The sequence below is a fragment of the Anabas testudineus genome, chromosome 8, assembly GCF_900324465.2.
Source record: "Anabas testudineus chromosome 8, fAnaTes1.2, whole genome shotgun sequence".
In the NCBI taxonomy this organism is placed as follows: domain Eukaryota; kingdom Metazoa; phylum Chordata; class Actinopteri; order Anabantiformes; family Anabantidae; genus Anabas; species Anabas testudineus.
In genome coordinates this window covers 1425168-1693359 of record NC_046617.1, presented here as the reverse complement: position 1 = coordinate 1693359, position 268192 = coordinate 1425168, and the positions used below count along the sequence as shown (strand labels likewise).

The following is a 268192-nucleotide window of genomic DNA, read 5'->3' as shown; positions in this document are numbered from 1 at the left end:
GCTCGTGTTTACTCGTGCCGGTGATTAACTTGTGAATGTCAGCACAGCTGCTGTGTTCGCTGTCGCTGGTTGACGTGAATACCGACGTGAGCTGTGCAAATGTCCCCATTCATCCCATGTAAACAGAGCAAGGGAGATTCCCCTTTCTCTGGACACATTTATTGGTGACCTTTCACCAAAAAAAACGAGTTTCTTCTAAAGCAACTAGAAACTGCAGGTTTCTTCTGTTAAAGTGGTTTGAAAAAAACTGAACTCTAGGAAACAAGTGTCATCACACAGAGGGTAGCAAAGTTTAAAGTGGGACTGTTTCACCATCTACACCCATGAAAAACAAAATACAATTCCTATTTCCTAACATTACTATCCCGTCATCATTGTCTTGCATCCACATTGTCAGCATTTGTACATAACATAGTCTGAAATGAAATCTGTCATCAGGCCTTCCGTATTGCGTACGCTGCAGGAAAAAGTGAAGTCCAAACCCCCTTATTAGCCACATGGTCTGAGCCATGTGACTGGCTGTGTTTGTGGACACAGCGCTACAGGAGAGCAGGGAGCACAGTCAGGGTAACTCAAACAGCAGAGTGATGTGCAGCAGCCATCTTGTTTCTCCTTCTCATTTGCTCCTGTTTGTACATCATCGACAGCAATGAAAGAGGGCAGACAAACTAATTTTCGGACACGTTTGTGAGCAGAGCCAACCATCATCATGCAACATGATTCAAATGTAAGGGCTAGAGTCAGAGCAGCAGACGTGTAACATGATACTGCAGGCACAAAGAGACCAACAGGCAGGAGGTGGAGGTCAGTGCAGTGTTAGTGATCAGCAAAGCTGTGTCTTCCACGTGGAGCATGAGAGGTGGAGACATCTCTGCAAAACTAATCAGGTCTGCCAATCAGGATCAGTTGTTGCTTGGTAGTAGGTTCTGGCATATATAGATTATAACAGCTTTAAAAAGACCCTGAGATAAAGAGATCTGTGCTGCAGACAAACCATTTTCAGCAAAGAAACAACATGGGTAGAGCGAGTGAAGCTGCTTTTAAGGGCAACTTCACCCATTTTCTTTTAATGGTCCTAGTTTGGCGAGTGCATGTTTGTGACGTGTATTAAACTGACTAACCACGTCCACATGACATCATCTGGAGTAACGTCTTAGCTCAGGTGATGTCATGTCAGCAGGAGATCTGAGGAACAGGTGAAGCAGGACTGTAGCATCCACAGCGTGAGCAGCCACGTGAATTAATCTGAAGTAGCTGCAAGCAGAGGATGTTTTAATGTATGAATTGAGAGAGACGTTCAATACCTTTATTACAGAACCACAGAAGGCAAGCTGAGAAATGAGCAAATATTTTACAAGAAACACATTTCTCAGCTTCGACATTTGATATGTTGACTCTATATTGTTCACAGTCAAATGCAGATTTTAGATCTAATAACATCCCATTGCATCATTGGAACTGAAGGATATGTGGAGCCTAACACAGAGAAGGCAGCCTATTGCACGTTCTGTCTGTTCCATGTTATTTCTCTCTCCTCTTTCCAATCACCTCAACCAGTCGAGGCAGATGTCCGCACACCCTGAGCCTGGTTCTGCTGGAGTTGTCTGCAGTTAAAGGGGGTTTTTTCGTGTTTGCTGTTGCTCGGTGCTTCTCAAGTGGGATTGTTGGTACTATAAAACTGTTAGTTATCTGGAAGTTGAGTCATGGCAACGGGACTTTTCTTGTCAGAGTGAAATGTTCCACTGATAATCCAAGTATTAAGTATGACTATGATAAGTCATGACATCACAGCCTCTGCTTTTGATTTGTTTTTGTGCAAATGCCCAATCATTATATGTAGACTAAATACTAAATATAAGACTAAACTGGGCAGTATGCCTTTAAGAGAAAATCAATTCCTCAGCGTTTTAAAGTTCTGTTCTCATGTGACGGTGCATTATAAAGTAAAGGGCCAAACCTTACGCACTACTTTCATTGAGCGTGCTGCTGTTATTTCTGTAGAAGCACTTCATAGGAGGAATGGAAATCGTGGCGTGTTCTCCTATAAGCTGCTATTAAACAAAAGGAAAAAACTAATCCCCCATTAGTCACTGTCGGCTGAGGACGGTGAACCCGGGGCACTAGGACCCAGCGTCAGCAGCCATGCCCCCCTCTCTGATGGTCTGCAGGCAGACGTGCGGGGAGGAACGGGCTCCGGTGCTGAGGCAGGAGGCAGGAGGAGAAGACACGGCTCTCACAGCATCACCCGGTAAGAATCAACAGTTTGTGGCGGGTTTTTTTGTGGGGCGGGGGGGTTCACACCTCTCCTCTTATATACACATGCGGATCGACGGCGCGGGACTGAGGTGAGTAAAAAAAGAAAGGACACCTGTCACACTCAAAGTGACACGAGATCATTAATGCCTGTTCACATCGCGGGACTTGTGATGTGGGATTGGGATATGTTGTCGTCGTCCATGTCGTGACAGAGCTGTGACGTGCTGCAGCGGCATCCGCACAGCTCTGCGTGATGTAAACAGCGAGCAGGGATGGGACGCCCCTGACCTTAGTCCACCCACAACTAGTAGAGCTGTGTGTCCGATCATCGAAAATCTCTCTTTAATAAACCAGGCCGACCTAAACACAGCCCATCATTATTCTAGTAATTTCATTTAATTGAAGAAAAATACAAGTTAAAGCTAAATCTTAGACTTTACCAGTCACAGTGAGGAAACCATACTACTCAAATGACTTTGAAATTTTATATTTTATTATGTATATATTTCTTTGTTTCTAGTTTAAAGGTCACGATGCTTTAAACATGATTAGTGCAGCTTTAAAGATGTGACTTAAGTAATCTGATTACAGCCTGAAACTCGCCTCAACAGATGCTTGTGTTTGTCTCATTAACGACTAACAGGTCAGACAGAACATACTGTTGATGTGTTCACCTTCGTCTGTGAACGTTCACATTGGCCATTTGTCTTTAGATGCTGTTAAAGAATAGATTACAGACCAGACCATGTTTAGAAAAGTGAACTATTTTCAGAGCTGCTTATAAATGCAGCATATTGCCCCAGAGGGCTGACTCACACACACTCACACACACTCAGGCTCAGGCTCAGGTGGCCCATCGTTTATTATTTATTTCTTTCTTTTTTGACTGGTCACGTCAGGCGTGTGTCACTGCGAGGCCCACAGTTACCCAGAGACACTGGACTGTTTTTATCTGCGTTTCTGCCGCTCAACTTGCTCCTTTGTCTCCTTCAGGAGACGGCAAATTGGCAGATGGAGCCACTTCTGCACTGTCCACGTAGCAGCTGATTTGATTTGTGGACATAGAGAGAACGGCAGACAAAAATGTAGCAAAGAAAAACCACCATGGTCACCACCACACTCACTTACAGCTCGTACAGTGGTCGTAAAAGCCATGTGTGGCTCCAGAGACCCAGTGGGCCTATAAATCAATGGAGCCAGCAACAGTGTCAGGTCATTAGAAAGCATAGATTGGATTGGATGGAGAGTATCAGTAAATCAGACTTGTTGTTCTCATTACTGTTGGACTGACTGGAGGTGATGAAAGAAATAAATCAGCATACATGTTCATCTGCTACTGAGCAGGTGTTGTAAATCCTAAATTTGTTTTTAAAATCTCAATGTGTGATGATAATTTACAGAACAGTCATAACCCTAGTCTAACCCTAACCTCTGTCTGTCTGAATTTGTCAAGGTCCCTGACTCAGTCCTGTTTATGTTGGCCTCTCTGTCCCCTGTCACTCTCCATCAGACTTCCCTCCCCGTCTCAGTCACCTGACCTACCTGCTGTCTCTCATCATCCAATCCTGTAAAACAGTAAATAAAGTGTAGGAGGCATGGCTAACAGCATCAGAGGTCAGCTGCACCCTGTTTCACCAGTCAGAGATCAAACACATTAGATTCTGGAGCAAAGCAACAGAATCACACATGTCAGCAAATGTGTTTCATCTCATTTCACATAGACTTCAATGGAAAGCACTCTCACCCTCATCTCATCTACCATATTTCACATTCCCTATCAAAATCAGTGTCTATCAAGACTGTATACCACCCGTTTCCACCAGTCCTTTACCAGATCTTCATATTCCAGTGTGTGCGTAGACTTGCTTCAATGCAGCATCAGATGCATCAACCGTTTCCTGTTGGGTCTGTGGTTTCCTGCACATGACAGCTCTGCTTAAAGGTCTTGATATATATTTTTTACTAACACAAAGACAACAGCTGCATCAGCAGCATCACTGTTCACACGCTTGCTTGAATATTTTCTGTGTATCCGGGGAATTTAAAAATATATCCAGTATTGACGCGTTCAGGGTCTAATCATCCCTGGCCAATAGGGAATCTCTGATGGGAGGCCTGGGTCTAGTGGAGTGGATTGATTTAGACTCTCATGCTTCCACTAGCTTGATTCCCAAAGGGTGTATATCGTAGCTTTTAATGCTGCACATATCCACTTTCGGTGAATATGTTTAATCTGGGATCAGTTTTATTCTAGTATTACTGTTGCAGAAGTAAAAAGTTGAATAATGGATAAAGTGAAAACTCTATCGAACAACTTATTGTCGTTTTCTGTCTGTTTTTTCTAGCTCCTCTGTCTGCCTCCATTAGGACACAGCAATAAACATCATGGGAGGTGTGGTGCTGGATGTGGATACAGGGGGAGTGAAGGCTCCAGATGGAGGGTGGGGCTGGGCGGTGCTGGCTGGCTGTTTTGTCATCACGGGCTTCTCTTACGCTTTCCCAAAAGCAGTCAGTGTCTTCTTCAAAGAGCTGATCAGGGAGTTTGGGGTGGGATACAGCGACACTGCCTGGATCTCCTCCATATTGCTGGCCATGCTCTATGGCACAGGTAGGCTGCTGCTTGTACAATACAGTATACATAGAAATAAGGTTGAGTTAACTCACCCTTGTCAATCTTACTTTTTGTTGAGTTCGTACCCCAGTATCCACCAATACACACACACACCTTAGTAACCTACTAAGTTCATTTAACTTTGTCCAGGTCCACTGTGCAGTGTGCTGGTGAACCGCTTTGGCTGTCGTCCAGTGATGATGGTGGGTGGCCTCTTCGCATCTCTGGGAATGATCCTGGCTTCTTTCTCCACCGGCATCATCCACATCTACCTCTCCACTGGGGTCATTACAGGTCGGCTGAAAGCTTCCCACCTTAACACTAAAGTGACTTTTGATAATTTGCCCGACTCGTCGCGGATGCAGCTTTGTTCTGATGTGACCTGTAGCTTATGTCAGCTAATATGAGCTAAACACAGTTGTACAAAATAAAAAGTAATGTATTCATTTAAGCATGACTCCAAATCAAATCAAATCAAATCAAACTTTCCAACAATCTCAGAAAGCATGGAGCAGTGTAAGATTTTACATTTAATCCATAATCTTGTAAATATTTATCTGACATTGGACATTCTGGTAAAAAGTTTGTGTTGCCTAACAATAACACTGTACATATTTATACATTTTAGGTATATCTTATATGTTATATATTAACTTTATACAGACTACTACTACTACTAATAATAATCATAATATGAATAACACCTACACATTATTTCCTGTACTCTGTGGATGGATGGTTCTCTCTCAAAACCATACAACAAAAGATCATCTTCAAACTGTTTTTATACAGTTTTTTTTTATGTTCTCTGCCAGTGGTGCAGTAGGAAGTGCAAACAGAACGGAAAAGACGGACTTCCCCTATCCCCTGTGAACCTATAGATAGCAACATACTGTATGCTCATCCCATTAGTTTACCTATTTACAATGCAGTGCGAATCGTGCAAACCATTTATATTCAATGCTTGAAACTGACTTACATGTTTATCTAACTTCTCAAACTGATCAAACTTACTTAGCTGATATTAAGGTTTAAATGTAATTAAAGGAATTTCAGTTAAAGAATATAAAACTTGCTGTCCTTTCTGCAGGTCTGGGGTTAGCCCTGAACTTTCAACCATCTTTGATTATGCTTAACCGCTACTTCAGTGAGAAGCGTCCATTGGCCAACGGGCTGGCAGCTGCAGGAAGCCCTGTGGCACTGTGCTGCCTTTCACCACTCGGCCAGGTCCTCCAGTACCAGTACGGATGGAGGGGGGGCTTCCTCATCTTGGGTGGCATTCTGCTTAACTGCTGTGTGTGTGCATCCCTAATGAAACCTCTAGTTGCCCCCACAACTGTCAAGGCCAAAGACCAGGAACAGGACAAGGAAGAGAGAACAGAGGGAGCAGAAAAGAAGAAGCCTAAAGCCAAACTGCTGGACTTCTCTGTCTTCAAAGACGCTGGCTTTGTCATCTATACTGTGGCAGCGTCCATCATGGTGCTGGGGCTGTTTGTGCCTCCAGTCTTTGTTGTGAGCTATGCTAAGGAGCTGGGCAATGAGGATACCAAATCAGCTTTGCTGCTCACTATCCTGGGATTCATTGACATTTTTGCAAGGCCCACGTGCGGCGTGATTGCAGGACTGAAATGGGTGCGGCCTCGTTGTGTCTACCTCTTTAGTTTTGCTATGATCTTTAACGGAGTCACAGACCTGATTGGGTCACAGGTAAGTGAGTTCTTGCTCAGTAGGAACTGCAAAGTAAATGTTTAGCCCTCTCATAGAACTCCATCTTTTCTTATATTCATTTAATTTCATACTTGCTCGCAGGCCAAGGACTATGCATCTCTCGTGGTTTTCTGCATCTTCTTTGGCATCTCCTATGGCATGGTGGGAGCGCTGCAGTTTGAGGTTCTCATGACAATAGTTGGAACTCAGAAGTTCTCCAGTGCCATTGGCCTGGTCCTGCTCATGGAGGCTATTGCTGTGTTGGTGGGACCACCTGGTGCAGGTCAGTAGGACCCAAAACTGCAACTGACATGATGGAGTTGGGAACTTAGGTGCTCACCATGTACTGTACCTGCTAGTTTATGTTGCATGGTTTACCTGATTAAATGTATGACATTGAAAAGACATCATGTACCTCTCTGTATGGTTCTTTCACCTTGGTTCCTTGTGTTTCTTTTCTGTGACTCAGGTCGGCTTCTTGATATCACCAAGAACTACATGTATGTCTTCCTGCTGGCAGGAAGCGAGGTGGTCCTCTCAGCTGTGGTCCTGGCTACTTGTAACTTCTTGTTTATCAGAAAAAAGTCTTCAGCCGTAGAGGACAAGCTTGAGAACATCACTGTGACTGACGACTCCAAAATGGAAATGTGCAGCAAATTCACAGAGAATAATGACGAAGAGGAGAAAGGAGAAAGAGAGGAGCAAGAGAAGGAGACGAAGAGAGAGATGTTAAAGGAGGAGGAGCAGAAAGACAAAGATAAAGTAGAGGAGGTCAGGCCAGGGAGTGTGACAGAGGAATCACAAGAAGCAGAAAAGTTGTTAAAACAGCCACAACCAAATGGTGACATAGCCATCAACCCTGAAACATGCCTGTGAGCAGGAACCGATCATATTGGACCAGAGGTACTGTTAAAATGTTCTTCACTGCCATAGGAAATAGCAAGAATTATTATATGTTGGCAATTTATATGTCTGTACTATATGTCAGCAATATATTTTATCATTTTTGTAAGTGTCTAGAAAATCAAGCAGCTCTGCCTTGTGTAGACAGTGGATCACATTTTGATGTAGCCACCTGCAAACACAGGTTGGACATATCCTATATTCTCAGTGTCAACAAATCCTAAGAAAAGACAGAACTACTGATGTAATGAATGTACTGTCCGTTGTTCATGTTAAATTAAAAAACAGAATAAACCAACAAACAATGTATCTTACTGGTCACATCAGAAAAGGCACAGTTATCATCCTTCTTAAAATGCAGGTTAAAGCCTTGGTTATACACAGTAAGACTCACTAAACACACTTCTACCCTCTGCTCCTGTGTCACAGCCGTCCACCAACCATACCTCTGTTGCAGGATCTCTCTCCAGCTAACTCAACTTTCAAATGCTAGTTCTAGTCTGGTGTTGGTAGTTGGTTCAGAGCTGGTTCAACTTGCAAATACTCCTGAGAACTGGTTATGTTTTAGGGGCTAGAGAGCCACAACAGAGCCACGTCTCCACTCTGAGGCCACATTTCTGTGTGCTGCTTGTGGTGATTGCTATGAATGTTGATTTTTTTCGATCAGATGTTTGATTATATAAAAAGTTTCAATTTCTTCGATGCTGAATATGTGATGTTTGTTAGCCGTAGTTAGCCTCTGCTCTTATCTATCACATTGAGGTTCAACACATGTAATAAATGCTACATTTTAATTGGTCTTGTTGGTCCAGAGTCCCAGATGTACTGTATGTGGTTCTTGGTTCTAGACCGGTAGAAATTTGCGACCATTATTAGTTCTTTGTTTCATTTCCAATTAAGTTACCTGGTTTTCCTGCACAACAGAAAAAGTAATTATTTCGTCCATTTAAACAATAATTTAAAGTACTGAATAAGTGCTTTATTGTGACCTTACACACATCCTTAAGTTACATTAAAATCCTTGAGATGTAGAGATGTTTTGGCCTTTTCTGTAGGATTTGTTGACAATAATAAAAACATAGAATCATGTCCGACTTATCCTTTAGGAAGAAATGAATGTTTCAGTACAATCGCTTATGAGGAGTAAGAACAGCTTTGTTATGTATGTAGGAACACATGCTTAAAAATGTTTTGTGTTTGCCGTGAAAAGCTTGAAAGACGTGTAATCCCTTCACTACCTCGTGTAATCAAAGAAAAATGATCCCATACGGTCTGTGTTTCCACAGTTGAGGCAGATTAAATGTTTTAACGACAGGTGGGTTCTGTCAAGTCAGTATTAAAAAACTGATGTTATCACCCCCTTTTGGCTCCTTTCTGTGAGTGTATTTTAAACATACTGTATCTGTGACATTGTGTTCACCAGATGTTGTTCAGATTACTCCCAGCACACCCCAGCAGCTGTTCTAGAGCTCATAGGTAAAATTTACGTTATTCAAGGTGGTAGAATAACCCAACCAATTCCTCATCTGGAGGAAGCTGGAGCTAACTTAAAAGTATTCGCTTTTATCTGACACCAGGTTTATGCAAAGTGTTGTAAGTTAATATTTGAAGTTGGTCTATACTTATTGAAGTCAGGGTTTACAAGTGTACAATAGTATCTTGTCAGCTAACAGCAGTAGGCCTACAATTATAATGCAATACAATATCAGAATTTCAAGAAGTGTGTAAAAATTTATGCAACTCTGTGTTTTCCCAGTTGAGTCAGTATGAGTAGAACATTTGGGGTCAGTAACAGCGTGTGTAGGAGTGTGAACAAGCTTCCCTGTGTGTGCAGTTGAATCCAGTGTGGCAATGTCATAATACAACATTAAAAATTATTACAAAGGAAAATGATTTGCTTATGTAAATGTATAAAATGGCTATTATTGCCTTTAATGCTATTAAAAATGGGATTTAATTTCATAATGTTGTAAACATAATACAAATCAAAGGCTGGACATGCTTCTCATGTGCTTCAGCTTTTGCTAATTCTTTCTTCCAGTGTCCTGTATTGATAATCACAGCATTTGAAGTAAAAGTAAAAATAATACAAACATACATTTTTTTTCTAAATTCAGGACACGTATACATTGCACATCTGTAACATACTGTAGATGTGTAATTTATGTTTTAATATTTAATACCCACAGTTATTGCTTTCCCATTTGCAGAGAGATGACAAATAATGTAACACAACAGCTGGTTGAATGATGATGCATCCATCTGTATCCATGGTGACCAATGTCTTCTACAGTGAAGAATGGCGCCCTATGTCTGACAGACAAAAGGAAAAACCTTGTATCTGAACTTAATATACCTGAAACCATCTATCTACTTTAACATTTAGTATCTGTAGTATTAATCATATGACCTCCTTTATTATCAATTATTGTTTACCCTTAATCGAGCAGGGAACCATATGTAGTAACTTCTTCATGAGATGTGTCACCTAATGTGGTTGACAGTGTGTCTCACTGTTTGAATAGTAAGGCTGTACTATGATGTCTGAAGCAGATAACTGTTAAAGCTATTAATACATTATTCCAAGTAACCAAGTGGTTCAGGGTTGCCTAAGTGACTCATTAGAATTAGACTGAACCAGACTTTGATATGTGTGTCATTTGTTACCAGCAGCAGTGTCAGTACCTCAAGAAAAACACAACGCATTTGTAGAAAAGAAAATTTTTATTAAGTAAGTCTTGTAATGTCCTCCTATAATAGTCTAGGGTTTTAAATGTCAAAAAAAAAAAAAGTATTTCACCAAGTGTCCTACAAAGGGTTAAAAAATTTTATCAGCACTGTTGAGTCACATTAAACAAAACACAATGGAATCCATCCAGTGAACTGGCAAAAAGATAATTTAAATAACATGAGTGTTTTTATTTGAAGCAAAAGAAGAACACACCATGGTGGACAAAGGAAGGTAAGAATGCAATCAAATCCCAAAATAAAGCCTTTAAAGTTTTAAAAATGATCTCATAATCTTTAGACTTTGTTGACTATAAAAGGTCAAAAGATAAATGAATTAAAAAATGCAGGAAAAGATTATTGAAGGACATTTTGTATGTGGGAGAGAGACAGATAGTTCAGAGGTCAGAAAATATACAGTGAGGGAAAAAATTATTTGAACCCCAGCTGATTTTGTAAGTTTGCCCACTAACAAAGAAATGATCAGTCTATAATTTCAATGGTAGGTGTATTTGAACAGTGAGACACAACAATGACAAAAAAAATCCAGAAAAATGCGTTTCAAAAAGAGTTATAAATTAATTTGCATTTCCACGAAGGAAAGAAGTATTTGATCCCTTCGAAAAACGTGCTTTAGTACTTGGTGGCAAAACCTGTGTTGGCAATCACAGAGGTCAGCCGTTTCTTGTAGTTGGCCACAAGGTTTGCACACATCTCAGGGGGGATTTTGGCCCACTCCTCTTTGCAGATCCTCTCCAATGTTTGGCAACTCGAACCTTCAGCTCCCTCCACAGATTTTCTATGGGATTAAGGTCTGGAGACTGACTAAGCCACTCCATGACCTTAATATGCTTCTTCTTGAGCCAGTGATTTGTTGCCTAAGCCGTGTGTTTTGGATCATTGTCATGCTGGAGTACCCAACCACGACCCTTTTCAATGCCCTGACTGAGGGAAGGAGGTTCTCACCCAACATTTGACGGTACATGGCCCCACCCATCCTCCCTTTGATGCGGTGCAATTGTCCTGTCCCCTTGGCAGAAAAACACCCCCAAAGCATAATGTTTCCACCTCCATATTTGACAGTGGGGATGGTGTTTTTGGAGTCATAGGCAGCCTTCCTCCTCCTCCAAACACAGCGAGTTGAGTTGATGCCAAAGAGCTCGATTTTGGTCTTATCTGACCACAACACTTTCACCCAGTCTTCCTCTGAATCAGTCAGATGTTCAGTGGCAAACTTCAAACGGGCCTGTAGATGGGCTTTCTTGAGCAGGGGGACCTTGCGGGCACAGCAGGATTTCAGTCCTTCACGGCGTAGTGTGTTACCAACTGTTTTTTTGGTGACTATGGTCCCAGCTGCCTTGAGATCATTGACAAGTTCCTCCCGAGTGGTTCTTGGCTGATTCCTCACCGTTCTCATTATCATTGAAACTCCACGAGGTGAGATCTTGCATGGAGCTCCAGACCGAGGGAGATTGGCAGTTAATTTATGTTTCTTCCATTTGCGAATAATTGCACCAACTGTTGTCACCTTCTCACCCAGCTGCTTGGCGATGGTCTTGTAGCCCATTCCAGCCTTGTGTAGGTCCACAATCTTGTCCCTGACATCCTTGGAAAGCTCTTTGGTCTTGGCCATGGTGAAGAGTTTGGAATCTGGATTGATTGATTGCTTCTGTGGACAGGTCTCTTTTATACAGGTAACGAGCTGAGAGGGCTGCCAATGTCAGCTCGTTACCTGTATAAGATCCACCTGGGAGCTAGAGATCTTGCTGACGGATAGGGGATCAAATACTTATTTCCTTCATGGAAATGCAAATTAATTTATAACTCTTTTTGAAACGCATTTTTCTGGATTTTTTTTGTCATTGTTGTGTCTCACTGTTCAAATAAACCTACCATTGAAATTATAGCCTGATCATTTCTTTGTTAGTGGGCAAACTTACAAAATCAGCTGGGGTTCAAATAATTTTTTCCCTCACTGTAAGTGAGGAAGAGTAAAAGCAGAAGAAATTACAATAAATGCAGAAAATGAAGCAGTACTACTGCAAAATAAAGAAGCTGCTGATTTATTAAATATTTCATTTTCAAAAGGTTATTTCATTTATATAAGACTAGAAATCAGAAAAAGTACAGTCAGATTCTCATCCACACTCACTTCCAGTAGGTGGCAGAAAAGCATCAGTTCCTTGTTCACCAACTGAGGAAGGCCAAGCTGTTAGAGTTCAAACTTCAGCTTTATCAGTAAAATCTAAAGAGGGTGAAGAACTTTAAATTTCTAGGGCAATGGCTAGAGGAAAGCCAGAGGTGTCTGGTTGGAAAAGAATGGGGTGCCCAGAGGTTGGCATCAAAAACTATATCTGTAGGGATGATTAGACCAGTTTTGGACTATGGATGTGTGGTGTTTCAATCAGCTGCCAGTACAAATTTAAGCAAGTTAGAAAATATTCAGTACCATGGATTTCTGCACAGAGGGCAGCAGAGTTAGGGATTATTCAGTATAATGTAAACCCGTCTGGACTTATCATCTGTAGGTCCTTGGATTCAGCCAGACCCAACAGTTGATTTCACATTAAAAGACAAGAAGAATAATGACTATACAGAGACTTCATAAACAGTAAGGGACTATCTTAACAGACAGTACTAAAGCTATCTTCAGATTTATACTAATGTATCTGTCTATACAGGAGAGATGCTGGCAATGATGTTGGCGGAGCAGTGGGTTAAAGATGTGACACCTTTGAGTAACATGTTCAGATTCCATTTCGTCATTAGTTGTAGATACAATCATTCTGATAGTCGACAAGATATACTGATAGAAATTCACTAGGACATTAACTCAAAACCGTCATAAAAGGAAAATTGACATTTGAGCTAGATGATTGTAGCGGAGGAGCTCGGGAGATCATTGTATTCATATTCATATATATTCTGATATTTGAAGAGAACAAATCTGTTTGATAGAATTTAGCTTTTTCTTTTTTTTAGTATGAGTTTATCATGACCCACACTCCTTTCCAGGTGGTGGCGGTAATGCTCCGATCATTTGTTTGCCAAAAAAAAAAAAAACCCCTAAAGAAGAAGAAGAAGACCAAGTTGTTGTTTCCCACCGGTGCTATTTCGCCGTAACACCGGGGTGGAAAGTGCAGCGCCAGGATTACTCTTCAGATCTCACACTTTTACAGGTGAAACACAGATTATGAAGACATATATTCTTGGGTGCTGTTGGTACACGAGTAGAGCAGTGTAAGATGCCGCTAGAGAAACATAAATGTGATACATTTTCGTCCAAACTCAGTGGAGTTGTAGGCAAGACATGTGCTAGCTACATGTCCTATCTAGCTAGCCGACTGTAGGGTACAGCACAGTCACAGCCAACTACTTACATGTATCAGTAGCAACTACTTAAATCCAAATCTGAGTTGTTGCTCACGTTCTTTCCATTTGAATGACTGCAGCATAGACTTGTTTGTCTAATAAGTATTTGACGACGCTGACGTTAGCTTTAGTTTCGGCTCTTAACGTTGGAAGAGAAGAGAAGAGAAGAGAAGTCAGCTTCTCCGCTCTTGTGCAGTCTCAGATATTCTAGTTAAAGCCTCGACGTTGTTTAAAACATGCCTTCGCATTTGTTGAATGTTTATTCTATGTGGGAATAGACGAAAAAGCGATTTCACTGCTTTCCTCTCAGTCAGAAGACATCATACAGCTGAGGAGTGTGGGACAGACCTCCTCTCTTGCGCTTGTATTTGTTTCTGATATGTGTCTTTGTTTATTTATGTGTTTGGAAAATTGCTTATCTCCGAGACTCAAGTGCAATTTAACACACTTGCTGATGCACTAAGTGTGTTTTTTACTGCTGTGTTCACACCGAGACCGTATCACATTTCCATTTAGTCATTTGGCAGATGCTTTTATCCAAAGAGACTTACAGGGTTCAAGACAAAGGCAGTGTAAGTATAAGGAGGTCTTTCCAAAGGACAGCAATGTTACAACTACATTATTAAGCCACCAAGTTAGGTTATATATATATAAAAAAGACTATTATCAGACTTTTCTCAGACAAAAAAAAAATTTATGAAGAAAATACTATTATTACACTTTTATTTCTACCTATTACAGTTTTTTTCACATATTGCTAAATGATGTGTAAAATAATACTGTAACGTAGCAGAAGCAAAACTACAACAACAAAGAAATCCCATTCTGAAAACATAATTTCACTGCAGCACCGGATCTTCCCCAAATAGAAAACATCCTCATATTGAGCTCACTGATATGTCACCTTAATGATACCTGTGTTGATTAAGGAGAAAAAAGTAAGTAAAGGTGTCACATATAACAAATATATAACAAAGTAATTCTCTGACAAAATACCAAATATCAACAACCCCAGTGTTCTTTAACTTGTTGTGTATAGTGTAGCAAACAAAGAAAGTAGATGTGGAAAAATAAAAGTAGATGTGGAAAAATAGCAAAGACATACAGCTATTAAACTAGACCATCTGCCTTTCTCAAAGAAGGCATGTGGGAAAGATTTCAAGCTTGTATTGGACTTTGGGCGAAGTCTATAACTCCTTTTACACTCTCCATTCAAGGTGGCATTATTGCACCAATTTTACACCGCTCTGTCCTGTATAAAAGCTATGATATGTGCAGGAGTTAATGCTTATAGTCTGATTTGGGTCAGTCTGAGTGTAAGGTCTATGCATTAAGACATTTGTTGGAAGAAGAAAGTAGGAGATGTGCAAATAACCTACAACACTACAAGGAGGTCAATTACTGTGTGATAGCTTCATCAGTCATGTGTTATGATACATACCCAAATCCAAACCACTTATTTCTGACTTCTTCCCAGCTGCAGGGGTCAACACAAGGTTGTCGCAGGGGTATTTCGAGAGCCTCTCAGTTTTTCCTTAATGTCTTATCAAATAAGAAAATAGCTTTTATTTATAATTTGACAGTAGATATGAAGACAGGAAACCAGTTGTGTTGCAGGGTCTGTGCTGAATTCTTGTGGTGTTGTAGTCAACAGTGATGACCAAACTCCAGGGCTTTGAGTTCTGGAGGAAGACCCTGAAGGAGGCACGCTTTGTGGTGGCCCCCATGGTGGACCAGAGTGAGCTGGCCTGGCGCCTGCTGAGCCGTCGACATGGCGCTCAGCTCTGCTACACCCCCATGTTGCATGCTCAGGTGTTTGTCCGAGATGCCAACTACCGGAAAGAAAACCTCTACAACGAGGTCTGTGAGGAGGACAGGCCTCTCATTACACAGGTCAGGGTCCACACACACAAGATTTTCAGTTTTTGACAACATTCATGTTTGTGTAAAGATACAAACACTTATATTAATATTATTCATCATGTGATAACAGATGTAAATAACAGTGCTCCATTCCTTGTGTGTCAGTTTTGTGCCAATGATCCAGAGGTGTTTCTTCAAGCAGCTCTGCTGGCCCAGGACTACTGTGACGCCATTGACCTTAACTTGGGCTGTCCTCAGATGATAGCGAAAAGAGGTCTGCACAGCTACTCCAGAGATGAATCTTCTCTAGTTGTTGTATCAAAAATGACACCTTCACAGATGGAAGAAAAACTAACCTGCTGTGATCCTTGTTTTTTAAGGGCACTATGGAGTTTTCCTGCAAGATGAATGGGAACTGTTAGGCAAAATGGGTAAAGTCTTGTTACTGACAGTAGCTTCCCTAAACATATAAGCTCAATGATTTCAGAATTATTATGTAAAAGCTCATGTGTATATATATATATATACACATACACACATACATATATATATATACTTTTTTGAAACTGAGGAAAATGTATCCTTACCTTTTTACTGTCTCTTATCTTACAGTCAGGTTAGCCAATGAAAAGCTCTCAGTGCCCATCACGTGTAAGATCCGTGTGTTCAAGGAGATTGAAAAGACAGTCCGCTATGCCCAAATGCTGGAGAAAGCTGGATGTCAGGTATGATCACTGTGACAGTTTTAATATGAATCTAGGGTAAGACTGGACCATGCTTCCTTTGAATGGGGTCCACATTAGCTCCTCTGCAGGGGTGGAGGCTGTCTGCAACAATAAAGTGTTCTTACTGATCACAGAGATGATTGAGAGTGATGTGGCTTACCTGTGTCAGGCTTCACTGCCCTTCATATGACAAAATCTGTCTCACAGTTTGAAAACTGAAACAGGTTTCCCTTGCTCTAACCATTTCCTCAGACAGGCTATTAACAAAGATGCTTCTGTTTTAAATGATGGTGATAAAATCCACACTGCTGCACCTTAAGTGAATTACTCATATTAGTAGTAGTAGTATAGTTATTTTCTGACTTTCCTCTATTGCAGCTTATCAGAGACGGAGGGAATTTCACACTAAAATAAACATTGGAAGATTTAATAAACTCAGGCTGCTTTAGGCCCATATTAGCTTTAGATGCACATGTGAGTAGTATATATTTGCATAGAATTAGGACTGTGAACAAGTATTTTGCTTCATGGCCAGTATTAACAGCAGGATTGATCAAACCAGATAAAACCTGACCTGACTTGTGAACTTTTACTATCTGTAAGTGAAGTTTCTGGAAGAATTAGAAACATAGTTCCTTTCTGTCTTTTCCTAGCTGCTAACTGTACATGGCAGAACCAAAGACCAGAAAGGAGCCGTGACAGGTATTGCTAGTTGGGAACACATCAAAGCAGTACGGTGAGCTGCCACCTTTTTGTTTCCATTGTTCAGTATTTAGATTCAACATTTATCCATTCATTTCAGAGGAACCCAGTCTAAAAATTGAATGTGTCATTATGTAAAATATGTGATATTAAACCAAATGACAATTTAGAACATTTCCCTCATCACTGAATACTAAATATTTTCATTTAATGTCTGATGCCCCTTTGCTACAGGAAGGCAGTTCATATTCCAGTGTTTGCTAATGGCAACATTCAACATCTCAGTGATGTGGAGCGCTGCATTCAGGAGACAGGAGTGCAGGGAGTGATGAGCGCAGGTTAGGAATACATGTCTGGTATTGTAATCACACGTTTGTCCTATGTGACTGCTGTTAATAGATGATATAGAGTACAAAGTACATTACTGCATGGTTTTAAAATTAATTAGTGTTCTTCTTGTACCATTTTTAGAAGGGAATCTCCATAACCCAGCTGTGTTTGAGGGCCGGAGCCCCCCAGTGTGGGAAATGGCAGAGGAGTATCTAGAGCTGGTGAAGCAGTATCCTCCCTGCAGTCTGTCCTATGTACGAGCTCACCTCTTCAAGCTTTGGCACCACACGTATGTCTGCCTGTGTACTTACACATACACAGTACCTTACTGACATCAATGGGAACCTAGAGTGACTTTCTGGTGCCCTGTCATCATCTATGACAATGAATCGAGTAGCAGTATGTCAAGTGATTAGATCAGATCAGAAATATTATATAAGTTGAATCTAGTTAACATTTTGAGTATGTAAAACGATAGGTCACAGCTTGAATTTAAGTTAGTGGATATTTACTTTGCCCACATTGTGGTAGCATGTAGTTTAGTTTGACTGTTCTGAGCTACTGTGGAGACATATTAGGTCCTGCTCCCTGTGTGGGTATAAAAGGCTCATTCTAAGCTCACTGTGACTGCTCCATAAACAGAACATAACAGGAAAAATCCCATAAGGCAACACAACAACATCTGGTTTAAAATACTGAATATTTTATTATCTTGGGCCCAAAAATAATAATTTATACCAGTCAACACACCATCCATGGTTAAACTGTAGAAAGCAGCAATTGCTGCTTGGACAAGTGTTGAGTATTTCAATAAGAGAATGCCCATGTACATGTTTATATAGACAGCTGAAGCATTTGATGCTGTCTGCGTTGTATATATTCAACTGCAGTTGTGTGTGTGTGTGTGTGTGTCTTTGTGTGTGTATAGGCTACAGATCCACCAAGACCTGAGAGAGGAGTTGGCCAAGGTGAAGAACCTTGAAGCTTTAGCCAATGTTAGCAAACAGCTGAGGCTGCGCTGCCAGGTATATTTCAGGCTATTGTGTGTGTGTGTGTGTGTGTGTGTGTGTGTGTGTGTGTGTGTGTGTGTGTGTGTGTGTGTGTGTGTGTGTGTGTGTGTGTGTGTGTGTGTGTGTGTGTACACAGGATAATGCGTCTGCTTGGTACTTCTTTTACTTGCTAACTTAGCTTTTATGTACAGGAGGAGACAGCCAAAGGGAAGGATGTGGAAGAGAAACATGGTAGCCTGCCCTTCCCTCACTGGATCTGCCAGCCATATGTCAGACCACTGTGAGTGATCACCTCTGGTTTTTATTATTCTCTATATGATCTGTTCATTAAGTCATCACACAACCAAAAACCTCCCTTCATAGAGCGTTCTGTACTGACAGACTATGAAAGTAATTCAGAACACACATTACAGGCCAAAGGAGCCAGTTGCCAATGGTACCTGCCAGGGTTCAGAGGTGAAGAAGACAATGTGTCAAAAGAGACCGTTAGAAGACTCTGACAGCTCTGCTTACACACTCTCCAAAAACAAGCTGAAGAAGAGGTCCCGCAATCCCAACAAGAACTTCTGTCCCCAGCAGAAACGTGAGTCTAACCCCCGAACGCTTCCTGCTCAAACAGCTGGGTGTCAAAATCTGACAGTGTCCTTTTGTTCTTCTCACAGCCAAGTACATCAAATGTGACCAGTGTGGGAACCCAAAGGTAGGCAGTCACTTAAGAATTAGTTATTTATTTTTAGTACTTAATTAGTTATTAATTATATTAGCTTCTTGGGCAGTTGTTTCATCCCCAGCTTTTTGCTCTGCAGGGAAATAAATGTGTCTTCAACTTGTGTCGGGGCTGCTGTAAGAAGAAGGCGTTCAAGGAGGTGGCAGACTGTCCAAGTCAGTACACACACGCACACACACGCACACAAGCACATATAGAGAACCATGTCAGCAGGTTGTGCTGTTAATGATTACATTCTAATGAACTGATCACTAATGAAAGATTTTATGTTGGTTAGAAATTATAGGAGTATTTTCTTTTGGCAGGAGTGTAACAATTCTCCTAATCTAGTGTTCAGGTTGTACCTTAGGTTTGTATGTTTTGTTTTTTGGGCTTGGGGGCCTTTCGAAACACAAATGACCAACCGTCTGTACTGTCTGTAGTGTGGATATGTATGTTGCTGTTCTGGTCTTCAAAACTGTTACACATCTATTTTTAAAGAATGCATTTTCGCCTTCTTTTGTGTGATTGAATCTGTATCTTGTGCCTTAAAGTGTCTATGAGTAGACAAGTCTTTGGCTCAGCTGCCTGGAAGAAACAGAGAATGTGCTCTCCCAGAATGTGTCTGGTTATGGAGCTCAGACTGATGTTATTGACTTAATTATGACAGACAGCTAATTTATTTTAGTTTGGTTTGTTCGGGGCTGGGGAGGGGTGAAGATATTTGGGTGCTCAAGCCCCTGTGGAGCAAAAGCTTGTGCCTGTGTCTCCTTCAGTGTCATTAGAACATCTGTTGTGAGTGTAGTAGCTGTTTCTGGAATATTTGGGAAATGGGAAGCATTAATTGTTTGAAATAAGTTCTGAAAACTGAATTTACTTTGAAATTGTTTATTGGTGGTGCATACTGTGAACCGTTATTAAATTGGAGGGCATCACATGTAATTCTACTTTTTGTTATTTACTTACAGGATAAGGTCACACCTTTTCTGTTTTTTTTTTTTTTTCTTTTAGCATTTTCAAGAATTCCCATGCAGATTAAACAAGCACGGAACTGAATTACCAAGATGTCCAAATTGGTTTAGCTTATTGATCTGTGCCACAGATGCGACACTCAATGTAGTTTCTTCATTTCTTTTGGCGTATTTGCCTTGATTAACAGTAAGGAGAAATATGGGATGTAAGGGAGAGAGGGTATGGCATGCTGGAGCTAAGTCGAACATGCTGTGGTTACGTGCCATGCATGATAGCCGTTCTGCTATCAGCCATTTTTTGGCTCCTTTTTTTTGCCTCACAGCCCTTTAGGTAGAATCTTCTATTATCATGAAAGCACACATTTTCAGTGCAACATTCCTAGCATTAAATAAACAAAGAGGAGGTCACGTTTACATACAGTCAGCTCTTGCTCAGTTGAGAAGCTACTTGTTTTTTTTTTTTTTAACAAATACTTGGGTCACATTTTTAATAATGAAGAAACATGTAGCCCAGTGCAGTTTCTACTGCATTTTAGACTTTATTTGATAGGCTTGTGTTATATTTGACTATTTAATCTGTTATAAAACTTCTATAGTTCTATAATTCTGTTGTATTTGCAATTGTTTCCTTTCCACTTCCCTTCACCAGTCATACAGTACCTTCCATAACCATCCTAAGTTAACAACAGACAATAATCTGTTACCTGTTGACAGGTCATGGGCTGAGGTTCAAAACCAAGGCAGAGAAACGGAAATCTGAGGAGGATGAGAGGAACGACGGCTCAGGGACAGAGAAAAGCAGCAGCTCCCCTTGCTGATCCCAGATCTAAGCACAGAGCTGCAGGAGCAGTCAAAGGCACAGCTGGAGCTATGAGCATGACTGACTTTACATGCACAAACCATACTGCTGTTACAGTACAGTTCTGAGCTGTCACACGTAAAAGTCGCACTAAGCCATGTTCATTTGGACAATAGATCTTAAGATTTCAGGTAAGCAGGTTCAAATGTGTATGTAGTCAGCCAGTGATTAGTCATGCCAGTCATGCAGGACAGAGTACATGCTGCTAAGTAAACTGACAAGCAATCGCTAAAACTCCAGGACTTCTGCACTGGACTGAGGGGAAAATACAAAATGTCATCATCAGACCTAACCCATAAACTAACAAATATTTTTTTAATGAAATGCAGATATCTATGACAACAGCTTGCGATTTTTGTCTGCAAGAGTGTTGGGATATATCCTCAACAAAATGAATTGTATTTTAATTGTGTCTCTCTTTCTCTGGCTCTCTTTTTTCAAAGATAAAAGGTTTTATGACAGTGACTTTCAGACATTATTTTCAAGTTTCTTTTTCTTTTATTCAAGGTCACACAGGTGTGTGTGTGTAAGCGTTGCACTGACTTATGTATGTGCCTTCTGAGGAAAGGAGATCGAAGTGGTGCTCCATGTGCTGTGTTTAAGACATGCTCAGTGACGAGTAAGCAATGGACACCAATCAGCCACAGCACGAACTCCACCTGGTGGTTTTTATTAAGGTGTTGTTAATGTTATGTCTGATCACTGTATGGAAACATTTTATATTTTAAAAGTTTGGACACACCTTCTCATTCAAAGAGGTTTCTTTATTTTCATGACTGAAAATTGTAGATTCACACTGAAGGCATCAAAACTATGAATTAACACATGTGGAATTGTATACATAACAAAAAAATGTGAAACAACTGAAAATATGTCATATTCTAGGTTCTTCAAAGTAGCCACCTTTTGCTTTGATTACTGCTTTGCACACTCTTGGCATTCTCTCGATGAGCTTCAAGAGGTAGTCACCTGAAATGGTTTTCCCTTCACAGGTGTGCCCTGTCAGGTTTAATAAGTGGCATTTCTTGCCTTATAAATGGGGTTGGGACCATCAGTTGTGTTGTGCAGAAGTCAGGTGGATACACAGCTGATAGTCCTACTGAATAGACTGTTAGAATTTGTACTATGGCAAGAAAAAAGCAGCTAAGTCAAGAAAAACGAGTGGCCATCATTCAAGAAATGAAGGTCAGTCAGTCCGAAAAACTGGGAAAAGTTTGAAAGTGTCCCCAAGTGCAGTCACAAAAACCATCAAGCGCTACAAAGAAACTGGCTCACATGCAGACCGCCCCAGGAAAGGAAGACCAAGAGTCACCTCTGCTGCGGAGGATAAGTTCATCCGAGTCACCAGCCTCAGAAATCGCAGGTTAACAGCAGCTCAGATTAGAGACCAGGTCAATGCCACACAGAGTTCTAGCAGCAGACACATCTCTAGAACAACTGTTAAGAGGAGACTGTGTGACTCAGGCCTTCGTGGTAGAATATCTGCTAGGAAACCACTGCAACAAGCAGAAGAGACTTGTTTGGGCTAAAGAACACAAGGAATGGACATTAGACCAGTGGAAATCTGTGCTTTGGTCTGATGAGTCCAAATTTGAGATCTTTGGTTCCAACCACCGTGTCTTTGTGCGAAGGAGAAAAGGTGAACGGATGGACTCTACATGCCTGGTTCCCACCTTGAAGCATGGAGGAGGAGGTGTGATGGTGTGGGGGTGCTTTGCTGGTGACACTGTTGGGGATTTATTCAAAATTGAAGGCATACTGAACCAGCATGGCTACCACAGCATCTTGCAGCGGCATGCTATTCCATCCGGTTTGCGTTTAGTTGGACCATCATTTAATTTTCAACAGGACAATGACCCCAAACACACCTCCAGGCTGTGTAAGGGCTGACTGACCAAGAAGGAGAGTGATGGGGTGCTGCGCCAGATGACCTGGCCTCCACAGTCACCGGACCTGGCGGCTGGTTAGTGTAGTGGTAACATCACCGCCTCCCATGTGGGAGACTGGGGTTCAAATCCCAGCTATGGCTACCTCCAGTAGGGGTCCTTAGGCAAGACCTCCTCACGCTGCCCTGCCTACCCTTGTAACTTGTAATGATTTTGGATAAAAGCGTCTGCTAAATGACTGTAATGGACCTGAACCCAATCGAGCGTCTGGTAAATGACTGTAATGGACCTGAACCCAATCGAGATGGTTTGGGGTGAGCTGGACCGCAGAGTGAAGGCAAAAGGGCCAACAAGTGCTAAGCATCTCTGGGAACTCCTTCAAGAATGTTGGAAGACCATTTCAGGTGACTACCTCTTGAAGCTCATCAAGAGAATGCCAAGAGTGTGCAAAGCAGTAATCAGAGCAGAAGGTGGCTACTTTGAAGAACCTAGAATAGGACATATTTTCAGTTGTTTCACACTTTTTTGTTATGTATACAATTCCACATGTGTTAATTCATAGTTTTGATGCCTTCAGTGTGAATCTACAATTTTCATAGTCATGAAAATAAAGGAAACTCTTTGAATGAGAAGGTGTGTCCAAACTTTTGGTCTGTACTGTATATACACATACACTCCCCTCCAAAAGAATTGGAAAAGGGATCATGAGCAGATCCTTTCTTTCTCCAGACTTCAGCCTTTTTTTTGGTAAAGGTTCATCTTTGTCTCATCAGTCTACAACTTTGTCCCAGAATCTATGAGACTCATATCTGTACGTTTTGGCAGATTCCAGCTTGGCCTTCCTATTCTTCTGGCTAATGAGTGGTTTGGTCTGAACAGGCAAAACCTAAATTTTGAAACTGAGTGTAGACATTCAGTGCTATTAATTGTTGTATAAATTATATATTGAATAATCAGTATAATGGGACACAGCTGGGCCCCAAAATGCAGTTACTGCGAGTCACATTTTTCAATACAATACTGCTTATATGAAAAATAGGTGGATTCAAACATCTTCTAAGTTGTGTTTCAGATCCAGGCGTAAACTGGAATCTGGAAACCTGGAAATAAAAGCTGAAATGTTGATCTTTTGTCTCATATTCATATTTTGATGTTAAACCTAAAGGTTTTTAGTCTACAGCAAAAATAAATACATGTATGTGTATAGATACATATATACACACACTGGAGATTAACTTATGAACACTAGATTTGTTTCATAAATAGATTAATAATAATAAATAATAAATTAAAGGAATTTTTGTTGTGGCTATACCACACTACTAGAACAGTGTTTTACAAAATAACCAAAGCCAAAAAAAAAAAAACAATTTGTTTTTGCATAAATACAATTATTAAAATTGGAGAACAGCGATTAATGGCTGTAACATGGAGAAAAGCTTTCTGTCAGTAGAGAATGCACATGCCCTTTGCACATCTGCGGCCACAGGACACAGGGGGCAGTGTCCTCCATGAAAACTGTTGACTGGTTAACAAATGCAGGTAAGGTTCTGCTAAACACTTGCTTTCCATCTGCCATGTAGCTGTATAAGAGGAAAACATTCCCCGAACCACCACACGTCCTCCTCTAACTTTCACTGACTTCTTTACACACGTTGGGTTCAGTATTTCCCCAGTATTTGACGACGAGCATGTTTCCCATCAGACCCCCACAAATTGAACTTGTTTTCATTACTAAAGTGAACTATGAACCTATTCTCCTCTGTCCAATTCCAACTGTAGTGTTGAACTGATTGCCTGTTGACATTCTCCGCATCATCACTTGTCTTTTATGGACAACCAACCACAGGGGCAGTTGTCTGCCAATCATAGGAGTGGTGGGATCAGTGGTTCGATTCCCAGCTGCCATCTCACATGCCAAAGTGTCCCCGGGCAAGATACTGAACCCCAATTGTGTGTGAATGAGATGCATTGTAAAGCCCTTTGAGTACCAGTTAGGTAGATAAGTGCAGAACATTTACCATTCTTGGGGGGCTTGTATAAGTTTGTGATGTAAAGGTGCAATATTCAGCTTCTCTTGCTACGGCCTTCATCTGGACAACATGCTTCCAGGGGGTTTCACTCACTCTAGAACTGCTCACCATCTTTCAAAGTTGGTGAAAAACTGGAAAGGTTGACTACCAGTTAAATTCAAACTCGTGTGTGTATATATATATATGTATATATATCTTCTTCTTCTTCTTCTTCTTCTTTCGGCTTTTCCCATCAGGGGTCGCCACAGTGAATCATCCTTCTCCACCTAACTCTATCATGGGCATCTTCTACCCTAACACTAGCCAACCTCATGTCCTCTGTTAAGACATCCATATATCTCCTCTTTGGTCGTCCTCTTGCCCTCCTGCCTGGCAGCTCCATCTCCAACATCCTTCTACCAATATACTCACTATCCTTCCTCTGAACATGTCCAAACCACCTCAGTCTTGCCTCTCTGACTTTGTCACTAACACAGGCAACGTGAGCCGTCCCTCTGATGTACTTGTTCCTTATCCTGTCTAACCTGGTCACTCCTAAGGAGAACCTCAACATCTTCATCTCTGCTACCTCCATCTCAGCCTCTTGTCTCTTTCTCACTGCTACCGTCTCTAACCCATAGAGCAGAGCTGGTCTCACCACTGTCTTGTAGACCTTTCCTTTGAGTCTTGCTGACACTCTTCTGTCACACAACACTCCTGACACTTTCCTCCACCCGCTCCAACCTGCCTGCACTCTCCTCTTCACCTCTTTTCCACACTCTCAATTACACTGAACTGTTGACCCCAAGTACTTAAACTCCTGTACCTTCTTCACCTCAGCCCCCTGTAACCTAACGCTTCTACCTGGATCCCTCTCGTTCAGACACATGTATTCTGTCTTACTACGACTGACCTTCATGCCTCTTCTTTCCAGAGCAAACCTCCACCTTTCCAGCTGTTCCTCCACCTGCTCTCTACTCTCACTGCAAATCACAATGTCATCCGCAAACATCATTGTCCAGGGAGATTCCTGCCTGACCTCATCTGTCAGCCTGTCCATCAACATAGCAAACAAGAAGGGACTCAAAGCTGATCCTTGGTGTAGTCCCACCTCCACCTTGAACTCCTCTGTCTGACCTACAGCACATCTCACCACCGTCATACTTCTCTCATACATGTCCTGAACTAGTCTGACGTACTTCTCTGCCACTCCCGACGACCTCATACAGTACCACAGCTCCTCCCTCGGCACCCTGTCATACGCCTTCTCTAAATCTTCAAAGACACAATGCAGCTCCTTCTGACCATCTCTGTACTTTTCCATCAACATTCTCAAAGCAAAAATGGCATCAGTGGTGCTCTTACGGGGCATGAAACCATACTGCTGCTCACAAATCTCCACCTTCTTCCTAAGTCTGGCTTCCACTACTCTTTCCCACAGCTTCATTGTGTGGCTCATCAACTTTATTCCTCTGTAGTTGCTGCAGTTCTGCGTGTCACCCTTGTTCTTAAAGATCGGAACCAGAACACTTCTCCTCCATTCCTCAGGCATCTTCTCACTTTCTAGAATCCTATTGAACAAACTGGTTAGAAACTCCACTGCTGTCTCTCCTAAGCACATCCACACCTCCACAGGTACGTCATCAGGACCAACAGCCTTTCCACTCTTCATCCTTTTCAGAGCCTTCCTAACCTCATCCTTTCCAATCTCTGCTATTTCCTGCTCCACAACATCCATATCTTCTTCCCTTCTTTCCCTGTCATTTTCCTCGTTCATCAGCTCCTCAAAATATTCCTTCCATCTTTTCTGCACACTCTCCTGGGTTGTTAGCACCTTTCCATCTCTGTCCTTAATCACCCTTACCTGTTTCACATCCTTCCCATCTCTATCTCTCTGTCTGGCTAGCCTGTACAAGTCCTTCTCTCCTTCCTTTGTGTCTAACCTGTCATACAGCTCATCGTAAGCTTTCTGTTTGGCCTTTGCCACCTCCCTCTTCACTCTACGCTGTGCTTCCTTGTACTCCTGTCTACTTTCCTCAGTCCTTTCTACATCTCACTTCCTTCTAGCTAACCTCTTCCTCTGGATGCATTCCTGTACTTCCTCATTCCACCACCAAGTGTCTTTACCTTCTTTCCTCTTTCCAGATGACACACCTAGCACCTTCCTACCTGTTTCCTTGATAATCTCTGCTGTAGTTTCCCAGTCATCTGGAAGCTCATCCTGACCACCCAGAACCTGTCTCAACTTCTGTCTGAATTCCTCACAAGTTTCTTCATTCTTTAACTTCCACCACTTGGTCTTCTTTTCTGTCTTCCCTCTTTTCTTCTTCCTGACCTCCAGAGTCATCTTACACACCACCATGCGGTGCTGTCTGGCTACAGTCTCTCCTACCACCACTTTGCAGTCACTAACCTCTCTCAAATGACCTCGTCTACATAGGATGTAGTCCACCTGCGTACTCCTACCTCCACTTCTGTATGTCACTCTGTGTTCCTCTCTCTTCTGGAAGTAAGTGTTGACTACAGCCATTTCCATCCTCTTAGCAAAGTCCACCACCATCTGTCCTTCCAGATTCCTTTCCTTCGCTCCAAACCTGCCCATCACCTCCTCATCACCTCTGTTGCCCTCAGCAACATGCCTGTTGAAGTCTGCGCCAACAACAACTCTCCCTCCTCTGGGGATACTCTCTATGACCTCATCAAATTCACTCCAGAATCTCTCCTTCTCTTCTAACTCACAGTCAACCTGTGGAGCATACCCACTGACTACATTCACCATCACCCCTTCAATTTCTAGCTTTAGGCTCATCACCCTGTCTGAGACTCTTTTCACCTCTAGAACACTGTTTACAAACTCCCTCTTCAGGATCACTCCTACCCCGTTTCTCTTCCTATCCACACCATGGTAGAACAGTTTGTATCCTCCTCCGATACTACGTACCTTGCTGCCCTTCCACTTTGTCTCTTGCACACACAGAACATCTACCTTCCTTCTCTCCATCATGTCTGCCAGCTCTCTGCCTTTCCCTGTCATCGTACCAACGTTAAGAGTCCCTATTCTCAAACCTATGCTCCTGCCTTTTCCCTTCTCTCTCTGACCACGAACCCTTCTGCCTCCCCTCTTTCTTCGACCAACAGTAGTCAAATTTCCACTGACACCCTGTAGGTTAACAGCATCGGTTATTTTGGCAATTTTTACGCCGGATGCCCTTCCTGATGCAGCCCTCTCTATTTATCCGGGCTTGGGACCGGCACAGAAATCACTGGTTTGCAACCCCTGTGGCTAGATTATATATGTGTATATATATATATATATATATATATATATATATATATATATATATATATATATATATATATCTGTACTAAGTAAAGACTTTGAGAAATATAAAATGTTTTTGGTTCCATTCCCTCAAAATCCTGTAATGCTTTTTACTAAGGATTGCTCTGCTCTGAGTTACTGCTGTGGCAGCAATATAATAATGCTATAATAATGATAATAATAGTTTTTAATTGAAGTTTTTTTTTATTGATATAAATAGATAAATTAGAGATAAAATGCTCGGCATCAACACAAGGGATGGAGGGCACCTGCTCAAGTGGTTGCATAAACAAACACAAAGGTGTTGGAGGAGTTTGGAGAGGCCCTCAAGTGAAGGAGATGAGCTAAAAGGCAAATTTACTGACCCAGAGCACACTGGACAGATTACATATCTCATCTGTGCTGGGAATGGTGCACAGATGAAACAGATGACGTGATCAATGTGAGTCAGCTGAGGGAGAACACAGATGAAGCTGATCAGGGTGATTAGTGCAGAGGAGAGTGGAGAGACTGAGTAGGTAGGAACAGGACAATGAACCACGAGGGGCCAGGCCAGGCGGGGATCGTGACACAGCTGGACATTTTGGGAAATACACTCAGTCAGTGGCTCAACTTGTTGTTCTGTATCAAGGTGGTTTTCGGCAAGGCACGGTCATCTATTGTCTGACAGCTGTCAAAAAAAAAAATTCCCCATGAACCATTCGAAGAGTTTAACTAATCTCAGAGGGAGGAAGCTTTCCGACGTCAGTGCTGCTGTCTGACAAGTTAAATATAAGTAGTTTCAGCCTTAGTTCCATGTCCTGTAGCCATGTCTGACTGGTTCTCATCATGTTCTGCTTCCTCTTTGTTTATCTTATTGACTGTTATCTTTTTATTTTTTATAAATTAGACAAATAAGCACCTGTAACATTTTATCAGCATAAAGTGTAGATTCTGAAGGAAGTCAAGTGCTCCTAGCAATCAGCTTGAACATCAGCAGCATATCGGGCGTCTTATATTACACGTACCAGCGTTAGTGGTGCTGGGTATTCTGATACTAATCCAGCCAAAGGTGGACTGTGTGCAGTTAGTTGTCAGTAAAGAATAAAAGAAGTAAAGATTTTTATAGATGCTGTTCCTTTAAATTCTGGGTTACAAATAAATCCTACATATGTCACATTTTCTACAATATGTTACTTGTTTCATCATACATTTCATTGGTTAGAAATATTAATTAATAATAATAATAATTAATACCTTTAACATTTTACGCACATTTAACAACATTTAGTTATAATTTATTTGACAGTGGCTTCGTATGAATTCAAACGTATATTCCACTAATTCCATACAGACTCCATTTGGCCTTTCCAACATGATGCTTGTTCCATGTAGCAGCAAGCTCGGCAAAAACCTTCAACTTTATTTAGAGATATTTCAAACAAAAGACAACATAGAGACAAAATAAGAGAGACAGAACATTGTGGCCGTGTCTAACAAAGCACATTAACAGGATTTCACAAAACATTATTGTAGGTTTGCCCTGCTTCTCCTGTTAATCAAAGTTGTCAGTCATACAGTCCCATATTTGTTTTTATATTGTCACATTACTTATTTTAAAAGACACTTCTCCATATATCAGCATTAAAAGATTTATAAAAAAAGGATCATTGCTAATTTGGCTTCATAATAACAATATGCAGATGTTATCTTTTTTGGTTCAAGGCAATATGAGAGGGTGAATTCCAATAAAGCAAACTCCCCAGTAAATAGCTTGAGGTTTACAGCTAATGACAGACTAATATATAGATATAAAAAGAAAAATTATAGAGCTGTGAATAAATTAGCAACACATAACTTAACCATCAACCTATGATATTAAGTCAGAAACCACAAATTACAATGGGTGATGAGTTCCTAAAGCTTTGTGTTGTATGATAATTAATAAAAAATGCATTATTAAATAATTAATTATTTATTAATCTTAACATAAGCATTTACTAATACATTGTGCTATATTAAAAATTACAGTCTACCTACTTAGACGAGACCAGCCTACCCCAGACGTTCCGTTTCTAAAGCACAATATTGCAACGTATCACTCCGTGAGCTGGTCGAGCCACTGAAGAAAAAAAAAGAGAAAGTCATTAGTTAGAAATAACTTCTTAGACCTCCAAAACTTTAAAATGTTTTGCTTAATTAAAACCTTTGGCTGTTGCCATCATGGATATAGTCGTTGATGAAATGCAGATACGTGGACACCCGGGTGTAGACATCAGGCTGGCATTTCAAACAGCCATCAGCGCTCCCATAACTAATGATGCCAGCTTGTACGAAGCCCTTGGCTGTAGGACACACCAGGGGGCCGCCATAATCCCCCTATGGAGCACAACAAGCACATTCACACACAGTCAGTGTGTTTGTCTGGACACTTTTCAGTCTTTCTTGCATATTTGACTTGTTGACTTTACACATGGGAAGCATAAGTCAATTTTAAAGATATTACAACTACGTCTCAGTCAATCACAACAGGGGGAGAAAAACCCCAAAACGGTACCACACAATGGTCCGTCCATGTTACATTTTACACCCAGCATCCAGTCGCCACTGTATTCTGAAATAATTCAAGTCACAGTTCCACTGACTTAAATAGTCCAACTCACTTCGCCTGCACCCCTTCCATAACCTCCTGCACACAGCATGTCAGAGGTCAGACCGGGATAATACCTTTGACACTCTGCCTGAGAGACAATGTTGATCTTGAGCTCCTGAAGGGTTTCTGGAGCTCGCAGTGGTACTGCATGGACACACAAATACATAAGTGATATTGTATATAGCAATATTGGATATATGGCAGGACACCACAAAGGAAGTATTCCATTCAATTGTATTTGTATAGTGTCAAATCACAACAGAAGTAATCTTAATGCACGTTACAGTGTAAGGTTTAAGACCTTACACAGTATAATTGTATACAGAATTATATAGAAAAGCCAACAATCCAATTTGAGCAAACGCCAGGTGACAGCATAGAGTAAAAACTCCCTTTAGAGGAAGAAACCTCCAGCAAAACCAGGCTCAGAGTGGGCGGTCAACTGCCTCGACCGGTTGGGGTGAGTGGAAAGAGAAGAGAGAAAAGAACAGCAGGCATCAAAAAAACGACGACAGTTTTTGTACAGTACAGGAACAACCCTCAAGTACAAGATCAATTCTACATACAGACCAATAAACCTGTATAGCTAACCAACTGGACATGGTAATTTGTAGAGAAATACAGGAAGAATATTTTATGTGGCAATCCCAAGCAATGACAACACCAAGAATAAGGAACATGAGCTTGAGAAATACCAAGGGCTGAGAAAAGAGCTAGAAAGGACGTGGAAGGTGAAGCCAAGAGTCACACTAACAGATCGAAGCAGTTTGCTGCAGGTAGCACCCATTCACTGTTGAGGATGATGCCCCCACAGCGCACTCTTGACACCATCAGAGGTGATGTTGAAAACAAGTGAAGTGTAAGACGTGATATTTCTATCTATAATGTAATGAGCTGAGTTGATGAACCAACTCAGAGCTGGATTTATGACTAATTCACTGTACGAAAAAAAATAAAACCCTTCAGTGCACTCCTGTCTAGAAAGTTTATAGCAGAATTCACAAACATATACATGTATACACATATACATGTTTATGCTAAATAACAAACTACTATCAACTCCAAACATATATAAACAGCTCTTTATAATGGTAAAGATTTGTCTCTGCTTCACATATGGTCCATTCAAACCCATTTAATAACAATGTCACACAGATTTGCAGAGCCCCGTGATATAAAACTCACCATCGTTGTCAGTGTTCCCCCAGCCAATGATCCAGCACTCAGACGAAGGGCTGAAGTTGTCGCTGTTGCTGGGCAGTGTCACTGCCTTAACGTCATCTGAGAGTTTCAGAGGTGTCTTCAGCTTGACCAGGGCGACGTCATTGATATACCTGTTGCCCAGGTTTCGATACTCACTGTGCTTCAAGACAGCATATATACCCTTAAATTGGGGAAATCCCGTTTGCAGCTCACGTGTGCCGGCCCAAACCATTGATCGACGCAAGTTAGGGTTAAGAGTGCTGGCAACAAACACACACACACACACACACACACACACACACACACACACACACACACACACACACACACACACACACACACACACACACACACACACACACATGTGGGACATGTTATAGTCTTGTTTTACAGTTTGACTGAATACATTCTGTGCATGACACAGATAAAACACTGTGTGCTCTATGCTGGGCAGCAGAATATTGTGTAATGTGCCGAGATCTCTCAGTTCTCAGTTTAGCTGGTTAATAACACCAATCAGCAAACAAAGTCCTCTGGTGAACATGGTGGAGTGTATAACCACTAAAGAGCCAGACATTTTCCTCAGATTCAACGTTATTGTATGTTCATTTTAAGCATCCAACCATATTTGTTTAAGATATTAATTACACAGAGTTATTGCTTTATCTAAGCATGTTGAAACAGCATTACAGCAACACTCACTCCGTGTTGTAAAGTGTGATAGATTAGCATGAAACTTAATTAATAGGAATTCTGAAAACTGTCACACTTACTCGTCAAAGCAGTGTGCTGCAGTTAGCACCCATTGTTTGTTGAGGATGGTGCCCCCACAGCGCCACCTGTTGACTCCATCAGAGGTGATGTTGAGGTGGACCATCCATGGCCACCGGCCCTTTGGAGCATCAAGACAAAGCAAATCTAAAAGGACAATAATAAAAGTTAATCCAGGTTATTAAAAATAAAAACATCAAAACCGTTACATTCTGCAGTGGTATCAGTCTTCTTATCACTGATCCAGCAAATAAATGTATTAGAAATAATAAAAATAATAGATAAAAGTTCACCTTAGTGATGCGTTTGTTTAAGACAAAGTATAAATATAAACCTAAACGTCAAGCAACTACCACCATCATAAATATGATTTAGTATCGCAAACACAATGGTGAGTGTCTCTCTTACCTCCAGTGTTGTGGATCAGAACAAGCACAGAGAAGAGTTTGCAGAAAGCCATGGCTCTGACAGGGGGTAGCAGTTGATCTGCAGGGTGCAAGGAGGCAGCTACAGCTTTATATACACATCTGAGGAGATGAAATTATCTGATTGTTCCTCTTATCAGGCTTCCTTTTCCCTTCAAAACTCTCTGATGTAAAATGTAAGATATTTTTACTTTGCACGAGTTTTACTACTTGATAATACGTGTCGTCCTATTTTTGCTGCACAACCTTAGAGGAAACTTACATTTATCACAAGGTTTTCGTACTTGAATGAAAAAAAGGCCACACATTTATTAATGTAAAGTTACTGGTATGAATTTTAAGAACATAACAAAGGGTTAAACCTTTCTCACCTGTTATGACCTATAATAGAACAAGAACAATATTATTATTGTTTATTTAATTTATGGTAATCTGCATCTCATAAAGTTTCTTAATTACTGTATGGCTGATATAAGACCTGCAATTCAGTTCAATTCAATTCAATTCAATTCAATTCAATTCAATTCAATTCAATTCAATTCAATTCAATTCAATTCAATTCAATTCAATTCAGTTTTATTTTTATAGCGCCAATTCACAACAGAAGTTATCTCAAGGCACTTTACAGTGCAAGGTTTAAGATTATAATTATACAATAAAATGAAATAGAAAACCCAACAATCCCATTTGAGAAAGCTTTAGGCAACAGTGGAGAGGAAAAACTCCCTTTAGAAGAAGAAACCTCCAGCAGAACCAGGCTCATAGTGGACGGCCATCTCCCTCGACCGGTTGGGGTGAATGGAAAGAGAAGAGAGAAAAGAACAGCAGGCAATAAAGACAACAACAACAAGCAGCAAGAACATTGGGCAGGTGAACTGGATTCTGGAGATGTACAGCTCCAGGCCGAGGATACCTGCAGAAAAGTAAAGAGAGAGGGAGACAGAGAGGAGGAAACACAACTAAAAGAGAGAGAAGACACAAAGTTAATGACATGAAATGGTGGCATTTAGATTAATATAGGAGAAAGGAGAGAGGAGAGGAGCTCAGTTTATCAATAGAGTTCCCACAGCAGACTAAGCTATATCAGCAGAACTAAGAGATAGTTCAGAGTCACCTGATCCATCTCTAACTATAAGCTTTATAAGAAATTAAATTTACCAAATTAAAAACTCAGGTTATTTTGTTAGATTATTTGTTACATTCAGTAGTTTAATGGTGTATTTGCTGTTAAGTAGTGCATTCGTACACAGTTATAATGTCATGGAGGAACTGGAAGTCAACCTCAACCTCAGCTCAACCAACTGGTCCACAGCCACCTACATGTGAAGAGTTTTTCACTCTGTAAAGTCGAATTTCTTGTAACCTGATAAATCCTAATTAAACTATATAAAAATCAAAGATAATATACAGTTTATGTTTTAATGATACCGGGTCTGTACCTCTCTCTATAAGAACAGCCCCTGATGAACCCAGTCGACCTGTTTTGGAACTGAGATCTCTGGTGCCTGCCTCTGGTCCTCCTGTGTTTCTATTCTCTGACCTCTGCTTCTCTCTTGATTTGGTTCTCTGTTTTGTGAATGATTGAATTAATAACTATCTGCCCTGAGGCTGCCTACCAATATCTCCTCAAAACCTCATTGCAGGAAACAATTGTCCCTCTGTAACTTGGAAACTTATACTCTTTAAGAACACCATTTTTGGCCCCAACATTCAAACCAAATCATTCTGTTCCTAAATCTGTAATTGGAATATTGTTTTATTCATTTATATCATAATAACAATATTGCTGAATTTAAAAAAGGTACGAGAGCTTCAGGTAAATTTCACGTGTATACAAACAGAGTAATAAATATATTTAATTGGGGAAAACGTGATTTGGGACTGGAGTGTGTTCTGTGTGTAGTTTGCCAACATTAATTATTCAACAAAACAAAGACACTCAAATGAATGCTTTAAAGCTTTAATGCAAAGGGTTTAGTTCATCAAGCCAGAGTAGATGTGAACCAGCGTAAAGAACTGCATGGAGTACAATAGAGTACAATACAGGAAAGAAGTTATAACAGTGTGTTATCAGGTGAGCAGATGGGGAAGTTTCTTGTCTTAGTTTAGACGTCATCTGAGGCTTCACTGCCATGATGGATGTAGTCGTCGATGAAACGCTTATACTTGGACACCTGGGTGTAGACTCCCAATCGGCCTGGCGCACCACAGTCTTCAGGGCTCCCATAACTCATAATGCCAACTTGCATGAAGGCACCAGCTTTAAGACACACCAGCGGGCCGCCATAATCCCCCTGTGGAGCACGACAAACACACACATACAGTGGCAAGAAAATGTACACGAACCTTTGGTAATTTTGTGGTTTTCTGCATTAATTTGCCATTAAACGTTATCTGGTATTCATTTAAGTGAAGAGTATTAACAAATATGATGAGCCTAAAATTATAACACAAATAAATGTATTGAGAACAACCATAAAAACCTCAAAGTAATGATGGAATAACATCATTTGTCTTGCAAATAGTTATGGTGGCTCTGGCAGCATAGGTCAGTTGTTAGGATGTTACCAGACATTTAGGTTATGTTCAATGGTGGGGGAGCGTTGTTAAATAAAATTACCAATACAACAAGTACTTCATTAGAAGTAAAATGATTTATAACAAAAGAAGAAGTAAAAAAACTAAAACTGTCACCACACATTGCTGTGTTACACATCCAGAATGAAAGAATTTACAATTTGCATTTCAACTGCCTTATTAATAAAACTTACTTCACAGGCATCCCCCTTGTTGCCCCCTGCACACAGCAAGTCAGAAGACAGACCAGGATTACAATCAACAATGTTGATCTTCCTCTCCTGAAGGGTTTCTGGAGCTTTAAGTGGAACTGCATAGACACACAGACACAAGAGAAGTGTAGGAGGTGATATCTCTATCTATAATGTGATGTGGTTCAGCAACTCAGCTGAGACTTGTATTCCTGGCTACAGTCCTGGAAGGAGGTCTGCTTGGTCCAGTGGAGTTTTTAGATTATTTTATTATTATTTACAGCTCTTTTTAATGGTAATGATGTATCTCTGCTTCACATATGGTCCATTCAGTCCCATTTTATAACAATGTCACACAGATTTGCAGAGCCTCGTGTACATATAGATATAAAACTCACCATCATTGTCAGTGTTCCCCCAGCCAATGATCCAGCACTCAGACAAAGGGCTGAAGGTGTCGCTGTTGCTGGGCAGTTTCACTACCTTAACGTCATCTGAGAGTTTCAGAGGTTGTCATGATCCTACAGGGCTTCCTGTCCTGCTTTTAGTTTTGTGGCTGACTTCCTGTTTTTCTTTCCTGTTGCTGGCAGCTTGATTCTAATTATCCAATCACTTTCAGCTGTGTTCATTGTTTTCACCTGGTGCCAGCTCCCTTTATATTCTGACTCTTCCCCTGAGAGAGCTGCCAGATTGTCCTGACCCTGTGTTTGACTTTCCAGCGTTTCTAGTGATGTTGTTTGCATATGTGTTACAGACCGGACTGTATTTTCAACCCTGAGTTTTGCCTGCTCCTTTGAAAGACCGTGAATTGATTCTCTTTGCCTTTTCTGGTTTTGGACCCCTGCTCTCGTTTGGACCTGCTGTCCAGCTCTTGCCCCTGTCTAAAGTACTGTCTGAGGACGACTATTGTGAGTACCGGATCTCCCTCTTTTGTATATGGATTGTGGATGACTGTCGTGACTACTGGACGTGTACCTTGTATATCTGTGGGATCTCTCTCTGGCCTTCTCTTGGATTGTCTGTATGTTGTGTGCACACGAAGAGGAGGACCTAATCCAACCAGCTACACCACACTAACGTCTTCACTGACCCTGGGCCTCTACAGGCTACTCACCATTGCTCCCTACCCCTGCCTCATCATCAGCTCTCCTCTCTTTATCCATAGATCCACGCACTCTGGCTACCCGGTTCCTGCAATCAGACTCCAACCCATACATTCATAATCTATAATAAAGAGCTTGTTCAACCACGAATTCTGGTACTGGCATTTTAATTGGGTTCAACATCCCTCGCAGCGGGTGGTTTCACTTGCCGCTGACAGAACAATCTGGCCAAAATTAACCCAGCCAGTTCAATTTCTGTGTCTTGGCAGAAACGCATAGAACAAGCTCTGGTCTCCCATGAATTCAGTGTCGGCTCACTGTACACTTGTCTTTCGTCTGTTTAAACAGGTAGCCAACATGTCTAACTCCCCAGAGCAAAGTCCCTCCACCTCTGCATCTACCGGGCCCACTTACCGACCTGACTGGGAGCCGAAGATACCGCCACCTGAACGTTATGGAGGACAGATAGGAGAATGTCGGCCCTTCTTGACGCAGTGTGAGCTGGTCTTTGAATTGCAACCTTCTGCCTTCCCTACTGAACGTGCCAAAGTAGCATATGTTTTGTCTCTTCTCACCGGGCGGGCTCGACGGTGGGGAACCGCCGAGTGGGCTCGCCGAGCTGACTGTTGTGGTTCTTTTCGGGAGTTTGGGCTGGAGTTGACCAGAATTTTTGATCCTGCTAATCCTGCTGTTGAGGCCTCTCATTCTCTGCTCTCATTAACCCAAGGATCTAGATCTGCCATTGATTACATTATAGACTTTCAGACCGCGGCTGCTGACAGTGGTTGGAATGAGGCAGCCCTAATGGACGCTTTCTACTGTCTGTCGGATCGCATTAAAGATGCCTTGACCACCCACGACCCATCCACAGATCTCCAGAGTCTCATGGACCTCGTCACCCGTCTGGACGGGCGGTTCCGGGAACGCCAACTCGAGCGGAACCGTTCCTCTTGTCCCTCCCGACCTACCATCACGTCATCTCATCCCTCGTCATGGCGGACACCTGAGCCTAAGCTGTCTCCTAGCCCTTCAAGGGAGGAACCGGAACCCATGCAGCTGGGTCGATCTCGCTTGACTCCTGAGGAAAGAGAGAGACGCTTCAGAGGTAACCTTTGCCTCTACTGCAGAGCTTCTGGTCACAAGGCACTTTCCTGTCCATTAAAAGGTCGGGCTCAGCACGATTCGGGAGGTCGTTGCTGAGCCGCTCCATGGCTTCTCCCTCATCTTCTCGCTCCTTGGTTCAAGCCTCACTGTCTTATAAGCTCACCTCACTTCAGGTCCCAGTGTTCATAGATTCTGGTTCAGATGCTAACTTCCTCGACTGGAAGTTAATTCAAGACCATAATATACCTACTGCCACATTACCTCAGCCTCTTCAGGTTCAGTCCCTTAATGACAGGCTATTACATCATGTCACTTTGCAAACTGCACCCCTTACTCTCACAATAGACAACCATGTGGAGTCTCCCCATCACCCTGTTGTTCTTGGTATCCCTTGGCTCACTACACATAACCCCCAGGTAGATTGGTCCTCGGGTCAGATTGTGGGTTGGTCCTCCCGGTGCTCTTCCGAGTGTCTCAGGTCGGCGGTTCCAGAGCTACACTTACCTTGCCAACCGCCTGAGTCATTTCCTGATCTGTCCAGGGTCCCAGTTGAGTATTTGGACCTTAAAGCAGTCTTTAGTAAGTCTAGGGCCACCTCTTTACCTCCTCATCGGCCATACGACTGCACCATAGACTTACTCCCTGGTACCACTCCTCCTAGGGGCAGGCTGTACCCACTCTCGCCTCCGGAACAGAAAGCCATGGCCTCCTACATATCTGAATCTCTTGCAGCCGGCCTGATTCGTCCTTCTTCCTCTCCAGCCGGAGCAGTGGTCTCAATGAGATAACTGTTAAGAACCATTATCCTCTCCCTCTCTTGTCCTCTGCCTTTGAACCCTTACAGGATGCCAAGATCTTTACCAAACTGGATCTGCGCAACGCCTAACATTTGGTGCGAATCCGAGAGGGGGATGAATGGAAGGCAGCCTTCAACACACCGTCTGGCCACTATGAATACCTGGTGATGCCGTTTGGGCTTTTCAATGCTCCTGCTGTGTTTCAGAACTTGCTCAATGATGTGCTGGGAGATATGCTGAGTAAATTTGTCTTTGTTTATCTTGACGACATTCTGATTTTCTCCCCTTCTGAGACCGAGCATTCGTCCCATGTCAGGGCAGTTCTCCTTCGCCTCTTGCAGAACAACCTTTTTGTCAAGGCAGAGAAATGCCTATTTCATGTCCCTACGGTATCCTTCCTCGGGTTCATCATCTCAGCGGGCCAGGTCCAGATGGATCCCACTAAGGTCCAAGCAGTAGCCTCGTGGCCTACCCCTGAGAACCGTAAACGGGTCCAACGGTTCCTTGGATTCGCAAACTTCTATAGAAAGTTCATTCGCAACTTCAGTACCATAGCAGCACCTCTCCACCGCATCACCTCCGCCAAAGTTCGCTTCACTTGGAGTCCAGAAGCCCAGCAAGCATTTCAGTCGCTCAAGGATAGCTTCTGTTCCGCTCCCATCCTCACTCTCCCTGATCCCAAGCTCCAGTTTATTCTGGAGGTAGATGCCTCTGACACTAGGGCAGGAGCGGTCCTCTCACAACGTTCTGTCTCAGACCAGAGGTTACACCCCTGCGCCTTTTTCTCCAGACGGTTAACACCAGCAGAACGTAATTACAGCATTGGAGATCGAGAGCTTCTCGCAGTGAAACTTGCTTTGGAGGAATGGAGACATTGGCTAGAGGGGGCCAGTCAGCCTTTCCAGGTTCTGACTGATCACAAGAACTTGGAATACATTCGAACTGCTAAGAGGCTTAATCCCAGACAAACTAGATGGGCTCTCTTCTTTGACCGTTTTCAGTTCTCCTTGTCCTATCTTCCAGGTACCAAAAACGGCAAGGCTGATGCGCTTTCCAGGCTGCACAATCCCAGCACCGTGACAGAAGAACCTGCCTTTGTCCTCCCTCATTCAGCTCGTCTCGGGGCAGCCAGGCTGGACATCGAACAAGAGGTATTGGATGTTCTGAGGTCTGCACCAGGTCCCTCATCCTGTCCTGAGGGGAGGCTGTTCGTCCCTGAAGCCCTCAGGGCTAAGATCTTGCAGTGGGGTCATGCTTCTCGCCTCTTTTGTCACCCAGGGGCTGCTAGGACCTGCTTTGTCTTGCAACGTAGGTTTTGGTGGCCTACCCTGCGGGCAGATGTCAGAGAGTACGTCGCGGCCTGTCCTGACTGTGCCCAGAATAAACCCTCCAACAGACGTCCTGCTGGTTTGCTTCGCCCCCTTCCTGTTCCACTCCGCCCATGGACACACATCTCTGTGGACTTTGTTACTGGCCTGCCACCCTCCAAGGGCATGACGACCATTCTCACTATCGTGGACCGTTTCTCCAAGATGGTTCACTTCGTCCCACTTCCCAAGCTCCCCTCTGCCAAGGAAACAGCTCAAGCACTCCTCCAACACGTGTTCCGCCTACACGGCCTCCCCCGCGATGTGGTCTCGGACCGTGGTCCTCAGTTTGTGGCGCGATTCTGGACAGAGTTTTGTCGCCTCCTGGGCATCTCTGTAAGCCTCTCCTCTGGCTTCCATCCTCAGACGAACGGCCAGACAGAGGTTGAACCAACAGCTGGAGACGGCACTGAGACTGCTCTGTGGTCGGGATCCTTCCCTGTGGGCTGAGAATCTGGTCTAGGCGGAATACGCCCACAATTCCCTTCCCTCCTCTGCTACCGGACGGCCTCCATTCGAAGTCGTCTATGGGTATCAACCCCCCGTGTTCCCGAGCCTGGACCCTGAGACCCTGGTACCTTCAGCTTCTGCTCTAGTCAGGAGATGTCACCGAGCCTGGCAGCGTGCCCGATTTGTCCTCCTTCGCTCTGTCCGTAGTTACGAGAAGTAGGCTAATAAAGGCCGTGCTGCTGCCCTCCTGTATCAACCTGGTCAGAAGGTTTGGCTCTCCGCCAAGGACCTACCCCTCCGGACTGAGTGTCGCAAATTGGCGCCTCGCTTCGTTGGCCCCTTCCCTGTCTCCAAGGTGGTGAATCCAGTGGCGGTCCGCCTGCAACTCCCTCGGGCTCTGCGTGTTCACCCGACCTTCCATGTCTCCCGTCTGAAGCCAGCACTCTCCACTCCTCACCTCAGCTCCAAGCAAATCTAAAAGGACAATAATGAAAGTTAATCCAGGTTATTAAAAATAAAAACATCAAGACCGTTACAGTCTGCAGTGGTATAAATCTTCTTTTAACTGATCCAGCAAATAAGTGTATTAGAAATAATAAAAATAATAGATAAAAGTTCACCTTAGTGATGCGTTTGTTTAAGACAAAGTATAAATATAAACCTAAACGTCAAGCAACTAACACCATCATAAATATGATTTAGTATCGCAAACACAATGGTGTGTGTGTCTCTCTCACCTCCAGTGTTGTGGATCAGAACCGGCACAGAGAAGAGTTTGCAGAAAGCCATGGCTCTGACAGGTGGTAGCAGTGGATCTGCAGGGTGCAAGAAGACAGCTACAGCTTTATATACACATCTGAGGAGATGAAATTATCTGATTGTTCCTCTAATCAGGCTTCCTTTTCCCTTCAAAACTCTCTGATGTAAAATGTAAGATATTTTTACTTTGCACAAGTTTTACTACTTGATAATACGTGTCCTATTTTTGCTGCACAACCTTAGAGGAAACTTACATTTATCACAAAGTTTTCGTACTTGAATGAAGGAAAGACCACACATTTATTATTGTAAAGTTACTGGTATGAATTTTAAGAACATAACAAAGTGTTAAACCTTTCTCACCTGTTATGACCTATAATAGAACAAGAACAATATTATTATTGTTTATTTAATTTATGGTAATCTGCATCTCATAAAGTTTCTTAATTACTGTATAGCAGATATAAGACCTGCAATTCAATTCAATTCAATTCAATTCAATTCAATTCAGTTTTATTTGTATAGCGCCAATTCACAACTGAAGTTACCTCAAGGCACTTTACAGTGGAAGGTTTAAGACCTTACAGGGAATAAATTATACAAAAAATGAAATAGAAAACCCAACCAAACCCATTTGAGAAAGCTTTAGGCAACAGTGGAGAGGAAAAACTCCCTTTAGAGGAAGAAACCTCTAGCAGAACCATACTCAGAGTGGGCGGTCAACTGCCTCGACCGATTGGGGTGAGTGGAAAGAGAAAAGAGAAAAGAACAGCAGGCACAACAACAACAACAAGCAGCAAGAACATTGGGCAGGTCAACTACTGTACTGCTACAGACCGAGGATACCTGCAGAAAAGTACAGAGAGAGAAGGAGACAGAGAGGAGGAAACACAACTACAGGAGAGAGAAGACACAAAGTTAATGACATGCAATGGTGGCATTTGAATGGATAGAGGAGAAAGGAGAGAGGAGAGGAGCTCAGTTTATCAATAGAGTTCCCCAGCAGACTAAGCTATATCAGCATAACTAAGAGATGGTTCAGAGTCACCTGATCCATCTCTAACTATAAGCTTTATAAAAACTCTACCAAATTAAAAACTCAGGTTATTTTGTTAGATTATTAGTTACATTCGGTAGTTTAATGTTGTATTTGCTGTTAAGTAGTGCATTCGTACACAGTTATAATGTCAAGGAGGAACTGGAAGTCAACATCAACCTCAGCTCAACCAACTGGTCCACAGCCACCTACATGTGAAGAGTTTTTCACTATGTAAAGTCAAATTTCTTGTAACCTGATAAATCCTAATTAAACTATATAAAAATCAAAGATAATATACAGTTTATGTTTTAATGATACCGGGTCTGTACCTCTCCCTATTAAAACAGCCCCTGCCTGAACCCAGTCGACCTGTTTTGGAACTGAGATCTCTCGTGCCGGCCTCTGGTCCTCCTCTCTGACTGTGTTTCTATTCTCTGACCTCTGCTTCTCTCTTGATTTGGTTCTCTGTTTTGTGAATAATTGAATTAATATCTATCTGCCCTGAGGCTGCCTACCAATATCTCCTCAAAACCTCATTGCAGGAAAAAATTGCCACAACAACGCGAGGAATGATGGGGTTGGCCCCACCATTCCCACCCAATCATTCTGTTCCTAAATCTGTAATTGGAATATTGTTTTATTCATTTATATCATAATAACAATATTGCTGCATTTAAAAAAGGTACGAGAGCTTCAGGTAAATTTCAAGTGTATACAAACTGAGTAATAAATATTTGGGACTGGAGTGTGTTCTGTGTGTAGTTTGCCAACATTAATTATTCAACAAAACAAAGACACTCAAATGAATGCTTTAAAGCTTTAATGCAAAGGGTTTAGTTCATCAAGCCAGAGTAGATGTGAACCAGCGTTAAGAACTGCATGGAGTACAATAGAGTACAATACAGGAAAGAAGTTATAACAGTGTGTTATCAGGTGAGCAGATGGGGAAGTTTCTTGTCTTAGTTTAGACGTCATCTGAGGCTTCACTGCCATGATGGATGTAGCCATTGATGAAGTGCTCATACTTGGACACCTGGGTGTAGACTCCCAATCGGCCTGGCCCACCACAGTCTTCAGGGCTCCCGTAACTCATAATGCCAACTTGCATGTAGGCACCAGCTTTAAGACACACCAGCGGGCCGCCATAATCCCCCTGTGGAGCACGACAAACACACACATACAGTGGCAAGAAAATGTACACAAACCTTTGGTAATTTTGTGGTTTTCTGCATTAATTTGCCATTAAACGTTATCTGGTATTCATTTAAGTGAAGAGTATTAACAAATATGATGAGCCTAAAATAATAACACAAATAAATGTATTGAGAACAACCATAAAAACCTCAAAGTAATGATGGAATAACATCATTTGTCTTGCAAATAGTTATGGTGGCTCTGGGAGCATAGGTCAGTTGTTAGGATGTTACCAGACATTTAGGTTATGTTCAATGGTGGGGGAGCGTTGTTAAATAAAATTACCAATACAACAAGTACTTCATTGGAAGTAAAATGATTTATAACAGAACAAGAAGTAAACAAACTAAAACTGTCACCACACATTGCTGTGTTACACATCCAGAATGAAAGAATTTACAATTTGCATTTCAACTGCCTTATTAATAAAACTTACTTCACAGGCGTCCCCCTTGTTGCCCCCTGCACACAGCAAGTCAGAAGACAGACCAGGATTACAATCAACAATGTTGATCTTCCTCTCCTGAAGGGTTTCTGGAGGTTTAAGTGGAACTGCATGGACACACAGACACAAGACAAGTGTAGGAGGTGATATCTCTATCTATAATGTGATGTGGTTCAGCAACTCAGCTCAGACTTGTATTCCTGGCTACAGTCCTGGAAGGAGGTCTGCTTGGTCCAGTGGAGTTTTTAGATTATTATTATTATTATTTACAGCACTTTAAATTGGTAAAGATTTATCTCTGCTTCATATATGGTCCATTCAATCCCATTTAATAACAATATTACACAGATTTGCAGAGCCTCGTGTGCATATAGATATAAAACTCACCATCATTGTCAGTGTTCCCCCAGCCTATGATCCAGCACTCAGACAAAGGGCTGAAGATGTCGCTGTTGCTGGGCAGTTTCACTGCCTTAACGTCATCTGAGAGTTTCAGAGGTTTCGTCAGCTGGACCAGGGCGATGTCATTGACATACCTGTTGCCCTGTTTTCCATACTGACTGTGCATCACGACAGTATATATACCCTTAAATTGGTGAAATCCCTTTTGCAGCTCATGTGAGCCGGCCCAAACCATTGATCGACGGTAGTCAGGCTTACGGTTCCTGGAAACAAACCCACACACACACATTAGTTTTTTGTGCATTATGACTGAATTAATATTCTAAGTCACAACAGTTGGGGTGGGACATGTTATAGTCTTGTTTTACAGTTTGACTGAATACATTCTGTGCATGACACAGATAAAACACTGTGTGCTCTATGCTGGGCAGCAGAATATGGTGTAATGTGCCGAGATCTCTCAGTTCTCAGTTTAGCTGGTTAATAACACCAATCAGCAAACAAAGTCCGCTGGTGAACATGGTGGAGTGTATAACCACTAAAGAGCCAGACATTTTCCTCAGATTCAACGTTATTGTATGTTGTATGTAAATCCATCATTTTCTGTTTTATGCTGGGGGTGACTGTGGTTCAGTTGATAGTACATTTGTTTACAAACTCCAGGGTTGGTGGTGGCGATTCCTGGCACATGTCAAAGTGTACCAGGACAAGACTCTGAACCCTGATGTTTGATTTATTATTATCAATATTGTGTAGAGTACTGAGTAGAGATCAGTTTTCTCTTTAACATGAGAGTTTTTTCTGTTGTGTCAAAATGGACCATGGATGCTGTAAAACGTAAAAAACGAAAACTTCGAAGGGAAGTAAAGATTTTTATGGACGCTGTTCCTTTAAATTCTGGGTTACAAATAAATCCTACATATGTCACTTCTTCTACAATATGTTACTTGTTTCATCACTTAAACATGCTACCTACAGTATTACATTTCATTGGTTAGATATATTAATTAATAATAACAATAATTAATACCTTTAACATTTTACGCACATTCAACAACATTAAGTTATAATTTATTTGACAGTGGCTTTGTATGAATTCAAACGTACATTCCACTAATTCCATACAGACTCCATTTGGCCTTTCCAACATGATGCTTGTTCCATGTAACAGCAAGCTCTGCAAAAACCTTCAACTTTATTTAGAGATATTTCAAATAAAAGGCAACATAGAGACACAGAAGATAAGAGAGACAGAACATTGTGGCCGTGTCTAACAAAGCACATTAACAGGATTTCACAAAACATTATTGTAGGTTTGCTCTGCTTCTCCTGTTAATCAAAGTTGTCAGTCATACAGTCCCATATTTGTTTTTATATTGTCACATTACTTATTTTAAAAGACACTTCTCCATATATCAGCATTAAAAGATTTATAAAAAAAGGATCATTGCTAATTTGGCTTCATAATAACAATATGCAGATGTTATCTTTTTTGGTTCTAAGCAATATGAGAGGGTGAATTCCAATAAAGCAAACTCCCCAGTAAATAGCTTGAGGTTTACAGCTAATGACAGACTAATATATAGATATAAAAAGAAAAATTATAGAGCTGTGAATAAATTAGCAACACATAACTTAACCATCAACCTATGATATTAAGTCAGAAACCACAAATTACAATGGGTGATGAGTTCCTAAAGCTTTGTGTTGTATGATAATTAATAAAAAATGCATTATTAAATAATTAATTATTTATTAATCTTAACATAAGCATTTACTAATACATTGTGCTATATTAAAAATTACAGTCTACCTACTTAGACGAGACCAGCCTACCCCAGACGTTCCGTTTCTAAAGCACAATATTGCAACGTATCACTCCGTGAGCTGGTCGAGCCACTGAAGAAAAAAAAGAGAAAGTCAGTAGTTAGAAATAACTTCTTAGACCTCCAAAACTTTAAAAGGTTTTGCTTAATTAAAACCTTTGGCTGTTGCCATCATGGATATAGTCATAGATGAAATGCAGATATGTGGACACCCGGGTGTAGACATCAGGCTGGCATTGCAAACCGCAGTCATCAGCGCTCCCATAACTAATGATGCCAACTTGTACGAAGTCCTTGTCTGTACGACACACCAGGGGGCCGCCATAATCCCCCTATGGAGCCGTCAAGCACATTCACACACAGTCAGTGTGTTCAACTGGACACTTTGCAGTCTTTCTTGCATATTTGACTTGTTGACTTTACACATGGGAAGCATAAGTCAATTTTAAAGATATTACAACTACGTCTCATTCAATCACAACAGGGGGAGAAAAACCCAAAAACTGTACCACACAATGGTCCGTCCATGTTACATTTTACACCCAGCATCCAGTCGCCATCGTATTCTGAAATAATTCAAGTCACAGTTCCACTGACTTAAATAGTCCAACTCACTTTGCCTGCACCCCTTCCATAACCTCCTGCACACAGATTGTCAGAGGTCAGACCGGGATAATGCCTCTGACACTCTGCCTGAGAGACAATGTTGATCTGGAGCTCCTGAAGGGGTTCTGGATCTCGCAGTGGTACTGCATGGACACACAAATACACAAGTGTTATTGTATATAGCAATATTGGATATATGGCAGGACACCACAAAGGAAGTATTCCATTCAATTTTATTTGTATAGTGTCAAATCACAACAGAAGTAATCTCAATGCACGTTAAAGTGCAAGGTTTAAGACCTTACACAGTATAATTGTATACAGAATTATATAGAAAAGCCAACAATCCAATTTGAGCAAACGCCAGGTGACAGCAGAGAGTAAAAACTCCCTTTAGAGGAAGAAACCTCCAGCAAAACCAGGCTCAGAGTGGGCGGTCAACTGCCTCGACCGGTTGGGGTGAGTGGAAAGAGAAGAGAGAAAAGAACAGCAGGTACAAAAAAACGACGACAGTTTTTGTACAGTACAGGAACAACCCTCAAGTACAAGATCAATTCTACATACAGATGAACCAACTCAGCTCAGAGCTGGACTTATGGCTAATTCACTGTATGAAAAAAGAAAACCCTTCAGTGCCCTCCTGTGTCTAGAAAGTTTATAGCAGAATTCACAAACATATACATGTAGACCAATATACATGTTTATGCTAAATAACAAACTACTATTAACTCCAAACATATATAAACAGCTCTTTATAATGGTAAAGATTTGTCTCTGCTTCACATATGGTCCATTCAATCCCATTTAATAACAATGTCACACAGATTTGCAGAGCCCTGTGATATAAAACTCACCATCATTGTCAGTGTTCCCCCAGCCAGTGATCCAGCACTCAGACGAAGGGCTGAAGTTGTCGCTGTTGCTGGGCAGTTTCACTGCCTTAACGTTATTTGAGAGTTTCAGAGGTTTCATCAGTCTGACCAGGGCGATGTCATTGATATACCTGTTGCCCAGGTTTCGATACTCACTGTGCTTCAAGACAGCATATATACCCATATATCGGGCAGCTCCTCTTTGCAGCTCATGTGAGCCGGCCCAAACTATTGATCGACGCAAGTTAGGGTTAAGGTTGCTGGCAACAAACACACACACACATACACACATTAGTTTTTGTGCATTTGACTGAATTAATATTCTAAGTCACAACAGTTGGGGTGGGACATGTTATAGTCTTGTTTTACAGTTTGATTGAATACATTCTGTGCATGACACAGATAAAACACTGTGTGCTCTATGCTGGGCAGCAAAATATGGTGTAATGTGCAGAGATCTCTCAGTTCTCAGTTTAGCTGGTTAATAACACCAATCAGCAAACAAAGTCCGCTGGTGAACATGGTGGAGTGTATAACCACTAAAGAGCCAGACATTTTCCCCAGATTCAACGTTATTGTATGTTCATTTTAAGCATCCAACCATATTGGTTTAAGATATTAATAACACAGAGTCACTGCTTTATCTAAGCATGTTGAAACAGCATTACAGCAACACTCACTCCGTGTTGTAAAGTGTGATAGATTAGCATGAAAATAGGAATTCGGAAAACTGTCACACTTACTTATCAAAGCAGTGTGCTGCAGTTAGCACCCACTGATTGTCAAGGATGGTGCCCCCACAGCGCCACCTGTTGACTCCATCAGAGGTGATGTTGAGGTGGATCATCCATGGCCACCGGCCCTTTGGAGCATCCTGCCCTCCAAAGATGCCACTCCTCACCTCAGCTCCAAGCAAATCTAAAAGGACAATAATGAAAGTTAATCCAGGTTATTAAAAATAAAAACATCAAAACCGTTACAGTCTGCAGTGGTATCAGTCTTCTTTTAACTGATCCAGCAAATAAGTGTATTAGAAATAATAAAAATAATAGATAAAAGTTCACCTTAGTGATGCGTTTGTTTAAGACAAAGTATAAGTATAGACCTAAACGTCAAGCAACTACCACCATCATAAATATGATTTAGTTTCACAAACACAATGGTGTGTGTCTCTCTCACCTCCAGTGTTGTGGATCAGAACCAGCACAGAGAAGAGTTTGCAGAAAGCCATGGCTCTGACAGGTGGTAGCAGTGGATCTGCAGGGTGAAAGGAAGCAGCTACAGCTTTAAATACACATCTGAGGAGATGAAATTATCTGATTGTTCCTCTTATCAGGCTTCCTTTTGTTTTCAAAACGCTCTGATATAAAATTTAAGATATTTTTACTTTGCACGAGTTTTACTACTTGATAATGCGCGTCCTATTTTTGCTATATATTATTATGCAATATTATTATTGTATTTAATTTATGGTCACCTGCAGTTCATAAAGTTTCTTAATTTCGGTATGACAGATATAACACCTGCAATAAAACTTACCAAATCAACAACTGCTGTCTGGCAAGTTAAATATAAATAGTTTCAGCCTTAGTTCCATGTCCTGTAGAAATGTCTGACTGGTTCTCATCATGTTCTGCTTCCTCTTTGTTTATCTTATTGACTGTTATCTTTTTATTTTTTATAAATTAGACAAATAAGCACCAGTAACACATTTTATCAGCATGAAGTGTAGATTCTGAAGGAAGTCAAGTGCTCCTAGCAATCAGCTTGAACATCAGCAGCATATCGGGCGTCTTATATTACACGTAGCAGTCTGTTCAAAAAACAGCCATCAGTATTTGCTGTCTCTAAATAACCACAGCAGGTTGGCTGGGAACTAAAAACTCTTTTTACTTCTTTGCAGTTGTCGTGATCTCCTGCTGCACTGTTCTGTCAGAGTCGAGGGTTGTTACTGGTTTACTTGTTTAAAATCTTGTTTGCTTTATGTCAAGTCAGCCCAAAAACGAATCTATTTCTGACAGGCACACAATATCAAACATTTAGTGATCACATCAGCATTAGTAATACTAACCAATACAAAGGCCTCTGGATCAAAATTTGATGTGACTGCCCTCCGACCTCTATTGTTGTACTCTCTGTGCACCTGTATCCACTAATGGCTCCAGCTACTAGAAAACCTGCCACCTTAGTGGCCAAAGGTGAATAGCTGTTGTCCCTCACGCTGGCTGTGTGGCCTCTTTGTTGAGGCCCCTGTAATTAATCAGCGTTAGTGGTGCTGGGTATTCTGATACTAATCCAGCCAAAGGTGGACTGTGTGCAGTTAGTTGTCATTTTATTAAAAAGTGATTCTGAAAGAGATAGTATGTTAATGCAAACTCAAACACAAAATCCCTGTTACAGAGTCTGTTAAGTCACCCCCTGTAATGTTTTCATCTTTTAATTTTCAATTAGGTCGATTCAGTTTGACTTTTATTGTAATAAAAAATCTATACAAAGTAAAATGCATTTATAAAAAATAGCTAACGCATTAGTGTTGAAGTATTTACCACCTTTAAAATAACGAACCTAAAATGGTGCAGCTAATTTAATAATCATTTGTATCAATAATTAAGTTAAGTGTTTCAGCAGTTATAGTATAAATACAGCAACACAAGTCTCAGCTGGAGTGTGTCAGACGACATGTAGGAGAGTCTGAAGTTATCATGCTGTGGGGATGCTTCTCTAAAGCAGGACCTGTCTTGTGAAAGTAGTGGGTGAAATGATTGCTGCAAACTACATGATAATGAAATCCTGGAGGAAAATGTGACACAGTCTGCGACAGATCTAACTAGATTGAGAACACAGGCTCACAGGCGCAGCACAGGAACTGTGCTTCCATACTGAATTAAAGGAGGTGAATACTTATAAAATCCATCATTTTCTGTTTTATGCTGGGGGTGACTGTGGTTCAGTCAATAGTACATTTGTTTACAAACTCCAGGGTTGGTGGTGGCGATTCAATTCAATTTTATTTGTATAGCGCCACATGTCAAAGTGTACCTGGACAAGACTCTGAACCCTGATGTTTGATTTATTATTATCAATATTGTGTAGAGTACTGAGTAGAGATCAGTTTTCTCTTTAACATGAGAGTTTTTTCTGTTGTGTCAAAATGGACCATGCAATGCTGTAAAACATAAAAAACGAAAACTTCGAAGGGAAGTAAAGATTTTTATGGACGCTGTTCCTTTAAATTCTGGGTTACAAATAAATCCTACATATGTCACATCTTCTACAATATGTTACTTGTTTCATCACTTAAACATGCTACCTACAGTATTACATTTCATTGGTTAGATATATTAATTCATAATAACAATAATTAATACCTTTAACATTTTATGCACATTCAACGACATTTAGTTATAATTTATTTGACAGTGGCTTTGTATGAATTCAAACGTACATTCCACTAATTCCATACAGACTCCATTTGGCCTTTCCAACATGATGCTTGTTCCATGTAGCAGCAAGCTCGGCAAAACCTTCAACTCTATTTAGAGATATTTCAAACAAAAGACAACATAGATCCAAGATAAGAGAGACAGAACATTGTGGCCGTGTCTAACAAAGCACATTAACAGGATTTCACAAAACATTATTGTAGGTTTGCTCTGCTTCTCCTGTTAATCAAAGTTGTCAGTCATACAGTCCCATATTTGTTTTTATATTGTCACATTACTTATTTTAAAAGACACTTTTCCATATATCAGCATTAAAAGATTTATAAAAAAAGGATCATTGCTAATTTGGCTTCATAATAACAATATGCAGATGTTATCTTTTTTGGTTCTAAGCAATATGAGAGGGTGAATTCCAATAAAGCAAACTCCCCAGTAAATAGCTTGAGGTTTACAGCTAATGACAGACTAATATATAGATATAAAAAGAAAAATTATAGAGCTGTGAATAAATTAGCAACACATAACTTAACCATCAACCTATGATATTAAGTCAGAAACCACAAATTACAATGGGTGATGAGTTCCTAAAGCTTTGTGTTGTATGATAATTAATAAAAAATTCATTATTAAATAATTAATTAATTATTAATCTTAACATAAGCATTTACTAATACATTGTGCTATATTAAAAATTACAGTCTACCTACTTAGACGAGACCAGCCTACCCCAGACGTTCCGTTTCTAAAGCACAATATTGCAACGTATCACTCCGTGAGCTGGTCGAGCCACTGAAGAAAAACAAAGAGAAAGTCAGTAGTTAGAAATAACTTCTTAGACCTCCAAAACTTTAAAAGGTTTTGCTTGATTAAAACCTTTGGCTGTTGCCATCATGGATATAGTCATAGATGAAATGCAGATATGTGGACACCCGGGTGTAGACATCAGGCTGGCATTGCAAACCGCAGTCATCAGCGCTCCCATAACTAATGATGCCAACTTGTACGAAGTCCTTGTCTGTACGACACACCAGGGGGCCGCCATAATCCCCCTATGGAGCACAACAAGCACATTCACACACAGTCAGTGTGTTCAACTGGACACTTTGCAGTCTTTCTTGCATATTTGACTTGTTGACTTTACACATGGGAAGCATAAGTCAATTTTAAAGATATTACAACTACGTCTCATTCAATCACAACAGGGGGAGAAAAACCCAAAAACTGTACCACACAATGGTCCGTCCATGTTACATTTTACACCCAGCATCCAGTCGCCATCGTATTCTGAAATAATTCAAGTCACAGTTCCACTGACTTAAATAGTCCAACTCACTTTGCCTGCACCCCTTCCATAACCTCCTGCACACAGCATGTCAGAGGTCAGACCGGGATAATGCCTCTGACACTCTGCCTGAGAGACAATGTTGATCTTGAGCTCCTGAAGGGGTTCTGGAGCTCGCAGTGGTACTGCATGGACACACAAATACATAAGTGTTATTGTATATAGCAATATTGGATATATGGCAGGACACCACAAAGGAAGTATTCCATTCAAGTTTATTTCTATAGTGTCAAATCACAACATAAGTAATCTTAATGCACGTCAAAGTGCAAGGTTTAAGACCTTACACAGTATAATTGTATACAGAATTATATAGAAAAGCCAACAATCCAATTTGAGCAAATGCCAGGTGACAGCAGAGAGTAAAAACTCCCTTTAGAAGAAGAAACCTCCAGCAAAACCAGGCTCAGAGTGGGCGGTCAACTGCCTCGACCGGTTGGGGTGAGTGGAAAGAGAATTGTGTTGATGAACCAACTCAGCTCAGAGCTGGACTTATGGCTAATTCACTGTATGAAAAAATAAAACCCTTCAGTGCCCTCCTGTGTCTAGAAAGTTTATAGCAGAATTCACAAACATATACATGTATACACATATACATGTTTATGCTAAATAACAAACTACTATTAACTCCAAACATATATAAACAGCTCTTTATAATGGTAAAGATTTGTCTCTGCTTCACATATGGTCCATTCAATCCCATTTAATAACAATGTCACACAGATTTGCAGAGCCTCGTGATATAAAACTCACCATCATTGTCAGTGTTCCCCCAGCCAGTGATCCAGCACTCAGACGAAGGGCTGAAGTTGTCGCTGTTGCTGGGCAGTTTCAGTGCCTTAATGTTATCTGAGAGTTTCAGAGGTTTCGTCAGCTTGACCAGGGCGATGTCATTGATATACCTGTTGCCCTGTTTTCCATACTGACTGTGCATCACGACAGTACGTATACCCATATATTGGTGAAATCCCTTTTGCAGCTCATGTGAGCCGGCCCAAACCATTGATCGACGCAAGTTAGGCTTAAGGTTGCTGGCAACAAACACAGAAACACACACACATTAGTTTTTGTGCATTTATGACTGAATTAATATTCTAAGTCTATGCTGGGCAGCAGAATATGGTGTAATGTGCAGAGATCTCTCAGTTCTCAGTTTAGCTGGTTAATAACACCAATCAGCAAACAAAGTCCTCTGGTGAACATGGTGGAGTGTATAACCACTAAAGAGCCAGACATTTTCCCCAGATTCAACGTTATTGTATGTTCATTTTAAGCATCCAACCATATTGGTTTAAGATATTAATAACACAGAGTCACTGCTTTATCTAAGTGTGTTGAAACAGCATTACAGCAACACTCACTACGTGTTGTAAAGTGTGATAGATTAGCATGAAAATAGGAATTCTGAAAACTGTCACACTTACTCGTCAAAGCAGTGTGCTGCAGTTAGCACCCACTGATTGTCAAGGATGGTGCCCCCACAGCGCCACCTGTTGACTCCATCAGAGGTGATGTTGAGGTGGATCATCCATGGCCACCGGCCCTTTGGAGCATCCTGCCCTCCAAGCAAACCTAAAATGACAATAATGAAAGTTAATCCAGGTTATTAAAAATAAAAACATCAAAACCGTTACATTCTGCAGTGGTATCAGTCTTCTTATCACTGATCCAGCAAATAAGTGTATTAGAAATAATAAAAATAATAGATAAAAGTTCACCTTAGTGATGCGTTTGTTTAAGACAAAGTATAAATATAAACCTAAACGTCAAGCAACTACCACCATCATAAATATGATTTAGTATCGCAAACACAATGGTGTGTGTCTCTCTTACCTCCAGTGTTGTGGATCAGAACCAGCACAGAGAAGAGTTTGCAGAAAGCCATGGCTCTGACAGGGGGTAGCAGTGGATCTGCAGGGTGCAAGGAGGCAGCTACAGCTTTATATACACATCTGAGGAGATGAAATTATCTGATTGTTCCTCTTATCAGGCTTCCTTTTCCCTTCAAAACGAGTTTTACTACTTGATAATACGTGTCCTATTTTTGCTGCACAACCTTAGAGGAAACTCACATTTATCACAAAGTTTTCGTACTTGAATGAAGAAAAGACCACACATTTATTAATGTAAAGTTATTGGTATGAATTTTAAGAACATAACAAAGTGTTAAACCTTTCTCACTTGTTATGACCTATAATAGAACAAGAACAATATTATTATTGTAATTAATTCATGGCATATTTGGGCCATCTGACGCTTAAAAAGTTTCTTGATTTCTGTTTAACAGATAAAACAACTGCAATTAAATTTACCAAATTAAAAACTCAGGTTATTTTGTTAGATTATTTGTTACATTCGGTAGTTTAATGGTGTATTTGCTGTTAAGTAGTGCATTCGTACACAGTTATAATGTCATGGAGGAACTGGAAGTCAACCTCAACCTCAGCTCAACCAACTGGTCCACAGCCACCTACATGTGAAGAGTTTTTCACTATGTAAAGTCGAATTTCTTGTAACCTGATAAATCCTAATTAAACTATATAAAAATCAAAGATAATATACAGTTTATGTTTTAATGATACCGGGTCTGTACCTCTCTCTATAAGAACAGCCCCTGATGAACCCAGTCGACCTGTTTTGGAACTGAGATCTCTGGTGCCGGCCTCTGGTCCTCCTGTGTTTCTATTCTCTGACATCTGCTTCTCTCTTGATTTGGTTCTCTGTTTTGTGAATGATTGAATTAATAACTATCTGCCCTGAGGCTGCCTACCAATATCTCCTCAAAACCTCATTGCAGGAAACAATTGTCCCTCTGTAACTTGGAAACTTATACTCTTTAAGAACACCATTTTTGGCCCCAACATTCAAACCAAATCATTCTGTTCCTAAATCTGTAATTGGAATATTGTTTTATTCATTTATATCATAATAACAATATTGCTGCATTTAAAAAAGGTACAAGAGCTTCAGGTAAATTTCACATGTGTAAACAAACTGAGTAATAAATATATTTAATTGGGGAAAACGTGATTTTGGGACCGGAGTGTGTTCTGTGTGTAGTTTGCCAACATTAATTATTCAAAAAACAAAGACACTCAAATGAATGCTTTAAAGCTTTAATGCAAAGGGTTTAGTTCATCAAGCCAGAGTAGATGTGAACCAGCGTAAAGAACTGCATGGAGTACAATAGAGTACAATACAGGAAAGAAGTTATAACAGTGTGTTATCAGGTGAGCAGATGGGGAAGTTTCTTGTCTTAGTTTAGACGTCATCTGAGGCTTCACTGCCATGACGGATGTAGCCGTTGATGAAGTGCTCATACTTGGACACCTGGGTGTAGACTCCCAATCGGCCTGGCGCACCACAGTCTTCAGGGCTCCCGTAACTCATAATGCCAACTTGCATGTAGGCACCAGCTTTAAGACACACCAGCGGGCCGCCATAATCCCCCTGTGGAGCACGACAAACACACACATACAGTGGCAAGAAAATGTACACAAACCTTTGGTAATTTTGTGGTTTTCTGCATTAATTTGCCATAAAACGTTATCTGGTATTCATTTAAGTGAAGAGTATTAACAAATATGATGAGCCTAAAATAATAACACAAATAAATGTATTGAGAACAACCATAAAAACCTCAAAGTAATGATGGAATAACATCATTTGTCTTGCAAATAGTTATGGTGGCTCTGGGAGCATAGGTCAGTTGTTAGGATGTTACCAGATATTTAGGTTATGTTCAATGGTGGGGGAGCGTTGTTAAATAAAATTATCAATACAACAAGTACTTCATTGGAAGTAAAATGATTTATAACAGAACAAGAAGTAAACAAACTAAAACCTTCACCACACATTGCTGTGTTACACATCCAGCCTGTACTTCAATGCCTGCTGCTAATTTACTGCACAATGAAAGAATTTACAATTCGCATTTCAACTGCCTTATTAATAAAACTTACTTCACAGGCGTCCCCCTTGTTGCCCCCTGCACACAGCAAGTCAGAAGACAGACCAGGATTACAATCAACAATGTTGATCTTCCTCTCCTGAAGGGTTTCTGGAGCTTTAAGTGGAACTGCATAGACACACAGACACAAGAGAATTGTAGGAGGTGATATCTCTATCTATAATGTGATGTGGTTCAGCAACTCAGCTCAGACTTGTATTCCTGGCTACAGTCCTGGAAGGAGGTCTGCTTGGTCCAGTGGAGATTTTAGATTATTATTATTATTATTTACAGCTCTTTAAATTGGTAAAGATTTATCTCGGCTTCACATATTGTCCATTCAAACCCATGTAATGACAATGTAACACAGATTTGCAGAGCCTCGTGATATAAAACTCACCATCATTGTCAGTGTTCCCCCAGCCAATGATCCAGCACTCAGACGAAGGGCTGAAGATGTCACTGTTGCTGGGCAGTTTCACTACCTTAACGTCATCTGAGAGTTTCAGAGATTTTGTCAGCTGGACCAGGGCGATGTCATTGACATAGCTGTTGCCCTGTTTTCCATACTGACTGTGCATCACGACAGTACGTATACCCATATATTGGTGAAATCCCTTTTGCAGCACATTTGAGCCGGCCCAAACCATTGATCGACGGTAGTTAGGGTTAAGGTTCCTGGCAACAATCACACACACACACACATACACACATTAGTTTTTGTGCATTTATGACTGGATAAATATTCTAAGTCACAACAGTTGGGGTGGGACATGTTATAGTCTTGTTTTACAGTTTGACTGAATACATTCTGTGCATGACACAGATAAAACACTGTGTGCTCTATGTTGGGCAGCAGAATATTGCGTAATGTGCCGAGATCTCTCAGTTCTCAGTTTAGCTGGTTAATAACACCAATCAGCAAACAAAGTCCTCTGGTGAACATGGTGGAGTGTATAACCACTAAAGAGCCAGACATTTTCCCCAGATTCAACGTTATTGTATGTTCATTTTAAGCATCCAACCATATTTGTTTAAGATATTAATAACACAGAGTCACTGCTTTATCTAAGTGTGTTGAAACAGCATTACAGCAACAATATAACAAACTGAAATGATGATGTGTATTTAAAAGCTGTAATTTAGAGGTTGTTTTTTTCGACTACTATTTTTACATTAGCCTATTTATGTATCTATTTTTTTATCTACATATTAATTACAACATATTATAAGATGTTTCTGAATCCTTAGCAAGCTATTTCATAGTCATAACTTGTCATTACATGTTGGAGTAATAATAGTATTGGTAACTAAATATTTGGAGAAGAGAAGTCAAATTTCTGAGATAAATAAGATGAGTAAAAATTTTGTATTACCATGTACCCCCTACCATTAATCATAAAAATGGCCATCCCATCCAGAATTTACTGCTTTCCTGTCTACAAATATGAATGATGACTTAATAAAAGATAGTCCAGTGGTCTTACTACTCTCAGATACATTATCAGTGTTGTAAAGTGTGGTAGATTAGCATGAAAATTAACAGTAGGAATTCTGAAAACTGTCACACTTACTTGTCAAAGCAGTGTGCTGCAGTTAGCACCCACTGATCGTTGAGGATGGTGCCCCCACAGCGCCACCTGTTGACTCCATCAGAGGTGATGTTGAGGTGGACCATCCATGGCCACCGGCCCTTTGGAGCATCCTGCCCTCCAATGATGCCACTCCTCACCTCAGCTCCAAGCAAATCTAAAAGGACAATAATGAAAGTTAATCCAGGTTATTAAAAATAAAAACATCAAAACCGTTACAGTCTGCAGTGGTATCAGTCTTCTTATCACTGATCCAGCAAATAAGTGTATTAGAAATAATAAAAATAATAGATAAAAGTTCACTTTAGTGATGCGTTTGTTTAAGACAAAGTATAAATATAAACCTAAACGTCAAGCAACTACCACCATCATAAATATGATTTAGTTTCACAAACACAATGGTGTGTGTCTCTCTTACCTCCAGTGTTGTGGATCAGAACCAGCACAGAGAAGAGTTTGCAGAAAGCCATGGCTCTGACAGGGGGTAGCAGTGGATCTGTAGGGTGAAAGGAGGCAGCTACAGCTTTATATACACATCTGAGGAGATGAAATTATCTGATTGTTCCTCTTATCAGGCTTCCTTTTCCCTTCAAAACTCTCTGATGTAAAATGTAAGATATTTTTACTTTGCACGAGTTTTACTACTTGATAATACGTGTCGTCCTATTTTTGCTGCACAACCTTAGAGGAAACTTACATTTATCACAAGGTTTTCGTACTTGAATGAAAAAAAGGCCACACATTTATTAATGTAAAGTTACTGGTATGAATTTTAAGAACATAACAAAGTGTTAAACCTTTCTCACCTGTTATGACCTATAATAGAACAAGAACAATATTATTATTGTTTATTTAATTTATGGTAATCTGCATCTCATAAAGTTTCTTAATTACTGTATAGCAGATATAAGACCTGCAATTCAATTCAATTCAATTCAATTCAATTCAATTCAATTCAATTCAATTCAATTCAATTCAATTCAATTCAATTCAGTTTTTATTTTTATAGCGCCAATTCACAACAGAAGTTATCTCAAGGCACTTTACAGTGCAAGGTTTAAGATTATAATTATACAATAAAATGAAATAGAAAACCCAACAATCCCATCTGAGCAAGCTTTAGGCAACAGTGGAGAGGAAAAACTCCCTTTAGAAGAAGAAACCTCCAGCAGAACCAGGCTCATAGTGGACGGCCATCTGCCTCGACCATCTGGGGTGAATGGAAAGAGAAGAGAGAAAAGAACAGCAGATAATAAGACAACAACAAGCAGCAAGAACATTGGGCAGGTGAACTGGATTCTGGAGATGTACAGCTCCAGGCCGAGGATACCTGCAGAAAAGTACAGAGAGAGGGAGACAGAGAGGAGGAAACACAACTACAGGAGAGAGAAGACACAAAGTTAATGACATGCAATGGTGGCATTTGAATGGATAGAGGAGAAAGGAGAGAGGAGAGGAGCTCAGTTTATCAATAGAGTTCCCCAGCAGACTAAGCTATATCAGCAGAACTAAGAGATAGTTCAGAGTCACCTGATCCATCTCTAACTATAAGCTTTATAAGAAATTAAATTTACCAAATTAAAAACTCAGGTTATTTTGTTAGATTATTAGTTACATTCGGTAGTTTAATGGTGTATTTGCTGTTAAGTAGTGCATTCGTACACAGTTATAATGTCATGGAGGAACTGGAAGTCAACCTCAACCTCAGCTCAACCAACTGGTCCACAGCCACCTACATGTGAAGAGTTTTTCACTACGTAAAGTCGAATTTCTTGTAACCTGATAAATCCTAATTAAACTATATAAAAATCAAAGATAATATACAGTTTATGTTTTAATGATACCGGGTCTGTACCTCTCTCTATAAGAACAGCCCCTGATGAACCCAGTCGACCTGTTTTGGAACTGAGATCTCTGGTGCCTGCCTTTGGTCCTCCTCTCTGACTGTGTTTCTATTCTCTGACCTCTGCTTCTCTCTTGATTTGGTTCTCTGTTTTGTGAATGATTGAATTAATAACTATCTGCCCTGAGGCTGCCTACCAATATCTCCTCAAAACCTCATTGCAGGAAACAATTGTCCCTCTGTAACTTGGAAACTTATACTCTTTAAGAACACCATTTTTGGCCCCAACATTCAAACCAAATCATTCTGTTCCTAAATCTATAATTGGAATATTGTTTTATTCATTTATATCATAATAACAATATTGCTGCATTTAAAAAAGGTACAAGAGCTTCAGGTAAATTTCACATTTGTATACAAACTGAGTAATAAATATATTTAATTGGGGAAAACGTGATTTGGGACTGGAGTGTGTTCTGTGTGTAGTTTGCCAACATTAATTATTCAAAAAACAAAGACACTCAAATGAATGCTTTAAAGCTTTAATGCAAAGGGTTTAGTTCATCAAGCCAGAGTAGATGTGAACCAGCGTAAAGAACTGCATGGAGTACAATAGAGTACAATACAGGAAAGAAGTTATAACAGTGTGTTATCAGGTGAGCAGATGGGGAAGTTTCTTGTCTTAGTTTAGACGTCATCTGAGGCTTCACTGCCATGATGGATGTAGTCGTCGATGAAACGCTTATACTTGGACACCTGGCTGTAGACTCCCAATCGGCCTGGCGCACCACAGTCTTCAGGGCTCCCGTAACTCATAATGCCAACTTGTATGTAGGCACCAGCTTTAAAACACACTAGCGGGCCGCCATAATCCCCCTGTGGAGCACGACAAACACACACATACAGTGGCAAGAAAATGTACACAAACCTTTGGTAATTTTGTGGTTTTCTGCATTAATTTGCCATAAAACGTTATCTGGTATTCATTTAAGTGAAGAGTATTAACAAATATGATGAGCCTAAAATAATAACACAAATAAATGTATTGAGAACAACCATAAAAACCTCAAAGTAACTGCACAATGAAAGAATTTACAATTCGCATTTCAACTGCCTTATTAATAAAACTTACTTCACAGGCGTCCCCCTTGTTGCCCCCTGCACACAGCACATCAGAAGGCAGACCAGGATTACAATCAACAATGTTGATCTTCCTCTGCTGAAGGGTTTCTGGAGCTTTAAGTGGAACTGCATGGACACACAGACACAATACAAGTGTAGGAGGTGATATCTCTATCTATCTGCTTGGTCCAGTGCAGTTTTTAGATGTTTATTTTTTTTTTTACAGCTCTTTTTAATGGTAATGAATTCTCTGCTTCACATATGGTCCATTCAGTCCCATTTTATAACAATGTCACACAGATTTGCATGTCGTGTGCATATAGATATAAAACTCACCATCATTGTCAGTGTTCCCCCAGCCAGTGATCCAGCACTCAGACGAAGGGCTGAAGTTGTCGCTGTTGCTGGGCAGTTTCACTGCCTTAACGTCATCCGAGAGTTTCAGAGGTGTCTTCAGCTTGACCAGGGCCACATCATTGATATACCTGTTGCCCAGGTTTCGATACTCACTATGCTTCAAGACAGCATATATACCCTTAAATTGGGGAAATCCCGTTTGCAGCTCACGTGTGCCGGCCCAAACCATTGATCGACGCAAGTTAGGGTTAAGAGTGCTGGCAACAAACACACACACACATACACACATTAGTTTTTGTGCATTTATGACTGGAAAAATATTCTAAGTCACAACAGTTGGGGTGGGACATGTTATAGTCTTGTTTTACAGTTTGATTGAATACATTCTGTGCATGACACAGATAAAACACTGTGTGCTCTATGCTGGGCAGCAAAATATGGTGTAATGTGCAGAGATCTCTCAGTTCTCAGTTTAGCTGGTTAATAACACCAATCAGCAAACAAAGTCCGCTGGTGAACATGGTGGAGTGTATAACCACTAAAGAGCCAGACATTTTCCCCAGATTCAACGTTATTGTATGTTCATTTTTAAAGCATCCAACCATATTGGTTTAAGATATTAATAACACAGAGTCACTGCTTTATCTAAGCATGTTGAAACAGCATTTCAGCAACACTCACTCCGTGTTGTAAAGTGTGATAGATTAGCATGAAAATTAATTAATAGGAATTCTGAAAACTGTCACACTTACTCGTCAAAGCAGTGTGCTGCAGTTAGCACCCATTGTTTGTTGAGGATGGTGCCCCCACAGCGCCACCTGTTGACTCCATCAGAGGTGACGTTGATGTGGACCATCCATGGCCACCGGCCCTTTGGAGCATCCTGCCCTCCAATGATACCACTCCTCACCTCAGCTCCAAACAAATCTAAAAGGACAATAATGAAAGTTAATCCAGGTTATTAAAAATAAAAACATCAAGACCGTTACATTCTGCAGTGGTATCAGTCTTCTTATCACTCATCCTGACAAGAAAGCAAGTAAATGTATCAATAAAAAAATACTAGAAATAGTAATGAGAATGCGGCACTTGGTGAAGCACTTTTAAATCAAGATCAAATCTGATTGACCAATCATCACCATTAGTCAAACATCTAACAATATCATAAATACGATTTATTATAATGAAGCATTTTTTTCATGAAATTGTTCTGATTCTGGTACCACATGTTAAGCAGAAGATTCACCTCCATAAACAAACTACATAGAAATCAACACAGGACAATGTTTTCATGATGGTGTGTGTCTCTCTCACCTCCAGTGTTGTGGATCAGAACCAGCACAGAGAAGAGTTTGCAGAAAGCCATGGCTCTGACAGGTGGTAGCAGTGGATCTGCAGGGTGAAAGGAAGCAGCTACAGCTTTATATACACATCTGAGGAGATGAAATTCTCAGAAATCAGGTTTCCCTTTCCTCTCAATCACATGTACAATCATGTGCAAAAGTCAGTAACTCTCCTTTAATTACAGACCTATGTTTTTTAAAATAATAAGAAAACCATCTGCTTGTAGTTAGTATTAATCAAATGCAACACAGATGAACAACAACAACTAACTTTTTATAATGTGCCAATTTTTATTGAACAGAAATGTAGCCAAAAATGAAAAAATCTAAGCTAAGTACGTACATTTTGCTTCCATAGGACTTTATGGAGTAAGTTTCAGCCAGGTGCTGCTAACTATAAGTCCTCAATAAACTGATTATCAGCAAATGTTCAGACATCTATATAGTAAAACTGTCTGGCGAAAACCAAATGCAGTATTTCAGCAGAAACAGCTTTTAGCCACAATCAAGAACAGTAGTAGAGGGGACAATCATTTTGGCACCTTGCAGCCATTGAGTTGACCGTGAACATATCTCTAGTAGTCTTGAGGCAAATGTGAAGCCATCTGTATTACAGCTAAAGCTAGGTCAAAACTGGGTCATGCAAGATTATATTGATTTAAAGCACAACAAATATTTAAGGCACTATTCCAAAACCTCAATGAACTGAAGCAATGTTGTGAAGAAGAATGGACCAAAAATACTCTGCACAATGTCAGAGACGTATAAAGTCACACATGGAACAATTAATTCAGGTTCTGCTGGACGTGTATGCACAAGCTACTGAATTAAGGGGGACCTGCTAATGCCCACATGCTCTTTTTTCCTTTTTGGCTTAACTTTGTTAAATAAATAATGGCAATAATGAAACATAGATAGACACGTATATCTAGAGATGAAGCAGTCTAGATATACAAAGGTCATTGTGCAGAAATGTGGAGGAAATGACACAGTGAAGTGTAGCAGCTGTGGAGCAGATTGTACAATACAGTAGAGACACTTTGCAGGGCTGGAAAGAGGGACAAGAATATAAGATTAAAAACCAGGTTTTGTATGCTGAACTATTAAAGAATGTCAATGAGGATGGAACAAACAAACAAAAAACACCAACACAAATGCAAACGAAAACAAAATTAAAGACAGGCACCTTTGGAGATGTGTGTGAAAGATGTGTGAAATGTTAAATACACCACACGGTGATGATTTAATTTCAGTTAGTGATCTAGAGTTAGGTCTAAAAGTATTTGGACAATGACAGACTTTATAATTTTGCCTTTTTACACCACCGTAATGGATTTGAACAAAAATGAAGATGTGATTGAAGTGTAGACTTTCAACTTTATTTTAAGATGTTTCACTAAAATAAGGCATCTACCCTACCCATTATTTTAATGCCAAGTATCTGGACAATTCATACATATATATATATATATATATATATATATATATATATATATTGTCAACTCATTTGACATATATACTGTAAACTAAAAAGTACAACTTAATTAATAACTACAACTTAATTAATAAAAAATAAATAGACTTGGAGTGGAACAAAAGCAGCTGCTGGTAAAGGAAGTTTTTTTTAAGAATATGCAAATCAACCTAAGCTGTCAAAAGAATGTAGTGTCCACCTTGAAAACCCTTTCAATTCAGTTCAATTCAATTCTATTTTATTTGTATAGCGCCAATTCACAACTGAAGTTATCTCAAGGCACTTTACAGTGTTTAAGGTTTAAGACCTTACAGAAAATATTTAAAAAAAAAATTATAGAGAAAACCCAACAATCCCATTTGAGCAAGCTTTAGGCAACAGTGGAGAGGAAAAACTCCCTTTAGAGGAAGAAACCTCCAGCAGAACCAGGCTCATAGTGGGCGGCCATCTGCCTCGACCGGTTGGGGTGAGTGGAAAAAGAGAAGAGAGAATAGAACAGTAAATGATGTAATTCCTTGACGCTACGCACTCCGATACAGCAGGTGTCGCGATTTTACTGTCCTCTAGTAAACGAAAGGACGAAGAAGACACAGGAGCAGTAGCAGAAAGAGAAGAAGAAGAAGAAGTCGTCAAAGTTGACCATATTTAAACATGTTACAGTTGTTAATATTTAATTTGCGGCATGTATTTGTTTAGGTTTAATGAGCGTTTTTAGCATGTACGGTAGAGTATTTTAGTAGTTTAAAGTCGTTGTAACTGGAAGCAACGTTAGTCTGTGCTCGTTTGTAAACATGGAGGGAACGGCCAGCAGCGTCAACGCAGAGCCTGGTCAGCGCTCGCACCTTAACGGTGGGTCTGACACCTGTCAGTTTGTCTCCCTGAACTAATAATAATAATTATAAGAAAGTCGAATTTTACTAGTATGTCGCTAAATGTTTATTATTTATAGGTGGTTTCACACAATGGCGCAGCTGGAGTGGATTTTGGTGAGTGACCACTGCTCACTGACTTTTCTTTCTTGCAGCTAACCAGCGGACAGTGACTGTCTGTCAGTCAGTCAGTCAGTCTGTCTGTCTGTCTGTCTGTCTGTCTGCCAGTCTGTCAGTCAGTCAGTCTGTCTGTCTGTCTGTCAGTCTGTCTGTCTGTCAGTCAGTCTGTCTGTCTGTCTGTCTGTCTGTGGAGGCTGAAACGAAAATTCAAAACAGTGAAGCCCACAACTTCCTCATAGTGGTTCCTGACTGTTAGCACTTAAGTATGTCCACACAGTCACATGTTCTCTGTATGTAGGAAATGAGAAATGAACAACCCTCCTGACAGCTCTATTTATAAAGACTTAGATGTACATTTAGTCCTTTATCAGATTCCTTTATCCAAAGCAGCAAAAAGCTGTCAGACAGACAGACAGACAGACAGAAAGTCAGACATATCATAATGATAGTAAGGAAATAGTGATCAATGTGAAGAGTACACAATGAATTGTTTCTAGTGCTAACTGGTGGTCAGAAAAATACGTTTGAAATGACAGAAATGAGCTTTTTATGTATGTTATTAGCTCATGGGTCAAGCTCCAATACCTTTTGAGTACCAACTGTCAGATCAGTTGAAAATAGTGCAACAAACTGTCATGTGTTGAAAGTTAGCATTAAATACGTACCTGCAGTTAGGTACAGTTAGGTATTTGAACAGTGACAGTTTTCATCAATGTTGGTCTATATACCACCGCAACAGATTTGACATGAAACAAGTTAGAAATTATAGCCATTTTTGTACAGACTGCTAATTTTGGTGGCTCCAAAATATTTAACCAAATGAATCTCATACTTTATTAAATTGTCATTTGAAATTCTTGGTTGTAGCTCCTTTGAAATCAGTGACTGCCTGAAGTCTGGAACCCATGGATTTCTCATGTTGCTGGGTTCTTCTCTGGTGAGGCTTTGCCAGGCCGGTACTGCAGCTGTCTTCACTTGCTGCTTGTTTTCAGTGGGTTTTACATTTGAGAAGTGGATTCAAGTCAAATTAATTCAGCAATTGCAGAATATTACTGCAAACTACTGTTTGCCTTAAAAAGGTCACAATATGCTTCAAGCCATTGTCCATGTGCGCTATAAGGCATTGTCAACTTGGTTATGATCCTGTCTCATCTGTCCATAGGAGGTTGTTCTCTAAATAGATTCAAGGAGAGAGCCACATTTGTTCATTTTTGAGGTTTGCCAGTGGTTTAGATGTTGTGATAAAGCATCTGTGTTTACTCTGGTGAAATCTATTTACCTGCCTTGAAGTCTCGTTGATGTTGGCACAGTTAACTCTAACTCCTGGAAGGCAATCTGGACAACTGTTGTTTTTCTTCACCAGGCCTCTTGATGTTCCTGGGCTCCCTCCTTTTAAGATTTGCCCACCCCATGTTTTGTTTGGTCTTGAAGTTTGGACTTCTTATTGACAGAGAGCAACACTAGATTCCAAAATTAAATGCAACACTAGCTAAACTGCAACTCTGGACTTTAGATCTCCTTACTTGTACTTGAATGTAAGATGGAACAACACACACCTGGCGATAAAACAGCTGATCAGCCCACAACATTTTAGGTCTAGGAACAAAATGGCTGTAGGTCCTGTGTGGTTCATTAAATATGTTTGACCAGTTAAATTAGAGCTGACAGTCATGTTCATCATGCAATATACAGCTAAAAAACTATGTTTTTCATTTAAAATACAACATTAAGGACTGATTTTAAAGAAGTTTGATATCCAAATTAAAATAATATTTATACTGGTTAAATGTAGGTAACGGTAAAACTTTTAAAAACACAGAGATAGATGAAAGTAATCTTTTCTGAAATGTACAGTTTAGATCAACAGATATTTTGTTGTCTGATTAAAAAGGGTCTGTGGTGAGGTTGTCAGTAATTGATGCATCTGAAACTGCTTACTCTGTGTTATCTATCTCCTCTTCTCATTATCGCTTCAGGCTCCTGGGATTGTGCAACAACTTTGCCTATGTGGTAATGCTGAGTGCTGCTCATGACATCCTCAAGAAACAACAGTCAGAAAACTCTACATCTGTAAGAAGAGAAATTTGTATTAAAATATTTAGTATTAGCAAAATACTGCTAGAGCTTTAAAATCTGTTTGGATATAAAGTAGTAACACAAATAATTTACTTTTCACTTATGTGTTTTTAATTCTAGACGCTAGCCACGTTGACTGTGGATTTCCAAGGTGGCAACAGTAGCAACAGTAGCCGCTATGACTGCAATCCTGTCTCTACTGCGGTAAATGAAGATTCATATCAGGATACTGAATAACCTTAGTGTGTATGTCGACAAAGAAATGACTAGTTAGTGAGGTTTTAAAGTTGAAAAGCTTAAAAAAATAAAATGAGTAAAAAGATACTGAAGTTAATATGGTATAAAATTATTCTGGTATATATTAAAATTGATGCTAGCATCCCTGTAGTAAATACGTGATATATGATGTGATGTTGACCTAATGAAAACATCACTGCCAAAGGGTCTCCAACCTATGGACCCAAGGCAATTTGTTCCTCTGCACATTAAAGCCTTTATGCCCAGTCTCCAGTGGGTGGGTTGAGGCATAACAATCTCCACCAGAACGATTGGTCCTTAGATCCACAGGTCAATAGACTGACTCAAGCACACATGTAAGGCTACATGAACCCACCAGCTTGCTAACAGAGTAAGTCTGGAACATTGACTCAATGCTGGCTCAAAAATGGCCTCGCCCTGGGTATGACATGGTGGCACAATGTTACCATTATCATGCAAGATTTACTGTATGTTAGGAGGAACATTGTGCATTATGGGAAATATGCTAATTTGATTTCTTTATAAAAAAATAAAAATACCGTCTCCACTCTCATGTCAGTGTAGTAAATATTAAGCTGCAGGCTCAACAGGGAAACAGCTACTGAACATATTTAACATTATATATATTGTTTCCTTAATCTTTAGAAAAAACTCAAATCAAAGTTCAATTCAGTTCACACACTAAATTCAGTTAGTTTTTTTTTCCATCTCAGTTCTTCATCTCAGACTGTCTTCAGGGTTAAGATTTATCAGAATTTCTTTAGGAATAAATGAGAGTTCTGATGCTTTTCTTCTCAGGCTGTGCTATTAGCTGACATTCTCCCAACGCTCGTCATCAAGTTGTGTGCTCCCTTTGTGATACACAAAATGCCTTATGGGTAAGGATTTTAATACTACTTGTAACCATGCAAATTCCAACTCTGTATGAAAATCCTTGGTTTGGTCACCGATGTATTGGACATGCATACCATTATTTTTACCCCAGCTGTGTAACTCCAGCTGTGGGTGGCAAAAAGACCAAACATTCATATGTCATTCACCAAATATTCCCAATTTTTTTATTACCGTTAATTTAACTTGCCTTCAGTAAATTTCATCCATGGTACAAGATGTTTGCATCTACTAATGCCTCAGTGGCGTTGACACATTGTCAATAATGTCAGTGTATGCAGCCTGCATATTTTGTAGTTGTATGTAGTAGTTGGAAAGTGACTTGTAATGCAGGATCCATGCCCTATTTTCATTTTCTTTTTTCTTTTTAGTATCCGAGTGTTGTTCTGCGTCATCATGGCAGCAACAAGTTTCCTTCTTGTGTCCTTCTCATCAGCTGTGTGGATGAGTATTCTAGGTAAAGCCTCTATTTGTTACTGAGCTGAGTTACTGAAATGTGATAAGTTTAGTTTAGTTCACTTATAGTACATTCAGTTCTACATACACAGTTTTCATCATGTACACAACCACAATGGATTTACATTATAAAAATGGAGATGTCCCTTAAGTGTAGACTGTCATCTTTAATTTATGGGTTGTGTCAGCAGTTACAACCATTTTTATACACAGAGCGACAGTTTCAGAGGCTCACAAGAATTTGGACATACAAACATACTGCTAAATAAAAATTTCAGTTTTATTATTTGGTTAGATACTGAATGTCACACCTGGTGACTTTGTGTAAGGCCTATACTGCAGCTTCAGCAGACGTCAGTACCTCCTTGTTTTGGAGTTGTTTTGCCTTCAGGAAGTGAAAGTAATGCTCACTTGGATTCAGGTCAGGTGCCTCATTTGCCGATTACTTAACATTCCACTTATTTGTCTTTAAAAACTCTTGGTTTGATTTCCAAATGCTTTTCAATACATTTTGACATTTTTGTATATATATATATATATATATATATATATATATATATATATATATATATATATATATATATATATGAAAGATAAATTTTCATGCAAATCACAAGCAATTTTATACATTTCACAAACAATTTAAATAATTCAAGCCTCTATGCAAAAATGTAGATCAATCTTTTTTAAAATGATCTATTATTAGCAATTGTCAGTCCTCTGCATCAATTTCCTGGTATGACTGCAAATTCTAGTTAATCATTTTTTAAGGCTAGTTTCTTATTCGTATCTTGACCCATCAGTCCTAAGGCTAATCAGTGCTAAAATTGCGAAGAATCTTAATATTTCCTATCATGCTGTTAACTACTCCCTTCAGAGAGCAGCACAAACTGGCTCTAACAAGGACAGAAAAGGGAGTGGGAGGCAGCGATGCACAACTGTGCAAGAAGACAAATACCTGAGAGTGTGTAGTTTAAGATAAAGACACCTCACAAGTCCTTAACTGGCAGCTGGACTAAATAGTTCATGTCAAACACTAGTGTCGGCATCAACATTGATGAGGATGCTAGACTTCATTGCAGAATTGCCAAGAAAAAGCCAAATCTGAGATGGGCAAATAAACACAGACATTGGACACTGGAAGACTGGAAGAAGGTGTTGCAGACAGATGAGTCCGGGTTTGACGTCTTCAAACAGAAGAACATTTGTGAAATGCATAACATATGAAAAGATACTAGAACAGTGCTTAATACCTTCAGTCAAACATGTTGGAGGCAGTGTGATGGTTTGGGTGTTTTTTAAGAAGAAGACTTGGATAGAGTGGAAGAGACTTTGAGGAAGGAAAACTATCAAAATTGGCAGCCAGAATGCCTAAGGTCTGCTTGGCTGTAATTGCTGCAAAAGCCGTTTTTCTTATTTAGACTAATTTAATGTGTGTTTCAGTGGAAAACAATAAAATATCTAAGTGATCCCAAACTTTTGAGCAGTAGTGTATGTTATGTGTGAGCAGATAATATAAGGTATAAATGCTTTAGAATTTATTGACATTGTCATTGTCAATAAATATGAAGGGATGTTACTTTGGCAGTCATACATGAAGTGGTATAGTTCAGATTAGGAGCAGTTTCCTCAGTTTTACTCTGGTAAAATGTCTTGGTAGTTGGTTTTGTTACAGATACACCTACTGCAACAGGTGCTCTTCATTAGGGAAATAATTTATCTGTCATCTAGCACAGTTGCTTTAAAGCAGCTGGGGTGCTACTGAGTAAACAATTGGGTTCTTTTTAAATAAATGGTTGATTAGGCCTTGCCTAATGGTTTTGCTCTCTCCCTCATAGATTTATTTTGATGATTGACTCTAATAATGGTTTGGCTCTTTAGACTTTACATTGACATATAGCAACAATAAAAAAACAACAAAATCCAAATGCAAATGTCACAATTCAAATTCAGTGTAGACCATTTATCTCCTCACTTGTAAATTGACAAACAAGATCATGGAACTGCTGAGCAGCCAGTTAAGTTTAAGCCTTAAAACTGTGAGTTGTATAAAAATTCCCACACAGTTCATATAGTATTTTAGACAAAATCCTTAAAGCTCATGTTACTTTAAATTCATTGTGGCTGTGTGCAGAGCTAACATTATTAAAATGGTTATACCGTGCTGTCGGTTTTATTATTCTTGATAGTGGAACTGTTGCTTCTTTAGTATTTAGAGAGATAAACATTCAAATCCTTCGTCACTGTGTCATTTCCTGTCACCATATCTCAGTGTTCGCTGCTGCAGTTTCACAGAAATGTTGCTGCTATATATATATTTATCAGAGTTTTAAGATTGTAAGATATTTTCGAATGTCCAAACACTGAATGTGTCATTTGTCCACGTATGGTGTCCTCAAAATCCCATCAATGCAATGAAACGTCTGCTGCAATGCTCTGTACATTTGCATTTCATTGATGCAAAACTTGCAGCTACATAGCTCACATTATACCCGAGTCGATCATTTGTAGTAAGTAGTTTGAGTGAAGTGATTCTCTGGACAATGATCACACACATGCAATGGAACTGACTGCTAGTAAAACATTAATAATGGTTGTCTCCCATATGGTGTTATGTTATGTTCAGTGGTCAAGGTCTTAAGGCCTAGATCACCAGGATGCCCCTGTGATATTCAGTAGGTAGAGCAAAACTACTGAATCAGAAATGTAGCAAATAAGGATTCAAATAGAACTCATCAGGGGAGCATGTAATGATCATTTTGATTTTCTGTAAATAAAATAGCAAAAAACTAAATTGGGAAAACGGAATAAAATGTATTTCAAGATTTTACGTTAGTTTATTGTTTAATTAAGATTTTTTCAGTTTTTTATCTACGGAATGTTTGATATTAAAAGAAATTAGAGAATTAATACTTTTGTTTTTATACCAGTCTTGGGTCTAGGCGGAAAATAATGACAGAAACACTTAGCTTTACTTTACTTTTAAACTTTTACTTTAAGAACAATTCTTTATTTTTCATTTTGTAAACAGAAAATAAAAAGTGGTGATGATTCAGGTCAAAGAGGATGATGCTCTGTGTATTTGAAATCACCAATAGATAAATAAAATAATAAAAACAAGGCCAGGTTGTCTTATGCTGATTTGTCTTCTCAAGAATATGTATAAAAGAATACCAATATCCTTTTTTTCTCTTCTATTAAGCAGGACCAACCACAAGTCAAAAACAAATAAACCAGTTAAATTTGGGTTTTATAAATACAAGTCATATCCCATTTTTCAGTTAAACCATATTTCTCCTTCTGGAGTTCTAGCAGTGAAATCAAATAAACATACATGGACTAGAAATATAAAATTCTAAATATGAATCATGCACTGCTGCTCACACTAACTGCTCAGTGTTTCTCCACTTTACTCTTTGTTTGTAGGAGTGATCTTTGCCAGTATTAGCTCTGGACTGGGTGAACTGTCCTTCCTGGCGCTCACTGTCTTTTTCAGCAGGTAAACACTTTCTCTTTCATGTTTAAGCTAATGATAAAATGTTGGACTGGAAAAGGCAGCATTTAGCTTAAGTTCTATATTGTAGCTTTAGTTTAAACTAACAACTGAACTCAAAGTGATTTTAACTTACTTTAACTATTAACTTTAACTAACTCTTGCAATTATGAGTTCTCATTGTGACTTACTGTGAAGGTTTGTCATTTTTATTGTCCATGTATTTCTTTACCTGAAATGAGCTTTAATACATGTCTGCCTCAGGGATGTACTGGGTGGCTGGGGCTCTGGTACCGGTGGTGCTGGTGTTGCTGGAGCTTTCCTCTATTCAGGCCTCACCCAAGTTGGCCTGTCACCTCAGGTCACGCTTCTCATCATGCTGGTGGTCCCGTTTGTGATGTTGATCAGGTAAGAATGAAAACACAAAAAAGAAAAATGTTTAGTTTACAGAGATAGATAATCTTGACCTTTCCTACCCAAAGAGTGATGGGAAGTAGGATCAAATTTATTTTGACTCAAAAGGTCAACCTTGTCCCTGTGTATCTAAAATGTACTGTAACAGAGTTACTATGATTCACCTATCACTTGACATAAGTTTTCTCATAATTCCCAAAGGTGATGCTCTAAACTGTCAGTGTTTTTATGTACAACTGTGTCATGAGGACAATGAAACATTGGTTGATGTTTGAACCTGTTCAGCACTTTGCCAGTTTGTTTTGACTAGATGTGAAAGTAAGCCATGTGTTTAATTCACTCGATGAGACTGTGTACATACTGTATGTGTGCTTGCATATTAGGACCCATTGTGGCCCTAATATGGATGAGGCCAAACGTGGGTTTTATGTGGTTGTTGGTGTCCCGAGAGTTATAGGAGCAATTTTTCCATAAAGCGTTTCTTCCTGTTATACTGAGATCTCATTGCTGTCGTTCATCAAAGTAAATAGCCCTTTTCAATACTGATTGATTGGCCAGATGTGTTTTAAAAGCAATTGTTCCTTTGTAAACAATTAAACTATAAAATCTTTTGATTGTAGTCATTTCCACCTGCAAAGGTAAAGGTTTTGTTTGATTTTATAAAGGGGGCTAATTGTGTTTCTGGGTTTCCTTTTACATTTAGTAAATCCTTTACTAAACTTATACTAACATGTTGCAAAACACCTCTGCTTCATCTTACCAACCACCACCAGTTATTTCTTTTGGCTGAATCACCCACCATCATTACCCCAGTGGAAAAGCAGGGAGACAGAATATGCAGCTGGGGGCTCAGAGGAGAGACGACAGCTAATGGAAGGATCAGAAGAAGAAGATGAGCAGGAGAGATTAACCCCAGGTACATGTTAATCATGTAAATTACACAATTAAAATATTTTGATTGGATTTATTGGTTGCTGAGTGGAATCATCTAACAGGAAAGTTTTCTATTAGCTGCACTTGTGCAGGGCATTTATTTGGAAAGCTTAAACTAATCAGTTAGTGTGATTAAATCTCCAGAACAAGCTGACATTAGTCATTTCGCTAATCACCAGAACTTGAAATCTATTTATATAACTTTTATTTTAATCATTTGAGAAAACATACTGAGATTTAAGGTTAGATAACATCAGTGGCCTCAACTATTTTATCTTGGTTTGGTTGGAGGCTGTTGTGTGACATGCAGAGATTTGTATCAGCAATACAAGAGATAAACATTGCATTAGTTCAAATATGAAATTTACTCTTGGAGTTCAAATGCAAGTATTTTTTTCGATTTATGATAGCCATTTTCCTGCCCCCGTTCCTCTTTAGCTTGACTATTATCAACATTTAGTCTATATGGTGAATTTATTAGAAAGTTATTATGTATTTATAACATTTATTATGTTTTTTTACATTCTGCAGAATCAGACCGTTGTTTGAATCCTCCAAATGAATGTAAGTCAAATACTTAGACACATTATTGCTCTGTTCTAATATTACTAAGACACTTTAGTCGCTAAAGGCTCAACTGTGTTCACCAGCTTGTTGCCATTCTAACTTCCTGTTCATACAGATTTTTCACTGAAAACCACTCTCTCCTGTGACCAAATGTGTAAATCAGACAATAAGGTTATGGACCAGACAGCAAAACAATAATATCAAAGGACATGAAATGTTCTATGTTCCCCTGATTTGAGGGGAGCTAAAGAATAAGTCTCTTTAGGTTTATACAAATAGGCCTATTAAACATTCAAGGAACCATTTATTACTGAGAATATAAATATAAATGAACCATGAGTCATGTCACAACAGTGTCAATTGTTAATTCAGAAAACACAATCATTTCATACAATCATCTCATTGTCCACATCTTTTTCACCATCCCAACCCTGCTGATAATGTTCTTCCTCACCACTCTGACTGCAGTCAGTAGCCTAGCTTAGTGACAAGAGTGGAAATGAATAGCCTGACTGTGACAGACTGTAGTTTTGGGGGAGTTGTGAGCTGTAATGGTTTCTCAGCAGAAGTGTGTGGACTGTGTTTACTATAGTCTTTGGTGGTACCACAATACTCATACGTTTTTGGGTAAAAATAGTTGGTGTGTTGTAGATGTTTGTCAAGACATATTCTACTACAGTTTGTTACTGAATAACTGCACGGGCCATGTTGTCTTCCCCCTCATTGTAACAGTGGACAGGAGTACTGGATGTCTCACCTTCACAGAAAAACTGTGTATTATTAAAGTAAGTGTGCTCTTCACTATTCTACACACTTAAATATTTATGTAATTGTGGGATTAATCCTCTTGATTCCTGTGAGCAGGGCTTGTTGAAGTTTGTGTTTCCTCTGGGACTGGTCTACTTTGCTGAGTACTTCATCAACCAAGGTTTGGTGAGTTCTCTTGTGCCATCAGGCATGGTCCGTGTACATTTTAACCGTTTGATTTGACCACTAGATTAAAAGTCGGGGAAACAAAAAAACTGTTAGATTTCTGGTTTTTCGTTTTACTAACAAAACAAATAAACAGGAAAACTGCTTAAAATCAAAATTTTAAAAGAACCAATATATAAGTGGAATATTTGTTTTTTACATGTGGAACCCTTCTAAATTCTAACCCTGTCAGCAACAGACATGGCAAAAAAAATATAAATAATCAGAGCCAAAGGAATTTCCAGCCAAACGAACTGCAAGCCAAAGAAGTCTTCAACTAAAACTACACATTGTCACCCACTCAGCAGGCACAGCTGAGATTGGTAGGAAGGTAGTAGTTTAGGAGGTAGCTGAGCAAATTATATGAACTTAAATAGTGGACTTGCACAACTCCCTTACACAAACTGAGTGAACAGAAACAACGAACCTCCCTATACACGGGGTGACCCACTCTGCATTTCAGTTACCTATCACCCTGAGTACAAGCCAAGTCTCATACTATATTGGTTCTTTCAAAACCAGCCAGAAAATTCGATTTTAACTGTTTTCCTATTTATTTGTTTTGTTAGTAAAACAAAAAAACGTTTTTCATTTCCCCGACGTTCAATCTAGTGTTGAAACGGTTAAAACGTACATGTACCAGACTTCACATTCATCTTTATTATACATTAGGAACGATTGGTTTAGGCTGACTGGTGGAATGAGATGTATTCTTTGTGAAGCCCTTTTAAATGCAGATATTGCAGGTGATAATACTGAGCCTTGAGTAATGCAGGTGTTTCCTTTTCCAGATGGAACTTCTGTATTTCCCGAACTTTTTCCTGTCCCATGCTGAGCAGTATCGCTGGTCAGTTTATCTTACTTGTTTTCTGAAGGAATTGCTTTATTTGAATTGTCTGAGGACTTGGTTGATATTTGTGTGTGTACTCAGGTACCAGACGCTGTACCAGATTGGTGTGTTGGTGTCTCGATCCTCTCTATGCTGCGTGAAGATCAGGAAACTGTGGGTTCTGTCTTTGCTACAGGTGGGGAAGAATATGTCAGGGCTGTGATACTCAGGACTGGCCTTGAGAAAAGATACTGATGGATGATGATGAAAAAAAATGGAAACAGTGCATTCCTGAGGCACAGTGATAAGGGACAGAGAGCAAAACTGATTTGCTTGATGTACCCATATCTTCATTATAGAGATTAGCTGCACAGCCTGGTAATTTCTTATTGTTTGCCATTTGATGTCATATTCTTGTTTAGTTCAACTTTTGACCATTGACCTGTCTTTTTAGTGAAGTTAGTTTGTATCATGTATCAAAGTGCTGATTGCCAGACTCTCCGTTCAACCACCTATCCCTCTCTCACCCCCACAGGTGTTAAATGCAGTGCTGCTTCTGTTTGCAGTGCGTTACCAGTTTCTGCCCAGTGCCTGGTTGGTGTTTGTTATCATCCTCTATGAGGGTCTGCTTGGTGGAGCTGCATATGTTAACACCTTCTACTTCATCAGCATGGAGGTCAGATCAACTTTCTGTTAACGTTTTTGTTATTTGAGGTATTCATGTGTCATTAAAAGCTATGTCAAGTGCAGTCAGGTGTTCCCAAACCTGGAGTCCAATCAATGAAACAAGACAGCATGTGTGGTTCAGAGCTATTTTAAATAATACTCACGCACTCTATTAGACACTCCGGTAAAAGTTTCACTTTTACGAGGTAAAATGTTGGTTTGAAACCATTAGAAAAGTGATAATTATACTATATGCTTATTGTTGAGATTGTAGTGGAATGCCTTATATTCAGAGTTGTTTCTAATGTTTTGCTCCACTAAAATGCAAGATAAACCTCTCAATATCTTAATTTAATTCCTTTTCAGTGATTACAAAAAATAGCACTTGCATGAATGCAGTTTGCAGTAAAAACCTTTATTGTTACAATTTCAAACTGATTTTGAAACAATCTCAGAATTTATTGGTCTTCTGTTTTATATAGCATTTAATTCTGTTAACACTTTTTCAGTCCACAATAATTGTCTAGTATTTCATCCTGATTTCTCTGTTTTCCCCCACAGATGGAGGACAGACACAGGGAGTTTGCCATGGCTGCTGCCAGTGTAGGAGACAGTCTGGGAATAGCTCTGGCTGGACTCATTGCCTTCCCTGTCCACAAGTACTTTTGTAACCTGTGACCTAGCCCACACATCAACCATCAGGATGAATAACTGAGAAATGGGTGTGTTCCTTTTGAGGAGTTTTCATCTGAAATGAAGTTCCACATAAAAAAACTGAGTGTGTTCACAGCAGATTTCTGATCACTGTGAATAAGCCAAACAGAAACACGGACTAGCTTATTTTTCTTGTTCTTTCTTATCACAAACCTCTAGGCATCAACTAATGGCACTGTTTGAAACACAGGTGAGCATCTGAGATCAGAGCCCATGATAGAAGTGTTTTTTCATAAAACAGGAAGACAATGTAAAAGTAATAATAATAATCTTTTTTTATAACATGTACATTTTTTTAACAAAGTTTGTCTGAATGACAGTAATAGAGGGTCTGGTTTTCCTAATTACACATACTGTATCTTGGTGTTGTTATAGACTCACTAGCCACTTTATTAAGTACACCTCTCCAATCTAATACAATCCAGTCCAGCAGCTTGACCATAAAATCTACTTTTACAAGGATATAATTTCTTAGTATTTGTTGAAACTGTCAGAAAAGTGATTATTCTATTGTGTGTTAATTATTGAGTTGATAGTGGGTGGTGGTATTTATATAAACAAGGGGACCAATACATTAGAAACACCTCAATATAATGCACAGGGAGTGTATAGCTTGAAGAGGCTACTGCTAGCTGACATTAAATGATAACTGACCATGCACCAGAATACAAAACAGGAGGGGAAAAAACTGTTATTCTCTTGACTTCATTCATTATTATTAGAACAGCTCAGATTTGCCTGCTAGTATTAAAAAAATACCAGAGTGCAGGGGCAGTTCTAGACCCTCTTTAGGGGGGCTTAAACCTCCCTGCCTGCAATTTCAACCCCCTAAAATGATCAATTTTCAAACTATTAAAATGTATTGAAAGTATCATTTTTACTTTTTAAAATAAAAAATAACTTAGTAGCCCTTTTGTTATTTTTTTCCCTTCTCTTTGCTATTCTGCATATTCTGCCCTCCCTAAATGGGGGTGTCCAGTTTGGCAGATTGGTAAACTGTATGCCAAATGAAAGCAAAGAGTTGCTAGCTCAGGCTGTTTATTTGCTTTCCAAATGAAAACATACTAAAACGGAAACATACAAAAGAAAAGATATATAAATTAACCATATCAAAACTGACAACAAATATAAATATCTACAACAGTATGACACATTTCTCATCCTAATCAGATGACAATATAAGAGTGCCATGATGTGCTAAAAACTAGCATATTAACTCAATGCTAATACATAATGGAGTTCCCCATTAACACGCCAACGGAGATTAACATTAGTAGTGATGTTAAACAGTAGTGAGGTCTAAGCTCCCCTAAGGATGAAATCCTAGAACCGCCCCTGCCAGAGAGAACAATGTGTTTTGTTATGACTTAACATTTTATATTTTATACTGCCACAGTCAAGAAAACAGGACAGGGCTTTAATATGTCAGTTCTTCAAATCTTCTTTTTTGCACAAAGGACTTTTTCTATAATAATGAAGGTATATTTGTTGTCCTAATATATTGTGACCAGTACACACCCTGTTTTCTCCTAAACACACCAATGTGCACATTCCTACTGACATTTGACTGTATGCTGCTACAGTGTGGTATTATTGTTAAGCATGTTAAATGTCTGAATTGTTTTTTACCCAACTGGAATATGTTTCCCGGATAACTGTTGTTTTAACTAAAGTTCTAATTCCATGATTCATTCTTCATGGTGTAAAAACCTGGCCAGAGGACAGAATGAGCAATTGTCATGGAAAGTAAAACCTGTAACTAGATTTTTGTACCTTTTGCAATGAGGTATTTACTATAAAAAATATCTATTACTTTGATTGTACTGCAGTTATTTGTGGTCATTTGAAATTACATGGCATGTAGAGTATGTGTTTGTCCATGAGACACTTAATGTTAGTGTTAGTGAGTCACTCATTCCAAAACACAATATTTGTGTGCCACCTAAATATAATATTGGTCTAAAATAAAACAAAGGATTGCTGTTTTCCTGCAGGCTTGACTACCAGTAATAGTTATTTCCATTGACAGCCAAGCTGCTAATTATTTTTTCAGTCAGGTCCATCAAACAGGAAATATGGCCATTACAGCTTGCTAATGTTCAAGGTGACCTATTCACATAGTTTAACCAACAGCTGAAAACGCAACCATGTTCAGTGCAATATCATATAAAACATTAAGATTAAAATACTTTAAATAGATATTTAAAAAGGTAGATGTTGTACATGTAAAGATAAATATTATATAGATATATATTTTTTTATACTACTACTACTTAAACATAAAAAACTTTCTGTTTCTGTTTTGAATAATAATTTGCCTAAATATCTTTATATTTAATTTTTCCATGTAAACAGTAAAGGTTCAGTGAAATATTTACTAGAACTAACAGCTTGTTTAAGAGCAGGTCACTCTTTGTGAACTTCAAGACAATGCAACCTTGCGAAAACTAAAATGTAAAAAGTAAATAGAATTTTAAATTTAATAAATTGGTGTACATGCTTTAGTTATCTTAATGAATTCAATTTTCTGAACTAAATTCATTCATGTTTAGGAAATTAGACTGAGCCCTGCGCGCTCCCCACACCGGAAGTTACTGTCGAGTCGCTACGTTACTGTTCATGAGCACGGCTGGAGCGAACCGGCAAACGCTACACTGGGGGAAGAAGAGGGGCCGGTGGACGGCGAAAGAACAGAAAAACCACGGAATTAAACATATTGACGTCTGTTTCTTGAAGTCATACCGTCACTCGCTTAACGGTAATAACTCGCACTTTTGTTTCGTTGATTTTACGGCGGCATTTAAATCGATCTTGTTAGCCTAGCTGGCTTGTTAGCTAGCCTGCTCATGAAATTATCGGAGAAGCGCTAACCAGTGTTGATGCCGTCTCTCCGAGTTAGCCAGTCGGTTAGCCAGCAAACGCCACATTTCGTCAAATAACCCACATACATTTCTTCATTTAAATAGCAAACTAAGAATATATACTTGTTCGGCATGAGGTGGTAAATATTACTGCTAACCTTCAGGACTAGCTTAATTCTCAAACAAAATGGTTGGCCAAGTTAACTTATCAAAGAATCAGTTGTTCGCTGACGTCGTTAGCAGATGAAAGCTAAAGTGCTAATGGTTAGCTTGCTGTTCAGCTACGCCCATAGGCCTCACATTCCTTGACGAATATTGTGGGGTACTCTTCATTTTTATTCTTTGAAACTATACCAGTGAGTTTTAATTGTCCCCAATAAATAATGCGATCAGCTGGAATGTGGTCTTAGGTAACTAAAATCCACGTTTTAAAACGACAGACAATAACTAAACATGTTTCTCAGGATACGTCAATGTTGTTACGTTGTTTTGACTTTTCAAGTTCTTCGATGCATATCTTGACTGTGTTTTTTTTTTCTTTACAGTTCCTCATACACAGCATCCTCATACCAAGAGCCTAACGTACAAGAGTTAAAAACTCTGTATTTTTTGTTGTGACTGACTGCTTCAGTGCCCTGAGGAGAAAGAGCCTGTTATTTTAGTGACCTCAGTGTGTGAGAAGAGGAGCGTGTGACCATAGTGTGTGTAAACAGCTCTCCCTATGTGTGTGACAATGGGGGACATCAGTGACCTGGACAGACAGATAGAGCAGCTCAGACGCTGTGAGCTCATTAAGGAAAATGAAGTCAAAGCACTATGTGCCAAGGCCAGGTAATGGATCAAATTGGTCTATAATACAGAAATGGAAAATCTTGATGTTTGTGATGTCCCCTCTTTTATGTAAATAGGGTGGAACAAAGCAGTAGAAACACCTCTTAATATAAACCACTCCAGTATGACCTCAGTAATAAATGAGTAGTGTGATTATCACCTATTTGAAAGCTTGAACAAAAACGCATGAAATTAGTTATTTACAATTTTGTGAAAGTAGAATTCATGGTAGAGCTGCTGTAATGAATTGTATTACACTGTACAGGTGAGTGTATATACAAGAGAGTTTTATCAAAACTTGTACTAGTAGAACTTTACTAGAATTTTACATTCAGCAAATCCTTACTTATGGGTAGTAAAAGAAATGCATGCATACACATCACACAAATTATTTATGGCATCTATGAATTAGTGAAATAAATGGTGTATTGACATTTGGGGTAGGTTTTACCTTCATAGCCACCTGACAGACAAGAGATGACAGGAAATGAGGGGAAGATGTTGTTCACATTGACATTAGCCCGTGGCTTTCAAGTGTCATTGCTGAGTTTCACAAAGGGAATTCAAAATGTTTTTCCAAACATGTCATACCTGTAATTACATTACAGTGTGTTTAGTTTTAGTTACTATATATATACTATATTAACTATAATAACTATTTCCTAATATGTAATACTATAACCTTTTTGTTTTTAACCACAAACAGGAAACTGGAAGTTGCCAAAAGCTAAACACCAACTATTATTAATTAATTTAGCAGTTTTACTGTTTATCTGTTGTTTTCAGACAAATAATAAAATGGTGAGGAAAAGGTTTCTAGTTTAAAAATACAGAGGCATTTGACTTAAATTGTACTTACATTTTGTATATTAATGCTTTAAAATATTAGATCAGAGTTGTTAGCCAGTAAGTATTATTGGACGATGATATTGTTTACTGTTGTAATCAACTGTACATCCTTTATGTACAGCTCTCTTGAATAGCTCAATAGAAACATTTAATAGGCTTTAGGAGAACATAAAGTCTTATTTCTCTCTCTTTCTCTGTGTGTGTGTTTTCAGAGAGATTCTGGTTGAAGAAAGCAATGTCCAGAGAGTAGACTCCCCTGTCACAGTAAGTTACATTGTCTTAGAATATTGTTTAATATAGTTCAATTAATGTTGTAATAATGCTTCTCTTTTTTTTCTCTTAGGTATGTGGTGATATACATGGTCAGTTCTATGACTTGAAAGAGCTGTTTAGAGTAAGTTTTATATTTGTTGTTACACATTGCTCGGTACGCACCTAGTATTGTATTTTATTGTGATGTAGGCTGGACACATTCTTGTGTGTGTAGTTTAAATTTCCTTGGATTTTCGTTTATTGTAATAATATTTTCCCACAGTACTAAAATGCATACATGTTAGTGCAGCTACACTAACTGCAGTTCAACTATTGATACGCAGGCAGATGAAGCCTTGTGAAGCTTTGGGGCTTTTTTCAGTTTGTGCTGTAAAAAAAAGCTTTGCAAATTTAAGATGTCACACAGAGCAAATACAATGACATCTGGTGGTTTGCAGGCTAATTACAGTCTTTTACATGTGGACCTGTAGTGTAATGTTATATTTTGTAAGGTCTCAGTTATATTTTATAAGGTTTTAAACATTACAATGTAAAGTGCCTTGAGATGACGTCTGTTGTGATTTGGTGCTATACAAATAAAATTATATAAAATGTAATTGTATGAAGTACAGATTGGGAGGCATCATTTGTGGAGGCCGAACCTAACAAGTATATTGTATTTTGTGCTTGACTCTGACGAAGACCTATGGTTCCAAATATTGCTTTCCCAAAACTGACCTGAATAATATTCAGATAAGGTATTAACAGGTTAACAGGTGCTGACAGGTTGTATCTGGTGTAGCTTGGTTAACCCCCTTTTATACTAAACCACTGCAACACCTTGACCAGGTTTATCTTACTGTTAAATGTAATTGTTTTTGTTCACCTTCAGTAATGCTAATAAAATATGATAATAATTTTGTTGACAATAATGTTGTCTAAAAAGCTTACATATAAAATATGCTTGGTGATTTGGGGAAAATATAGCTGTTTAGATCATTTAATTCCAACAAATTGTAAACTAAAGAGTTGGTATCGTCCAGCCATCCTCCTACCACTAAACCCCACATAACTTCTATAGATGCAGTTCATTATAATAGCTCTTAGATACTTGGTTAGTTGGCTGCTGGATTTCTGCTGAATCCAATTCATGTTGCTCCAACTTAACTATTTGAGGTGTAGATGTTGTAGCTCTTGGTGCGCTAGGGAGCTTCTAGGGCATGCTGTAGCTTTAGATGAGAGGGAGGACTCCTGGTAAAATATAGCTTGATCAAGTTAATGCAGACATAAGGCTTTTTTTTTCCTATTTTGATGTTTATATAAAATCTATAATAACTGACACACAAATTATTGTCTATCTTCCAATCTTGTAGGTTGGTGGAGATGTGCCAGAGACAAACTATCTCTTCATGGGGGACTTTGTTGACAGAGGCTTCTACAGTGTTGAGACTTTCCTTCTTTTGCTAGCTCTTAAGGTAAAGATGATTTTTATTGTCTGTCCCCCACTGAACTGCAACAATCTGTGTGTTGGGAAATATGCAGGATACACTTGTTACCTTTAAATGCTATATTCTAATATAATTTTTCATGTTTGTCATGACAATTATCTACATACACTCTTAGGAACTACACAATGTTAACATCCTCCATCATTTTTCTGTTGCTGTGTTCCTAAGGTGCGTTACCCAGACAGGATAACCTTGATCAGAGGAAACCACGAGTCCCGACAAATTACCCAGGTGTATGGCTTTTATGATGAGTGCCTCCGCAAGTATGGCTCAGTGACTGTCTGGAGATACTGCACTGAGATCTTCGACTACCTGTCCCTTTCTGCAATTATTGATGGAAAGGTGAAATGCATTGTCCAGGATTCAGTTTAATTTTGCTATTTGTGAGAATATTTGAGAAAACTTTCCAACATTCAAATCTGTTTGAGTAACTTCTTGATGTCTGTTGTACTGTCATACAGGTGACCATTTGATTTGATACAATACCCTTTCTGTCCTTTAGATCTTCTGTGTGCACGGTGGCTTGTCTCCCTCAATTCAGACACTGGACCAAATCCGAACCATTGACAGAAAACAAGAAGTTCCCCATGATGGGCCCATGTGTGACCTCCTGTGGTCAGACCCTGAAGGTATAGACAAATCTTTCAACCTATTTAAACACTGCTATGTTAAGCCACATCTTCTGAATGTTTAAAGAAACTGTATTTGACATAAAGAGCCAGCTGCAGTGTGTTTGTATGGTTAGGGTTAGATAAGAGGATAAGATAACATGTAACGCATATCAGTGATTATAAATTATAAATAAGATTCACAGTAACAGACCAAATGAACAAAGCTATGTTGTTTTGTTGACACGTCTATCCTACACAGTGGACAATAAATGAATAATATACTGTACAGAAAGACGACATGTGCCATATCACTAATGGTCTGATGTCAATTGAAAGTAATTTCAACTCCCTGTGATTTCTCTCTGTACTCTCAGACACCACAGGGTGGGGGGTAAGTCCTAGAGGTGCTGGATACTTGTTTGGAAGCGATGTGGTGGCCCAGTTCAACGCTGCGAATGACATCCACATGATCTGTCGAGCACACCAGCTGGTCATGGAGGGCTACAAGTGGCACTTTAATGAGACAGTGCTCACTGTGTGGTCAGCACCTAACTACTGCTACAGGTAGGTAGTGCAGTGAAGATCATAGTCCCTGTCTGAATTCAGGAACTATTTGTAATGTGATGTTTGTTACGCTCTGAAGAAGAGTTCAAATACATATGTGGGGGTCCAACACTAGTCAGTGACATCTGTGTACAACAGCCAACAGCTGGGATCACTTCCTGACTCGTAGTGTGAATTATAATAACAAATGCTGCGTCTACACTGTTGCCACTTTGCAGTGCTCTTGTTGCTATAAAAATGTGAATGCCCTAACCAGTTTTTTGTTTCTCTGAATAACCAGGTGTGGCAATGTGGCAGCCATCTTGGAGCTGGACGAGCATCTACAACGGGAGTTCATCATATTCGAGGCAGCACCACAAGAGACCAGAGGCATCCCTTCCAAGAAGCCAGTAGCTGACTATTTTCTGTGAAGTCTTCAAAGCAGACAGCCATGATGTGTTGAAATCACGGGTACCATTTAACACCAGCTGCCCTCCATCCTGCTGCTGGACCGTTCTGTCAGTGTGAACTCGCAGCAGTTAGACAGAAAACTTGCTGAACCCTGTGGAGCTCCACACAGCTTCACCTCAAAGAGCTGGATTTTTGCCATACTGCCCAAACCTGACAGAGCAGTCACTGTGATAGGTGTGGGGTGAGGTGGGAACTGGGCCCTTGACTGTTGTCCTCCTCTCTCACGTTCTGTAGATATGACACTCTCCCTCCTTGTCCTAACCTCCACCACCCTTGTAGTAATTTTTCATGACGAACATTTATCATTTAGTTTTAGTATTTGGGAGGTGTTAGATTTTATTCCAAAAATATGCAGATGTTGGAAGTCAAACAAATTTATGATTTAATGGATTCCTACAATGCATACATTTTTTTGTTTTGTTTTTTTTTTTTTTTTTTTTCTTTTTTGTTTTGTTGTATAATTGTTGCTGCCAGGATTAAATGAAAAATGACCTCCACCCCCTTTTTGCTCTTATGTTTCTGTTTAACTGTCATTTGTCCTGTGCATTACTATTTAACATACCTAGTGCTGCTGATCAACACCATCACAGGTCCAGTCAGCGGGTGTGTTATTAGTTACACCCAGCTAAAACTAACCCAACTGTCCTGCTGTGAATCCTCCTCCATAAAGGGGACAACGTTCACTTTCAGGGAAGTGTTGATTCAACAAAGAGCCCAAAGAAGAGGGTTTGTTGCAGGATTGTTGTATAATAAATGAGATTTTGCTAGGCTAGGTGTACCTCATAAACTGTCGGCTGAGTGTGAATACCAGAAATTAAGTGACCTCCAAAAAGTTGCTTCATAGACCATTGTTTCCACTTGCCATTCCTTTTAATCTACAAATCTCTGTAGGTCTTTTGATATTGTGAGAATAAAGTTTTGTATCAATGCTGATTTATTTCCTAGTGTGATTTAATAATGCATACTAGAAACCACAGTTAAGAAGTTGTCTGGCATCACTGGTTAAAACTGCCCGCGTTTGACTTTGTATCTTGTGCAACACAACACATCACAAGACAAACTGATTCTGTACCGTCAGTAGAATTTGCATTGTCTTCACTTCTAATGCTGATGTCAGTTATTTAACAACTGTGTTGTGTCCTGTTTCTGTAAACCATGAAAACTCTGGCCAAGACTGAATTTGACTTATGGTTGCTGTGAAAGACTTTAAGTGATATTCCTTTAAACTTTGGGAGTGTCGACACAGAGGTCCTTGAAGAGAAGTGAGCAGATGGTTACAACCCATTTGATCCGTACACCAGCAGGAAAAATGCAGCTGGGGACAGTGAAAGCAGTGCTAGTCTGTCCCTCATGACTGCTGACTGAGCAAGGCGTGTAATCCCAGTTTTTCCAGTGGAGCTGCTGTCATTGGTCAACAGATGACACTAATTCTGTTCAGTACAATCGCCTCTGAAAGTATTCGGGCCTGTTTTGCCCATGTTGTTACAGAATTTTTTGAAAGTGATGAAATGCCTTTTTGTTAATCAATAGCCCATAATGAAACAGCATGTCAATCATCATTTTTTAATTATTTTAAAAGAGCAGGTTCCAAAACATTATTCATAACATCAATACATGTTACTTTGACTTGAGGCTTTTTAATAAGGTTCTAAATTCATTAATAAAAGCAGATATTAGGGAACATACAGCCTTCCACTCACAACAACGATTATTCTGTTTACCCAACTCAAACTAAATGTGTCCTCTTTGCAATACTTGTGTGTAATAGTGGGGTTGTTGGGTTTTCTATGTCATTCTGTATACAGTTATATTTTGTAAGGTCTTAAACCTTAAACACTGTAAAGTGCCTTGAGATGAATTCTGTTGTGATTTGGCGCTATATAGATAACACAGGAATATATATATCACTATATAGATAACACAGGAATATATATATCACTATATAGATAACACAGGAATCTATATATCACTATATAGATAACACAGGAATATATATATCACTATATAGATAACACAGGAATATATATATCACTATATAGATAACACAGGAATATATATATCACTATATAGATAACACAGGAATCTATATATCACTATATAGATAACACAGGAATCTATATATCACTATATAGATAACACAGGAATCTATATATCACTATATAGATAACACAGGAATATATATATCACTATATAGATAACACAGGAATATATATATCACTATATAGATAACACAGGAATCTATATATCACTATATAGATAACACAGGAATCTATATATCACTATATAGATAACACAGGAATATATATATCACTATATAGATAACACAGGAATATATATATCACTATATAGATAACACAGGAATATATATATCACTATATAGATAACACAGGAATATATATATCACTATATAGATAACACAGGAATATATATATATCACTATATAGATAACACAGGTATCTATATATCAGTATATAGATAACACAAGAATATATATATCACTATATAGATAACACAGGAATATATATATATCACTATATAGATAACATAGGAATATATATATATCACTATATAGATAACACAGGTATCTATATATCAGTATATAGATAACACAGGTATCTATATATCACTATATAGATAACACAGGTATCTATATCTATATCTATATCTATATCTATCTATCTATATATATCTATCTATATATCTATATATATATATATATATATATCTATATATCTATCTATCTATCTATCTATCTATCTATCTATCTATCTATATATATATATATATATATATATATATATATATGTATATATATATATGTATATATATACCTGTTATCATATGTATTTATGTTCCTTTTTGTTTGATCCTTTCTGTCCATGCCACATATTGTTAGGTAAAGTAGCTGTTGGCTTTTGATGGTGAGGAAACATGTAAGTTACACATAAGGGAATCTAAAGCAACAGGGATGGAATGGCACTGTAAATCTGCAAATCCTCCTTTTGTGTCATTTCAATCTGAATTAAGTAGGTCACAGACAAGCTGGGTAGTTTTTATTAACGGCCGGTTCTACGTACCGTCAGTATACTCACTAACATTGATGCTCTGTGTCTGTGGCACTGCTCGGATAATGACGTGCAGGCTGCAGCGTGGTGTGCACAGGTGAGTCCAGTCAACTCGATTTGTCACAGGTGGATCCAGCCAGGTTATAAACTCAGCATCCAGGGATCGGAGCCCACAGGGGGAATCTGTGATCTATACTCAGTCAGGGCTCTGAATTGTTTTACATTGACTTTTAACTGCTAAAAACCCCAGACTACAAATCAGATCCCGTGTGGACCGCGGAGCAGCAGATAGAGACGGAACGAGCAGGATCACTGCGCTCTCGCCCGACAGGTTTGACTGCTAGTTTTTCAAGATCGACCATAACATCTCCTCCCTCCTGTTTCCACCGGGAAGCGGGAGTTAGAAAAGGAAGCACCCGGAAACAGAAGCCGCAGTCTCCAGCGGTCAGAGCGGACTGGAGCCGCTGCAGCTCGACCCTCCACCCTCCAGCCTCCACCCTCCAGCACACACGGCAGGTAGCGACATGACACCACGTCTGCTTCATTTAGGGAACTTATCTGTCTGTCTGCTCTGTCGAGTACAATGAAACGTTTTTTTTTTTTTTTTTTTTTTTTAAGCTATGTTGTAACTTGAGGAGATAAATGACAACCTGCGTTAGATGAACGTTGTCACACACACACACACACACACACACACACACTCGTATATCAGTTGTAGTAGTGGTACTCTCTGTTTTCAGAGGTGTAGCATTAACATCAGTTGACGTAGGTCCGAACAGTTTCGTGTAATAAATATAATAAAACCTCTAAAGTCTCTGAGACGGTTCACTTTCTGCCCACTGTGTGGACGCGGACTGTTTCTGTGCTGTTAGGAAGTTCTTTTCTGCCTCTGCCATGTTTTCTTCGGGCTGAGTCATGTGAACTGATCAGTCTGGTCTCATTTCAGGTTGTGACGAGCAGTGGAGCTCATTAGCTCATTAGCTAATGAGCTAATTAGCATGTCCAGCTTGTGAATGTGATCGATGACTGTCAAGAATCAATACAGGGCGAGCTTTTGAAGTCCGGACCGTCGTTTGACAGACTCATAAAAGTACTTCCTACATCTCCACGGACTTCTCCACCTGTCAGGGTGGATGATAGAAGTGTGTTATTATTTTAATCAGTTTCTCAGCCAACTTCTGAAGTCGTCTGGCTGGTGTTGAGGGAACAGCGCCGCCAGTGGTCGTTACTTTTGTTTACGTTTTGGAGGTGGAGGAGAGTCATGAGTGGAACGATGTTGTCTTTCATTACATTTATTACGAAAGAATCAAATCCCACAGTAATGATGCATAATTATGCGAACAACCTAAACAAGTTGATCTGTGGGGAGGAAGTTATTCTGCTGGTGAAGTGTCTCTAATTCTCAGATCCACTGAGAGCTCCTTAAAGATGCTCACTGCAGATGATCTGTTCAATCATGGGTTTCCACTCTCTCCTTCCAGACTTGGATGCTTGTGATGCACGCACTGATCGATATCATAATAGATTTCACGTTCAATGCAATGTTAAAACCCACACTGCTCAGTATGTCTCTCACCTGTTTAGAGCAGTTAGTCCAGCAGCAGGTGCTGCAGTCTCTCACAAACATTGTTTCTTTGTGCAAGATCATTTGAACAAGACCGTCTGTTCTTAGTCCAGGGTGTTGAATCCAGTGTGAGACAAGGGTTACACACTTTACTGGCACAGTCAACTGCTGTCACTTCCTGAAGTTCAGCTCAGTTCCACAAGTCTACGGGGACGTGTCGAACAAGAAACAAACGAGCATTTGATATATACACCTAAATTGTGAAGTGATACAGACTACAGTATTCAGCTAATGTTGGAACACTAAAAAGTGAAGGAATGAATTGCTAAAAATCACAGCAAAACAAAATCAAATGCTGTTTATCAGGGAAAAACTGAGAAGTTATGTCTTCATTTCAAGTTTATAAGCTGAGATTTATTTATTTTTTTGCTTTTCAGGCAAAAAGATGGAAACCCAGAGCCAGGTCGTGGACAGGTTGAGGTCAGCATTTCGTTCAGGCGTCACAATGCCAGAGCAGTTTCGACGTACACAGCTGACCAACCTCATGTCCATGATCAAGGACAATGAGGAGCAGATTTTAAATGCACTGTACAAAGACCTTGCAAAGGTAATGCCCTCGTGCATTTACTCAATACAATTACTCAGCTAGAACTAGGCTTAGCCAGTTCTGTCTGCCTCCAGATGTCCTGATTTTGCAGTTAAGCATTTATTTATTTTTTTATTGTAACAAAACTACCTGATGGTAAAATGTACTAAACATGTTTCTGGAAAACTAAAGTTCTGATAAATTGCTTTAATTATATAAGACAAGCACAGTTTTGTGAAACTTGGCACATCGTTTGTCTTACAACAATAATTAAACACCCATTTGCCTTTTCTTATTGCCGTTTCATCAGCCAAAATTTGAAGCAATCCTATCTGAGGTTGATATGGTGATAAATGAGCTGCACTACGCCATGTCTAACTTCAAAAGCTGGATGCAGCCAGAATATGTCAGCAAGAACCTGGTAAGTTCAACAGTGATTTCTGGAACTGTTGGGTACATTTTCTATACAACGCCCTTCATAATATCTACACACCACACTTACATAATCAATATAGAATTTAAAAGTTTGGAGGTTAAATGGTTCTACTGTGCTGTCTGTATAATTTTCAGGCCACAAAGGTGGATGACTGTTTTGTTCAGAGGGAACCTCTAGGAGTCGTGTTGATCATTGGAGCCTGGAACTACCCTCTGCAACTTGTTCTCTTACCCATGATTGGAGCCATTGCTGCTGGTATCACTCAAATCAATATCATTAATATTTAATATTGTTTATCAGACCTGTGAATAAGAGCAATCTGGTTTAAAAAACAAACAAACAAAAAAAACACATTGCTAAGTTTTAACGGTCTGATCGTTACTGCATGTTTTTAGGGATGTTGGGATTTAGCAGTTTCTACATTTGATCTTAAAATATAGATAAATAATTCTTAAAATATGTTAATGTAACTGGTTTAATTGCTCTCGATGTGTCCACTAGGAAACTGTGTGGTCCTCAAGCCTTCAGAGGTCAGTGCTGCCACAGACAATGTGGTAGCAGAACTCGTCCCCAAGTATCTGTCTCAGGTAAAGTGAATTTTGTTCCTTTTAGTTAAATTCAGTGTTTATGGCCCGTTACAGTCTTAAAGAGGTCATCATGCATAATTTGAAATTTTGAGGACCTTTTGATGATGATTAGTGATTTTTACCATTTAATGAGAAACTCATTCAACAGCTAGAAAACAGTCAGTAGTTCTGGTGGATCAGCTGTTCATATAACCTTAGTGTCTACCAACCGACCAATCAGGTCAGCTGCATAGCAGCTCTGCCATCGGTGTGTGAATGTGTGCGTGCTTGTGTGTGTGAATGGGTGAATGAGAAGCAGTGTAAAGCGCTTTGAGTACCAGCTAGGTAGAAAAGTGCTATATAAGTGCAGACCATTTACCATTTTACCAACTAAAATCAGTTGTCTATATTGCTGCTGTACAGTCAAGCTATTGACTCCAACACACTAAAGCTGGGACTCTTAATTTGATAGGACTGCTATGCAGTTGTTCGTGGTGGAGCAGAGGAGACCAAGGCACTTCTGAAGAATCGCTTTGACCACATCTTTTACACAGGTACATGCCTCAAGATGGATTATACTGCTTTATGTTGCAGTATTTTAAATGTTGACATGTCTGTCACTATTTACACTGGTCCCAAGACCAAAATAAAATGACAAAATTTGTCCTGGACTACAACCCAAAAAATATTTAAGAACTAAATGGAACTAACCTGGCCTTATGATTCACTCACTTCACAGTAATGACTAATGTAAGGACTAATTTTAAACCAAAACTTGACATTGGTTGGTGTCCATCTGACATTTTGGTTTACAGTAGAGTTGGGGACCAGCAGAGGAGTGTGTTCATGCTGTGCAGCAGAAAGCTGCTGTCCCCTCTGGGTTCTGACTTTGTAATTCTTTCAGGTTCTCAGACTGTGGCCCGCAGCATCCTGCAGGCTGCTTCCATTAACTTGACCCCTGTGACATTGGAGCTGGGTGGGAAGTGTCCTTGCTTCATTTACGGTCAGGTAAACATCACGGCCGCTGCTCGCCGCTTGGCATGGGCAAAGTTTTTCAATGCCGGCCAGAGCTGTGTGGCTCCAGACTACGTGCTGTGCCTGCCGGACACACGGGATGCTCTGCTGCCTGCACTGCGCAAGGCCCTAGAGGATTTCTATACCACAGAGCCTCAAACCTGTCCGGACCTGTCCCGTATTGTGTCAGTCCGACACTGGACGCGTCTGTTGGAACTGCTTGGGAAGACCAAAGGGAAGGTTGTTGTAGGTGGTGAGAGCAACCAGGAGGACAAGTACATAGGTTGGTGTTTTTTGAAGAGAAGCTACCCTCAGAAAAAACCTTTAGTAGTTTATATTTGACAACAGCTACACCACCAGCACAGCTATCCACCTCAGTTTTGTGACCAAGACTACACCAACAGCTTCACTGACACTGTAACACGGATAATTCGGGGTATTCATTCAGCAGCAGCTAAATTAACCATTTGGGGTGGTTAGGGTTATACGCACACTACATTCTGACTTGTCCCCACTCACTCCTCAGCTCCCACAGTGGTGGTGGATGTACCTGAAGACGACGCCCTGATGGAGGAGGAGATTTTCGGCCCCATCCTGCCCATCCTCACTGTGGACTCTGTGGAGCAAGGAATCGATTTCATCAACCGCAAAGAGAAGCCACTGGCTCTCTACGTCTTCTCTGACGAATCCTCTGTAAGAACAGCTCTTCATACCTCACAGCTGTGGATAACATCATGTGTTAAACCAGAATGTTTTCCTTTTTAAAGGTGGTCAGCACAGTGCTGGAAAAGACGAGCAGCGGAGGATTCTGCTCAAATGATGGGATTGTCTACATGACCCTGCCAGGCCTGCCCTTTGGAGGAGTAGGTAGGTCCCCTCAGCCCACTGTGACTCTATAGAAAAGTAAAGTGGATTTTATTAAGCTATTCGGAGCTCTAAAAAAACCTTTAGCTGCAGTTTAATCTCTAAGCTTTGGACAAGTGGATTTGGGTATATGGAATGTGCTTCAGGAAAAGTAACAGTCTAACTGCTGAGAACATGGTCAACAATACAGTTTGTGGGAAGATAGGACCTAGGAACAGTCAGTAAGATCAAGTCTGAGGAACAAAGGGAGCTCTTTGATTAATGGGAAATTACCTTCTACATGTGTGGTCAAATTAGGAGGGCTGAATATAATGACTTCTGATTTGACATTCTTGAGTCGAAGGGAATGTTGAGACATCAGCATTAGTGAGCTGCTTGTGGGAATGCACAGCTTAGCACAACGTCTGGACCTGATCCTCCAGACATAGTCAGGAGTGCGTATGTGAAAATGGCTTATAGCTGAGTGCTTTCAATGTGGCACTAAATCAGGTAAATTCAGAACAGGCTCCAGTCTTCTCCTCGTGGATGTTTTCATGTTCATGTCGGAGGAAAAAAAACTGACATGAACATGATTTGGGTGGATGACATGGTTGTCAAATGTTTTCTTAGTCACTCGTAGCTTGATTCCAGTCTATATTCTAAAGATGCAGCATAACATTTTTACTCTGTCCCCCTCTATTCAGGGGCCAGTGGTTGGGGCAGTTACCATGGCCGCTGGGGCTTTGAGACATTCAGCCACCGGCGGGCCTGCATGCTGCGTGGCTGGGCTCTGGAGAGACTCAACGGCCTGCGTTACCCACCTTACACTGAGAACAAACTGAGCTGGCTGCGCTGGACCGCCTCGCCTAAGCCCTCCTGCTCAATATTGTGATGACAGGCAGGAGGTGTTTGTTCATTTGTGTAGGTTTTTATATCGTAACCATGACGATGAATGTGGAAACTGGTCTGATTATTTTCTTAACCTGTTTGGATGCTTGTGTAGGTCACATACATGCTAGTCCTGTCAAAGTCTCAACCTCTAGAAGACTTGGTAAGGCTGCTGTGGGCTCATCATTTTGTATCTGTATTTTAGATCGATTCTACCCTGGATCTCCAAACTGGGTTCTTACTTTCTGAGCTCGTGTTCTGATTGTCACAGATTAGGTACCTCCTTTTTAAATGGAAAAGACCTTTTACACTTAGATCTTAAATGCTGTGGATATGTGCTTGTTTAGTTTTATTCTCTTGCTTTCAAATCTTTATACAATGAAAAATCTGTTTTTTATAAAAAAAAACAAAGTGAATATTGTTTAGTTTTGGTTCTGTTTTCTGGTCTTTTAAAAAAACAAATTGTGAAATACTAAATAAACTAGAAATATTAATTCTCTCATTTAGTTTAAGTCGTGTTCTTATTCATGTGAGTCTCCAGAGGTTCCTGCTCTGATTCAGTCACTCTTCAGATTAACACTGTTCATGCTGAGAAAGGTGAACCTGACACTCTACTGAAACCTATTTAAAACTGATGAGGTGTTTGGGCACCGCACTAAGACACTTTGTGTTGGTTTTTCCTGTAATTGGGGTATTTGAATAATAAAGGTTTAAAGTTAACTGTTCTACTTCTAACATCATTCTAGGACTTGGTCAAACAATATCAGGGTGCTACTGTCAATGTGACAACTAGTGATTAATGCATTTTGTTTATTAAAACTGCTGTTACTAAATCACAAATTCAAACCTTGCACCTTCGCACTCCCTATGGTAGCCTAACACCTGGACACCAGGGGGATTGTAACATTTGCTTCCATCTGAATTGGATAATGTTCAGATAAACCAGTGCAGATTTTTTTTTTCCTTCAAAATTACTTTTTCTACAAATATTGATTTACACATACAGGTTGTACAAGATCATCTCTGCTCTCCAGTGTCCATTTCTTCAGCAATGAGGTATAGATCTGTTCCATAGTCCTAAAAGGCTTCACTAATGCTGATGACAGTAAGTGGGATAAAATATGCACTGAACAGCCACCTGGTGGTTGTCATGTTGTGGCTGATGGGTGTCCTCTCCTTCAGCATTGAGTAACAACCAACTTGAGTGTGGAGTCAAAATAAAACCACTAACTGCTTGAACTTTATTTCATAGAGTGATGTTCTCAGGATCTCACAAATACTAAAAATTGTATTAAAAAAAAAAAAAACTGGATCCAACATTGATGTCTGGAATTCCTTTGAAGCCTGTAAATGTGTAGGCAACAACAGACACACCACACACTCCTCAGGACCTGTAAGATGACCCATCTTGAACAAATGCTTGCAGAGCTCAGACAGTTCCTTTGTGTGGGTTCATGGCTCAGGTTTGTATGAGGAGGGGGGATTTGTCCCTGGGGAGGTTTGATTAGGGGCTGGAGACTCTGGCGATGGAGAGGTGCCAGCTGGTGTTGCTGCTGCTCCTGTTGCTGGCTCTTTCTGCACCAGCTCAGGCTCATCCTGGCCTGCCTGGGGCGGGTGGACCAGGACTTTGTCTATGAGACCAAAGTCCTGCGCCTCCATGGGGCTCATGTAGCGGTCTCGTTCCATCACACTCTCTACAAAGACAGGGAAAAAGGAAGAGGGGTGAGAGGAACAAGCTGATTAGCTCCCCCTACTGACAAATTGTATGACAAACCTCCTTCCACTGAACCCATGCACCTTCCTGGTATCATCATAGCACAGACCATCTAAACATGATCATTTTTATTATAATTATAGGCTAAATGATGCAACACTGACAACGAATTTCAGTCTCCACCAGCTCCTAAGATGAACACCTGGGGTATTCACAAAGCTTCCTAAGCATAAAAGTTGCTCCTAGTGGTGAAATTCTACAAATTTCTTAGAAATTCTTAGAGTTGTGACATTTTCTAAGAAGTTTCCCTTAAAGTTAAGACTAAATCCTAATAAACATAAAGAAGATTTGAATAAATTATTCAAAAAGCATCTTAGCCCCTAAAAGCGCTCCTAAGGTGAAAAACTGTTAAGAGTAGGGAGGACAACTTTTAAGAGGCTACAGAATCTCATAAGCAGACAACAAAAAGGTGGAAGGACAGAGAAATATATAAACACTTAATGCCAGTGGGAACACGCTGTTCATGTAGATCATGTAGGGTGATGTTTGTGGTCGATCTCAAAGATGTGCTCACATCAGCCAACACAGTAACAGTGTAGTGCTGACTTGTAACTGTCACAACTTTCTGATCAGCAGAGTGAGAAGACAAACTACTGCAGCACTTCCATCGCTTTATATTGTGATTTATATGGATCTAATTTATTTTCACTGGACGTTCAGACCATACAGGGCAGACTTCCCCAACGGTCTTGATATAATTGGTGCGACACAAACTACATCACACCATCAGAAAATGAAGCTATTTTGTATTTTGGTCGAACATAACATCCTTCATTTTAAGAGAATGATGATGACTGTTTTTTTTTTTTTTTTGGGGGGGGGGGGGGGTCCAATCCTGCTACTATAATAGACTGGCCAGTAATCAGTATCAGCTAATAATATTTTGTAGAAGAGAATTCTTTAGATGCATTAACATTTAAACCATTACAACATGATCACTGTCATTTTTATCTTTTTCCTTTATTCTATGTGAACAAGGAAAAGTCAGGAAACAAAGATCTCAGTTTAATGGCTCCAATGTTTAACATGTATACTGACTGGGGCTCAGAGTTGCTGTGGTTTATTAAGTTTATTGAATCACTCTTAGGCTAGGACCTTTTAGGCTAACTTTGGAGCTCTCTGAAAATGTTCTAAGAAAGTTTGTAAAAAAAGCTTCATCTTATCATGTACAGTGGACAAAGAGTGAAGAAAACCTACCGATGGTTTCGAGCGGCTGGCCTGTGTGTTTGGCGTAGATGTTGTTGATCTGTCTCTTCAGCTTCAGGATCTCTTCAGCCTGGATGGCGATGTCTGTGGCCTGACCCTGGAGACACAGCTCTACGTCATCACTGAATCATGTTTGATTAAAGCTCATGATTACCAGGTCTGGGGAGAGCACCTACCCTTGCACCTCCTGAAGGCTGGTGGACCATAATACGGGCGTTGGGCAGTGAATGCCTCATTCCCGTTGTTCCTGCTGCCAAAAGCAAGCTGCCCATGCTGGCTGCCTGGCCAACGCACCAGGTGGAGATGGGATTAAGAATGTACTGCATGGTGTCGTAAATGGCCAGGCCTGCTGTCACCACACCGCCTGAACAGGGAGAAACTGCACTGAATTATGTTTTTAAGGGTCATACTTACATTATTTGAAACTAAAGTGCAAAAAAATAATTAATTAATACAAATTATTATATTCATATTAATATAAAAAATGCAATTTCTCTCCATAATCAAGCCAGAATGAAATGCTGAAAAAGATATAATGAAAGGAAGGAAACAGGATACTCAAATGGCAACTAGGAAAACAAAGAGAAAATGTTCTCTTTTCAATTTTCTTATGCAGTCAGAAGTAAAAGTAATGGTACCGTTTGCAACTTCCTGGTTTTCTGCATAAGTTGGTCATGAAATGTCATCTAATCTTTACACACGTCACAAATATCAAAAAACACATTTCTGATTTCACTAGACGCCAATTGAAGTCAGGTTTTCAATCAATTACACAAGAGTAGAGGTGTTGTTTACTGCTACAGTATGTGTTTTGTGTAACAGAAAGATAAACCCTACACTGTCAAGTGCTTTGAGATGACTTTTATTGTAATTTGACGCTATATAAATCAACTGAATTGAATTATTCTGTTTACTAATAGAGCAGATATCATTAGAGAAGCAGGACACATAGATGTGTTCAGTGTGTTTATCTATAAGGTTCACAATACCATAGTTCAACTTTAAAACCCTCGTTGATGCCCCTTACCAGGACTGTTGATGTACATGTGGATGGGTTTGTTGTTGCTTTCTGACTGTAGGAATAGTAGCTGGGCAATAACCAGACTGGCCACAGAGTCGTCAATCTGAACAAGTGAGAAAACATGTTTAAAAACAAAACAACAAAGGTTTACTCTTACTCAACATTCAGACACTTACAGGACCCATTACACAAATGATTCTCTCTCTCAGGAGGCGCGAATAAATGTCGTAGGCTCGTTCTCCTCTCCCCTGAAAAACAATAAAAATTGTAAGTATTAAATAATGCCAAAACACTTTTACATCAGATCTCAATGGGGAAAGAATCATGCTGGATATCTGTACTGATAGAGACTGGGAATCAAAGACACTCTGAAAATCAAAGTGATAAAAGGATGTGATGTTAGTCCATTTTCCTGAAATTTCACATAATTGACCATTATTGACCCACAACCAAACCAGTTATGCCGAATGATGGCAGCATAACATCCTCCACAGCTTCTCCAGACTCTTTCACATCTGTCACATGTGTTCAGGGTGAACCTGCTCTCATCTCTGATAAGCACAGGGATGCCAGTTATGGACCTGCCAATTCTGGTGTTCTATGGCAAAATGCCAATCGAGAACCACAGTGCTGGGCAGGGAACACAGAGCCCACTAGAGGATGTCAGACCCTCAGGCCACCTTCATGAAGTTTGTTTCTGATTCTTTAGTCAGAGGTACTCACAGCAGTGGACTGGTCATTTTGTAGGGCTCTAGCAGTGTTTATCATGTTCCTCCTTGAACAAAGGAGCAGATACCAGTCCTGTTTATGGGTTAAAGACCTTCTACAGCCCTGTCCAGCTCTCCTAGAGTAACTGCCTGTCTCCTGGAATGTCCTCCCATTACCCTCTTGAGACTGTGCTGGGAAATGTATCAAACCTTCTGTCAATGACACATATTGATATGCCATCCTGGAGAAGTTGGACTGCTTGTGCAACCTCTGTAAGATCCATGTATCACCTCATGCTACCAGTAGTGACACTGATCCTAGCGAAATTCAAAACTAGAGAAAAACTGAAAAGATGAGGAGGGAGAAATGTCTCCACCTGTAAAACCATTCTTCTGCTTTAGGTGGTCATCTCATTGTTGCCTCTCTAGTGCACCTGCTGTTAATTTTATTGTCATTAACACATTCATTAATACATTAAACTTCCCTCTGCTTTCCCCATGTTACCATATAATCTGGCTCCTCCTAATGATGACACATGGAGTGGATGGATGGAGTAGTTTTTCAGTTAAGATTATGTCATTTGCTTGTTCATACTACTGTGCCTGTAGTCTTGGTCCACCTGCTCCTCCAGAACACTTCCCAACTTTTACAAACTTGTCATTAAAGACGGAGTCAGACCACATCCAATTCCTTGCTTCTCCTGTGCAAACTTGGCCAATAAAGCTGATTCTGATTCTGATTCTGATGTTAAAATCTCTCCAGCTAGAAGCATACAGATATCTAAATATAGCGAAGGCAGAGGAAGTTCCAGTCATTTCACTCACCGTCTGCTCCACAACTATAGGGATCAGAGGACTCCTCCACACAGGACTGTGGTGAATGGACCGGCTGTGTTTCAGTGTCAGCCCTCCAATGTGCAACACTCTCTGAAAGACACAATCACAAATGCTGTTTGTTTTTCTTCTCTCTTTTTCAACTTTATTCAACTCATTACAGTTTATTTCCATGTAAGACAAAGGAATAAGTGTTACTGTAACAACTTTAGACAAAACGAAATGTTTTGTTTAACATCAGGTTACACACAGACAATGAATAAAAAAAGACACCACTCATTTCATATTGCACTTGTGTAGCATGGTGTGTTTTGGATAAAGCTCTACACGTGTCCGTAGCAAAAAAACAAATGAGTAACGTTACTTTATGCGTTTACATTTGCATTTAGGGATTTGGCAGACGCTTTTATCCAAAGCGACTTACAAGTACAAGGTACAAGACAGAGGCAGGGTATGCGTAAGGAGTTCTTGTGTAAGGACGCTACTAGAGGTAGGACACAGATAGGATGCATCTGACAGGTTCACAGGTGACGTCTTGAGGTAACGTCACGAAAGCTACTAGCTAGCACGCTCAACACGACAAGCAGCAGTAACAAGAGTACAAACAGACTTAATATTACACTACTTTGACAGTTCGAGCCACGCTCACAGGAAGGTTCGCTGAAGCTGCTAGTTGTACTCACTCGTAACAGCATTTTGAGGTTTTTAGGGGCTTCAGTCCTCTTCTGTCTGACCCCTGCTTCAATGCAATTTCAGTTTGACCTATGAACCCGCGTCTTCTTCGGACAGCAAATCCACAGAAGTATGGCGCTGGTATGTCGTTAGCGCCATCTAGCAGACGGTCGAGGTTCCTTTTAAATGTGTGGTCACACGGTCAAACTTTCATCAGCAGCTCTTTAATTATTCAAAATGGCAATATAAATATATGTTTAACTTTATTTCAGCAATGCATCGAGTCTGTAATAATAAACAATATGTGTTGTAACTACATTTATGCCTTTGATAGTGATGAATAGAACTGGGTCCTCTCAACAATATCACATTGGAACATTTTTGAGAAAAAACAAACAAACAAGACATTTAATACATGACATGTTCTTACCAATACAATTAGTTAATTATAGGCAAAGATTATCCAAACAAGTTAAAGGATATAATATCAGACCTCACCATTTCCATCTTGGGTAAAAAACGCCCATATGAGATTACTTAATTCTTTTATATTTATATTAAGTCATTTGATGCTTTTATCCAAAGCAACTTACTAGCGAGGTACAAGGAAATTGAATGCATGCATTTAGATTTGGAATTAGGTTAGCGTGGGTATCAGAACAGGCTTCTAACTCACCTCTTGTAAAATATTACAATGTAAAAAAAATAGAGAGAGAAGAAAGTGGAAATGCTGTTTAATTTTTGTTTAAAATAACTAAAATGGTCTGGGCCAAACAATAAATCTAGTTGACCTATGAACATAAGACCACTTTTTGTTGTTTTTGAAAATGCCATTTTATTTTTAGAAAGTTGTTAAGCATGCAACAAAAAGAGCACTGTGCATATAAAAAAAAACAATTTGGATGCAGGTTAAAGGCATACCTCAATAGCCTAGAACATTTGTCTTCATATGACACTGAAGTTTGCATTTCATTTTATCTTTAGTTTGACCTGTTTTGGGATTTGCTGACACACGACTTTACTCACAGGGCCCAATAAAAACAAAAAAGGGCTTTTTATTTTGAAGGTTTTAACCGGAAGAGGGGTTTTATTAGAGTGTAGCAGTGAACTATTAGTGACTAGTTGCTCACTTTCACTGTAGTTTGGACTCAGTCATGTCAAACAAGAGCGCCACCAGCAGCAGCCTGGCCATCGCCCAGAAGGCCGTGAAGCAGCTTCGTCTCGAAGCCAGCGTCCGTCGGATAAAGGTGAGTCCTCGCATCCGAGCTCCTCCATCACTCTTCACGTCAGATATTCACGACAACAGTCAGTGTGCCGGTGAACATGCACTCTTTAAGAGTCATTCTATTTATCATCGCTTCTTTTCTGTTACAATTAAAACATACAGTACATAAATAACCACCACATTGTTTTTCACAGTAGCTTTTATTACCACAAACTATTTTAACGGTTTCCCATTTGAAATCCCACCCACTGGTCACGGAACCTCATTCTTTGTGTTTTCACACTGAAGTTCAAGTTTAAAGCAGTGGAGCCAGGAGCCACAGTGTCACTTCCTGGTGTGCACTGAAATAGCAGCAGACCTTTCTCTGCAGCACAGTCAGAGCTTTGTTGATCGTGCCTTCGGTGGGCAAGTCCTTTAGAACAGCTGTAAGTGTGTGCAAGTGTGTGTGTGAGTGTGTGTGTGTGTGTGTGTGTGTGTGTGTGTGTGTGTGTGTGTGTGTGTGGTGCTGGAGCCGGAGCCAATCCCAGCAGTTAGCCCAGTAATACCTGCTGATGGAAGTAAATAAATCACTGAACAATTTAACAGGTTCTTGCAATGATTTGGGTAATTAGCTGTTATTATTTACTAATACTAACTAATGACTTGTCAGGGTAACTAGTCAACAACCAGCCACAGTTTCAGATGATGTCTGTGCCAATTACTGTTTTTTGCTGACTGCCCTCATAACACAGACACAGACACAGCAAACACGGTAACTTTTGATTCTCTTACAAATGGAGAGTTACGTGAACTCATCCTTGACCCAGCTTTAGTTGGTCTAGTTTGACAAGCAGCTAATCGTGACTTATCTACCTTTACATTTCAGAGGCTGGGATTACTTTCCTACAATTCCCAGAATTCAACTCAGTAGCCTCTTTTCGTTAGACTCTTCCTGCCTGCCTTCCTACCTCTAATGTGAAACAGAATTTGATCCTTCTATTATAATTTGTACACCTCCCAAAGGTGACCCAGTTAAATTTTGATTTTGACTTATTTTGGTGGAATATACAAAACCTATCTTCTCAAGCTGCTCATTACCTTTTTTCATGTCTGATTGTTTTTTGTTTTTTTGTCCTCGGGCTACCTTGGAAATGTTTCTGGTCTGCTGTCACAAATGATGTCTCTGTTCCGCTTTGTCTGTTTAAAGAAGCAAAGAGGCCACAGGAAACAACTTTCAACGTTCAACAGAACGGTTGTTTTTCCATTTTAAGCTGCATAATTAGCCAGAGATTGGAATAGTGTGTTGAATTAAAAAAAAAATTAAATGCCTGTTTCTCTCAGGTTAAAAGCTGCTATGTCAGATATAAAACACATTTTTATGTCAGATATTTACATAATTAATGCTTTGCTAAAGAATATATTAAGCTAAATCGTGTCTAACAATAAAAGGACAGTCGCCTCTCACCTGGGTAAGTACTACATGGTTGAGTTAAAAACAATTAATAAAGCCTTGTTAGCTTATGTGCGTTCAGTGTTTTAGAAGTCTCAAACTGTTTATAAAATTAACAGAAAATCTGGGTCTATGTGCAGATACTCGTTAGCTGTAGTAGCAATTGTGTACCTTCCTATTATTTGGTGACAGTGACATTATCTGGGCAGATATGAAGTATTAGGCACGTCAAAGCCCTTAACACCTTCAGACTGACAGCTGTGATCCAGCTGTGCTGTTGTCATCAAAAAACATCCTTCAATATGGGGTTCAGTGCCCAAGGACACTTTGACATGTCGACAAGAGGAGTCGGGAATCAACTGATGACTGATCTACAGCCACTCAGCAATATCCCTGATTTTGATTCTGAATACATATGGATGACAATGAGAGCATTTTTTCAAAATGAAAAATGTGTGTCTGTAGATGTGCCTAATGAACCCAGAAAAACTGTCCAAATCACAAAGGTGGATAAATACAGAACCAAGTTTGGTGAAGAAACCACTAATACCTAGTATGTCACATTATTTTGTCCAGACAGCCATTTAGAGACTCTGATACGCTCATTTCTAAACATTATAACTGTTTAGAACAATAAAATACCATATATTTCATACTATTCAACAAAACTAAATAAATTACTTGTATAACAACATTTATTAAATGAAATACCACTTTTCTGTGTTCTAAACAACTATTCTAACTTGGGAAATAAAAAAAACAATAAAAACCAGCCTTAACCAAATCATGTATTATATTAAATATCATTCAGGTTTCTCAGGCTGCTGCAGAACTGAAGACCTTCTGTTTGCAGAATGCCCACAAAGACCCTCTCCTTACTGGGGTGCCCTCAAGTGATAATCCTTTCAGGCCTCCCAAGTCATGCGTCCTCCTCTGACTTGTGAGTTTTTATCTCTACTCTTTGCCTGAATTGACCAGCTATTTATTTTTGTTCCTCTACTTTGTCTTGTGTACCTCTTGCAACAAAGAAGCTGCTGTCCTTTCGAGGCACTATTTTATTTTATTAATTTTTTTCTCTTCAAGGGGCAATGAAGAAGTGCAAAAGACTTGAACTGATGCCTGATCATTCCGATGTGGATTTGTGTCACATGCCCTGCTTCCTCTGACAATAAAGAAGTCAAAACCGCGCACACAAATACACACAACTGTCTTTTTATACTTGTGAGGACACTAGTTGACATAATGTATGCCTTTTAGCATCTTCACAACTACCCAGCCCCCAACTATTTTTATCCCCATGAAGTTGTGAAGGCCAAACAAAGTGTCCTCACAATGATGGTAGTGAATGAAATGCCCATATAATGACATACTGTAAACACACACACACAAACACACACACATTTTCACTGAAGATGCTGCCAAATTCATCTGAAAATGTAGGAGTGTATTGTATTTACTTTGGTAGAGTGTGTCTCTGTGCATTAATAATGCAGGTCACTAGTTTAATGTTTTGCTTTTGACAGGATTCACATATATCCATTCTTTCAAATGCCAAGTTAAGAACTCTCTGGTAGGGAAAAGAGAAGGTATTGAAACCTGATACACTTTTGTAAGTTGATGGACAATAGCTGATCACAGTGTGAACACGTTTCTCAAATGTCTCACTGTTAATATTCATTCTTGATCCTGATTATTTATTTTTCTGTGTATCTCTAACTAAACTATTTCATACTCTAATTTATAACAAGTAGGAAAAGTACTCATATTAAGTTATTGTTGTAATTCGCCACTCGGTAGCCAGCTCAGGTCAGCTCTCACACTCCAAAACTTTCATTGTATTCCTTCTGAGCCATTGAGGGGTCTTCTAATGTTTGGGATCATTGTCTTGCTTTAACTTTGCTTTAACTCACATACTGATGACCTGACATTCTCCTTCAGCTTTAGAGCAGGAGCAAGGCTCCTTGCTAAGTTATGGCAAGCCTGGCCCTAAAGCAGCAAAACATCACCACATTACACTGACACCTCCATGCTAGACATAGGTTTGATGTTTTTTTTTTGTGGAATTATATGTTTGGTTTACACCAGATGTAAGAAGCCACATGTCTTCCAAACAGTTCTTGACTCATCAGCTTATAGAATATCCCTATGGGTTTGAGGGTGATCTTGGTGTGTTGTGGCAGAATTTAGTTGAGCCTAAATGCTCTTCTGGGTTAAAAGTGGTTTTCACCTCGCCACTTTCCCATAGATGCCATTTCTACCCAGTGTCTATCAGATGGTGGAGTCATGATACCTGACCTTACATGAAGTGAGAGAAGCCTGCAGGTCCTTGCATTTTTTATTGGATCTTTGTGACTTCCTTTCTTTGTGAGAAGGTTCATTTTACTCCAAATCTTCTCTGTTTGTAGAGAGTTTCTGCCACTGTGGATCAGTGGAGTTCAAGAAACATACACATAGCTTTTTAACCCTTCCCAGACTGATCCGTCAAGTTTTTTTTTAATGTACAGTAGTAGTTAAGGGAGTGAATACTTTTTCTCACAGCCCTACTTTAAACTTGTTTACTCAGGTTACTTGTTTACTCTGAACAGTTTGATATGAGACACACAAAGAAAATAAATAAGGTGAGGGTTTTTTTACAGCACTTATAGCATTTTACTAGATGACTAGATCACTTTGACGACCTGCAATGTAACACACATTAGATACAGAAAATGAACACTTTACACTATCTTGCAACAAAACCTGCCAATTGTATATGGAATGTCATGATAAATAAAGTGCTATCTTATCTTATCTCTTATATGATCACATGCTTGCATCTGTAGCACATTAATATTAAATATGCTACTGTATGTATTCATCAATATTATCACAGATTAAATAATTACCACAATGATTTTATTGTACGTTGGTCATTTGCAGTTCACATATAGCTAATAGATGTGAATGTGATGTGGTGCTAAGATAAGATATAAGATAAACAGGAATGAATAACTATGTTTTCAAAATACACGTCACGTTTATAAAACGAGCTCCTGTGCAGCCGGTGTTTACACATTACGAACTTTATCCTGCTGGGTGGCGCTGTTGGAGCAGCTTAACACGTTGGTGCCCAGTCTGCCTCCAGCAGAGAGAAGTGCGTGGTTGGATGTGAGCGCCACCGACCTGACTCTACTTCCAGATCGAAGATGGCGGTCTCGGTGTTCAGCGGCGTGCGGCTCCTCTCTATCGGGGACGCCAATGGAGACATCCAGCGGCACTCGGAGCAGCAGCCCCTGCGGTTAGAAGTCAAAATCACACAGGATGCTGCCCTCATCAATCTCTCCAATGGTAAGTTGACCTTTTTATGCAGCTGCTCCTCGGATGGTCGGCCTGGCTTGACTACCAGTGCTAATGCTATGCAGTGCTAACGCTTATACAGCTAATGTGGCCATACGCAGGGCTAGCTACCGAGAAGCTAACACATCTTGAGAAACTACGTCGCCTCCCCCTGTTTGTCACGAGGGAGCCCTTAAAACTCCTTTTTACCGTCCGGTGGACTCTTGAGGCTTGTTAACTTCACGCCCTCGGCTCCTACACGCGTTGACGGCTTCGTGGACCTCGACAAAAACACACCGTATACCGTAGCTTAGTTAGACCCAGCAGTCAGCGGGACAGCGAAGTATGAGGTTAGGTAGTTTAACGCTAGTCAAACAATGCCACTAGCCTACCTTCATCAATGATGCGCCAGCGTTAACGTGCTTCAGACTCACTCGCAGCTAACGTGTCTTTTCTTCAACGTCTAAAACATCTAAAACATTCCCATACTCCGAGTGGTCTTGAATGTGAACTTATTGTGTTTGGGACCCCTAGAGACTCCGGTGATATTACGTTGCTGTTTAGCTTGTGAATTAGCTTCTCTGAATTGTTGTGGAGCCCCGAGCAGAGGGCATCGCTCTTGACCCGCCGCTCTGCGCTGCGGTCCATGCGGACACCGCCGCTGGCTGTACCCCTAAATTTAGCCACCATCCCGGTCCGCTATAGAGCCGTAAACATAAACCTTCAAAGCGTTTGAATTTTGGGGGGAATCATTGTGTGTTATTAGGTGGCTTAGCGTGGCGAGACCGGGCCATCATTATGTATGCATTCATCTTTGTTCTCATTGGAACAATAGCCCGGGTCCCCGCCGCTTTCTTCCCCACTGTGGGGACGCAGCTTCAGAGCAGCTCCGCTCTCCGCAGCTTTTCTTCTGCGGGGCGTCCCGCTAAAAAGAGCCCGCCGCGCTGCTGCCTTCTGCTGGGCTGCTCCACTCCAAGGAAAGCACAAGGAATTCATTGTGGACCAGAGAGCGACTCTTCATCAAGTCTTAGTGTGTTACGCTGAGTGAATCGCCCCCCCCACTCCTTCCAGCAAAAGACAGTTTAATTTCTCCCGGTGGGAATTTAGTCCCACGAAAAATAACCGAATAAAGTAACGGAAAGGGATTGTAGAATATGAGGATGTAGATGCAGTGGAAAGTAGCCACCAGGTCTGCACATGTCGTTTCCCAATAGGAAATGAATGAGAATCGTGTTTTAAATCAAAGAGTCTATTTCTCTGCTACCAAAATATGGTCTTGATATGATAATGAAATGTATTTTTGTACTGATTGTTAAATATGTATAAATGAAAAGAATTCAATGTCATTGCTATATCAAAGTCTCACATGTGTCAAATGTGAGTGTGTAAAGTTATTGTCCGGAAAGCTTATTAATGTTAATCTTATAATTTAACTTGATGAGGGGTCATCATTTCTGGTGAATGTGATGTTGGTGCATCAGCAGTGAGGGTCTTCACCACAGGTGTGCAAACGCTTTTCGAATGATTATCAAAAGCTTGCTGTGAAAAGCAGCTTTTACTGCATTAGCAGTTTTAAAAAAAGTAAATTCAGTTTAAATCTTGTATAATTTGTGGTGTTTAAAGGACAAATATGATTGAGTTTGGAAATAAAATGATGTCACATTGTTTTAAGTCCACTTTAAATCACATCAGCAGTTAAATTTGTCTGTTATGGAGAAAGTAGTTAATAAATTGCTAACAGATTATTGCTTGCTGTTGAGGCTTTAGAGGCTGATGGTTGCAGTGGCTGTTAACGCAGTAAACAGGACAATCCCAAGATTAAACTAATTGGTCTGGCATGGAGGTGAATGCCTTAAATGCGTTGCCGCACACCACCCGAGTATAGACCAGTCACTGCAAGCACAGACACAGTAGGTCTTTAAACTCCACAATGCAGCCTTTCTCATGATCAAAGGTGGTGATGAATGCTGGTAGTGTAGAAGTGATGGACACAAAATGCCTAAAGTGCCTAAAATGAAATTAATCATGAAATTCACATCATGTGTCTTGGTTTTGAAACTGAGATTAAAACAGCGACGAACTTCCACAATTTTTTGTTGCAGTTCTAGAAGAAGTAACTGTGACATTATTATCTCAGAGCCACAGATACATACATACATACATATAACACATTTATCACATTGTGGACATACTGTTGGACTGTTCATGAAGTGAAATTAAACATGTAAAAAGGATCATTATAAAATCTGGCTTCAGTTCACTACCTAACCACCTGTATCTTTTAAAATTTTAAACTCAAAAGGGTTTCTCTCTCTCTCACTCTCATACTAATCTGCTGCTGTAAATTATGATATTGTCCTGTCACTTTTGGCTGGCTGATATTGGTTCATGCTTTTGATTTGTTTTCAGACTTTTTAGTTTGGTCCAAATCATAATACCAGCTGTAAAATGCGTCTTGGACCATAGTGTGGACCAGATAACCAAAATTTGGTCTGATAATCGTCAAGCGACTTAAACAAGAGAGGAAAAGGAATTACAAATGATCCCTGGTAGCACCCACAAAGAGAAGGAGATGAGATGTGTAATTTTAGTTTTGTCCTGGCACCAAGTAAAGGCTCAACATGGAAATATGCGTAAGAATGCTGAAATATAAATGTTTTTTATGACAGAGAGATAGATGTTAGAAGAGAAGACAGAAGAACAGTGCCACCTAAAAGTCAAGAAAGTATTGCAGAAGTACATCAAAGTGTGGGAATATAGGGAGATGCATCCCATGTAGGCAATGACCACAGGACTTTAGTATGTTGGGCAGAGTTCTCTAGTGCGCTTCTATAAGTGCGACATAAAATGAAAATGGACCGGATCAAATGTATACAAACAAAACAACGCCCTATGCCCTTTGACAAATATTAAATTGTTTTAGTAATAGTTTATTTATTGATTTTTTTTTTTTTTTTGTTCTAAACAGTTGTGGCCATTTTTGTTGTGTGGTAACTAGCGGGGTAGTGGAAGGTGTTTGAACTGGAGCTACAATGAGTGTAAAATAAACCAAACCCTCAGCAATATCAGCTTGTCTGCTAAAATGGTCGCCAGCTTGGGAAACAGATTCTTCGCTGTCTTCTGTGAACACACCACCACCACCACCACCAGTGGAAAAAGTACTCATAAAAGTTTCCTGTGGGTGGCCCCTGAGCAGTCCTGCAGGCACTACACAAAATGAATTCTGGTTGTTGCTGGTGTTTCTGTGGCAATAAGGCCTCAAATTAGAAAAGGAATTAAAAAAGGAAAAGTAATTCAGTGGTGAACTTTCCCCTTAACTCCTGCCACTAAGTTGCCCTGAATCAACTGTTCATACTGAAATGTGGTCTCACCCCGTTAACTCATGTCTTGCCACTTTCTAAACAGTATAAATGGTTAAGAAGAGAGTTGAGGTGCGTGGCTGACTTCTTTGCAGCACTACTCTTTATCTTTAAGTAGGCAAGCTGCAAGACCAGGATGTTTTTCCAGCTTGGAGATGTGTATGCATTGGGGCTCCTTTAATACACTTATTGCAGTTGTACAATGGAGTTACAGAGGGACATGTCTTCTCTTACAGGTTCTGCTGGAGGTATCTTCTGTTTCCTCACTGTCGCCTAATGCTTTCTCATGTGGGGTTGTTGGGTTTTTCAGTATAATTCTGTATACAGTTATGTTTTGTAAGGCTTTAAACCCTGAACAGTGCCTTGAGCTGACATCTGTTGTGATTTGGCGCTACACAAATAACATTTTATTGAATCTTTAGCAGAACACAGACACAAGCTCCACAGAGTTTCACTTACCGTTATACAGAATCAATGTTCATTAGAGGTGCCAGCCATTCTTGTCATTTTGACCAATAAATGTGGTGCTGGTGTGTGCTACAATAAGAAGATACCTCATATTGTAATCATTTTTGTGAACAAACTGCACTTTGACACCTGAAGAAAGTGGAATAACAAGAGGGTGGTTGCAGCTGGTTCTATGCTGAAGTATTTTAACCCAGTGTTCCTGCTGGACTATGTAGACATGGAAATCCATGCAAATGTATATGTAAATCCTGAGACAGGGCAAACACCTACTGTTTTTGTCACCAATATGCATTAAATAATCCCATCTAAATATATACAGGATACTTTAAAAAGAAAAATGTGTGATGGTTGAATACTGATTTCTGATAGTTCCACCAGAAAAGCACCAGGGCCAGATAGGAGAATCTGTGGATACTTCTCTACTCTGTGTGTAAGCAGTGCAGGGAAATAAAGAGGCTTAGGCTGCATTGTACTAAGTCACACACACTCACACGGGCGGCCAGGGTTGTTTTAAATCTGAAATCTTAAATGTTAGGGTAAATGTGTGAGTAACTGCGACAACACATTGTCCTTGGATTTTATTCAAAAAAAGCTCAGATATCTGCAGTGTTTTTTTTTTTTTTAAACTCCATCATTTGGTAATAATTTTGAATAATTCACAAAACCAACAAAGTCGACTGTTGGTGTTAAGTGTCATCTCCAGGAAACCCTAATTCAATTTAGCCATTAATAAAAAAACAAAAACAAAAGTGACATAGGGCACACAGTTATTTGGAAATTTGCACTGGCAGCATCAAGTATATCTCAAGTTGTCCTAACACTTTCCATTCCCTCACTTTCTTTCTAGGAGAGGAGGCGAGTATGTTCAAGTGTTCCGTTACCAGGGAGACGGAGTGCAGCCGTGTGGGGAAGCAGTCGTTCATCATCACACTGGGTTGCAACAGCGTCCTGCTACAGTTTTCCTCCCCTGCAGGTACACAGAAACCGCCCCAAAACAATTAGACCACAAGACAAACCACACAATGTATGAGTTGGACAACTCTGTCTCCTCAAATATCTTTATTTTTAAGTGAAAAGTGCAGCTGAATATGCCTCTACAAGTTTGGAAGTAACTTCCTATGTAACCAAATATATAATAGAAAAGCTGAAAAATAACGTGATTTTTGAAATATGATATGAGTACACTAAACGTGTGTTCTTTGCTAGTGCTCACTTTTTAACACACCACTCCAGGACCAAATTGACTTTGCTTTCTGTCTCTTTATAAGCTGTGAGTCAGTGTGCCAGAGCTTGTTATGTAAGCAGTGAGCATGTGTTTCCCACACACTACAGCTTCATGGAGTGTAGAGCAGGTTTAATGTGTCTTCCCTCACCCTCAGATACAGATACCTTTTTAGCTCCCAGTCAATGAATGGACGAGTTTCCAATTGTCCAGTCACAGCTTATTAACTGTAACTAGCCACGTCTGCCAAGCTAGTTTTCCACATGTTGGTGTACAGGAGCCTAGTGTATAGCTGGTGTTAGGTAGTGCACAGAGTGTAAGAATGCTTAGTCTCCTTACAGCTAGGGTGTAAGTTGTCACCACCCCACAAGCTTAGCTGGCATAGCTGCCTGAAAATGCATCACTGAAGGTAAAAATGGAAGAACCAACGGCTCTAGGATACAAAATAAGTCTGCTACGTTGTTGTATTTAATTGCTAGATGTGGATCATCCTCAGCACAAAAACTCATTCAACAAACTGTAAGGAAAACAAAGACTATCAGTTATTACATTGCAAAAAGAGGTGGTGACAATTAAAGAGGTTTAGAGAGATGATTTTGAATGACTTGAATACTTCAGACAGAGTCACTGAAGAGTCCTGTGTTTAAAATGAGTCCCCTGAATAAGTCTGCAAAAGAAGGCAATTCTGCACAAAGGTAACATTAACTTAATCAGTTACTTGGTGGTGATGAGTGAAACATAGACAAATGACAAAGAATTTGTTGTGATAAATGTGCCACTGTTGTCAGTTGAAATTGCCTGGGTGAGAAAAGACAGCTCGACAGACAAGACGTCATAAACTAAGCGAGGCCAGCCTCATCAAATGGTGTAGATTCCATCTTGTTGTTTATAATTACATTTGAATTGCATTGTCAATTAGCAATTATTCATTTAAAAAAAAAACACTATGCAAAAGTAACTTAACGTTGTGAGTGGCATTCTGAATAAATTTGGGAGGAAATAAAATAACTATTCTGACTCCCCAGTACTGATAGACTTATTCAATTCAATTCAATTCAATTTTATTTGTATAGCGCCAATTTACAACAGAAGTTATCTCAAGGCACTTTACAGTGTAAGGTTTAAGACCTTACAGAAAATATTTATACAAAAAATTATAGAGAAAACCAAACAGTCCCATTTGAGCAAGCTTATTCTAGTTTACATTATTATGACTTGTAAATGTTTCTGTTTGCATGTCTGTGTTCTGTTTCAGATTTTCAGTCCTTTTATAATCTCCTGAAGAACTGCCGTGGGCATGGTGGTGAGCACTCAGTCTTCAGTGACAGAACAGAGGAGTCCTCTGCTGTACAGTACTTCCAGGTGAGAGGAAGACAATATATGATGTTGAAATGATGACAAATAACTCATAGGAGTCCTGTCTGCTTTTGTTCATTTTTGAAAAAGTGCGACTTACTTTCGTAATTAAATGGCATAAAGATGTGCTCTGTAAATTACGTGTCCTGTGTTATCTTTTGTGGAAATAAGTAGTAGCCTAGAAGAAGTAGTTTAGATTTTGGTCTCAGAAGATATCGCCGGCTTGTACAAACTGGCATGTGGTGTTTCTGTGCCTGAATAGGCAGAGAACTCATTTGCATATAGCATAACAATCAAGGTCATTTCCAACTGTATTTACATAGAGCAGGAACGTTATTATTGTGTCGTTGGCTGTCTGTAATCCAGCTAATGTGTCCTGTTTTTTTTTTTTTTTACTAATGTAGAGTTTTCTTCTTTTTATTGATAACAATTATTAAGAGCAAATTAGTAAATCACTTATTTCTTTGCATCTGTTCTTGCTGATTAACTTGTACAAAATTTAACACAAATGAACAAATTACCTAAGTTTGTATTCATATTTGTTGTTGTCTCTGCAGTTTTATGGCTACCTCTCCCAGCAACAGAACATGATGCAGGATTATGTTCGGACAGGGACTTACCAGCGAGCTATTCTCCAAAACCACACTGACTTCAAGGACAAGGTACCTGTATATTATGTGGATGTCTCATTTAGTGAAGGCTATTGCAGTGGTATTCTTAAATTAACTATGAGAGAAGTGTTAAAAGCGTAAAGCTGTGGTTGCTGAATGGTTAGTTTTCTAATGTATGATTATTGTGTAATGCATCATGCTGAATCTGAGCACACATCTGTGACTTGGTCAGTCAAGTCAACGGTTTTAGTGGACTCCAATCATAATACCTAGCTACAGTATCTGAAGTATTTACTAGTTTGCAGAAATAACAATCAATTTTGTTTTGACCAAACCTCTGACTTTTTCTACATGGTGCTGCATTATTTTAATCCGGTTAAATTAAAAAAAATTTTGTATAGCACCAAATTACAATAGAAGTAATCTAAACACAAAATACCCATATCCAGAACTTTAAGATAAGATAGAGATTGACCATTAAGTGCTTTATACACTGCCCATCCAAAAAAAGGTTACCACCTTGATTTAACTAAGCAATTAGGTAAAAGCCTCCCACTGGATAATTAGTGCATGAATAATTGTAATTTCCCATCAAGCCTGCAATATAGACACCTTTACAGTTTTTCCGTTTTTACTAGTTTAGCTGGAGGCAAAATAATCTCCTGAACACATTGGCTAGCACTAACTAGGTTTTGTTAGCTTTTATCTTAATAATAGCTAAATAGAATGAATTTATCTGATTATGTAAGGTTACTGCCTGAAAGTTATCAGTAGCTAGGATCAGATTTGCCAACCCAGTAGGTGGGGAGGACTTCCAGAGTTACCACAGAAATTTCCAGCTTATCACATTTAACTACAGTGGTCTTGAATCCTTTGATCCGGCAACCAGCAACACAACCAGACAACATTTTTAAAATGAGTGGGAAGTGATGTAGAGTGATGTGCCTTAAGTCTGCTTCCCGCTGACACCATGATTGTAATCACAAATAAAAGGGTCTCTAACCAGTGACTTTCCCATTACTGATTAGTGACAAACAACACCCCTTGTCTTACTGAATTTGATTATATCAATGGTGATATAATATCTGTCAGTCATGCCTTCGAACATTATGAAAGCTTTGCTCAGTGTTTGTTTGGAAATGCATGCTTAGTAGTTGTGGTGATGTCACTTTTTTTTTTTTGTTACCTTTTTTCCAGGTGGTACTGGATGTCGGTTGTGGCTCGGGTATCCTCTCTTTCTTTGCAGCTCAAGCTGGAGCCAGGAAGGTCTACGCTGTAGAGGCCAGCACCATGGCACAGCATGCTGAGGTCCACACACACTTACATTAATGATAAGATCCGTGACCTGACACTGATTTGTTTTGAAGCTCTTGATTTTTACCAATAAAAGGCAGGATTTCCAGCCCTAGTAGCACTATACTCTTCCCCACAGGTACTGGTAAACAGTAACCGTTTAGCAGAGCGTGTGGTTGTCATTCCGGGGAAGGTGGAGGAGGTGACGCTGCCAGAGCAGGTTGACATCATCATCTCAGAGCCAATGGGCTACATGTTGTTCAACGAGCGCATGCTGGAGAGCTACCTGCATGCCAAGAAGTTTCTCAAACCCAATGGTGAGGAAGTTCAAGGCATTTCCAAGGCTAAAAAATCGGAAATGTCAAATATTAAAATGAGTGGTAGGCAGCTGAAGGCCATGGGGACAGTAGCAGAGAAAATAACCACTGTGCTCCATACAACTGTCTACAGTTGATTTTAGATATGTCCTTAAATAAAGAAAAAAAAAAATGTGTATGTATAGTGGTGTTTGAACGTTTGTGAACCTTTTAGAATTTTCTCTCTGTCTACATAAATATGACCTATAACATGATCTGATTTCCCAAACTAGCAAAAGAAAATGCTATTAAATCCTACCAAACATTATACTTATTCCTTTCTCTATTGTGGGGAATTATCAGTTTTCAATATTTGTATATGGCAGCAATATGTGAAGTTGCAGCAAGAACTTGAATGGAATATTTCCGATGACAGTAATAAACTTATTTATACAAAGAGAAAATTTAAAAGCAATCACAAACTTTTAAGCACCATTGTATACACAAACATACAAATAAATCTGTGGTCCTTGTTGTTTCAGACATCTATGCAACATTAGAACATCTAGATCTTATTCTGTGCTGACACTGTATAAGTATTATTGACTAATCTCGGTCTTGTCTGTTTGTTTCAGGTAAAATGTTTCCCACCATTGGTGATGTCCATCTGGCCCCTTTCACAGATGAGCAACTCTACATGGAACAGTTCACCAAAGCCAATTTCTGGTGAGAAGAGAAACTTTTTATCAACTTTGTAAAATGTTGGTTGGTTCTTCATTGGTTTTCCACTGCATTTTACAACCTGAAACATTTAGTGTATACATTATGAAAAGAACAACAGAGAGGGACCAACTTTAACTAAAATGGAGGCAGTATATAGAAACACTGAAGAATGTATTTTGCAGCAGTGACTAATATGAACAGATTAGTTCTTAAGTGTCAATAACAAGTTTTGAAAGAGAAAACGTCACATTATTTTTTCCTTAGAATAAGAAGTACAAGTGAAGGTGCTCTAAACTAGTCATATGAGTTGTGAACTTATGATTAATCAAGCTGATTCTACACATGGGCCGATGTCTGCAGTCATGCTGGCCAATTATGTTATGTTATGTCAAGATATTCAAGATTCAAAAAGCTTTATTTATCCCAGAGGGAAATTATTTTGCCTTGTTACAGTTGTTCTCAACACAGAAAGAAAGGGAACCACAACCAGAAAATATCCACACCAACATTAATACAGAATAACATCAATACAGAAAACTAAAAAAAAGAAAAGAAAAAATGTGTGCAGAGTGGAATGACAGATATAAAAGAAGAAATTTTCAGTTCCCCCTTGTAATCTTGTAAAGATATACTGTGGGCAGTTAGTTGAGTAGTCCATGATCCACGAAATTACCTGCATGTTTTTTAATTTCTCTCCCAGCAGTGCAGGCCGGATGGTGTAGAATGCACTGGAGAAATCAAAAAACATGATCCTCACCAGGCCCCCAGGCTTGTCCAAGTGGGTGTAGGTGTGATTGAGCCAGATGTATGATGGCATCAACTACTCAAAGATGGGGTTGATGGGCAAACTGGAGGGGGTCAAGTGAGGGTTTTACCAAAGGTCGGAGGGACTGCAGGCTCAGCCTCTCAAAAGCCTTCATAATATGTGAGGTCAGAGGCACTGGTCTATAGCCATTGGGAACTCTGGGACATGGCGTCTTATTCACAGGAGCTAGGCACAAATTTTTCCACCCAAGAGGAACTCTCTCCAGATGCAGGCTAACATTGAAGATATGTTGGAGAACACCATATAGCTGGGGAGCACGGACTTTCAGGACCCTTGGGCTGACTCCATCTTGCCCTGCATCCTTTGAGGGGTGAAACCTGTTCTGCTCTCTCCTCATCTGATATGCTGAGATTATTTGGGTGGTGGCTGAGTTGTGTGGGGCAGGGACTAAAGAGCATGTAGTGAACTGCAGGGGGTTCTGAGGCTCAGCTTAGAATCTATTTAAAAATATTTTTAAATTTGTTGACCCGGTTCACATTCCCCTCAGTCGCCTGCCTGCTGGACTTGTAGCCAGTGATGGGCCTTATGCCCCTCCACACCTCCCTGGTGTTGTTATGCTGAAGGCCGTGTTCCAGTTTCCTCCTGTGAGACTCCCTGATCCTGACAGACAGCAGTCTCTGGACCCTGCTTGTTGCTTTCCTGTCCTCAGACCTGAATGCCTTCTTTTTGTCATTCGGGATGGTTTTAATGTCTTGAGTGATCCAGGGCTTGTTTTTGGGAAAGCAGCAAATGGATTTAGTAGGGTACGTGGGTGTCTACACAGAAATTAATCAGTGATGCAGTATGTCAGTCCATCAACGTCCTCACCATGAGACTCACAGAGAGTCTTCCAATCTGTATCTTCAAAGCAATCAACAAAGCAACTCTCCATCAGATCAGAGTCCATCAGCCAGCAGTTCAGTGTCAGGGCTACAGACATGCTCTTTCACAGTTTCATGACCAGGATAACACCAGCTGTTGTTAATGAGAACAAAAAGGCCCCCTCCTCTCCTCTTACGGCTCCTGTCCCAGCGCACGGTGCTAAAACCGTCTATTTTAACGCTGGAGTCTGGAGTACAGTCATGCAACCATGTCTCTGAAACATATCAGACTGCACACACCTTCCTCACCAGAGCTGTCAGTTTGTCTGTCTCCTGTCTTTATTTTCTCCTCAATGTTTTCTGCCTTCCTTGTTGTCCTCCGTCTGATCTCCTCTGGGATGTTTAAAGGCACAGACATACTTGGATTTTTTTTACGTCAACCGTCCTTAGTAAGATCAGCTGGTCCAGGGTACAAACAAAGGAGCTGGCTCCATGGTGATGGAGCTGCGGCTGCGCTCTTTCGGAAGAGTGAAAGTAGGAATCCAAAGGTAAAAACGGAGATAAAAACTCTCTTAAACAACATGATTTAAGAGGGTATAACCTCTAGTTACCTAACTACACAAAAATAATATAAATAAGAAAATAAAATACAGAAAAGACGTCACAAGGAAGAAAACAACTGTAACTGGCAGTAGCACGGCTGGTGCCTACATGGCAACACACATCCTTCAACATTCAGAAGTTGTTGTTTGGGGGGAAAAAACAAACATCAGTAGGGGCTTCTGTGTAGAGATTTGCCTTCAGCATGTGAAGGGTGTAGAGGGAAGTCGAGAATCCATTCGTAGGTGTCAGTATCAGTGTTTTGCATCCTCAGCTCCTTGTTGTTGTCTGATATGTTGAAGCTGAAGAGAATCCTGAAATACATTAGTATTTTGTGTAGATTATGTTGTAGAATTTTGATCTCCTTTTAAAAATCTTTTGCAAATGTATTAAAAATCATAAACTGAAATATCTTATTCACAAAATTATCGGCAAAATCTGAATTTTGCTTGAGCCTCAAGTACAGTTGCAAAGTAATAGAACTTATGGAAAAAGCCACTTGATGTTGACAAAGCAAATATAAAGTGAAGGCAGAAGTTTTCCTTCTTTATACTTGTCTTTACATGTATGCTTGTCTTTGGTTGACTGACTGGTTTTGTAACATAACAGGCAGTTAGAGGTGTGTTGATGTGTACCGGTTTTACTGCGAACCATGGTCAAATGTTCTGAGTCGAACCCTAGAGAGTTATTGCTTTTATTACTATCACTGCTGTTTTCATATAGTACATTATACACAGCATGGTGTTCCTACCTTTAACAGTTTGAAGTGCAAGTTATATGAGCACTGCTCTTAAGTTCTCCCTTTTTCCCCCTCACATCAAGTTACATCCCAACAGCCACCTCTGTCACAGTGCACTGGGCACTAATAGATGGTTATAAGTCTGAGTGGTTTAAATTCAGTGATTGGTCTTTTTTTTGCTAGTTTTCCTTCTTGTTTCACCTTTTGTTATCTTTGTGAGTTGTCATTGTGTACATATTGCACTTCATCCATAATTTAAACTTCTGTAAGTTCTAACACAGTTATACACATAATTAGCTACACACTGATTCCTGTATGAGTTTTTGAACACGTGAAGAGAAATAACGAAAATCACGCTTGTGTGTGGTGCCCATTTTAGACAAGAGACCATCTCCTCTACATTGGAGAAACCAAGCAGCCTCCATAAAGGAGAAATGACCAGAAGGACCATCATGTACACATTCTGGACAGAAACCATAGATGGTTTGAGAGAGGCCTAGGTCTCAGACACAGCACGTCTCCAATTCATCATACTGCACTTGCACCCATTCCCAGAAAGGCCAGGACCACGTTACACGTCCAGCAGGGAGGCAAAAATTATTGACTAGTCTCACATTTTCTGTGGCCCTTACATCCTAACAACTGGAGGATACATTTGTCGAATTTCACCAGTTTTCAGCAGACTGAAGACGCTCCTTGGTTGAGTAATGAAACATTTCAATCCAACTAGAATAAATTCCAGTTGCCATGACCTAACTTCATGATAACCTCGTGGATGACTGAGAATCTACACAAAACTTTTTCATCTATGATTCGTGCTGCTCCTTCACATCTGTACTGCCTTCCACTTTGTATAGCTAGGCTAGGTGTACCTTTATAAATGTGAAAGGTCCCAATTCTTCCTGTCAATGCCAATAGCTGTCTATAGTCACAAGGTGGCAGTGTTCCCTCAGTACTTTACAAGGAAAGAAATATTTGATTTAAATGGATCCACAGGCTTTTCTTGACAGCCTTGTATAATGCCCAGTCGTAATGACAGTAGTGATCCTGTGATGGTGAAATATTATTTTTTAGACAATGTGATCTAAACATTTTCTTTCCTCTGAAGGTGAACTGCTCCGAACAAAATACTCAAGATATTAGTGTAAAACCAGCACAGATGTTATGGTTCCCAGTTCTATAACTGGAAAAATAAGTTCTACCTATAAAGCCTATCATATGTGTTTGAATATAAATTCCGTGTCAAAGCATTGTAGTCGTGTGTAGTTTTTGAAAAATAAGTAAGTGGAAATGTAACATTTATGTATTAATCACTCTTTGTTGTAATTCTTTACATCAAACATTTAGTCAAAATGAGGCTGGTTTGTTTGTGATTGTGTCAGTAACATAGAAATGTTGTTTCTCGTGTGCAGTCCTCACATCTCTTCTCCGTTTGGCGTTTTTTTTTTTTTTTTTAAGTATGAATTTTTTTTTGTTGCACAGGTACCAGCCCTCCTTCCACGGTGTAGATCTCTCTGCTTTGCGAGGGGCAGCAGTGGATGAATATTTCCGGCAGCCAATTGTGGTATGTTATCTATCTCACACACACACACACAGAGGTTTTCACTTGTTAATGAAATGTCTGTACACAACAGATGTTCAAGAAACTCTGAACTTGGTATTGTTTTCTCCATAATTGACATGATGTCATTTTTAGACTCTCTGTAGGTGACAAATGCAGTTTTATCATAGTGCGAGGTTATTGTTGTCAGTCTAATATTCATTACAGTTGCCATGCACGTGTGATAATCAGTGCTCCTCTGGTTGGGGGACAGTGTTCGTTTTGAGAAACTGGATCTGCTGTGATGATGTAGCCTTGTATGATAAGTTCAGATTTCCCTCTACAGGACACTTTTGATATCCGTATCCTGATGGCCAAATCAGTCAAACACACAGTCAACTTCCTGGAGGCCAAAGAAGATGATCTTTACAGGTGTGTGGGTGTGGGTGAGAAGTTTATAAACTAAATGCGTTACACTCAGTGTAAGTGTAACACATTTTCCTGTACCTTTTACAGAATAGAGATTCCCTTCAAGTTCCACATGATGCATTCAGGTCTTGTACACGGCCTGGCTTTCTGGTTTGACGTGGCATTTATGGGATCAGTGTAAGTCAGCCATGTGCATACAGTGCCTCCATTTGAAGTGTTGAATGATTAGAAATATCTTTAATTAGTCCCACACATTTGTCTTGTCCTCACAACACCCCTTCTTTGTGTCCTCTCTGCAGAATGACCGTATGGCTGTCCACAGCACCCACAGAGCCTCTCACTCACTGGTACCAGGTGCGCTGCCTGTTGCAGTCTCCCCTCTTCACCAAGGCAGGGGATACACTGTCTGGCACTGCAATGCTGGTGGCCAACAGGAGGTATGAGGCCGTTTCTGCTGAACATAATGTAAACTAATTGCTTTCTTTAAGTCAGAGACAGTATCTGTTTCAGAGATGAAACTTAGTAAAGTTACTTCAAGAAAACTAAAACAAAATAGAACATGTTGACTAGGTAAGTAATCAAAGTAACAGAGATGGTTAAAAAATAATGGGCACAAAGGAAGCAAACTGAATTTATGCAGAAAGACAAAGAGAAAGCTAAATAAAGCATTTATGCAAAGCTGTAGTTTAAAAATGAATTTGCTACAGGCAGCAGTTGCAGCTGTGGTACTGATACATAGTGACTTTACCTCCACAGACTTTGAAATCAGTCAAATCTACGTAAACTTTAAGGTAAAAGTACATTTTAAAAAGTCATTAATAGATATAATATATTATAGAGTCACTTTGTTCTCTTGGTTTCATTCCACCAGAGCAGCTTGATGTCTAATTAAATGCTTGTGAGACACAAAACCTACCAGCATTCTATTTATGGAGCTCAGAGTCCAAAATGATTGTAATAATTCCCAACATCTTATTTAACTTCATAAGTGGCGGAGGGGGTCACAGGCAGCAGACTAGACCACACCAGAGAGGTCTGTGTAAATTAAACTATGTGGCAATCTTTTGAGATTATAGAACTATTATAAGTTAGTAAAGACATAGCATGATAAAAAGAAGTAGATCTTTAATCTGACTTATTATTGTTTAACCTACAATGTCAATGAAGATTACAATAATATTCAATGAATGGTACATAACACAGGCAGTGCTTTTTCACAGGGGGAACCAGATAGTAATAATTGTCAAAAGCACAATTGTCAAAACATCTACAAACTACATCAGTCTTAAGAAGTAGTTATAATACCAATTTCCTCAGAGATCATCAAAAATTGGCAATAAGCCAAATCAAGAGGAAAAATAAAAAATATAAAATAGGGTATTATTATACAAAACAATCTAGCATAAGCACCAGAATGTTGCAAAACTAGATGCAGTGTTTATAGTCGTTGAGGCTGCTTAATTTGTGCTCCATCGCCTTAAGTAAGCAAAATGGTACTGGGCAAGGGATGACTTAACTGCTCCACATAACTCATGATGATTGTAAATTTGAAGTGAATACCACTGGCAGGAAAACACTATTTAGGAAGTGGAATTACAATAGATGTTTTTCCAAAGCTTTGGTACTGTCTGTATCAAAGAGCTGAAAAAGGTGTTGACAGGCATGTGTGTATAAGTTCCTCAGCAAACATTCTCAAGATGAAGGACGACATCACATCTGTTCCTGTTGTTCTATTAATATGCATAGATCTAAACGTTAGTAAAACACCGCCTAGAGGTGTTCATTTCAAACCACAGATAAAAATCATTCAGTTCATTTCCTTGTGCAATCTCATTTTGCACAGACGTGGGCGTTGGCTAGGAATTTAAATGAGTAATTTCTCTAGTTGCGTCCTACATTTTCTTTGTATTACATGTTCATAGATTTGAGTGGCTGGTCCAAATCTCCCTAGTAACTCTTTGGGTATATCACTCAACAAGTTTAGGTGATGGTAATACACCATAAATAATATCAGCCATAAAAAAGTATTAGATCCAGTCTTCTCTACACATACAGTATATGTACAGCCTACAATCCAAACTTCTGTGTAGTGGCAGGTGTATCAAACTATGACAATGACACACAATGACAGTGCAGCAAAAACTCTCTCCCTCCTACCAATATCTGTTTCTCACTTTTCTGCTGTATGTGCTCTCTTGAGGCATTTTAGTGGTCACTCTCTTGTAATGTGCTTCTAATGTTTTTTTTTTTTTTTTGAGAGAGAGAGAGAGAGAGATGATGTGCTAATTACTGTACTGAAGAGGTGCTACTAGATGGATTTAGTAACTATTAGAAACTGCAGACTTGCAGTTTTCCTCTGTTTGGAGTCATTTCTGACTAGCAGTAATTCTGAAAATTATATTTTATCATATCATCTAACTTTGACCTAGAAAGCAAATAAACATATTTCCCAAAACATCTCACTACTTGAAGTCCTTGAGGCACCCCACTGTATCAGTGAGTCAGCCTTTTGCTGATGACGCTACAGACTCTCATAACTAAATAATCAATAAATATTTAGTCAATATTGTCAACAAATATTAGTTACACTATACAATAGTGGATCAATATAGTGTTACAATATAATAACATGCAAATTTTATTTGATTTGTATTGTAATTAAAATCTGGTCTCACTCTCACTAGACAAAGCTACGACATCAGTATTGTTGCCCAAGTGGACCAGACCGGATCAAAGTCCAGCAACCTCCTGGACTTGAAGAACCCATTTTTCAGGTGAGTTTGTCTCTTGTCCTCACTAAACCCACACGTATATGGATGTTACTTTATTAAGGCTTGAGATGGGGAATCACTGACTGCCTCTCTAACGTCAAACACATGCTTATGTATTTGTAGGTACACAGGCACCACCCCCAACCCCCCTCCTGGCTCACACTACACTTCCCCATCTGAGAATATGTGGAACACAGGGGCGGCCTACAGCATGAGTCAGGGGATGGCCGTATCAGGTGAAGACACACATGAACACTGGTAGATGAAAAATGTCCTCCATGAGTTTACCCAAGTGGTACTCCGCCTTATGTTGTCCATCAGTTTCCTGAATGTTATGGACATTTAAGAGACCCGAAATAGGACAAAATCTGCCTGTGAAGTAATAGTAAGAACTGATCTTCCTCAAGTTCTTACTTGTAAGAAGGGATTCCCATACACTAGTCTAGCCTAGAAAGGCTTGTATACAGGTCCTAACATTTCAAAGCTTTTACTTTGGTAGGACTACTTGTGAATAATTGTTAAACATTTTGCCATCCTTGATCTGCTGGCACTTTAGAATGTTTTATTACAATTATAACACGTTTTTTAACAAATGTATTGTTTATTTACTTTATTTAGCTGAACTCATTCATGCTGTCTGTTAACTGGAAGCAGCATAAAGCTTTGAATGTAGACATGAACAAAATGCTAAACACACAGTGGCTCTGTCAGTGTGTTCACCTGCTAAATATTACTGAAACAGATGCAAAACAAACTGCTTGCTCCTACTATTTGAAGCTGTGGTTCTAAAACTGAAACTACACTAACTGCTGTTTATCTTGTTGCTCAATGGGTTATTTATAGGTATATATGGGTAATTTGCTCGAAGCTGTGCCCTTAGTGGTTAATGGAGCACATTGGAGTGCACATGTGGCATTCCAGGAGCATACCTTAAAACATCTAGCATTATAATTTATCCTGCTGTGGCTCATATTATAATGTTTACATAAACTTCTGTAGCTAACCCAATTACATTAGTGATTCTTATGTATATGAGTAATGAATTGCAGATTCAGAAACTGGAAAAATGGTGTCCCTCTGAAGTTCTGAGTCAAAATCTGAGTTGGATTGACACCATCGAGCACATTAGTAGACCAAGTCACATGAATAGAATTGACACATTATGTATACACCTTAGGAAATAAGCAAAATCCAACAACACCAAGTCTGGTAAATCGGAAAGTGAATGCCAACTCGTGTGCTGTGAATACTCGGAACTGTTACCTGTAGTCACACTTGGGCTCACATTACAGAGACTTTGTACTATGGGGCTCCCAGGATAAAGTCTGGGTAATCTCTGAGATGAATAACTCAGACGTTTGCATTCTCACATGCACCTCACTCAGGTAAAGTCTGGAGAATTTCAGGGTTCCAGTGCATGTTTGAAAGCACCTTTCTAAATACGGGACAATGTGTTTACTCGCATCGCAATAGAACTTACTGATAATGAAGTTGTTGTTTTTTTTTTTTTTTTTTGGTTTACAATGAAGGCCAACCTTTTTCTTTTTAAGGGCTTTCTGGATTCTGGATTTCTTCTTCCAGCTCTAGTTTACAAATCTCTGCCTCTGACTAGTGGGCTTGGGCTTTATCCTGAGCCTCCTTTGGCTTGTTCTTTCACCCATGAGAAAGTAAGATGCTAAGAAGGGCAGTTGAAGCTATTTCCAATATTGTGTGGTGTTCCAACTGTGGGCCGTTCCCCCATCGTAAGCAGTGCAGGCTTCAGCTAATCATCTGCAGGTCTATCAGAAAATGAAGAGCTTGCAGAGCCAGGCGAAGTAAGCTGTTAGAAGCAATTCAATTCAGTTTTATTTGTATAGTGCCAAATCACAACAGAAGTCATCTCGGGGCACTTTACAGTGTAAGGTTTTCTCTAAATGCAGACTTATTATTTCCCTCCCTCTTATCTGAAATGCTACTGTTGACCTGGAGATGGCTGTGGTGTCAGCAGACATCAAGCTTAGAGCAACAATATATAATGACAAAATTAATGACGACATTCTGCATCTTTGTCTTTGTAGCTAATGTTGACTACCACGTTTCCTGTCCTGTTTCCCTACCTCCAGGGATGCCCTCAGCTTATGACCTCAGCACAGTCATTGGCAGTGGCCCGGCAGTTTCTCACAACAACCTCATCCCCCTGGGTATGAATCACACTCCCTCCGACTTCATTACATGTCACACATCATAAAGTACCATACATAAATAAAAACAACCCAAAAATGCTCTTGTTTTAGTCTCCAGTGAGCTCTGTGGTACTGTATGACAAATCACAAGACTGAAACAACTTGCTTTGTGTAACTAAGTATAAGTGTTTATAATAACACACAAAGTATTTTAGTCTTGTCGCCTGCTTCTCGCAACTGACATGCTCAGTTCAATGCCCTGACCCAAAATGCAGATGACTACACTTTGTACTGTACCTAAATGCCTTATGTGTAGTCACAAGCAGAGCTTGCACTGCTGCCTTTGCTGTGCTACTGTGCTGTTATTATGCTATCTGTGTAGACACGGCTTGTTTTTTTGTTTTTTTTACAGTTTTTGTTTTTTGTTTGGAAAAGCAGAGCACTGAGTAGTTTAAAAAACAATAAACATGTATTATTGACATATAACTGACATTTTCACATTCCCTTTATTATGTCCTAACACTTTTACACACAAAAACAAAAATAGATGGTGGTTGTGTTGAATGTCATTAACTCATTCCTTTCTCATTGTTCACAGTGAACACAGGAATTGTAAACCACACCCACTCCAGGATGGGCTCCATCATGAGCACAGGAATCGTCCAGGGTATGTCCACCTGTACAGACAGGAACAATGAGCAGCTTTAAATATACTTGTACGTCTTACACAGATTTACTTACATTTTCACCATGTAAACATCTTCACCAGTGAATGTAACTGTTTGTCCTTCCTTGCAGGAGCCACAACGGGCCAATCTGGCCCCAGCAGCAGCGGTACTTACTATCCCGTCACCAACCAGTTCACCATGGGGGGTGCTGCCATCTCCATGGCCTCACCTATGGTCATCCCTAGTAACACCATGCATTATGGCAGCTAAGATAAAGACCTCGCTAAGACCTCTTCAGGCTTCCCACCCCCGCATGACAGATTCCCAGCCCCTCCCAGTGGAGATCCCACCCCTAATTGACCCACCGACCACAGCCAAAACCAATATACCAAAACCAGTGTTGTGCTGGCACTTCCTTCCCCTTACGCATCATTGTCCCTCTAAACTATTTAGTTCATCACTATATGAACCATCAGACACTTGTATCCGTCCAGACTCTGTCTTGCTAAAAGCTGAAACCACTGTTTCTTTTTCTCCCTCTTGGATTCATAGGGACTGTGAAATGTGCACAGCTGTGATGCACAGCAGTTATTTACCCCTTCCTGGGTTTCCACCCTCCTCTTATCTCAGTCCCTCCACTCCCTTTTTTTATGTGTCATGATGACCTGAAAGTGTTGCCCAAATCCTTCCTTTCCTAAGAATCTACTTGTTGCCAGATACCAGCGTCAGTCCTTTCCCACAATTCCTTTACACTTCTATACTGGACTTTTGCTGAAAGATTTTCATTTGTATAGTAGGACCCTACTATCATCATCATCAACTGTCACTTGTGAACTACCATCTTAGCTTTTCATATCAGATCAAGGCCTTGCCATATTTCTCTCAAGAGACTAATTCATACCAGACAAATGGTTCTTATAAACCACAAAACATGTTTTCCCTGCTTCTTCCACGTGTAGTGTTTAGTCAGAGGCCAATATATCGCAAAACTGACAAGTATGTGGAAAATATGCTTTTTTGTGTCTTGGACAAACTAGCTAATGTAAGTTCTGCTTATTACAAATTCTGGGAGAACGGCACCTTCCATGCTGAGTAATGACAAACATAGACACCATAATCATCTCCTGGTATACCTGTTCATCTGTGTGCTGTAGATTGTTGATTGCCAGGAATGCATACACTACACTGATTGGAAATGGACCCCATGCTAACATGCTAGTGTCCATTACATTAAGTGATGGTAAACCTCATGGCAAACTACAAAATGGGCTGCTAGGTAAAGGAAGAGATCTGATATTTACTCTATTTTTAAAGCCCAAGTAATGGACTGACATTGTAGCAAAAGAACAAACTAAATGCAACATAAGATGTTTGTAGAATGAGTTGGCAAACATTTACTTATGTATACAGATCTGGCACACGTGGAGCGTATTCAGACCAGAAATATCTAAGTCCATTACGAACACTCCTTTTAGCACAGTTTTTCAAACTGCTCCTGAGGAAAATACCTAGATCCTATAACTTTCTAACTAGCACAGTATGGTTCCCAGTAAACAATGAGCTACATGTAGTTATAAAATACCATCAAGTGATTTTTTTTTTTCTTCAATTCCTGTCAGTGATAAAATGTTGATTCATGCAGCTTTTAGTAAACTTGGACATCTTACACAGATGGGTTATTTGGTTAGCGTAGCTACAAAAGAAACTTGCTATTAAAACTTTTGAAAACTCCAAAGCTTTATATCTTACCACTTCACCCAGCATCTGAAAAACCCTGCCCTCACACATGCAGACAGATGTTTAAGCTTGGACATTGTCTAAATCACAAGTTTTCCAACTATCCTTGGCCTCTTCACCTCTAATTACCTGGATCAAGTCTGTTCAGCCAATCAGAAGTTAGAGGACACCATCGTAGATGAGGGTAGTGCGGTGGAAGGGACTTGGTAGCTTGCAATTTCTTATTGACTAAACACCGCTAATTCAGGAGATCAGCAGTGGGTAGGGCAAGGATAGTTGGAATAGAAGCAGATGCGTTGCCCATTTCTGGTCCCAAGAGAACAACATGAGATTGTTTTTGATATCAACTGCAACCAGTTAAGACAGCTTTTTGACAGAGCAATCCTAACTTTTTGTCCTGCCAATAACCACACTGGACCTTCACATGATCAGCAAATATCTGTGAAAAGCAGGTGCACTTGTTGGATATTGTATTTACGAAGGTTCCAAAAATCAGCCGTCAGTGGATGACCTCACAAGCCCTCAATTTCCAGCCTACAGATGCCTTTAGTATTAGCCAATTTACTAGCAACCTGTGGATGATATTGTTGTTTTTGATGCAGAGCATGGAAGGTGACCAATGGGACAGTCTCCCAAAAACGTTCTACAACAAATAGTCATGTAAACCTGCAACAAGCCTTCTGCTGCTCCCATCACCCACAGGCTACTTGGGTTTTTAGCTGAGAGGACACTGCAGCAGCTGCTCCTCAGCCAGTCATTTGTTGAGACAGATTGCTCTGGCTTAGTCGGAGGAAGAAGATTTGAAGAACAAATGCATAAGGACCAACAACCCAGGGAGCAGTAAGCCTTGATGCTGGAATAAGTAAAGCTGTGCTGGTTTGGCAGCACCCTGGTTTACATCCTTACTTCTCATCTCAAGCTCTTTTGAGACTGTCACAAAGACTTAATTGTCAAGGCATGGGAAACTGACCCAGTCCACCCACCTCCCTTGCCTGTTCACCATCTATAACCTCCAACATATCATGCCCCAACACACCTGCCTCCCTTATCCCATTTTAGCAGTCAAGGAGAGACTGACACATGTATGCATTGCTTCCAGTGTCAAAACTGTTGGACTTGGTTTATTTGGAATTCATGAATTAGTGAGTTTTAAGAGCTGAGAAAGTGTCTCTTTGTAGGATTAACCTTTTTTTTTTGTTTGTTTTTGTGTTTTTTGTTTTGTTGTTTTTTGTTTTTTTCCATCACAATTTAAAAAATGAGAGCAAATTAAATGCAGTGGTGATGTTCCAAAACCATTCTGGAATCTGGTGTTGTAGTACTTTAATTTGTTCCATGTAGTTTGTAAAATAGAACGTGGACACTCCAGATGTTTATCATGTGATGGGTAGCATGTAGCCATCATGTCCACTCTGTAATTGCTCTGTGTAGTTAATAGGGCATCCACTTTGCAACATTGAAAAGTGTAACGGGAAGACTGTATGTCATGTTGTCATTTCTGTGTGACCATTAAGTAATAACAACTTTGCCCCTGCCTAAGATGAGCTGTTCTGCTCTAGACATAGCCAGAGAAGGTCTGTCCTTACATACAGAGCATGGATTTCTGTAGCAGGTGCACTTCTTGAGTCCTTAGTTTTACTTTTCATGGTTATAGCGTAAACTATCACTTTAGTTTAGTTACAAAGGGCTTATTTAAAAAGTCTGATATTTGATCAGAGTAACATTGATCATCATTGAACTACACTGGTAAGAACAGTAAGTAAACAGTTTTCATGTCCTGGTTTTCTGCATAAATTGGTCATAAAATGTGATCTGGACTTCACCAAAGTTACAAATATCAGCAAACACAATATTTCTCAGCTGATAAACATTAAGATAGATAGATAGATTAGATAGATGGATAGTTCTGTAATGCTTTTTTAAAAATTCCTTGGAGTGGCACCACTTCTACTAATTCATCTCCATTTATCTGTGGACTGATGACTATCTTCGAAATCACTCTAACTCCTCACATCTATATACAAATCAGCAACTCTTGGTCATGGGTCTTCTGAGATCTCTTTTTAGAGAGGAATGACTCGCATCAGCTGATGCTGCATGTGAATAACACACTGACACTGTTTGAATGTTATAAGTCAAGATAGTTCTAATCCATCTTGCCATTGTTTCACTGAGTAGACTCCAGGTTTGCTAACATTTGACTGCAGTTGGTGTTTATTCACATCAGAATTCTTCTTACTTATTCCAAATTGTATGTTTTATGGGTGTGTTCAATTTGGACACAAAATATTGTGATAGTGTTTATTAGCTTGGAAATATTGTGTTTATTTATATTAATGACTCTAGTGAAGATTGGATCACATTTGATGCCTTGACCAAATTTGATCCATTCAGTCCACTGTTATATCTTATATAGGGATGTGGGAAGTCGGAGATGGGGGGACTAGTGCGCAGGTTTTATGGGCAGAAAAATGTGCATCTGGTTAATTTTTATAACCAGAATCTCCATTAGTGTTGATCCAATGTTTAGTCCTCTGCCAGATAGGTTCCGATTCATACTCAGCTGCCGCACTGCATAGACATTTATGGTAAATACTACACTATATGTTGAATACTATACTGTATGTAGTGTGTATATTATCATTTATTATATTATGGTTTATTTGTAAAGCAAGTAGACATTGTTCTGCTCTTTGCTGACACGTTCTTTAACAGTTTCAATCTAGTCACAATTTCCTGTACTAGAAGGTTGTAAGGTCATATCAGCATATAGAGCAGACCAGGAGCTTAAGGGCTTGCAGGCGAGAATGAAACTGCAGGCTACCAGAGGGTCCCCCAGGGACACCAGTGGCTAGGCCTCTTCTCAAACTGCCAATGAGGTAAAATGCTGTTTCCTGAGACTGACACAAGTGACACTAAATATGGTCAACTGGTAAGAGAAATGTATAAATGTGGCCCTAGGAGTCCTGATTAACTTGTAGATGTTTGGTAAATATGGTGCACCTTAACTACAACTTAAAAAGCTTTAGCAACAATAGAGTTAAATAAATTACAATACAACATAATTGCAAATAAAATCATAAAAACTATAAGAAATTATTTGGAAATTAATAAAGAATTGCGAGGAGTAAAAAAGAGGAAGTCGTATATTGTGGGGACCCTTGCCTTAAACCGGCCAAAAGTGACTTTTATTACTACAAACCCTGCTTGGTATCATTCTTCGCAAGACTGCTACAGGAGTAAATGACAACCAATCACTAATACCCACAAGAAAAACACCATTCAGAGCTGCCTAGACGTGAAAAGCTAAACCACAGACAGTTCCCACACCATAGACACCAACACACAGACCAACCAGGCATCTAAACACAACCAAGAAGATGTAGGATGTAGTGTTGGCAAAAAAGTGGCTGACTATGGGTAATACAAGCATGGCCAGATTTCTACCATTCAGAGTAGAGGACTTACAAATTGGCAGTTATCCGGGCAAGTCAAACTGAAAAAGCCAACTGCTCCACTCAATTTAATAACCTGAGTCCCTCTCAGTTTACTCTAGAGGTCTATGTTTTATTCCAACCAAGGATTTGGATTTGCAGATTGGAAATACTGCTGGACCTAAATGACCTGTGCAATGTTAATAAAATCCGTTACGTTCGAAGTACTATTCACATAGCAGAATTTTTGTGCTATGTAGAATGTGTGTGCATTAACTATCTATAGTCTACTAAACTAAACATAGCTAAATATATTCTACAAAACACATTTCTGTGTGGGAAATAAGGATTACTTGGCTTTGTGTGATACACCTTCATACTCTCTTCATGCATTTAGTGAATGACTGGTTGTTACAATAGAAACCTTTTTGTGGTAATTAAACCTCCACATTTCTCTAAATCCACAGATTGCAATATGTGGAAAGCTGGAGAGGGATTATGTTCCGTTTTTGGTGCCACTCAGTGCTGGTGTTCAAATAATAAAACATTGTTTACCATGGTAATTTAGGTTAAACCTGATCCCAGGCGTGTGCCATTCATGGTGTTCAGAGGTAAATAATTACAAGGCACTAAAAATAAAACTAACCAAAGCAGATCTTTTTCTTGTGATTAAACTCACTGGCTACTCTTTGATGTGAGCAGTCATCTACTATTCACCTAGAAGCTTTCATTGTAGAATGGAGAGTTGTATATCCATGTATGCTGGGGACAACTGCCAGACTGATGATATTACTACTAAAGTTAGGTTGCTAGGATACAATGACAGGCTGGAGAGAGTTTGTGTGTGAATGTGGAATCAGATGGTACTGCCACTGAATGCTTATCAGGCATCTTGGAAAGACGGAGAGATCAGAGTGTTACAGAAGGAGGTAGGAAAAGACGGGGGACGGGACGGAGAAAATGAAAGACAGAAAAAATGAAATGGGAGGTGAAGATTACAGATTACTCCTGGCACAGGATTGGAGTATAGGTGAGAGAAGAACGAGGAGAAAAGAGCAAATGGGTTTTTGTGGGTGTGGAAATCTAAGCCTGCGTGGAAAACTCAGGGGAGTGAGGGAGGAAGAAAAAATGTAGGGCAGGAGACGAGAAGGCAACCATGCACAGGGATATGAAGGCATGAAAAAAGTATGTGGACACTAAAACATGAACATGATACTGCAATGTCTGTGTCTGATTGTGTGTTTTAATACACTAATGGCTGCATCATTGGAATGAATGTGTAGTGGTAACACCTACACACACATAATGAGGTTACAGTGTCTTCTCCAAGGACACTGAGACACGTGGCCAGGATGAACTGGGAGTCAAACTGCTGATCCTGCAGCCCATAGACAACTGCTCTATCTACATTAAGTCTTTTCTATGAAAATTCAAGTCATTACAATGTAATCTAAATAATCTGTTAAAGCTGTCCTAATCAGTATGTTAAATGATAAAAACTCTACTGTTTTTGTTTCGTTTGTGTGTCTTTGCACCTCACCCATGTCATCCACTTTATGTTGCTGAAGAAGAAAAAACTCCCTTAGCGGCAGAAGCAACTTCAACTGAAGACCAGATCTGTTTGCTCCTGAACGTGTGCCTGAAGGGCACTTACTTCATTTAGAGAAGTGACTTCTGACAAAGACACGGATGCACCACGGGTTCCCCAGTGTCATCTTTTGTAGCTGTGTGGAACAAAAAAAGCACTCACCTCTTTCCCTGAAGGACAGCAACCCACTGGTTCAGATGTGTGGTTACACCTGGGTGAAGATCAAGATCCACTGCTGCTCCTGAGTTCCCCACAGTTTTAGTTCACTCTCACTGCCCTCATCAACCTATTCCAGTAACAGCAGCAGTACCTTGCACATACAAATCCTCTGTGTGCTACAGTACCTTCTCAGCAACAAACAAAAGACAGACTGTAATTCCAGAACATAATGTAGATCTCCCCTCAGGAGCTGGTGGAAACTAAAAGATCTAACAGTTTAAACCAATGACCACTTTGAACTGTATACAGAAATATATGGAAAACCCAACAACCCCACTTAAGCAGCACTAGGCAACAGTGGAGAAGAAAAAACTCCCTTTAGAGGATGGAACCTCCAGCAGAGCCAGGCTGAACCGGCCATCTGCCTCGACCGGTTGGGGTCAGTGGAAAGAGAAAATAACAGCAACAAAAAACAATGACAACAAGCAGCAAATACACTGGGCAGGTTGGTAGAACGGATAACTGCACTCTGGAAATACACAGCTCTGGGGAAGAGGATACCTACAGAGGAGTGCACATTTGCCAGGAATGCACACACACAGGAAACCTATTAATCAATATTTCTGGGGGCATTTCCCCTACCCCAATTATGAAAAAACAGACACTATCCACATACTTTTGCTCCCCTTGTAGAAAACAACTTGATTTCTACATTATTGCTCATCATTTCTGGATAGTGTTGAGTCAGAGGACAGCAATGTATGAAAGAGATGTGAGAAATGAAAGATACAGATAGAAGATGGAATGAGCACACAGCATGTGATAGAGACCAAGAGACATAGATAGAGAGTGATTAAACTGAGCCAAAAAGCAGCAGGATTCTAATAGTGAGTGTGATATTCTCATGGCTACTATTCTGATAGACACCAAAACTAAAGCAGACAGCAGGCTGCTTAACACTCTGTATCAGACCTTCTTTAATCTAACAGCTCTGAATGAATGAATACACACACACACACACACACACACAAGCCTGTACAGAAAACAGGTTTGCGCGCACACACACACACACAAACACAGACATCTTCACAGTTACAGCTCTGAATCCAAAATGAGATTTAATAATTGATAAGGAATGCCTCGCCAGTTGAATTTACAGACAAATCACGTTGCTTTCCATGTTAGTGGAAAAAGAAAACAGCACAGTCTTCAACAGAGCATCTAGGTCAAACACAGTGTAGCTTCGTCAGTAAAATGCATGTTCAATAACATTCAGGTCACTGACTTGGTCACAGGACAGTGGATGATATAGGTCTCAACACTTTTGTTAGCAGTCACACCATCACTGAAGAGGGAATTCGCTCGTTTAGCAACCAAACCCACACCATCACACTACCTCCACCATGCTTCTTCAAACTCTCCTCATCTTCTACAAGTCCATCTTTGTCTCACTGGATGCTGTTCCTGAAATCATTTACAGTAAACCCTCTGTATTTACTCTGATAAAGTCTTTTCTCCATCCTCTGTCATTACTCAGTAGTGTTTTGTGGTTTTCTAGGTCTTTTGGTTCCTGATCTTACACTATATCTAAACCTGTATATTAGACTGTTACTTGTGTTTTCTATGCTAAACCCTGTAGCTGTAACTCTATGTTTCTTTTTTATCTAGTGAGTATTCTGTGTTGTGATTTTGGAGTGATCTTGGCTGAACACCTACTTCCATGGAGAGAAGTCACAGTACAAAATCATCCCCATTTATAGACGGTTTATCTAACTGTGCACTGATAACTATCATAAATCTTGGAGATCACTCTGTAACTCTTCAAAGCTACAAGCAAATCAACAGCTCTTGATCGTGAGTCTTCTGAGCTCTTTCTTTAGAGAGGCATGGCTCACATCCGCGGATCCTGCTTGTGAATAACACACTGACAGTGTTTGAATGTTGCTATAAGTCCAGATAGTTCTAAACCACCTTGCCGTTATTGTTTCATTTAGTAGACTCCAGGTTTGCTCACACCTGACTCCAGCTGACACTTAACGTAACATCAGACGCCCGGTGTCTTTTTCCACCAGCTCTTTGTAGGTATGTACATACTATGTATGCATGTTCAGAGAAGACATAAAAGACTGTGACTGTTTGCCTTTTATCAGTTTAGAAATATTGTGTTTGTTGATATTTGTGACTTTTCAATTTATGCAGAAAACCAGAAAAGTCACTGTGCAGGGATTACATGGGAGGAATTAAATATGATCTGCCATGAACTTTTGTTATGACAATTAAATTGTAATATCTAAAGGAAAACACACAAGATAAGCTTCTATTAAAATCTTGTGTTCTTAATAATTTCCGTTTTTTAAGAGAAAGTGGACAGGTTTTCATGCATCACATTACTGTAAGTGAAATTACCTTATTATTATTATTATTATTATTTTATTTATTTTTTCTACTGGCAGTATGAACTAGGAGAACCTGCCAGTCAAACAGGACAGTACACTATGGATAGCATCTCCAGCCTTAAGAGATGTCCCTGCTAGACAGGAGTCACCACCGGGAACACAGGACATTCTCCCAGTGGGAAAATGTGGGGCAGACTCTCAGTCTTTTACTATTTACACTAGTTTTGGAACCCCTGTTATTAAAGGTGTCATAAAAGGGGAGGAGGACCACACAAAATGTGGGAAATATGAAATATTTACAAAAACTGTATTCAGATCTAGAATTCCTATTAAAGTTAGTTCTAATAATTGACAAATATTAATGTAAGACAGGACAAAAGGAAACTGATAAAAATGAGGGAGGAATGAAAACTATTATGATGGATGTTGTTCTGCATGGTAATGCCATAACTGGCTATATAGCTGCTATAAATTATTCCAGACTAATTACACAGAAATGTGAAAATATACAACTGACAATGACAACTGAGTAATGCTGAGTCTGAAATAAGACTAATGCACACTTCCTAAAGGAAATGTGCATGAGTGCCGGGGGCAGTTGTTGATAGCGGGGGGCAGTTGTTAATAGCGACTGGGAATACAGAAAGTTGTAAATGTGTAAAATCCAAGTCAGTGATGGGGTTTAAGCTAAAACCCAGTGCAACCAATGATTTCCAAAAAACAAAACAGAAACCAAAGAGGTCTGAAACATCATTAAACTGTTACTAGAGTTTAAAGGACAAAACTGTGTAGACACATACATTTGGGTTCCTGGCCAGTTCCCCTACCCTGGTCACCTCCCCTTTCAGCCACAAGATGTCCCTGTTACCCCCCTTACGTGGTCCCTCAGCTCCCCTGGATGACTCTCTAACCAAATGTGGACCCATTTCTCTGCTGATTGACACATGAGCACACTGATACAGTCCCATTTATTTATTACAGTTACATTTTAAAAATCAAACAATGAAAAAAGCTTTTTTTCCATCGTGAGAGATAACATCACATAACAAACAACAAAAAACAAACAAACAAAAAACAAACCAAATAGCTATGTTGTTGTTTATCTGTATTGTCCATCCATAGTAAGCATACTGTATGTCAAGCTTTTTACAACTTTAAAGAGTCACTTCAAAATTACTGACTAGTCTTTACTGGTCAACGCTGGACAGGTTGAAATTATGTGTGTTTTAAGACAAAGTATGATAATATGACATTTCCCAGGCCAAGAGTCAGCAGTCACTGATCAGTGGAGAAGATATGTAACCATGCCTTTTAAAATAAGTGAAATAAATATGCTTAATATGCTGGTAATACTAAGTTTGGCAAATTAAAGGGGTCATTTAGGGTTTAAATAACTCCTTTTTATATATTATTTTGGGAGATTTAGGATGAAAGGACGGGGGTGATTGTTGTAGCACAGGTGCAACATCAGCTACAAGAGAAAGTCACATCATCAATCATTCCATGGAGGTTGACGGTACCTGTTGAATATTAGTTATTTAGTTATTTTAACTTTGATCTTTTGAGCTAGCAATATCTGACTTCATGTAATGTCATAATTTTGTGCATCCCAGTTGAACACACTCAACACGCACGCTTAGGTACCCGTGAAGGTGATCAAGCTTCATCCACAAGGCGGCCATGTACTATATGTTGGTGAACATTCAAAGTGTTCCTGAGCACAGTAATAAACAAACATGGTGTCTGTGGAGGAATGGGCACCTCTGTTGACCATGGAGGCTACTTTCTGCACAGATATTACCATGCTACACACTATTTCAGTGTAGCATTCAAGTTTTCCTGTCTGGATGAGCAGTGGTCTCTGGTAGCAAAGCCTAGACTTGCAACAATGCATAAATACAGTAAAAACTGTCCTCGCATTGCTCAAAGCGTCTGTGTTTGTGTACTTGCGTGAACTATAATTCAATTCAATTCACTTCAATTTTATTTGTAAATAATTGGGCTCTAAGTATTAACCTTAATGCTTTGACACACTGGATTTGGCTGTTGACTTGAAAAATCTTAAACCATATATTGTCATTTAATGACAGAATTTGTACTTTGAACCATTTTTAAAGCATGTATTACATATTACCTTGCTATTTCTGATGCTTATTGACTTATGGTACTTTTGACTATTGGTGTAGGGGTGAAAGTACACTCACACATCTTGTGGTCAAGAGATAGAAACTGAAGGGTATTAAAAAAATATGGCCAAAGCTCGACAGTCCTGGTGTGCCTACTTTGAGCTGCTACACCAGAAATGGACAAACACTGTTTGGTGAAGTGGTTTAGCAAGAGATTCGTTTGGTCCTTAGTGAAGAAAACCTGGGTACAGACAAAGACTGTGGACTGCTAAACGTTTTTAATATCAGTTTATGACAAAGTTAGAGAATAGGGTTGAGTGATTAGGGTTAGGGCAAAACCATTGGTCAGGGTGATGAAGCTTAGGGTTAGGGTTACACTTCAGGAATATGTTGACTACTTCTGGTTGAGGTTAACAGTCCACCATCTTGTTGACAGTCTGTCATCTTTGTCTGGGGCAAGATCTTTCTCTCAATCAGTATGAGAAATTATGCTTTGTAGTTGCAGAGGTAGGCCTGTCCTTCAAATTGATTTTAATTTAAGTGAATGCTGTCACCATGTCTTAATTACATTCTCGTAAAATCATGCAAAATAACTGACCTACACCATTCTGGTGTCCAGGGACTCGATCTCCAATAAAGAGAGCAATTTTCTGGGAATTACTTTATGAAGTAACTACATGGGATATTAGAAACATCTCCAGTAGCACGGTTGTGTGTTCAGTGGACTATTTAATGACTAAAATCATCAATTCTTCTTCTTTTGTAGCCAGAATTTAAATGTGGACAAATGACAGCCAAACAGTTTGGACTCTAGCCTAAGATAAGATCCATCCTTCTGAAAACCAGATGAGTAAAAGTGAAAATATGCAGTTTTTGTGAGTTTAGACAACAACTAAAAACACACAATGCACTGTAGACATCAGAGTCCTTATGGTCTATTTCACACTTTGGTCTCCAAGTCTAATGTGTATCCTCACTGTGTGGCCTGCCTGAGCTGGGTTTATAATTGCAGATGTTAACGCAGGTCAACACAGCAGAGTGTCTGCAGTCCGGTCAGTTGATCTTAACAGAGATGCACGTAGAGCTGCACGTTGCCAACTGTAGCTCAATCAGCAGATTCAGTTCAGCTCCCGTTTATTCAGCTCAGCGCAGCTTGACTCGACAGTGTGAAATAAACTCAAAATGCATCCAGCCTCTCCTCTTGTGGTGCTGCAGCTTGACATCTTTTTATCTTCTACTTCAGAAGCCACTGATTCACTGAGAAGAGAAGAGAAGAGAAGAGAAGAGAAGAGAAGAGAAGAGAAGAGAAGAGAAGAGAAGAGAAGAGAAGAGAAGGGGGATAATTAGTGCAGAAACACTATGCAGAATGGAATAAAACAGAACAAAGGGCTGCCTCAGGTTTCAGAAGTTGTGAAGAGGAAGACGAAGTGAGAAACAAAATGTGTGCCTGTAGAAGGATAATGAGAGACAAAGGTAGGCAATAAAAGAATAAGAGTGTCCCAATTCCAACACCATTGTCCCACAGTGGAAGGCACAAAGGAAATGAAAGTGGTTCACTGGAAAGTTGGAAAACAATAAAACAAATACAGAATGGCAGTGAAACAGCTCTTTGTTTTCTCTTTTTGATGTCTAATTGGCAGTGATCCTCTGAAGTCAAAGGTGGCTGTTGCACGTATTGTATGATCGCCATTTTCTATACTAGCTGTTAAAGCACAACACAGACTTACAAGTACAAAGAAATCCTTGACTTGCTTTCTCTCTGCTGAGTGTTCAAGTTGGCAGCGGCAAAGTGGCTCTTAGAACTTTTATACTCTCTGTACTTTACAGCCTGCACAGCGTACAACATCCTCAATGCTAATACAGAAAGACAACATAAGGCTAATCTTTAATGTGGAAAAAAGAAGAAAGAAATCTCAGGTGACAGGGACAAACAGACATACAGTAGAAGACTGTACAGGCGTGTACAGAACCACAAATAGCTACATTACACTAATTGGATTGATATAATTATCTCATTATGTGATTTGTGACAAATTATTATAAAAGTATTCAAATGTATGTTTACTAGATTAGATTAGATTCAACATTATTGTTATTACACATGTACAAGTACAAAGCAATGAAGTAAGTAAATGCAGAATATACATGTCTACACTATGTACGGGATAGGCACTATTATTATTATTATTATTATTATTATTATTATTATTATTATTATTATTATGGACAAGTATATATAAAAATATATAAGACAGTATATTATGAAGGCTAGTTTAAAGTATGGATGTAAACAATTACAATTTTTAAATATAAACTAATAATACAGCTTGTGAATTTTTACGGTACATTCCTTTAGGCCAAAAACAGGAAGCTGTGGGCATTCAAGTTGATGTTTGAGCATCTGTGGCTGACCATCATTTAAACTAAAATAATCAGAGACAAACCAATGATTGAATTATTATTTATTGACTTGTAATCCTTTCCAGACTATTGAGTGCAGTTTGGTAGTTTTTGGATGTAGTAATTAAGGGGGTAGATACAGGTTTAGTAAGTTTTACATCACCTTTTTTAGTTTTACAACTGAATTAAAACTAGTATTTTGTGGTTTCTCAGGTTGTTTAATGAGAAAAGAGGAGAAATGACAAGTCTGGGTGCTGTCACATATGAAGCTCAGAGGAGATGACATCATCAAGGTCAGACATTAGTGCAATTTCTTAATTACAAGTGATATGTTAGTCTTGGCATGATGTAGTAACGAACAGATGTATTTGCCTGCATTAGTAGTAATCACCCACGACAAAGAATCAGGATGCGTGAGGAAACAAGAATGGCAGGTAAGAAGTCAAAGGGTTTCCATGACAACCAGCATACCAGTCTGCTAACAGATCTGCCTGTCAATGCCACAGTCTGAAACTAGGTTCCAAAGCGCAGACTGTATTTGTTAAACTGGTCTGTTCATTTTTTCAGACTAAACAAGGCTGTTCCTTCCTGCTGGTTTACATCGTTTTCCTGAAGTTTGCATCTGGCTGATCAAAGCTGTACCGGCAAGATTTGTCTGTTACTTGCTTCACAGTTATGTGAATAATAGATCAGATTAAAACAGGAACAAAAGAAAGACAAACTTGACATGTAGAGTGACATGTAGTAATATTATAATATCAGTGTGTAAGCTCTTAAAGAGCAGAGAATTCAAGTAAGTAACCTAATTATTAAGAGAACATGTATCATACTTCGTTAGTGTTGATCTGCCTTGCTATTCCTGTACTTTAATATACTGCAGTGTCTGAACACATCAAATAAATATCTTATTACTGGGCTTTAAACCTTCCTCTCTCTGTTTTTTCCAGTCCAGTCCAGTAGTGTTGGTTCAGAGTGGTTCAACGTCACAGTGTTCTCTTTGAGCAATAATACACAAGGTCCTACTGGGGCTCTGTATTAATACAAGTCCTTATCAAAGTGAAGCAGAGGCTGCGAAAACCATTTGATGTTGCGGAGAGCATGCTGGGCTCAACTGGATCAATAACAAAGATACTTGCAATGCTCACAGGAGGCTGTCAAGTGTGTTGTGTGTGTGTTTTCCTGAAGGATACAAAGACTCCTACACTTTCTGCACAACATTTCCACATTTGATGTATGTGTGTGATGCACTAGCTTCATCTTTAATGGCAGCCAGCTCACTGACGCAGTCTTGTTCTCAAACCCACACATACAGTGTATATGTATACATTTTTATTCTGATGTGTATCTCCCAGAAGATTATTCTCTCTGCCTTATTCTCTATTTGGACATTCTCTGGGCACATGTGCACATGGCTGTTTACTGAGTTTACTGTTTTTTGTGTTACAGGTTACATCTGTCAAGATGCTGCATTGACGCAATGGAGACACAATAAAGAAATCTCAGCTCCCATACTGTGTTATACCACAGACTTTTTTTTTAGGTAGGTCATTTTGAAATTTTCTCTGATTTAGAATTGATCTTTTCAGCCTCTGTCTCACAGTGTACTGGAGACTGAGTCTGAATATAAGGATTTTTATTTAAACTTGAAAATGTGTCTTCATTATGGAGGAAAAAAACTTTTTGTTGAAAGAAATGAAAAATGTTTGGATGCATAATAGTGTGGACCTTGGCAGGAAGGATGGTTAAGTGAGCAGATCTCCTGAACTTATCATCATCATCATCATCATCATCATCATCATCATCATCATCATCAGCTTATGTTTTATACGGCTAAACTCAGTTGCCAAGTAGCATTCCCATAATGATATATCACTACTTGGGTTTGGGTAAATGTGGTTTTAAATGGACATCACTAAAAGTCTGCTGGCACATTCAGCCCGTATAGCACATTATTATTCTCATTATTGCTGTTTGATTTGAGGTGTCCTCGCTGAGTGTAAGAGGTGGACGTACAACAGATTTGAGCAGCGATTTGCAGTTCTACAGTTGTTCTAGCTGAGCGTGCTAAAGCATATTGAACACACATCTCTGCAAGCAGACAGCACTGGGCATAACACCTATTTGATTTACTGGAGAGAAGAGATTCAGTCCATGGTTGTCTCGATTCAGTCCCTCTGTTTTCTTTCTTCTTCTTGATTTGATCAAGGGAAATGCCTTCCAGATGTACTGAGATTTCATTCGTCTGTGTGCGAGACGTGTGGGTTGCAGTCCGTTCTTTATTTCTCAGTATCTACTCTTCTATCATTACTTATCTGCTTCTTGCTCTGCAAATCATTTTCAGTTCAGTTGTTATTGTGAAACTAGCTTCCTATCTCGGCCTCTAGTATCTCTGGTAACTCCACCTTGCTAATGGTGTTATGATGATTCCATCATCTGCTCCACTTACATCAGAACAGAAGCATCAGAACAACTTATCTCTGAAGCTCCTTAGTCATGCATGGCTTCATTATTCCAAACAGAAGTGTTCAGGAGCAACTGGACTTGCTTTGAGTTCTTGACATTTCAGCACCTTTCACTGGTGTACATAGATACACACTGATCATTTTAGTGGAAAAACTCTCCCTGTGAAAACTAATCATCTTAGTTTTGTATTTAGTTTTAGCATGTCCAGACTGCCCTGCGCTGCCACTATTTGACCTTATTTCAATTCATTATGCCCACTCTGATCATTTGCCTCCTGCCAGTTTCACACCAGCCACCAGATGTCCCAGACTATGCCCAGCTGCACACCTATCACATACTGTATCATTCAGCTCTGACACTCCAACCCACCTCCTTTTACCTACAGTATACAGTACAACAGCCAGCCTGGTTTGGCACATGCTGAAGTTCACTGATCGACTGTTCTAGCCCATCTGCTATGTACCTGCGTATTAGTTGGTTCTGCTTGGTGTTTCTTTCACAAAACATGACAGACAACACTTCAATGAAACACACCTCTTCACTCTGTGATCTACCCATTATCTACAATAAACTGCTTATTCTACTGATGGCAGGTGTGATGGAGCTGGTCTCAGCTGTCACTGGGCCAAGTCTATCTTAGTGCTGACAAACAGAGAAAGATTCTGACATTCACACTCGCAATCACACCTACGGTTAATTTTGTCTCACAATTTAACCTGACCGCATGACTGAATGTCTTTGGACTGTGGGAGGAAGCCAGGGTACCAGGGAACCCACACAGGCACAGGGAGAACACTAAAACTCCCTTCCCCTCATAAAAGTGGACCCACACATTTATATGCAGTATACAAGTAAAGTGAATCATTATGCTGTGCTCAGGTGCGGGCATCTACAGGATGCTTGCAAACTTCTTTTGGAAAAACTGGCCCTTGGATTTTCCTTTTTTCCATTAGTCTGATACTGTCTGTAAAGTTTTCCAGTCATTCGGATCATTTCCCCCAAAAAACTGCTCTTCAGTGGCGGCTGAACCTGCGTAATGTTCTTGACTGTTTCACAGTTGTTCAGCATGAAAGCCAGGAGAAACAACCTACAGGTGACCATGGATTAATGAGTCTGTGACTCCACAGGGTTTATAGGCCTGCTTTTTCAGCCAGTCAGTCAGAATTGATAAGTTTTTCTGGATGGAAGGTGAATTGTCTTTTTTGGGATTTTCTGACACTGTTTGTAAATGTAACAAACAGCCTATTGTTCATTCAAAACCTAGACAAGATTATGGCACTGACTTTTACTAGCAATAATTTATTGTCTTTCCTGGATTCCATGGAAACTCATTTATGAGGGCAGTGAATTAAATTTAAATAAATTTTATTGGTATAGCGCCAAATCTTAACATAAGTCATTCTAAGGCACTTTACAAGGTTTAAGGTTTAAGATCTTACAAAATATAACTGTATAAAGAATTATATAGAAAACCCAAACAACCCCACTTGAGCATCAATAGCCAACATTGGAGAGAAACAAACTCCCTTTAGAGGAAGAAACCTCCAGCAGAACCAGACTCATGGTGGGCGACCATCTGCCTCGACTGGTTGGGGTGAGTGGAAAGAGAAGAGAGAAAAGAAATGCAGGCCACAAAGAACAGACAGGAGGAAGCACAACTACAGAGAAAAGACAAAGTTATGACATAAAAGGTAGCATTTGAATGAATAGATGAGAGGATAGGATTGGAGAGGAAAGCAGGATTGTGTCTATTACCCCCACAGGTTTACCAGAACTAATTTTAAAATGGTTTCAGTCTTGGCACAATCATGTAATCATGTAACAGCCTTAAATAGCAAAGGAATGGGAAACATAACACGTCTGTAACAAGATGTATAATGAACAATCCTACTTGGCATTCATTTCTGGCACAAAACAATATTTCATGATTAAATTACCTCTGTACTGTGGGCGGAGTGCACGGTTGTTGGGGCAGTTGCGGCCCTGCTTGCTGAAGTTGATGTTGGTTCGGATGCAGCGCTGTAGCAGAGGCTGGGTGGGCCGGGTGTTGTCACTCATGCTCAGGAAGATCTTATAGGGCTCGTTCTGGCTGAGGAGACGCAGGGAGTGCATCTGTGGTGGAAAGTGGGGTTTTAAAGAACAGAAGGATGCTGAAACTGCTTCATCAGAGTGAAGAGTTTAAATCACTGATACAGCTCAGTTTAATCGCTAACTGCAGTGTGAGGTACCACAGTTCACACAGGATGTCGGATAATCCAAACCGAGTCTGCAAAGCTTGCACTCAAAGACCTGAGGCGGTAATTGCTATTTCTATCTATTTATCTATCTGTTTGTCTGTCTGTCTGTCTACTTAACATACAAGGCCAAGATAGAGAAGGGAGGGAAGGAAAGATACAAGAGAAAAGGAATGAAGATGAGAGCGATGGATTAGAGAGAGCTGACAGACAGGTGAGAACAAAGGACGGGTGATTGAGAGAGGGAATAAATAAAGTGAGAGTAAACGACAGATGGTGTGTGGGAGTTGATTTTACTGATGAATGCAGGTGAACGGCGCTCTGGAATGTAATGTGCTGCACTTTGAGTATCCTGAATTGAAAAGTTTCAATCTGATGTGTCCTGCTGTTCTTTGGTGACATACAGAGGTGCTTTAGTCAGATCCACAGATATTTGAACAGGGACACAGTTGTCATCATTTTGGTTCTATGAGCCGTCACCACGGAAATGAAACAATCGAGATGTGCTTCAAGTCAGATTTTTTTTGGTTTCGTTTATTTTTAATATTGTATGAAGATACTGGGGTGGGCAAGGGGGCGATTTGGAAAATTTGAATTTGAATTCTAAAATGAAAAACTTTGGCTTTTAGCCATACACTTTATACTACTAATAACGAAAGTACACTAGTAATGAAGCAATGTAAGATATACCAAATATGTAACTCTGACAAGCACATCATGCAGGGATTATCAGTGTGGTTGCAACTGTTCCTAAATTACAGTGTTATGTATGCTACACTTTGACATTCAATTATAAATAATGACATATAATTAAGTCATTATTATTTATTAATCAGTTTCAGTCAAAGTACCTATCAACTTTTGACTCAGGCAGCAGAAGCCAATCTGTACCACCCTATAAGAATTACATCAATCATGTAGGAATTACAACCACTATAGATAAACCCTCTATTTTAAGGACCTAACAAATAATTCACCAACTAGCCACTCGGGTGATCTATTGCCATATGTGTGTTAATCCCTCATCAGTTCATTTACAATAAGCAGAAAAACAGTCAAGGGTTGTTCCATTTGCATTTGGATCCCGTTTCTGTATTTAGTTATTTATAATTTATGCGACAGTGCCTATTAAACAACAATTACACTGGCGATGTCAGTGGAAATGTGACAGAACTAGATTCACAGCTAATTTGCACACATAGTCCCAACAAAAGATGAAAAAACATTTTCTCAAACGTTTTGTTCCACCAGTACTAAACTGAAAATACACCCAGCCAAGCATAAAACATTACAAATAAATTAATCTATCAAAACATCAGAGCGTGCTGCACGATGTGCAAGAGCTGATTTTGGACCGAAACTACTGAGAGACAAAAGCGTTGCAATTTAGTTTTTCATGCTGTGTACATGCACTGCATTTCATTACTTTACTGTTACAGCAACTCAGTCTCTTTTATCTAAGGCACTCAGGAAAAAGAAGGTGGTTTCAGTTATGTTATGAATTTGTAATTTCACATTCCATTCAAACGTCCTGCTCTGACATTACATTACGTTTAACTACTACACATACTGTACCTGCATCTGTGTCACATAGACTGGCTTGTTGATGAGTATCCAAGTGGATGTCTCGTAGCATGGAGGTACAGTGATGGAGCCCTCGTAAGTGATGTAGCGCGTGGTGTCAGGGTAAAGATCTGCTATGTTCAGGCCCATCATTAAGAATGCATCATCTAAAGAGAGAGAAAAGAAAGAGAGGGATAGAAAGCTTTAAGGTGTGTTGTGTGAAAGTGTGTTACGTTCAGAACTATTGACAAGAACGCTCCACAAGAGGAGGAGAGTTGAATTCTGTGCCTGCGTCTCACTGATGTAGAACATGGTATAAATCTGAAATGAGCAAAAAACAACATGCATATGATGGAGCGGACAGTGTGCGTGTTCTTGTAATGATCAGGGTCTCTTTAAACAGTCAAATTATGAGGATTTACTTCACCTTTGTGGTCAGAAAGTTGAATCCACAGGCCACACTATTCACTGTAAGGGTTAAGACTTGCCTCTGCTGTGGGTTCATATCCTGTACTGTACATCTTCACATTAATATGCTGTAAATGATGTAATGTCCTAAGTGACAATAAGAAGATTTTGTGTGCATGTGTGTGGTTGTGTGGCATTTCTATTGTTACCCTGGGACTCCAGTACAGCAGTTCAGTCCAGCCCTCACATTAAAGTGGTCAATGATAGCCTGGCTGAGGTTGAACAGCACAGGCTTCTATGTTAGGCTAAGGCAAAGTGATTCCTCCACCTGTCTTTATCCCAATGTTTCCCCTGTTACATCTTCACTAGCAGCTGTGCAGACCCTACAACTACAGATACTAATGGAGCCACACTGGTTAACGGCAGTTCTCTTCTAATAGTAACAGATGTTGTGGTTGCTGGAAGAGGTTTAAGCTGCAAATATACTTTTACTGCTTATGTGATATTAATTTCTGGGTCTACACTAAACCGTCTAGAGCCTGTGAACCTGACTTAATCACACACAATCTGTTTCTTTTACAACAACAAGGAGAGACTACGGACACTGTAAGAAACCCATTTTAACTACGACTAAAGCAAGGAAGCCTTTACATTTAGTCATTTGGCAGACACTTTTATCCAAAGCAACTTAGAATGTATAGGGTAAGCATAAGGAGGTTCTCCCTAGGGAGAAATGGTAAAGTCAACAATACAGTAATTCAATCAAAACTGTCTATTCGTTATCTATCCTAACTATCAACTACTCACAACCTCTTTGCTGGTTGATAATTAAGGCTGGTTAAAGAGCATAAAAGAAAGGCTCTGGTTCATAATGAATTCATCTATCCAGTTGTCTTGGTGGATCACTTGATCTCTGACAGAGTTTCCACCAACTGAAGAATCCACACAAACTAACAAAACTTCCTGTTTTTCTATTTTCCCCCATGAGGCCCAAAAGGCCTCCTCTCATTCCATTCTCTCTGAGGCCCATAGGATCTCCTCGTGTTCCATCTTCACTGAGACCCATAAGATCTCTCTCCATTCCACCACCCCATTTGATGCCATTAGGGCCTATGCTGCATGTACCTTCTTTTACAGGGTTCTTCCTCATATCTATCCCTGTATTCAATTTTATCATTGACGTCCATTTTTCTGGGCTCTTTCACACTATGTTTAGCCTCATTTCCAGGAGGCAGTTCCCCAGATGGCTTTACATTTTCACAGCACAGCTTGGAAAACACATTCTGGCAATGTGGCACTGATTTGTATGAAATTAGGAATATGTTAGTGCAAAAGGAAAACAGTGGAAAATGCCTGTGTAAAAGTATTTATCATACACATTTCAGTACTATACATTACTCTACCATCACTTTTAACATAATGCAGTGTCAGCAAGTTCACTAAGAATCCATTTAATTCAAGTGTTAATTTAGAAATTTCTGCTCCACTTAGTAACATTAATGGCTCTGTCAAGCGATGCAGCCGCAAATGTTATAGCACACGTTCAGTTTGATTGGTTCTTGAATGAGACAGTAGGCATGTTTGTTACTACTGATGTTCAATGAAGATTAGCTTTGCCTGACTGACATAACACAGTCAGACAGAGACAGACAGTGTGTATCTTACGTTTGTAGTTGATTCTGGTGATGGTGTCTCTATTGAGCATGCGGTTGAGGAAGGCATTGGAGTTTTCAGAAAGCTAAGAGATGATAAAGACAGAGGAAATGTAATCACAAAACACTGAACAACGCACAGAATGCAGTAAAAAGCATTTAGCAAGTTGCTCTAATACGGAAACAGTGAAATATATTTTCCTGTACTGAAGTCTTTGCATAGAATAATGACCATCCACAAGCCACAACTGAGAAGTTTTAAATCTACTATGTTATGAGGGAGACTATCATATCATCAGACAGCTCTTTTACAGATGTATTTGTGTCTCAATTGGTCCTTCACTTGGTTCCACTGTGCTCCCAGTGAGTCAGCCTGACCTTTATAAAGATGGAGACCACAGCGATGCCATATGGGCTCTTGGCTGCCTCACTGTAGTTGGCATACAGGTCCTGGTTATAATGGATCAACTGGACCTGAAAGACAGATAAAGATCATTGCCAGCTGAACTATAGCAATTCTAGTTATGTATACGTCTTTATATCACCTGTGTTGGCCATGTGACCCTGACCTTGATCATTCATTGCTGTTTTTTCTGGTTCAGAGCACTGTGAAGAAACTTATCTCATTATATTTTCCGGCACTGCAGCTGTTTTGTATGCAGCATTGCATGTTTCTTTTTTATCAGACCTTTTTATGTTTTGCTGTAGTATTAGTTTTAGTAGTCTGTGTGTGCCTAAATTACTTCTCACTGCTATTGCAATGTTTTAAATGTTTTTTCAATGCTGTTTTTTTTTTTTCTAATTGAACTTGTGCTGCAGTGCTTCTTATTTCTTTGAGCTTTGAGCGTTGGTTGTACATTACAGTTTTAATTCAGTTAAATCAATTATTTCATTCAATGAGAAGTTAGTGAGGAAGAAAAAATACTGCCAGAGATAATCATTTTCGTTAGCACAGTGCGTAGAAAAGCTGCATTTGTACCATGGACTCTCATAATTGTGTGCAAACCATATCAAACCAAAGTCACTGTTGTGGAGCAGAATTTAGTCTGACAGAGGAGAATAAATAAAAGTCAATGATGCAACACAGATAATAAGGCACAATGTTGTCTTCCATCCTGGAGGAAGATATCCAGCTCTCCATTCAAAATTAATATGTTAATATCATTCCATGCTTCTGAACTGTTACCTAACAAGGGCCCGCAGAAGCAGAGTGAATGGGGAATGATGATTAAAATGTCATGATGTTGTTATAGCACCACATAACCCCTCCTGGGGAAATTAGAGTATATGGTTGGGCTCAGTGCGTATAACTTTGGCATGGTAGAACATTGTTTTTGTGGTTGCCTGTTTTTTTTTTTTTTAATGACTATGACCTGGGTCATATAAAAGGTCCCACATTTTACACTGCATGTCAGCACAAATATCCAACCATTAAGTCCAAGGAACTCTGTGGACCTGCAAAATAACATTTTGTGGCATGGTATAGATCAGAGCAAGAGTATAAAACTATACTAGTATTAAAGTAGCTCCACTACAATGGCTGTATTATTGTTGTACCAGTCTACTGTACCTGTCGCCACACCATCTTATTCTTATAAACATAAGAATAAGATATACATAATATATAAACAAGGCCCTGAAGTACTGGAATAGCAACTTTAAACAACATGTTGCTGTTTTTATGTAATGTGTTTCTCTGTTTCGTCTCTCACCTCTCCAGGAAAGCCCTGTCCATTGAGGAGGTGCTCTGAACCCAAAGAGTCCTCACTCCCAAAGTGGAGGCGGACCTCTTCCAGCCGGTAGCTGTAACCTAGTGGGCCCCCTGAGATGTTAACCAGATGGGCTTTGTCCGGCCGCAATGACACATGCTTCCCTGTGTTGTACATTGTGCCACCCATCTGCAAAGAAAAAGAAAGAGAGGGAGAATCATTAATGATATGCAATCACTGTGGTCAAGCATGTAAATAGTCTCCATTTCTCCTCTTTCTAATCACCAGTCTACTCTGGCCAAAATATGTAAATGTTGTCTTCAAAGGAGTCCTTCATGAGTTGTGAGATGCAGTCTTGTGTTGCACCACATGCTTGTCAAGAGGTTCTTTTGTTTCTAAGTTTGTTGGTGTTCTTCATCTCTAGATGCTACCCAATTTTGATATCCTGACCCACTGGAGTGGGGTTTAATCTAATGTGTTTAAGAGGGTGATGAAAACCAAATAAATGTTGATCTGCATAGAATAATAATTTATGATCACAAGAATAGAACCTTGGAAAACACCACTGAGCTGGGCTCCCAGAGAAGAGGCATTGCTAAGCATGACTACAAAAGCTGTTGTACCATGATTTCAACCTACTTTTTAAAGTGATCCAGTAAAACTCAAAAACTGAGTGTATGTTCAATTTTGGAGTCATAGTGGCAGTATTGTTACTGCAGAACTGGAGTTTGTCAGCCATTAACATTAAAAGAAACTTGGTTAACTACTCGGCATGATATAATGATGATTACCCCACTGACAATAAAGTGTAACCGATTTTTGTTATCTTTCTTACCATGTGAGAGTTGCTTTTATTATCATCATTTATTTATAAGACCTTCTTTCCCTAGAATTCCCACAATGAGCCATTTTTTATTTTTGACATTGGTAATCCCATTGCCTCTGGCCCTAGAAGAATCATGGCCCAGTTTTACAACTCCACCAGTTTTGTCTGCTGACAAAATGCAGAATGGAAACAGTAAGATGTGGTGTCATGTATGACATTACGTGCTTCCTCCAAATACTCTATGGAGGCTTTAGTCAGCTGATGTTCTCAGTCTATTTTGGAGCAAGAGGACCGTTTGGAATAGCTATAGATAAACTTTAGAGTTATCAATAGACCTTCTGACAACTGTACAATGTCCCAATTCAAACACAGCTGGCAAACTAACTAATGAGTAAACCAAACACAAAGGATGAGGAGTAGATGACCTCTTATCATACAATGCGATTTTCTATTTAAAACACTTTAATTTATTCAAAATTTCAGTGTGAAGCTATAATAAGCAAGTGTTTGAACCACAGTAGTACAGTACAGGAAGAAGAGTTTTCTCTCTCCCGTAGTTGTGCTTCCTCCTCTCTGTCTCTCGCTCTCTCTGTACTTTTCTGTTACACTTCCCTCCTTCGGCCAGCTGAGGCAGTGTCCCCCGGAAGTCTCTGTAGTAAGTCTTGTTAGGGTAGTCAGTCTGTTTGTTAGTTAAAGGTTTAGCTTTGTAGTTTGTTCCAGCATTGCTGTGTTTTGTTTTCTTATTTGTTTGTTCCAGCATTTAGCTGCGTTTTTTGTTTCTTGTTAGTTCCAGCTTCGGCTGAAGAGTTTTTGTTTATTAGTCCCAGGGATTGCTGTGGTTTTTTTTTTTTTGTTTGTTCCAGCTTCAGCTGTGATTTTGATTTCCTTTTGTATCACGTTTGCTGTGTTTCTTTGTTTGTTATTTAAACTGGTGAGTTTCTAGTTTAAATGCCTGCCTTTTGCAGTGTTCTTTAGTTTGTTCCTCCTTTTGAGGTTTTTGTTTGTTCCTTTTGTTTGCATTACATTATGTCTGTTCTGCATTTATTGTTACTAACTCTGTTAATAAATCTTTTTGGGAAATTTCACTCTGCTTTTGTTGTCCTTCTGCAACTGGGTTCGCTAGTTAGCTCCTTTGTTCCACTTACTCCAACCAGTTGAGGCAGATGGCTGCCCAGCCTGGCCTGGTTCTGCTGGAGGTTTTTCCCTCTAAAGGGAGTTTTTCCTCTCTACTATTGCCTAATGCTTGCTCAAATGGGATTGTTGGGTTTTCTAATAATAATAATTATATATATAATATATATAATAATAATTTTCTATACAATTATACATATATATACAGTACAGACCAAAAGTTTGGACACACCTTCTCATTCAAAGAGGTTTCTTTATTTTCATGACTATGAAAATTGTAGATTCACACTGAAGGCATCAAAACTATGGATTAACACGTGGAATTGTATACATAACAAAAAAATGTGAAACAACTGAAAATATGTCATATTCTAGGTTCTTCAAAGTAGCCACCTTTTGCTTTGATTACTGCTTTGCACACTCTTGGCATTCTCTTGATGAGCTTCAAGAGGTAGTCACCTGAAATGGTTTTCACTTCACAGGTGTGCCCTGTCAGGTTTAATAAGTGGGATTTCTTGCCTTATAAATGGGGTTGGGACCATCAGTTGTGTTGTGCAGAAGTCAGGTGGATACACAGCTGACAGTCCTACTGAATAGACTGTTAGAATTTGTACTATGGCAAAAAAAAAGCAGCTAAGTAAAGAAAAACGAGTGGCCATCATTACTTTAAGAAATGAAGGTCAGTCAGTCTGAAAAATTGGGAAAACTTTGAAAGTGTCCCCAAGTGCAGTCACAAAAACCATCAAGCGCTACAAAGAAACTGGCTCACATGCAGACCGCCCCAGGACAGGAAGACCAAGAGTCACCTCTGCTGCGGAGGATAAGTTCATCCGAGTCACCAGCCTCAGAAATCGCAGGTTAACAGCAGCTCAGATTAGAGACCAGGTCAATGCCACACAGAGTTCTAGCAGCAGACACATCTCTAGAACAACTGTTAAGAGGACACTGTGTGAATCAGGCCTTCATGGTAGAATATCTGCTAGGAAACCACTGCTAAGGACAGGCAACAAGCAGAAGAGACTTGTTTGGGCTAAAGAACACAAGGAATGGACATTAGACCAGTGGAAATCTGTGCTTTGGTCTGATGAGTCCAAATTTGAGATCTTTGGTTCCAACCACCGTGTCTTTGTGCGACGCAGAAAAGGTGAACGGATGGACTCTACATGCCTGGTTCCCACCGTGAAGCATGGAGGAGGAGGTGTGATGGTGTGGGGGTGCTTTGCTGGTGACACTGTTGGGGATTTATTCAAAATTGAAGGCATACTGAACCAGCATGGCTACCACAGCATCTTGCAGCGGCATGCTATTCCATCCGGTTTGCGTTTAGTTGGACCATCATTTAATTTTCAACAGGACAATGATCCCAAACACACCTCCAGGCTCTGTAAGGGCTATTTGACCAAGAAGGAGAGTGAAAAGGGCCAACAAGTGCTAAACATCTCTGGGAACTCCTTCAAGAATGTTGGAAGACCATTTCAGGTGACTACCTCTTGAAGCTCATCAAGAGAATGCCAAGAGTGTGCAAAGCAGTAATCAGAGCAAAAGGTGGCTACTTTGAAGAACCTAGAATATGACATATTTTTAGTTGCTTCACACTTTTTTGTTATGTATACAATTCCACATGTGTTAATTCATAGGTTTGATGCCTTCAGTGTGAATCTACAATTTTCATAGTCATGAAAATAAAGGAAACTCTTTGAATGAGAAGGTGTGTCCAAACTTTTGGTCTGTACTGTATATATTATATATGTAAGGTTGTAAACCTTCATTTGTTGTGATTTGGCACTATACAAACAAAATTGAATTGGATTGAATTGAATTGAAGCAACAAAACCGGATGAGACAAGGTAAAAGTAACATGCAGGCCAGCACTTTTATGAAAGGGACATTTATGAAAGGGTAAACTAACAAAATATCAAGTGCTGTGGATGTTAAGCCAGTAGTTGTAGTCTAATGGGAAGAGCAGCAACAGCATCAGTCAGTGCAGTTAGGTGCACTGAAGTAACTAGGTTGTAATCAGCTTTCTCTAAGAAGCTGATTTCTTAACTGTCATCTAAACGGGAAACCTGGTTAGCATAATTGGGGTAGGGGATTAGAGAAACAAGATTTCTCCCTTAGAACTCTAAACACTCCATACAGCCATGTTAACACGTAACCAGTTTTTAATTGGCCTTTTACAAGAGTGCAAGTGCATATCAAAGCCTGCCGGCAGGTCACTACTCTAGTACTGTCAGCTGAGAAATGCAACTGGATGAAAGGACAGATCATCACATGGAGTGATGCTACCTCATTTTAAAATCAAGTCTGCACAAAATCCAACTAAAACTAAAACCAACACAAAATACCCTGTAGATGTTTAGATCTTGCTGTAACTGTCTACGTGTCCCTCTCCCAGAGCTGTCAGTCAGGAAGCTGTAATTTCTGTTTCCACATCGTCAAAATCTATGAACCATGCTTTCAAAATAGGCTAAATGGAGATAACTCATCATCTGCATCTTCTGCATGCATACTCAGATTTCCAGTAACCTGGCTACTTCAGTGCATGTAATAAGATATTCTGATAACATAGACCACAGTGATTTTGACAGTTTGCATTTAAAAGTTTCTAAAGGAACCAGGGCAGAAGACATAACAAACTTTCTAAGTACTGTATAACCTACTGTAAAACCTATGCAGGCCTTAAAATGTTCTTTTAGGAAACATATAGCTGGAACTACAGATACAGTGCTCATAACTTTCAGTATTTTGTACACTGACATCTTTTTTTTCTGCATCATCACCCTTTCTGTTTAATGCCGGGCCATTGTGCTTGTGCCTTACTTTGTCCTGCACAGAAACAACAACAGAGCAAATTCCATTATTTTTTAATGTGTGTGACAAATAACTGTTTATGGGGATTAAAAGAGCTTTACCGGGCACTGATGTCAGTTTGTCACCGCACCCCTGGCAACACATAACCATTACAAAATTGTCAACCATCGTACATGTTATATGGCATTTGCTGCAATCACATATTTATTGCTGCTGGTGAGGAGAAAGCACTCAGTCTCTGTTTAATTGTGCCATGCTACTGCTGGAGCAAAATGAAACTAAACCGTTACTCACCAGCTTGCAATCTATTCACTGCATAATCCTTAAAGAAAGCACAATGTTATTTTAAAAGAGGTGGATGATTTAGAATCTAAAAATGATTTTCACTCTTCTTTGTTACTCAAACACAGATTTGAAGAGATATTTTTAAATGTGTGACCTTGTTAAAGGAAAATCACATATTCTTATCTTGAATCTCCATACTTCTTTCTACGAGACTGTATGTTTTAAGTTGTTAAGATTCAACAAATATATAAACTGTATAAATACTGTTGTAAATTGTTTTGTTAGAGCTTTTATGAGTAGTAATTTGCTATACTACTGCTGATCTACTTACTTCGTCTTGAAGTGTCATTAGTGATTTAGGGAGATCAAAAAGTCAAAAATGAGAAATAATTTTTGCGCTGTAGCTTTAAATGCCCCATGCACAGATATACTGGGACAGAAATAAAGAGGAAATGGTGACCATTGGAGACTGGGGAAACACAGTGCCTTCTTAGCACTGTCCCCTCACAAACAAGAAGGTCCCGGAACTTGCTGTTAAATCTGTCTGGTGGGGGCCCTTTTTGTGTGGAGTGTGAATCTGGCTGTTTCTCTGTGATAGACAGAAGGTCTTGATGTGAGCCACATTGGCTCTAGCCACCCTATCCTCAACAGGATGACAATACTGATGGATTGCTTGGGGTTAGAAACCAAAATAACGTATTGAGACATGGCAGTTAAACAGATGGTTGAGACATTTTATTATAGATAATGTTGGACAACAACTTGGAAAATCACCAGGATGCAGCAATTGCTGAAATAACCTCCTAGAGTCCCAAACGACACAAAATTGTTGTTTGTTGTTGTCTACTGACTCTGATATATTTCAGTTTCATTATATTCCCTGGTGCCCGGCAACCAGCTATTGTTCAAGAGCATAAATACTCAACACTTCAAAAACAAAAACAATAGCAGATTACTTGATAAGACACTTTTCATACAAAGGTGTAAAAAAATAAACTTTAAAATCTCTTTTTAGGACTAATATGTTGATCAGTGGTGCTGAACTTTTCTGGACCATACAACAACTCCTCATGCTCCATCAGATATATACAAAGAAGTTTACACAGCTGTTTACAGGACACACCAAACAACAAACACCCTTCTTGCTGTGCTTGCTAACCCAATCAGCAACAAAAGTTAATTATAATACTTTTTATTAGGAAGTCATGGATATGCAATTCTTAATACAACTTTATTACTAAAACAGCACATATGTCACTTTGTCTGGTTTGCAGAAATGTATTATTTTTGCATTTATTTTATTCATTTTCATGGTTGGTTAATGGGCCATAAAACTGTAGAACTGCACCCTGTGCTGATACAGGCTACTGTAGCAGTAGAGTTGTGTGTAGATATTTTACTGTATTTTTGTGCATGAAGGCTGTTTATACTTTAAGAAATGTTGCCGTGTGGAGTAAAGTTTTACTGTAAAAAGTCCTAAGGGAAGAAACATCATTATCAGCACCACAAAATCTCACACTAAGAATTCCATCAAAGTGAAACTGACAAAGATAGAAGATTAAGAATCAGTCCGTCAAGAGATTACATGCCCAGAAAGAAAGAGATAAAAGGAAACACAATTAGCAGAAAGGTCACTGAGAAAAAACGGAAAAAATTAATTTAGACAAAGTTTAATGTTCAACTCAGAGAAGTGGGAAGAGCTTAAGAGACCTTTGTAGAAATTGAAATTTGTTCCCAACTGTTTGGAAAGAGTGTCACCTCCTCAGCAAGTAAAATAAAATGCTTAAAATAATATGCATGATGGGATGTCAAAGACTGCTGTATAATGCAAGTAACCTAACAAATACACAATGAGGATCAAGGTTTTAATACAAGGCCTCTGCTTTTCTCTATTTTAGCTGTAGACTGAAAACATTTGGGTTTGACTTCAAAGATGAATATGAGCCTTTGCACAAACATTGGCTATAGCCAGTGCAACCATTTGTAATGTCCTGAAGAAGAAAGAAACCACTGGTGTACTAAGCAACAGTTGTCGAACGGTAAAATAGCAGCAGTTGATGACGGAAACATTGTGAGAGCTGTAAAGAAGGCTCCTAAAACAACTGTTAGTGGTCAGGAGCGAAGATATCACTTCATAAACAAAAGTACAGAGGCTACACCAGAAGATGCAAACCACTCATTAGCAAGAAGAAATGGATCTGTTTTTTAAGCCCTAAAAGGGTATAATATGGGCAGTTAATTAAACAAGAAGCGCCGTTAGTCCATGTGACTTTCAACCAGAGTGTAGCTCTTAACTTCTTCAAAGAATGAGCACATTTCTGTGTTCTGAATTCACTGCATGCTAGTCTTCTGTTCACAAGGCAGATAGTTTCAATTCTATTCATTTCATATGTCAGTAGAATCTCTTGGTCCTTAGGTCATTAATTTGGTATTTATACTGTATTTTATCAAAATGATTAATTTATTCCCCATATTAGCACATCATGTTTGCACGATGTTCCCTTTCAGTTGGTTTTGTTTCTGCTTCCTTACCGTTTTTTCACCTGTTTACCAGCCACTTCTTGTCCTACCCATGTTAGGACTTCCTCACCTTCTACTCTCCTGCGCCCTAATTATGAATTTGTTTCACCTGTGTGTCCCCTCTCCTTTAAAAGCTCCCCTAAGAGCTGATACCTGGCAGTTGAGACCGGGCTGTTAATAGATCCTTTTGCTTAAATACTTTTGTCTCGTTCGTTAGTTGGTTTCGTAATAGTAATGTGCTGTGCTGAACTCCAAAGAGGGAACAGCCTGTATTGTGCAGGTGCATGCTAAAAGACTGTTGTTCACTGAACATTGTCCTCATTTTAAGGTGAATGATGAACTGAATGAATCACTTAGCAATTAAAGAACTTAAGCACTATTTAAATACAAGAGGAATATGAGCAGCAAAGCCTTCATACACTTCACGTGTATGTTTACACTCTGGTCAGCCACAGTTATCTATCTTCCTACCTTCCTATCATTGTTCAGTTGCTGCTTAGAGCAAGAACTATAAACTTAAACTAGTTCATTTTAATCTGTGTAAACTCTTGGTTAGTTTCTTTGAAGTGTAAAATTGAACAGCATAGGGCTGCAAAGCTTTTTGATTTCATGCCTTCCACTTTCCCTCAGATGGACTCATGCTAGAATTTGGTATGTATACATGAACACATTCCCTATGTACATTATGAAACATGACAAAAACTCTGGACAACAGCAACAGCTGGAAGAACTCTTGTGTTTCTTGTGTTTACCCGAACAACATAAAAAACAATAAAACATAAAACAGTACAGTGGATGAAGAGCAGTGTCAAGAATGTTGAAATAAACAGTACATGCAGCACCATCCATTCATGTAACAAGTGTCTATGAATAAACCAACATACAAGTGTAAAAAGATTAGAACTTGGTGAACCATTATTTAAACTGTGCACAGTCAGAAAGACGCAGATGTGTGAATGAACTGTATTCACAGCTCATCACACACACTATAACATCTGTCTGTAACTGATTTCGTATTACTCTATTACTCTATGTTAATAAGTGCTTGTGTCTGAAGAAGATCCTGTTATATATGTCATTAACTTTGTGATTTTCTCTCTCCCTTAGTGTTTCCTCCTCTCTGTCTCCCTCTCTCTGTACTCCTCTGCCGGTATCCTCTGCCTTGGAGCTGTATATTGCCAGAGTCCAGTTACTGGCCCTAACAACCTGTCCAGTGTTCTTGCTACTTGTTGTCATTTTTTGTTGCCTACTGTTCTTTTCTCTCTTCTCTTTCCACTCCCCTCAACTGGTCAAGGCTGATGGCTGCCCACCCTGAGCCTAGTTCTGCTGGGGGTTTCTTCCTCTAAATTGAGTTTTTCCTCTCCACTGTCGCCTAGTGCTTGCTCAAGTGGTGTGGTTGGATTTTCTAAATAATATATCTATATACAGTTATAGTAACAGTATATTTTGTAAGGTCTGATAAGTGCCTTGAGATGACTTCTGTTGTGCTTTGCCGGTATACAAATAAAATTGAATTGAATATGTGTGTTAGGCAGAGAGAGGAGACTATACTGTCAAAATGATTAATTCCCTGTATGAATGACCCCACATTCGCACTACAAGAACTAAAGCCCATGCTGAAACTGAGCCGATCACATTAGAGTTGGTGCTAATATGCCATTCAATATCATCCAACCAACTCCTCATTTGTTTCATTGACCACTGATTACCTGACAGAAAGGCCACCATCTCTGGTAAAGTCATAAGCAGCACACAGGACTGTTCTGGCTGCATTCCTATACACACTGTATACAGCAGACTGCAAGTACTGTGTTGCCACATTCATAAGTATTGTGATGATAATGCAGTAGTTGCATATATCAGGAATGGAAAGCAAGAGGAGTCCAGAGGCCTGATAAAATCCTTCAGTGACTGGAGTCACAAATACTACCTCCTACTGAACACCTGAAGGTCTAAACCCCCTAATCATCAGTCAGCGTGTGTGGTGTGGACATTAAAGTGGTTCCAGCTTACAAATGGTGAACAAAGGTGTGCACCTGGAAAATAATGTGTACTGGTCACTTAACGCAGACGTACAGTATAAAAAAAGGGCAGAGACATCTTTTCTTCCTAAGGGGACTTAAGTCATCAGACATTTGCAGGAAGATGCTCCAAATGTTTTATTATCTACACTAGCAAGTATGCTGTTTTATGCTGCAGTTTGCTGGAAAGGCAGCATAATGCAGAAGAATGCAAGGTAGCTGGACAAACTGGTGCAAAAAGCCTGCACAGTGACTGGAATGTTGTACCCTGAGTTGAGTTTTTTAACCAGACACTTGAAGCCCTCATATCTCATTGTTTGGAATGGCATCATATCCTTGGCCAAACAATATGTGACCTCATCGGTGATTTCCATCCACCATTTGCTATTCCTATCATATGGACTGCAACTAGCAAGTGGGAACCAGCTTTTGGGTTTCACATCAGCAGGTGCAAGGCACATTTTACAAGAGATTGTGCTCTGTTGGAGGTCTGACCTCTTGTTGCCAAACTGTTTCAATACTATAGCAGTAGCTCCCATTTTCTGTACTAATTCTTCATTTGGGCTGACATGTTGCTTTTGTTCTGAGAGAATTTTGTGTGCCTTCAAAATGTAAATGTGTAATTGTTGCAATCTAATTAACATATTGCAAGATGACACTTTTTTTTATCAAATAAAAATTTATACCGGCCATTATCGTGGCCATTATCGTGGCCATTATCGTGGCCAGTATAAGGTGGCACACCCCTACTGAGGAGTGGTTACCATACAGGTGGAACGGTGCAGAGATTGTTGTTCTTCTGGAACGTTCTCCTCTCTCCACAGAGAAAAGCTGGAGCTCTTTCAGAGTGATTATCAGGTTCTTGGTCACCTGCCTGACTAAGGCCCTTTTCTCTTGATTGCTTAATTGGGCCAGACAGCCCACTCTAGGAAGAGTCCTGGTGATTGCAAACTTCTTCCATTTACAGATGATGGAGGCCACTGTGCTCATGGGATCTTCAATGCTGCAGAAATGTTTCTGTACCCTTCCCCACATCTGTGCTTTTATACTCCTGTCTCAGAGGTCTTCATGGCTTAGTTTGTGATCTGACATGCACTGTTAACTGTGGGACCTTATATACTGTAGACTGGTATATGTACCAAATCATTTCTAATCAACTGAATTTCCTACAGGTGGACTCTTATCAAGTTGTTGCACCAGAGCTCAATTTTGAGTGTAATGGCAAAGACTGTGAATACTTATGTACATGTGATTTGTGTTTTTTATTTTTATAAAATTAGCCAAGATTTTAAACTAAATTATTTCCCTTTGACATTAATCTATGTAAAGAATAAGGCTGTAACATAAAATGTGGAAAAAGTTAAGCACTGTGTATTCTTTCTAGATGCACTGTAAATTCAGATTTATATTACCTGCTTTAAACAACTGTACGTATAAGTGAGTTATGGATCAGGTTGTCAGAAAAAGGCCACCTGGTTGTGACATGTTCAAAATTTGATTGTACTGAGAAGGTTTTTGCTGTCCTGGCTCCTAGACTATAAAACATTTTCCTCTGAAGGGCAAATCAGCAAGTTCACACCCAGGATTGGACTGAAATGCTTTTTTAAAAAAGACATACATGGAACATATTTTATTACACATAGTGGAACATGTCATTGGTAATAAAAGAACAGCACTAGGCTGGTTTAAATCTTGTCTATCAGATTAATTTTGTGCCTGTTAATGATCAGTCTTCCATGCACACACAAGTTAGTTCCACTGAGATTTGTGCTTGGACCAGTTCTTATCAATTCTCCCTTATCACATGTCTCTCTTAGGTAATATTATTAGGGAACATATACATCAATAAATTTCCATTTCTATGCAGATGACACCCAGCTATATGAAACCAAAAGAAACTAATGAATAAGTAATTTCAAGTTTCATGTTTGAGAAATCTTGAAAGTATGTTTGACCAGGATTTCGGCCTTCTTCCACCTGGGGCATATTGCTAAATTTAGTCTCATAGTTCCATATTTTCCCAGCAGAGCACTTCAATCTCAGAGTGCTGGAACCAGCTCCTAGTTCAGGGACCAGACTCCCTCTCTACATTTAAGAAAAGCTCAAAACTTTCCTTTTATAAAAAGCTTATAGAGATTGCTCAGGTGACTCTAAACCATCTCTTAGTTATGATGCTATAGACTAAGCTGCTGGGGGACCTCCCTTAATACACTAAGCTCCTCTCCTCTATTCACCCAAACATCCCGATTGCATGTCATTATCTTTGTGTCTTCTATTATCTGTAGTTGTGCTTCCTCCTCTCTGTCACCCTCTCTCTTGTGCTTTTCTCCAGGCCTAGGAGTCTGTTTTCATAGTGAAGTTAGTGGCCCTACCGACCTCCCCAGTGTTTTTGCTGCTTGTTGTTTTTTGTTGCCTGCTGTTCTTTTCTCTCTACCCTAACCCTAACTGGTCGAGGCAGATGGCCACCCACCCAAAGCCAGGTTCTGCCACAGGTTTCCTTCGTTAAAGGGAATTTTTCCTCTCCACTATGTCTTAGTGCTTGCTCATGTGGGATTGTTGGGTTTTCTGTATTTGTTATATTTTTAAGGTCTTAAACCTTAAACTGTGAAGTTCCTTGCAATGACTTTTGTTGGGATTAGGAGCTGTATAAACAAAATTGAACTGAAAATATGAGTGGAGAGTGAAAACACATGAGATGGAAGCAGCATGCAGCCAGGCTTGAACCAAGGACAGTGTAGTTCTGTGGCATGCACTGTAAACATTTGGCTATCAAGGCTCTCCCTCAGTAATATTCTTTTAATAGTTTTCAGACAACAGAGTTAATACACTGCCACTGCAAATACACCTACTACTATAGTAGTGCTAAGGCAGAATAAAGAGATAATAATGACATACTTTATTGATCCCCCTGGGGAAATTGTTGTTTGGTTAGCTGCAGTAGATGCTGGGGCTACTGTGGGGTTAAGGTGTCTTGTCCAAGTACACCTCAACATGTAGCTGGGTGGAACCAGGAGTCAAACCACTGACAATGGGATTTATACATGACTGCTCTACTAACTGTGATGAAATGTTACATGATACATTTCTCGCTTATTGAAATGGGCAGAGCTCCAACAGTATATTGTAAATCCCCTGTAGCTGCAAGTGTTCTGCCACACTGCCTTTAGCTCTGCTGAGAGAAGCTGTTTCACCGCTGACAGCATCATCCCAGTCATAATCCAAACAACAGCCTGTCTCAATCAGCAGCTGGCTGGCTCTGTTTACTAACTGCATCAATCTGGCTACAATGCTACTTGCTGCTGAACAGCCACAGCCTAGGGTCAACTGGTCAGACTCGAGAGAAGGGTGAGAGAAAACCTGCAACAGAGTGCTTGAGACCTAAAATTGGTGCGCAAAACTTGTTGAGACTTACCCAAGAAGACTCAAAGCTGTACCTAAAGGCTTTCTTTCGTTAAGTTGAAACGTTTCGCTACTCATCCAAGTAGCTTCTTCAATCTAAAGACCTAACAAAAGGAAGTCCAGTTGCCATGACTAAACTTCCAAATAACTTCACCTGGACGACTGAGAATCTTCACCGACATAAGGATGTGACTAATTAGTAAATGACAAATACAAATTTAGATTTTCTTTTAAGCAAAAAACTAAATTAATAACACAATAAAGTGAGAAAAATGTGAAATAATGGCTGAAGCCAATTTGTCCCTCGGCCTTAAAGATCAAACCCATCTTCTCATTTAACAGAACACTGTGTATTATTATTGTTCAATGCCTCATAAAAATTTAATAAAATTTAATAAAAAAGTCCAGATTGTCTCTAAATTAGTTAATGAGAGTCTGTCAGCACTGGTCAACTTCTGTGTGAATCAATGTGTGCAAATCCCACTGTGTGAATGCATGTGCTTGACAGTGAGAGTGTTTTTGTACTAGAATTAGTGCATGAGATAGTGTATGACTAATGAATCATCAAACACATACACGCACACACGCAGACACACACACACACACACACACACACACGCACGCACACACACTGTCCAATCTATTAGTAAAATGTCAGCGTGCTGCACAGCATTCAAAGTCTTTGTGAAGACAGTCTTTTGTCATATCTGGATGTCATATCACACCTTTCTGTTGCGTCACTTTACTGTGAATGTGAAGGTCACTGTTGTCAGTGCGTCATATATATATATAATGAAGTTGATGGCCTTTTCAAAGCAGCATGGTCACAGTCGGTCATAGTTGTTGATTACTTACTAATGACCATTCACTGTTGAAGCTACGCTATGTGTTTGTACAAATGACTGATCACAGTCTACAAGAACAAATGTAACCCTCACTTAAAGAATAATTGACAGGTTAGTATGCTAAAGTGGATTTTGTACTTTTACTATATATTGTGAGCTAATAAACACAAACCTTGGGTAGAAGCGTACAGACTATGTGTCCTTAACAGCTGATTAATGAACAAAAATAATTGAAATAATTGTGCTTGCATGAACAAGAAGCTGCTTGGAGATTAAGAAGTTGTTACACCCAGATGGAACTATTGACTTCCTGCTGAAGGATTTTAAAATTTATTTCCTCAGCATATTGAACATATTTTCAAATGTTACTACCATTATTGCATGATCAGAGAAAGAATAGTTAAGTGAAATAAAAGTGAAACTTTAAACTTCAACCTTGTGTCAACTCTGCATTAATTCACTTCTCTGACAAAATTAATTTGCATTGACATACCTTAAATATAATTGCAGAATAAATTGATGCAGGAAAGTAATTGAGATTAATTAAATACAGAAAATGTAATTTTTTATATATATATATTTCTTTTTTAATTGCGTTACAGTCGCACCTCGATTGAAATCAAGCCCAAAAATTCCAAAGTGAAGACCAGCCAGTCCAAACTCAAGTTGTCAAGTCCAGCAAAGCCCCAAGTTTCCAATAAAAGTTTAGTTATAATGAGCCCAAGTTTAATAACAGTTGCAGTTGCTAATTTCACAAATGTCATAGCTGTATTTTAACGTTATTGGTATGTAATTTAAATGAATTAAAATAATAAATAAATTAATACAAATTCACTAAGTCACCCAGTTCAGAGCATCGACGGGGAACAGATGCACAGACCTCCGCATCACATTGATAAAATGCCAAAAGTACAAGCAGTTTGTCCAGGACTTAGTGTAAACAGTAAGTACTACTGTAAAATATACTGTAAGTAAATGTTTCCTCTGTCACAAAGGAAGCTGTTGCAACATCTGAGGAAATTCAATTACAAGAACCTAGAGCATGACACTGGATAACACAAAGGTGCACACTACACACCTACACAAAGTCAAATGTGTTCACTTTAGTTTTAACTGTAATCTCCACAATCCACAGCCACATGCTCTCACATTTGCCCTTGATCTTTGTTATCATTTTCTCACATACAAAAACACTCTCACCATATGCACGCTTTCTATCTCCCTCTATCTCCCTCGCTCGCTTTCTCTCTCTCTTGCCAGCATACTCCCAAACACACACACACACTCACCAGGACAGATGGCCATGCCATGCATGCATCTCGCTCAGCAGATGCACAAGAGCATTAATCATGAAACAAGACTCAAACAGAGTTTAACTCCTACTACAGTAGTGGTGCTTCGTGTAAAAAGACCTGATTCATTTCTCAACAACTCAGTCAGTGTGTACAGATTTGCTTCATTGATGGACCCCTTAAAACAAAATACAGCAAATTCTTCATATCAACAGCTGATGAGGTGAGTAGATGACAAGGCCAATGGGATAATAATAATTATTATAAAGTTATAGTTATAAAACTTTATATTAATGCACTTACACTGGAATGACAGATAATACTGATAAGGATAAATCACATTCACAAAATCTGTGGCCTGGTGAAGCTTTGAGGGTTAACACTGACAGAATTGGCAGTATTTCTCCTACCAGGTGCAGCCACAGTCTAATTTATGAGCATATGATGAGGTGAGAGGTTTTGGATAAAAATAGACTGTTATTAGGTTAACTCTGGCCAACTCGTAATCCGCTAACACTCACGCTCAGCCAGGTCCTCATGTTAATTTTTGGATGAATAGAATGTGCAGCTTAGAAATCCTCTGCAGGAGTGGAAAATAAGCAAAGAGACACAGATACAAAACATATTCAAGAAACTACATCGTCTGGTGTATGTTTTGTTGTCTGTATGCAATTCAGTTTTTTTGGCATTTGCGAGTGGTTCATGGGTTTACAGTGTCACAAGTCAGTTTTGGGGAAATTGGTCTTGGATGTAAAGTAAGCAGTAAATGCCCCAACTACCAACATCCTACAAGGGTATTCTGATGGGGAAAGTGGAATTTACTGTTGGTAATATGCTATCAATTTCACATTGCATTACAGGACCAATTTAACAAAGGAATCAAACCCAGTGTTACAGGCACAAACACAAGAAATAGGCATTTTATTTCCCTGTCTGTTTTCCAAAGTGGTTCTTTGGAAAAGTAATTAAGTTTTTATTACAGTTGAGTGATGACAGGAAATGAGGAGCAAGAAATACAACAATAATCTCTCACTCACACACTCATTTCATTCATTGGTATGAATGTATAAAACTTTTGTAGAATGAATATGCCTACCAACCCTGGCACTTGAGGAATGCCAATACCTTCCCTATCTCAAATGTCATCAGCCTTGCTAATCAGGTCATGTTTCTCAAACCCGAGGGTGGCATACATGCAGACCTGGTCAATTTGGACAGCTACAGACCTGAAGATGGCAGGTACCAACCATCTGGACGAGACGGGAGGGACATTAAGAGCTGTTCTCTTCGTTATAATTAATTCATTGAGTTTGACTGTGACAATTGTTTCTGACTGTTTACACTTGGTTTTAAAATGTGGTTTGGGTGACTGGATAACAAATGGACAGAGCTAAATACATGTAAACAACCAACAAGACAGATTGTGATCTGTCCCCTACAACTACTTGCCAAGATTTGACCGCATCGTATCTTTTATAGTGTAATCAATAATGAAAAAATTGTCTGTAATGGCCATTTTTAAATGTACTTACTACCAGAAATGTGCTAATCATTCATTAACAATGCTTTTTATAGTCATCACCACAAACATCTCAGAAAACATAAAATCTAGTATTAATGTCCTGCAGGACTGCTGATCAGTGCAAGAAATTCCAAATCTAACATTATTTGTAAACAATAAATGATACAGAACACGACCTATTGTTATTAAATCCTCCTTCACCAGAAATCCAGATATACGGGGGAAACCAGGGCACAAGACTTCTCAAGTCTGACCTACTGTTACATAAAGAGGCACACAACCTACCATTACACATCTGTGTGCTAAACCATCCCACAGGAAGGTCCAGGTAACCCGGGTGAGGTAAGCAACATGGATAGTTGATTTAATGTATGGAGGGATTAAGATTATATTATAGCGTCATACTTAACCCAACTAGCAGTGTTTAAAAAGGATCTAAATACAATTAATTGAGTTAATATTGTCATAGTTCCAGTCTGCTTTCTGGTTCTGTGCTTTTATTTTCTCTTCTGTTTTTTACTTTTCTCTTGAATGTTTGCACCTGTGCCCTGCCTTTACTTTATTATGCCACCCTGGCTCCAGTTTCTCCTCCAGATTGTTTGTCTCCGTACAACTCTTCAGCCCTGTACCTTTGCTTGTGTAATTTTTTTTTAATCGCACTACTTCCTGCCTTGCTCCTGCCATCTAGTTGTTTTTTGTGCCTGTTTTTTTTAATCTCTTGCCTGTCTCCCAGACTCATCACTTGAACTCTCTCTAACATACCTATTATCTAGCTCTGACCCTCTGACCTCCCTCTCCTGGACCTCAGTCAGAGTTTTTTGCCTGCCCATAAGCAGTGATTTTTTGTTGCCCAAGTTGTTTGTTTCTTTTTTGAACTGAGCCTCGGCTTTGTTACTTCCTAACTCTGTTTTACATAGCCAAGCTTCCTATCACCCCCACCACGTGGAGAATGCCAACTTGGCGTTTTCCATCTCATCACCCAGGACTTCCTGGAGTCCCCAGCTCCTACTGGCAGTGGTTCCCTCTCTATTCCAACCCACACTCCTCTTATCTTGTCCTCTGTACAATAAAATTACCTAACATTTTCTTATGTCTACAGTAAAACTAAATTATAGGTCAGGGCGTCCATGTGAAATAGAAAATATTATTATTACTTTGGAAAGGCAGGTGTTAGAGAAGCCAGGGTCAGGCGGGGGAGAAGAGCTGTGAGTAGCAGCCTCCAGAGAAGTGGAAGGTGAAAGCGTGAAATTCACTCTCTAGAGACTGGTGTCTGGGTTGTCCGTTCTGGGCTACTGTAGTCTATTGGTAACACAACACGGCAGCCTCTGTGAAAGGCGGCTTGCCCCCTGGAAAGATTTAAAAGAATCTTTCTAAACTAAACATGTCATAATAATGCCGATGCAATCCACTCAGTTCTGGGTGTTTGTTTAGGCACACACACAAAACACAACAGCGTCGACATCAACTGAGCAGTGGTCAGCCTCTTTGAAACAAAGTCCCAAAACATAAAACTCTCATAAGTAATCCAAACATAAACTCCAATAGGTAATCCAGCCAACACAACACAAAACCGAGGAAAACAACAGGGAGCAACGGTGTCCACAGTCCAGAATTATCCTCACAAAAGAAAACACAATGGCTCTTATTTTTAGGTGATAACACACTAATAGAAAGTTATAAATTCTATAAATAATCAATTTCTGCTAGTAGATCCCTTGAACTCTTACACACTGCACCTTTTAGTTGACACGACAGACTTGTTGGCCTACAGTTGCCCATTTACAGATCTGGCAGGTGAATAGCACTGGGGTCACATTTGCACACATGAAGTCAGAGTACTACACCTCTGTTTTTGTTTTTTGTTTTTTTACTAGACTGCACTTCAGATGTCCTATATGCATGCCCTGGTCTATTTGATTTGATTTACTTGGTAAATGTATCGACTGGCAACCTGTCCAGGGTGTACCCCGCCTCTCGCTCGATGACAGCTGGGATAGGCTCCAGCACTTCTGTTTTACAACTGTTTTGGATCCAGCCTTTCCAACCACCTCCCCAATTTCATTTTAAAGGATCAGCAGCATAGATAATGGCTGGATGAACGGGGAATATGTTAAAAAGTGAGTTATTCTTTTAGATGTACGCAAATACACATAAAATTATGATCACAATAAATTTGCACCATATTTGTAAAAAAAAAAAAAAAAGAGTACAGAGAGCAGTTGCATACATATTTTAGCAAAAATAAAATCCAATGCAAATGTATTAAAATGAGCTCCGGCACATGGTTTCACTAATCCAGATATTTCATTTGCCCAGGTGACCTACATTCCCCAGTGGTTTGGAGGAACAGAGCCGGAGCTTTCGCTGACACTCATCTGCTCTCATTCTGCCCTTGTTTGAACTGCAGTACGCCACAGAGACCATGATTACTAGCTGACACTGCTCTCTTAGGATAAAACCTCACACCATGGCCTCATTACAAGGAGTAAACCTCCGGGGGAATTGCAAGGATAGACGCTTCAGCAGAGGTAATGAATGGGGCTAATGTTCCCTAAAGGTTTCTGTGTGGCCAGTGGGACAGTCTTAGCCACTAACTATGAAAATATTCAAATTGTGTTATTAGCATGTAATTGAAGTAAAATCCCAGTAGAACCTAATACTTCTGCTTAAATCAGATTTTGTTTTTACAGGCAATAATTCAGAATGGCAATTTGCGAAATTTAACAAGTCAATAAATGGACTCTTGTGTCTTGTAGAGGAAAATTCTGAGCAAACCTCTGGAATCACATCAACTTTCCATTCCAGCTGTTCTATTATGACCAGTTCTCTCTCTTTCTGTTTGCCCCTGCCTTTAATAAATTAATTACTTAAAAATTTAATGTCATCGAAAAGTCTTTAGACTTATCTCAGCTTGATAAACCAAAAATCCAATCAAATTATCTTATGGAAAATATAGTATCCAGCACTGCTTTTTGGCAATTAAAAAGTAAATACACATGTTTTCTTAAAATAGTTGATTGTTATTTTGTACTATTAGATATAGTTTCACATCCTAATAATGCTATAGGGTGTATATTCAGTCTATTATCCTGTACTTTTAGGAATGTGTACTATCTGGGTTTTGCATTAAATAGTATAACCTTTGCATTTCTTTGTACAGTTCCTATCAATAATTAAATTATTATTTATTGATGTATTTGTTAATATTTTCTTATAACCTGTTTTTGTCAGATTCAGGCCTTCAGAAAGGGATTATTCCTGTATTCACACATATATGTAATTCAGCGTGCCCTGGACACAGGTACATTTGGAACTTCTCAAAGAGAGAATTATTTCCCTAGCAGCAAAGTTATGATGTGAGAAAGCTATAAGATGGTCGTCCGTATTAAATCATAAAATAACACACAACTTAAATCAGTCTTTAAAATATTCTGAGGCCAGTGAATTTTAAATGTAAGCGAATCTTAAAATGTAAAGGCAAAGAGAAAGGGATGAAGATGGTGATGAAATTATTATGTTTTTTTTTTATTTTTCTACTGATCAATAACATGACCTGTAATGTCTAACACAGTAATTAGTTCAGTTAAAACTTGGTGAAGGGTTTATTTAGAATAAAATACATAATGCATAAATAGTCATAAAATCAGTTCAAACTTCAAAGAAATTCTCTAACTTGTCCCAGGTGGAACACATGAATTAGTGATCTGACTGCCAATTCATTTTCAAAGATAATGTGACTGTTTGATTTCTGACTAAATCTACTTTTATATTTACATTTACACAGACTCTTTTGGCAGACTCTTTTATCCAAAGCAACTTACAAGTGAAACTTTGTTGTTAAAATTGGTCCTAAAAATTCTTACCCTAGATTACTTAGTTTCAGCCTTAAGTAACACTGTGAGAAATATCAGAGTTATCTTTGACCAGGATATCTCCTTCACTGCATACATCAAAGAAATCTCTAGAACTGCCTTTTTCCACCTGAGAAACATTGCTAAAATTAGGAGCATCCTGTCCCAAAGTGTTGCTGAAAAACTAGTTCATGCATTTGTTACTTCCAGACTGGACTATTGTAATTCATTATTAGTAAGATGTCCCAATAACTCATTAAAGAGCCTCCACTTAATCCAAAATGCTGCAGCCAGAGTTCTGACTGGAAATAGCAAGATAGATCATATTTATCCAACGTTAGCTTCTCTCCATTGGCTCCCTGTAAGATCCAGAATTTAATTTCAAATTCTTCTCCTCACATATAAAGCACTTAAGAATCAGGCTCCATCTTATCTTAAAGAACTCATAGTTCCTTTTCTTCCAAGCAGAACTCTCCGTTCTCAGAGTGCAGGTTTACTTGTGGTTCCTAGAGTTTTCAAATGTAGAATGGGAGGCAGAGCCTTTAGCTACCAAGCTCCTCTCCTGTGGAACCAGCTCCCAGTTCAGGTTCGGGAGGCAGACACCCTCTCTACATTTAAGACTAGACTTAAAACTTTCCTTTTTTATAAAGCTTATAGTTAGAGATGGATCAGGTGACTCTGAACCATCTCTTAGTTATGCTGATATAGGTTATTCTGCTGGGGGACCTCTACTGATAAACTGAGCTCCTCTCCTCTCCTCTATCCATTTAAATGCTACCATTGCATGTCATTAACTTTGTTTCTCTCTCCCAGATTTTTTTTTTCTCCTCTCTGTCTCCCGCTCTCTCTGTACTTTTCTGCAGGTATCCTTGGCCTTGGAGCTGTACATCTCCAGAATCCAGTTGACCAGCCCAATGTTTTTCCTGCACTATGAGCCTGGTTCTGCTGGAGGTTTCTTCCTCTAAAGGGAGTTTTTCCTCTCCACTGTTGCCTAATGCTTGTTCAAATGGGATTGTTGGGTTTTCTATGTAATTTTCTATACAATTATACTCTGTAAGGTCTTAAACCTTACACTGTAAAGTGCCTTGAGATGACTTCTGTTGTGAATTCGCTCTATACAAATAAAACTGAATTGAATTGAAAATACAAATCAAGTCTAATTTTCCTTTTCGCCATAGAAAAAGAAATATGCCTCTGCTTCTCTGTCATCGGATTTCAAAATATATGACATAATAATTCTTCATTCTTTGTTTCCATTAAAAAAATCAAAAAGAAGAAATGAGCTAGATCAGCAACCTGTGGAACAATCCGATTTAACAGTGCATGTGAAACAGGGCACAGGGGAGGCCCCTGCAACAGCAAAAATAATAAATCATTCTATTTAATTAATTATCATTAATTATTTTATTTTGTTCTTGTTTAATGAACTGTCAGTGATCATCTTCAATGTAACCAGATGTATTTGTTCCCAATCAAAAAAATGCAGGCTAACTGCTAAACACAAAGGCCCACTGGCATCAGATTTTTAAGCTTTCTCTGTCAATAGATACCTAACAATATGTTTTATTTTCTCTCTCAACAATGTTTGTGTTATCTAGCAACCATTTTAATTTTGTCCAAGGAGCAGCTTGGGTCAGTCCATCACATTTGTAATAATATTCAACAATAAATCCACTTTGTGTCAAAGCTCTTCCTCTGTGAATCAGAGGTAATGCGAAACTTATTGCAGGGGAACAGTAGCTCAGACAAAAAAATCCAACTGTGGTCTCTTGGAGGCTCAATAGATGTCTGTGCCCACATTTGTTATATAATAACTGTCTTCATTACTTAATACTTTTGTGCGATACACTGTCTACCTTTTCAACAAACATGCTACTGTTTGTCCTTAGCAGAAAGTACTGAACTGAAGAATTTCAAGCTTGTTATTTAACAGTACAATCAGTTTTGCTATCTAGGGTGTACAAATGTTGATCTCCAATATCCAAAAACCACGAGATCACAGATCTAAGCTGTGTTTTAACAGTGATTTACAGAGGATTTTTCCTGCAAAGATTAACTGTGATTGCTGTGTAAAGGGCTAAAATTGTAATGCCTCCTGAGCTTAGCACAGTCAAATGCAGCTGGGAATTTGAAAGCCTACGGATATGGATGAAAGGCGCATCGTCACTGTCAGACAGTAGTTCCTCTATGTCTTGATTTAGAGAATGTATCCTGTTCTGGTCTCTGCCACTGTGATGGATCAAAGCCCAGCACCATCAGAGACAAAAAACTGTGCTTGTATCAGAGCAATTCATGAGTTCTGTCACCAAAAGTCAACCTCAAATTCACTGGACGTTAACTTCCTTCCAAGGAGTGAGCCACTGAGGAAGAGTTTTCATCCAAAGACATGTCAGGTCATCAATGGTGGTCCTTACCTTACGTCCTCCTGTGTTGAGTCTAAGTGGGGTCAGGTGGGGGTCAAAGATCATGTGACTGGTCTCGATGTCAATCGGTGACTGCCTCTTTCCTATGGCACACAGGTTCCAGGCTGAGTTCACCAGACCCCAGAAGGATGGGACTGGAGGTGGAGGAAGAGAAAGTGAAAAAGAGGGTGTCACAGGGATTAGTGGTGTGTGTGTGTGTGTGTGTGTGTGTGTGTGTGTGTGTGTGTGTGTGTGTGTGTGTGTGTGTGTGTGCACTAACCATAAAAACAGAGATAAAATGAGCAGGCGAAATTCATTATAATGGGACGAGAGAAACAAGGAGTTTAGGGAGATTTGAATTTACATATGGCTTCATTAAATTCTGACTCTAAAAAAAGAGCTTTCATTAAAGTCTCCAGGTTATTATCTGCAAGTATAACTAAGGTAGAGAATTGGGCTTTATTAAAGTCTATCCAAAAGTTCTCCCACTAGTTATCATTACCTTTAATATACATCAGGGGTTCCCAATCTTTTGTCTTGCAATGCCTTTAAATGAGTTCACACTTGTGACCCTGATCGCATGTTACAGTCACAGTATGATCATGACATCGAGACCTGAGTTTTCTAGCCCGGTCTCCTAAAAATGAAAAGTTATTTTCTATGAACATAAAGGCAGTATGTAGACACACAACATGTATATATTAATACTATCAATAAAATGTACCCCGACACCTGTTTTCTTCCCAAATATCCAGTCTTACAGTGTGAACTACAATTTTGTGTCTATCTTATTAAACATTTACATGATGTGGTCCACCAATTTACACACAAGTTTAAAAATCTTTTTCTAACCTTCACCTAAGTACTTTCCTTGCCTAAACTTGAATACACATTGGACTCTGGAGTCACATCTGTAGTTTCACCGTCCTGCACTTTTTGCCCCCCAATATTCACTCCAACCACCTCTTGAACCTTTGTTTTACTTTCAATCATTCAACAACATATGCAACAAACATAATCTTAATGTGATTACATTTGCTACAAAATGTATTTGTGCTTGTAGTTTAGTTGTATGAGAATCTATTTTTATTTTTATATTTTAGGGGACATTACCAAGAAATTGACTTATTTTTTGGAACAGACCAACTGGAGCATTCTGACGCCTCTTGAGCCCTGTTGCCTGAACACTGACGTCATGAGCATCAGGATTCTTCATTAAGAAAAATATGGGCACAGTTTATAACCATCTCCAGAGATTGATAACGACTAATGACTGAACAATTATATGAAGGATCCACTTTCAGTATACAGGACATGCTAACAATTGCACTGTTGAACCCTTTCCTTACACTTTTGCTCTTGTGTTTCTGGTTTTTAGAAAGACTCAAATAAGACTTAATCCTACAAACCTGACAGTTCTACCATGACTAGTTACTAGACACACTTAGAGGTGAAGGATTCAATTAATGGTTAATTGATTACCTTCATAGCATACAGTCTGTTCTAAATTTGTTGATACATTCGTCTATATGTAATGATCTATTACGCTGCAAACAGCAGATCAGGATAATCAGATACTGCAGGCTTTGCTCTCTACCACCAGCTGATCCTCCACCATAACGTGATTACAGAGATGTTTGATCCTGTGGCAATGATCATGGAATAGGTTTGGAGGGGAATGTCCCGCTAATAGCCAGATGTGAGATGCATGATCTAACTCTGTGTCAAACAAAAAGGAAGAGGTTGATTTCTCTCTCTCTCTCTCTCTCTCACACACACATTCAGTGTTACTTTCCTTACCATAACTATATCTTAATCCTTATCACCTAATCTCCCCCTAACCCAAACCTAACCTTAAACCAAGTCGGTACTCTATAATTTGATGATTTACACAGTTGGAAACTGCATTTGAAGTAATGAAGCCCAGGCAAAATGTCCCTACAACAATGGTACCAAACTAAAATGTGTCCTCACAACATAATGAAGACATGTGCACAATGTACCACGCAAAGCTTTAGACAACCTTACTAAAGCCTCTGTAGTTTTAAGAACTGCACAAAGAGACATTTTCCCCTCTCTCTCTCTCTCTCCCTCAACGAGACACCCCAAGCATACAGACACACACACACACACACACACACACACACAGATGAAGGGGATTATCACTAGCTAAACTGTCATAATGCTTGTCAGAGACGGGCTTAATGACAACTCACCAGTAGCCAGTTCTCAGCTAAGACTTAGTTAAATTAGAAAAATATTTGTTCAATAAATGTGAGTTTTATTTAAAAATATCATTTTTATTTTGCTCTCAAAAAAAAAATTGATATTATGATAAAATAAATGCTGCTTTAGCATTCATACACAGTGACCTACACTTGGGAGCTGATTAGGACTACTACGCTCTTCCTTTTTCTTTCACCCTATGCCCTATTGTTTATTGCTCCTTCTTGCATTCTTTCTCTCTCTCTCTGTCACGCTCTCTTGCTCCATCCATTCTTCCGCCCATCCCTCTCTGGCAGTATTCAGTAGAGGAATAAAGTGACAGATGTGGCTGGCCTGACCTCTAGAGTGCAATCGTGACCCATGCTCAGCACACAACCGCATGTCAAAACACTGTTATATTATCCAGCTGTGTCTGCACGTACGGGAGGATGCTAAGTAGGTCTGTATGTGAAAGGCAAAGACTGTGTGTCAGCAAGTACATTTTGAAAAAAGCAATTTGGAAGTACAACTGAGAAAAAAAAACCAATATGTTACCAATATTTAATTTATAAAGGAGTAAAATTTCCAAATCATGTTTTTATGCCTGTTTGAATCGGAGCAGGGGAACAACTAACTACTCGGAGACCTCCATAAGGCTGATGATGTCACAGGTCCCCACCACAGGTGTGTTCATATTTTTGTTATCTCTCGTTATATCATATCTTGTTGCATGCCTCAGATTTAACAACTTAAAATGACTAACTGAATTAAGTCATTATATTCATTTATTTACCACAAATTGAACATAATTTCTTACTGATAATGAACAAACACATCAGAGTTGCAATTATTCACAGTTACTAACCGTAACCCAACTGTAGTAAAATTGTGGCACCCCATGTCATTAGAATCCTGTTTGCAGTCAAAATGACTAAATTTTACCTTAGTATCCTGTAACAGTGCATTTAATTAAGAGGTCACCTGAATTAGTTTTTAAACTGGGTGCGCTCAACTACTGATAACATTGACCCATAACAGGGCAGAGCAGTTGAGAGAGAAATGAGGGATGTGGAGGCAAAGAGAGATGGGTAAAGGAAGGACACAGTGGGATGGAGAAAGAGGAAGGGAAGCCCTGAGGACTTACCATCCCCTTTAATAATTATAACCGACTGAGTTCAAATGGTGGGGAAAGGAGTGATTAATAAAGAGACCATAGAGAACATAAAGAGTAAGGGAGAACACAGTGTTTTACAGTTTAAAACACCCGGTCCCAAAAAGTCTTGATCTGTTTTCATGATCAAGATGAAGATTCCTTTACTATAAAGTAGTAGTACTGCAATATTGTGTAGAAATATCCCTGCAATTAATGAAACTATAGCAAAAGGCACTCTCTGCAAAATGAGCTAAACAGCTAAAGTACTCCTAGTGCAGAAAATGGCCCGCTTGTTTGTTTCAGGATAATACACTCATATAATTGCCAAATCATCAAATCAAATCAATTTGGAGTGACAGAAAAACAACAGTCATTAAGTAGATTGGTTACTAAAAATCTAAGTTTGCCAATGTCAGAATTGATGTGTCATGGTGGGGAACACACTCGGCAGTCACAAAGCCTGCAAATGTTCACATTAACCTTTCCTGTTCTTTATAAAAGCAATTTATCCTCTGAAATGATTACATTATCAGCTCCTGCAACAGTGGAAGCCATTACAGAAGCCCCTTATCAGACATCCATTGTGTGTTAGTACTGCAGCTTCCACTGCAACTCACGGCTCCTGTCTGTGTGAAGTGCCACACACACAAATACACACACATTTTGGGCATACTTGTTCCTCCTTGTCTCATTATTATCTATATTTATGTATATCGGTCTGTTAACCATGCAACATCAGAGCGATTTTTTAAAAAGAGTATTGATTTAGACAAGAATACAATTTGTTTCAGTTGGGTTTCCTAGATTTCAATCAGTGGTGGCTTATAATGTTATATCAGTTCATTTAAATAAGCCACCACTGGTTTTATTCTTGTCTAAATCATAGCTCTTTCAGAAAATCTGTCTGATCTAATTTAATACAGAAATAAAAAGAAAGAAAGTCCAAAGACTGCCTCGTAAACAGATGTGTTCATACTCACACCTCTGTATTAGTGTCATCACCTACTGTCAGTCATCACCTACTGTCTGGCAGCTTTCTGACAACAAACTTGCCAAGGAGAACAGTGAAGTGTTTTTTTTTTTTTTGTCAGTAGATTTGGACAGATAACAGCAGTGTGCGATTCTTTTGTATGTAATTGACAGCACTAGCAACATTAGCAACCAATCTATGAACTATTATCACATTTTCAGCTGCTAGGTCAACAGTGTTATGAGGTGTTCAGGAACGGTACAAAGTGTACAGAGTGCAGGACATCAGTGTTTTGAAAGCTGCAAAAATTAAAATTAAATAAACCCACCAAAAACAAAATGTATAAGCAGAACAGTGCCTCAAAAATCTGACTGAACTTGACCATGAATTTAGCAAATTGCTACAACCCTACTAAAAAAAGCAGGAACTAACATCTTTTACTACGTGACCTAAACAATCTACAGTAACTTCTGCACCTGTCGTTGTTAAAACTATAACTAGAGGTTGCCTATGTTTTTCAGGGGGAATACAGGTAAGCTAAGTAACCTATTAACAACACATTACAGTGCATTTTGGTTTTCCAGGAACAGTGAGAGGACAGAAAGTAACACAGGAATAATGACAGATCCAGTAGAAGTATAACACAAAACTACCATTTATCAACCTCCCAATATTCTGAATTCATGTTTATACTGCAGTACCTATAACTATACCAAGTGAGCTAAAAATGTATGAGTTGTTCAGAAAACATACAAAACATAAGAATTCCAAACACTTAAAGATTTTGATTAATCAAAAGTGTCATTTTAAGAAGGCGGTTATATTTAATATAAAAAAATGTCTGCATATGCAGTTACTCAGCTCAGCTCCTTGTTTCTCATCAAAGGGAGGACAAAGCCTGTGGGACTATCACAAGACCACCTGTGTTTCCATAGCTACCATTGAGGACACTTCTGGGGAGATAGGGGACTGATTCATATACAGTGGCAAGAAAAAGTATGTGAACCCTTTGGGATTACATTGAGTTTTGCATGAATTGGTCATAAAATGTGCTCTGATCTTCATCTAACTCACAACAATAGAAAAACACAGTCTGCTAAAAATAATACTACACAAACATTATATGTTTTCATGTTTTTATTGAACATAACATGTAAACATTCACAGTGCAGGGTGGAAAAAGTATGTGAACCCCTAGCCTAAGGACTTCTCCAAGAGCTAATTGGAGCCAGGAGTGAGGCAACCTTGAGTCCAATCCATGTGATGATATTGGGTGTGTTGCTGAAAGCTGTCCTGCCCTTTAAAAACTCACACCAGTCTTGGGTTTACTGGTCTCAAGAAGCAGTGCCTGATGTGAACAATGCCTTGCAGAAAAGAGCTCTCAGAAGACCTACGATCAAGATATTATTAAGATATATTATTGCTGCTAAAGATGGGTCAACCAGTTCAAAGGTTCACATACTTTTTCCACCCTGCACTGTGAATGTTTACATGTTATGTTCAATACAAACATGAAAACATATAATGTTTGTGTAGTATTATTTTCAGCAGACTGTGTTTTTGTATTGTTGTGAGTTAGATGAAGATCGGAGCACATTTTATGGCTAATGTAAAACTCACGTAACACGTAATCCCAAAGGGTTTCCCCTGACTTTTTCTTGCCACTGTATTTTTTACATTCAGATTTTTTCCACCAGGATTTAGCTTTTCTCCAAAATTTAAACCTTGATTTTACAGATGCATGAACTACTGAGACAGACATTTTAGAGTGTATTTAGTCATGCTGAGACATGTCCTTAAAATAAGTAATAAGTAAAACTTCCTACAGCTGCAGAGAACTGAACGGAACAATGAACAACTAAATTTGACCTTGTGGTCTCAGTATTTGTAAAATCCTACTGTAGACTGCAGTATTGTATTCCTACTAGAACAACAAAACCTGCTGTATAAGTGGTCAAATGTAGTTAAAATCTGAGCTCAGTGCATTATCTGTCTCATAAGAGGTACAGTGTGAGCTTTAAACGCGGGGAATCAGTCGTCCATTTGCATCCCACTAAACGTGCATTAGCCCAGTTAAGCCACCGAGAGGCTATTAGCCATTCTGACCCAAATTTCCTGGGTGGTTTTCTCTCTCTCACACATGCATATAAACTTAGATGTGCATAGACAAACGTGCATGTACAGGACAAACACATCCTAAAATGCATGTTTAAATGGAGAACAGGGTTTATTTTTGATAGATTCCTCAAGAGCAGTACATCACTGACACATCTTTATCATGCTGTTAGCAGGATATCCAGTGGGGACTTGTATCACAGGCTGTTGAAATCACAGTCTGCAGATTGTGTGGCATTATAATAAGATTAGAAGCTTGTTTTAAATACTAAAGGGGCTACAGCATGTTGATCTGTATTTAACGACTCATATTTTCCTTTTCAACACAACCAGCACGTGCTTTTCTGTCACTCTTGTATTTCCAATATACCATACCAGCTGCTTACAAAGCCAAACAAACTATATTGCTATATTGTAATAATGAATCCTTCTGTTTTTGGGGTAGACTACTTGCTCTACTTTAAACAAGCTCCAACAAGTATTAAACGTTTATTGAACTCCTGATTCATGATGGTAATTACATGTCAAGCAGCATCAGTGAGTAAAGCTGTGTGTGTGGATCCCAGCTCATAGGCTTGTGCCAGAGCTTTTGATCTTATGCAACAATGAATCACTTGCACATCTACCTTATTGCTTGATCAATACGCTGACACAAGCTCACTCAAAGGGCAGAAATTATGTGCGCCAGAGATGCAAATACGTTTTAAAAGACAACAAACCAACATGAGAACATCATCCTAGCAGTGAAGTATGGTGGGGAGAGCATCATCATTTGGGTCTGCTCTGCTGTAGCTGAACTGTGACCATGAAGGGGAAAATATAATAATTAAGTTTATCAAGGTATCCTACAGGATGATGCCAGGGTGAGTGTCCACAAGCTGAAACCCAGAAGAAGCTGGGTTTTGCAGCACGACAATGACCCTAAACAGTAAAGTAAAGTAAATCTACTACAGAATTTGATACCAGAAACATGTTTCAAAAAAGATTGGACAGGGGCAACACAAGGCTGGAAAATATGTCATCCTAAAAAACACAAAAAACGACAACAAATAAATTTACATTTACATTTAGTCATTTAGCAGACGCTTTTATCGAAAGCGACTTACAAGTGAGGAACAAGGCAAACAAACAAAAGCTAAGTCAAGGAGAAAAAACATCAAAGCAAAGTGCTATCAGAAAAGTCTCTGGACGGGAATAAATGTTGTGACATTGCAGAAGCTTAACGAAATGATGCCACGGTGAATGTGTGCCGTAATTAAAGCTAAAGGCAGTTCAACAATAATATTTAGTTGGACTGCCTTTAGCCTTTAGATCTATATCTATATATTGATATATATATATATATATTTAGAGAGAGAGAGAGAGCAGAAAAAATGCTTTAGTGTCAAATCATGTAAATCCACTGGAAGTGAGAGGAGGGTATGAACATATTGCCATTTGAAATGCAGCATACATAAGCACAGTACAGGTTGTTGAGAAGATTTGTAAAAATATTTAGATTTTGCACATTGGATTCAGAAAACCAGGGACTCTGTGAGTTCAAGTGCTGTATTTTCCCTCTCTTATGCCTCAGCCTTCAGCAAAAACACTTGTGTGGTGATTTCTGTGTCGACCACTGAAAGCTTTTGCTTTACTTAAGCTAGGTCAAGATCGTGTTGTACAATGTACATGTTCTAGTGATTTCAGACATGTGTGGCATAGTGGAGCATTCGAAGCAATTCCGACTTTTAAAAGGCTCTACCCTGTTTCACGTACAGTAAGAGTGGTGTGAAGCAGAAAGCTCTATCTGATCGGCACTTTTCCAGGAACATTCACCCTAACACTCTGTTTGAACACTCAGTCTTTTCAGTTTGTGTTTATTCCTGGATCACAAGGCACAGAGTTCATGTGTGAGTGAGTGACTGTGTGAAAAGCAGGTGCAGTTTGTGGCATCTCTGACCCAGGTGTGTGTGTGTTTGTGTGTTCAATGGGACCTAAAATATCCTCTGATGATTTATCTGTGAATTGAGTTATGATAAAACACACACATCATTTAGTTTCCATAGAATCCGTTCTGCAAATTCACAAACAACACTAACGAGTGATTCAACATTCTCATTGTAGTTAACTGACAATGGATCCACAGATTATAGATTATAACAACCACTCTTACTCTACTTTAGTTCCGAGCATGTCTGGCATGTTGGGCTGAGATAACCAGACTGAAGCCACAGTCTTCTGAAACAGTGCAATCATGTTCATCTTCAGATTGTATTCTGCTTTATTTAATCATTTATTTCTATCCTTGATTTATAACTACATGAATGAAGATACATTATCCATAAATACTAACACACAAACAGCACACAAGAAAAGATTTGTACACTGGCAATTCTCGCTTCCTCCTGACTTGTTGAGGTGGTCTTGGACAAGACATCGAAACTTCAGAGTACTGCTGATATGTACTGTCTGGCAGCTGTCTATGTACAATTTCCCCAAGAATTTCAATAAAGTATGTCATTATTATTATTATCATAACATATAACTGCAGGTTTCCGTCACCACACCACTTGCATTGTAGTCTTAGCCACACAGGAAAAGCAGACTGTGACTGAAGAAGGAGTTGTCATGTTTATGTGGTGGTACCTATGCTTTGCACTCAGTGTTTTCATATTTCTCCTACTGTACTACAGGTAGAGTGTAAGAATACATTTGCACAAACCTCCAAAAATGTGAAATAATAGACTAGAAAGACTATGTTTTCTAATTTTCCAGGCAGCAGTTTGAAAACTGGAAGGCAAAACTGGGACAACTTGCTACCTTTTGAACCACTGAGTCTGACTGTCAGCACTGCAGACAGGCACCAGGGAGAGGGCCTTTTTTCTATAAAAGTTTCTATGGAAATATAGTCCAGATACACCACTTACATGTTTTCAGCAGGACTTGAATTTTAGCAAAGTGACATTCTGGGAGCCAGGCTCCCAAATGACATACTGGGGCTGCTGGGAAGATATACAACACAGACCTGCTATGTATTTTTGTTTTGGTACTTTAGATATTCATATTTATACAAAGGTTGTTCTGATACATAAAGTGTAAGGCAATGTCTATGAGAATGCTGTATCTTTATATGTAAAGGATGAGCCTCGGGTTTCATAAACATTTAGTTGATATGATATGACTACCATAAACATTCACTAAAGCACCAGTTTTGTATGAATCCATAGCTGAAAACATCTGATAACAAGTGGCAGCTAATTACACAACTGGCTAAAAACAAAGAGGACAGATTTTGTGGTAAACACAAACTTCTTGGTTTGCACAATCATTCCATAAAATGTAGAATGCAAAATGGGCCTGACCTATTGTAGTTGTTTGAAAGTATTCTGGACTGCCTGCTGCCTAACACATAGCATGCAATCACCCATAAGAGGATGGGTTGCCTGTTTAGTCTGGTTCCTCTCAAGGTTTCTTCCTATTGCCTTCTCAGAGAGTTTTTCCTTGCCACCGTCGCCCTCGGCTTGCTCGTCAGGGACAATCTGATTATTATGATTCATACACATTCACTGTTCATGTAAACTTCCATAATTTCTTTTCTTGTGTAAAGCTGCTTTGTGACAATGTCAATTGTAAAAAGTGCTATACAAATAAAATTGAATTGAATTGAATTGAAAGAGCTCTCTGAGACAAGATTCCAAAGTTGCAAAGTACACTTCAGGTTCACACCCTGACCTCCACACTCACCCTACACTGTCTCCTCCTGAGGAGTTCTCTGTAATACTCATTTAACTTTTTCCCTTGTGCACTGGTTAATAAACTTTTAAAACTCATTTCTGTACACACACACACACACAATGTGATCTAATGTTGTGGTTTGACAGCCATAATGCTGTATAATATGAATTTCATTGTATTATTATTTGCTCCATCATTTTTATTAAAGTAGATAGCATAAGATGGATATCTAGAATCAGTCTGAAATATAGTATAAGAAATACAGATTAAATCAATAGCATAATAATATACAAATAGAGAGGTGAGATATAGTAGATAAAGTTTGTGGGAAGCAACAACTGCACTGAATTGAAAGGCGCCTTTAAGTTAAGAATTTGAACGGATCCGTCTGAATTTAACCAGGTTACTTGAGTTTGCTGGAAACGATGGCGACAGAGAAGTCCGATGGTAGCAGGGCCTTGTTTGCCTGTTCATCACCGTGATCAGCTTGAATGACTTGTCCCAGTGGCTTTATTCTAAGCACTTTACTCCTCCTCCACACCTTCACCTTATCAGCTCCTGGTGGTTTTCAGGTCTTCTTCTTGGGATCAGACCTGTGTTCTGCAGGGATAATAGCTAGTAGCTAATAGCAGGCTAGCTGTTTCCATATAAAAACAATGCTGTATCCATGGTAATGAGTGCATCCTGACAAGGTCACCAAAGGTCCTCTATCAAATGCACGAGATCAGAAGGATCCCAGTAAGTTCACTCAAAAAGGACAACAAAAACTCCAGAGAGAGAGAGGAGCTGCTGTACCTCACTGCCACCCAACAGGCGCCATTCTACCGGCAACTCCCCTAGTTCCCCTAGAACTTGCTAACATCATATCATTCATCCTAATTATGGACATAGCTCTGTGATTTATTTTGTTTTTTGTTAACCACAATTGTGTATGTTTGAGCCCTAAAAATGTAAAAACAAAAAACTCTGCAGTCTCCAGAATGCTTCAGTCTTTTTTCCCCCACATAATTTCTTTGACACTAGATCCTCAGCACCATCCATCTCCCTCATCATCTCATCTCAAAGCCTATTTCACATCTGACATGACTTAAAGAGATAGATGTTTAAAAATAACATTGTCTTGAAAGTATCAAGCTTTTAAGGATGCTGCGTCATACAGTAATCTCATATTCTTAAGAGGATATAAAGGGGCTTCGAGAATAGCAGGGGTGGTGTGGGTGCTTGTAAGGATTATTGAGAGCTAAAGTGTACTATTCAAAAAGGGTTTTTACATGAGACTGCTGTCAGTGTTGAACTGCAATATAAAGGCTGGTACAGTCACAAGCTAATCCTTCAACCCGGGACAAAATAAAATGCTAAAAAAGATTGAGAAGGGTTATTCATAGATATATAGTGGATCAAGTTGAAAGGCAATTGGCTTGGGTGATAATATCAGAATATCCTGGTTAATTCAGCAAGTGATTCAGTAAACGGAGAAGAGGGCAGTCGATTCCAGAGGAACCTGTACATGCTTTAATGACTTACTGAGAAGAACAATGTGTGAAAACATATCATCAACATTTCTTCTTCTTCTCTTTCGGCTTTTCCCATCAGGGGGTCGCCACAGCGCATCATCCTTTTCCACCTCACTCTATTGTGGGCATCTTCTTCACTCTTCTACACACCAACCTCATGTCCTCTGTTATAACATCCATATATCTCCTCCTTGGTTGTCCTCTTGCCCTACTGCCTGGCAGCTCCATCTCCAACATCCTTCTATATACGCTATCCCTCCTCTGAACATGTCCAAACCATCTCAGTCTGGCCTCTCTGACTTTGTTGCTGATGCAGGCAACAGGAGCACAACACTCCTGACACTTTCCTGCACCCGGTCCAACCAGCCTCCACTCGCTCCTTCACCACTTTTCCACACTCCCCATCACACTGAACTGTCGACCCCAAGTAGCTCACTCTTCTACCTTGATCCCTCCCGTTTAGACACATGTATTCTGTCTTACTACGACTGACTTTCATGCCTCTTCTTGAACAGACCCACCCTTAGGTCTTATGAGATCTTTTTTGTGAGTTATTGGCTCACATTAACTCACCTTTACTTACTTTTTCTACCATCACTTTTGTTTAATTGCTGTTTTCATTAAAGATATGAAAGATGATGACTCTATTTTATAAATTTAGAAATACTGTTTTATTATAATTGTAACTTTGATTCACTGTAGGATAGCTGTAATATACATCTTTGCTGTTGGTCACTGCAGGAAGGTTTTTTTCCTCAAATAAATAAATAGATCCAGAAGCCTTCTATACCAGAGCTAATGAACTGGCATTGGGCCACTCAGTTCACTGATGAGCAGAAGGCCTTTTTGCCCCAGCCAACATCCCACAGCAAAGAGCATATGTTCTCATCTGGAGCAAAATAGGTTGAGGTGGTTGTGAGAAATTAACCATATGAAAGTCTGCTCCAGACTACCCTTATTCTAACAGCAATGGCACAGTGTGAAGGAGGCTCTGAATACTTAAATAACCTAAGGCTTACACATTTATAACGACATGACTGGTTATTAAAACAAGCTAGACAATGTGGGTTAAAAATGTGACAGTGTTATAACTTCTCTCCCTCTGAGCAGGCTTACAAGAAAGCAGAAAATGAATGGATGTGAAACAGGGTGTTTCTGTTGACGCATACAATGCAGAGTGTGTTCTATTACAGCTGGATAGTGTAGTGGTAAGATCAACGCCTTCTATGTGGGTCTCTGACCAGAGGCCGACCTCCAGTAGAAATCCCTAGCAAGAGCTTCTAATGCTTACCCTGCCTGCCTTTGTACCTCACTGTAAGTCGCTTTGGATACAAGCGTCTGCAAAGTGACTAAATGTAAATGTTAATTAGTCTAAGTTATTACAGTGACGTAGCAAAGGACGAGTCGACACTTATTCAATGGCCTGGATCAACAACAGTATGAGAATATATGGTAATAGGGAGCTCAACTGCTCTACCTGCAATGTAATCATAATCAGTTCAGAATGACACAGACATAAAATTTCAAGTATCAAACTCTCCAACTCTCTGTCAAACTAATTAGATTTTTTTTTTTTTATTGTAAAAGGTCAAGGTCACAGTGACCTCACGTCTGTTCCATTCTCATCAATGCAATAGAGGTAATGTCATTACATCCAGGAGAAATGTCCACTTGAAGGCTTGATGGACATGGACAGACAGAAAATTTGCATCTTTCCTCATTTGACCCAAATGTCCCTGTAGGGTTTTTTTTTTTTTTTAACTGAGATATCACTCAAGTTATGGGAAATCAGTGGAAAACTGAACTGTGGATAAAACTAGGACCTGTCTGTAGAGAGGACTGAGAAGCTGGATTACAGTCAAACAACAGATTTTTGAAAATGTTTAAAAGTTTAAACTAGCAAAGAGACACAGGACTAAAATAATTCATTGCCACAGCAACTATCATGCAGCAGTCATTATTATTACTTACTACAAGTATTACTAAAGAAGAAAGACAGGCCTGATTACTCTCTGGAGCAGGTGGAGGTATTGGTAAAAGACGTTAAACTTTTGAAGGAAGAACAATTTAAACGGACATCTCTGAGCATGGAAAGTATTCAGATGCTGTAAGACATGCAATTCGTGACTAACATGCTTACAAAGCCACAGAAGAAATAAGATGTAGCAGTATCAGATTTAACCCTAACCCTGCAATTTTGTGTTTGGACAGGAACACCACTGCAAAGTTTGATGCTGACTGTACAGCAGAGATCTGTCTAATTAGTCTTGTCAAGGTCTACAGCTGGATCTGCACGGTGCTCATTATTCTGACGCAACATTTTCAGGTTAAATTTCACTTGAAAGTTTGCATTTTGTAGATTAACTTCATTCCAAGCTTAAATCAAAAATGATGAATTTGTTGGAAAAAGAAATAAAACCACAACATAAGCATGCAGGTCCCCCGTCACTGTTCTTATAGACCGAAACCCTGCCTCCCAACCCACTGATAACCTTAAACCCCGAGCTCTAATTTGATATGCATTTTTTATTTCTTATTATTCACATTTAAAACATTGCATTAAAAAGTATATGTATATTAAAAGAGCAATGCCCTTTTCTTTACACACCTATTTGTGAAAGGCTGTGTAACAGTTGCGATCAGCTAGAACACACAAGAACTCAAAATGTGATGTACAAGCATGGTCCTAAGAGGTAAAAAAAATCGAACAGGTTGGAAACATCTGTAAAGTTAGCTCACTGGGCTCAGGCCACTGCTGATTACACTTAGATGGGTCTGATGCCCTGAGGACAGAGAACAGAGCAACAGTAGGGCTAATCAAACATCATAGGTTGATGTCTATTGTTGTTGATGTTATTCTGAAATATATTAGTTTAGTTATATACTTTAGGCTGGTGCCCAAGCCTCAAGTCCACCTCCTCCACCAAGAGCACACTGTCAGTTCAGCGATGACAGCTGCAGTCAACCTGCACTCTCCAGCACTTCTGGATTCAGAATTTGGGTTATAATAAAATGTTTTATAAAGAATGTAAAGATTGTCAATATATAGCCTTTATGAGATCAGCTGAGCACCACTACTGGGACAAGCAATGATATCCCAGGGTCTTGACCTTCTTTAAGTCTTCATGAAGGATTTACAGCCATCTGCTGCAGAAGCTTATGTCCTTCTCCACATCATTTTTTTCATGTGTAAGGTTTGTGTAGGGTCCTCACTCTCTAACCCCCTTGTTGAGTCCTTCTCTTTGTATTCTTGTCACTTTAGCATCTTTCCTACAACACATTTTACCTCTGTGAGTTTCTCTCATGCTGTTATAATTTTAAACAGTAAAGACAAAGGTCATATTTATAGAGACAGAGACAGTGAGACTATAAACCTATCCCACATGATCTTTCAGTGATTGAAATATCACTGCTTTATACAGCTTTATAGTTTGCCAGATTTATTATCCATCACATGTCAGAAAAGAAATAAACCTCCTGAGAGAACATTGCATGATAATATGGCCTATATTATAACAACTATAGAATGACACTAAACTAATACACATAAGAATATGAGTGTTTTAACAAAGATGATACCTGTAAAAAGTGAAGTACCGACAGAGGAAAGAAACTCAAGAAATCAATAAAAGGTTCAGTATCTGGTGTTGACAAATCAACATCTGAACTAATGAAACTTAATCATGTATTTCCACTGTGACTTACTTCAATTTACTGTGATTGCTTATGACAAAACGTTTCACAATTTAAATTCATCATCAGAAATAAGAAAATGACTGACAGCAACTGGAATTGTGAAGAGTTGTGTGGACAGATGATTACAGTATTGCGCACGCACACACACACACACACACACACACACACACACACACAGATTGTGACTGAAATCACTCATTCACTACTCCCTGTACAACATTCTTCTATCTCTCCTACTTTCTCCCACCTGGTGACCTGTCTAAGGTGTACCCCATCTCTTGACAGCTGGGATAGGCTCCTGTGACCCTTAAGTTAACAAGCATTTAGCTTAGTTAGTTAGAATGGAGTGATTTCAGACCTTGGCTCTCTCAACCATACCTTCCCCATCTAGGTGAACGCAGTTTGCCATTACGAAAATACTCCAAGAGAGCTCTACCCGAACTGTGCGAAGTGTGCAAACACATATCAGAAGAGTTGAAAGGTGTAAAAGCAATGAGCTTCAGCACAGATATCTGGAGCTTGATGTGTGCTCTATGTCACTTCTGTGTTTAACAGTCTGTAAGTGTCTCAGATACATTTTTGATGTACCTGAGACATCTTTTTCAAGATGCTTTTTTGTTACATCATTGTCTTCATTTTATTACATTTCATATGAAAATCATGTTTGCTTAAGTTCATTCAACCGTCTTTTTGTTTTTTTTTTTATTTAAAATTGATTCTTAATTTTGTATCAATATAAGCAATGTATGGTTAAAAAGTTAACACACACTTTTATTTTTGATGCACAGGTCACCTAACAAATGTTTAGTGAGAGCCATCACTATCACTAACCCAAATTAACCTTATTCTGCACTTGGTTTAAGAGGCATAATTGTGCTTTATTTATGTTAATATGTAATGCTATTGTTGTATTTTACGTGGACAATATGTTTAGCAATTTTACTTAATACCTTGCATTTCCGTTGTACTAGAGCATTTATAGGTCCATCAATGGGCCTGTTTCATTGATGGACCCTAGCTTGAAAGAAACAACTGATACACAAGCACAGTGCCTCTAAAAAGCATTCACCCCCTTGGATGTTTCATCCTTTTATGGGCATTATAAATCAGCCATGGTCAATAAAAGTTGGTGACTGACAAAATATTTCAGAAAAATACTTCATTAATGTCAAAGTGAAAACAGGTTTCTACAAAGTAATGTCAATTAAATAAAAATATATATGGTGAAATCAGTGTTTGCATTAATACTCACCCCCTTTAAAATGACTGAACTAATCCAACAGAGGTCGAGATATTTGGTTCAAGTAGTCCAACAATTAGTGAAATGGGGATCATCTGTGACCCTATTTGCGATTCTGATTGCAGTAAGATGGTGTGTCTGGAAGGACTAGTTACTGGTTAATCAGTATTCCTGGCTATCATTACACCATGAAGACAAAAGAACACTCCCAACAACTCAGAGAACTGCTTTTTATCCATCAGACAAGACGTTATGTTTGGCGCACACCAAACACTACAAATCCTCACAAACACACCATCCCCACTGTGAAACACGGTGGTGGCAGCATCATGCTGTGGGATTGCTTCTTGGCAGTCGGCCCTGGAAGCCTTGTTAAGGTAGAGATGGCAAGATGAATGTGACAAAATATAGGACAATCCTGGAGGACAATCTTATTCAGTCGGCAAGACAACTACGGCTTGGGAGAAGATCTGTTCTCCAGCAAGACCCAAAGCATACAGTTAAAGCTGCACAGTAATGGTTTACCAACAACAAGGTGAATGTTCTGGAGTGGCCGAGTCAAAGCCCAGACCTCAATCCGATAGAGTATTTGTGGATGGACTCACCCGATCCCCAAGCAACCTGAACTTGATCAGTTTTGCAAAGAAAAATGGCATAGATTCCAGTGTCCAGATGTGCAAGCCTAATTGAGATCTATCCACACAGACTCCATGCTGTGATTGCAGCCAAAGGTGCATCTACTAGATACTGACCTGAAGGGGGTAAATATAATTCAAACGTTGATTTCACCTTATATATCTTTATTTAGTTGACAATACTTTGTAGTAACCTGCTTTTATTTTGACGTTAACAAGGTATTTTCTGAATTTTTATTTGTTAAAGTCACTAACTTTGATTGACCATGATTGGTAAATTTCAATAAAAGGACGAAACATCCAAGGGGGTGAATACTTTTGAATTTTGTTTTATAGTACAGTATTCGAGAGAGGGACAAGAAAAAACGATGCTGCCATAGTCTTAAGACAATGCTTACTGGTCAACACAGTTTACACAGTGTGCTCAGGTTCACACCAGGAACTGCCATAAAGAAATTGTTTGATCAGTGGCATATTCCGTTGACCAGAGTGCACGTCTGTTACATTTCCTCCCTTTACCCCTGTCTGTGGGTTTTCTTTTTGTTTTGGTTGCTCACTCTCCTGCCACACCATATATGGACTTCCTCTTCCTCCACGCTCCACTCACCTGACTTATGACTGACTCGTTTCACCTGTGCATCCCTTTGTTTTATAAGCTCCCTCAGTCCTGTTGTTTGCTGGTTTGTTGTACACTACTCATGGATCTACTCCATGTCATTTTGTTTCACCCTGGACTGCACTTCAGTTTGTTGGACCTTGGTTTCGTCTGTGAGTTTATGTTTTTGTGAGTTTGTAGTTACCTGCCTTCTGCAGTATATTTTTCGTTGTTGCTTTGTATTTATCCACCGTGTTTTCGGGTCTCTTTAAGTTGATACTTTGTTAGTGTTTGTTAGTCCCCTGTGTCCCCTGCCCCCTTGTTAATAAATAACCTTTGTTTTATACTCATTCTCCCTCGTCTGTTTGGCAGTCCATAACAACGTCATTTCGAGGGACAATAGAAAAACAACATAAAAAGGGCTGCTTTGCTCATACAATACAGCTCGTAATCCATGAGGAGTGCGAGTGATCTGTAGACAGACTGTGGAACATTCTCCACTTGCATACACATGGATATAATATATTCAGCTGCAGATTCAAATGCAACTCAAATGCATGAAAACGATGGAGACAAGACGAGACAAGGTTGAATAGCACATAAGTTGTGACAGAGAATCTTCTGCAACAGAAGCAAGTCTATTGTGCCTATGTTACTGGCCATAACCTATCCTCTGATGGCTAAGCAGAGGGCCTTGCTGTACTGTTATAGCACCATTTTAAGAGTTAGCCAGGAAAGTAAGCTCATCCATTGCCTCCACTGTGGATGTCATTACAGCATCCTCAAGGATTAAAACAATGGAAATGACCCCGCTGTATAATTGAATCTTCATGGTAACACTAACAGTACAGTGCAAATTGAATGTAATATGACGCTGTACATTCTGTAGAACAACAGGTCGCTGTGTGCTGTGAGACTAAATGCCTACAAAGTTTGTGTATTTATTTTGTATGTTTGACCATATTAGCCAAGCTACTTGTTTAGTTTAATTTGCTATATTTTATGTATGATTTTTTAAATCCCTATTTGCCCTAAATATTTATAAGAAAGTTTGTTTCCTTGCTGCAGTACATACTGTAAATACATGTATCTTAAACAGGACCATGCTGTCAAACAAATACTTAACACAGTGGCATTGCCACAAACAATAACTTGGTCCTGTTGCCTTTTGAATCCATCTGTCAACACCTGCTTCATTAGAGTCTATTGAATGAAATGGAATTTTTAAGTATGGTGAATGTGTGGCCATCCATTACAGCTGTCTGTAATGGCCTCCAGCATTAGTTTTAATGTCGTTACTGCAGTGAGTAATTGGAAGAAATGTAGCGGGCAGCCATCAAGCGTAGAGGATGTGAATGTGTAATGATATCAGGAGATTATTGAGATTAAGTATCATAACTTCATTCCCCTTTTTGCTCTCTGCTGCTGGTGCTCTCCCTGTCTTACCTCATGCTCTCTCTTGTTGTTGGGAAGGGCCTTCTCTGCCATATCATAGATCAGAGAATGTGGCTTGTATCTGAACGATCAGTGCCTTGCACTGAGATCACAGTGGCCAGGATTCCTCCTTTCAGCCCTAATGAAGCGCTGGAGTGAGAAGTGAACTGCTTCAAGAAGTGTGAAAATGTGGGTCACAAGACGACCGCTTGCCGTCACAGACAGCAGGAAGCAGAGGCTGCTGTGGGTGTTGATGACGACATGGAGTGGTGCGTGCCGGGTTCAGTGCTGTCTGAAGCTGCCACTGTTGGGAGCTCTGTTTCTAGTAAATGAGAGGAAGGATCGAAGGTCTATGGAAGGAGCAGCGCAGGAGAGGATAGCAGAATACTGAGTGTAGAACAGCAGAAGACCAGTGTGGACAGAGAGCCAGTGGAGCAGGTGATGAAGCCTGATTTAAAAAGAATCAAGTCAAAATAATAAGGGTGTAGGGTTAATCAAAGGTAGGGAGGTAAAGAGAAGGAGAGCTACACTCCAGTCCTGCTTTTGTTTGCTTAACTTTTTAGAGAAAGCTGACGAGCAGAAAATTAAAACGCCTGCAGATAAATAGTACGCCTGGGTTACATTTAGAGTGCAGGTAGGCATTTATGAGCGCACATTAAATTAATCACCAGCTCCTCTCTGTTCTTCCGGACCACAGTTTACTTTATTGGAGCTGATTCTATCATTTAACAAAAAAACCCTCAACCCTTTCTAATCATTTTGGCATTTTAACACAAATTATAATATGATCTTAGCTTTTGCAAAACTTTGTAAGCAACACAACATATTTAGTTCCACAGCTAACATCAAGGTGTCCAGGAGTCCAAACTAATGACATAACATATCCTCAAAGTCAAGAGCAAAACTTCTCTTCCAAGACTTCGATACATCAACTACTACATTATTTAATTTGGAGATGTGGTTATGATGAAGCAATTCAGATTTATTCATGACAGACATCTCTGATGTGGACCTGTGGATCATTACTATTGCTTTGTGGCTTCATCACTGACCTGATTAAACATTCAAAGCTTCCTATGACATCTGTAAGAAAGAAAGAGTGAGAACTGCAACTATGTCAAAGTCTAAGCAGCCCAAATGCCCATCAAGCACCAAACAAATTCAATAAATTTGTGTGTATTTCATTTTGTTTAAGGCAGCACTTTCATTGCTAAGGCATCCAACGCTACTCTCTACAGTTATCCATGCCTGATCTAGGTGATTCAATCTGAGTTGCGCAGCAGTTATCCTATAGGATTCTGGAATGAGCTTCATGATGCATAGGATTCCTGAAAATTGGCCTAACAGCTATGAAAGTGCTAAAACACAAGCACTGTGCTTGTTAGTTTGTGTTTTGACAGATCAACTAGGGCACGTTTTTTCAACTAGGGCGTCCTCTATTATTCCAGCTGTTACTGTTAACTGGTGTTAATGTTGTGTTCTAAGCATGTACAAGAGCATAGATGAGACCAGATACTCATAACCATTAACACTGTAAAATTATGTCAACATAGATGAAAATATGACATTAACAGAGAACGATTTTCTGCAATACATCTTATTTTGGGTCCATGTTATGACTAGACAACCCAAGTCAAGCAGCAATTACTGAACTTTACTTTACTTTATGTCAACAGGAAGAACAAAGAGGAGGAAATGGCAGGTCAGGAGATCACCTAGGTATGTAATAGGTGCAGTAGCAAGAAAAAGTATGTGAATTTTATGTATTTTTGCATTAATAAAATCAAATGTGATCAGAGCTTCATCTAAGTCAAGGCCTGCTTTAATGCATCAGGGCCTGGCCAACTGGCAGCGATTAGGGGGAAGACAATTCCCAGGTGTGAGTTTTGTCACGTATGTTTAAAAAAAAAAAAAAAGCACATTTAGCAGGTTTTAGAAAATACTTTGCCCTGATGATGTGTATGTCAATGCAAATATGCTACATTCAATAACGTTCAATAACTGTTACTGGAAGATCTCTATTTTTCTAGTCCTCCTTTAGTTGCATTGAAAATTGCTCATATCTTCTCTTCTCTGTGGAAGAAATGCAGTTTCCTACTTCCCTCTGTTTCTTCTTTTTCCATTTTCCCTTCTCTCCGTGGTCTTGGTAGTCTCTACAAGGGTGTGTGTCTGCTTGTACATGTGTGTGTGTGTTTGTGTCTTTGTGTGTGTGGGTCGGTGTTGGTGAGAGAGAGGGGGGTGAGCGCAAGGCAGCACCTCCTCTGATCACTAACTTGGTGTCCTACTTACTCACTCTGCCGCACTCTCAAATAACAACCCTGAGATGTGATATTATATACCCAAAACACACAGACACACGCATTAGAGGGAACTTACACACACCAGACAACAGCGATATTACATCCTGTACAGACACACGCCCCCACGATCACAATACATAAATAACACACACACACACACACACACGTAGACACAAACACAACACCAATATAAGTAGCTTTCCCAAACCATACTAGAGGTGTTACAGTCTGTTTTTCCTCATCTATTTTTTTTTCTTTTTTGCTTTTTTCTCCCAACTCCCAGCATCCTCTGTAACAGGGCGGAGACACATTCAGACTTTTATTTCTACCAGCTTAGAACAGACTGTAAGGCACAGCACACTAAGACATTAACAACATAACATCAGCATTAATCCAAATAAGGTTCAACTGTGTATGTATAGAACATTATCTACAAAGTATGAGCAAACGTCACAAAGTTACCAATTTGACCTATTTGCTTAATTAAATTCATCTGGTGCCTGTTTTTTTGGACAGGCAGCATAGGTGACAAGTAATTTTATCATCAATTAATGGGCTCAGTTTGGTATATGTGTGAAGCAGTGCTGGGTGAGAATGTCACATGTGGAAAAATGGCTGAAGGGGTGAGTATTGTGAGAGAAAAGTGGATTGACTGAAGCCTTTTACAGTTTGGGAGCTCTTCGTATAACAGACTGAAAGGAAGAGTGTTACGTGCCAAACACAGACGTCTGATCTGAAGAATTCCCAATCATTAATAATATTGTGGTGGAAACGTACCAACACAAACCCAATTCTAGAAATCTTCCACAGTAAACATAGAGAATGTATAAATAGCAGTTGTAAAAAAAAAAGTTGTGAGAGGTTACCACAATGTAAAAATACAAATTATTCCCATATACATACAATTTATATTATATTATGGCTTGGAAAACTATTGGTGACCAGGTGACGCCTGGTTTGAGGTAATATGTGATTCAAAAGACACAATTAACTAGGCAGACCCGGACAGAGCTGCGAGCATAACTTGTTTTCCTCTGAACATATTATTGTAAATTCCATATTATGGATTTCCTCTGCCCTGATTTAGACTAGACCTGGATTAACAGTGCTGAGAGGAGCAGAGAAAGGCTGGATATCCTCAGCCAGCTGGGGATTTCCTTGACATGAAATTTTATCTTTTTGACATATAAATCTATAAAATATAAACCAAAAAAACACAAACTCACGACGATGAATTCTGTAAATGAGAGAAAAGACGCATTTTATTCTTCTCCCCTCGTTAAATTTGACTCTGGCTGTAGCTGCTGGAGGGAGCTGAAAGATAGGTTAGCCAAATCCCCTGAGCTCTCCTTCTCCTCCTCATCCCCACTTTTATCCCCTCTTTTCCCTCATCTCACTTTTTCCTCTCTCTTCCCCTCCTCTTCACCACTAAAGCCACTTTTCATCCACTGCCTTTGTTTTTCTCTCCTTTCTTTCTTTCCTCCTTCGAGTAAAGCAGCCAAAAGCATTGTTCTGGAAAAAGGTTCTGGTTGACAGAAACTGTCACAGGCTAGATTGCCTGAGAGGGACTGCAGAATTGGCAGGAGAGACTTGGCACTCAATTAATTAATTGCTTAATAAAACATTGATTATTATTTAAAGGTCCACCTTTGCTCCCACGCACCACATGTCTAAAGCAAAAATAGATTAGAATTTTTACTTCGCTCTCTGAGTAAACACTAAAACAATCTTTGCTGCCCCTCTCTGGGAAGACAACTTGCATGCCGAAGATGAGAGAACAGTTGGCTACACCAAGCCAAGAAAGATATGAAACTCAAACTTTACAGAGAATGGGGCATCCAATCTCGTCAGTTTGCAGCCAATAAAATGTCTGAATATGTATCATCATTCCAAAGCAGTTCACTGTTTAAAAGCTGCAAGGCCACACAAGATGAATTTGATTGTTTAAAGAAGTCATAGGCAAACACAGAAGAATCTGTAGTACAGTACAGTCCCTGTTTCCTGTGAGCTTTAAGCAGGTTTAGAGGATGAACTCTGTAAAAACAGTGGCTTTAAATGTGATTATATCATGTGGGGAAGACAGCACATCACAGTCAAACTCATTTATGTTTTCACTGTAACCTTTCAGGATGTAACAGGAGCATACTCCACTTCTACAACGACTTAAATGTTCGAGAGGCTGTGCTATCCTGACTTATGATGTAAGTGTCAAAGAAGCCAAAGATTCTAGATCCTATGGTTTCCATAACACAGGGAGATCATATTTTTCATCAGATGACTGGAGTCCACCAGATCTGATCATCACATTTTTTTCTCTGCTCTACTGTCTTTCCATGTCGCGTTTATTTCTGTCATAGCAACTCCCAACTCTGAAGCACAGCATTTAATTTTATACACATAACCCCAATGTTTTCTGTATAATTTATTGGCAGATGTGCCAAAATTAATAATATTACAGTGATTGATTTTTTGTGTTCCTGGCTTTGTCTTATGGCAAAAGCTAAAAAAGAAAAAATGAACATTTTAGACTATTACTCGACTCCTCTTTTGGACTGTGTGCACAAATGCTGTGATCATATGCACAACAAGTTCACTAGAAGACAAGAAAATACTCAAAACTTAATTTACATTAATGTTTATTTCTCTGGATGTTCCAAAAATGTGTCTGTACATTTATATGCCGAAAGACCACATAGATTGCCCTCATTGGCCTGTCAGAAAAGGTGCGAGAGCGAGCTGTTTTCGTGTCGCTCAGTATGTAAATGAGATGTGGTCCAAACCCCTCTTTGAGGAAGCACGGAGGCTGACAAAGTGGAGATCGGGTTAAAGCATTGTCACAAGGAACCTGCTCAAATATACACGGCCAAACCAGGCTAGAAGCTCACTGGTTTTCAGCAGGTCAATTCAGATGTACAAACCTTTCCAACAGAATGTTCTGAAAGGTAAGTAAACAAGTTTGTGTAACTAACCATGTTTAGTGTAGCATGTGGCTAACGCTGCACACGGTTAGTTTTAGCTATTTTTGGTTGGTAACACATACATGTTAATGATGAGTGCACAGCAAAGTTAGCTACGGAGTTCCACAGGGTTCTGTGCTTGGACTCAATTCTTTTCACTTTATATATGTCCCCTTTAGGCAATAATATTAGAAAACACTCTATAAATTTCCATTGTTATGCAGCTATACTTAACTTTGAAACCAGAAGAAACTAATCAATTAGTCAAACTTCAAGCTGCTTAAAAGACATAAAGGCCTGGATGTCCTCCAATTTCCTTCTCCTAAATCCAGACAAGACCGAGGTTATTTTGTTTGGGTCTAAAAATCTCAGAGACACTATGTCTAATTACATTCTCACCCTTGATGACTTAGTTTTGGCCTCAAGTTATACTGTAAGGAATCTCAGAGTTATCTTTGATCAGGATATCTCCTTCACTTCATACATCAAAGAAATCTCTAGAACTGCCCTTTTTCCACCTGAGGAATATTTGTAAAATTAGGAGCATCCTGTCCCAAAGTGATGCTGAAAAAACTAGTCAATGCATTTGTTACTTCCAGACTGGACTATTGTAATTCATTATTAATAGTTTGTCCCAATAACTCATTAAAAAGCCTCCAGTTAATCCAAAATGCTGCAGCCAGAGTTCTCACTGAAATTAGCAAGAGAGATCATATTTCTCCAACATTAGCTTCTCTCCATTAGCTCCCTGTAAAATCCAGAATTGAATTTTAAATTCTTCTCCTCACTTATAAATCACTTAATAATCAGGCTCCATCTTATCTTAAAGACCTCATAGTAGCATATTTTCCCAGCAGAGCCTTTAGCTACCAAGCCCCTCTCCTGTGGAACCAGCTCCCAGTTCAGGATCTGGAGGCAGACACCCTCTGCACATTTAAGACTAGACTTAAAACTTTCTTTTTTTATAAAGCTTATAGTTAGAGATGGATCAGGTGACTCTGAACCATCTCTTAGTTATGCTGATATAGTTTAGTCTGCTGGGGGAACTCTACTGATAAACTGAGCTCCTCTCCTCTCTCCTTTCTACTGTATCAATGCAAGTCCACCATTGCACATCATTAACTTTGTGTCTTCTCTCTCCTGTAGTTGTGTTTCCTCCTCTCTTTCTCTCTCTGTACTTTTCTGCAGGTATCCTCGGCCTGGAGCTGTACATCTCCAGAATCCAGTTGACCTGCCCAATGTTCTTGCTGCTTGTTGTTGTCTTATTGCCTGCTGTTCTTTTCTCTCTCCTCTTTCCACTCACCTCAACCGGTCGAGGCAGATGGCCGTCCACTATGAGCCTGGTTCTGCTGGAGGTTTCTTCCTCTAAAGGGAGTTTTTCCTCTCCACTGTTGCCCAAAGCTTGCTCAAATGGGATTGTTGGGTTTTTTAATTTTTTTTGTATAAATATTTTCTGTAAGGTCTTAAACTTTACACTGTAAATTGCCTTGAGATAACTTCTGTTGTGAATTGGCGCTATACAAATAAAACTGAATTGAATTGAATTGAAACACTATAGTAACAAATTATTAGAACTTTAGCTCTGGTCTAAGTTGGTTATATAACCAGCTGTACACATACATATAGCCAACTTATTTTTACCACCCATTATTTAACTTTCTGTAAACAATGTTTAAACTGACGAACAAACATTTTGACAGAACAGGACGTTTATGGGTTAGGGTTAGGTAACATTTAGTTGACACGTTTATGTAACTAATCGTATTTTGGGACATATGGTGTGGCTAACGCTAGCGGTCTAATTCTATTACTTTCTCTGTTCTGTTTTGTTTGCATCTTGGTTCGTAATAACACAACTGTAAGTAGTGAATCATTATGATAGCTTGGCTCTAAGTATCTTGGTTATGTATTTCTAACTGGTAATATTTGTCGATTATGATTTTGAACTTCATTCAGCTTGCTTTCTGCCTTAATACTGCTCCTAGCTCAGTTCTTTCAACAAAATTGTGCAAGGGTGTCCACAGTATAAGAATTATTTTTTATGTTTTTATGATAAAAATAACATGAGACATATCAGCTAAATGTGAAATCATATCAGACATTTTACAAATATTGTGAAGTTTTTATTAACATCACCAGTAGTTGCACTTACACGGTACTACCTGTACCTTAAGGACTCCCTGCTCTGCTCGTTTTATAACTACCTCTTTCCTCCCCACAGCTGATTACCTGGATCAGATGTTTTCTTCCAGCTTCGGACTGATTGAACACACCTGATCCAGGTAATCAGCTGTGGGGAGGAAAGAGATAGTAGGAAAACTAAAATGGCAGGGGGGTCTTTGAGGACCAGCTTTAGAAACTGTGGACACAGACAGGGAATAAATCACTAAATTTAGCGAATAAATCACTAATTGCTATAAAAATATACTACTGATAACTCAAGTATGCACTGAATAGTAAAGAGCTGGAGACTAAAAGAGATGGTGACACAACTTTGATAGATCTTTAGATGACCTAAAACAGATTTAACCCCTTTTTTTTATTTTCTCAGGTTTCCACGGTTTGAGAGTCCTGTAGTGCTAGTGCCTCCCTGCATGTAGGAAATAAGCTGCTGGTTAGTGTAGTGGTAAGATCACTACCTTCAATGTGGGAGACTGGAGTTAAAATCCCAGCTGTGGCCTAACTCCAGTAGGGGCAGGACCTTAGGCTTACTCTGCCTACCCTTGTAAGTTGCTTTGGATAAAAGCGTCTGCCAAATGACTAAAATTTAATGTAATCTAAATAAACTGCTATTCCAGCAAGTGTGGTTCATAGATTCACACCAAGCCAGATCCCACTGGATCAAGACACTCAGGTGGCAATGACCTTGTGCTCGTCTGGTTGCTCCTGTCTCTGGTGACAGGTCCAGAAAAACTTTCTCAAAGATGATTTATATTCCACACACCCTCTGTAATATGAGACACACACAAACTGGTTGGTATTTTTTTCGTTCTTTGTGTGCTTCACTAAATAAAGAGTGTAGAATTTACATATTTTATTTCAACTAAAGCTACAATAAACCCTAAATGTAAATTACAAAGGAGTTGTTGATGAAAAATAAAGGAATATAAACCTTAGAGGATTGCAGCTCAGTCCTTATTAGTTTGGCTCAGCATTTTTTCCTCCCTGGTCTTTGAAGGAAGGGTCTCCAGTTGATGGCTTTGCTTGTGGTCAGTGAGCATATGCTATTGTAATGCATGGTGGACCAGGGAGTCTTAAAGTACAGTGAAGATAAAACAAATCAAAATTGTCATTAACAGCAAACTGAAGACAATTTTCTGATGATAAAAGTTACAACACTTGAAGTAGCTGCACATTTGTTGTGAACAAAGCGTTCCGAAGCCTTTTGTTTGTCATGTTGAACAAGAAGCTGACAAACTAAAAAGGAGAAAAAATGTGTATGTTTGTAATATTGACAGTGTTTGTGCCAACTCTGTAAAACACCATTAACTGAGTGAATAGCTATAATTGTCATATATACACTGCTGTACTTGGTGGACTCCATCAAAAAGGTGTGTCTGTTCATTCTGCCCTCATAAAATAACAAACATCTGTCAGCATTCAGAAACACAGTGTAACAACAGCTGAATCCTTAAATCACAGAACATAAGAAACTTCACAGAGTGAAGGGATTGCTGAATCGGATTCCCTAACAGCCGCTTAGTCTAAATCTGGACCTCGAGGTCCAGGTGACATCTCTGATGTTTCTTTTATAGGTGTTGAACTCTCTCACCAACACAGCTGCTGGGAGAGCCGTAGCTAAAATGTATATTTTATGAAATACGACATCAGAAAAATTCACAGCAACATTGAAAGTAACTTGCCAAGGTTGCAACAGGTAATTATTGAAAACTTTATCTAAAGCATCTGGCAGGTAACCCTTCATTGTTGTGATGTGCTGTCCTGTACAGAAAACAGCTGTTTACTCCAACGTGCAGAAACAATCAGTGCAAAGAAAATCCTTCATTTTCAGATTGAACAAAGGAATACAGTTAACAGAATATTTATTGTTGAGCTGAACTTGTGTTATGATAAATTTCAATCTACTACATTCTGTAAAGTTTCCAGTGTAACAAGCAGCAGCTGTGAAGTTAGTGCTGTTTGGAAAGCACCACCTGAGAACACCGTCACTGCAGCTCCACGGTGTGAAACTTTGTGCTGAAGTTAAAACAAATGTTTGAGAGAAAACAAATACAGTGACTCTGTCCTTTTAGAGTTAGGGTTGCTGCTTTCCCATTTGTGCCGTCAGGGCCTGTCTGTGTGCAGAAACTCATCTGTTCCACATTATAACAATGTTACATAAACGTCTATTTTACCACCGTCCAACCTATTAATCCCATAAATGATCCACACAACTTCTCTATGACACCCTGACAGTCCTGCTGTGTAATTAATCTGAATATTTCTCCTGCTTCAGTCTGAGAGAGGCTAATGTTATCCACATTAGCAGATTAGCATTACTGTCTCCATTCAGCAGGCTAACCTGGCAAACGGACACTTTCAAATGGCAACACATGGCTTCAAACTGTAAATCACACCCAGGGTTAGGTAGCAGTCTATATACGTCCATCTTCAGTTTTAAAGTGATTCACTGCAGTGGCCTCACTGCTCAGGGTGGCTGTGGCTGTGGCTCAATAGGTAGAGCAGTTGTCTGTGGTTCGATTCCCGGCTGCCACGTCACATGCCAAAGTGTCCTTGGGCAAGATACTGAACCCCAAGTTGCCCCCGGTGAGTCAGGTCAGCTGCATGGCGCCCAAGCTCCCAGGCCTCTGGTGGAGGACCCGAACATGAAGGAATAAGACCGCTCCAAGGAAGGAGCGAGTGGGGAATACATTTTTTTTTATATATATATATTATTATATTTTGAGTTTTCTGTGTTGATGTTATTCTGTATTTGTGTTGGTGTGGATCTTTTCTGGTTGTGGTTCCCTTTCTTTCTGTCTGTGTTGAGAACAATTGTAACAAGGCAAAACCCTTTATTATTAATAAGGTTTTTTGAATCTTGAATCTGGGAGAGGACCGGACTGAAAAGGAAAAAGTGAGATAAGCAGGAACTGTGACAGCATCGGCATCATGAAAGTAAAAAGCTACATGGAGCACACTCCAATCCAGGAGAAGAAGCATAATAGAGAAGACCTGCGTTGCCTGGTTCTATGAAGGAACTAGGTTAGTTTCAATATGGATATCTGCTTCTGAAGGCTCTATTTAAGTCTGTTATACGTACTGTAATGATTCTACATTAGAAATAGGTTGAATCACTTCAGGCTGTTTGGGTTCTGTGTTAAATCTTTAACAATATAACACGGGACCATTGTTTTGAAACCACAACCACACAATCTTAAAGCTTGTTTTGTCCGGGACAGCCCAAAAGCAGACATTATATCCCCGCCCTAAGACAAACTGGAATAGGTTTTATTGTGATTTCTTTTTGTTTTTTAGCTCAAGCAGGGATTTAGCAGAGATTTATTAAGACATCACATAATTTGTTATATTTGAATTGTAATAGCAGTATGGGTGATGCTATTTTAATAAACAGCTGTGACTGTTGTTCTTGCTGTAACAATATTTCTACCCTGCAATCAAAGGATTTGCCTTCATTTTCATGTCACCATAATTAACTAAATTTAACGTAATAATATTACTAAATGTTGCATATACTTAGGTCATTATACAATTTAAAAGACTGCTATGAATACCTTCATTGCCCCCATGCCAGTAGAAACCTTATCTACAAGCACTGAGCTTCTGTCTGGTTGATGTGATCTCCCCCTTTAAGCTTGCTTGGGAAGAAGGTTTTTTTGTTACTGTCATATTTTAGGTTAGCATGACCAACAAAATCGAACCTTTGACTGTTTTTCTCAAGTCCAGTAAATGCTGATGGAGGAACCAATTTCATCTAAGCCATCTCTGACCACATTGCTCAGCCAGGATTTCATCAGAGGCTCTGAATGGGACTCAAGTTGCAAGCAAATTCAAACGAATGATAGCAACATCTCTCTGGGCCATTCAGGCTGGAAGGAAGTGTGAGCTGGAGGGAATAGAGCCAGAGAAGAGAAATGAAAAGGATAACAAGGATGGTGTGTGTGTGTGTTTTCTCTGAAATAAGAGAAAAGAGAAAAGAAAATGTGGACCAACAATGAACAGCAGGGGGATAGATGGAACAGAGAAGGAGGTGAAGAGTTGGAAGGGTAGAGGAGATGACAGAGAATAAAGGTGAGGGGAGGGGAAAGATAAAGGAGACAGGGAGAGAACAAGACACAGATGTGATCAAATATACAAAAGAACTGCACAACTAAAGGATGAACCTGATGCCCCTTACAGCCTGATGCAAAGAAAGATAGAAAGAGGGGAAGAGATTTGACATAAAGAGAGAATGAAGAGTGCATACACAGTGATAGACAAAGAGATGAGAGTAGTATCAGATATTTTATGGCTAACGTCCCCCGGATCTGTCACCTTCTGGCGCTGTTATGGCTGCTGACATTGTAGTCACTGAAGCAATGGCCATAGCCCCACTCAAAGTTCTTTTTTTCCTATATGTACATGAGAGACTTCAAATAAGTACTTAGTAATACATTTAATGTCTTAAATTGGCCAATACAGGAAATGTTCTTGATCCAAGCAGCAAGGGAGAACAATCATTGAAGGAGTAGGAAAGAAAAAAAGACTAATGACGTGGTGACACGTTTGCAGCTCATACAGTACATACTACATGTCAACTACTCATCCTCAGGCTGCTGCACTGCAGTGTTGATCATATAAATATTTTATGATCATAACATTCTCTGACAAAATCTGTAAAAAGGGTCCTGACAACACCTGTACTGCGTCATCAGCTCTACTGATATTTTCAGATTCTATGTACAAAATTAATAAAGATCTGATAAATGCATATATAATATTGGTGTCTGTTTAGATCATCATCAGCCTTATAATGCTGTTTAATATATATCATTTTCTTAGTGGAGACCTTTAGTACTTTAAGTACATTTTAGGCATGTACTAGCTTGAGTAAAGAATTTGAAGTGGTACTTCTACTAGTATTTACAATTGTACTTGAGTACTGAGTTTGTCACCTCTGAAAATAGGTGATCACAGTAAGTAACATAAGGTCTTTTTACTGGCTTTATTGTGAATGTAGACATTTCTGCCTACGACGATAAAATATAGTCACAAACCACCTGTTACAAATTCAGGTACAAATTCACACGAGTTGCAAACAATGGGTAGAGTTGGAAAATTTATAAATTTAAAATGTAATAAAGGATTGTAAAGGTAAAAATGTTATTGTATCTAGATGTAGAAGAATTACACTACACATTAACACTAATACATGTGTGAGAGGCATGATGACATAGCCAAAATCCTTTGAACAGGTCAAAATGTCTCTTATTAAAGAGTATACTGCTGTATATACTGTATACTGATTTGGTGCTATACAATACAGATAAAACTGAATTGAACTGAATATCTCACACACTTTAAATTTCTGTCAGTCTGCACTGTTTTTTAAGTATCAAGCAGATGCTTTGGCGCAGGGATCGAGACCTATAAGTAACCAGGTGAACCTGAAGTGTTCCTGTCTCAGTGGGTGCTTCTGGATGAACCTACAAAGTGAAACAGAGATGCTGCTGTCTACGCCTGCCAAATACTCTCCAGGGTTCCATGGCCCCTTCGGTACATTCTGTATCTTGTATTATATTTAGTTTTATATTTTACAGCACAGAGTCACAGCTCATGGGCAAACAACTGCAGCACTGAAAGCCTCCTTCCTCTCGAACTCCTCTTATCTATCATTCTGAGCACCTGTGTGTTTATAGCAAAGAACATTGAAGTTGCATCATTTCTTCTTCCTGCAAACTCCGCTGGGTCATCTCACAGTAATCTAACTCAAGAGGGAGTAGTGATTTCTGTTTCTATTTCTGCTCTGAAGCTGAAAGACACCCACCTCTCACTATTTTCCTTCTGAAAACACCCACAGCCCCTCTCATCTCAGCCAGTTGCTTGTGTGTCCCATGTAGCGGCAAAGGGGATCACAGAAAATGTAGGCATGAGATGACACCCATCAGCCACTGCATTCCCATTTCATTTTCCAAAAACAACTTGAAGCAGACATTTCTCCTGTGCTAGCACAGCACTAATACAAAGCAGGGGCAAAGGTAAAGAGTCAATGTAGAATGAGGGTGGAAAAGATTGTATTCAAAAGATATCCATGCATTCCCTAACCCTAACCCCTAACCTAAACCTAAACCTTAACCTAATTCTAACCTTAAGTCTTAAATAATGTCTTAACAGCCCTTTAAAGGGTAAGAAAGTGAGGAACATCCCCCTTTTTGTCAAAATGTCCTTGTGGTATATCATTCAAACCAGTCCTCATTGTGCTGGCTATACAAGAGCACACACACACACACAGCTCATTTGGAAATATTTCAGTCTCATTCTAAAATGGCAAATGAAGCGTTTGTAAGTAAGACACTTGCTCTTGCATGAAAGTCCAAATCTAAAGTAATCTTTCCGAAGGAATTATAAAATTGACATTTGTCCTGTTTGACATATGCAAAGTACAGTCTCAGTCTCTGAATTAATTGCATGTGATAACGTGGTGTAAATGCATAAAGATGCTCACCACTTCAACCAAAACCTCATCACTAATACACTGATCACTGCCCCTGACAGAATTGTGATACTGTATTTGAGTTTGATTCTCTAAAAGTTCCTCCTCATCCAACCCTGTCTATTCCAAATACTTCTCTTTCAATCCAAGGTTTGTTTGTTGTCTAGACAATATTCCTCCCTGGTGAGTAAAGAGATCATTAGATTAGGTTGCCATCTGAGCAATACTCTGCAGTGCAGTAAAGCTGGAGTGGACCAATGTTACTTGTTACAAAAAGACATGATGCATATGATGCAGACATGATGCACATATTTTTAGATTCAGTGCAACAGTTTTCCAAACATATCGTCAACTTTAACGTGCATTGTGTAAATTCCCCTAGAAATCTTTAACATCTCACTACTACACTACATGTAAAGGTAAAGACTCAGTCTCTTGGCATCACCGATGCCTGTACATGAACTTCAGACAAACAGGCATTGCTCTTCTCTGCACCATGCCTTAATACAAAAAAAGAAGGCAGCTGTCCTCAAACGTTCCCCCAAAGGATCTTGTGATAGAAGTGCATCATACGCCCTGATGGAAGGTGCTCTTTATCTAAAGATACAACCAGGGTAGACATTTACAGTGGGCACACAGCTTGCATGTCCTTCTTGCATTTAGCCATGAAACTTTGCATACACACACCATAGATTTCAGTTACAATCTGAAAAGTCATAAATGTTGAGTTGTTTCATCCATACAGTAGAAACAGCAGCTGCACTTAATCTGCTTCATTTTGTGTTATTATAAAATAACAGAGTATCCAATAGAATTGACAAGAGAAGTGCTCTGGAAGGAAAACATAAGAAAACCATATTAAACTATTCTAGTCGCATTATTGAACGGGAAAGAATAATAGATTTGGGACTGTTTCTGATCAAGTGGACTTACTGTAAAATGCAGTAAAGACTAGGGATCAGATGTTGACTGCTCTGTTCTAACAGGATAACAAGCTAGTAAGTGCTTTCCCCCTGTGCATGTAAAAGCTTGACAAACATTTAGTTAAAGGAGCTCCATCAAACTAATCTAAAACATCCACTGGGTGAGTATCTAGCCCACAGCATCTCTCCACAGCCTCTAACTGAATGAAGTTTAACTGATCGTCATTGACAGTAGGGATTGCTGTTCCTTCATGTTAAAATAGCCTACTCCCCCCACTTGATGTTCAATTATTTACACAGCAATCTAAGAATCCATTATTTCTTTTATTAGTGCAAATTCCCGGCCAGTTTAGCAGTTTAGCCGACCATTTGATGGTTTTACACCCTGTTGTATATGAGGTAGGTGATAGTGGATTACCTGGAACGAAGCTTCCCTGGACAACGTCCTTATATGCCCACCAACCCTCATCAAGCTTGGATGTAATTGGCTGAGCTGGAGTGAGAAAAGAGAAAAGTTAAATAAGTTAATCCATTAGGATGTAGTATGTCACTCCCTGTGATATTACAAAAAAACTAATGATCAGTAAACAGTGATAAAAGAAAAGATTGGGGCATTTTCCTTCTCCACTGTGCACTTAGGAAAAGACTGCTGGACTAGATTGCTGGGTTTTCCAGACATGTTACTAAAAATATTTTAATGCCTAACACTCATGGCCAGTAAGGATAATATGAATGGGTAGAGCAAGAAACAACATACATATAATGTGTATCCTCCATAACAAAAGGCTTGACTTGAAAACATGTTTAATAAACAGGCTTACAGTTTGGCAACATGAAAGTCAGCTAATAAATCCAAGCCTACAGATATTTCTGGTTTCAGGCTCTAGATACACATATATGTGTATCTTCAGGGTAAAAGGCTTAGGGTTCCTCCTACATCGATACCCCCACAGTAGTGCCGTCATCTACTGCAGCTGCAGTAGATAATGGGACAAGTGTTGCTGTTTCATGAGATGCAAGTACAAGAGAGCTGAAAAGTTTTTTTCTTTTTTTTAAGTGCAAAGAAAGATGTGGAAGAGTTCTGTTTTCACCAGTTTTTTAAATATTGAAAGTGAGGTGGCTGAGTGTGCAGAGTTTGGCAGCTCAGTCCACCATTGTGGGATCACTGTGCTGAAGAGTTTTCCTTGTTCATCTGCAAGGGTTTGGTCGTGGATGCCAGTAACCCCATCAGCAGTGCATTGCAGTGGTCAAGACGAGATATGATCAGCGCCTAAACAATGAGTTGGGTCGTGTACTCCAACAGGTAGGGTCTGATCTTTCTGATGTTGATATCTACCTAGAGACTGTGGCAATATGTTCCGTGGTCATCAATGATGACCCCCAGATTTCTGGCCGTCTTAGTGGGGACAATCACCGCAGATCCACATCGAGGAGGTTGTTCCGGGAAAGAATGTCAGAGAGTTGATTGAAGGCTGCGCGTTCCAGGGTCTTGGCCAGAAATGGAATAAGAGAGGCCGGTCTGTAGTTCTCCACAAGGGAGGGATACAGATAAGGCTTCTAAAACAGTGGAGTAATCTGAGCCTGCTTGAACGAGGTGGGAAAGGTGCCAGTGTTGATGATCTGTGTAATGGCTGGTATTAGTGTTGGTGCAATAGCTTGAAGACATAGCTTTTGAAGTATGGTTCAACAGAGGTTTTATAAAAAACAAACTAATGACACTGGCCTGGACAAAAATAATGGTACCCCTAGAAAAGATGGTAAATCGTTTGACCGTAGGGACATGTTAAACTAACATGTGTCCTGTAATTAGCTTCACAGGTGTCTTCAAACTTGTAATCAGTCAGTCTGTCTATTAAAAGGGTGAAAATTGGTCACTGTGTTGTTTGGTATTATGGTGTGTAGCACACTGAACATGGACCACAGAAAACTAAGGAGAGAGTTGTTTCAGGAGATTAGAAAAAAAAAGATAGGCAAACATGTTTAAGGTAAAGGCTGTAAGACCATCTCCAAGCCGCTAGATGTTCCTGTGACTACAGTTGTACATATTATTCAGAAGTTTATGGTCCATGGGACTGCAGCCAACCTCCCTGGACGTGGCCGCAAGAGGAAAATTGATGACAAATGGAGGAGACAGAACACACAAATGGTAACTAAAGAACCCAGAATATCCTCCATAGAGATTAGAGGAGAAATCCAAGTCAAGGTACATCAGAGTCAGATCACACCATCAGTCACTGCTAAGCCAAAGGAGACTTAATAGAAGACAACCAAGGAGGACTCCACTGATGAAAGCGAATCGTGAAAAAAATAGAAAGATTCAAGATTCAAGATTTAAAAAACTTCATTAATCCCAGAGGGTAATTGTTTTGCCTCATTACAATTTCCCTCTGGGATTAATAAAGTGAATGTTTCTATTTTTTATTGACAAACCACAAAGGAGAATGTCCTTTTCACAGATACGACAAAACAGGAACCTTTTGGCAAGTTACTTAAGCTCTATGTTGACAGATGCAAAAATGAAGCATACAAAGAAAAGAACACTGTGGTTCACTGTGAAACAAAGAGGAGGCTCAGTTATGTTCTGGGCCTGCATCTGGAACAGGGTGTCTTAAATCAGTGTAGGGTCCAAGGAAATCTTAAGAGTTTTAAGGCATTCTGGAGCAAAACATGCTGCCTGGTGTCAGAAAGCTTGGTCTTTGTCACAGGTCATAGTCATTCAACAGGATAATGACCCAAAACACATCTTAAACACCCAAGAATGGCTAAGAACATATTATTGGGCTATTTTGAAGTGGCTTTCTATGAGTCCTGATTTAAATCACATAGAACATCTGTGGAAAGAGCTGAAACATGCAGTGTGGAGAAGGCACCCTTCAAACCCGAGACAACTGGAGCAGTTTGCTTGCAAGGAGTGGACCAAAATACCTGTTTACAAGTGCAGAAGTCTCCCTGAGAGTTACAGAAATTGTTTGCTTGCAGTGATTGTTTCAAAAGGTTGTGCAACAAAATATCAAGTTAAGGGTACCATTATTTTTGTCCAGGCCTGCTTCATTAGTTTGTTTTTTAAAAATGTCTGTTGAACCACAACTCAAAAGCAGTGTCTGATTTTCATGAGTACATTTTTAGTACATTTTTATTATTATTACTTTTGTCAGTTTTAAGTTATTTCAGTGACCTTTGTGGGTTAAATCTTACAGTAATAAACTCAGACATTCAGTCTTTTCAAGTTTATGATCCCACATTTATTAACACAAGAACATTAACATTTTTCAGCTTGGTTATGGCAGCTAACCTTAACTATCACACTTAAGTGATAAACCCTAACTCTAAATAAAATCTGGTTTTAACCTCAACCCTAAATCCAAGTGTGAGAGAGACTGGCCACAAGTCCTTATTTTCTGAAAAGACCAAAAGGCTTTAATAATGAAGTCAAATTACACTACTGTTTGGGGGTCACTAAGAAATATCCCCGTTGTAGAAAGAAAAGAAGATTTTGCCGTATAAAACTGGTACGTTAATGTTGCAAATATCAGTATAAGTATCATAGCTGAAAAATGCTTTTTTTTGATGAGTTATCTATGTAGGCATACAGAGGATGATCGTCAGCAAACATCAGTACTGTGTTCCTTTGTGTTTGCTAATGCAACTTTAGCAATTTAAGAGGCACTTTTAAAGTCACATTTAGCACAGTTGCAAGTATGTATGTTTTCAATATTCAAGATTCAAGATTCAAAGAAATGTCAAAAAATTTTCATGGATAACAATGACATTTCTAAGTGTAAACGATAGTGTAGAGCAAACAGTCTAATACCTAAGTCAGTTACTGTTTGCGGGTTATAAAGCACAGAAACTGTTTATAGTTTGTTTTTATGATTATATTATGATGTAATTCTTAAGATTATTACAATGCATTCCTCGCACTCAGGGCAAAACAATCAGATTACTGTAGAGTATACTTATGGCACAGCTCTTCAAGCACTCGCACACTTGTTACCATACAAGCTTTGAGCTAAGGCTTTGACAGATGTGTGTCCACATTAAAGCATTAGTCAATGTGTACACTCATGTAGTCAGTAGAGCAGCTACACGGACTTACCTCTTATAGCCAGAAGGCATACTAAAAGACAAGCCACAACAAAAATTAAGCTGTCGATCGCGGCAGCTCAGAGGACCAGTTAGTCATCAACCCACTTCTTGGTGGAACTGGTCACTACCACCAGCACCTTCTCTAGAACAGACACAGCCCTCTCTGAAAGAGTCTAAGGTCAAATCTCATGTAATATTAAAGGTAACAGTCATGAATGATTGAATAATCTCTTTGTGACTTTGGCCACACTGTTTGATATTGGTCCTGAGGTGGTACCGAATAAGAGTGAACCCTGTTAAATGTTCCAAAATGACCGTCCCATTTATTATCAAGGTGCAGTCACTTAGTCAAAGAGACAGAAGCATCCCAGAGACATGGCAAGGGAAAGTAGAGAAAAGCTCAATCTCTCAGCAACATCCAGCTGAGAGATTTGTCATTGGTAGTGTCAAAATAGCCTAAGACAGAATAAGGAACGAGTATATCAGAGGGACGGCTCACGTTGCCTGTGTTAGCGACAAAGTCAGAGAGGTCAGACTGAGATGGTTTGGACATGTTCAGAGGAGGGATAGTGAGTATATTGGTAGAAGGATGTTGGAGATGGAGCTGCCAGGCAGGAGGACAACCAAGGAGGAGATTTTTGGATGTTATAACAGAGGACATGAGGTTGGCTAATGTTAGGGTAGAAGATGTCCATGATAGAGTGAGGTGGAAAAGGATGATTCGTTGTGGCAACCCCTGATGGGAAAAGATGAAAGAGAAGAAGAAGTGTCAAAATAGCCTAAACCACCAGCCAGGTTCACGGTTACAATATGTTTGAGGTCTGAAGTTTCACCTTAAAAAAAAGTTACAGAGAATTCCAAGAAAACAAGAAAACAATGGATCGTAACAAAACAAGGTTTAACAAACTAGTTGGTGCTGCCAGTTTGAAGGAAGGCAAGACCTGGTTAGAAACGTTTGAATTGGAGGTAAGCTAAAGTTAACAGACAGGAATTCAGACGTGCACATAGTACAAGAGATGTTGCAGATGATGAAAAATGAAAAATAACCTTCCACTGAGAGCTATTAGTGCAGATACAAATGTAGACATTGTTACAGTTGTGTTCTGATCTTCTGGTTTTGTTATGTCCTTGAGCGTTTTCCAGCTTTTTTAATTTAATTTCAGTTTAGTTTATTTGTATAGTGCCAAATCACAACAAAAGTCAAATTGAGGCACTTCACTGTATATAAGGTTTAAGACCCTTAAAAATTATACTGTATACATAAATATACAGAAAACTCAATAATCCCAGTTGAGCAATTAATTAATAATTAGCCCCTTGAGTGGTACTCAAGCCATATTTGTTGGGGTTTTTCCATTGTCTGCCCATGTTTGCATAGATTTTGTAGTTATGTTTTTGCTTGACCGCTTAGGCTCCTTCCATCAGTTTGCTGTTTATCATAAGAACCATTACAATTACAGTGACAATAATCGAGTGAGAATCTTGCAGTTTCAAGTGCCCCTATTATGCAAACTCCACTTTTTGGTCATTTTTGTACACATTTATGTAGACACACACTAAGTATCTTTGTAGTGCATTCCCTCCTTTTTATAGATTTCCTGCTTTTGTAGAACCCAGTCCTTGAATGGTCCATTCAAAGTCTGTGCTCGAAATGGTGTTTTGTCGAGTCTCAGGGATCCAATCCCTGCTCAAGCTTGGCCAAACACCACCCACAACTATGATCTGACAGTTTTTCAGCATGACAGGCACATGTACAGGCACATTTAGGAAACTTCGGGTGCCTGTTTTTTAAGCCCCAAAAGGGTATAATATGGGCACTTTAGATACAGTGATCACAGACTCTTCAAGGAGTCAAACACATGCGGTCACAAAACATGTAAAACTAATGTATATGATAATATACATAACAATGTATCATATATGTATCATAACATGATGCACAGGGACATAGAAAGGAACAGCATGGGAGGGTGAAATGTTGCATTACACTGGTTATCTTTGTAACATTAGATTAATAATTAACTTGTTAATTACTTGGAAGGGCGCAAATACTTTTTCACAGCACTGTGACCCAAGTTCAAACTGAATAATCAATAACGATCCATAGCAATACAAGTAAATAATAAAAAAAAAATCTTCTCAGCAAATAAATTGCTCCTAAATGCCTATGTAGCTATATACTATGTCCTCCCATATACAACTTTGCACTGACAAACAAATGATATTTGTTTCTTTTTTGGATCATTGTGGGAAATTGCTCCAGTGACTGATCAGACAGCATGAAGGACACTGCATAGTACTGCACATACTAAATGAAAAGATGACTCGTAGCTTCAAGATGCTTGGCAGGAGATGAATTTTCAACATGACAACGACCCCAAACACACTGTGCAAAAACTCAAGTTTTCAAAGAAGAGAAAGTGAAACCTGGCAAATGACCAGGGCAAGTACAGTACATCCCCTGACTTGAGCACCTTTGTACTATTTCAAAGCAGAAGTCAAACATTTTTTTGGCTTTGTTCTTCTTGGGCACTGGCCACAAACATGCATTTACGTTCTGTTAACTACCTTTCCCTGAATTAGAGCAAAATTTTAACGGCTGGCGTGAACTTACCTGCTGCGTTTACCCAAGAAGATTCTCCATAGAAATTAGCAGGGACTGTGCTGCAGAAGTTAATGCTTGCAGCTTCAGAAGTGTTGTTGAAGTCCTGTCTCATTCCACTGTGGGAATCTCTGCGTGCAGCTAAATGGACGGTTGCCTCTCTGACATGCTGGCAGTGATAGTCATGTGCCGGGCTATTTATATTCACTGTGGGATGCTTGAAGCATTATACTACTATGATCTGCATATGTAAGCGCGTGTTTGTGTGGAAGAGTGCATCCTCAAGCATGTGAGGCTGCAGATGGAAGTGCTGGGCGACAGAGTTTAGAGGTATAAAGTCAGTAGACTGAATGTGTCCATTGTGCAGTGAGTGATGCACCTCACAGTATGTCTGTCAGAAGAGCCAGTTTACACACACAGAAACACACTTCATGGTTTAGCTGACTGGCAGATGTGTTTATTTTCTGCAGGTGAGTGTCAATGCTGACATCAGTTCGACCTCTTTCAACGTGTTTCTATGTTGCTCTAACATTGTACAGGCTCCTCTCGCCTCCTTACCTGACGACGTGCAGATGATGATATATGTTTGCACAATCACTGCTATATCCCAGACGACATGCATTCTTCGTTCAATTCATGCTCGTGTTGTGCAGCTGGTGCGGGACGGCGCTTGGAGAGGTCGCACTTGTGGAAGACACGGCCAAACTTTGAGCATTTTGCCTCCTCTCTGGCTCTCGTCGTCGCTCGCCCTCTCTCTCTCTCTCTCTCTCTCTCCGTCTCCCGGAGCGCACGGACGGTTCGAAACCTCGCAGGAGATCCGCCCTCACAGCATCGTCCTCTTTGGTTCCCAGGGTTGGTGCACAGGCAACATACCGTCGTTTCCCCCCTCCGCACTTGTTATCTCGGCTGTTTCTTGTCCAGGTCAGGGCATCAGCTCAGAACGAAGCCTCGACAAACGGCTCATTACGCGGCTGCTTCTCCCGCCTTTCCTCTGGATCGACTGGATGCTGGTGACGCACCGCTGGTCTGCAGCAGATCAGGCAACTTTACTGACGACGCAACGCGCGCAGGATGAGCGGAGAGAGACGCGGCACAGTCGTGACGCTGCGCCATGGTCACTGGAAAGCAGCACTTCGTGCGCTTCCGAGGGAAACGTGGGCTCACAATTATACCATAAAAACTGAATTCATCTCTTATCAAAGTGTGATGTAAAGACAGAGTGGACGAACACCTCTTTTATTGCAGTGTTAAAAACTAACAAGGGGAAAAGTCAGCATCGGCGATGAGCTCATTGTGTGACGTCAACACACACAGAAAACCACCAGAAGCGCAGTGATTCCTTTGATTTTTAAAAAGAACCTCCACGTTGACAGTGAAGCGCCTTAAGAGGGGACGTGTTGGACGCACACGGCCTCGACTGTACTGTACTGCTGCTGTGCGACCTCTGGTGTCTGATCTGGGTCAGTGCTTTGAAAACCAGCAGGACAGTTCTTCATGGAGGATGATGGATGTCTGTTTCAGGACTACTTTATCCATTTATACTTTACTACTTTTAATTAATAATACCAGTATACTTTGGCTTGTAATGTGGAATCCTGGTGAATTAACACTGTACAATTACAAACTTACATTTATTGTTTCTGGTGAGATGTTTTAATGTTTTAGTATCACACAAATGAAGTGAAATGTAATATTTGGTTACCTAGAAAATTACAGCTCACTAATTCTATAATAATTACCCAGTTATTGTTCCACAATTTAGATTAATTACAACCAATTAATGTGAAAGAGCTTTGAATTATTTATTATTATTATTTATTTACCTAGAAATGTGTGCACTAGTACTAATATAGTTATATCATATTATATACATATAAATACAATATTTTTTAACTATTGTTTTATTATTACTATTATATTTACTGTAAACTATTTAAAATTTCCTCTTTTTTTCTATCTTGATACTATTAACTTCATAAAATAAAAATTTGGAGCTTCATGACACATCAAGGTAACTTTTATGACCAAGACGTCAGCTGTCTTGGCACTGGTGCACATTATCTTGTAACCTACAAACATTACAAACTTTGTTGTTTGTTTTAAATGTTTTATTAACACAGGAGGAAACTGAACTACACTATTCCTATTTAATTTTATGTTTTTTATGTGTACAGGGAGCAAAGAGGGACATCTGGGTAATTTTTATCACCTGAATCCAGAGGCATAAAGCATCCTAATGTTCATTTTAGTCTGACTGCATCCTTAGATACAGGGCACAGAAAAGCCATTCAGTAGGGGCTCCACTGTTAATCTTTGCTTCTAGGGTCCATTTTCCAAAGTGCCGCTTCAATTTAGCCCTTTTGGTGCTCACACACAGAAATAAAGTGTTTCACACGTGAGCCATGTTGCAAAAAGAATTTCAAGTCTGTCATAGAACTAAAAATATCATTCATTCAGTTAGATTTATTTTTCGAGATATGTGCCCTAATGTCCTTGTATCTACTCATGATTTTACAATGACGCAAGTACAAGAAAAAAGACAGCATTCACATCACACAGATTTTATTTCATGAATAACTATGCTACCAAATGAATACAGTACACACATAAATGAGTACAAAACATGGAGAACTGGTGGTGAAGGGCTGTAGGAATCAATTTCCATTTTTCCTCTGCTACTGAGGTCTAACTGCACACAGCGGACACTGCTGAGGAGTGCTGCACACTTCATGGGGATACAAAAGTAAAATGCAATCACACAACAGTTCCAGTTATGCCACACACTAGAGAGAATGCGCTGCCCTTATGTAATAAGATGCTGAGGAGAATTTCACACTGGGAAGGTGAAATTATAGGCATGGTCCCACAACAAGCTTATTCAGCATTTGGGAAAGAGGAAGGGGGAGAAATTCCTAAACTGCAGCGTTGGCTTCATGAAGAAGTTCAGATAACAGGTGTTGGTAGGCTACTTTGGTTTTTTGCTTCCTGTCTACGGTCTTGCCCCCCCAACTAGAACAAAAGAGTCAGGAGGGTTGGACAATGAGGTGGATGGAGGCATTGGATTAGTTAGCCCCTGGACTCCAGAGACCTGCAGGAAGACAGACAGAACAGCTCAGAACAACTCAAACATGTATTAACAGTAACTGTAAATGCAAAGATGTCAGTATCCACAGAATGTTAACAGCAGGTGGAGGTGGTATCTGACATGCTGAGCCTACTGACACTGTGTACTCATACATATATTAACAGACTAACGAGCTGTCTCACGAGTAGCTGGTGTGCTGCTGTCGTTTGCGGGCGCTCCTCATCTTCTCAAAGCGAGCCTCCATTTCCTCCAGGACCTTTGGGGTGTAGCGGACCACGAGCTTCACTGAACCCTGGGCAGCCTTCAGCAGCTCCACAGCTTTCTCATGGTGCTCCCCCTCGACGCTCTGTGTGGACACCAGAACACAACAAGGTTCTGAAGACTGAAGACTAATAAGCACATGTACACACCTGCCACAGAGCAAATGAGTGAACTCAGCTGAAAACTTTCTCTAGTGAGTGAGTTTGAATAACTCAAAACATACTTTTAGAAATGTTGCTGCAGGTACAGCATTGAGACTTCTTGGGTCTGCCTCTCCAAACCTGTGAGAGACTGTCCTTTGGTTGGGACACTCAAACACTGTCAGAGACTTGTCCTGTACCCACTCGAGTGCTGTCTTTTATCCTTTTTGCAAAACTTAGTAGCAGCTCAACTTCACCCAACTCTACTTGATATTTTTGCTTACATTGGTCAAAGGTTTGGTGATTGGTCGGTGAGAAACCTCCCTACTGCAGCATCGTTGTACGGGTTGAGTCATGATTCTTAAAAGATTGGACGTCTGTATTATTATTATTATTATTATTATTGTTCTGTTATTTTTGCTTCAGGCCGTGCAGACAGGTGAACCATCATCCCAGTTGAAGTCTTTTTTTTTTTTCACTTTTGCTGTACATTTCTCCTTCTCTCAATTCTGACCTGTGTCCCTACACCTGTTGCTGAGAAGCTGCCACCCACCCCGACTGCCCATAGCATGATGCTGCCACCACATTACTTCACTGTAGGTATAGTATTAGAAGATAATAAGCAGCGTCATCGCCTAACGTCTCTACCAAAAAGACCTGATTCATGGACTGTTAGGGTCTTTCTCACAGCAGGGTCTCCCATTAAGCTCTGCTAGGTCACCTGCTAGGGTCTTGATGACCCTCCATGCCCTGTGTCTCAGTTTGATCAGACAGCCTACTCTAGAAAGAGTCCTGGTGGTTCCAGAGTTGTTCCATTTCACCAAAACAGCAAAGGCCGTCAGCACTTTAGAAAAGGTTTTTAATACAGTTGCTTTATTATGGGTTATTATGGGTTGCTACATGTAAATCAATAGGAAAAAATAATAATGATCCCATTTTAAATAAAATGTACATTATTGTAACATTGGGCTAAACCTTTTGCTTAAAACTGTTTATTTATAGAATAAAGCTGATTTTATTTTACAGTCCAGGTTGAAAAGCTGCATCTAAGGATCAGACTGTAAGTAAACCGTGGGCCTGAGACTCTTACCACTCCGTTGACAGACAGCAGCTGGTCCCCTCTCTTCAGCCCTCCTTGGCGGTCAGCCACACCTTCAGGGATAACTCTGGAGATGTAGATAGGCGAGTTCTGCTCTTTGCCCCCCATGATGTTAAAGCCGAGACCTTCATCTGTCTTTGGCAGCTCCACCACCCTTGGGTGTGCGTGGCCCTCGCTGGCTGCAAAGGCTGCCACTGTGGCCTGGGTAGGAAGAAAGCAGTAAGAGTTCAGATGCTGCATTTGCTGCATTTTCTGGCTGTTTGAGGATCCACAATCTTTATTAATTTTGTAAAAATATATGACAAAGTTTTCCTGGTGTTGACATGAGGCTTAATAACTCTGTGTTACATTGACCCAGGAGTCAAACCTGTTTCAGTCTTCAGTCTTTATCAAGGTCATTTGTTTTTTGAATCATTTGTTTTATTCATTAGATGTGATGGTTTCTTACTTTATTCTGACTTAAAAAAACTTGATACAGCTTAAACACACATACCTGTACACACACACACACACACACATATGTATTGTTTATGCAGCAGACATCAGATTACTGGAGTACATCAATCTTGTGCATCATTGCCACATTTTAGACTTTCATTTTAGCCACAGTGGTTTTTAATGTTGACATTTATAACTCACACTGCGGCGCAAACGCTGCCGTCACATTTTGAGTGGTTTTTACTGCAACCATTATACCGTTTAAAAAAAAAACTTCCATTCTGCTGGTGCTGCACGTTCACATTGCTTCTCTGCACCATTCTGACAACAATCGATCGTTTTACATTTGTGCTGTAAACGACAAACAAACTTGTGGAAATAATTGCACTTTTGCAGTGGCCCTGAGAGCTCAACAATAAAAACATGCAAATAAAAAAAGAAAGAAAGAAAACTGCTTCACCAACTTGATAACATAGAATAACATAGGTGCAGCATTCACTGCAGATGGCCACAACAAACCAAGAACAAAACGTTGATGATGACAACGGAAATGTTTACAGGGAGCAGGTAAGTACTATAGTTTGAGATGCACAGCGTACCTACAGCGGGCACTGAAAAAATAATCGACATGAGTCTTCAGGGCTCTGCTCTGATTATTTAACTATTCATTGCTGATATGTGATGTCATCATAGTGATAGCACGATAGCATTTTGCTAGTTATTACCCAGCTGAAGTCTAAATTATACAAAAAACAGGTGATGTTTTGTCTTTTTGCATGTGTTAAGTTGCAGCTTGTTGAGCTCTTACCGTCACCATAAATATTTTTTAGTAATGTCTAAAAAAAATAAGGTCAAATGAGCTTTGTGTTACTACAGCGACTTGGAGTGAAACAAAAATATCCGCTGGTAAAGGTGGAGCAGATTTTACCATTTAATGTGCGGGTTCATCCATGTGGTGTAAACGTTAAAGTAACATTGAATGGAAATATTCAAATAAAGTACAAGTGCCTCAAAATCATACCTATGTACAGAACTGGAGCACATTCCAGGACATATCCTGGTCCCAGTGTTTCTAAAAAAACTTTAGTATTGAAGTACTTAGTAACTAGGGGACATGGAATACCTTGGCGGTTGCTTGTGCTCGTACTTCTGGTCCTCCAACAATGTCCAGAGTGTCATACAGCTGCTCATATACCTGAGGAACAACAGAGCAGGGCACAGACGAGTCACTGCAACATGTACATCAGACAGAAAATAATATTAGGATGTGGAAACAAATGAAGCTGAGCACCCACGTTATTTTTGCCCCCAGACTTCAACTAGCACCCTGCCTAAAGATCCGTACCTCTCTGATGGCGGCACAGAATTTGCTCTGCAGGACCCTCTGCAACGCCTGCAGTTTAGGAGGAGGCAGCTCGCCGCTCCGCTGCAGCCGGTCCAGCAACTCGATCACTCTGCACACATCTAACACACAGGAGGCTGGATTAGCAACTGAGGAAAAACAGGAAGCTGGTCCTGTGGGGCCCAGATTCTCAGAGGGCCCCAGCTTCCCAGTGTGACAATTATGATTACAGAGTCATGTACTGAATTCAATACATTATGTTTAGCTATAAACACAAGCTCAACAACAACTGCAGTGTGATACTATCCTGTATTACATTACAGTTGTAGCCTTGTCTCTCAGGTGGAGCCTTTGTAAGAATCTAGATTTACCATGATATGTATGTCAATAATATATTAAATAATAATATAATAAATACAGTTAGAATCTTGTTGGGACTAAATCTACCAACCCACAAAAAGCTAATTATCTTGACCATGATTCAGTGTTGTAAAACAAATCTAAAAGTGAAAACTTTTGACTTTACACAGACTATGAAACGTTCAGTCTTTTCAGTGCAGGTTTTAGAAATCCTGGGAAAAGAGACATCTGGATTATTTACTGTCAGAAAATAACCATCACTATATTGAGAGCGTAGAGTCTATAGAATATCTATAACATCGTATACAATGATATATTATTTAAATGCTCTGATCCATTATAAACCTGCTGTTAAGAGGTTTGATGGAGTTCTGTTCTGATGATCGTGATAATCCAGTGCACGGTGGGAGCTCTGGCCTGCGACCACACCTTCGCTCTTATAAGCGAAATCCGAGCCTGTGGCCAGGTCGATGTCATTCAACACAGAGCGAACGCACTTCGCTTCTCCTCCAGTTGCTCTTGACGCAGCTGCATCGCGGAGCTGAGTCTTTTGTTCGCTGTATGGTTCGTTGCGAATAAACGTTTTAAGACGCAGTTGAAATAGTTGGATTATAAATGTTAAGATAAGTGTGGTGGAGGTCAGAGAGCAAGAGGATAAAATAAAGCAGCTCTGCAGAAAGACGCTAACGCCGTTTACTACGACGACAAGCGAACGTTCGCGCGACAGGCCAAACCCTCTGTTCCATCTGGACGACGTATAAATACTGACGCATAAACTTTTCGAATTAAAACCTTAATTTTCCTCATCATTATGAAGATAAAGTGCCACCGCTGCAGTAACAGGAGCCAGTAGGTGACTGAAGCGCTCCAGTTCGCCCGTTACCTCTTTCCAGGCACAGCGGCTCTGTCATGGCCGCCATGTCTGCTTCCTTGGCCGGGTGGTAGTAGGAGGACATCATTCTGAGCTCCTCCGCGTCCGGGACGATGCTCTGTTCAACACCACGTCTATGAGCAGAAGATCTGGTTCACAACGACGCGTAGTGCATGTTTTCTTAGGACGCTGTCAGCAGACTGAAGCCGGGTCAGTGAGCGCGCCTCTGGATGCTGGAGAGAGGAGCAGGCAGCAGAACCTGACGCAGCATCTTCTACGTGGATTTAAAGTAGTCGGTGCAGACTGGAGGAGCGAGGGACGTGGACTCATCCACAGAGGCTTCAAACTGATCACACGCCTTCCAGTAAACCAGATGCTGCATGTTCAGGTCACAAGCCTGTTGCTACTTATCATGCAACTTTACATTGATCATTGAAGTAATGACAGGCATTAAAACCCATGTTATGGAGCAGTGCTGGCTTTAAGTCACATCTTTATTAAAATGATCCTGCAAATCTAAACATACAAACAGCAGACTTTAAAAAAAAATATTCCAGAATGAATAAACAGAAACGTCCTCATTTGTCACACATTTCCATCAACTTCACACACCGAGTAGAAATGGGTAACTGGGTCCAATGTAAGCATCTAACTTATTTGTGAATCTAGAAATAAAAGACAACACATTCTACCCATGTCAAAACAAAACCGAGCTTGTGTTTTTACAGTTCCAAATCAAGTCGTGGAGATGAAAGGATAAAAAAATAAAAAAACCCCCAGCTTGAATCACTATGGTCATCTGATAATATATAGTGGCATGGATTAGGTGGGCAATGCAGGAAAGCTGCAACTTTCAGTGACAATTCCAATCGGTTATATGCATCAGCAGTGTGCAACAATAAGTGGAATATTTCAACAGATTCTCGTCAGAGAGGAGTAAAGCAGATGAGGTGTCTGACAGCAAGGAAGCTCTGGTCTCGTTCAGAAAGCTAAGGGGCCAAAGTACAGAATGAAACAACTTGTGGGTGGAAGTGTGCTGGGAGAGGGACCGTCTCAGTACTCATCTCCTGGAGCCTCCATCTTGTAGCCATTCTCACTGGAGCCATAGCCGTCCGCTGATGGCACCGACTGCTGCTCCATCATGCCATCCTGACTGTACTCCTCCATGTTTGGTGGCGCTCCTCCCTCATCCTCGTTGCCCATGTCGTCTTGGGCACCCATGTCATCTCGTAGAGAGCTGTGGCGCTCCTCTCTGCGGTCCCCTCTGTCTCTCTCCCCCCGCTCCCTCTTGTGCTCTCTGTCTCTGTCCCGGTCCCCCCTGCGCCTGTCTCTGTCCCTGTGGCTACGCCTCCGGTCCCTGTCCCTTTCCCTGTCTCTACGCTCCTCCATTCCCTCAGCCCCTTCTTCATGTTCTTCCAGCACACGCTCCCCACCCTCAGGGACACCCTCTCCCTGGCTGACCTCCTCCCCATCCAACCCCTTGCCTCTCTCTCTGTCTCTCTTGCGATCACGGCTCCTGCTCCTTCTCTTCCTTTCTCGGCTCCGCTCCCTCTCTCGCTCTCTACGCCGACTGCTGCCGCTACCGCTGCCTTCCTCAGCTGCTGCAATCGGTCTCTCTCGCTCCCTCTCTCGCTCCCGGGATCGGGTACGGCGACGGCGTTCACGGGATCGGGACCTTCTGCGCTCTCTGTCCTTTTCCCGTTCCCGGCTGCGCTCTCTCCGCTCTCCACGGTCCCGATCACTGTTAACAGTCAAGGACAATGTGAAGACTGTTATACAAAGCAGTCCATCAACACAGTATACTAAACAACAGGTCTTTAAAAACACTCACCCCCCCAGGGGGCGGTCATCATAACGTGATGCATCATCTCGGCCAGAGTGCTTGATGTTCACATCAGCTCCACCTCTTCTTGTGCCACCCAAACCACCACCTAGTTAAGAAAAACAAGCAAAAGTGTTGAAAGTGTGTTACAGAGGTTCATGTGGTGTCTAGACACCGTGTATATCAACCAACAAGAAAAAGGATCAACGGGAAACACTGACCTAGCCTGCGAGGATGCCACCCTTTGACGGTACGCCCTCTTTCCACGTCCACCAGCACCCTTCTGCCGTCAATCTTCTTCCCATCTGCATGCTTGTAGGCGGCTGGAGAAGAGGATGGCGAGAGGGAGCACAGAGGTGAGACGAAAGCACAACTGCATTATTGTGGCCAAGGAAGGAAACAGTGCATCATCATACTGACCAGGAGCAGGCGAGGCCGAGATGGCTGCTCTCTGGGTAAAAGCCGAAGGATTATAGGAGTAGACTTCCTTCCACCCGATGAGTGACTGATACGTTACACTACACTTAGCGGCATAATTTTAACTCCCAGCTTTGTTTAAATGCCATCACTGCCTATGTTAATTTAGAGATGCATGTGTTGACTTACATTTTCTTAGTGTGGACTATTTAACTACTCAAGTTACATATTGTCTTATGACTCTCACAAGTTTGAAACACTATGACTGTTAAAAGCATAGTTGGTGTGACATACTCTTAAATCTGTTTTTTATTCTGCATTTCAGTCAACCTGCTGGAAAAGGTGACACTGTAGTCATCTGAATGTAACACTGGTGTTATTCTAATTATATGTAGTGTGTCTCTTAGGACATTGTGCTGAACCTGAAATCCGGTTTGTACAGTAGCATTTGATTTTGACCATCAACAGGTTACATTCTTAAGTAGTGATTGTGCACACACACAAAGGCATGTCACTCAGAGAGAGCAACATGACATGTCATGATGCAAGCCAACAGAAAGGAGCTTTTATGGACAAGGAGTCTTCAACATTTGGAATTGTACCACCATGTGCCACACCTCACTCCATTATACCACACAGTCATTCTATCCATCTTGTGTGATGGATTTAGTAAGATCTGGGTGGCTCATTTTTGCTGCTACACTGGTCTGATGTAGTGATGAAGAGGGCCTTACCCAAAGCCGTCACTTACAGAATACAACCTGAGGGCCTTACCAGAATCCCCCAATCAGACACTCAGTCAGATCATGTTCTTACCATAATCCCTCAATGATGGGACCTTATGACAGTCTCTAACCCCAGGCTCAGGGCTTTACCAGAATTCCTCTGCACCAGAATACACACTGTCACAACACCTATTAGGGGGGCCTTACCAGAACCCCTCCTGTGTTCACTCAGGATGACAACATCCTATCCAATATTAGGGCCTTACCAAACCCCCACAATACTACCAAAACTGACCAACTGAAAAAACAAAACAAAAACGGAGCCTTCTTACAGGAGTTGCCTTATCACAACTCCAACCAACTAATGAGATAGAAGCTTTATTTTATTTTCTAACAATTCAATGAAGTCATGTTCCTAACGCTGACATGTCTTGAATGTGAAGTGGCCTGAAATATTAAAGTGATTTAGTGCACCCAGTGTGTATTACTGAAATATCACACTGAAACGGCAGGAACTATTTCTTTGACAATCTGACTATGAATTAATCTGAAAGGCTACATTAACTAATGTCCAACTTTGGTTATGTAGTGAATCAATGTATGAATAGCCCATCTAGCAGAATTACCAAGAAAATTCCCCTCATCAGCCTTTTCTATTAAAGCCAGCTTGGAAAGAATATTAAAATATACTCCCCTGCATCAGATTTCTGACATTTTCTACATTCACTGAGGTTGTATAAGCTATATTAAGCTAACAAGGTTTGATTCCATTATTTACATCTCTCTTTGGCTTTATTTTTGGCAACTGAGCTCACTAACATGTAAGCTTAACAGACATGATGTGACACTTCCAGTCTATCTGATAGTGGAGGTTAGCCATCTGCACAGACACTTACACAATACTTATAAATACACCTAAATCTCATTGGTATCTTTTTTTTGCAATGAAAATAACATTTGTTGAATTCTTTAAATAAGTCTTTTTATTACAGATCCTATCTTTGGTGGACACAGCAAGATATTCTGAAAAAGCTATGATCACTTTTTTTTTAAGTAAACCTGCAGAAATTGGTGATGCTGACAGCAGTCGAACAACACATTCAGATCTCCTTCACAGACCTTGTGTCTCTCCACACAGCTACATCAGCCCTTAGGTAACTCAAGGTGGCTTTAACTTAAAGGGCAGAATCATTGGGCAATAGTATAGTAGTGGTTAGGGTGCGTTCAATGGTCAAAGCCCAAGATCCAAGCAGTAATAACTGCACCGAAAGCTCTTTAGGGCTTGCAAAGAAAGACGCTTTACCCATTGAACGTAACTCCTCTTTCCTATGTAGGAGATGGAGGGTGGAAAGAAATCTTACCCATCATACAAACCCATTATACCAACCATATACTGAGCTGTGGTAGTAGGGTGTAGATGTATCATAACCATCATCATCTGCCAGCCAGCTCTGGCCAATAGCCATCACAGATTGGCGGCTGCAGTGGCAATGAGAACAACACACAGTTAATACACCGTTTAGCCCCACATCACCCCTCTAGTACACCCCCTGCTGTGACTACAAAGCTGTGATTCAGCAACTCTGGTCTTGAAGAGCTGATCTCGCTAATGTCCTAGAATGGTGTCACTGTGTTAGATGGCACCCTTCGTTTGTCTAAAGAGACACTATTTGAGCTGTATTGATTGTGGCATCACCACCAGCTTAAACATTTCACTGATGTGGTGAAGCTGAACTAATCTCACCATGACCAGGGTTGAAGACCACCAAATAAAACTCAAACAAGCCCAATGCCTAGTCATACAAAGGATGGGTTTCATACAGTCCTTCACACATTTCTGGTAAAAACCCCATTCAATGCTCGGTGACCAGTCTGACCTTGTGCTTACCATTATAGTCCAACCAGGAGAGATGCTCTTCCACAGAGCTACAATGCCTAACAGTTAAAAGACAATGCGCCCTTTGACAGGCAAAGATGTTGAAGTTCACAAATGAAAGACACATTTCTACCACTTTGTCCTCCCACTTTTCCTATGATGCCCCACTGAATGAAGCAGCCTCCCTCCTCAACCAGACTATTAGTCAACTGATGACACGCATCAAACAGACACACACACACATCACACAATCAAAGTGGATTTCAACATGCAAACTGTAGTGTAAATACATGTGTAAGATGTATCGTTTCTCTGTAAGATGTGCTTATTATGCAGTAGTCACCTTCACAGGGTAATAGAAAAGAGGCCACCTCCTTAACATTACAGTAACATCTATATAACAATCATAATTTAAAAAAAAAAAGAACAACAACAAAAAAAAAAAAAAAAAAACACGCTGCATGTCCTAGATTGGCTTCATCAACATGTTATGATGTGGCTCAGTGCTGTACATTGGTACTCACAGTGCATGTCTCGTTCATGCTCATACTCAATGAACGCATAGCCACGAGGCTTCCCCGTCTTCTTGTTGTAGACTATGTAAATCTGCAATGACAGGAGACATTAGTTAGTGGGATTTATGTGGTCTTATTACTCCAGACTACCTCAGCACATCTATACTCATAACTTAATCCTCAAACTTGATTTATCTTGTTTTACATGAAAATATGGTCTCAAATTTTTTGAAACGTATGTTAATGTTTTATATCTTTTGCTGCAGAGGTGTCCATGGATTTTAGCATTTAAAGTGTAGTTTGTAGCTCAACGTACCCGTTTGATGGGACCATAGACCTCAAACTCTCGGCGAAGCTTGGACTCTGTAGTATCATAGTTCTACGAGGACAGAAACAACAGGCAGTTATTAAAAAATAATTACACATGCTAAAATCACAGCAAACACCTAGTGTAAGAACATTTCAAAATGATTTTAGTATACCTACCACTCGTGCAACAAACAAAGTCTTGAAGGCATCTCCTTGTGCATTAGGGTCATTATGGGGGTCCCCTGATATGATGCAATCAGGATAAAAATGATTAGTTTAACTTTAACTGTGTGTGTATAACTTAAAGTATATATAGTAAGACCAAGATGGGTCACTGTGAAAACTTACAAAGCTTGAGTTCTGTCTCCATCACAGCTTGCCTCCTCTCAATCTTCTCTCGCCGCTATAAAAAAAAAAAGAAAATGGTTAATTCATCTCAACTTCTTGAACAAAACACTTTATTTTGACTCGTTATGAAATAAAAATAAGTCACAATACCTAAAAATTTAAATCATAAGTGCTGTGAAAGGTCTGCCTATGGGGTTCCTACTGTTGTGTCTTCTACCACTATACAGTTAATATCTGTGAGATATGCTTCCAAAACATTCCTGGGTGAGGGGAAGAATGATTTTTCTGCTTCTGATATATACAGTAATCAGGTTATTAATGTGCCTGTGTAAATGCGTCATTATCTCTATTACCTCAATCTATCTAAAATTTGAGGTGAATGTTAAGGGAACAATGTGTAAATTCTTTCTTATTCCATCTCTCCCTGCCCAGGAGCTAACCACTAGCAAACCAGTGTCTACAGACACCAAGCTTACAGTGCAGATCAGCTGACTGTTTCTGCCCAGTCTGCTCTTACAGTGATCATTAGGTTTATAACTAGGAAGGTTATAATGGTTATGTTTGCAAGTTAGCCTACATGTCTGTAAAGATTCTTAGTGTTCCAGGTGAAGTTATCTGGAAGTTAAGTCGTGGCAACTGGACTTAGCTCCTGTTAGGTTGAAATGTTTCACTACTCATTCAAGTAGCTTCTTCAGTCTAAAGATGGTTGGTTGGAAGAAGCTACCTGGATGAGTAGTGAAACATTTCAACCTAACAAGAAGAAAGTCCAGCTGCCATGACTCAATTTTCAGATAAGTTAGTCTATAGTGTACGCTTTATAGCATGTTACATTTAGTGAAACAAGAGTTGTTCACATTGAATAAAGAAATAAATACAAAATGAAAATTTCAAATTAATCTTTTTTTGTTTTCGCAAGTGGGGAATCATCCCATTTTAAGAAACTGGTGTTTTATTTTTGTCCTAGTTTTACATAACACTTGAATGCACATTGTCAAACAGCCATTTAATGGAGTTTTATATGTACAATTTTGCAGAATCACATGTAAAAACCAGAATTTTCACAAGCTAAGAAAAGATAAATCAAGAAATGTTCCTTTTACTATGTGCATGTGGGGTCTCCTTTATTACCATCTTACCTTTCTCTCTAGCCGCTCCTCACGGGTCTCTGCCCTTGTAGGTGGAGGAGCATCTCTAGGGTCCTAGTCACAAAGGAAATAAATCAACACAAATAAATATATCACTGTGAAATAAATTGTACATAATCCATAACGTGCACAACAAAGATTATATATTCACCTCAAAGTGTCTGATAAATGGTGCAATGCCGCTATAGGGCTGGTTGTGATGTTTCTCATGTGGCAACTTCACCAGCTGGGGTAGGAAGGGTATCGGGTCCCGTGGTGCGAAGAGAGCCAGCAGGTTAGGGGGTAGAAACTGCGTCATCTTTCACCTGAGTAAACAAAAGGTATCATTAACCGATATACTACAAATTTACAGGAAACGACAGATCAACACAAATTAAAGCAGCTCTAAAAGTTGTACGCTTGATGGGTTGACTGCGGTCTTCAATAAAACTAGCATTAACTTACTTCCCCAACGTTGCTAGCATGTGGCCAGTTTTTACACGTCCCGTCACTTGGCTAAACAACATGCAATATCAATAAATAACGTTGCTTCAGTTCATCAATAAGATTTTTTGTTACGCGACACACATTACTTAAACTTACCCGTTAACAGTACAACGCCAATTAAGCGTTAAGGCTTTAAACGAGCCCTTTGGATTAGCCTTCAAGCTAACAATGCTAACAAGGAGCTTCGAGTCCGAGTCTTACCTTCTCTCCTCCGGTCACAAGTGCCGGACCATAGACCACAAAAAGAGGCGTGTGGTGTATTCAGGTCTCCTAGACCAACTTTAGCTCGCTAAAGAGGATAAACAATCACTAAAAAGCAGCTAGTTCGGCGGACCCGCACCGCGCCACAGATAGCTCGATGTGCACAAACTGCTCCTGATTTCTAAAATAAAATGGCGGGATGCCGTAAATGGACGGCGTCTGCCGTAAAGCGCAGCGGAAGGAACCCCGGGATCCACGAAAGCTGGATGGTATGATCACGAAGAGCTGGGTGGTATGATCATGAAGAGCTGGATGGTATGATCATGAAGAGCTGGGTGGTATGATCATGAAGAGCTGGATGGTATGATCACGAAGAGCTGGATGGTATGATCACGAAGAGCTGGGTGGTATGATCACGAAGAGCTGGATGGTAGGATCACGAAGAGCTGGATGGATGAGACAACAGGATCGGCAGGATCGTCCGCATCATCGAAGTTCTTATCTAAAGCGTATGTAGTAACACACATTTAGGCATTAACTCACGCAACTCTTTGTTGGGCTAATATACGTTTGCTGAAAAGAAGAAAATATTTCTTTACAACCATATATGGTGTTTTAACTGTCTAAACCAATCCAGTTCCATGCCTTAAACACCAAAAACTGGATTTTTAGTATAATCCCAAATTACCTTAGTAGTTTTAATGCCCAATAAATCATGTTAAAACAGCCCTACATGTGTTGATCTTTCGGATTAGTACAGATAAGTAGTGACTGTTTCGCTGCATGCCTAGTTTGAGCAATAAAAGCCAGAGCTTTCTACATCACTGTTTATTTACCAAGTATAGAAAATTGATCTAATAAGTACTTAAAATGTAAAAAGGAAAGCAGCTAAATGAAATCATCTTACTCTGTAGTGGTTTTCAAGCAACATTTATATTTTGTTGGTCAACTTGTTTTATAAAGAGATTTAGCAACTTTCTCAACCTCAGTTAACACATGCACACACAGAACAACAGAATCAAACAAGTGAGAGGTCAAGTGTCAGTGTATCTGAGCCATCAACACTCAGCTGTTCAACTCACTGAGAGCTCCGTCTGCAAAGACACAGAGCAGGAGGGCAAATGTGCTGTAGTGTCCTTCGATATATATTCTGCTGTGTGGCTGAGTTTTAAAATACATGGGTATGGGGTAAACACAGAGGTATGAACACTTAATCCAATGCTGTTGGGAAAAACAGTCTTCCTGTTACAACCACCAGTGTGAAGTTTCTAATGGAAACAAACTTAAAAACTGTAAACTTCACAAAGGTAGTGTTTATTGCAGGCTAGCTGTACTCAACTGTATTGAATCATACAAGTGTGCATGATCGTCCACTTACTCAACAATGCATACATGATACATTTTCTAAGTGAGACATATTTACAGTGAGATCACAGAGATAAAGGGAGACCTTCTTAACATCACATAAAAGCATAGCCGAGGTGGGCTATGAAAGCAATAAAATATTAGACAAAAACAATCAGTGGATGGCCCAGATCTTGAGCAGAAGGCAAATTGGGGGAATATTTTCTTTTCTTTTTTTTTTAAAGTCTTGGATCAGGCAGAGGAATGCAGTGCTCCTGGCTCCCTGTCGTCCCTATCTTCCTCATCCATTTTGCGTCCGTGTTTCCGGAAGTATTTGTAGCGCTGAACGTACAGCTTTACGAGGTTGCTGACTTTGACAGGGTTAATTTCTCCAGTGCGGCTGTGGCAGATCTGAGACAATAACAAAGTGTTATAAGGAAGTCTGTATCAATTCAAAGACATACATTATACATTTGGTTCATGGGTTTTTATCACAGATAGTAATAGTGCACAAACTCAGTAATCAGGTAAAAGTGCAAGTACTACTCCACTACGAGTACCACTTCATTTTTTTTAATGAATTTTATGTACTAAGTACATACCTTAAAATTATAGGAAAAAGTGCAAAAGTGTACTCCACTAAGAAAATTGAGTATTTGTCCAGATTTGTTTGACAAACTTTCAAAGGTAAAAAGATGGCAAAGAAAACTGATAGTAATGAATAAAAAATAAGATCTATTACTATAGCGACTTGATGTGGACTAAACACAGCAGCTGGCAGTGATGTGTAGGTTGATCATGAAATATTCATATTTTCAATTCTAATGTTTATTGCTCTAGGATCAATTGCATGATGAGTAAACTTGTTTTTATCATCAGCGAGACAAAATCAAAAGTTACAATGCTGAATACTCTATGTAACATCCAACTGATAGGACCTACTTCTCTGTTAATGTGTCATATGGGTAAGGTCATATGTGAAGTACAACTTTGTGAGTTACAGCAATGTAGACAGAAGAGTACAAGTAGTACAAGTAGTAGCATCAGTAGATGAGCTGGTAGAGCGGTTGTCCACAAACCCAGGATTAGTAGTTTGGTTCCATGTCCCTTATGTCCACATGTGTCCTTGAACAAAACACTGTAAGCCTCTAGTAACACTGTCATCTATATGCAGCTGTCAAACAACAACTTCCCCATGGGGATCAATAATCTTGTTAAAAATGAACAAATGGCAGACTGACCTTATGCACAGCTTTCCTGAGGATGTCCTTGTATTCATCCTTGTTGATGTCCTTGCGCTGATAGTATGGTTTGATAGCAAGCTTCACCTCCTCCACTGCCCGCTCCTGGGTGTGCAGCTTCTTCAGGTACTGAGCCCATTCAGGTACGATATGTGTTAATTTACCATTAGAGTAATAAAAAGAATTAGACCAAACTTGCATACAGTATGCATAATTACAGATTTTGTATTGAATATAAAATTTTAAGACTGTATGAGATATATTACACCACAGCTGTTTATGTACTTTACCTTATCAGGGTCTTTGCTTTCACTGTCCCATCCAGTGTCACCAGAGTTCCCAGTCACTCCTGACAGCCCCACAGACATGATGGGCGGGGGAGTCTGTGCACATCCACTGCCTATGGAGGGGTGCAGGTGAGAAGGTGGAGTTTTGGTGCAGCCAACCAGTGGCAGAGAGCTGTGGAGGATGAACTGGGCTGGGCTCAGACCGGGAGGCGGAGGGAGAGAGGGAGGGGGAGGGATTTGAGTGGAGGAAGCTGAGGATGGAGGAACATGCTGCTGGGACTGGCTCTGATTGGCCTGCGAAAGGATCTGCATGAGAAACAGAAAGTTCAATACCAGCAGTGGATTTCTACGAGTGGGACCAGATTTTGCTCATTATTCAGTTCTTCGGGTACAGTCAGATCAGGCAAAATGGGGTTGGAGTAAAAGAGTTGATCTTCCGTCCTATTCAACCAGCCGAACATTGGAAAAGCTCAAGGTTTCATGTTAACTCATCAGAGTCAGAGGGAGCCTGAAGCAAAGGGCAGCTAGCCACTTGTGATTACTCACTTTCACAAACACATGAACAGGAAGCAAATTTAGCAAATGTCTGACTGCAACTTCAGAACCAGACAACTTTTCAAACTGATCCACCCCACTTTAATCAAATTCTTCCACATCAGTCTGCCAGTGTCACACATTCTCTCACCTGGCTGGTTGCTTGAATGAACTCTTGTGCTTTGGCCCTGCTGGCGATATTGGCCTCCTCCATTTTAAAGAGTAGCGCGGTCACTGAGAGAGAATGATGAGAGTGTTATGAGAAGGCTTGTGTTAGATAATTTCTGTAACTTTCTTAAGCTTTCTTATGCTAAACATAAACCTATCATCTGCCCTTGAACATGTGTGTTCTAAAACACTGAGTGACAGAAATTTATTATTTTCCTTTATAAATCCATTGTCTATAATTGGAGTGAACGGCTGAACGTGAAGTCAGAACGAGGTACAAACCAGCTGTGATAAAGGGAGTTATTTTCTTTAAAAATGGTAAATGAAGGTAGCTATATATAACAGAATATTATATATTACAGAAAATACTACAGAATAAAGTATAATCAGGTTATGTGATTAATAACTTTACAAGCACCGTAGTAACCTAGTTACTGTAATTCTCAGTTTTCTTCTACCTCTGACTTATTTTAGAATCATGGCTAACAAATTTCTCACTTAGGCTAAAATATGTAATAGATTTCAACAATTTGCTCTCTTAGGCCTTCTCAGGTATCTAGCAAGGGCATTAAATCAGTCCATGATTGTATAATCCAATCATATCACAGTAAGCTTTGTTCACATCAAGCATTTCGGGGGTTCATCCTAGTATTGGCAAAGAAAAATTAATTATCAGAAATTATTATTATTATTGTTATTATCATTATTATAAGTTAGTATACACTGTCCATCAAAAAAAGTCACCACCTGGACTTAACTAAGCAAATAGTTAAGAGCCTCCCATTGGATAATTACTGCATGGATGATTATTTTTCAGCTAGCAACAAGTTATTTAACCCTAACTGATGCAGGGTAGCTTCTCATTGCTTAAGATAAATCCTGTGGTTGTGGAAAAGATGTTAATCTGTTTCAGAGAGTCATATTATTCACATGCATTAAGCAAATAATGCATGTGATCTGATGAGTCCAGATGTACCCTGTTCTACAGTGATGGGTGCATCAGGGTAGAAGAGAGGCGGATGAAATGAAGCACCCATCATGCCTAGTGCCTACTGTACAAGCCTGTGGGGGCAGTGCTATGATCTGGAGTTGCTGCAGTTGGTCAGGTCTAGGTTCAGCACCGTCATGTGCCAAAAGAACGAGGTCAGCTGACTACCTGAATATACTGAATGACCGGATTATTCCATAAATTGATTTTTTTTTCCTCCCTTATGAAATGGGCATATTCCAAGATGACAATGCCAGGATCAAATTGTGAAAAAGTGGTTCAGGGAGTATGACACAACGTTTTCACACACTTTTTTTTTTCTTATATATATATATGAAAAAATAAAATAATATAGGATTTACATGACAAAAATACTCTGGCTTAAGAAAACCGACTATAAACTGGTCATTTAAGTGCCTGTAAACACACAATGTTGTGTTATTTAGAACATAAAAATTAAGTGAAACAATCTGTAAAGACGTTCAATTTTACAGTGTAGTCAATGTGCCCCTGTGCATAGCAGACCTCCATTCATCTTCTGAAGCAAACTCACATGCTAGAACTCCTCCAGTTGTGCAGTCCACGCCAGTCTGAAGACTCCAGGGGAGGGCAGGTGCTGCTGGTGGAGGAGGAGGAGGAGGAGGAGGCGGCTTGCTAGTAGATGAAGAGGACACAGAGGAGGAGGAAGAGGGGTCTGATGAAGAAAGGGAAGTGAGACCACAGCCGGCCGAAGAGGACAAGCAGGGGGGTGAGGCAAGCGATTTGGATGTATCATCTGGAGGAGGGGGTTTGGCAGTGGGTGTAGATAAGGCAATGCTGAGCCCAGCTCCCTGGGGGGGTGTCGGGCTGGATGCTGGGAGCGTGGGGCTGGTCTGAGTTGGACAATCCTCAGCTAGAAAAGGAGGGTCTGGAGTCTTACAGCTGCTGTCCACAGTCTGAGAGTCTGGCGAAGACTCCCTGGTGTCCCGCAAAGGAGCCACAGAGGGTGGAGGTGTATGTGGTGGTGAGGAGGATGGTGGGAGCACACTGGTGGATGAGGAAGAGGAAGAGGAGGAGGAGGAAGAACAGGGAGCAGGGCCAGCTTGGCCTGTATGTGGACTGACTGACTTGTTCCCATCCCCTACGGCAGTCTGAGTCTCTAGGGAGACACTCCCCCAGCCCTCAGACGTGGCTTTTGTTTGGCTGCCATCCGCAGCAGGTAATCCTGTAGATGCACTTTTTTCTCTAGTCTTTTTTGCCATGCGACGGCGTCGTTTGGTTGCTACAGATGATGAGGGGGAGGAGGCAGAGGAGGAGGTCGATGTGATGGAGCTGGGTTTTGTTTTCTTGGATTTCAGTCCTGCAGGACTGGTTAAGGAGGACGGAGGTGCAGCCAGGCTGCTTCGCTTTCCCATGCTCGCCAGGTCTTTACTGCGGCTGCTCAGTGTCAGTGGCTCTGAACAAGGTTTGAGGAACGGAGACCTGCTCTCATTGTCCCTGCAAAAAACTACTGCAATTGATCCACCCACCACAGAACCCCCAGCACCCCCTCCTGTACCTCCTGGCCCTAGGAGATCCATGCCCAGCTTTCCAGACCCAACTGAAGTGCCTGTGGTGCTGCTCACACCCTCTCGCACAAGCACAGACACTTTGGACTGGAGCTTACCTTTCCGACTGCCACTGCTTTCTTTCTTGGATTTGCCAGAGCGAGCCAAATCCTTTCTGCTGCCTTTGTCCCTCTCTTTGTCCTTTCCAATTTTCCTGGTTCGCTTTGCTGAGGGTAGGCCAGATGAGACAGAGGCAGAACCTGAAGTGACTGTCAGTGAGGAGAGGCATTTGCTTTTGGTTCTGTTGGAAGAGGAAGAGGAGGATTCTGACTGGCCAATTTTCTTTAACGTGCGAGGTTTCTTTTTTGGGTGATGTCGTCCAGTTTTGGGGGTGGTCTTCATTTTGGGGCTGGGGACAGGTGGTTCTGGAGGAAGGGTGACAGGAGGTGTATCCTCCAAAGATGGGTAGTCTGAGTCCAGTGCCTCACCATCCAAAGATAACACATCAATCTCTAGTTTGTCTGAATAGTGCTCTGACTCATAGCTATGATACCTCGGTGGTGAGAGTGAGTGTGATTGGCTGCGACAACTTCCCCGGTCCTCCCCCTCTCCACCTGAATGCCATTTTCTCTTCTTCTTTCTCTTGTGAGTCTTGTCGGAGTCCTGCGTTGACAGACAAGGAGAGGTCTGCGTGAGTCTTGGAGAGCCGGGTACAGTGGTGGTGGTTGTGGTGGTGGTGACTGTGATAGTTCGTTTAATGGCAAACAGGTCAGACCCATTGAGATCTTGGATAGATGGCGGGACAACAGGACGGCCGTCTCTTCGACGGTCCCTCTCACGTTGCCTGTCTCTGTCACCTTCTCCCTTTTCCCTGCTTCTTCTTGACCTCTTTGAAGCATCCCACTCTCTGTTGCTTGAATCATGTCTTTCCTTTCTTTCCCTCTCCCTCTTTCTAGAGCTGGAATCTTGGTCTCTTTCATCTCTTCTGTGACTACTAGTGCGATTTTGTTTTCTCTCTCTTTCTCTTTCTCTGTCTCTCTCTCTCCCTCTATCTCTATCCCTCTCTTTGTCTCTATTTCTGTCTTTATCTCTTTCCCTTTCTCTGTGTCTTTCTTCAGATAGACTTGAAAAAGAGCGTTGTGTGTGATCCCCTTTTGCTGAAGAGTTGCAGGATCGTGAGGCTTCTGTGCTGCTGTGCCGTCTTTTCTTCCTTTTTCGGCTGCTGCTCCTGCTGCTCCTTCTTCCTTTAACCTCTTTTGAGCTCTTGTGCCCTCTTTCTTTTTCTTTGCTCCTCTCCTGTGTTGCCTCTTTGTCCTTCCTTCTCTTCTTTCTCTTCTCCTCCTTCTCCCCACCCTTCCTGTCCTTACTTGTCTGCCGGTCGCGATCCTTGGAACTCTTGGAGGACTTGTGGTTCTTGCTGCCTTGATCCACAGGAGGCGTGAGAGGGGAAGAGGGCTCAGAAGCTGGAGGATGGGAGGAAGGAGGTAGTGGCTGAGGAGAGAGAGGGGAAGAAGCAGGAAAGGAGAGATATCTTTCTTTCCGCCTGCTGACCAGCTTCCTTCTCAGATCCTCCACTCCAACCACAGGCTCCTCCTCAGGCTCCCTGTCCACCTCCCAGCTGGCTTCTTCACGCACTGAGACAAAGCCATCCCCATCCAGCACTCGGAGGATGCGTTCTGGCTTTGAACCAAAAAAGGACAAGCTGGAAGAGTTCAAGGAGAGGATTTCTCCAGCTGGTCTCTTATCTCTGTCAGTCGCCCCAACTATCTCCCCCTCCTCTATTTCAGAATGATCAGAGTCAGCCCTCTCCCTCTGCTCTCGAACTTTGGTGGTGCTACAATCCACTCTCCTCCTCAGAGGGAGCTGGCTGCGCACACCAGGGCTAGGCAGATCAGTCAGAGTGTCAGTGGAGTCTGGAGGTTCTTCCTCTTTTTCCTCCTCATCTCCTTTCTCAGCATTTCTCTTCACCCCTCTTACTTTGCCACTGTCTTCATCGTCTACTGATGCTGGGGAACCAGTGGGATCAAAGGGATCATATTTCTCTCCTTCCCCGTCGTCCCCCTTCATTCTGTCCTTGTCTCCCTCAGTTGGGTGAAAAGGATCATACATGTTCCTCCTTCTGTTTTCTCCCTCAAAATCAACACATGGTTGAGGGAAATCTGGATTGATGTTATTGGCTGTAGGCGTTGGGACAGACTGTGTTGCTAGAGACAGAGAGGCAGAAGTGGAGGACACTTCTGTATGACCTTTTACATGGTTCAGATAAGCCGACGAGTTGTCGCAGTTAGAGGAGGATGTAGAAAAAGGTGAAGACGGACCAGATGAAGGAGACGACAGAGACACGGGTGGTGAGCGGTTAGGAGAGCTCCTAGCAATTTCTCTAGCTCCACTTGGGGATGAAGAGGCAGCAAGCCTCCGTTTCAAGCCTGATGCTGGAGTCAAGTCCATGGGCCAGGAAAACTGGTGATGACAAAGTCAGACAGTGGGGCGTGGAGGTTGGGAGCAACAAGCAAAACCACGCCAGAGAGAAAGAATCCAAGAAAAACCTAGAAAAAACAGGACACATCATTATAACTTGTAACTAACAATGAGAATCTAAGTACAAAATAATTTGTTGTCATCTGTGTCTCTCATACAAGAGCTGTCTACTTAACTGCCACAAACAAGAGACTTTATTTTGTGGCTTTCATCAATTTTTTGTTCTTACATTTTTTTCTCTAGGTAACAACATAATTAACAAGTTGTCCAGACCCATCATACCATCACACCCATCACAAACAGACACACTGGCTGAAACTTCTGACAAATGAAGTGGAACAGGCAGCCTTATAAGGCAATACTAAGCATATACACACATGAAAGTATGCAAAATGTAATGAACAAACAATTCTGAATGAATCAATTGATGCATATATGGAAACAGAATAAAGTTAAACTAATAATATGCAGTTGCATGCATTTTAATATATTTTGTCACCACCTCCATTGGGACAAAGATGTAGCTTCAATAAAAGTATACCTCAAAGCCAGTGAAAATCTTTCCAGTTTGGGACTTACTGGAGGACAGGCTCACCCGTTAGCACTGCTGCATTCTTACTAATGCTTTGCTGATTCATACTGGCTTTCAACGTTGAAATCCAAGCTAAAAACAAACAATGTGGGAGGCAGGGAGTCAGCCTCCAACTAAACTACATACCCACCCACCCACCCACAAAAAAAAAGCTGCCGATATGAGAATGGATTACTTTCTCTTTGCTGTTCATGACTGGCTGCAGATACTCGGTCAAATCTGCCTTGTCAATATTGAAAAATGTAGTGTTATGGAAGTATGTAACGTTAAAACCCTTTATTGTTCTTGCTCTGTCACCGGATTGAATTTAATCTCATGCACTTAAACTTTTTCCTTGACTCAGCGCCGCTGTGCTTTCTGACTATTAATGATGTAAAAAGAAAAAAACATTTGTTCGCGTGTCGGAGTCTATTTTATAACGTTACCTGCTGTCTGTGCTAACAAATGTTAGCCATAATGTTGATGCTTTTACGCTAACGCCGCTAGCGTCTGTCTAAACAACCGTCGTTGTAGATACCGTTATATAGCTACTTCAATTACTTGTAATTGAGTTGTCACTGCTTCTTAATTTTACCTGTTGTTTATTAAAAAGACGCACACAGCCTCTATAAGGATGTGCCGGCAGAAGGTATCCAGCTAGCTAATAGTTAGCTATCTAATTTAGCCAACATTAGCTAACTAGCTAAAGGTAGCAAGAGAAGATATATACTGAGTTACCTTCACTCCTGTAATATTCACTCTCAAAAAGTCCCCGTCTCCAATTTACTGTTAAAACGTCTAAGACATTGAATAACGTGCTAAAATTCACCAGCAACTGTTTTTAGTCGTTTTAAAAGCTCTAAACCAGACCCATTCCATCAATCGTCGCCATCTTCCTTCTCCTCAAACCGGCCGTCAAAACTGCTGGGAAATGTAGTCCTCAGTGTTGAGCGTTTTCCTGGCGTTACATTTCAACATGAATCGATACGTTTGTATATCTCAGATCACTCAACAAAGATGTTTTATCCCTAGATTCAAAATAAAGAATCACGTTCATTCATTTATCAAATAATCAGCAGGAAAATAACCTTAAACCTGAGTACTGATAAACTCTGCTTGAAAGATATGAACTGTTTATGATTGCGTTAAACCAATGTTAATAGGATGATCAGCTATTGATTATTAGTATTGTAAACCTTTTTCAGAGTGGACTTATGAGTATATATTAAATGTGTAGCTGTTCAAACCCGCCTAAGTCATGAAGTGTGGTGCTCTTGGCCCCACAATGACAGCATGTAAACAAGTGCAATATAAAGTTAGTTAAAAGGACAGTTAAGCTTGAGCTAGACTAAAACTTATATTTCTCTAATGCTATGATGAAAAAATAAAGAAAGAAAGAAAGAAAGAAAAGTATCTCATATTCAGTTAGAAAAAAGTCAGAACAGGGCCAATAACATACTCCATATTCATTCTGCTTTGTGTATGTATGGATATAATATTGAGACCCCGATCTGGACATAGAAACTGGGATCTAGTAAACAAGATACCCTGCTGCCATCTCTGGGCTTAAGCTCATTTAAGAAAAAGGTGTCTTCTGGGCCAAAAAGGAGAGTGACCTAGGATGTTAAGTGCACAGTTTAAAAGCTGAAATCCTTGATGATATGGGGGATACATTAGCACACAAAGCAGAAGCAACTTCTACACCTGAGGACATCATCAGTGCTGAATATGTACAGGTTCTGGAGCTACCCATGGTCATTGCTCTTTGTAACAACACAAAGCCAAATCACCTTCTGTACATATTCCAACAGCATGGCTTAATAGTAATAGAGTCCAGATGCAGTCCAGACCTGTCACCTATTGCAAACATTTGGTGCATTATGAGGCAAAAAAAAATATGACAAAGGAGACTCTAAACTGTTGACTGCCTGAAATCCTGCATCAAGAAAGAATGGGAAAAACTAGAGCATTTACAGTGTGTGGTTAAAATAATAGGTGATTTAACACCGAGGTAAATAATTCAATTTCAAATTAAATGTACATTACAGTAAAGTCTGAATATATTACAAGGCATTATGGCTAACATTTGTTAGCACGGACAACATCATTAACAGTCAGAAAGCACAGTGGCACTGAGTCAAGAAAGGCATCAGTGTGACTACGAGCCACTGACAGAACAAGAACAATAACGGGTTTTAACATTACATACTTTCATAATGTTACATTTGTCCATACTGTAGATTATTCAAGCTGCCAACTTTGTGTTCTTCTCTTCAATGGGGGTCGGATCTTACAGTATTTAAAGCAAATATAATCTGAAGTTAAAAAAAAAATGGTTTAATGTAACAGAAAAGTCAACATCTTGGATTTTGACAAGAAATGCTTTTATTTTGAAAAGTGATACATAAACCAAGAAATACATTCATAAAACATTAAATAGTCACTCTGTTATGATAAACATGTAACACAAAGATGCTTAATGCAATATTCACAGGCTATAGTCATATTCTGAGACACAAACAAAGCAGGGCAGCTAAGAGAACATGTTACCAGTGGCAGTGGCTCCTACCTGCTTTGGAACAGAACAGAGCCTATTGTCAGTCTCCACATGCAGAGACAATGTGGAGCCACGTTGACAGACTTGGTAACGGTTTCAGTAACGTCACATAAACAAACCACACTGACCAGCAGCAGAAAATGTATTTGTGACTATAAGCCTGCACACAGCACGCCACTATCTGTGCACACACCACCAAATGTCTACATGAATATCTGAGTCTTGAAGCTTAAACTGAAAAAAACCTGTTTTTTTATTCCTAAACTTTAATGTCAAATTGTGGGTTCTTCTTTTAGTTTCCCCTCATTTAGACATTCTCTTCTGTCATCAACTCCAATTGCTCATGTACAACATCTGTGTGTTACATTTGGATAGTAATTGTAACAGAACATCCAGTAAACTACTGATTGATGTATGGTTTTATCAGCCTTAATATTCCTCCATTTTCAAATGATCACCTAGCATTTAAAGAGTTTACATACGTGTTGTTGAATTTTAACTTAAAAATATATTTTTTTAAACATCAGTTATAGTACAAAAAAAAAGCTACTATTGCCCATTACGAACAATGTGCAGAAAAATGTTGCAGTTTCAATCTATGTGTCATTTAAAGAGCTTTCACTGAACAACTTGCAACTCACTAACACAAAAATGACAATACAGAAACTGCTCTAGGAGCTCAAGTCAGTCTTTGAAATAATTTTGGTAACATAGTAAAATCACAGACTGCCAATGACATAGTTGTTCCACAATTTAAATGAAACTGTTTGAAACTTTGATATAATGATTTCATAATTAGGCCACACTTGTGGAGCAATGAGTTTGAATTTTTGTATAGTTAATGAGAAACTGCCCTATTATGACAACACTGTATCCATTTACTGTGAAAACAAAATTCCTGAGAAAATAATCGGATTTACTAGTAAAGATTCCTTTAGTACCATGTTTTATTGAAAATATGATTCTATGATTCTGTGGAACAATTCCTGACTATGATGTAATTAACAGGCTGTAATTTATTAGGTTGCCGATATTTTTTCTCATTGGCATACGAACATTTGTAAAACAACAGATATGTAATGTGTACATAAAACATAATGCAGAAAAGTATCCACGACCACGTTATGCACATTCAGTACTGTGTGATCTCATTGGAGTTCTTTTGTTCTTCTGCATCTGCCCAGCAAGACAGGACAGAGCAGTGAAGAACAGAACTGAGTTTTGATTGTTGAGCACAAACACAATAAATAAAACCAGTGCTGCAGGTGCCAGCAAGCCTACAGACTCCCAAAGTCTATGAATTCTAGCTTTGTTGCGATTTGTGCGCATTGATGTGGACTGGTACAGGCCACCAACTCTGTGGGCAGATGACATCACCAGTGTAACTAATGTTTCTGACCAGTCAAGGTGGAACATGGCTACCTCTTCCTGGGGTGGGACATGACGAACACTCGTCTCTCAGCAGAACTACTCCTCAAACGTAAAGAAATGTGCTGTGCTGTAGCTTGGCTGGCTACAACGCTTAAAACTTAGCTGTGTCCCAGTTCCATTCTACTTAGTAAGTTCATCTAGGTTTTCAGGTGAGTCTGGTGATGTTTTTTTTTTCTTTTTTTTTTTTTTGAGTAAGAAAATATACAGTAATGCCAGCTGCATTCTTTAAATTGTATGCAGGCTCCATTCCATCATTTGCTGTTAGTAGAAACCTGTAAAGTATGCTCATTTCTTATATATTCTAAAAACAAAATACTAAAGAGATCACTGTTACTGTCCCATAATTGGGAACATGCAGTCATGAGGAATTTTTTTCTTTAAACTTTGCTACTGTCAGGACAGCAGGAACAATCAAAAGTCCAGATGTGCCGTCTTAAATCCCACATCAGGACCTTCCTCTCAAATCACTGCTCATGTTTTCCATCTAAAACTGAAAATGACTGTTGACAACCCCAGCTTAGCACTTGCTGCTAATAATCACAGACAGTGGTCCTTTTGTCCTAAGTGCTGGTTACCACAGCAAGACGTGAACTGTTCACTAGACAGACAGCAAGGAGTTCTGTTTGTAGAAAGTTTGGTACATTTCTCTGTCTGAAAAAAAGCCATATATGGGTCATCCTTTGTTGGAGATTCTGGGGTAGAAACGGCGGTGGAAGAATGAGAAGGGCGATGGAGGGACCAGGGACATGGACATGATCTGAGCTAGGCTAAAAGTAGGATTATCGAGGACAGGCCGCATAAAACTGTAGTTAAATGAGGACAAGGTGTTTCGGAAGCTGGTCAAACTAAAACCTTTGTTTTCATCAATATACAAACACTTGAAACTTTAACAAGCTCCCACTTTTTCCTCCCTCTCCATCTGAAACTCCAGAACCTCCGGATCTGGGGGGCGCTCAGAGGAGCAGCTGGACACAGTGAGGGATCTCTTGCTTCAGACCAGACCAGCATCTTTGGCCATCTTGTAAAAGGCTCCTCTCTGACTGATGAGATTAGAGGGGGAGTCAAACTCTGCTATCTCTCCCTTTTCCAACACCAGGACCCTGAAGGAGACAGAATACTCATTAAACTCCCATGGTAGAACAACAAAGTACCAGTCCCACCTGTACTGCCTTTACTACCTCTACAGTACATCTATTACTAGTATTAAAGTATTCAAATCTCCCTCAGACACTTCTATGTAAGCCCTCTTGTCTTCTTTGTGTGTTGGTGTAGTGTACAGTACCTGGTGTAGTCCATGATGGTGTTAAGACGATGAGCTATTGTCAGGATGGTACAATCCTCAAACTGAGAGCGGATGGTGGACTGTATCAGGTTGTCTGTCTCCATGTCCACGGCTGCTGTGGCCTCATCTAGAACCAGGATCTTGGTCTTCCTCAGCAGGGCTCTGGCCAGACACAGCAGCTGCCGCTGACCCACGCTGAAGTGGAAATATACAGGTGTTTAAATAAGCTCAAGTTCTCACTTGTTCCTAAAGGTGTGTTTGGGTTCAGCTTTAGGTCCTTGCTGCTGAGTAGTGTAATGGTAACATCACCGCTTTACATGTGGGAGACCGGGGTTCGAATTCCAGCTGTGGCCTACGTCCAGTAGGGGTCCTTAGGCAAGATCTCTTTAGGCTTACCTTACTTAAAAGCATCTGCCAAATGACTGAATGTAAATGATTTTTATAAGATTCTGTTAGAAGACTAACAACTTTTCACAAACTTTGGTTTGCAGCAACCTTTTTAAATAGTAAACATTAATCTAATCTTCTTATTTTTGACGCTACGCAATGATTTAAATCTTGTTATAAACCCTCTATATTTATCCTGGTATAGAGATCTTCTTGATTTGTTAAATAGAATTTTTCTTCATGAGGGAATAACTTCATCTATCATTCACCACAGTTGTTTTTAAAGATCTTCCAGTCTTTTGATGATCCTGAGCTCAACAGTGAGAATGATTCAGGTTGTTATCTAGATTTGTTTGAATTTTGAAAAAGAAATTAAAAGGATGACATCAACTGTCAACCTTTCCATTAGTGCATTTCTTATACCAATATGTACTAATGCAATAACAGAATGTTTGAATCATGTATATCATGTAACACACAAACATCATCAACATTAACGACACTACTTTCGCTCACATTGCAGTGCACTAGGAATGGAAGATGGGAGACAGTGCAAGAGGGCCTTTACTATGAAAACATTTGTGTATGAGGTCTTCACTGAGACTGACTCAGGCTCAGCAAAGAATACTGAGGAGAAGCAACAGCAATAGATATAAGTGAGTAAGAACAGTGTTCATTTTAAAGAGAGAGAGTGAGAGCACTTGTTTGCACGGCTGTTTATAAAGCAGTTTTACCTGAGGTTTTCTCCTCCTTCACTACACTCATGGTTGAGTTTGTCAGGTAGGCTGGATACAAAGTTCTTAAGGTGGGAAAACTCCAGAGCCCTCCATACCTCGTCATCAGAATAGCTGTCAAAAGGATCCAGGTTCATCCTCAGAGAGCCTGAGAACACAACTGGGTCCTAGGGGGGGAGACAGTACATTATGTCATGAGACCGAAGCTTAAGAGTGGAAAGAGAAGAGAGAAAAGAACAGCAGGCAATAAAGACAACAACAAGCATCAAGAACATTGGGCAGATGAACTGGATTCTGGAGATGTACAGCTCCAGGCCGAGGATACCTGCAGAAAAGTACAGAGAGAGGGAGACAGAGAGGAGGAAACACAACTAAAAGAGAGAGAAGACACAAAGTTAATGACATGCAATGGTGGCATTTGCATTGATACAGGAGAAAGGAGAGAGGAGAGGAGCTCAGTTTATCAGTAGAGGTCCCCCAGCAGAATAACCTATATCAGCATAACTAAGAGATGGTTCAGAGTCACCTGATCCATCTCTAACTATAAGCTTTATAAAAAGGAAAGTTTTAAGTCTAGTCTTAAATGTAGAGACGGTGTCTGCCTCCCGAACCTGAACTGGGAGCTGGTTCCACAGGAGAGGGGCTTGGTAGCTAAAGGCTCTGCCTCCCATTCTACATTTGGAAACTCTAGGAACCACAAGTAAACCTGCAGTCTGAGAACGGAGAGTTCTGCTTGGAAGATAAGGAACTATGAGGTCTTTAAGATAAGATGGAGCCTGATTATTAAGGGATTTATAAGTTAGGAGAAGAATTTTAAATTCAATTCTGGATTTAACAGGGAGCCAATGGAGAGAAGCTAACGTTGGAGAAATATGATCTCTCTTGCTAATTCCAGTCAGAACTCTGGCTGCAGCATTTTGGATTAACTGGAGGCTCTTTAATGAGTTATTGGGACATCCTATTAATAATGAATTACAATAGTCCAGTCTGGAAGTAACAAATGCATGGACTAGTTTTTCAGCATCACTTTGGGACAGGATGCTCCTAATTTTAGCAATGTTTCTTAGGTGAAAAAAGGCAGTTCTAGAGATTTCTTTTATGTATGAAGTGAAGGAGATATCCTGATCAAAGATAACTCAGAGGTTTCTTACAGTATTACTTGAGGCCAGAACTAAGTCATCAATGGTGAGAATGTGTTTAGACATAGTGTCTCTGAGATTTTTAGGCCCAAACAGTATAACCTCTGTCTTGTCCGGATTTAGGAGAAGGAAATTGGAGGTCATCCAGGCCTTTATGTCTTTTAAGCATTCCTGAAGTTTGACTAATTGATTAGTTTCTCCTGGTTTCATAGATAAATATAGCTGGGTATCATCTGCATAACAATGGAAATTTATAGAGTGTTTCCTAATAATATTGCCTAAAGGGGACATATATAACGTGAAAAGAATCGGTCCAAGCACAGATCCCTGTGGAACTCCATAGCTGACTTTGCTGTGCATGGAAGACTCATCATTAACGTGTACAAACTGAAATCTATCCGATAGATACGATTTAAACCACTCTAGTGCTGTTCCTTTGATTCCAATGACATGTTCCAGTCTGTGTAATAAAATGTTGTGATCTATAGTGTCGAATGCAGCACTAAGATCTAACAAGATGAGTATAGAGAGTAGACCATTGTCTGATGCTAGTAGAAGATCATTAGTGACCTTTACCAGTGCTGTTTCTGTACTATGATGTACTCTAAATCCTGACTGGAAATCTTCATACAAGTTATTGCTACGTAGGTGGTCGTACAATTGCTTAGAAACTATCTTTTCAAGGATTTTAGAGATAAAGGGCAGATTGGATATTGGTCTATAATTCGCTAAGACCCCTGAGTCCAGAGTAGGCTTTTTGAGTAGGGGCTTGACTACAGCAACCTTAAAAGCCTGTGGTACGTAGCCTATTTGTAAAGACAGATTGATCTGATCTAATATGGACGTGCTGATCAAAGGTAAGACATCCTTGAGGAGTCTAGTCGGGATGGAATCTAAGACACATGTTGATGGTTTAGAGGAATTAATTACTGAAATTAATTCAGAATGAGATGAGAGACATGCTTTCCATACCTTATAAATTCCACCTAGTGTTAATAAAAATACACAATACACAAAGTGTACTCAATTGCATGTACACGTCTTACAAATTCAACCAAATAAAGCTCCAGCTATGAATGTACACAATAACGCCAGACCCTGTCAAAAACAGATGTTATAAAAAATTGAATCTTTCAGTTGGGATTTGGCTGTTGTTACTTCAGCTAGAAAATCCTGAACAGAGCCTAAATAACTCATGCAGTGTTTAAATAAATAACATTTTCCAAGACGTGCCCTTGGCTAGCGTGCATTGCCACAGCTGGGAGACCAGTCAGGTATCATTTCACTTAATGTTCTTTAGTATCCTCTCACCTGTGGGATGATGGTGATTCTGGAGCGGAGCTCATGGAGGCCCAGCTGAGCAATGTCCACCCCATCAATGAAGATGTGGCCCTCTGCTCTCTCAATGATCCGGAACAGTCCGAGTGTTAGTGAAGACTTCCCTGCTCCAGTGCGCCCAACAATTCCCACCTTAGAAATAGACACAGTAACAAATGTTACAGGCCATGAATATACTGAACGCCCACACAGTATTTCGACACAGATCTAATTCCCAAACACAAATGCAGAGTACACACAATCTGCTGGACATAGTTTAACCACAACTGAGAAGTAGAGCAGCCTAAGTAGACCACTGCCTCGAGTGTAGGGATGTATAGTCTAACCTTCTCTCCTCCACTAATAGTGATGTTGATGTTGCGAATGGCCAGGTCCAGATCGTGGCGGTACCGCAGACAGAAGCCTCTAAGTTCTATCTGGCCTTCAGTGGGCCATCCTGACGGAAGGCTGGAGGGCTCGTGTTTCCACTCTGCCTGGAGGGCAGGAGACACATGTAAATAAGTATGTGAACATTTCTCTCACTTACACACAAACATACATGAAAAAGGGAACACACTGTGAAAGTGCTCATAATGTGACAGTCATAGACATATTGATTGGAGTGCAGATTGTGTGTATCTTGGTGGTATCTCTACAATGCTACATTGTGGAGATACCAACATTCACTCCAGTTGTGTTGGAGCCTTTTGTGTCTACTTATTCGATTTGCACTGTTTTAATGTAAAAGACAAAAGTCAGTCTGAATCATAATTGTTTACATCCATTATTCATTCTAGAATATGATTAACACATTGAGCACCTGACACAAACCCTCAAAGCTTAGAGGAGAGACGCTCACACTCTGTACCCGTTTGGTTTGGAGCAGATCACAGTGTGGCTGTACAAGCTGATACCAGAACATGGCTGTCAGGAAAATATTTGCTGACAAATATTGTCTACACACAATCACACACATTATATTATCCTCATTTCCTCCCATATCAACTCATAGCAAATGAAAGTGTTTGTCATGTGTGACATGACACATTGTTAATTTCAATTTCCTGCTGGTGCCAGGCGAAACTTTCTAGCTGTCTTTGTTTTGTTAGATTTGTTTCTCTACCTCTTTCTCTGTATCGCTGTACTCTTTCACTTTCTCCACCGCCACGATGTTGGTCTCCATATCTGAGGACATCCTTACTAGCCAGGTCAGAGAGGTAGTCAACTGTCCATTGGGCAAAGACAGCATAAAGAAGGATGAGCACAAAACCTCTATTGTATAGAATAGAAATCACTTCTTGCTGCCTCTGAAAAGGATATGACCTGAAACAGTTAACACAGATGCAAGTAACAGTGTTCACCTGGAGAGCATAGGAGATAGACAGGCCCATTATGCCTGGACTGAGGCTCTCTCTGGCTATGACAGCAAACAAAGCAGCAAATGACACAATGCAGTTTCCTACAAACTCCAGGCGAATTGCCAGCCACCTGCAAGATAGGAGAGATCCAAAGAATCCTTAAAGAACTGTTTTGTTATCTTTTCTTCCTTATAAACTATGTTCGTAAAAATGTGCCTGACCTATTTGCTACTATGCTGGGGAAGTAAGCCTTCTGGTTGTGGTCCACCCGCTGGTCACTGTTACAGATGAAGCGCTCTTGTTCACCAAAGGCTCGGATGACGGAGGTGCCCAGCAGAGTCTCGTTGAAGTGGGTGTAGATGGGTGAACGGCTGACTGACTCCAGACGTTTTAGCTGGCGAGACGATGCCACATAAAATCTCTGGACAGAAAGAAGACAGAGAGCTGCATCTTTTTGCTGCAATTAACAATTACAATTCAGAATTAAATGATACAGCTAAAATTACCACAACAGATATTTGTTTTTCCATTCTGAAAATTTCCCACTCACCTGCACAAAGAAGTAGAGCAGGCCAAGGAAAGGAATGACGACAGCTACCAGTGGTGTGGCAATCAGGATGACAACACAAGCACCCAACACATTAAACATAGAGCCCAGAAACATTTTAAAAATTTGAGGGATGACAGTGTCAATTGTGTCTATCTCTTTGGAAAAGCGGTTAACCAAGTTGCCACTGGGAGTTCGCTCAAAAAACGACATTGGTGAGCGCAGGACGTCATACAGCATGGACTGGTGAAGGTAGCGGGATGCCAGGATGCCTCCAATGGACATGGAAAGGGAGAAACCAAAGACTGCCACACCTGCAGGAGTAGTGGAGTTTATAGGGTGAGATGATTTGGTAAGATGATATTTGAATATCAAATGCAACCGTGCATATTCTGAGGTCCCACACAAACCCTACCCTACATCAGGGGCTCCTAAACCTGGTCCTCAAAGACTCCTGCCCTGCTAAATTTCCAACTATTTCTGCCCTACCCACTGCTATTCACATGGATCAGGTGTTCAGCCAATCAGAAGTTGGAAGATACCATCTATGATGAGGGTGGTATCTACCAGCCTCTGATTACCTTAATTAGGTGTGTAAAGTCAATCAGCAGTGGTCAGGCAGGGCAGAGGTCCTCCTCCCAGTTCAGGTGCTAGCTTATAGCCAGTGCTTAATGTATTTATGTGTTGACAGCAAGAACAAAAACAAACAGGAAAACTGGTTCCATAGTAGCGCTGACTCTTTGCTGGTTAGAATGAAGAACTGCTTCCATCAGGTGCTGCTGGGAACTGGTTTAATGTACCAACTACATTTTGTTATAAAGATCAATGGATCATTTAGTACATTAGTGTAACTGCAGTGTGACAGATACCAGCATAGTTAATGATAGGTAGCCAACTACTCTCGGTCCATAGTGATCACAGCAAATGTATTGGAGCAATCATGTTTGAACCCCAGCAACAATTTCACTGAGACAATGTGGAGGCTCTAGCCTGTGGAAAAGCAAACTAGTTCTTAGAACTTGCAACTTGAACCAACTCTGAACCAGCACTAACACATAGTTTGTGTTAGTTGAGGGCCAAGGTTGCTCTACATCACCTGTGTAACTATTTCTGCTTGAAGAAGTGTCATCAGAGGTGATTAACAGACAAGAATAAGCTGTACTTTCACTTCTTGGCTCACCTGAGCAATGATAATTTATGTAAAAACAGCTACTATAGATATGGACAAGGAAACACCAACAACACAGTTGATAATTTTTCAGATTTCAGTTTTTTCATTTAGCATCTTGTTAGAATGAGTGGATAGTAGTTCAATGTAGGTGTGACTGATAAAATAACAACATCTGCATTTTGCTGGGTGAAGCTGTAATTTTGTTCTAGTGTTCTGTCTGTATAGCCTAACTGCTTCTTTCTCCCACCCACACCCACCTCCTCACCCTGTGAAAAGCCGAGAGCACCATACACTCCTAGCCTCATCATTCTGGTCGGCTGAGTGCCGTTAATCACAGGGTCATCAGTCCACAGGCTAAGCCAGTAGTTGGAGAAGAGGGAAAGCCCATGATGAGTGATGAACAGCAGCAGACTGATGAAAGACAGAAGCACTCCGATGGCTTTCAGATAGGCCCAAAACACAGACAGCTTCACCTGAGGGGGAAAGGAAACCAGCAGGGATCAGGCTGTGGTTTGACAAACAATGATGAATTGTGTGCTGGGATGTGGTTGACGATGTCAAGCTTCTACCTACCTGTCCTGTGCTGGCCTTGTCTGCCTCCGTCAGCTTGCCCACACCAGGGTTCTTGGCCTTCTGGCTAAGGTCCTTGTCCTCCTTGCCTGTCTGGGACAGTTTGGACACACTGTTGATGGCTGAACTGCTGCTGACAAGTGAAAAAACACAAAGATACATACAGTCAGATGGACATTTACACATACAGACATTTGGACAGTGAAAACCTTTTTTTTTTAAAAATCATTTTGGCTCTGTTGTTCACCATCATCCAATATTTTCAACCAAACCCTAACTTAACAGCTGACAGTCAACGCTTCAATCACATCATGACATTGAGTCTGTCTGAATGATGCAAACTGTGTCACTATCCAAATGTGTGTACGTGTTTCATCAGGCTGAAACAAACAGATTTATGAAGTTAAAGGACTTCAGTGACACCCAGTCTTGAAAAAACAAAACTGGAGATGATTAGGACAAGAATACAACAATGTTCTAGCATGCAGCCCATTCTGTATTGTTCTTCATGTTTCCTAATCCTATTTGCAGACCTAAACAGGCACTGTGTGTGTCCAGTTTCACTCAACTCAGCAAGAGCGGTTGCGCTGCCATTCTCCAGTCCTTTGGTTCCACTCTTGGCCACAGATTCTAAACGAAGAAAAGCACCAGGATATTAATTTTCATCTCTCCAACAACAACATTTTTAACTGCTGTATATTTGAATTCTCACCCAACAGTCAAGATGTATATAAGTACAGTTATTGTGGTAGAGTACACACTGCAGTGTTTCTTACCATTGTTCTGAGTCTGGTCAACAGCAGCATAAGTTCGCAGAAACTCAGAGAAGGCTCCTTCCGTGGCCATGAGCTGCTGGTAAGACCCCATCTCGGTGATCTCCCCCTCCACCATGACCAGGATCAGGTCAGCTTGAGGAAGGTAGCTAAGCCCATGGGTCACCAGCACACGTGTCTGCACATAGTCACAAGCATTTAGTGGGACTGTCAACAATGACCTAAAGTACAAAACACTATGCAAGGATATTCGGTCAAAAAGGAGAATGGTGGTAATGCATCAGGTGAGATGTTTGGAACAGTCCTCACAAAACTGTTTGTTCTAAATAGCTCCAACAGCCACTGAGCATCTCCCAGTGTGCATAATTAACAACAGGCAGCACAGTGAAAATATGATTTGCTGTAGGTTGGTTAAGATGGAAAAACACACACCTTGTCCTTCAGCAGTCCCTGTGGGCCAATGACCTGATCAAAGATGTGTTTTCCTACATGAGCATCAACTGCAGACAGTGGGTCATCCAGCAGATAGATGGCTCGGTCACAGTAGACCGCCCTAGCCAGGCTCACCCTCTGCTTCTGACCTCCGGACAGATTCACTCCCTGTAAGTAAGAGATGCGCAGAAACATATGTACAAAGATCTGAAGACTGATGGGCCTTCTATTTAAAAACGTTCAGAGAGACTAAACAACATAATCCAGGTGATAAAGTGGGAAGGTATGAAAAACTAAAATCTTAAAAAGACACACTGATGTCACAGTGAAGCATTCTACATCTTGTTTGTCAGTTGATACCTTCTCTCCAATCTCTGTCTCATCTCCAGCAGGAAGGATCTCCAGGTCAGGCTGAAGGGCACATGCTTCCACCACATGCTGATACCAGGCCTCTTTCCTCTCTTGACCAAATATTATGTTGCCTTTAAGAGTGGAATTCTGGATCCAGGCCTGCTGGGGAACATAAGCAACCGAACCCTGCAGGGCAACACACACCAGCACATAAACACCCACTTGATGGAATTCTGTAGTTGATTATGAGCAGTCAGACAGAGCATGTCATGCTCTGCAGCAAAAACACTCACACAGATTATCGTTTCCAAAGTACAGTGTGAAATATTCTATGCAGTTTTAGACAGAATTATCCACGCTACTAGGTTGAAAACAAAGACAACCAGTTGTATGCCTCTGCCAACAATTAAAGTTGCAGTTTACATGTATGCCAACAAAGTTTACATGCATGTCTACCCAGACTCATATTGTAATGAGATCATCCATAAGGGCGACCATGGATCAATTGGCAGGGCAGTCGTATAATAATCTAAGGTTGGTGGCTCAATTCTGGGTTCTTCCCAATTCCTGGCCACATGCCAAACTGTCCCTGAACAAGACACTGAACCCCAAACCCTTCGTACTTAAAAATGCATCTGCCTGTCCACAAAGAATTTTGGATTAATAATATTAATATATTATAATAATCATAATAATAATAATTATTATTATTAGTCCAAGTTGATGTTTGTTCAGGTGTAACAAAATGCCCCCCAGGTGTTCTTGAAATGTCTTTTTCACAAAAATGGCATGGGCATGAGGTCCTTTGACTATCAAAATCTAATCAATTCATCCTTGAATCCAAATGGACAATTTTAAAGGAATTTCCTTGAGCTGTTCCTGAGATATCACGTTCACAAAAAGGGATTACCTCCTTCCTCTGCCAATATAAACTAATATATAAAATAAAAATGAATATAAAAATGAAAATTCTGATCCTAATTTAACAGTACTCTGTCGGCTAAACTGTAACTATAACACAGTAACAGTCTACCAAGATCTGTGCCAACAGAGATTTTGGTGTGCTGTGGTGAGTGAGCATGAGCAGCCACCTTAATAGCCACAGTTCCTTCTAGCTTGTCCATCTCTCCGAGCAGGGCAGACAGCAATGAGGACTTTCCTGAACCCACATGTCCCACCACAGCCACCAGTGATCCTTCTGGAATGCACACATTTAGCCTGCAGGCAAACACACACGCACAAGCACACACACACGCACACACACACACACACACACGCACACACAGACATAAATAAATAATAAAAAATAAAAAAACATAATACAGGGATGATGGATTTTTTTCTCCATCACTTGTACCAAAATTTCTATAAGGGATTCCTATTTTTGTAAACTTGTAAACTAATTTTTTATTTATGTGAGTAAGTTTAAGATGAAACTGACCTCTTGAGTGCAGGTGACTCACTTCTGGACCAGCAGAAAACCCCATCCATTATGGAGATACTGTATGGAGCTAGGAGAGAGAAATTTACTGTATGTGAAATCAACATACAGCCAGGTGCACATATATTTGGACAACAATATTTACATCATTTGGCTTGGTACTCCAAGACAGTGGAGTTATGAGCTACTAAAATTAGGAGTCAACAAATAAAAATGTTGTTATTCCAGTAAGATTTATCTATTGTTTACAACCAAAGTCCTAAACTAAAACTAGCAGACTACATTTAATACACACTTCATTTCAAATCCTGTAGTGGCATATAGAACCAGAATGATGAAAATTGTGTCACTGTTTAAATCTTTATGAATATGAATGCTCACACACACACAAAGCCAGATTCTGAAAAACAGAGACTCACAGCCTGCTATCACTTTGTGCTCCACACTGTCTTCCTGCAGCTCCTCGTGTGATAGAAACACTCTCAGACGCTTCAGAGACACGCTGGCCTGAAGACAGACGCAGAGAGAAGAGAACCCACAAAGGCCAGGAGTGAGAGGCTCACATGACAAATTCATTTAGTCACTGAGGTACAAAAAGTACAAAAACACAAAGTAGAGAGCAGAAATAATAATTAAACATAATCTGATGGTGAGATAGCCTTCAAGTGTTGCTGGCTGAACATTATTCAGTCATGTCTCCTTCTGGTCCATAATCTGTTCAATTCCTTCTTCTTCATTTTGACATTCCATTAGTCAGTACTTAGCCAAACCCATACAAGGGGTCGGAGGCATTTATTTAAAGTCCATCATCCTTCTCTGTATTCATGTTGAGGCAGAAACTACAGAATAATTTCTCTAAAATTGGACAAATAAATGTAATTACACTGGTGAGATGGCTCCTTGGTGAAATTCTGACTTCTTGTCCTAGATCTCCACTACATGCTAGGTAACCTGAAGAGCCAACCTCTGTGACAGCTAGCCAGGAAATGTTGCTGAAGGTCTTCGCTGTATGTGAGGCGGAGGCTTTTCAACTTGTTAACAGTTAACTTCTTTACCCAGGACCAGGACTGCACTTCTTCTACACCTTATGTCATACTATATTAAAACCTAACACAAGAGGCATCACTTTTCAGCGAAGCTATGGAGACAGCTATGTGTGACAGCTCAGTGCTGAGCATGTGGGTGGGGGTACACCAACCTGCACCATACTACTGATGACCATTGGCAGCATGTTGAGAGGAAAACGGAGGATGTTGAAGAGCGCCAGTGACACAAACGCCTTCTCAGCATCTAGAACATTATGTTCGTCGACCAGCACGTAGACAGCAAAAGTTGACAGGGCAACCTGTACAGTGACCCAGGGTGGGGGTGAAAGGTAACAGAGAGAAACATCTGAATGTGACACCATTTTATTTCTAGATACTTGTGATGTTGTCAATTCATCATCTTGATGATTAGCTAAACAACAACATGATGCTAAACCTGGAGGATGAGATCTTTGTCATTTTGAAAGAAACGGTGCACATGAACTATATATTGTGGGTGTATGTCTATCCCTTACTGCAGGACTCACCAGGAAAGGTGCACAGACCCAGGTGAAGGTGGACACTGCACCTAAGTAAGCAGCCTTTTTCAGGACCTGCAGCTCACTCTCACGGATGCCCGCCACCTTGTCCTTGAAGGCCAGCTCCCAGGCATACAGCTTCAGCACTTTGATGCCATTCAGCATCTCATTCATCAGCTTGATGCGATTGTCCTTACTCTTCATCTGAGCCACCTACTCGACGTAAAGAAACAAATACAAGTCACACATCGCCGCAACTATGAATCCTCAGTGCTTCCAATAAGTATGGGTATGAGTGCACATTGTCATGAAGCTGTGTATGGCTTTAAGAGACAGAAGTTAAGATTTGTGTGACAGTGTTTGCCTAGTAAATTCCCACCTGGTAGGATTTGGTTTTCATGGCGATGACTGCATTAACAGGAACCAACAGAATCATCACAGCCACTCCAGCTAGCACAGACGCACCCAGGTTCTGCTCAGCAAAAGGTAACAGCATAATAAAAACCCATTAAGCTTTAAGACTTTCAGAATGAATTCAAGTGGTATACAAAAAGTGTAGCATCAGCCATTCAGAATGAGATTTCCACACAGCCCCAAAAATGTGTGTTTGTGTGGGTTTGAGACTGTAATTCATAACATTGAATGTATAGCTATGTTATCCTACCTGCCAAAGAAAGTAGAGGGCCAGCACCACCTGCAGAGGGGCAGACCATATCATGTTGATGTAAGTGATAAGGTCCATGAAGCGCTGAGCGTCCACTGACATCAAGTTGACAATCTCTCCCACAGTGGAGGTGCGGCGTGCTGCGCTGCTTATAACCAAGGCCTGAAATGTCCTTACAAAGGTTAGAGTCCAACTGGAGATTTGCACACTAAGCACGCAAACAACTGACCAGGAGAATATTAAAAACATCAATTAAAGAGGGTTTCATGTTAGTGGTAGTTCTCATGTTACCAGAATCTCATGATGGCTAAATTAATCAAATAACTAGGGTCATTTCCTCTTATTTAGTCAGTGATTTCGCTATAATTACTGAACTGACACTGTTTGAGTGTAATAAGGTAGCAGTTTAATGTGCCTGTACCTTCCTGTAGACAGCTCCAATGATGGCGGTGCGCAGACGCATGCCTGTGACGAAGCAAACGTGAAAGTACCTCTGGAGGACGAGCGACTGCACACAGGTACAGACAAAGAGCAGAGCAGTGTAGAAGAAACCATGCCAGGAGGGGGCGTTGGAGTTGTTGACAAAAGAGATCAGCAGCCTGGACGGATTTAAGGTCAGAGAGTCACCACACCAAGCCAGTATAAAAATTTCAATAAACTGTTGTTTATCTGTTGTTCAACTTGCCTCCTTGCTATGCCCCTGACCCTGGAATGTAACACTGCATTTAAACTTTTACTTTGTTACTATACGTAAAGTTTGATATAGTGTAAAAAACTCTATATGTTTGAGCTTCACACCTGAGGATCTCAGGCCCAACAAACATGAGGATGTCCTGGATGAACTTATAGAGGCAGGAGATGAGGAAGTAGGGCCCAAATGTCAGGCAAAGCACCCAGAACAAGGAGGGCTCTTTTGCCTTCTGCTGGGTTTTTGTAAGCAAAATTTCAGACTCTTCAACAGCTGGGCCCTGTTTGGTCTCACGCTGACGATCCTGTCTGGGGGAGTACAAGGTTTTCTCCTCAGTCCTGGAATAGAAATAAAAAATGAAATAGTTAGAGAGTCAGAAAGGTGTTACTGTGTGTCATCCACAAAAAATCCAGATGTTTACGTGAAAATGCTACATTTCATGTAGCTGCTTCCCAATCATTTAAGACCTGATGTCCATCATGAACTCTGTTTCCAATCTTCTTCTAGATTTTGACCTAGATAGGATTTTTTCCCACTCTAGGTGGCCTAGTGCTTGCCCAAGTGGGGTTGGTGTGTTTTCTATATAATTCTGTATACAGTTATATTTTTTAAGGTCTTAAACCTTAAACACTGCAAAGTGCCTTGAGATGGCTTCTGTTGTTATTTGGCACTATATAAATAAAGTAAATTGAATTTCAACAGGCAGAACAAAACAACAGCTTAGAGAGATGATACAATCTTATGTGAAAAAAGTGTTTAATCCTGTGATTTCCAGTCTGTTTGTCTGTACAATTTTATTGTAGTAGTCATTCCCTGCTCTACCAAGTTCCTGACCTTTTAACCTTCTGGCACTCTGTGTTCCAGCGATGCACCAGCTGTGGTACGACATTCTGGGAGCGGTCATCAAGGTTCAGAGACCACAGATCCTTCTCCTCCAGGGGGCGCTTGTAGCCTATCACCATCATTCTGGCAGAAAAAAAGAGAGGGGAGCATGAGATGTGTATCCGTAGATACAGCACAAGGTCCACATAGGTGTAGAGACACAAGTAAAACATGAAGGCCTGTGACTGGCAAAAAGAAAACTATTTCAGAAGGCCAGAGGGCACAAATGCTTTTGTGATGTGATGATCAGTCATGTGATTTAGACACCAAACCACAGGCCTCCGTCAGCAATGTACACTTCTCTGTCATATTTTAACACGTATACAAACTTTGTGCTTTACACTTTTTTGTAGGGAAACAGGGCAGAAATCAGTTGGCTCATCTTCACTCTTATTTTTACTTGTAGATTTTCACGCGTTCTTTGGAAAACCTAAAACTAAAACTAGAGCAAGAGAAGCTAATACATGTAATTAGGAGGACATAAAGAACCTGCACAACAATGTTCTAACGTACAGATGTAAAAAAGCTTTCTAAAATCTTTTGTACATTTCTACTTTCACCAAAGAAAATTTGTAGAGATCAGATATCGGTTCAGGTATGTGATCTTTTAACAACAGATGTAACATGACACTGTGGGACACAGTGGGTAAAACCCACAAACCATAAACAAGCTACTAAACAGATTTCTTTGGAGGACTGCTACTCTCCTGACTGTACTGAAAGGTTATATATACGTATAATGGCTTCCTAAACAGTTTTGATTAAATTATACTGTTGAGTTGTCATCCATGAAAGAAGTGACCTACAACAATAACGTAGACTTTGCTTGTTGTAATTGTACCTGCTCCTGTCTACACGCTGGCCATTAACAATCCTTTTCCAACTTGTTGTCAGTAGAAGTGATGGGGGATAAAGTCCACAGTTTCTGTTGTGCCTTAGTTATCTTTAGTTAATATAAGGCTGTAGTACTATGTTTTGGGGCCTGAATTCCCTGGACATGGACTACTTGCTGCACTGCAGCAGAGGACACTGCTTGGAGCTTGCAATTCATTAGCAATGCCCCACCCAAAAGGTTCAGAACTTCAATAGCATCTGGCAACAAAAAAATTTTATTGTCAAAACAAATTTCAGTGAGTTCAGTTAATCCTCCTCACAGGTGTAATGTATTTGGTGCATTTATTTTAATCTTCCCAAAAAAGAACTGAGACAACTGAATGGAAAGGAAACCTCAAGTACAGATTCTAAACTCTGTGGGGCCTAAGCCTCATTAGACTCGTCCTCACCACAGACACATGCTCACCTGGAGATCCACCAGAAGGTTATTTTGGAGAGGAAAGAAGCTCCATGCTCAGGGCAGGGGTTCTGTAGACACAAACATTGCTGTCACCTAAAACACCCAGATCATGTTTCGCCTGCTGAGATATTAATCCCAGAACTATGTGGAAAGTGCACAAAGATTATACTGTATATAAGCAGTGGTGGCAGATCTACATTAACTCAGTAATAAAGGTAGAAGTACATTTATTTTACTCAAGTAGAAGTATTCTTCTTAAGTTTCATTGACCATACTAGTACCAGTACAAAGAAAAAACTAGCTTTACTCCTGAGACATGGTGAACAAAAACAAAAACAGCAGCAGGCCTTTATATACTGACAACTGGTTCATCTGTAATAACACATCAGTATTTATTAGGAGGCTGTATCTGCAAAAAGTAACTAGTAACTAAAGCCGTCTATTAAATGTACTGTAGTATGAAAGCATTTTTCTCTGAACTGTTAGTAACATATAACAACTTACATTATTTGAGTATTTTAGTAACATATGTGCACAGAGCGATGCAAGATTGGGCTTTTCCACTCTCTGACTGTTCACTTGAATAACACTGAGGCTATAAATCCCATTCATTCGGACTACGTCATATTCTTTAAATTTAAGTACTAAAACATGCTCATAAGGTACTTTAAGTACTGCACTACAAAAATATTTTTTCTGGGCATTAAGCTGGTTGAATTCATTGATAAGAATTAAAGAATGTTCACTGGAATTACTGAATGGATTTGAAAAGAGAACAACTTTATAAACCTGATTTCTGTCTCTTTACTATGACGAAATCATCAACATTCATATAATGTTAAGATAAGGGATTAGTTAGCTAATTCAGTTCTACATAAAGTTATAGATACATTTAAGAATCTATGAATGTTTACCTTTATTAAGAGAGCAGGGGTGCACACATTTACACACAACAGAGGTAACTTTAATAAAAGGCACGTCAGCTGTGGCAATGGGCCCTTCTTATTGTAGCACAGCAAACAGAAAGCTGCTGCACAGAGATTTCCAGTTTCTACAGCCGGGGTGGCCAATCCTGGTCCCTGAGAGCCACTGTCCTGCTTGTTTTCCTAGAGTCCCTGTCTTACCCACTGCTGATTTCTTGGATCAGGTGTGTTCAGCCAATCAGAAACAGTAAGTGCAGGGATGGTTAGAAGTTTAAACATGGCAGTGGCCCCCGATGACCAGGATTAGACATACCTGTTCTACAGTGAAACACAAATCCAAATATAATTTTCTCTTGAGAATCTTTTTTTCCCCTGTTGGTTTATTACAGAGAGGTTTTCGGTTTTGCTGCAGTATTACAATGAATATCAAACATAATCTTAACCCAGACTATGAAGTTAAGAAATAGGCAGCAGATAAAGGTGGAATGAGTACATGTATTCAAGTACTTACGTATAGTTGTGAGGTTCTTGTACTTTGTGTGTAAAATACAGTAAATATTTACTCAGATTAATGCCCAGAGCAATCTATTTCTCAGTGTTGTACATGTGTCATTAATACTGTACAGTACAGATGTACTGTAGATTTTAGAGCATATACTCACTACTTCAACCTGAAGAATTTTAAGTGGGGCTTGTACTTGTAGTGAAGTACACTTGTGTACTTGTGCTATCTCTGCAGTGTGCTCTAGCTACCACAGTGTAAACATTTGTCTGTTTTATTTCAGTGTTCCGTGAACCATATATTCAGCATAAAAAAGACCTCTGCTCTACAACGGGAGGTGAGTCCCACTGATACCACCCACATTAGAAGGCTCCACATGTGTTTGCAGAACTGGTATGATGAGACGTAATCATCAGTGAAAGGGATATATAACCTCTCAACACAAATAAGAGACAAAAAGAAACCCCACAGAAAGAAAGATTTTCAGTTTGTGCTACTCTCACCGGGTCTTTAACAGCTTGCGAGAAGAGGGGCGGGCGGTCTGGCAGGCAGGACAGGAACAGTGCAATCAGCAGCAGAGTGAAGTAGATAAAGAATGTGGTGTATCTCCAGACACACACCGTCGACAGCTACAATAAAACAACAGGGAAAGCTTTTGACCAACAGAGCCTTGTGGTGTCAGACACAGTTGGGTCAGAGCAACATCATCATCTTTTCCGAAATTCACTAACTAGCCTGCAACTTTCTACATCTACACAATCCCATTAGCAAAGTACAGGCAACCATGAAGTGAGTCTAATCAATTTTATTCCTGTGAATTAGTCAGGGTGTTATTAGTCTGTCCTGTAAATACAAAAAACTGCAGTGAATTATCTACGCATGTAATAATGACTTTATTAGACCAAATTTAGTTAAGTAATAAAGTCTCATTCAAAAACTGACCTGGTCCAGGGCCTGGAGGATCTTGGACCTAAAGGTGACAATCGCACACAGCGTTGCCAGCAGCCAGTAAATCAGCATAACTCCAGATGACTGAACCCCTTTCATCCGTTCGTATTGGACTATGAAGGTGGCCAGCAACTGGAAAACACACCCCCCCCCACACACACACACACACATTATACAGAACATGCAAATATTACTTGAAAAAAAATACACACTTCAAGGGAGAAAGCCAGTATGTATTTATGAAAAAGGTTCAAACTATCAGCAGAAATATCTATTTCATCTTCAGGAGAATTCATTAACTCTCACCATGGTGAGGCCCAGCAGAGTTGGGCTGACCAGTAGGACTGGTGCAGGGACACTGCTCCCATGACTTCTTTCCCAGAAAGAATAAAAAACATCTGCCCAGCAGATGATCCACAGTAGAAGGCTAACAGCCTGCAGGGAGAGGAACAGCTCACAGCTTTTTGTATCATGCTTCATTCACTAACAGTCTGAAAACGTTAGACGTCATCTCCATATGTTAAGTAGTGTGGAACCAATCACAGTTGTTCAGATTAACATGGAGAGAGCTGGGAAAACACAATTAACAATACGATTAGAAGGACTCACAGTTTTAGCTTTGTTGAGGAGACTCATGCATATGTAGCCCTGGTTGTGGCTGCGGAGGTAGATGAGGTAGATGGGGGCACATATCCAGAGGTAGAGGCATGGTAGCCAAACCAGCACAGTGTTGTGGAAACACTGTGTAAAGTCTGGGCTTGGAGTGTACCAGGTATGGTTCCAATCCTGGCAGAGGCAAGAGATAAGAAGACAATCAAGCCAAAACAGATAAACAAAGCCACTGAGGTGTTGTGGAAAGTAACTGCCTACAGCTGAAAACTGTAGTTCCCACAAAGACTGAGATTTCCGAACCTGAAAAGATGAGTGGAAAAGTAAATAACCTTTAGGATGTGGCCTCTGTTACAGCCACTTTGGTCAGAAAACACTTTCAGACACACAGCAGTACTCAAACAATTACAGTCTATGAGTAATGAAAGGTGTTTCTCAGCTTAATCCCCATCTAAATTCTAATTAAGCAGTTATTATCACCATGGTAACCTTTAAAGAGGTCATACTATGCCTGTTGTGAGTTTGTTCCATTTATACAGAAGTGGACAAAATTGTTGGTACCCATCCATTAAAAAGAGAAAAATCCATAAAGATCACTGAAATAACTTGAAACTGATAAAAGTAATAATAAATAAACATTTACTAAAAATTAGCTCATTAAAATCAGACACTGCTTTTGGGTTGTGGTTCAACAGAAGTAAAAAAAAAAACAAACAAACTAATGAAACTGGTCTGGACAAATAGGATGGTACCCCTATAAAATATGTTAAATCATTTGACCATAGTGACATTTTAAACTAAAGTGTGTCCTGTAATTAGCTTAACATGTGTCTTCAAACTTGTAATCAGTCAGTCTGCCTTTTTAAAGGGTGAAAAGTGGCCACTGTGCTGTTTGGTATCAAAGTGTGTACCACACTGAACATGGAAAACTAAAGAGAGAGTTTCCTTCCACGTCTGTATACTGTTGTGATGTTGGGTGTCCATGTTAGACAGAACTAAAGTCCCAAAGTTTGAAGATGACAAAAATTAGGGCTGGAACAATTCTCTAAATCCATGGTTTGGTTCAGACTTACATTTTTTAGCTATGACAATTTTATGTAACACTTGTGTAATTAAGTCTTCAGCTATTTCTTTTGTGTATCCGCTCCAGTCAGTTTTTTGTACAGTGTAAAAGCCCTGAAATATTCCCCTCAGAATGAATACAGCTCAGTTTTCCTCTCAAGGCTGCCCCAGCCTCACTGTCAGCATGAACCTACTGACTTTAAATCTATAATAACGTTAGCTCTGAGGCGCTGAACCAGAGCCTTCAGTGGTTAATGTCAGACAGTCTGCATAAATATATTTAGTGGTTTGTTGGTCTTGTTTCAGCTGATTCTAGCGTGCTGCTGTTGATCCAACTTGACACGAGTGAACAAGAGTGTAGCATCAGCAGAACTTTGATCTTTGCACTTGCTGGTGAACTGACATTATTCATTGATATGAAACTTGACCTAAACAATAAAAGCCAGGAGTAGGTTTCACATGTGCTAGAACTGACCCACTCATCCTTGTAAAATGCTGATCTTACACCCTACTGCACAGTTGAGTTAATAAAGTAACACTGACAGACAAACTATGTTTTACAGAAGCTACAGCCTGGAAAAATACATTTGGAATGTTTTTTCTTTCGCACAGGAGGATAAGAGGTGGTGTTACAGAGTGGAACATCTTCTCATACAAACAACTTTGAACCAGTAAGCGAAACAGCTTACTGTTACCAGTTACAGAGACAGTTGAACTAACACAGAATTAATGTAGTGACAATAGTAACGGCTGGCGGTAAAGACGTTTGTCATTTTAACCTGTTAGTGTAGCTTGCAGCACTGGTGCATTAATATTTTATAAACAGTTATAAACAGAGCTTTTTTTTTTTCAACGTCACTATTTATTTAGACTAATCTGATCTGCTTTACTTTAGCAGATACTAATCTGTTAAAGTATAACCAGATTATTACTTGTTCAACAGGCAGCAACGGTTGGCCACAGGGTTGGCAGTTTGATGCCTGACGCCCCTGGCCGCATGTTGAAGTGTCTCTGCAACCGACGCTGAGCCCCCAAGTTGACTAAAATAAACCCCAGCTGTTGCCTTGTTGCACAAGCCAGCGCAGTCAGAGCGCCAATCCCAATCCTGACAATCTGGGCAGGGTTGTGTTAGGAGCAAGCTCAGGGGTACAAACCTGTGCTAATTCACGTTGTGTCTATGCAAGCTTTTGTCATTAACTGTAGTAGTAACTATGTAAGCAACACATCCATCTTTCCATTTTATTGTATTGGCAAAACACAATTTATTATGTAATATTAATATTACACAATATTAACTACGGTATTTTGGATGTAAAACTAATCATCTGGAGCTTTCATAACTATTTGAAAATATCAATATGACTACTGTGTGTGTGAGGAGTAATAATAACATGATAATAACACAATAACATGAGTGGTTACAGTTTTTAATGTTACTTACTGATTTACTTTAATACCTTTATCATACACCTTTTTACCAAGGATAATTACTAGCATACATACTGTAACACTGTTACAGTGGTACTTTTACCCACATCCTGACAATGACTGAAAGTGTTTACATTCTGTATTTTAGGAATGCTACTATTCCTGTTGTGTCTCCTCACAACAAACGCGTTTCACTTCACTGGGTTCTGCCAGTCATTTCTTAGAGAAGCTCTTGCAAAGAGAAACATAAAAAATGGTTTGTTCACAGTGTGGAGTGTTTATGTGTAACCCAATATTATGTAACAGAGATATAAATGACAGTATATACATGTAAACACGTCAGAGAATCCCCTAGTCTTGGTTGCAGATGTTGTTTATAGTGAAATCACTGTGTTGAAATTCAAGTAGTGTTTTCCTGAGATCAAAGAGTTTAAATAAAAATTATAATGATAAAAAGACACCTGTTAAACAGTTTAAAGGAAACCTTAAACTACAAACAATATCAGTAATCATATTTAGAGTTAGCAAGATTCTCTGCAATGTGCAGTGAGCAAATCTAAAAAAAACATAAGTCTTATTTAATTCATGTGAGCCCTTTTCAATCGAGGGACAGGACACCATCTTTGAATTGGTGCAGATTCTGAGGGAAGTGACGTCTGGTTCCCTATTTTAATTTGAACTCACTTCAAATCTAACTCAGTTGTGTGTTATGATCCCAACCCTAGCCCTATCTCAAACCAGTTAGCTCTGCCTACTCCCAAGGCTTGAGAACTAACTTCACCCATGCAAATCTGTGATGTCACTCACAGCTCAAGTGGAGGGTTCTTACCCTGACACCAAAGGCCAAAAGATTTGGACACAGACAGGTTTTGAAAATAAGCTTGACGGGGGATTTTAGAGCAAACCGGCCTTTAAATAAAGGGGCCTTAGAGAAGGCAATAGATAATAATTACACATACACTAAAACACACACATAGAAAAAACCTCAACACAACACTTGCTGGGCTTCACCTGCTGTACACATATTCAAATGACGACATTTGAATGACAACACAACTCTCTCCATCCACTAAAGATCAAACTATTTAAATGTCATTACTATATCCCCAGCAGTTCTGCTTTAACAATTTATCAGTCTGCCAATTCACTACTCAAAATATATTGAATGTAAATAATATACTGGATGTCAACTTTCTAATCTCTTTAGTCTTTCAGTTTGACGTCATTTATGTTATTTTTCTAGTCAAATAGTTGCTCAACCTGTCTGGATCAATCCAGTGTTATTGATCCATTATCAGTGTTCTTATCAGCCTCAGCACCTGCCCAGCAGACACACTGTACAGAGACAGCAGTTTGTTTTGACACCGTCCCTAACGTTACCGTACAGTGAGTCCACGGAGACTCTGCTCTGTGTGATCCTCTCCTGTGTACTGAATGTTACCGGGTCATGGAGAGGAGACACAGCTCTCAACACTAAGCAGCAGCATCACAGAGGCGCTCTATCGTTCTCTGAGCTGTGGTATTAATTATTGGGAACACTGACTGCTGCGAGCTGCGTTACAGTAAAACGTAACGTTGAAACCAGAGTTACCTGCTGTGTCGGTTTACCGGCGGTAGAGCGTGGGAATTAGCGTGCGCCGGTTTACGCAAGGTAGCCACTGACAACAAGTGAACCTACTTTTAGGAGAAAGATAAAACCACGAAGGTCGCGGTTAAACTCACCCAAAATGGATCGGACCCATCCACACTACAGAACCTGTCAAACCCCATTCGCCGTGACGCAATGTTAGTTCAAGTACTGACTGTTGGAGTGATTTTCGAGCTCAACCAGGTTTTGTAGCGATACGCAAACCGGAAGGTTGCGTACTTCTTCTTCTGCGCTTGATGTCTTCTTCTATCCGTTTATTGGAGGATGGCAAACCAACCAGAACCCGCATACCTACCGCCACCTAGTGTGCTGGAGCCGTCACGACGGGCCAACAACCCTTTGTTACCCTTCAGATTGTTTTAGTTCCACTGAATATTCCCAAAAGTTCTTTTAAACTCTACTTAAAGCGTTTCTCTTTATGTGTCCCTCTCTGAAAGATACATATCGCACTGCATCTATTATTTTATACATTACAGCCTCTAATGCATTCCGCTAACAAATCAAAAACAACAGAGCTTAGTTGTTCTTTTACATTGCAGAATTAATGTAATTAATCAATTACATTTAGTAGAAACTTTTATCCAAAGGAACCTACAAGGCTAGGTCTTGCTTAAGGACCCCTACTGGAGGTAGGCCAACAGCTGGGATTCAAACCCCAGTCTCCCACATGGAGGGCAGTGATGTTACCACAACACTAACCAGCCACTTTTTACACAGCTTCTTCTTCTACTTGTTGTTGTTGTTGTTGTTGTTGTTGTTGTTGTTGTTGTTGTTGTTGTTGTTGTTGTTGTTGTTCTTCTTCTTCTTCTTCTTCTTCTTCTTCTTCTTTTTGTTCTTTTAGTAATGCAACATCAATCAATCAATTGTTTAGGAAAGTTTCTATTCATCTTTTTGTTTTCAGGTATTTTGACTGTGTCTTCTAATTTCTCTCATTTCTATTAGCAGATGGAGTAGGTCACAGGTTTATATTCACCTAGGGAGCTGCTGATCCATAAGCCATACTTTAACCATACTTTAAGCCATATTTAACTTATCTAATAATAATAAACTTTCTCCATTTGTACTTTTATATGCAAATATTATGTATCTTGATTTCAGCCACATAAACCAAAGCTTTTTGACTATAAATGAAAACCCACGCATTATCTGAATATAATAAAACATTTTTTTCTCACTGCACTAAAAATTCCATTGACTCTAATGACCAAACTGTTCTACTGAAAAGTATAAGTTAACAACTGAACTGAACTCCAGATGAAATAGAGATAAGAGATAAGAAACTTGCTCCTTGGTATAACGATGACACGCGCGTCTTAAAACAGACTACTCGAAAGTTAGAACGTAAATGGCGCCAAACTAAACTGTTAGTATTCCAGATAGCGTGGAAGGAGAGCATCCTGAACTATAAAAAAGCTCTCAGTGCAACGTATCTCTCCACTCTCATAGAAAACAACAAAAACAACCCTAGATTTTTATTTAATACAGTAGCCAAATTAACTAGAAAGAAAACTACTGCAGATATCTCCACAACAACGTTGTGCAGTAGTGAGGACTTCATGAACTTTTTCAATAACAAAATTGTAAATATAAGGCAGAAAATTCAAGCTTTAAAACCAGACAATTTAGTTGACGCAGGTGACGAGCTAACCTCAGCAGATCAGTACCTAGATTACTTTACTCCTCTTGAAGAGAATGAACTAATTTCACTCATCTCTTCTGCAAAATCTTCAACCTGTACATTAGACCCTATACCGACACACTTTCTAAAACAGATAGTGCCAGAAATAATAGAACCCCTACTGACAATCATAAATTCCTCACTCAGCTGTGGGTATGTCCCAAAGTGTTTTAAATTAGCAGTTATTAAACCGCTAATCAAGAAACCTGATCTCGACCCTTGTCAGCTGTCAAATTACAGGCCGATATCAAACCTCCCCTTTATCTCAAAGATTCTCGAAAAGATAGTAG

The 268192-nt window shown here is 39.9% G+C and overlaps 18 protein-coding genes across 26 annotated transcripts; 7 read left to right on the top strand and 11 right to left on the bottom strand.

Moving 5' to 3' along the window:
• The first annotated feature begins 1868 nt into the window (after nt 1-1868).
• On the top strand, nt 1869-9334 carry si:ch211-234h8.7 (uncharacterized protein LOC561627 homolog). Its single transcript, XM_026360062.1, has 6 exons — nt 1869-2248; nt 4602-4864; nt 5018-5161; nt 5958-6574; nt 6677-6857; nt 7044-9334. The coding sequence occupies exons 2-6, from the start codon at nt 4642-4644 to the stop codon at nt 7448-7450; spliced, it is 1572 nt and encodes a 523-aa protein (XP_026215847.1). The 5' UTR covers nt 1869-2248; nt 4602-4641; the 3' UTR covers nt 7451-9334.
• Nucleotides 9335-13318: 3984 nt separating this feature from the next.
• Nucleotides 13319-21449, top strand: dus1l (dihydrouridine synthase 1-like (S. cerevisiae)). Its single transcript, XM_026361436.1, has 14 exons — nt 13319-13383; nt 15224-15469; nt 15605-15713; nt 15820-15870; nt 16052-16164; nt 16818-16900; nt 17101-17204; nt 17338-17485; nt 18125-18221; nt 18398-18486; nt 18620-18789; nt 18869-18906; nt 19013-19088; nt 20598-21449. Exons 2-14 carry the CDS (start codon nt 15233-15235, stop codon nt 20699-20701), a joined length of 1419 nt encoding a protein of 472 aa, XP_026217221.1. The 5' UTR covers nt 13319-13383; nt 15224-15232; the 3' UTR covers nt 20702-21449.
• Nucleotides 21450-29488: 8039 nt separating this feature from the next.
• LOC113163107 (tryptase-2-like) lies at nt 29489-33043 on the bottom strand. Its single transcript, XM_026361446.1, has 6 exons — nt 32977-33043; nt 32571-32715; nt 31780-32057; nt 30605-30738; nt 30148-30320; nt 29489-30063 (listed from the first exon to the last, which is right to left on the bottom strand). Exons 1-6 carry the CDS (start codon nt 33026-33028, stop codon nt 29997-29999), a joined length of 849 nt encoding a protein of 282 aa, XP_026217231.1. The 5' UTR covers nt 33029-33043; the 3' UTR covers nt 29489-29996.
• A 10140-nt stretch (nt 33044-43183) lies between these two features.
• LOC113161318 (tryptase gamma-like) lies at nt 43184-45608 on the bottom strand. The gene is made up of 4 exons (XM_026358833.1): nt 45529-45608; nt 44407-44684; nt 44011-44126; nt 43184-43533 (listed from the first exon to the last, which is right to left on the bottom strand). Coding segments are annotated over exons 1-4 (585 nt in total). The 5' UTR covers nt 45531-45608; the 3' UTR covers nt 43184-43344.
• Nucleotides 45608-55357, bottom strand: LOC113161284 (tryptase-2-like). 4 transcript variants are annotated; one of them, XM_026358785.1, is made up of 10 exons: nt 55104-55357; nt 54344-54421; nt 53935-54082; nt 53264-53541; nt 52502-52635; nt 52042-52217; nt 51895-51957; nt 51171-51257; nt 48905-48982; nt 48529-48643 (listed from the first exon to the last, which is right to left on the bottom strand). In XM_026358785.1, the coding sequence occupies exons 1-10, from the start codon at nt 55204-55206 to the stop codon at nt 48628-48630; spliced, it is 1161 nt and encodes a 386-aa protein (XP_026214570.1). In that variant the 5' UTR covers nt 55207-55357; the 3' UTR covers nt 48529-48627. The 4 variants fall into 4 exon arrangements, with proteins under 4 accessions (XP_026214595.1, XP_026214570.1, XP_026214578.1 ...); XM_026358793.1 differs by lacking the exons at nt 48529-48643; nt 48905-48982 and having other exon boundaries at nt 50891-51257; nt 51876-51957; XM_026358801.1 differs by lacking the exons at nt 48529-48643; nt 48905-48982 and having other exon boundaries at nt 51149-51257; nt 51872-51957.
• Nucleotides 55358-55610: 253 nt separating this feature from the next.
• LOC113161309 (tryptase-2-like) lies at nt 55611-58547 on the bottom strand. The gene is made up of 5 exons (XM_026358821.1): nt 58470-58547; nt 58034-58208; nt 56860-57137; nt 56473-56588; nt 55611-55960 (listed from the first exon to the last, which is right to left on the bottom strand). The coding sequence occupies exons 1-5, from the start codon at nt 58519-58521 to the stop codon at nt 55772-55774; spliced, it is 810 nt and encodes a 269-aa protein (XP_026214606.1). The 5' UTR covers nt 58522-58547; the 3' UTR covers nt 55611-55771.
• A 1873-nt stretch (nt 58548-60420) lies between these two features.
• Nucleotides 60421-62762, bottom strand: LOC113159412 (tryptase-2-like). The gene is made up of 5 exons (XM_026356078.1): nt 62688-62762; nt 62126-62300; nt 61353-61630; nt 61027-61142; nt 60421-60770 (listed from the first exon to the last, which is right to left on the bottom strand). Exons 1-5 carry the CDS (start codon nt 62737-62739, stop codon nt 60582-60584), a joined length of 810 nt encoding a protein of 269 aa, XP_026211863.1. The 5' UTR covers nt 62740-62762; the 3' UTR covers nt 60421-60581.
• Nucleotides 62763-64776: 2014 nt separating this feature from the next.
• cln3 (CLN3 lysosomal/endosomal transmembrane protein, battenin) lies at nt 64777-79266 on the top strand. 2 transcript variants are annotated; one of them, XM_026359516.1, is made up of 17 exons: nt 64777-65039; nt 65140-65176; nt 67156-67249; nt 67376-67459; nt 68312-68391; nt 68776-68861; nt 72287-72359; nt 72618-72761; nt 73541-73683; nt 74232-74264; nt 75000-75052; nt 75132-75200; nt 76031-76086; nt 76171-76264; nt 76604-76744; nt 77296-77456; nt 77608-79266. In XM_026359516.1, exons 1-16 carry the CDS (start codon nt 64982-64984, stop codon nt 77410-77412), a joined length of 1362 nt encoding a protein of 453 aa, XP_026215301.1. In that variant the 5' UTR covers nt 64777-64981; the 3' UTR covers nt 77413-77456; nt 77608-79266. The 2 variants fall into 2 exon arrangements, with proteins under 2 accessions (XP_026215301.1, XP_026215297.1); XM_026359512.1 differs by having other exon boundaries at nt 77296-79266.
• Nucleotides 79267-80062: 796 nt separating this feature from the next.
• LOC113160731 (serine/threonine-protein phosphatase 4 catalytic subunit B) lies at nt 80063-86307 on the top strand. The gene is made up of 9 exons (XM_026358136.1): nt 80063-80206; nt 80855-81140; nt 82202-82253; nt 82333-82383; nt 83615-83716; nt 83918-84091; nt 84252-84378; nt 84735-84924; nt 85205-86307. The coding sequence occupies exons 2-9, from the start codon at nt 81031-81033 to the stop codon at nt 85332-85334; spliced, it is 936 nt and encodes a 311-aa protein (XP_026213921.1). The 5' UTR covers nt 80063-80206; nt 80855-81030; the 3' UTR covers nt 85335-86307.
• Nucleotides 86308-88596: 2289 nt separating this feature from the next.
• On the top strand, nt 88597-95643 carry aldh3b1 (aldehyde dehydrogenase 3 family, member B1). Its single transcript, XM_026357506.1, has 10 exons — nt 88597-88955; nt 90441-90610; nt 90900-91010; nt 91160-91280; nt 91527-91612; nt 92064-92145; nt 92496-92888; nt 93132-93298; nt 93373-93472; nt 94153-95643. The coding sequence occupies exons 2-10, from the start codon at nt 90449-90451 to the stop codon at nt 94338-94340; spliced, it is 1410 nt and encodes a 469-aa protein (XP_026213291.1). The 5' UTR covers nt 88597-88955; nt 90441-90448; the 3' UTR covers nt 94341-95643.
• clpp (caseinolytic mitochondrial matrix peptidase proteolytic subunit) lies at nt 95555-100691 on the bottom strand. Its single transcript, XM_026357519.1, has 7 exons — nt 100562-100691; nt 99870-99971; nt 98514-98585; nt 98344-98440; nt 97493-97680; nt 97308-97413; nt 95555-96030 (listed from the first exon to the last, which is right to left on the bottom strand). The coding sequence occupies exons 1-7, from the start codon at nt 100571-100573 to the stop codon at nt 95789-95791; spliced, it is 819 nt and encodes a 272-aa protein (XP_026213304.1). The 5' UTR covers nt 100574-100691; the 3' UTR covers nt 95555-95788.
• A 990-nt stretch (nt 100692-101681) lies between these two features.
• Nucleotides 101682-106097, top strand: LOC113162384 (guanine nucleotide-binding protein G(I)/G(S)/G(O) subunit gamma-5-like). Its single transcript, XM_026360510.1, has 3 exons — nt 101682-101797; nt 104016-104144; nt 104288-106097. Exons 1-2 carry the CDS (start codon nt 101705-101707, stop codon nt 104139-104141), a joined length of 219 nt encoding a protein of 72 aa, XP_026216295.1. The 5' UTR covers nt 101682-101704; the 3' UTR covers nt 104142-104144; nt 104288-106097.
• Nucleotides 106098-106332: 235 nt separating this feature from the next.
• On the top strand, nt 106333-129427 carry carm1 (coactivator-associated arginine methyltransferase 1). 3 transcript variants are annotated; one of them, XM_026351057.1, is made up of 16 exons: nt 106333-106531; nt 111194-111319; nt 112824-112930; nt 113482-113586; nt 114733-114843; nt 114968-115145; nt 115760-115850; nt 120295-120376; nt 120699-120784; nt 120869-120958; nt 121081-121218; nt 123466-123555; nt 123676-123788; nt 125610-125732; nt 126313-126430; nt 126513-126643. In XM_026351057.1, the coding sequence occupies exons 1-15, from the start codon at nt 106390-106392 to the stop codon at nt 126420-126422; spliced, it is 1692 nt and encodes a 563-aa protein (XP_026206842.1). In that variant the 5' UTR covers nt 106333-106389; the 3' UTR covers nt 126423-126430; nt 126513-126643. The 3 variants fall into 3 exon arrangements, with proteins under 3 accessions (XP_026206842.1, XP_026206824.1, XP_026206834.1); XM_026351039.1 differs by having other exon boundaries at nt 106334-106531; nt 126313-126381; nt 126513-129427; XM_026351049.1 differs by having other exon boundaries at nt 106335-106531; nt 125655-125732; nt 126313-126381; nt 126513-129427.
• Nucleotides 129428-136701: 7274 nt separating this feature from the next.
• Nucleotides 136702-215550, bottom strand: LOC113159996 (carbonic anhydrase-related protein 10-like). The gene is made up of 9 exons (XM_026357003.1): nt 214504-215550; nt 207676-207750; nt 173166-173308; nt 150252-150437; nt 148918-149013; nt 148553-148625; nt 146492-146646; nt 144620-144794; nt 136702-139076 (listed from the first exon to the last, which is right to left on the bottom strand). The coding sequence occupies exons 1-9, from the start codon at nt 214565-214567 to the stop codon at nt 139054-139056; spliced, it is 990 nt and encodes a 329-aa protein (XP_026212788.1). The 5' UTR covers nt 214568-215550; the 3' UTR covers nt 136702-139053.
• A 957-nt stretch (nt 215551-216507) lies between these two features.
• lin7b (lin-7 homolog B (C. elegans)) lies at nt 216508-221920 on the bottom strand. Of its 2 annotated transcripts, none has more exons than XM_026357024.1 (6): nt 221554-221920; nt 220314-220432; nt 220092-220163; nt 218522-218731; nt 217201-217376; nt 216508-217033 (listed from the first exon to the last, which is right to left on the bottom strand). In XM_026357024.1, exons 1-5 carry the CDS (start codon nt 221627-221629, stop codon nt 217209-217211), a joined length of 645 nt encoding a protein of 214 aa, XP_026212809.1. In that variant the 5' UTR covers nt 221630-221920; the 3' UTR covers nt 216508-217033; nt 217201-217208. The 2 variants fall into 2 exon arrangements, with proteins under 2 accessions (XP_026212809.1, XP_026212800.1); XM_026357015.1 differs by having other exon boundaries at nt 217213-217376.
• A 97-nt stretch (nt 221921-222017) lies between these two features.
• Nucleotides 222018-229579, bottom strand: snrnp70 (small nuclear ribonucleoprotein 70 (U1)). Its single transcript, XM_026356995.1, has 10 exons — nt 229386-229579; nt 228850-229003; nt 228690-228752; nt 227554-227608; nt 227383-227447; nt 227213-227275; nt 226906-226987; nt 223585-223686; nt 223373-223472; nt 222018-223282 (listed from the first exon to the last, which is right to left on the bottom strand). The coding sequence occupies exons 2-10, from the start codon at nt 228994-228996 to the stop codon at nt 222595-222597; spliced, it is 1365 nt and encodes a 454-aa protein (XP_026212780.1). The 5' UTR covers nt 228997-229003; nt 229386-229579; the 3' UTR covers nt 222018-222594.
• A 709-nt stretch (nt 229580-230288) lies between these two features.
• Nucleotides 230289-239460, bottom strand: scaf1 (SR-related CTD-associated factor 1). The gene is made up of 6 exons (XM_026356994.1): nt 239261-239460; nt 234501-238019; nt 232943-233025; nt 232261-232563; nt 231971-232099; nt 230289-231140 (listed from the first exon to the last, which is right to left on the bottom strand). The coding sequence occupies exons 2-6, from the start codon at nt 237919-237921 to the stop codon at nt 230982-230984; spliced, it is 4095 nt and encodes a 1364-aa protein (XP_026212779.1). The 5' UTR covers nt 237922-238019; nt 239261-239460; the 3' UTR covers nt 230289-230981.
• A 1429-nt stretch (nt 239461-240889) lies between these two features.
• abcc1 (ATP-binding cassette, sub-family C (CFTR/MRP), member 1) lies at nt 240890-266346 on the bottom strand. 2 transcript variants are annotated; one of them, XM_026347963.1, is made up of 31 exons: nt 266299-266346; nt 262087-262263; nt 261784-261912; nt 261472-261609; nt 261033-261158; nt 259111-259172; nt 257763-257894; nt 257039-257266; nt 256662-256839; nt 256241-256402; nt 255956-256048; nt 255586-255789; nt 255211-255357; nt 254432-254519; nt 254013-254082; nt 253663-253789; nt 252581-252757; nt 252221-252388; nt 251792-251966; nt 251585-251645; nt 251019-251148; nt 250711-250918; nt 249278-249588; nt 248949-249148; nt 248731-248857; nt 248493-248594; nt 247717-247863; nt 247364-247522; nt 244914-245080; nt 243793-243987; nt 240890-243610 (listed from the first exon to the last, which is right to left on the bottom strand). In XM_026347963.1, exons 1-31 carry the CDS (start codon nt 266344-266346, stop codon nt 243502-243504), a joined length of 4545 nt encoding a protein of 1514 aa, XP_026203748.1. In that variant the 3' UTR covers nt 240890-243501. The 2 variants fall into 2 exon arrangements, with proteins under 2 accessions (XP_026203748.1, XP_026203759.1); XM_026347974.1 differs by having other exon boundaries at nt 251019-251145.
• Nucleotides 266347-268192: the final 1846 nt, after the last annotated feature.

Coding starts and splice junctions, on each gene's coding strand:
- si:ch211-234h8.7 (XM_026360062.1), top strand. CDS start 4,642: ATGGGAGGTGTGGTGCTGGATGTGGATACAGGGGGAGTGAAGGCTCCA. Junction 4,865..5,017: donor GGCCATGCTCTATGGCACAG/GTAGGCTGCTGC, acceptor AACTTTGTCCAG/GTCCACTGTGCAGTGTGCTG. Junction 6,575..6,676: donor CAGACCTGATTGGGTCACAG/GTAAGTGAGTTC, acceptor ACTTGCTCGCAG/GCCAAGGACTATGCATCTCT.
- dus1l (XM_026361436.1), top strand. CDS start 15,233: ATGACCAAACTCCAGGGCTTTGAGTTCTGGAGGAAGACCCTGAAGGAG. Junction 15,871..16,051: donor GGAACTGTTAGGCAAAATGG/GTAAAGTCTTGT, acceptor CTTATCTTACAG/TCAGGTTAGCCAATGAAAAG. Junction 19,089..20,597: donor GGAGGTGGCAGACTGTCCAA/GTCAGTACACAC, acceptor ACCTGTTGACAG/GTCATGGGCTGAGGTTCAAA.
- LOC113163107 (XM_026361446.1), bottom strand. CDS start 33,028: ATGGCTTTCTGCAAACTCTTCTCTGTGCTTGTTCTGATCCACAACACT. Junction 32,058..32,570: donor GCAGCACACTGCTTTGACGA/GTAAGTGTGACA, acceptor GTTTGTTGCCAG/CACTCTTAACCCTAACTTGC. Junction 30,739..31,779: donor GGGGAACACTGACAACGATG/GTGAGTTTTATA, acceptor GTGTCCATGCAG/TACCACTGCGAGCTCCAGAA.
- LOC113161318 (XM_026358833.1), bottom strand. Junction 44,127..44,406: donor GGGGAACACTGACAATGATG/GTGAGTTTTATA, acceptor GTGTCCATGCAG/TTCCACTTAAACCTCCAGAA. Junction 43,534..44,010: donor ACAAGGGGGACGCCTGTGAA/GTAAGTTTTATT, acceptor CGTGCTCCACAG/GGGGATTATGGCGGCCCGCT.
- LOC113161284 (XM_026358785.1), bottom strand. CDS start 55,206: ATGTCAGAGAATAGAAACACAGGAGGACCAGAGGCCGGCACCAGAGAT. Junction 52,636..53,263: donor GGGGAACACTGACAATGATG/GTGAGTTTTATA, acceptor GTGTCCATGCAG/TACCACTGCGAGCTCCAGAA. Junction 51,958..52,041: donor CATGATGGCAACAGCCAAAG/GTTTTAATCAAG, acceptor GTTTTTCTTCAG/TGGCTCGACCAGCTCACGGA.
- LOC113161309 (XM_026358821.1), bottom strand. CDS start 58,521: ATGGCTTTCTGCAAACTCTTCTCTGTGCTGGTTCTGATCCACAACACT. Junction 58,209..58,469: donor TCTGATCCACAACACTGGAG/GTAAGAGAGACA, acceptor TTGTCCTTTTAG/ATTTGCTTGGAGCTGAGGTG. Junction 57,138..58,033: donor GCAGCACACTGCTTTGACAA/GTAAGTGTGACA, acceptor GATTGTTGCCAG/GAACCTTAACCCTAACTACC.
- LOC113159412 (XM_026356078.1), bottom strand. CDS start 62,739: ATGGCTTTCTGCAAACTCTTCTCTGTGCTGGTTCTGATCCACAACACT. Junction 61,631..62,125: donor GCAGCACACTGCTTTGACGA/GTAAGTGTGACA, acceptor GTTTGTTGCCAG/CACTCTTAACCCTAACTTGC. Junction 60,771..61,026: donor ACAAGGGGGACGCCTGTGAA/GTAAGTTTTATT, acceptor CGTGCTCCACAG/GGGGATTATGGCGGCCCGCT.
- cln3 (XM_026359516.1), top strand. CDS start 64,982: ATGGAGGGAACGGCCAGCAGCGTCAACGCAGAGCCTGGTCAGCGCTCG. Junction 65,177..67,155: donor CGCAGCTGGAGTGGATTTTG/GTGAGTGACCAC, acceptor TTATCGCTTCAG/GCTCCTGGGATTGTGCAACA. Junction 68,392..68,775: donor ATACACAAAATGCCTTATGG/GTAAGGATTTTA, acceptor TTTTCTTTTTAG/TATCCGAGTGTTGTTCTGCG.
- LOC113160731 (XM_026358136.1), top strand. CDS start 81,031: ATGTGTGTGACAATGGGGGACATCAGTGACCTGGACAGACAGATAGAG. Junction 84,092..84,251: donor CTGCAATTATTGATGGAAAG/GTGAAATGCATT, acceptor TCTGTCCTTTAG/ATCTTCTGTGTGCACGGTGG. Junction 84,925..85,204: donor GCACCTAACTACTGCTACAG/GTAGGTAGTGCA, acceptor CTGAATAACCAG/GTGTGGCAATGTGGCAGCCA.
- aldh3b1 (XM_026357506.1), top strand. CDS start 90,449: ATGGAAACCCAGAGCCAGGTCGTGGACAGGTTGAGGTCAGCATTTCGT. Junction 90,611..90,899: donor TGTACAAAGACCTTGCAAAG/GTAATGCCCTCG, acceptor CCGTTTCATCAG/CCAAAATTTGAAGCAATCCT. Junction 92,889..93,131: donor CCAGGAGGACAAGTACATAG/GTTGGTGTTTTT, acceptor CTCACTCCTCAG/CTCCCACAGTGGTGGTGGAT.
- clpp (XM_026357519.1), bottom strand. Junction 98,441..98,513: donor TCATTTGTGTAATGGGTCCT/GTAAGTGTCTGA, acceptor TCACTTGTTCAG/ATTGACGACTCTGTGGCCAG. Junction 97,414..97,492: donor AGCCTTCAGGAGGTGCAAGG/GTAGGTGCTCTC, acceptor CTGTGTCTCCAG/GGTCAGGCCACAGACATCGC.
- LOC113162384 (XM_026360510.1), top strand. CDS start 101,705: ATGTCAAACAAGAGCGCCACCAGCAGCAGCCTGGCCATCGCCCAGAAG. Junction 101,798..104,015: donor CCAGCGTCCGTCGGATAAAG/GTGAGTCCTCGC, acceptor AATATCATTCAG/GTTTCTCAGGCTGCTGCAGA.
- carm1 (XM_026351039.1), top strand. CDS start 106,390: ATGGCGGTCTCGGTGTTCAGCGGCGTGCGGCTCCTCTCTATCGGGGAC. Junction 115,851..120,294: donor TTCACCAAAGCCAATTTCTG/GTGAGAAGAGAA, acceptor TTTGTTGCACAG/GTACCAGCCCTCCTTCCACG. Junction 126,382..126,512: donor GAGCACAGGAATCGTCCAGG/GTATGTCCACCT, acceptor CCTTCCTTGCAG/GAGCCACAACGGGCCAATCT.
- LOC113159996 (XM_026357003.1), bottom strand. CDS start 214,567: ATGCATGTCGTCTGGGATATAGCAGTGATTGTGCAAACATATATCATC. Junction 148,626..148,917: donor TGGTCTCCATCTTTATAAAG/GTCAGGCTGACT, acceptor ATCATCTCTTAG/CTTTCTGAAAACTCCAATGC. Junction 146,647..148,552: donor CACCAGAATCAACTACAAAC/GTAAGATACACA, acceptor CTCTCTCTTTAG/ATGATGCATTCTTAATGATG.
- lin7b (XM_026357015.1), bottom strand. CDS start 221,629: ATGATGTCCTCCTACTACCACCCGGCCAAGGAAGCAGACATGGCGGCC. Junction 217,377..218,521: donor TGCTGTCTGTCAACGGAGTG/GTAAGAGTCTCA, acceptor GTGTCCACACAG/AGCGTCGAGGGGGAGCACCA. Junction 217,034..217,212: donor CAGCAGCACACCAGCTACTC/GTGAGACAGCTC, acceptor GTCTTCCTGCAG/GTCTCTGGAGTCCAGGGGCT.
- snrnp70 (XM_026356995.1), bottom strand. CDS start 228,996: ATGACGCAGTTTCTACCCCCTAACCTGCTGGCTCTCTTCGCACCACGG. Junction 227,448..227,553: donor GGAGACAGAACTCAAGCTTT/GTAAGTTTTCAC, acceptor GCATCATATCAG/GGGACCCCCATAATGACCCT. Junction 223,283..223,372: donor GATGACCGCCCCCTGGGGGG/GTGAGTGTTTTT, acceptor GACTGTTAACAG/TGATCGGGACCGTGGAGAGC.
- scaf1 (XM_026356994.1), bottom strand. CDS start 237,921: ATGGACTTGACTCCAGCATCAGGCTTGAAACGGAGGCTTGCTGCCTCT. Junction 232,100..232,260: donor AAAGCAAAGACCCTGATAAG/GTAAAGTACATA, acceptor GAATGGGCTCAG/TACCTGAAGAAGCTGCACAC. Junction 231,141..231,970: donor TCAGGAAAGCTGTGCATAAG/GTCAGTCTGCCA, acceptor TTATTGTCTCAG/ATCTGCCACAGCCGCACTGG.
- abcc1 (XM_026347963.1), bottom strand. CDS start 266,346: ATGGGGTTTGACAGGTTCTGTAGTGTGGATGGGTCCGATCCATTTTGG. Junction 261,610..261,783: donor CTCTGCTGGGCCTCACCATG/GTGAGAGTTAAT, acceptor TGTGTTTTCCAG/TTGCTGGCCACCTTCATAGT. Junction 261,159..261,471: donor TCCTCCAGGCCCTGGACCAG/GTCAGTTTTTGA, acceptor GTTTTATTGTAG/CTGTCGACGGTGTGTGTCTG.